This window comes from Coregonus clupeaformis, chromosome 15, assembly GCF_020615455.1.
Source record: "Coregonus clupeaformis isolate EN_2021a chromosome 15, ASM2061545v1, whole genome shotgun sequence".
In the NCBI taxonomy this organism is placed as follows: Eukaryota; Metazoa; Chordata; class Actinopteri; order Salmoniformes; family Salmonidae; genus Coregonus; species Coregonus clupeaformis.
In genome coordinates this window covers 48359069-48647426 of record NC_059206.1, presented here as the reverse complement: position 1 = coordinate 48647426, position 288358 = coordinate 48359069, and the positions used below count along the sequence as shown (strand labels likewise).

At 43.7% G+C, this 288358-nt stretch overlaps 9 protein-coding genes and 2 long non-coding RNA genes across 15 annotated transcripts in view; 4 read left to right on the top strand and 7 right to left on the bottom strand.

Moving 5' to 3' along the window:
* The window catches only part of LOC121582819 (procathepsin L-like), a 5239-nt gene extending 4166 nt beyond the window's left edge, over nt 1-1073 (top strand). The window contains exon 8 of the mRNA XM_041898936.1: nt 220-1073. Coding sequence (XP_041754870.1) covers nt 220-319 — 100 coding nt within the window. The 3' untranslated portion in view covers nt 320-1073. The remainder of the gene's footprint in view (nt 1-219) is intronic.
* Nucleotides 1074-22419: 21346 nt separating this feature from the next.
* On the bottom strand, nt 22420-27613 carry LOC121582818 (fructose-1,6-bisphosphatase 1). Its single transcript, XM_041898935.1, has 7 exons — nt 27337-27613; nt 26280-26442; nt 26078-26170; nt 25689-25829; nt 23863-24000; nt 23460-23579; nt 22420-23236 (listed from the first exon to the last, which is right to left on the bottom strand). The coding sequence occupies exons 1-7, from the start codon at nt 27504-27506 to the stop codon at nt 23048-23050; spliced, it is 1014 nt and encodes a 337-aa protein (XP_041754869.1). The 5' UTR covers nt 27507-27613; the 3' UTR covers nt 22420-23047.
* A 14116-nt stretch (nt 27614-41729) lies between these two features.
* LOC121582817 lies at nt 41730-44129 on the top strand. Its single transcript, XR_006003408.1, has 3 exons — nt 41730-42389; nt 43541-43686; nt 43834-44129. It is a non-coding gene; the product is annotated as an uncharacterized LOC121582817 (long non-coding RNA).
* Nucleotides 44130-46876: 2747 nt separating this feature from the next.
* On the bottom strand, nt 46877-68158 carry LOC121582816 (thrombospondin-4-B). Its single transcript, XM_041898934.2, has 22 exons — nt 67871-68158; nt 61068-61265; nt 60393-60640; nt 59382-59481; nt 55952-56034; nt 55805-55856; nt 55406-55557; nt 55166-55303; nt 54795-54872; nt 54360-54512; nt 54027-54131; nt 53110-53217; nt 52852-53011; nt 52013-52131; nt 51819-51871; nt 50388-50581; nt 49689-49867; nt 49543-49591; nt 49246-49442; nt 48917-49089; nt 47965-48104; nt 46877-47753 (listed from the first exon to the last, which is right to left on the bottom strand). Exons 1-22 carry the CDS (start codon nt 67947-67949, stop codon nt 47692-47694), a joined length of 2820 nt encoding a protein of 939 aa, XP_041754868.1. The 5' UTR covers nt 67950-68158; the 3' UTR covers nt 46877-47691.
* Nucleotides 68159-105934: 37776 nt separating this feature from the next.
* Nucleotides 105935-137437, bottom strand: LOC121582815 (BCL2/adenovirus E1B 19 kDa protein-interacting protein 3-like). Of its 2 annotated transcripts, XR_006661799.1 has the most exons (7): nt 137194-137437; nt 127556-127709; nt 127343-127430; nt 124964-125043; nt 124145-124294; nt 123390-123780; nt 105935-105986 (listed from the first exon to the last, which is right to left on the bottom strand). XR_006661799.1 is itself a non-coding variant. In XM_041898932.2 (6 exons), the coding sequence occupies exons 1-6, from the start codon at nt 137234-137236 to the stop codon at nt 123732-123734; spliced, it is 564 nt and encodes a 187-aa protein (XP_041754866.1). In that variant the 5' UTR covers nt 137237-137437; the 3' UTR covers nt 122849-123731. The 2 variants fall into 2 exon arrangements, 1 of the variants encoding a protein (XP_041754866.1); XM_041898932.2 differs by lacking the exon at nt 105935-105986 and having other exon boundaries at nt 122849-123780.
* A 3286-nt stretch (nt 137438-140723) lies between these two features.
* LOC121582814 (proline-rich protein 36) lies at nt 140724-201337 on the top strand. Its single transcript, XM_041898931.2, has 4 exons — nt 140724-141575; nt 150456-154332; nt 170688-170762; nt 200316-201337. The coding sequence occupies exons 2-4, from the start codon at nt 151517-151519 to the stop codon at nt 200515-200517; spliced, it is 3093 nt and encodes a 1030-aa protein (XP_041754865.2). The 5' UTR covers nt 140724-141575; nt 150456-151516; the 3' UTR covers nt 200518-201337.
* A 6316-nt stretch (nt 201338-207653) lies between these two features.
* pcsk5a (proprotein convertase subtilisin/kexin type 5a) lies at nt 207654-251621 on the top strand. The gene is made up of 39 exons (XM_045225452.1): nt 207654-207803; nt 208982-209086; nt 209385-209558; nt 209932-210075; nt 210403-210479; nt 210797-210885; nt 211214-211386; nt 212126-212344; nt 212701-212801; nt 213072-213175; nt 213519-213636; nt 213906-214094; nt 215551-215687; nt 215903-216028; nt 216342-216444; nt 216800-216990; nt 222308-222392; nt 222893-222996; nt 223276-223417; nt 223909-224024; nt 229151-229253; nt 230509-230645; nt 230884-231084; nt 231327-231395; nt 231658-231700; nt 231867-232009; nt 232127-232327; nt 234231-234314; nt 234528-234726; nt 236269-236483; nt 240411-240481; nt 240824-240986; nt 243144-243386; nt 243635-243871; nt 244564-244741; nt 247555-247772; nt 249348-249448; nt 250054-250243; nt 250525-251621. Exons 1-39 carry the CDS (start codon nt 207654-207656, stop codon nt 250980-250982), a joined length of 5901 nt encoding a protein of 1966 aa, XP_045081387.1. The 3' UTR covers nt 250983-251621.
* Nucleotides 251622-251961: 340 nt separating this feature from the next.
* On the bottom strand, nt 251962-264936 carry LOC121582813 (protein prune homolog 2-like). Of its 3 annotated transcripts, none has more exons than XM_041898927.1 (11): nt 264771-264936; nt 263607-263705; nt 263053-263262; nt 262259-262435; nt 261813-261915; nt 256164-256295; nt 255870-255956; nt 254309-254407; nt 254063-254101; nt 253515-253562; nt 251962-253275 (listed from the first exon to the last, which is right to left on the bottom strand). In XM_041898927.1, the coding sequence occupies exons 2-11, from the start codon at nt 263659-263661 to the stop codon at nt 253245-253247; spliced, it is 981 nt and encodes a 326-aa protein (XP_041754861.1). In that variant the 5' UTR covers nt 263662-263705; nt 264771-264936; the 3' UTR covers nt 251962-253244. The 3 variants fall into 3 exon arrangements, with proteins under 3 accessions (XP_041754861.1, XP_041754860.1, XP_041754863.1); XM_041898926.1 differs by having other exon boundaries at nt 263607-263682; XM_041898929.1 differs by having other exon boundaries at nt 262265-262435; nt 263607-263682.
* A 4535-nt stretch (nt 264937-269471) lies between these two features.
* On the bottom strand, nt 269472-272729 carry LOC121583406. The gene is made up of 3 exons (XR_006003517.2): nt 272655-272729; nt 270196-270302; nt 269472-269839 (listed from the first exon to the last, which is right to left on the bottom strand). It is a non-coding gene; the product is annotated as an uncharacterized LOC121583406 (long non-coding RNA).
* Nucleotides 272730-276074: 3345 nt separating this feature from the next.
* On the bottom strand, nt 276075-282718 carry LOC121582812 (guanine nucleotide-binding protein subunit alpha-14). The gene is made up of 7 exons (XM_041898925.2): nt 282350-282718; nt 280446-280630; nt 280155-280309; nt 279648-279776; nt 279182-279311; nt 278875-279028; nt 276075-276806 (listed from the first exon to the last, which is right to left on the bottom strand). Exons 1-7 carry the CDS (start codon nt 282468-282470, stop codon nt 276616-276618), a joined length of 1065 nt encoding a protein of 354 aa, XP_041754859.1. The 5' UTR covers nt 282471-282718; the 3' UTR covers nt 276075-276615.
* Nucleotides 282719-285348: 2630 nt separating this feature from the next.
* The window catches only part of LOC121582810 (guanine nucleotide-binding protein G(q) subunit alpha-like), an 11027-nt gene continuing 8017 nt past the window's right edge, over nt 285349-288358 (bottom strand). For both annotated transcript variants that reach the window (XM_041898922.2, XM_041898924.1), the window contains exons 7-8: nt 287197-287350; nt 285349-286718 (exon numbers count right to left, since the gene is read on the bottom strand). In XM_041898922.2, the coding sequence (XP_041754856.1) occupies nt 286528-286718; nt 287197-287350 (345 nt within the window). In that variant the 3' untranslated portion in view covers nt 285349-286527. The remainder of the gene's footprint in view (nt 286719-287196; nt 287351-288358) is intronic.

Genomic DNA, 288358 nt, shown 5'->3' with positions numbered 1-288358 from the left:
TTGTTTTTGTTTGTTACACGTCACCACCACGGGAATGGTTAATTTCCTCATCAGGGAATATGCCTCTCTACAATACCATTGCCTTTATTTGAATACAGTGTTGGTGTTGTCCTGATAATATGGTCTAAGTCATTAATTTCTCTAAAGCAGCTGTACATCTCATTGTATAATTTCCTAATAACTTGGACTGCGGGACTAACCTATTTGTTTTTTCCTCAGCTGGAGCGAGAAGTGGGGAGACAAAGGCTACATCTACATTGCCAAAGACAGGAAGAACCACTGTGGCATTGCCACGGCAGCCAGCTACCCACTGGTCTAGTGTTCTAGAACCTGGAGGTTCTAGAACACTAGACCCAGAGTTTTCGTTTTAGAAATGTTTGACAAAACGTTCTGAAAAAAGGGCCATGATGACTACAGTGCTGCCTTAACTAAGTCTGTGAAATGTGCAAGAGAAACCTGCTTCATGGGTTTTAAAGAAACACTGTTTTAGGGAAATTATGAAATTCTACCTACTATTTTGTTTTATACTTGATTTTATGTGTGTCGTTGCGATTGTATGTGTATATAGTTCTTTTTGAGTTGAGCGTTCAGTTTATTTGAAGCTTTACTTGATGAGACCAACTAGACTACATTCTCTAGCACATAACGAGTCAGTTTGTGCTTACTGTTTATGTGTTTACAACACTGTTATAGACACAGGATATATATATCCCTGAGGTACAGTTGATATATACAGTCTATTTTTAACTGGAGACTTCTGTGTGGAGCTGAGAGCAACAACCGCTGAGTGATAAGACATTGAAGAAGACTAGAGCTCTGAAATGACTGAGTTAGTTTCTGAAAGAGAGGGCCAACACGAGGAAGAGAGAAAGGTACAGCTGGGTTTGTTTCCTCTGTACTGCTTTTTATTTGCAGCTAGTGTTTGAGTGAAGGCATTGTATGGTAATGCCTGGACTAGAGCCTAGTGGTGTAGACTGATATGCCTCAGGGTGGTGAGGGGAGTTGTATAACATTCTAACACACATGTAGATGAGTGAAAATGGTGTTTAATAATAATAAACTACATTCATCAATCTGACTCCGTTATCATGTGAATAAAAGCTATAGGTCATAAATGTATACCGGTGAATCTAGCCAGCTTGCGAGTCTACGCATTAAGATGCTATAATTTCATTTGTTCTAAGATAACTGATTATTAAGAGGCTTATGAGGAACTTATGTGCTGTCTATAGCACCCATAGTCCAAGATCTTAGACCGAGATCTAAAGAACCTATGCATAATCTAATGCTATGTGTATAGTGTACATAACATTTACCATTAGACTTCTACATCAAATAATATTCTGAAATATGAGCACTACCGTAGTCTCCATTTAAAAGTAATCCAATGTATTGCAGTTAAGCAATAAGAATACTATAATCAAATGGTACATAACAGAAGACTTCACAGTAGTCTTAACAGCATAGAAAATACACCACTATGACATACAAACGTACATCAGAAGATTGGTTCACCAATGACTCCACTAATTTATGAACTTATTTTCAATCAAAGAATTACTCTATAAAACAAGGAATGCATTTACTCAATTTAACTAATAGGATTTATTACTCACTAAATAATTGACACTCAAACAATTACAGTGTAGGCTACATGAAATACATGAAACATTTACATAATAATACAGAGTAAATGACTACATCCAATAGGCAAAGACTTACAGTGCCTTCAGAATGTATTCACACTCCTTGATTTACCCCCAAATTGTGTTGTGTTACAGCCTGAATTTAAAATAGATTAAATTGAGATTTTGTGTCACTAACTTACACACAATACCCATTATGTCAATACCCCTTTATTATGGCAAGCTTAAATGAGTTTAGGTGTAAAGATTTGTTTAACAAGTCACATAAGTTGCATGGACTCACTATGTGTGCAATAATAGTGTTTACAATTTTTGAATGACTACCTCATCTCTGTACCCCACACATACAATTATCTATTAGGTCCCTCAGTCGAGCAGTGAATTTCAAACACAGATTCACTACATAGACCAGGGAGGTTTTCCGATGCCTCGCAAAGAAGGGCACCTATTTATTGGTAGATTGGTCAAAATAGAAAAAGCAGACATTGAATATCCCTTTGAGCGTGGTGAAGTTATTAATTACACTTTGGATGGTGTATCAATACACCCAGTCACTACAAAGACACAGGCGTCCTTCCTAAATCAGTTGCCGGAGAGGAAGGAAACCGCTCAGGGATTTCACCATGAGGCCAATGGTGACTTTAAAATAGTTACAGAGTTTAATGGCTATGATAGGAGAAAACTGAGGATGGATAAACAACATTGTATTTACTCCACAATACTAACCTAATTGACAGAGTGAAAAGAAGGAAGCCTGCACAGAATACAAATATTCAAAAACATGCATCCTGTTTACAATAAGGCACTAAAGTAAAACTGCAAAAAATGTGGAAAATAAATTAACTTTATGTCCTGAATGCAAAGCATTATGTTTTGGGTAAATCCAACACAACACATCACTGAGTACCACTCTTCATATTTTCAAACATGGTGGTGGCTGCATCATGCTATGGGTATGATTGTCATCGGCAAGGACTAGGGAGTTTTTATTTATTAACTAAAAGAAATGAAATAGAGCTAAGCACAGAAAAATCCTAGAGGAAAACCTGGTTCAGTCTGCTTTCCAACAGACACTGGGAGACAAATTCACCTTTCAGCAGGACAATAACCTAGAAGACAAGTGTCACGCCCTGGCTCTGGGGACACTTGTATGTTGAGCCAGGGTGTGCATTTCATTTGTTCATCGAGTATGTGTATTTCTATGTTGGCCTGAGTGGCTCCCAATCAGAGGCAACGAGTGTCAGCTGTCGTTGGTTGTCTCTGATTGGGAGCCATATTTAAACTGTCTGTTTCCCGTTTGTGGGATCTTGTTTCAAGTCTGTTTATGTTAGACCGTGAACTGTCACGTATCGTTTGTTGTTTTGATCGTGTCTCTAATTAAAGAGTATGTTTGCCTGCAACGCTGCGCCTTGGTCCTCCTCTGTTCTAGACGATCGTGACAGAAGATCCCACCTCGACTGGATCAAGCAGCGTGACGAGGAGAGAGGATGGACCTGGGAGGAGATGAGTGAGAGTCTGGCAAGAGGGATGGAGGCCATGAGCACGGGGGAGAGACAAGCCCATAAATTTTTTAGGGGGGGGCTAACGCCGTGGACGACGGGGCAGCAGGAGGCCGCCAGGTTACGGGAGTCACTGGTCACCAGGGGGAAGGAGGATGTAGAGGCACGGCGAGAGCTACTGGCGTGTGTTGCCAGTCCGGTCCGGCCTGTTCCTGATCCCCACGTAGGGCCAGTGGTGTGTGTTCCCAGTACGGTCCGGCCTGTTCCTGCCACTCGCACCAAGTCAGTGGTGCGCTTCGTCAGCCCGGTCCGGCCCGCTCCTGCTCCCCGCACCAAGTCAGTGGTGCGTTTCGTCAGCCCGGCGCGGCTCGCTCCTGCTCCCCACACCAAGCCAGTGGTGTGCGTCGTCAGTCCGGCACGGCCCGTGCCTGTTCCACCGGTGGCTGGTCCGGCACCGGTCAGATGCTTCACGCCGGAGCTAGAGCGGTCCGCTCCACCAGTGTGCAGTCCAGCTCCGGCCAGCGGGGCCAGACCGGACCAGGGGTACTTTGGGGGGTTGGAGAGGGAGCGGGGATCAGGCCCGGAGCCGGATCCACCGCCTAAGCGGAGTGCCCACCCGGTCCCTCCCCTGTGGTGTTTGGTGGGCGCGGTCGGAGTCCGCGCCTTTAGGGGGGGGTACTGTCACGCCCTGGCTCTGGGGACACTTGTATGTTGAGCCAGGGTGTGCATTTCATTTGTTTATCGAGTATGTGTATTTCTATGTTGGCCTGAGTGGCTCCCAATCAGAGGCAACGAGTGTCAGCTGTCGTTGGTTGTCTCTGATTGGGAGCCATATTTAAACTGTCTGTTTCCCGTTTGTGGGATCTTGTTTCAAGTCTGTTTATGTTAGACCGTGAACTGTCACGTATCGTTTGTTGTTTTGATCGTGTCTCTAATTAAAGAGTATGTTTGCCTGCAACGCTGCGCCTTGGTCCTCCTCTGTTCTAGACGATCGTGACAACAAGGCCAAATACAGTGGGGAGAACAAGTATTTGATACACTGCCGATTTTGCAGGTTTTCCTACTTACAAAGCATGTAGAGGTCTGTAATTTTTATCATAGGTACACTTCAACTGTGAGAGACGGAATCCAGAAAAAATCCAGAAAATCACATTGTATGATTTTTAAGTAATGAATTTGCATTTTATTGCATGACATAAGTATTTGATACATCAGAAAAGCAGAACTTAATATTTGGTACAGAAACCTTTGTTTGTAATTACAGAGATCATACGTTTCCTGTAGGTCTTGACCAAGTTTGCACACACTGCAGCAGGGATTTTGGGCCACTCCTCCATACATACCTCCAGATCCTTCAGGCTCCCTCCAAAGATTTTCTATTGGGTTCAGGTCTGGAGACTGGCTAGGCCACTCCAGGACCTTGAGATGCTTCTTACGGAGCCACTCCTTAGTTGCCCTGGCTGTGTGTTTCGGGTCGTTGTCATGCTGGAAGACCCAGCCATGACCCATCTTCAATGCTCTTACTGAGGGAAGGAGGTTGTTGGTCAAGATCTCGCGATACATGGCCCCATCCATCCTCCCCTCAATACGGTGCAGTCGTCCTGTCCCCTTTTCAGAAAAGCATACCCAAATAATTATGTTTCCACCTCAATGCTTCACGGTTGGGATGGTGTTCTTGGGGTTGTACTCATCCTTCTTCTTCCTCCAAACACGGCAAGTGGAGTTTAGACCGAAAAGCTCTATTTTTGTCTCATCAGACCACATGACCTTCTCCCATTCCTCCTCTGGATCATCCAGATGGTCATTGGCAAACTTCAGACGGGCCTGGACATGCGCTGGCTTGAGCAGGGGGACCTTGCATGCGCTGCAGGATTTTAATCCATGACGGCGTAGTGTGTTACTAATGGTTTTCTTTGAGACTGTGATCCCAGTTCTCTTCAGCTCATTGACCAGGTCCTGCCGTGTAGTTCTGGGCTGATCCCTCACCTTCCTCATGAACATTGATGACCCACGAGGTGAGATCTTGCATGGAGCCCCAGACAGAGGGTGATTGACCGTCATCTTGAACTTCTTCCATTTTCTAATAATTGCGCCAACAGTTGTTGCCTTTTCACCAAGCTGCTTGCCTATTGTCCTGTAGCCCATCCCAGCCTTGTGCAGGTCTACAATTGTATCCCTGATGTCCTTACACAGCTCTCTGGTCTTGGCCATTGTGGAGAGGTTGGAGTCTGTTTGATTGAGTGTGAGGACAGGTGTCTTTTATACAGGTAACAAATTCAAACAGGTGCAGTTAATACATGGAGAACAGGAGGGCTTCTTAAAGAAAAACTAACAGGTCTGTGAGAGCCAGAATTCTTACTGGTTGGTAGGTGATCAAATACTTATGTCATGCAATAAAATGTAAATTAATTACTTAAAAGTCATACAATGTGATTTTCTGGATTTTTGTTTTAGATTCCGTCGCTCACAGTTGAAGTGTACCTTTGATAAAAATTACAGACCTCTACATGCTTTGTAAGTAGGAAAACCTGAAAAATCGGCAGTGTATCAAATACTTGTTCTCCCCACTGTGTATACACTGGAGTTGCTTACCAACACGACATTGAATGTTCCTGACAGTGTTGGAAAAAGTACCCAATTGTCATACTTGAGTAATAGAAATGACTGAAGTAAAAGTGAAAGTCACCCAGTAAAATCCTACTTGAGTAAAAGTTTTAAAGTATCTGGTTTTAAATATACTTAAGTATCAAAAGTAAAGTATAAATAATTTCAAATGCCTTATATTAAGCAAACCAGATGGATAGCCAGGGGCACACTCCAACACTCAGACATAATAAAAACATTAAGCATGCATGTTTAGTGAGTCCGCCAGATCAGAGGCAGTAGGGATGACCAGGGATGTTCTCTTTATAAGTGCGTGAATTGGACCATTTTCCTGTCCTGCTAAGCATTCCAAATGTAATGAGTACTTATTGGGTGTCAGGGAAAATGTACATGATTTTCTTTAGGAATGTAGTGAAGTAATAGTAAAATTTGTCAAAAATATAAATAGTAAAGTAATGTACAGATACTCCCCAAAACACTACTTAAGTAGTACAGTGAGGGAAAAAAGTATTTGATCCCCTGCTGATTTTGCACATTTGCCCACTGACGAAGAAATGATCAGTCTATAATTTCAATGGTAGGTTTATTTGAACAGTGAGAGACAGAATAACAACAAAAAAATCCAGAAAAACGCATGTCAAAAATGTTATAAATTGATTTGCATTTTAATGAGGGAAGTAAGTATTTGACCCCCTCTCAATCAGAAAGATTTCTGGCTCCCAGGTGTCTTTTATACAGGTAATGAGCTGAGATTAGGAGCACACTCTTAAAGGGAGTGCTCCTAATCTCAGCTTGTTACCTGTATAAAAGACACCTGTCCACAGAGGCAATCAATCAATCACATTCCAAACTCTCCACCATGGCCAAGACCAAAGAGCTCTCCAAGGATGTCAGGGACAAGATTGTAGACCTACGCAAGGCTGGAATGGGCTACAAGACCATCGTAAAATAACTATCAATCTCCCTCGGCCTGGGGCTCCATGCAAGATCTCACCTCGTGGAGTTGCAATGATCATGAGAACGGTGAGGAATCAGCCCAGAACTACACGGGAGGATCTTGTCAATGATCTCAAGGCAGCTGGGACCATAGTCACCAAGAAAACAATTGATAACACACTACGCCATGAAGGACTGAAATCCTGCAGCGCCCGCAAGGTCCCCCTGCTCAAGAAAGCACATGTACAGGGCGGTCTGAAGTTTGCCAATGAACATCTTCAGAGGAGAACTGGGTGAAAGTGTTGTGGTCAGATGAGACCAGAATCGAGCTCTTTGGCATCAACTCAACTCGCCGTGTTTGGAGGAGGAGGAATGCTGCCTATGACCCCAAGAACACCATCCCCACCGTCAAACATGTAGGTGGAAACATTATGCTTTGGGGGTGTTTTTCTGCTAAGGGGACAGGACAACTTCACCGCATCAAAAGGACGATGGACGGGGCCATGTACCATCAAATCTGGGGTGAGAACCTCCTTCCCTCAGCCAGGTCATTGAAAATGGGTAGTGGATGGGTATTACAGCATGACAATGACCCAAAACACACAGTCAAGGCAACAAAGGAGTGGCTCAAGAAGAAGCACATTAAGGTCCTGGAGTGGTCTAGCCAGTCTCCAGACCTTAATCCCATAGAAAATCTGTGGAGGGAGCTGAAGGTTTGAGTTGCCAAACGTCAGCCTTGAAACCTTAATGACTTGGAGCAGATCTGCAAAGAGAAGTGGAACAAAATCCCTCCTGAGATGTGTGCAAACCTGGTGGCCAACTACAAGAAACGTCTGACCTCTGTGATTGCCAAAAAGGGTTTTGCCACCAAGTACTAAGTCATGTTTTGCAGAGGGGTCAAATACTTATTTCCCTCATTAAAATACAAATCAATTTATAACATTTTTGACATGCGTTTTTAGGATTTTTTTGTTGTTATTCTGTCTCTCACTGTTCAAATAAACCTACCATTAAAATTATAGACTGATCATGTCTTTGTCAGTGGGCAAACATACAAAATCAGCAGGGGATCAAATACTTTTCCCCCTCACTGTACTTTCAAGTAGTATTACTTAAATACTTTACACCACTGGTTCCCAAGTGGCCTATTTACAGTTTTGACTTAAATCGTCTTAAAAATCAATGGTAAGACTTGAAAATGGCTGTCTAGCAATGATCAACAACCAACTTGACAGAGCTTGAAGAATTTAAAATGAATAACGTGCAAATATTGTACAATCCAGGTCTGCAAAGCTCTTAGAGACGTACCCAGAAAGACTCACAGCTGTAATCGCTGCCAAAGGTGATTCTCAGGGGTGTGAATACTTATGTAGGCTAAATGAGATATTTCTGTATTTACGTTTTCAATAAACTTGCAAACATTTCTAAAAACATTTGTTTTCATTTTGTCATTATGGGGTATTGTGTGTAGATGGGTGAGAATTTTATTTATTTAATCAATTTTGAATTCAGGCCATAACACAACAAAATGTGGAATAAGTCAAGGGTTATGAATGCTTTCTGAAGGCACTGTGCATGGTTATACGTGTCTTCAGTTCAAAATAATCTCTAAGAGAAAAACTGTGTGTCTGATACACACAGGAGGCTTGTTACCAAGCAAATGAGCGAATTCACTGCCCTTTTTACCAAATTCAAACAGAAACTCACCCACAACCTGAATTAACATTTCCCTGCACTTTGCTAGTGAAAACAAAATGTAGGAACAACACACCCAGATTCTAATCTAATCAACTTGAATATTATGGAGAAGGGTGCAATTGAGGCCTGCAATTCGGGGCGTTCCTGCATGTGAGCCTTCCTGCATGTGCAGGAACCCGTCTTTATATTTCTATCGGTAAATTTTTAAGCTAGGACAGGTGGGAGGCGGGGGCGCACCATCCAGTACAGTAGGTTAATGCACAATAACGTTGGATGCCAGCCACTGATAAATCCCACAGGAGAAGGGGCGGGGGCGACAATGGTTAACGACGGTGAGGTCAGGTGTTCTGCAGGTGGGAGCGAAGGACACTGTGTGCTAGCTTAACCAGCTAGTCCCTTACAAACAAAGATTGCAGTTTTGAAACTGCAGTAAATGTCCAGTAACTGCAGTCAACTCTGGTATTTTGGGCGCAGTAATTGCAGAATAACTGCAGTGTACTGCAGTTTAACTGCAGTTATACTGCACTGTAACTGCAGTTACACTGCAAAATTACAGCAGTAAAAAAAACAGTGTTATTTTGGATGCAGTATGTGCAGCATACTGCAGGTATACTTCACTCTAACTGCAGTTATACTGCACTCTGACTGCAATGTTATTTCGTAAGGGTTCCGATACACAGTAGACGGGACAACACTGTGTGTTAGCTAGCTAACAAGCATGCTAGCTAGCTAGCACACGGTGCCCCTAACTAGCAAGCTAGCTAGTTAGCTAACACACAGTGTCCCCCCATCCTCCCACCTGCTGTGCTACCATTAGACAGTGTCCTTCGCCCCCGCCTCCCGCCTGCTGTGTGCCGGAGAAAACCGTGCCTGACAGGCGGTTACACCGTGTGCTAGTTCACTAGCAAGCTAGCACACAGTGCCTCTAACAAGCTAGCTAGTTAGCTAGCACATGGTGTCGCACCCGCCTCCATGCCTGCTACTCGTGAGTATCACCTTTTCTCATTTTTCCACTACACACACTAGTGTACTGGACACCCCCGCAGCCCACGCAAGGCAGTGGGGCCCATGAGCTCTGGGGACCATGTGCCCATCATCTATGTCAATTTCTTGGAGGGATACATCATTTTTACATTAACCCTCCAAAAAGTAATTCAGAAACCTTTTTAATTTCCACATGTAATTTCCAAACAGTTGGGCCTGCAACCTGGACCTACAAGCTGTGGTGAAAACATTTGCACACAAAACTGCAAGGCGATGCATTCTCATACTGCAGCTATAGGCCTCTACGTTGACAAAAATTGAGAGAAGCGCAGACCCAGAGAGATACTTTTTTCTATAAGAAAGAAATAGAGAAAGAGAAACAGACTTAAGACAGAGAATCAGCAAGGACTTCAGGAGACCAGGAGTCTTTCAAGTTGGATTTAATTATACTGAACAAAAATATAAATGCAACATGCAACAATTTGTTGAGTTACAGTTCATTTGAGGAAATCAATAAATAAATTAGGCCCTAATCTATGGATTTCACATGACTGGGAATACTGATATGCATCTGTTGGTCACAGATACCTTTAAAAGAATGGGCCTCACAATGGGCCTCAGGATCTTGTCACGGTTATGTTCGTTGTCTGTAGTTTATGCCTGCCCCATACCATGAGAGTAAATAGAGAGGAATATATTGATAAAAGTCACCTTGTCCAAGAGATATTTACACGGTTATCAAAACGTCACGCCTACACAAAACACATCCCTTATTTGAAGTGTTTCTGGTAAAACGATTGGAACCATTTCCCTGTTTGACCCCTAGGTTTTATAGGTATTATGACTCATACTGTGGTACTCTATTTGTGTAGGCTATTCGCCAGACAAAACCGTCAGAGTTCAACAATGAAGAGTGGCTAAATGTATCTTCAAGCTGGCTACTTTTTTGTTGTTGTTAGGCTATTTGATGTGTAATTTAAAAGTACTAAATTGCATAGGCCTATCGATAGTAACCCACTGAGCACAGACATCAAATCACTATTCCACGTTTGGTCAATGTAATTTCATTGAAATGACGTGGAAACAACGTTGATTCCACCAGTGTGTGCCCAGTGGGAGGCTACACTGCATAATGCAACAATCCCTAGTAAGCTAGTGTTTTGAGTGTGGACCGACTGTATCATTTGGCAATAATAGACAGGTTTTATGCACCACAACTTTCTATCCAAGCTGGTATAGAGCACGAGGACGGCTCATGTCATGCAAGCTCAGGTAGGCTATACAGGACAATTGTATATATACTGTATATACAAAAAAAATCTATTGGTTGCTGATTAGAATGCTGTTTATCAAACATTCATTTTATAATCAGCAATGTTTGAATTTCCAACTTTAATTAGGCTACTGATTATTATTATTGCCGCCAACCAGCACTCCAGAATTGCGACACTGTGTATATCTTCGTGAAATGTTAGTCGAGAAGAAATTAGAAAATGATTACCAAATAGGCTTACCAATAAACATTTATCCATTAGATAAAGCAAAGCTATAGGCTACATGCCAGTGGCACTACAGAAAGTATGGCCTATATCAATTCGATAGGCAGCCGTATAGACGTCGCAATTTCAGCACCATGGACAGCGATCGGTAGGTAGCAGTCGTAGTGGCTGGCTGTCTGGTACGACTTGTTTAGTTTAGTTTGATGTTCCACTTCCAGTCAAGTCATTACAGCTAATAGGGCAGGGTTCCACGACTGGTGGCCTGCGGGCCGAAGTTATTTGTTTACCTAAAACAGCTCCCCATTCAAGATTCACCCACAACGTTTCCCATTCAATGAATTATGGGGCTCCATGGGACACCAAGTCCTTTCAAATGAATCAGTGGTTTAGCACACAGTTGAAAGTTTCCAGTGGTGTCAGTAGACCAGCGCTTTCCGGATTTTTAAACATTTCAGTCTGATATGAGTTTCCATAACCACACATCATTTGCACTATGCAGTTTAAAAAATAAATAATTTACAGACACATTTTAATGAAAAAAATAAACAATACAATATATTGCGCTAAGCAGTACCAGGCATTGCAAGAAACCCCTGGAGTGACGCGGTGCCTGCTGTGATTGGTCGAGATTTCACAATGCAGTGGACCGCTCACGTCCCTTGACCCCACCCCTACAGCCCTCCACACCCCTGTCATCACTCAGCAAAACGCCTGTCACTCAGTCAGTCTGCAGTATAGCACAGAGCAAATATGGATATTTGTAACTTCTTCCAAAAGAGTGGCAAAAAAGGTGAGCAGGTTGAGGCAGCAGTCAATAAGGTGGAGAGGGCAGAACAGACAGGAAGTCAAAGTAGGCACAGGTTTGTGCAGGGTTGGTGGTAGCTAACTAGCTAGTCTCCCTCAGCATAAGGGTTGGCTAATGCTAATAAGCTAGCATTAGCGCTCAGCATCCCTAAGCTATTGGGTGTCAGTCAGAGTTATTTAACAGTATATTTAGTGAATGAGCAAGCTAAGGATGTTAATATAAGTCAGAATATTAGGAAAAGTGTTTATTTCATGCTAGTTTATTTGATGGGTTTCATTTTTTTGTAGCTAGCTTAAGCTGAACTTTAGTATAACATTATATTTACCCTTTTTAAAATGAGCAATGTTGAGGTGGTAGAACTGACAAAATTAAATTAATCATAGAGGTCGTATAACCTATTCCATTGTACAGGTTAACAAGCTTGGCTCATGTCAGTTATTTCCATAAAGGTTATGCAACTATTTGTAAAAAAAACGGTCCATTATTAAAGTGGTGAAATTATTGTCCCCCACGATGAAATCGGGGAGGGGACTGTGGATCGGTCTCTGTTTGCCTGGCAGTCCTTCTGTCTGTCTGTCTGACATGTTTACTTTGCCTTGTTTTATTGAGCTTTTATTTTTATTACTCTTTTTATTCACTTTGGACCCGATTCCGACCCGAGTTAAGCGTGCATAAATGGAACATAATTCACTTTTTATGCACTTTTCTCTCTATGCGTATTCTGACCTTGAACTTAAGCACGAGAATAGCATGTTATTCACCTGCTATTCATTTGGGTGGTCTACAGATACGCCATATTTTGACCTTGGCTTAATATTCTCATAATTCCACCACCTGTATGCGCGAGGAAACCATGAATAAGGTCAAACTAACATGCCAGTTCCAAGTGGAAAAAGCAATTACTTATTTTTTTCCGATAGAAATAACAGCATTCTTTCATGAGTTAAGGCTCTCCAAAACAGTTTTTTATGATTCAGAAACACTTTCCTAAACCGAAATAATCTACGCGATCAGAGTATTTTTAAATCTACCAATTGGTGCTGAAACAGAGGTGAATATGCATATATTTAGATGGATTTCTTTCATTTATCCCTAATATTCTGAACCCGTTCTCTCATGTCTGTCCACAAAATTCAAACCAAAAGGTACACCGTATTTAAAGGGATGGCTTAAGATCAATGTATTGAAAACCGTATTGAATGAAACTCCACGAGAAAATCTGTTGGCCAGCAAGTGGGAGGGTTTTCAGGGGTTGAATTACATTTATTCAGCGTGCGCAAAGGAACCATGCCTGCAAAACCCGTTACGCACCTTCATGAGGTAAGTCTGAATACCAACTACTGGGAAATGCGTAGTAAAGGCGTGCTACTTAATTTGTCTATTGTTGTTGCATTATCAAGACGTTATCTTGCAAGTAAGCATTTCATTGCACTGTATAGTCCATGTATATCATGTGTATATGACAAATAAACAAACTTGAACTCAGAAGGGAAGGGGGAGGGCAGCCAGAAAGCGAGGGGAAAAGATGTCCAGCTTTGCAGTTAGATTGTAGGTGAACAAAACATTGAAAATACATAGGCCCTAAAGTTATGTGTTCTCAAATGTTGTATTCTAAAAATCTCACATTAGCTGGTAGAACTGAATAAATTAAATTAATCATAGAGGTCTTATTCCATTCTACATGATGAGTGAACAAACTTATTCCATTCTCCATGATGAGTGAACATACTTTTATTTGATTCACCACACGAAACAAAACAACAAACCGATACGTGAAGTCCTAGGTAACAGACACAAACCATACACGGAACAAGATCCCACAAACACTGTGGCAAAACAGGCTGCCTAAGTATGGTTCCCAATCAGAGACAACAAGCAACAGCTGACACTCGTTGCCTCTGATTGAGAACCACCCCGGCCAACACAGAAACACATGAGCTAGATAAAGAACCTAGAACACAAACTCATAGAAACTACACACCCTGGCTCAACATAAAAGAGTCCCTAGAGCCAGGGTGTGTAGTGTCTATGTTTTGTTGCATTGTATTAAGTACTCCATTAAAGATGTACGCCTATCACGCTTTGGGGGAGGGGGTACTGTCACGCCCTGGCTCTGGGACTCTGTTATGTTGAGCCAGGGTGTGTAGTTTCTATGAGTTTGTGTTCTAGGTTCTTTATCTAGCTCATGTGTTTCTGTGTTGGCCGGGGTGGTTCTCAATCAGAGGCAACGAGTGTCAGCTGTTGCTTGTTGTCTCTGATTGGGAACCATACTTAGGCAGCCTGTTTTGCCACAGTGTTTGTGGGATCTTGTTCCGTGTATGGTTTGTGTCTGTTACCTAGGACTTCACGTATCGGTTTGTTTTGTTTCGTGTGGTGAATCAAATAAAAGTATGTTCACTCATCACGCTGCGCATTGGTCCACTTCCTCCAACGATCGTGACACTATGTGGCATTGAAATGAGTCAGAAACATGTATTGTACTGTCAAAATTGACTACAAAGTGTGAATAGGATTTTTTTTGTCAAAACTGAGTTTTGTGAGACTTATGGTCGTGACTGCATCACAATGTAAATGAAGGTTGGATTTATTTAAACCCTGCCCACATGCCACAGCTGGCAGCACACAAGTAATCATCAATTCAGAATAGGGCTGTGGCGGTGATTAAATTATTGTCATGCAAAAGACTGCCGGTCTCACGGTAATTGACCTTTAATTAAGATAAAAACGTGTGCTCTGTTCCTTGCCTCAGGCTGCACAGCTGTTCTCTCATCATTTTCACCCATCAGACTATTCTCAATTTAATCTTGTCTTTACTAATATGTAAAATTAGTTTTGATTTAGAACGACCCATTATCAAATGGGCAGGAACAGCGGTAGGGAAAAAAGCCATGTCATCTGTATGCACTCAAATAGGGAATGGAGGCTGCACGCTTTCCCGCAGGTCCGGTTTTCAATGATGCCTGGTAGGCTACTTCGGTTTTATAACGGAGCATGTGCTTAATATGAGCAGCTGAGAAAAAAATATAAGAACATTTATTTCACTCAAAGCATCAACCACTGTTTGAGGAGCATGCTCTCGCTGCGCGACAGGTGATATTCCGCCCAAACTCTGTATGCCATGGGCTCTCCAACCCTGTTCCTGCATCTACCCAGTGCTTAATTTGGGAAACCAATTGAAATCTGTTCAGGAACATCAATAGTAACATGTTTTCGCAGCTAAACATATTTCACTAAACTGTTGACAGCCCCTCTGCACGCTAGAGAAAGGAATAAAGGAGAGAGAGGAGGAGGTGGAAACGCATGGTGGTGTGATATTCTGTATAGCTAAAGGTATTGTGTCACCCAGTTAATTATGAAAATATAAAAACTTCTCTATTACTAGGCTATTAAAATCACCCTGCACAACCAATGAACCAACTGCATCGCCTATGGCTATATGTTCTCTCCCAGACTCATGTATAGACATTTTGGAGCATAGCATAAGGTAACCAGTCCATCCAGTATGCATAATAATACAGTCCACCCTCAAAGGCGATTACTCGAATTTGTTTAATTTTGAACAATAGGCTAGACCAATTATGAGCCAAAGACATCTTAAATCAGTTTTGTTTTATGTTTTTCTGCCATGTTTAATATGCGGTAGGCTATGTATTATATAATGGCACAATCATCATTTTAATTAAGTTTTTATTTTCAGGCTTGGGTTCATAAGCCTATGCATATGCGTAAGCTCTAATATGCATATGAGCGTTTTGAATTAATCATCACCTTAAAAAGCGCTGTCCATTTCGTTGAGTTAGGCTTTTAAACAACATCCACAATGTTTCACACTTCGTTTCAACCTGCTGTTGATCATCACAGTGAGGTGAGTTTTAAAAGCATGATACTGTTTTGATGATAAGTGTTTTATGTGAATTTTGATTTCATTTTTTTCGTTGTCAGAGTAGTTAGAGTGACAATAGAGCCCTGAGTACAAGGCCATTAGGACCAAAGCATGTCCAGAGTGCAACTGTCACGTGACATTTTACTGCAGTCTCATGACTGCCTCTGTGGTGGTAATATGGTCACCACCACAGCCCTAATTCAGAGTGCAGCTGCACTCGACCCAGATCATAATCATTTTTATTATTTATTATTATTATAATGCCTGTGGGAAATTTGGGTTGGCTTTGGATATCGCGATTGGGCTAGTTAGGGACCATCTGTAAATTACACAATGTGCATGGGACAATATGTTAAAATTCCAATTGCTCCTAATTTCAATGACTTAAAAACCTCAAACCAACTATAAACTGTAGAAATTCATAAACAAACATTGAAAGCATTTAATGAGAAAGCTAAAAGTTGTGCAACATGAAGATATTGTCTCATTTACATCATGTAATTTATTGATGTTCCGTAACCAGACTTACAGAAAACGTTTGACCTGTGTCATTGCCAACAAAGGGTATATAACAAAGTATTGAGAAACTTTTGTTATTGACCAAATACTTATTTTCCACCATAATTTGCAAATAAATGCATAAAAAATCCTACAATGTGATTTTCTGGATTTTTTTCCCTCATTTTGTCTGTCATAGTTGACGTGTACCTATGATGAAAATTACAGGCCTCTCTCATCTTTTTAAGTGGGAGAACTTGCACAATTGGTGGCTGACTAAATACTTTTTTTCCCCACTGTAGTAGTGATATATTGATTACAATGACATCACCTGATCAAACTGTTTTTATGGGTGTGTTTGTAATGGCGGAACTGGTCTGAACTGTTCTGAACTAGTTGTTCTTCATGATATCAATAGAATTGACAATGTCTTGTCTAAATGACTCACTGAGAAAAACAGGCTTTGCTATGCTATTTTGATTGTATTGTTCTTACCCAATACTCCTCCCCATCTACATCTATGACATTTTTAAGAAAGGTCTTGACACCTTTTTAGTCGTGCTTTTACTTAGGGTGCATTTAGTCATACTATCTATTTTATTAATGCATTAGTCTCTCACGTCCACTGTTATTTTATTATTGTTTTAATATTTTAATTTGTCTCATATATATTCATATTTTTATTTTTATCACCTTTTATTATTTTATTTGTTAAGCCCTTTGAAATGCATCCCCTGTAAGAAATGTGCTCTATAAATAAAGTTTGATATTGATTTGAAACAGACAGCAATGCTGTAAAATCCTTGAGATAAGATCAGATGACAGATCTTATCGCAAAGTAGGGTAAGTAAGTAACTCATAAATCTAATTTGTATGGCAAGATCAATAACAACACATTGATAACAGGGCCCCTATTTGAATACTTTGTCATCATCACACATTTGTGATACATGCTGATGACTACTAGAGGCATTGTCCAGACAGGCCTACTTTCTGCTGGGTCATTGCTATTCGGTATCCTTGGGACGTCCCTACCCTAACCCTTAACCCTTACCCTAACCTCAACCATAACCCTTACCTAACCCTGTCCTTAATCCTTAACTTAACCATTTTAAATTTCAACTATGGGATAGGGACGTCCCAAGATATCCAGGATAGAGCGGACCCTTTCTGCTGGTCTGGCTTTTCAAAAGCATTGTGACTCCTCTTTGCTTGTCACAGGATATTGTTTCTGCTATTTTAGCTTCAAACACATAGATATCCTATTAAATTACTATTCTAATTCCTAATTCTATGTTCAAACATGTCAATCAGATGACTAATAATCACACTAAAGAGAACACAAGAGAGCACACGCTGTCCTGAATGCTATCTTCCTGCTCTTCTACCGTGTCATGGTTCCACTTCCCTGATTATAAAGGTTTTCCTCTTTTACTTTCCCAGACTCAGAGCTGTATGACCACAGCCCCATCACCTAGGCCCCAGGATGACTCGGCTTGGCTTGGGTCAGATGGCGCTTGTAGCATATAGTGTGATGTGTGTGTATATTGTTTAATCTAGAATCATGTGCCAAGCCTTGTCATGGCAAGTGACTTTCACATTTAGTTTTTGTCAGTTTCACTTATTTTTCTATTTTTTGGCATTGGTCAGCATTTCCTGAACATATGGTTATAATGTGCAACATAAAGAAATGATGCACAATTATAAACAAATGAACATGATTGACAACAACATACATAGCTTTGGCATGTTGGTTACCAGAGTACTCTACAAAATCTGTTTTCTTTGGCACCCATGTCAAATGAGTATGTAACATGGTTGAGCTTACGAAAACAGATCTAATACGAGTGTCATCCCAGATGAGGAATAAGACACTCTTTTCAAAGCATAGTACATGTAATGTAAAGTACAATGTAATTTCTAGTTGTTATCCAGGTTTAGCTAGTTAAAATGAAGTGCAACACTTAGTAATTACATTGTACAAATATTATAATAATAATAATAATAATATGCCATTTAGCAGACGCTTTTATCCAAAGCAACTTACAGTCATGTGCGCATACATTTTTTTTTTTACGTATGGGTGGTCCCGGGGATCGAACCCACTACCCTGGCGTTACAAGCGCCATGCTCTACCAATTGAGCTACCAATTAAGGAAGCATGTACAGCATAAACTTTTTTCTAAAACATGCATCCTCTTTGCAATAAGGCACTAAAGTAAAACTGCAAAAAAATTGGCAACGAAATGAACTTAATGTCCTTATTACATGTACTCTGTAGTGTACTAGTGTGTTTATTCTCCCACTTGGATTTCCAGAAACTTTAATTTGAGGGCCAGGATGGGTACTATATAAGTAGTAAGTGCTCCTCAAGATACACTTAATGTTAACTAGCTAAATCCTGTGTAACACCTAGTAATTACATTGTACTTATGCAGATGGTACATTTACTCTGTGTTGTACTAGTGTGTTTATTTCTCAATTGGATGGCGCTTTCAGAAGCTGATGATTAGATTGTCAGGATGGGTAACGTACTTTGGTACGCCGATGACGTGGACGTCAATTAAGGCAGCTGATTCAGAGGGGTTGGATTAAATGCGGAAGACACATTTCGGTTCAATGCATTCAGTTGTGCAACTGACTAGGTATCCCCTTTCCATTTCCCCCTTTCCCCTTGTAGGTACACTATAATTACAAGTGCAGTGCCTTCATAAAGTATTCACACCCCTTGACTTTTTCCACATTTTGTTGTGTTACAGCCTGAATTGAAAATAGATTATATTGAGATTTTTTGTCACTGGCCTACACAATACCCAATAATGTCAGTGGAATTATGTATTTCTAAATTTATACTAATTCATTGCAAATGAAAAGCTGAAATGTCTTGAGTCAATAAGTATTGAACCCCTTTGTTATGGCAAGCCTAAATAAGTTCAGGAGTAAAAAAGTGCTTAACAAGTCACATAATAAGTTGCATGGACTCACTCTATGTGCAATAATAGTGTTTAACATGATTTTTTAATGACTACCTCATCTCTGTACCCCACACATACAATTATCTGTAAGGTCCCTCAGTCAAGAAGTGAATTTCAAACACTGATTCAACCACAAAGATCAGGGAGGTTTTCCAGTCCCTCACAAAGAAGGGCACCTATTGGTAGATGGGTCAAAAAACTAAAAAAAAGCAGACATTGAATATCCCTTTGAGCATGGTGAAGATATTAATTACACTTTGAATGGTGTATCAATACACCAAGTCACTACAAAGATACAGGTGTCCTTCCTAAATCAGTTGCCGGAGAGGAAGGAAACCACTCAGGGATTTCAACATGAGGCCAATGCTGACTTTAAAACAGCTACAGAGTTTAATGGCTGTGATAAGAGAAAGCTGAGGATGGATCAACAACATTGTAGTTACTCCACAATACTAACCTAACTGACAGAGTGAAAATAAGGAAGCATGTACAGAATAAAAATATTCTAAAACATGCATCCTCTTTGCAATAAGGCAATAAAGTAAAACTGCTAAAAAATTGGCAACGAAATGAACTTAATGTCCTTATTACAAAGCGTTATCTTTGGGGCAAATCCAACACAACACATTACTGAGCACCACTCTTTATATTTTCAAGTATGGTGGAGGCTGCATCATGTTGTGGGTATGCTTGTCATCGACAAGGACTAGGGAGTTTTTTTTAGGATAAAAAGAAACTCAATAGAGCTAAGCACAGGCAACATCCTAGAGGAAAAACCTTGTTCAGTCTGGGAGACAAATTCACCTTTCAGCAGGACAATAACCTAAAACACAAGGCCAAATATACACTGGAGTTGCTTACCAAGATGACACTGAATATTCCTGAGTGGCCTAGTTACAGTTTTGACTTAAATTTGCTTGAAAATCTATGGCAAGACTTTAAAATGTTTGTCTAGCAATGATCAACAACCAACTTGACAGAGCTTGAAGAATAAAAAAAAGAATAATGTGCAAATATTGTAAAATCCAGGTGTGCAAAGTTCTTAGAGACTTACCCAGAAAGACTCACAGCTGTAAGGTGATTCTAACATGTATTGACTCAGAGGGTTGAATACTTATCTAATCAATTTATATTAGTGTTTTGTTTTTCATATATATATATATATTTTTTAACACCTAGTAATTACTTATGCCGATATTACATGTACTCTGTGGTGTACTATTATGTTTATTTCCCACTTGGAAGGTGCTTTCAGAAGCTGACAACTAGATCGTCAGGATGTGTAACGTACTTTGTAAGTACACTATAATTACAAGTAAGTACCCTTCTAGATACACTTCATTTTACCTAGCTAAATCCTGTGTAACACATAGGCTGCGTTTACACAGGCATCCCAATTCTGATCTTTTTTTCACTAATTGGTATTTTGACAGATCAGCACTCAAAAAGATCTGATGTGATTGGTCAAGAGACCAATTAGTGGAAAAAATATCAGAATTGGGCTGCCTGTGTAAATGCAGCCTTAACAATTTTATTATACTTATGCAGATAATACATCATGTGGTGTACTAGTGTGTTTATTCTCCCAATTGCATCTCGCTTCCAGAAGCTTTAAATTGAGGGCCAGGTTGTCAGGATGCGTAATGTACTCTATAACACATTTATTACAAGTAAGTACTCATTAAGATACACTTCATTTTAACTAGCTAAATCCTGTGTAACAACTAGTAATTACATTGTACTAATGCAGATATTACATGTACTCTGACATACTAGTGTGTTTATTTATTTTTTAAAGTGTCTTATTCCTCATCTGAGATGACACATAGTAGATCTGTTGTCGTAGGCTCAACCAAGTTAACCCAGATGGTACGCTTTATTTTGGGGGCAAGTGCTAGCAAAAACATTGACTGGAGATATATTTTGAACAGTGCACATTCATGGGTAAGTAATTTGAGCCTATTGAGCATAGGCTATAATCTCTCAGACACCCAGCGCATCAACAAGGGATCCCAACCTTTGTCACAGTTGTTAATGAATCGGATGCAGCTGAGAAGAAGCCAAACACTAATTTGGTGAATTTAGTGAAACCCTGCCCATTTGTAACAAGCATGGTAACAAGCATTCATTGTTACACTTTTGTAATTACAGACTGCAATTACTACCAGTTAGATGTTGTTATTACACTGTAACTATGAGTTGTTCCAGTTAACTACAATACTTGTTATTACACTGTAATAAGGACCCCTTAAAAGGAAGTGTTACCAAGTATTGACTGATCTTAAAGGATTAAAGAGATTCTCCAGTACTTTTTTATACTGTTTAGCTAGTAGTTCTGAAAGTAGCACTCAAGAGCCAAAATTGGTCCCAGAAAATGGCGTACTACGTCACATATGTGCAGATATGTGCACCACGTCATTACTCTCTCGCTCTCGCTCTCCTGTGTGTGCATCTTGCTAGCTGTCACTCAAATGGCGAGGGGCTGAAGCTCATTGGCTAGAACTCTAATTGCTAGGCGGCTGGCCCACATGGGGGAAAATGTAGGGGATATGGTGCAGCACTGCTTCCAGAAAAACAGTCGCTTTCAAACTAGGGATTTCGTGGCTAATTGAGGTAAGACAGTAATTCTGATCATAGATTATGCATGTATGAACTGCACATTGACACATCAAGCCCAAAGCGGGAGGCTTAATGGCAGTGTAGAACCTATATTTCTTAATGCCAGAAACACATACAATATAATAGTAATTTAGAGCACCCTAAGAAAACATTCCCAAATTACAAACTCTTAAATCAATTGTTATAATATTATAATGCTGTTCTAAAAGTTGGGTTTGAGGTTTTCTCCAAATCAGCTCTAACTTCAGAAACAGTCCCAAAACGCCCCACAGTCAGTCACACGATGAATGAAAAACTTTGTAAAAAGTGGGATACATTTGTAAGAATGAGCGGGCAAATTGGGCGTCTACTTGTCAATCTGCGGGGCACATTTCGATCCCCGGGACCACCCATACACAAAAATGACTGTAAGTCGCTTTGGATAAAAGCGTCTGCTAAATGGCATATTATATTTATTATTATTATACATTTCAACCCTGAGAACTTCCACGGCTATCAACAATGTAAGGAGGGCTTCAGCAAGAAATTGATTCTCAAAGTGGATGCTGTCCCTACCATCAATGTGGCTTCTAAGCATCTCAAACAGCCAGCAGAGACCGTGAGAATGGAAGTGAACCCGGTAAGTGAAAGCTATATTGCATTTAGCTCACGTCTTCCATCTAAATAACACCAATAAAAGTTTATCATTGTTTGACACACTGTATTGAGCTAGGCCACTGAAGGAGTAATACCTCCCCCTGCTGGTGAGTCAGCAACACAATATGGACAACAAGTTGAGGGATTTGTACAAAAGGTTTTATTCAAAACATCCTTCAGATCAATCAGTGCAAATGACACAACAACCCTCCATTACGAGGGGGAGGCTGAGGTTATATTTGGTCCATGAGGGGGTTGGTCCCTAAGCTTAGTGATCCAAACTAATCTTGGTTCACAGTAAGACACTTGGGATGCATCGTAATAATTTATATAGGCTTCCTCCCCTCTCTCACCCATCTCTGATCTTGTCAGATAAGAGTATAAGGAGAAGAAAAGAGAAGCAAAAGCCACTTCAGACTACTGAGATGCACCCTAGGGTCTCTGACTGACTCCCCCTAAACTCTTTCCCCCTCCAGTGTCTTTGGACCCAGACCTGGTTGGTCAGATGGTCAGGTCTGTGGAAATAAAATACTACTCTGCTTGTTCACAAGGATCATCCAGAGGACAGCACTGCACTGATTATCTGATCAACAAATCACCTCAACTTCTAAACAACTGGGTATGATATATATATTCTATGATATATATATATATCCACAGCTCCATCCATATGATGCAAAGATTACTAGCTTAGGGTCAGGGTCAAAGGTCGACCCTCGTGGACAAGCAGGTCATGATGGATCCAGAGAAGGCTCCAGCGCTGTCTCACATGCGTGTCTTCTTGTAGATGGCGATGTACTCCTGGACGTCTTCAGGGGAGCCCAGGACTACAGGCACCCGCTGGTGGATGTTGTCTGGCTGGATGTCCAGCACGTTCATCTCCCCTGTGGTGGCCATGCCTCCAGCCTGCTCGATGATGAACGACATAGGGTTGCACTCGTACAGCAGCCTTAGCTACACAGGGTGGGGTGGAAGAGAGACGATGGTTAGTCACTTCAATATACTGAGAAAAGTTCTCGTTCATCCTACACTTGAATAAACTTGTCTTATTGATCATTATATTGACCATATCTTGGGCACAGCCAGCCCTCTTCTGGTCACTTGTATGTAACATTTGAGTTTTATTTTTATTACTAGATATTCATTTATATGAACTGAAGAGCTCTGCCTGACTCACCTTTCCCTTGGGGCTCTTGACATTGGCAGGGTATAAGAAGATGCCTCCATACACCAGAGTCCTGTGCACATCAGCCACCATTGAACCAACATAACGCCCACCATAGGGGGCACTGCCATCCTGGAAACACAAAGCAATATAAAGTTAGTAATAATTAAATAACTGAAGTCATCACTTCAGTTTTGGTCCCAGACATTCTGTTATTTAATATTTTCGTCATTTAGCCGATGCTCTTTTTTAGTGCAACTTACAATAGGTGCATTTAAAAGTAGGTAAGACAACCACATATCAGGCATATTTCAGTAGTTTTGGTCACTTAATAGTACCCAAAGAGTGAATGGTTCAGAATTACAGTGTAAAACGTATGCCCTCTGCCCTTTCAGGTTTATAGTTAGTGAATTACCTCTGGGTATTTCTTCTTCTTCAGGTACTCTGTGACGTCTGGGTAGAAGTGCTGAGCATAACCTTCGTTTAGACTGTAGATCTTTCCTCTCTTCTTGATCTTCACATCCTTGTCTGTCAGGATGAACTCCCCGATGGACTAAACAGACAGAACAAGGACATGACTGAGCAACTTCATGGACTTCATTGGATTTAGATATCATTTGTGTTTTCATGTACATTTATTCATCTTTTATTGCTGTTTTACTGTAGTGTGTTGCTATTTTAAATGCACTTTTTTAAGTTTACCCAAAATCCAGAAACTCCCAAGTGATTCCATACATTGAAACTCATTCAGTGGAGTTTGCCCTCTCCCCCTCTCTGGAGTGCAGAACTGAGACAGCTGCAATAACGGGTCACGTGACTCGTGACGTTGGTGGATGCAGGACTCACTCTGCTCCGTTGTCAGTGAATGCATGATTCACAAATCCGCGAACTATGGACAAATTCCTTATTTTATTGAAAGCATACGTCCAAATGAGCTAATTTTGTCAAAAGTATTATCAGTTGAGTCAGGAAATGTGTACTTTCCAACCTAAAATATTTGCGATTATTTTATATCATTATTTATGTAGCCGACTGCCACAGCAGCGGAAATGGGTAACACAGCACCCCCCCTCGCAGATTCAAGTTTTTGGTGGGGTAGCAGTATTGAGGATACAAAAAAAACAACCAAGAACATGTCTGACGACGAAAGAGTCACGAGTGAAGAGGAGGAGCAGCCTACAGGAGGGGCGTCGATGTTGTCAAACCTTATTTATTTGAGCCAGAGTAGCCTATTCTGACAAAGAACTTCGGATGGCAGCCACCGTTTTAGAAACTGAGGCCGCAGCGGCAGCTGGACCAGAGCCCCAACCCATCCCCAGGATCAACACAGATTGGTGGTGTAGTTGTGGCAATTGCGCTCCAATGCCGACAAATTAGGAATGTTCGTGCTGCAGAGAATTCAAACACGTGACTACAATTCTTACAGACATGGAGGAACTTATTGATTATGAGGAGCAGCTAATTTGCTTTTGGGACCACAGGGATTTTGCTGCCCACAAAAACTCTGGTGTCCTGGAAACATTTTCCGTATTCCAAAAAGGAATTGGAGATGCACCCCTGTTCAAGCTGGACCAAATGAACAGTTATCTAATGAGTAAGTAGCTAAACTTTACCTTATTGAATGATCACTTATCATAAACCTCTATGAACAGTATCCTTCGGTTTTCTGTCCTCATCATTTCAGATTTCATATCTTGTTCATATGCATCGTGACTGAAGTGCCAGCTCCTTCTCCCACCAAATAAAACTGATATCAAGCTCCATATAAGGGCATATCGTGAGCAGGGTTTCCCCCACGAGGGCGCACCTGTGCAGTTGTTACCCATCTCCGCTGCTCTGGCAGTCGGCTACATAAAGTAATGATATAAAATAATCGCAAATGTTTTAGGTGGATAAGTACACATTTCCTGACTCAACACGGATAGTACTTTCGACAAAAATAGCTAATTCGACAGTAGGCTTTCAATAAGACAATGAATTTGTCCACAGTTCGCGGATTTGTGAATCATGACTTCACTGACAATGGAGCAGAGTAAGGCCTGCAGAGTAAGGCCTGCATCCAGCAATGTCACATGACCCTTTTTTTTTTTTTTTTTTACAGCTGTCTCAGTTCTGCAATACAGGGAGAGTGAGGGGGAGAGGGCAAACTCCACTGAACTAGTTTCAATGTATGGAATAATTTGGGATTTTCTGGATTTTGGGTTAACTTCTCCTTTAAGTTTGATTTGATTTGGAACTTACAGGGTCCAGCATGAAGCAGTTGACCCCTTGCCCTGTGGAGAGCACCATCATGGTGGCACTGCCGTAGAGGGCGTAACCGGCGGCAACAATGTGACGTCCAGACTGCAGTGCGTCCTTCTCATTGGGCTCATCGTCTGTCGTCTGGGAGACAAACATGAGGATAGTTGTTACCAAAAATAACAGAAGAACAGTGAAACAGCCTAACTACAGTAGAAACTGGCACTATGGTGTGACTGAGACAAACAATGTGTCTGAGAATGAAACAGAATGTTACAGAATGTTACAGAATGTCTGAGGCTGAAACAGAATGTCTGAGACAGAATATCGAATGTATGTTTGGGGCATAGAGGAATCATAGAGAAAACACCAGAAACAAAACAAACACCAACCTTTCTGTAGATGGCAAAAATTGTTCCAATTGATACAAGACAGTCAATGTTTGACGAGCCATCAAGTGGGTCGAAGCACACAATATATTTTCCCTGTGAAATAAATAAAAAGGACATTGTCACATTGATGTCACAAGACATATCCCAACTTCAATCTGGGCCACACACACACACATGCACTACTCTGTCCTCCCACACGCACCTGTTTCTCTGGTTCCACGATGAGTGCCCTCTCGTCCTCCTCTGACACCAGGACACAGGAGGTGAAGGAGGACTTAATCATGTTGATGACCAGGTCGTTGGACAGAACATCTAGCTTCTTCACCTGGTCACCTGTCACGTTGGTGCTCCCAGCAATGCCATAGCTGGAGGGAGGAAGAGAGGCAGAGAAGGAGAGAGGGCAGGGAGAGAAGGACAGGTGAGGGAGAGAAGGAGAGAGGGGGAGGGAGGGAGAGAAGGACAGGTGAGGGAGAGAAGGAGAGAGGGGGAGGGCAGGGAGAGAGGGACAGACATGTGAGAGCAGTAATATCGCTAGGCCTATCTCTGTCATACAATTGGGGGGAAGTGGCCACTGCTTTGTGTCAGTGGGAATGCAGTCTCTGATAGAACACACAGGGCACAGAGAAATGCCTGATAAACAGGTAATAGGCCTACTTCCTCCTAATGTCTCACGAGGAAATACATGCATGATTTGTGAGTAGCCTACTGTATTCCAATAGCCTTGGCTTGCATGTGGTCCTCTGTTGCTCAATTGGTAGAGCATGGCGCTTGTAATGCCAGGGTAGTGATCCCCGGGACCACCCATACGTAAAAATGTATGCACACATGACTGTAAGTCGCTTTGGATAAAAGCGTCTGCTAAATGGCATTTATATTATTATTTCATATTAAAAGAACAACATCCAAAGATGCATAAACGTGTGGACATTGACCTGAGTCGAGGTTGACAACGGTATTATGGCCAACAGATTAGATGGACAGTCAGGCACAATGTAAATATTTGATTTGAGTCTCCCCGCCCCGGTGCATAGTTGGTTGGTAGTAACTCACAATTTCTGCAAAATCACTGTTGATCAGTTATGAAATACTTCAAATTCATTGTTATTCGTCACATGATTCGTAAACAACAGGTGTGGACTAACAGTGAAATTATTACTTACTTATCGTCCTCCTCCGCTCAGTTGATAAATATTACATATAGACTAATGCGACGAACACTATCACTGACAGTATCACTTGTTGCATGCAGCAACACTTACAGGTTGGCAATCCCAGCTTTCCTGACAGCGGTGGAGATGGCTTTTACGGCTGTGCAGATGGAGTTGAGGAGCGTTGTCAGTTCTCCCGTTCCCTTCGCCTTCCTTCCCTCCTCCAGCACGAATCTCGTGAGGGTAACGACATTAGTGTCGAATGCGCTCCGGTCGGACATGGTGACTTAGAAGGCTGTACAGGTTCTCGAGCAGGTGAGTTGCGCGACGTGGTCCTGCTGCTTGAGAGGAGACCAGGACAGGTGAGTTCCTCAATGTGTCACCCTAAAGTTAAAATATAACTAAAGAGCCGAGAGAGGGAGAGGCGGGGGAGTGCAGTTGTTTGAACCAATCACAGTTGGCCTTTCAAAGGGAGGGGCATGGTTGAGAACACATCTAGCTGAGCAGTTAAGTGAGGGCGAGGTTCACAGATAATAAACAGGTTCTCACAAATGTTCGAGTGATGTTGGCCAGGTTCCAACAAGTTACTTTACCCCCTTTCCCCTCACTCGCACCCGTTTAGGTGATTTCACATATCTGAAAGGACTGGTAAGTGGTGCTGGCTGAAATGGAACCCGACTGTAGGCCCTAAACTTGTTTTGAAGAGCACTGTCCCCAAAACGTCTGCTCTCAGCATGATATGTTGGCCATCTATTGGGTGCATTATCAATAAATATATTACATGGAGAATGCAGATAGTGTGCAGTTACATCACTATTCATTTTGAATGAGAGAACTACATTTAGTGTAAACCATGAATTATAATAGTGTGTGAATGTGTACTAGTCTGTAGGCCTGGCCTACAATGCAATGGAAGGCTACCAGTGGACTGTTGAAGTAACTAGAATACTTGTAGGGCATTTGGAGTGAAACCAGGATGACGAGTTATGAGAGAAACTATTCTACAGCTGGTTTTAGATATTCAGAGTTTGGTGGCTGGTGGTCTCTTATATGTCCTTTAGTGTTGGGAAATCAGTCTGACAAGGAATGAAAGATACCAGAGACTCCAGAGAGAAACCTGTTGCTAAATCATGTAGTCCAAGAATGAAAAGGTGATAGCATCTCCCATAAAAACCACTACAACACGTTTTTTCAATGCATGGTAGGCTACACTTATTTATTTAAAAAATAATTCAATTTGTAAAATCTGTCTTCAAATTACATAGCGGTCAGCACATTGGTTTAATAACCTAGATGATCATGAACACTGATAAATTCATTTCCTTTTAACTCTTTTTTTGAGCTTCTGGCTATCAGCCCTTTAATGTAAGCATGCTTTCTGTACATGCTCCTGAGAATAGCTGAGTCTAAAGTGCAGTTCATAGGTCAATCCATTGTGTTCTGTTTGTTGCTCTACTTTAAAGATGGCTTTTCTTGTGTGTCCGAAATGGCACCCTAATAACTACGTAATGCATTACTTTTGACCAAATCCCTATGGGCCTGGTCAAAGTAGTGCACAATATAGGGAATAGGATGCCATTTCATGCAAACCTTGTGTGCAAAAACAATGACGAAAGCTAATGATGAACAAAGTCAGATAAGATGAGTTCATTGCGCCAGGGTTACGTTATGTTATTACGCAAGTTTGGACAAAATGTCTGAGAGGGGGGTTTCACAACAAGATGCTGATTTAAACTTTGAACTTTGAAATGGAGCCACATGTGACCGCTGAGAGACAATTGTTTACAAGGATCAAAGACCAGATTCTAGGGGCATATCTGAACTGTTTTCAAACTTGCTTTGTGTTGCTAATTCAGTTTGTTGATAGAGCCTTCAAAAGGAAGAGTGGCAGGTAGCCTAGTGGTTAAGAGTGTTGGGCCAGTAACTGAAAGGTTGCTGGTTCAATTCCCCTAGGTGAAAAAGCTGTTAATGTGCCCTTGAGCAAGGCACTTAACCATAGTTGCTCTGGATAATATTTAAGAAATATGTTCTTATGTGGTTTTGAGTCTTATCTAAAAGGATTATAGACTACAGCAAGAGCAAGATTATAAGAGCAGGGAAATGATGGGATGATATATATTGTTTAATGATATAAAGTTCATCTATTATTTTCAACACTTTACTGAATAGTTCCTGAGTGGTTTTTCAAGGTCAGAATGTTGGGCACCTACTTGTTATGTTGGGCATGTACTGACCAAACAAAATGTTATGAAATGTTTTTTTCTTCTCAATGACATTTATTTCTAAATAAAAATGTTTAAGGCAGGGAGGTATTAGGCAGGGATTAGTGTGGTGTGTGAAGAATCCAGCACTTTAACTTGTATGCGTTATAAATCACATTATTGTGGGAGCACCTCCTCTAAGAGTATGAATTAGGCTGTTTGAGAAAGTTTGAATCCTGAGCAACCTGCACATTGTTTGAAGTACAATAAACAAACATAGCTACTGTAGTACGTCAAAGCTGTGTGCCGGAAAACTTTGGTAGAGCATGGGTGGAGTAGGCATTGTGTTGCTCTTGTGAATTTCCTTTCTTTTTCGGCTTCAGACCAATGCCTACTTCTCATGTAGTTTTTCGTTTTCAATATTCTAGTGAGTCTGTCGAGAAAATTCTAATTAAAGGTACACCAAATTTAAAGGGGTGGCTTTAGATAAATGTACTGAAAACCCTATTGAATGAAAACTTCACGAGAAAATCTGTTGGCCAGCAAGTGGGAGGGTTGTCAGCGGTTTAATTACATTTATTCAGTGCATGCAATGGAACCATGCCTGCAAAACGCGTTACGCACCTACATAAGGTAAGTCTGAATACGAACTACTGAGAAGTGTGTAGTAAAGATGTACATTTCCTAAGTCTGAATTGGGCCCAAAGAGTTTAACCTAATTACAGTGAGGAAGTATAGGCCTATACCACCATCTTTGGTTAAGGCAAGGGGGTTTTGCTGACCATATGACCTGACCAAGGAAAACTCTGGGCCCTATTATAAATGTGGTGAATTGAATTATTTAGGTAGTGATTATAATTTATTCTTTAGGTAATTTATAAAAAATTCAAAAGGCACTTGCACATCTGAGCTATATTTGTTGCCGGTGCATGGTAACAGTTGAATAAGACGAGAAAAAAGAAGAAACCTGCACACTGCTCTTGATAGTATCACTGCTCTTGATAGTATCACTGCTCTTGATAGTATCACTGCTCTTGATAGTATCACTGCTCTTGATAGAATCACTGCTCTTTATTAAGCTTTACGTATGGGCCTCAAGCCCTTCATCAGAGCTTTTGTGAGTGTTCACAATTTGCACCCCTATGTAGACATTGCTCCACCTACATCCGTTCAATGCATCGAATGGGGTTGGAGTCGTGGCATTAATTCATGTTCACATTTACAACATAACATGCATGGGCATTTCATCATTAAGACCTTTTGGGAATAATGTCTGGAGGGTGAAAATCCAAAAACATTCTCTTTTACTCAGAGTATTATTTACAGTTGAAGTCGGAAGTTTACATACACTTCGGTTGGAGTCATTAAAACTCGTTTTTCAACCACTCCACTGTCACGCCCTGACATAGAGTTGGCTAGTTGGTGAGTCAGAGTGTGAATATTCTATGTGTGGGAATTTCTATGTGGACATTCTATGTCATTGTATTTCTATGTTTGGCTGGGTGTGATTCCCAATCAGAGGCAGCTGTCACACGTTGTCTCTGATTGGGGAGCATACTTAGGTAGCCATGTTGTCTACCTTAGTTGTGGGATCTTGTTTGTGTTCTGGTTTGGCTTGTTGTGAGTATAGCCCATAGGACTGCATGTTACGTTGCTTTTGTTGTTTTGTCAAGTGTTTATCTTCATTAATAAATATGTACGCATACCACGCTGCACCTTGGTCTGACCTGTCTCTCAACGATCGTGACAGAAGATCCCACCAAACAAGGACCAAGCAGCGTGCCCAGGAGCAGCAGACACCCTGGACACAGGTGGGAAAGACATTTTGGACTTGGGAGGAGATATTGGCTGGTAGAGGACCCTGGGCGAAGGAGGAAGCCTGGGCAGGAGAGGAGAAACGGCGACTCAAAAGGACTCGGTCACGAAGAAAGCCCGAGAAGCAGCCCCAATAAAACATTTTGGGGGGGGGCACACGGGGTGGACAACGAGGCAGCAGGAGGCCGTGAAAGGGCTGACTATAGAGGAGGAGGCCGCTATTTTAGAGGTCCTCCAAGACCTGCGGATCGACAGTTTAAGAGAGGAGGCCACCACATTACGGGGGCTGATAGGGAGAATAGAGCAGGAGAGCTCCCTTAAAGAGGAGGCGCTGCAGGAGGCCCGTAGGGAGAAGGAAATAGTGGAGGCACGGAGAGAGGAGTTGGTCAGGCAACAAAAGGAGCATGTGTTCATTGAGGAACCTAGGTATGCGGAGATACGCACTGTGTCACCAGTGCGCATTCACAGCCCAGTGCGTCCTGTGCCAGCGCCCCGCACGTGCCGTATGAAAGTGGGCATCCAGCCAGGACGGGTTGTGCCAGCTCTAAGCTCCAGACCTCCAGTGCGCCTCCACAGCCCGGTACGCCCCGTACCTGCTCCCCGCACCAAACCAGTGGTGCGCGTATCCAGTCCAGTACGGCCCGTGCCAGCTCCTCGCACCAAACCAGTGGTGCCTGTCGCCAGCCCGGTACGCCCCGTACCTGCTCCCCGCACCAAACCAGTGGTGCGCGTATCCAGTCCAGTACGGCCCGTACCAGCTCCTCGCACCAAACCAGTGGTGCGTGTCGCCAGCCCGGTACGCCCCGTACCTGCTCCCCGCACCAAACCAGTGGTGCCTGTCGCCAGCCCGGTACGCCCTGTACCTGCTCCTCGCACCAGACCAGTGGAGCGTGTTCCCAGTCCAGCTCCGGTCAGCGGCTCCACTCCGGAGCCAGAGCAGTCCGCTCCACCCGGGTCCAGTTCAGCTCCGGTCAGCGGCTCCACTCCGGAGCCAGGGCAGTCCGCTCCACCGGGATCCAGTTCAGCTCCGGTCAGCGGCTCCACTCCGGAGCCAGAGCAGTCTGCTCCACCGGTGCCCAGTCCAGCTCCGGTCAGCGGCTCCACTCCGGAGCCAGAGCAGTCCGCTCCACCGGGGTCCAGTTCAGCTCCGGTCAGCAGCTCCACTCCAGGCCCAGATGTCAGCCCCTCTCCAGGGTCGGGGCCTCCCACACCAGGGTCCAGACAGGGCTTGGTGCATCACGGGAGGATTGCCGATCCAGGCCCAGACGTCAGTCCCTCTCCAGGTTCGGGGTCTCCCACACCAGGGTCCAGACAGGGCTTGGTGCATCGTGGGAGGAAGGAGAAGGGAAGCATCGCGCCGAGGTCCAGACCAGACCAGGGGTGCAACGGGGAGGCAGAGAGGGAGAGGTCGTCACGCCCGGAGCCGGAGCCGCCTCCGAGGCTGAATGCCCACCCGGACCCTCCCCCTAATGAGTCAGGTTGGTGCGGCCGGAGTACGCACCTTTGGGGGGGGGGTACTGTCACGCCTTGACATAGAGTTGGCTAGTTGGTAAGTCAGGGTGTGAATATTCTATGTGTGGGAATTTCTATGTGGACATTCTATGTCATTGCATTTCTATGTTTGGCCGGGTGTGATACCCAATCAGAGGCAGCTGTCGCTCGTTGTCTCTGATTGGGGATCATACTTAGGTAGCCATGTAGCCTACCTTAGTTGTGGGATCTTGTTTGTGTTCTGGTTTGGCTTGTTGTGAGTATAGCCCATAGGACTGCACGTTACGTTGCTTTTGTTGTTTTGTCAAGTGTTTATCTTCATTAATAAATATGTACGCATACCACGCTGCACCTTGGTCTGACCCGTCTCTCAACGATCGTGACATCCACAAATGTCTTGTTAACAAACTATAGTTTTGGCAAGTCGGTTAGGACATCTACTTTGTGCATGACACAAGTCATTTTTCCAGCAATTGTTTACAGACAGATTATTTCACTTATAATTCACTGTATCACAATTCCAGTGGGTCTGAAGTATACATCCACTAAGTTGACTGTGCCTTTAAACGGCTTGGAAAATTCCAGAAAACGATGTCATGGCTTTAGAAGGTTCTGATAGGCTAATTGACATCATTTGAGTCAATTGGAGGAGTACCTGTGGATGTATTTCAAGGCCTACCTTCAAACTCAGTGCCTCTTTGATTGACATCATGGGAAAATCAAAAGAAATCCGCCAAGACCTCAGAAAAAATGGTAGACCTCCACAAGTCTGGTTCATCCTTGGGAGCAATTTCCAAATGCCTGAAGGTACCACGTTCATCTGTACAAACAATAGTACGCACCACCAAGTATAAACACCATGGGACCACGCAGCCATCATACCGCTCAGGAAGGAGACTCGTTCTGTCTCCTAGAGATGAATGTACTTTGGTGTGAAAAGTGCAAATCAATCCCAGAACAACAGCAAAGGACCTTGTGAAGATGCTGGAGGAAACAGGTACAAAAGTATCTATATCCTAGTAAAACGAGTCCTATATCGACATACAGTGGGGAAAAAAAGTATTTAGTCAGCCACCAATTGTGCAAGTTCTCCCACTTAAAAAGGTGAGAGAGGCCTGTAATTTTCATCATAGGTACACGTCAACTATGACAGACAAATTGAGAAAAAAAATCGAGAAAATCACATTGTAGGATTTTTAATGAATTTATTTGCAAATTATGGTGGAAAATAAGTATTTGGTCACCTACAAACAAGCAAGATTTCTGGCTCTCACAGACCTGTAACTTCTTCTTTAAGAGGCTCCTCTGTCCTCCACTCGTTACCTGTATTAATGGCACCTGTTTGAACTTGTTATCAGTATAAAAGACACCTGTCCACAACCTCAAACAGTCACACTCCAAACTCCACTATGGCCAAGACCAAAGAGCTGTCAAAGGACACCAGAAACAAAATTGTAGACCTGCACCAGCCTGGGAAGACTGAATCTGCAATAGGTAAGCAGCTTGGTTTGAAGAAATCAACTGTGGGAGCAATTATTAGGAAATGGAAGACATACAAGACCACTGATAATCTCCCTCGATCTGGGGCTCCACGCAAGATCTCACCCCGTGGGGTCAAAATGATCACAAGAACGGTGAGCAAAAATCCCAGAACCACACGGGGGACCTAGTGAATGACCTGCAGAGAGCTGGGACCAAAGTAACAAAGCCTACCATCAGTAACACACTACGCCGCCAGGGACTCAAATCCTGCAGGGCGAGACGTGTCCCCCCTGCTTAAGCCAGTACATGTCCAGGCCCGTCTGAAGTTTGCTAGAGTGCATTTGGATGATCCAGAAGAGGATTGGGGAGAATGTCATATGTCATATGGTCAGATGAAACCAAAATAGAACTTGTCGTGTTTGGAGGACAAAGAATGCTGAGTTGCATCCAAAGAACACCATACCTACTGTGAAGCATGGGGTGGAAACATCATGCTTTGGGGCTGTTTTTTCTGCAAAGGGACCAGGACTGACTGATCCGTGTAAAGGAAAGAATGAATGGGAGCCATGTATCGTGTGATTTTGAGTGAAAACCTCCTTCCATCAGCAAGGGCATTGAAGATGAAACGTGGCTGGGTCTTTCAGCATGACAATGATCCCAAACACACCGCCCGGCAACGAAGGAGTGGCTTCGCAGAAGCATTTCAAGGTCCTGGAGTGGCCTAGCCAGTCTCCAGATCTCAACCCCATAGAAAATCTTTGGAGGGAGTTGAAAGTCCGTGTTGCCCAGCGACAGCCCCAAAACATCACTGCTCTAGAGGAGATCTGCATGGAGGAAAGGGCCAAAATACCAGCAACAGTGTGTGAAAACCTTGTGAAGACTTACAGAAAACGTTTGACCTGTGTCATTGCCAACAAAGGGTATATAACAAAGTATTGAGAAACTTTTGTTATTGACCAAATACTTATTTTCCACCATAATTTGCAAATAAATTCATAAAAAATCCTACAATGTGATTTTCTGGATTTTTTTTCCTCATTTTGTCTGTCATAGTTGACGTGTACCTATGATGAAAATTACAGGCCTCTCTCATCTTTTTAAGTGGGAGAACTTGCACAATTGGTGGCTGACTAAATACTTTTTTTCCCCACTGTAACTTGAAAGGCCGCTCAGCAAGGAAGAATCCACTGCTCCAAAACCGCCATAAAAAAGCCAGACTACGGTTTGCAACTGCACATGGGGACAAATATTGTACTTTTTGGAGAAATGTCCTCTGGTCTGATGAAACAAAAATAGAACTGTTTGGCCATAATGACCATCGTAATGTTTGGAGGAAAAAGGGGTAGCTTGCAAGCCGAAGATCACCATCCCAACCGTGAAACACGGGGGTAGCAGCATCATGCTGTGGGGGTGCTTTGCTGCAGGAGGGACTGGTGCACTTCATAAAATAGATAGCATCATGAGGAAGGAAAATGATGTGGATATATTGAAGCAACATCTCAAGACATCAGTCAGGAAGTTAAAGCTTGGTCGCAAATGGGTCTTCCAAATAGACAATGTCCCCAAGCATACTTCCAAAATTGTGGCAAAATGGCTTAAGGACAACAAAGTCAAGGTATTGGAGTGGCCATCACAAAGCCCTGACCTCAATCCTATAGAAAATGTGTGGGCAGAACTGAAAAAGTGTGTGCGAGCAAGGAGGCCTACAAACCTGACTCAGTTACACCAGCTCTGTCAGGAGGAATGGGCCAAAATTCACCCAAATTATTGTGGGATGCTTGTGGAAGGCTACCTGAAACGTTTGACCCAAGTTAAACAATTTAAAGGCAATGCTACCAAATACTAATTGAGTGTATGTAAACTTCTGACCCACTGGGAATGTGATGAAAGAAATAAAAGCTCAAATAAATCATTCTCTCTACTATTATTCTGATATTTCACATTCTTAAAATAAAGTGGTGATCCTAACTGACCTAAGACAGGGAATTTTTACTAGGATTAAATGTCAGGAATTATGAAAAACGTAGTTTAAATGTATTTGGCTAAGGTGTATGTAAACTTCCGACTTCAACTGTATATCACCTCCCCGGTCTGATATCTTGACTTTCTCTATGCCACAAAATCTAAAGGTAGAAATGTCATGTTTTGGTCATTAAAATGTACTGCGACTGGATATTCCCTGTCGTTTCTCCTGATTGAACTTTGATGTTCACTAATTCTCTGAGAGAACGAGAGGTTTTACTTACATAACACAGCCCACCTGGACATTTAATCATGTAGATAAATGGGTGGTGGAGCGCGTAATAATGTCATTTATTTGGAACCGTTTTCCTTTTCACCCTCCAGACATTATTCCCAAAAGGTCTTAATGATGAAATGTTATGTTGTAAATGTGAACATGAATTAATGCCACCAATTCAGATTACTCTGACGTTTTTTCTTGCACTGTACCCAATGATTGATGAAAACTTACTTGATAGGTCGATGTCCTCATTGTGGTTTTACAGACGTGATTAATACGTTTTATGTGCACACTTTATTAGAATCCTTTTGAAATGCACATTATTATATGTGGTAACACTTGCTTATTTTCCCTCGACTCCAACCCCATTAGATGCATTTGAACAGATGTGGGTGGAGCAATGTCTACATACAGTGAGGGAAAAAAGTATTTGATTTTGTACGTTTGCCCACTGACAAAGAAATGATCAGTCTATAATTTTAATGGTAGGTTTATTTGAACAGTGAGAGACAGAATAACAACAACAAAAATCCAGAAAAACGTATGTCAAAAATGTTATAAATTGATTTGCATTTTAATGAGGGAAATAATTATTTGACCCCTCTGCAAAACATGACTTAGTACTTGGTGGCAAAACCCTTGTTGGCAATCACAGAGGTCAGACGTTTCTTGTAGTTGGCCACCAGGTTTGCACACATCTCAGGAGGGATTTTGTCCCACTCGTCTTTGCAGATCTTCAAGTCATTAAGGTTTCGAGGGTGACGTTTGGCAACTCGAACCTTCAGCTCCCTCCACAGATTTTCTATGGGATTAAGGTCTGGAGTCTGGCTAGGCCACTCCAGGACCTTAATGTGCTTCTTCTTGAGCCACTCATTTGTTGCCTTGGCCGTGTGTTTTGGGTCATTGTCATGCTGGAATACCCATCCACGACCCATTTTCAATGCCCTGGCTGAGGGAAGGAGGTTCTCACCCCAGATTTGACGGTACAGTGGGGAAAAAAGTATTTAGTCAGCCACCAATTGTGCAAGTTCTCCCACTTAAAAAGATGAGAGAGGCCTGTAATTTTCATCATAGGTACACGTCAACTATGACAGACAAATTGAGAAAAAAAAATCCAGAAAATCACATTGTAGGATTTTTAATGAATTTATTTGCAAATTATGATGGAAAATAAGTATTTGGTCACTTACAAACAAGCAATATTTCTGGCTCTCACAGACCTGTAACTACTTCTTTAAGAGGCTCCTCTGTCCTCCACTCGTTACCTGTATTAATGGCACCTGTTTGAACTTGTTATCAGTATAAAAGACACCTGTCCACAACCTCAAACAGTCACACTCCAAACTCCACCATGGCCAAGACCAAAGAGCTGTCAAAGGACACCAGAAACAAAATTGTAGACCTGCACCAGGCTGGGAAGACTGAATCTGCAATAGGTAAGCAGCTTGGTTTGAAGAAATCAACTGTGGGAGCAATTATTAGGAAATGGAAGACATACAAGACCACTGATAATCTCCCTCGATCTGGGGCTCCACGCAAGATCTCACCCCGTGGGGTCAAGATGATCACAAGAACGGTGAGCAAAAATCCCAGAACCACACGGGGGGGACCTAGTGAATGACCTGCAGAGAGCTGGGACCAAAGTAACAAAGCCTACCATCAGTAACACACTACGCCGCCAGGGACTCAAATCCTGCAGTGCCAGACGTGTCCCCCTGCTTAAGCCAGTACATGTCCAGGCCCGTCTGAAGTTTGCTAGAGTGCATTTGGATGATCCAGAAGAGGATTGGGAGAATGTCATATGGTCAGATGAAACCAAAATAGAACTTTTTGGTAAAAACTCAACTAGTCATGTTTGGAGGACAAAGAATGCTGAGTTGCATCCAAAGAACACCATACCTACTGTGAAACATGGGGGTGGAAACATCATGCTTTGGGGCTGTTTTTCTGCAAAGGGACCAGGACGACTGATTCGTGTAAAGGAAAGAATGAATGGGGCCATGTATCGTGAGATTTTGAGTGAAAACCTCCTTCCATCAGCAAGGGCATTGAAGATGAAACGTGGCTGGGTCTTTCAGCATGACAATGGTCCCAAACACACCGCCCGGGCAACGAAGGAGTGGCTTCGTAAGAAGCATTTCAAGGTCCTGGAGTGGCCTAGCCAGTCTCCAGATCTCAACCCCATAGAAAATCTTTGGAGGGAGTTGAAAGTCCGTGTTGCCCAGCGACAGCCCCAAAACATCACTGCTCTAGAGGAGATCTGCATGGAGCAATGGGCCAAAATACCAGCAACAGTGTGTGAAAACCTTGTGAAGACTTACAGAAAACGTTTGATCTGTGTCATTGCCAACAAAGGGTATATAACAAAGTATTGAGAAACTTTTGTTATTGACCAAATACTTATTTTCCACCATAATTTGCAAATAAATTCATGAAAAAACCTACAATGTGATTTTCTGGATTTTTTTTTTCTCATTTTGTCTGTCATAGTTGACGTGTACCTATGATGAAAATTACAGGCCTTTCTCATCTTTTTAAGTGGGAGAACTTGCACAATTGGAGGCTGACTAAATACTTTTTTCCCTCACTGTACATGGCCCCATCCATCGTCCCTTTGATGCGGTGAAGTTGTCCTGTCCCCTTCCCCAAAGCATAATGTTTCCACCTCCATGTTTGACAGTGGGGATGGTGTTCTTGGGGTCATAGGCAGCATTCCTCCTCTTCCAAACACGGCGAGTTGAGTTGATGCCAAAGAGCTCGATTTTGATCTCATCTCACCACAACACTTTCACCCAGTTCTCCTCTAAATCATTCAGATGTTCATTGGCAAAATTCAAACGGGCCTGTATATGTGCTTTCTTGAGCAGGGGGACCTTGCGGGCGCTTCAGGATTTCAGTCATTCACGGCGTAGTGTGTTACCAATTGTTTTCTTGGTGACTATGGTCCCAGCTGCCTTGAGATCATTGACAAGATCCTCCCGTGTAGTTCTGGGCTGATTCCTCACCGTTCTCATGATCATTGCAACTCCACGAGGTGAGATCTTGCATGGAGCCCCAGGCCGAGGGAGATTGACAGTTCTTTTGTGTTTCTTCCATTTGCGAATCATCACACCAACTGTTGTAACCTTCTCACCAAGCTGCTTGGCGATGGTCTTGTAGCCCATTCCAGCCTTGCGTAGGTCTACAATCTTGTCCCTGACATCCTTGGAGAGCTCTTTGGTCTTGGCCATGGTGGAGAGTTTGGAATCTGATTGATTGATTGCTTCTGTGGACAGGTGTCTTTTATACAGGTAACAAGCTGAGATTAGGAGCACTCCCTTTAAGAGTGTGCTCCTAATCTCAGCTCGTTACCTGTATAAAAGACACCTGGGAGCCAGAAATCTTTCTGATTGAGAGGGGGTCAAATTCTTATTTCCCTCATTAAAATGCAAATCAATTTATAACATTTTTGACATGCGTTTTTCTGGATTTTATTTATTTATTTTGTCTCTCACTGTTCAAATAAACCTACCATTAAAATTATAGACTGATAATTTCTTTGTCAGTGGGCAAATGTACAAAATCAGCAGGGGATCAAATACTTTTTCCCTCACTGTAGGGGTGCAAATTGTGAACACTCACAAAAGCTCTGACGAAGGCCTTGAGGCCGATACGTAAAGCTTAATAAAGAGCATTGATACTAGAAAGAGCAGTGTGCGGGTTTCTTCTTTCTTCTCAGGTAATTTATTAAACAAAAAACCTTGACTGACTCATTGACATGACTTACTATGAAAATCCTAATACTTTTATGTTTTTACTGATTAACCCTCAAGCTACCAACATATGTTACATACATAAATTACCAGAAACGATTGGAAAAAACAATCTTAGCAAAATATCTACTTATTTCTTATCAGAACATCATTAGACATGTAATTACTGTTATCTGAAATAAAAAAATACCAAAACCAGTTATTTTAGCAAAATTACAGTTAATTTGCATATTCTGTAAAACAAAAATATATTTTTTTCCGTAATATAGTGCAGCTTTTTTCCAAAGTACGATCCATATTAGTACTAAAAAGCTAAATCACCATAATTTGATTAAAGTATCATTTCGTTTTCAGAATTCTGAAGTAAATACAGTGCATTCGGAAAGTATTCAGACCCCTTCACTTTATCCACATTTTGTTACGTTACATGTTCTCTGGTCTGATGAAACCAAGATTGAACTCTTTGGCCTAAATGCCAAGCGTCACGTCTGGAGGAAACCTGGCACCATCCCTACGGTGAAGCATGGTGGTGGCAGCATCATGCTGTGGGGATGTTTTTCAGCAGCAGGGACTGGGAGACTAGTCAGGATCGAGGCAAAGATGAACGGAGGAAAGTGAAGAGAGATCCTTGATGAAAACCTGCTCCAGAGCGCTCAGGACCTCAGACTGGAGCGAAGGTTCACCTTCCAACAGGACAACGACCCTAAGCACCCAGCCAAGACAACGCAGGAGTGGCTTCGGGACAAGTCTCTGAATGTTCTTGAGTGGCCCAGCCAGAGCCCGGACTTGAACCCGATCAAACATCTCTGGAGAGACCTGAACAGAGCTGTGCAGCGACGCTCCCCATCGAACCTGACAGAGCTTGAGAGGATCTGCAGTGAATAATGGGAGAAACTCCCCGAATACAGGTGTGCCAAGCTTGTAGCGTCATACCCAGTGGAGGCTCCTCAGAGGAGGAAGGGGAGGACCGTTGTCCTCAGTGAAATTTCATAAAAATAAAAATAGTGAAACATTAAAAAAGTTTTCCTTTTTAGATATAATAATAATAATAATTAAATAAAATACACTGTTTTGCAATGAAGGTCTACAGTAATTTCAACAGCACTGTACAGTAACTTCAACAGCACCATCTGGGGTAGTAGCACCATTGTGTACCATCATGTAGCCGGATGACAGCTAGCTTCTGTTCTCCTCTGGCTTCATTGACTTCAATACAAAACCAACGAGGCTTGTAGGCCTCACCCCCTTCCATAGACATACATGGTAATTATGATCACTTCCGGAGGACATCCTCCAACCAATCAAAGCTTTTGCAGTATGAACTGACATGTTGTCCATCCAATCATAGAATTAGGATCAGAGCACGAACCTAGTGTGTTGTATTGGAATTGTGCCACAGAGCATTATGGGGGTTCTATGTGTTGAGAATCTTGGTGACATTGTTGGATAGAGATTAAGAGTGAAGAGTGATAGTTCGTTTTTTTCAAATTACAGGAGACATATTATAAATTGTTTTCTTGGTTTTAGAAATTTATTTTTGTGTCCAGTTAGCAAGGCACATTTAAATAAATTGCACTAACTTCAGTAGCTAGCAAGCTACCAGCTCGAGTCTGCAGTTTTCTCCGCCAGAATGGCCAACGCTGCCGAAAATGATATGGACTTTTTGTTGAAGAACCCCTTTCATTCTCTGGGGTACACGGAAAACGTGCGAATTAAAAGCGAGGGTCGACCTCTGCCTGAGATCAGTTTCATGAAGAAGGATGAAAAGGTGAGGACGTTCAATACTAACTGGTATCAAAAGTATAGCTGGTTAACAGGGAGCCTTTCATCAAGCCGCCTGTATTGCTGGCCTTGCCTGCTTTTTGGAAAGTATGAGCCTTGGGCGAAAGAGGGGTACAGTGACCTGAAGAACATCGACCGTTCAGCTAAACGGCAAAACAAAAGCAGTGAGCATATAAATGCCCACATCAGAGTCAAGCTTCTGGGGAAAAGAACATCGATTATGACGAAGGTCTGCGTATTCAAACTGCGCAGCATAACGAGAAAGTAAGAAGAAACAGGGATGTTCTCAAGCGGCTTATCAACACCACTGCGTTTTTGAGCATGCAAGAATTTGCTTTTAGAGGACAAGATGAGAGGGAAAGTTCCGCCAACAAGGGCAGCTACAGGGAGCTTGCAGAGGTAATTGCACGTTACGATGCTTTACTTGCTGAACATATTGCATTTTCGACTGTCTTTTCTGGGATGTCGAAAACAATTCCGAATGATTTGATAGCTTCCATCGCATCATCCATTAAAAGTAGATTACCATTAAAAATTAGATTAATTAGTAGGCTCTCCACTTTCCTCCGGTATTTATTTAGTAAAGATGATAACACATAATCACTTCGGACAGACACAAGCAAAAACTCATGACATAAATGTTGCAGCATTAGAAATCAGACATGCTGTATAGGATGAAAACGAGTCAATTTTTCAGTCTGATCAACTGTAGGCTACTAATAAGAGCAGCTGCATACAGCCTATGCGCCCAGTCCATCTGGTCATGGTAAACTAATTGGTAACGTTATGTATTTGTAGTCCATTTGTGTGTCAGGAGAAAATGTGAATGTGATCAAATGTTGTTTATATTCAACATTGGGCTGGCTAGGCTGCCTATACGTTTTTAATCCAAAATTATTAACTGGAATTGTTCAATCAACAGTGATGAAAGATGTGGGTACATTTTTTATAAGGCCTACAGTTGCATAGGCCTGTGTGATGCAAACATGCATAAAGCAAGCTCAGCCCTGTGAGTTCTATTGTCTTATCAGTTGTTGTCTATGTGTCCGGGTAGAGGAAATCCCCCTCCTAATCTAGTTTAAATATAATTTATATGAACAAAAATAAAGTAGCTGCATTTTGACAGGGTTTTCATTCCCCCCAGGGCCAGGAGTTTTTTTTAAACCATGTGACCTGATTAGGAAAAACTGGGCCCATCAAAGCCCATATAAAACCTTTTTACAACTGATTAATCACTGTCATAACTTATAGGGTCCAGAGTTTTCCTAGTTAGGATAACATATAAGGAAAAACTCCAGGCCCCAGGAGGTATAAATTGCCCCACCGCTCTGCTTGCAGTTGTCAGTTATCGTCAGGTATGTGGATGATCAGGGCTTTATTCAGGAACGTTTCTTGGGCTACTTTGACGTGTCAAGTGGGCGAGAAATGCGCCGTCTGTGTTTGACTTCATGAATTTTGAGATGTCTGAGTTTAACTTCATAGAGAAACTCGTTGTCCAAACCTACGATGGCACAGCTGTAATAGAATGTATCTGCTATTTGTATTTACAGTTAAGTCCCCTCCTGTTCCCTGATTTTAAGAGGTGATGACTACTCCACTCCACTACCATTGTCAACTTTCTCCTGAATTGAACTGAAGCCACGTCTCATGTGTCCGCTCATCCACTGGCACGTTGAATGTTTCCCCTCCAAGCACTGTGAGTACCCCTATCAATTTTCTCTCATTACTGTATGTAGAGTCAATCACATACACAATCACATTATTACACATCAATGATTTTACTCCTTGCTTGGACTAACTCATTCTTAGTTCTTTTGTCTGTGTTGTGTTATTGTCTTCCTAGTCAAATCCTGTCCTGCACTGGTCAAGCCTCTGAACACCTCAACTCATGCCTCATACCCTCATTCAATCACTGCTGTGATCCCTTTCCATCACTGTGTAGGTAGCCCTCCCATTCCCCATAATATTGTACTATAAATGTCTTTATTAAATGCTTTAGGTTAAAATAATTAGTCTTTGAAGATTTTTGAAACACACTCGTCTCCGTGCGTTCCGCGCCTATACCGTGGGTCTCCCATCCTCCTCAATTTTTCAAGTCACCAGCCTCCACTGGTCATACCCAAGAAGACTCAAGGCTGTAATTGCTACCAAAGGTGCTTCAACAAAGTACTGAGTAAAGGGTCTGAATACTTATGTAAATTTGATATTTAAGTTTTTTATTTTTATAAATTTGCAAGATTTTATAAAAACCTATTTTTGCTTTGTCATTATGGGGTATTGTGTGTAGATTGATGAGATTTATTTTATTTTATTTTTAATCAATTTTAGAATAAGGCTGTAACATAACAAAGTGAAGGGGTCTGAATACTTTCTGAATGCATTGTATACATTTTGTAATATTTATGGAATAAAGATGACTGCCAAGTGATCCTGAGAGACACTGACCAAAAATATTGATTTGTTTTCTTTATTTACTTACCCCAGATACAGCATTAGCATCGCTGCTTGAGAAACAGTTGGAGTAGTATGGCCTATGGCAGGATGCTTAAAAAAACATGGCCAGATCCTCTTAATCACTTCAAACCAATTGGTATAGCACCCAAAATACAGTATCATAACATATTGCGTATATAAATTATTGGAGGATATTATAGGAATTCTGGTATTTATATACAATTTTCAGTATAATAACTTTGATTGGAGAATACACACCAATACAGCACTATGTGTACATTTAGAGGGTAGCTGTTTCTGTATTACAGTTCTCCCACTGACAGATTTTTATGAGCTGTTTATACAGAACCTAAGCATATATCTAGGGTAATTTAGATTGTGTACATGGTCATACCTAGTTTTAACCATAGGCAAGTACATAAGGTGCTCCATTTCTGCAGGTGTCTATCAAGATCTCGCCAATAAGTCCCCCTCCACCCTCTGATATGTATAATTTAATATTATTTCTACAGAGAAACCTGGATTCAAATAGATCATTCTTTAGATTTGCCCTACAAAAGCGTCTAAAAGGGTTCGGCAGCTGTCGCCATAGGAGAACCCTTTTCTGGTTCCTGGTAGAACTATTTTGGGTTCCATGTAGAACCCTCTGTGGAACAGGCTCTACATTTACATTTACGTCATTTAGCAGACGCTCTAATCCAGAGCGACTTACAGTTAGTGAGTGCATACATTATTTTTTGTTTGTTATTAATATTATTATTATTTTTATTTTTTCATACTCCCCAGGAAAATTGAACCCACAACCCTGGCGTTGCAAATGCCATGCTCTACCAACTGAGCTACATCCCCTGCCAGCCATTCCCTCCCCTACCCTAGACGACGCTGGGCCAATTGTGCGCTGCCCCATGGGTCTCCCGGTCGCGGCCGGCTACGACAGAGCCTGGATTCGAACCAGGATCTCTAGTGGCACAGCTAGCACTGCGATGCAGTGCCTTAGACCACTGCGCCACTCGGGAGGCCAAAAGGGTTCTACCTGGAACCAAAAGGGGTTATTCAAAGTGAAGACAGCCGAATAACCTTTTTTTTCTAAGTGTAGAATAACGACTTTTTTGTATTATTATTTTTTTAGTCATTTAGCAGACGCTCTTATCCAGAGCGACTTACATGAGCAATTAGGGTTAAGTGCCTTGCTCAAGGGCACATCGACAGATCTTTCACCTAGTCGGCTCGGGGATTAGAACCAGCGACCTTTCGGTTACTGGCACAACGCTCTTAACCACTAAGCTACCTGCCGCTTTTTGGAGAATACACTCCAATACAGCTCTGTGTGTAGATTTAGAGTGTATCTGAGTTCTGTATTGCAGTTCTATCAGGTATTTATACCATTGGCAAATTTTGCTATGCACAAAAATAAGGTAATTTGGCTTTGTACACAGTCATACCATACTTGGTACAATCTTAGGCGAGTACATCGGGAGCTATATCTCTGCAGATTATCTGTCTATCTGGTCAAAATCACTGATACAGGTCCCCCTCCACCCTCTGATGGTATGGATAACTTATTGTTATGTCTCCAGAGAAACCTAGATTCAAATAAAGGACCTGTTTATTATATTACTATGGGCAGAATTAGGTTTTTTGGTCTGGGGAGAAAAAATGACCTCAAAGGACTATATATATATTTTTTAAACAATTTAGATTTGTTAAGAACAAGTTGATTGACAGACATTTTTCTATTTTTTTTATTGAACAAATCTTCTTTGGGCTATGATTAAAAAAATATGCCGCTGGGGTCAAAATGACCCCAGTCGGTAGCTTGTCACACGCTGATCTGTTTCACCTGTCTTGTGCTTGTCTCCACCCCCACCAGGTGTCTCCTATTTTTCCCCATTATCCCCTGTGTATTTATACCTGCGTTTTCTGTTTGTCTGTTGCCAGTTCGTCTTGTTTTGTCAGGTCTTACCAGCGTGTTTCCCGTTTCTCCAGTTCTCAAGTTCTTGTTTTCTAGTCTTCCCGGTCCGACCTTTCTGACTGCCCTGAGCCTGCCTGCCGTTCTGTCCCTTTTTGACTCTGCCTTGGATTACGAACCTCTGCCTGCCCTCAACCTGCCCCTTTGTTATAATAAATATTCGGAGAACTGAACCATCCGCCTCCTGTGTCTGCATCTGGGTCATATCTTGAGTCGTGATATAGCTTGAGGGTTAAGCCTGCTAGTTTTAAAAATAATAAGCAGACTTCATGGATGCCCGTGCCACATGGTCACCCCCAATAATACTAGGTTAACAGGTCAATAGTCTCGTTTCCTCACTTCTATATAAATATACAACGTGGTAAAATTATTTCAACCACATGAACTGAGAGATTGGCTGATGAAATTCTTGAGAAACAAATGGACTCTGTTCTTACAATAAGGCAAGACAAAAAAAAAAAAATACAATATCTCAACATTTTTATGTGAAATTCTCTAGTCGATAACCTTACAATTATAAAATAATCAACATGAATTTCAAACATATAAACACCTATGTCTAAGACTGAAACAAGACAGAGGAGTATTGATTTGGGAATCATTTTAGAATGTAAAGCATTGCTTTCCATTGGCCTCAAGAGAGCTGCGTCAAGGAGCCGTGATAAGCACTGATAACCAAACTCTTGGTTAAGACTAGGCCTCGGGTGAGGATTGAGGTCAGAGTTACAAGACAGTTAGCCTGGTCCCAGATCTATTGGTGTTGTCTTTCCAAAATGGCAAGATGGCACAAACAGATCTGGGACCAGGGTACAAGAAAATGGAATATGCTCAGGCATGGCCAAGTCCCCATGGTCTGACTCCTCTCTTGTGTTCCCTCTCATGTCCATGTCGTGTGAAGACATTGTGCAGAGTGTGGGGCTGGTATATCACACTGGGAATAAATTCTCTGACAGGGAAGGAAGTTTATATCGATGGCTGATAATTCTGTATGTGGATGATAACGCAAAATGAGCTCAAAGAATAGAGGAAATCTAAAGTTTGAATTGTAATATGCATGAAATGTCAAATCTATAATTCTATTTGACACTAGTAGTCATTTAGAGCACAACACTGACTATAATACTCAGGAAGACAAGTTTTTTTTGGGGGGGGGGGGCATAGACATGGAAACAGACAACATACAGTACATACAGTATTGCCACTGTGTACACACACATACACCACATACATTCCAAACACGTGGCGAAACGGTCTTTCTTTCAGTCTCTCTCTGTAGGATTAGAGACTGTCGTTGACGCCGTGCTGCCTGCTGAACTCCTGGAAGTCCTCAGGGATGGTGTCTGTATAGGTTAGAGGTTAAGAGTCAGGGTCAATTTCAACTGAGGGTCAGTTAAATCAAGGATGCCAATGTGGTTGATGAAGGCTCACAAATGTGACACATTTTAGTTTAAAAAAAGTGTGTGAGTAAAGTCATAAATGTAGAAATAATCTCAGTAAAGACAAAAGAGCATCTCAAATTACCAGTTTCAACTCGCCTGTTATAGTACTTACCATTGCAACGGTACTTTAGGTTGGACCAGATTATGTTTTCCTGAGAGAAACAGAACACGCCCAGTCGCCCTCCTCTCATGGTGGTGTCAATGGTCACACCTGAGTCAGCCACCAGCTCTGTCCCCTCATAGAAACGGGCCCTGTCCAAAAACCCAACAGACATTAGCCATTGTTGTTAGAAAACTAGAGTATCATTGTGTATTACGCGGAGAGATAACATCACATCTCTCTCTCTCTCTCTCTCTCTCTCTCTCTCTCTCTCTCTCTCAATTTCAATTTAAGGGCTTTATTGGCATGGGAAACGTGTGTTAACATTGCCAAAGCAAGTGAAGTAGATAGTAAACAAAAGTGAAATAAACAATAAATATTAACAGTAAACATTACACTCAGAAGTTTCAAAAGAATAAAGACATTTCAAATGTCATATTATGTATATATACAGTGTTGTAACAATGTGCAAATAGTTAAAGTACAAATGGGAAAATAAATAAACATAAATATGGGTTGTATTTACAATGGTGTTTGTTCTTCACTGGTTGCCCTTTTCTTGTGGCAACAGGTCACAAATCTTGCAGCTGTGATGGCAAACTGTGGTTTTTCACCCAGTAGTTAAGGGAGTTTATCAAAATTGGGTTTGTTTTCGAATTCTTTGTGGATCGCTGTAATCTGAGGGAAATATGTGTCTCTAATATGGTCATACATTTGGCAGGAGGTTAGGAAGTGCAGCTCAGTTTCCACCTCATTTTGTGGGCAGTGTGCACATAGCCTGTCTTCTCTTGAGAGCCAGGTCTGCCTACGGCGGCCTTTCTCAATAGCAAGGCTATGCTCACTGAGTCTGTACATAGTCAAAGCTTTCCTTAAGTTTGTTCTCTCTCTCTCTCTCTCTCTATCTCTCTCTCTCTCTCTCTCTCTCTCAGCAGCCGTCCTGTGTGCATCATATCAGCTGTCTCACCTGATGTATCCGACCTGGGGCCGGTGCTGCAGGTACCAGCGGTAGGAAACCTTGTCCTTCCAGCCCACGTTCCTGGGGTCCTTCCACAACAGACGCACCTGGTCATTGGTGTCCCCCGTGTGCCAAAGGGAGTTCCTCAGGTGCTCACCTGGACCCGATTTAGACTTCACAGCCTGGGGATGGGGAGGGAGAGAGAGATGGAGAGAGGAAATTGCGAGGGAGAGAAGGTAAGAAGTAAATACAAAAAGACAAAGACTGATTTGATTGTACAATTCAACACACATGCACACACACACACATACACACACAGAACCCCCCCACACACACACCTTGAGCTGGATGCCAGGCTCGGCCACTGCTCTGAAGGGTGTGGCCTGCCAGTAGGTCTGCTCAGTCTGTTTCCACATGACCACGTAGAAGGAGGAGGAGTCCTGGTAGCCAAAGATGAAGCCTGCATAGTCATCGTCAGTCACTGTGTTTACATGGAACGTCCCCTCAAAGTCCACCCCACTGAACGCAGTGTAACCTAGGGAACAAAACAAAGAAGTTAAGATGAAATAGGAGACAACTTGATATAATACGATATGATATATGATACTTGATAATGATTTGGAAGTCTTTCTTACCCACAGCAAGTCCAGGGTCACTGTTCATGGTCTGCACAATCTCCATTCCCTGTTTGAGAGATAAAATGTCAGTCATGTTGTCAAATCAAAGTATTTTAACATATTGAGCGTATTATTTGCAGTAGTCCTGTAAATGGCCATCTGACCTGATTGAGGACCACCCAGTTGGGGTCAATCTGGGCATCACCCTCGGGGTCCAGCACCACCGTCTGATAGGCTCTGAAGTCTGTCAGAGTGATCTCAGCGTTCTCTGGACAGTTGTCTATTCTGTCAATCACCTTGTCCTGGTCAAAGTCTGACTCACACACATCCCCAACACCATCATCTGGGAGGAGAGAATACACAAAAGCTTAGAAATGATGGCCAATAAGGTTCTAAGCATAGGCAATACATTAGTAAAGCAGAGAGTTTAAGGTTGGTTTGTTGGTTGATTGGTTGGTTGAAGATCAATGGTCAATGGTGACTGAGTATACGTTGTTTGAAGTACAGTATTAGATCAATTCAGCTACAGTTCTTTTGCAGGTGTCAAAGCTGAATGTGATGGAAAACCTTGTCAGTCCATAGGTGCTTCACTTCCTCATGTTTTACTTTCAGTAAAAAATGTGTAGTCTCATACTGTATTTGTAGTCAACTCTTCTATTGTTGTCACGCCATTTACAGCATGTTTGGCAGGACACAAACTTACACAGAGAAGAGTTGGACAAAGCCCAAACAGACTGAAACACCATGCTATAGCTTTTAGGTGATAACTCAATAATTAATTCAGATTTAGAAAAGCATTATTTCCCGTTGCTGGGCAATTTGGTTGCAGCAGTAAAGCAAATTAAAAAGTGTGAAAGACTGACTGTTCTCATCCAGCTGGTCGGGGTTGGCCACCAGTCTGCAGTTGTCGGGTCCCGGTGGCAGGAAGTCAGGGATGCTGTCATTGTCATCGTCATCGTCACACTCATCCCCCAGGCCGTCTTTGTCTGTGTCCAGCTGGGAGCTGTTGATCACGTTGGGACAGTTGTCTTTGGTGTCCTGGTGACCGTCACCATCACTACAGACCAGGCAGTTGATGCACAAGGAGGAGGGACAGAAAAGATAGGGTAAGGTCTTTCTCTCAAATTTTGTAAACCTTTTTTTAATTTTTACATCCCTGTTAGTGAGAATGTATCCTTTGCCAAGATAATCCATCCACCTGACAGGTGTGGCATATCAAGAAGCTGATTAAACAGCATGATCATTACGCAGGTGCACCTTTGTTTTGGGGACAATAAAAGGCCACTCTAAAATGTGCGGTTTTGTCACACAACACAATGCCACAGATGTCTCAAGTTTTGATGGAGTGTGCAATTGGCATGCTGACTGCAGGAATGTCCATCAGAGATGTTGCCAGATAATTGAATGTTCATTTCTCTACCATAAGCTGCCTCCAACGTTGTTTTAGAGAATTTGGCGGTATGTCCAACCGGCCTCACAACCGCAGACCACGTGTATGGCGTTGTGTGGGCGAGCGGTTTGCTGATGTCAACGTTGTGAACAGAGTGCCCCATGGTGGCTGTGGAGTTATGGTATGGGCAGGCGTAAGCTACGGACAACGAATATCATTGTATTTTATCGATGGCAATTTGAATGCACAGAGGTACCGTGACGAGATCCTGAGGCCCATTGTCGTTCCATTCATCCGCCGCTATCACTTCATGTTTCAGCATGATAATGCACGGCCCTATGTCGCAAGGATCTGTACACAATTCCTGGAAACTGAAAATGCTCTGGATTGATGTGTACGACAGTGTGTTCCATTTCCCGCCAATATCCACTAACTTCACACAGCCATTGAAGAGGAGTGGGACAACATTCCACAGGCCACAATCAACAGCCTGATCAACTCTATGCGAAGGAGATGTGTCGCGCTGCATGAGGCAAATGGTGGTCACACCAGATACTGACTGGTTTTCTGATCCATGCCCCTACCTTCTTTTTTAAGGTGTCTGTGACCAACAGATGCTTATTTGTATTCCCAGTCATGTGAAATCCATAGATTAGGGCCTAATGAATTTATTTCCACTGACTGATTTCCTTATATGAACTGTAATATCTTTGAAATTGTTGCATGTTGCGTTTATATTTTTGTTCAGGGTGTATATATATACTGTAGTTGAATATTAATCAGAATAAAGGGATGAATTGACTACTGCAATCATGTATTGACTAAATCAATTAAATCATGAAGTGGATATTTTAAGATAATACTTTTTCTCACGTCAGATACTTTAAAATATGTTTTATTTTACCTGTCTTGGTTTGTGTCACAAGAATCCCCAACCAGGTCATCATCGATGTCGGACTGAAATCAGAGCACAGATTTGTTAAAACACTTTTTGACCACTCACAGGGGACGACAGCTCAGTTGCTCCATATTCCAGTATATATCTGTAAACTGAACAGGTCTCAGAGCCCCAATGGAGGCCTGTGGAGGCAGTCTGACCTGGTTAGGATTAGGAATATCGGGGCAGCTGTCACAGGCGTCTCCCACTCCGTCTCCATCCCGGTCCAACTGGTCCCGGTTCACCACCCGCTGGCAGTTATCCAGGAAGTTCTTCAAGCCTGGAGACCAATTAAATTACAAAGTTTGAGATTGTAAAGTTATCTGACCAATAGTATCCCACCAGTCTGCAGAAGTGTTAGAGAAATACATAACAGTGCTTAAGGAAAGTAGGCTCTTTCAGGATTACTGCTTTGTGATGTATGCACACCAGGGGTAGCTGTTCTAGATATTTCAAGAACATTTGTGAAATCTCCATGGGATAAAAGTGAGCTGTAATTATGGCCCATGAGAAAATCATAAAGCATGATTTATGTGATTTGAAGGCTTACTCACTGATGTTGAATCAATGCATTATTATTTAAAGCAAACCGCATGTGGTTGATGCTGTTTCCATTGATATGCTGTTTCTAATAGTTCACTAGTTGTGCCACAGGGAGGCGCTGTTGCATTTGTCATCTGAGTGAAGTGTTTGTACAGAAGGCCCTATGTGTGTCATTTCTCATTTCTCTCAGGGAAGCAACAGTACTGTGATCATTGCATGAAGGTCAAGCGGTCTGCAGACAGAGTCTGTAAAAAGAAACCCAGACAGTCATGTACAGTATCAAAGAGTTAGGAGGACAAAGGAATACTGTGTGTATTTTTACTGTGCGTTAGTTTGAGAGGTGATTTTAGTAATGGGGTCAGGGTAGGGTTGGTGTTTGGGGGTTTCTAGACAAACGGCTGTTGGAACAGTCTACTGTGACGGTAGCTAGGTGGTAGTGATGTGTCGCTGTACGTACCGTCTCCATCCATGTCATCATCGCAGGCGTCTCCTTTCCCGTCACTGTCTGTGTCCCTCTGATCGGGGTTCTCCACCATACGACAGTTGTCACAGGCATCACCATGGCTGTCCTTGTCACTGTTCCTCTGGTCCACGTTAGGCTTCAGCCAACAGTTGTCCTGCATGGGAGAGGGGCACAGGGGGATCAGAGAGTTTGAGGGAGAGAGCTGTACTATATGTGTGTATGTGTAAGGTCTACCTGCTCATTAAGTTCTACCTGTTCATTCAGAATACCGTCTCCATCAGCGTCATCGTCACAAGCGTCTCCTTGTCCGTCCTTGTCAGCATCTTCTTGGCCAGAGTTGGGAACGCGCATGCAGTTATCCTGACAACAGACAGATTTATTTCAACACACTGTTATCCCTTTAACAGACACAACATCAAAATAATATGGGGGGAGGGAAAAAGGGAGTGGGAAAGAGGGAGTGAGGAAGGAGGCAGGGGGAAAGAGGGAGTGAGGGAGGAGTCGGGGGGAAAGAGGGAGTGAGAGAGGAGGAGGGGGAAAGAGGGAGTGAGTGAGAGAGGGGGAAAAGGAAGTGAGAGAGGGGGTGAGGGAGTGAGAGGAGGAGGGGGGGAAAGAGGGAGTGAGAGGAGGAGGGGGGAAAGAGGGAGTGAGAGAGGAGGAGGGGGGAAAGAGGGAGTGAGAGGAGGAGGAGGGGGAAAGAGGAGTGAGAGAGGAGGAGGGGGAAAGAGGGAGTAGGAGGAGGGGAAAGAGGGAGTAGGAGGAGGAGGGGAAAAGAGGGAGTGAGAAAGGGGGAAATAGGGAGTGAGAGAGGGAGTAGGAGGGAGTGAGAGAGGAGGACGGGGGAAAGGGAGTGAGCGAGGAGGAGGGGGAAAGAGGGAGTGAGAGAGGAGGAGGGGAAAAGAGGGAGAGGGGGAAAGAGGGAGTGAGAGAGGAGGAAATAGGGAGTGAGAGAGGAGAAAATAGGGAGTGAGAGAGGAGGAAATAGGGAGTGAGAGAGAGGGGAAAGAGGGAGTGGGAGAGTAGGAAATAGGGAGTGAGAGGGGGGAAAGAGGGAGTGAGAGGGAGAGATGGTGATACAGTGAGAGAGAAAGCGAGAGAGACGGGAAGGCACGGAAAGAGAGATCACGTTTATTCCAGGATAGTTGTATTTGTTGTGTTGTCATGGTTACCTTTTTACAGACCATATCCTTGCACTTGAGTTTCTCATCAGGGTATCCATCAATGTCTGTGTCCTTCCCACATAGGTAGCCATTACCAGCCCAGCCAATTCCACACTGACAGGGAAAATAAGAGAAAACACTTGAGGCAGTGTGTGTTTGCGTTTGTGTGTGCATGTGTGTGTAAGGCAGTCAGTAAAAGTCTGGCCTAGTTTTATAGAGTGATGAGTGTGTAATGTGTGTGTGCATTGTTGTGTGTGTGTGTGTGTGTGTGTGTGTGTGCGTGTGTGTGTGAGTGAGAGAGTTCTGTCAATGGAGGCCAGTTTGTGATCCATAGGACCCCACCTGACAGTTGATGGAGCCGTCTCTTTCTTGGATACACTGGGCGTTGACATCACAGGGGTTGGTCAGACTGTTACCACAGCTCCTCTCTGGCTTACAGCCCTTCACCTGGTCCCCTATGTAGCCTGTTTTACAGCCCCCACAGACGTATGAACCCTATAGGGTTAATATAGGGTAACAGGCAATGAGCGACATATATTACATGTAGTACTTGTACTTGTGTCAGATATTTAGCTTGGAATCCTCTTAACATTGTTCCCTTGTCCTATTGTTTAAAATGGAGCGATATTCTATTTGGATTCCAGATACTAGCCTGGTCCCCAGATCTGTTTGTGTTTCAAGCAGTTTCTGTTGTATGATAATGAAGGTCAGGAGTTGGCTGAAGCAACAAACAGATGTGGCGACCACCAGGCTATCAGACAGACACTCAGTCCTTACCGCAGAGTTGTAACAGAGAGAGTCAGCAGTGCACCCTCCGTTGTTGGGTCCTTTGCACTCATCAATGTCATCACAGACCTAAGAGATATACAGTACAAAACCGGACATGAGCATAAAAATACAAATTATGATATATAGCTTGAAAAGGTGTTCCATGATGAGTTATCCTAATAACAATGTCACCGGGTGGGGGTCGATTTCATTTCAATTCATCTTCTTGAATTGACCGAGTTGAAATGGAGGAAGACCGCTTGCTGTCGAAACGTTGGTGAATAAATGATTGCATTAGAGCTACTAGAGCGTGTAGCTTTTCCTTTACTTTAAACAAATTGAAATGGAGACCTTGACTCCAGTTGGTGATGTTGACTGACCTGTTTGTTTGTCTGTGCGTAGACCACTCCCACCCCCTCCACAGCCAGACCAGTGAAGCCCAGAGGACATGCGTCACAGCGAAACCCTGGAGCTGTGTTCACACACTTTACCCCTGCGAAGCAAGGGTTAAACTGACACTAAAGAGAGAGACAGAAGATGCTTGGTTAGTATTTTAGAATGATTACAACCATACAAATACATACAGTAAACAGACACAGACACACACACACACACCCTACCTCATCCACATCATCACAGCTGAAGCCGTCCCCTGTGTATCCATCAGGACAGGGTCCACACTCAACACCCTCCTCCGTCTCAATACACATATCGTCACGGAAACAAACACCAGGGGCACACTTTGGCTTCATGACCTCGCTTCCACCCAGTCCTTCAAAGACACCCAGAGGAAATATATTTTTATGACACATTTTTTCACAATACCAGTGGCTTCTCATGTATTAGTTATGAATGTGTCATAAGCCAACATGCTTCAAATATAACTAGGGCCTAGGGATTTTCCTTGTCAGGTCTCATGGTCAGGAAAAACTCTTGACCCAATCTATAACAACATATGACATGTATACAGAACATTAATAAATCATTTGTAATATAATGGTGGTAGTGGATGTTCTCACCACAAGCCTGGCACTCAGAGATGGTGTTTCTAAGAAAAGATGTCTCTTTGACCTTTAGAAAGCAGCAGAAACATGTTTTTATATGGACTCAGTGGGTCAGGAAGTGCAGTTTAAGAGTTCCCAGAGGAGCTTGACCATTATAGTTACCTGCTGAATAAGGACATCTTTTAGCTCATTTATCACCTGGGTGAGCTCAAGCATTTGATTGGACAGCTGCTTTGTGTTGACCCCTGCATGGGGGAAGAACATGGGTCAAACCAAAAGACTTGAGTTGGGGTTCTTGTTTGAGCTACCCTCAATCTACAGTAACAGGGTTTTGTGTGTGAATTAGACAGTGTGTGTGTGTGTATATATATATATATATATATATATATATATATATATATATATATATATATATATATACAGTACCAGTCAAAAGGATCTTTCTTTATTTTTACTATTTTTTACATTGTAGAATAATAGTGAAGACATCAAAACTATGAAATAACACATGTGGAATCATGTAGTAACCAAAAAAGTTTTATATTTGAGATTCTTCAAATATCCACACTTTGCCTTGATGAGAGCTTTGCACCCTCTTGGCATTCTCTCAACCAGCTTCACCTGGAATGCTTTTCCAACAGTCTTGAAGGAGTTCCCACATATGCTGAGCACTACCATCTCAATTTGGTTGAGGTCGGGGGATTGTGGAGGCCAGGTCATCTGATGCAGCACTCCATCACTCTCCTTCTTGATAAAATAGCCCTTACACAGCCTGGAGGTGTGTTGGGTCATTGTCCTGTTGAAAAACAAATTATAGTCCCACTAAGCCCAAACCAGATGGGATGGCGTATCACTGCAGAATGCTGTGGTAGCCATGCTGGTTAAGTGTGCCTTGAATTCTAAAAAATTCACAGACAGTGTCACCAGCAAAGCACCCCCACACCATAACACCTCCTCCATGCTTTACGATGGGAGCTACTCATGCGGAGATTATCCGTTCACCCACACCGCATCTCACAAAGACACGGCGGTTTGAACCAAAAACCTCAAATTTGGACTCCAGACCAAAGGACAAATTTCCACTGGTCTAATGTCCATTGCTCGTGTTTCTTGGCCCAAGCAGATCTCTTGTTATTATTGGTGTCCTTTAGTAGTGGTTTCTTTGCAGCAATTCGACCATGAAGGCCTGATTCACACAGTCCCATCTGAACAGTTGATGCTGAAATGTGTCTGTTACTTGAACTCTGTGAAGCATTTATTTGGCCTGCAATTTCTGAGGCTTAGTGGGGCTATCATTTGTTTTTCAACAAGACAATGACCCAACACACCTCCAGGCTGTGTAAGTGCTATTTTTCCAAGAAGGAGAGTGATGGAGTACTGCATCAGATGACCTGGCCTCCACAATCCCCCAACCACAATCAAATTGAGATGGTTTGGGATGAGTCGGACCGCAGAGTGAAGGAAAAGCAGCCAACAAGTGCTCAGCATATGTGGGAACTCCTTCAAGACTGTTGGAAAAGCATTCCAGGTGAAGCTTGTTGAGAGAATGTTTAACACTTTTTTGGTTACTACATGATTCCATATGTGTTATTCCATAGTTTTGATGTCTCCACTATTATTCTACAATGTAGATAATAGTAAAAATAAAGAAACATCCTTGAATGAGTGGGTGTTCTAAAACCTTTGAACGGTAGTGTGTGTATGTATGTATATATATATATAGACTGTATATATAGACTGTATATATATATATACTGTATATATATATATACTGTGTATATATTTATACAGTGAGGGAAAAAAGTATTTGATCCCCTGCTGATTTTGTACGTTTGCCCACTGACAAAGAAATGATCAGTCTATAATTTTAATGGTAGGTTTATTTGAACAGTGAGAGACAGAATAACAACAACAAAATCCAGAAAAACGCATGTACAATTTTTTATAAATTGATTTGCATTTTAATGAGGGAAATAAGTATTTGACCCCTCTGCAAACATGACTTAGTACTTGGTGGCAAAACCCTTGTTGGCAATCACAGAGGTCAAATGTTTCTTGTAGTTGGCCACCAGGTTTGCACACATCTCAGGAGGGATTTTGTCCCACTCTTCTTTGCAGATCTTCTCCAAGTCATTAAGTCGAGGCTGACGTTTGGCAACTCGAACCTTCAGCTCCCTCCACAGATTTTCTATGGGATTAAGGTCTGGAGACTGGCTAGGCCACTCCAGGACCTTAATGTGCTTATTCTTGAGCCACTCCTTTGTTGCCTTGGCCGTGTGTTTTGGGTCATAGTCATGCTGGAATACCCATCCACGACCCATTTTCAATGCCCTGGCTGAGGGAAGGAGGTTTCACCCAAGATTTGACGGTACATGGCCCCGTCCATCATCCCTTTGATGTGGTGAAGTTGTCCTGTCCCCTTAGCAGTAAAACACCCCCAAAGCATAATGTTTCCACCTCCATGTTTGACGGTGGGGATGGTGTTCTTGGGGTCATAGGCAGCATTCCTCCTCCTCCAAACACGGCGAGTTGAGTTGATGCCAAAGAGCTCTATTTTGGTCTCATCTGACCACAACACTTTCACCCAGTTCTCCTCTGAATCATTCAGATGTTCATTGGCAAACTTTAGACGGGCATGTATATGTGCTTTCTTGAGCAGGGGGACCTTGCGGGCGCTGCAGGATTTCAGTCCTTCACGGCGTAGTGTGTTACCAATTGTTTTCTTGGTGACTATGGTCCCAGCTGCCTTGAGATCATTGACAAGATCCTCCCGTGTAGTTCTGAGCTGATTCCTCACTGTTCTCATGATCATTGAAACTCCACGAGGTGAGATCTTGCATGGAGCCCCAGGCCGAGGGAGATTGACAGTTATTTTGTGTTTCTTCCATTTGCGAATAATCGCACCAACTGTTGTCACCTTCTCACCAAGCTGCTTGGCGATGGTCTTGTAGCCCATTCCAGCCTTGTGTAGGTCTACAATCTTGTCCCTGACATCCTTGGAGAGCTCTTTGGTCTTGGCCATGGTGGAGAGTTTGGAATCTGATTGATTGATTGCTTCTGTGGACAGGTGTCTTTTATACAGGTAACAAGCTGAGATTAGGAGCACTCCCTTTAAGAGTGTGCTCCTAATCTCAGCTCGTTACCTGTATAAAAGACACCTGCGAGCCAGAAATCTTTCTGATTGAGAGGGGGTTAAATACTTATTTCTCTCATTAAAATGCAAATCAATTTATAACATTTTTGACATGCGTTTTTCTGGATTTTGTTGTTGTTATTCTGTCTCTCACTGTTCAAATAAACCTACCATTAAAATTATAGACTGATAATTTCTTTGTCAGTGGGCAAACGTACAAAATCAGCAGAGGATCAAATACTTTTTTCCCTCACTGTATATATATATATATACTGTGTATATATATGAGCATTCTATCACCATTTAGTTGCTTTCATGAAAAGTGGTTGGGTGACGTATAAGAAAAGGCCTTTCCTTAAAACAAATGTGTCTGTGTAAACTAGACAGTAGAGACTAAATTAACAGTTTAGGGAACACACAGGAATAAGAGCTGGTTTGTTTTTTCTCATAAACTCTTACCCAGAGTCTGCACTGAGTCTCCTTGTTGGTGGCAGTTTTGTAGAGCGGCTACGTTCTCGAACGTGTCACCCACCACCAGTTTCAGCTCTTCCAGCTCCTCCTGTTTGTGAAGAAGTCCAATGACAGGGATGCATTAGTTGGAATCAGTGCTGATGGATGGGCTTGATTAGGACAAGGTGGTTGCCAGATTTGTTTTCTGGTTGCCAGATTTGTTCCTGCTGTAGCCAAATCTAAATCGTTGACAAATGCAGAATTTTCGATAATAATATAATAATAATATGCCATTTAGCAGACGCTTTTATCCAAAGTGACTTACAGTCATGTGCGCATACATTTTTACGTATGGGTGGTCCCGGGGATTGAACCCACTACCCTGGCGTTACAAGCGCCATGCTCTACCAATTGAGCTACAGAGGACCACAGGATAGGCAAGGATTTGGCAAGATCTGGCACCAATGCTAGGGTTAGAGTCATTTGAATTGGGAAGGAGGATCTATGAGTAAATAAGTGACATCACATCCGGTGTCCCTGAGTACAAAGGCAACAAAGGTAATGGTTTGGGATGGGTAACGGAAACATCTATGTTTCTATGAGTAAACAAGGCAACAGTAAACATGTTGTTCCCCACGAATGATGAAGCGCCCCCCTTGGGCCTATCAGTGTAATTTTGTAAATTCCAGATCTCTATGGATTTCTATGGCAAGATGCATCATACACCCAAGTTTCCTCAAGATCGGGCCAATCAGTCTAATTTTGTAAATGCTGGATCTCTATGGCAAAATCCAGTAAAAATCGGGTCAGTGGTGTCTGAGATATTGCATGTGACGTTCTTACGTACGAACAGACGGAGACAGATCCATAGTCCCCTTCCCGATTTCATTGGTGAGGGACAATAATGATTGCGTCGCATATGATGTGCTTCATTTGAACAACATCCAATCTGACAATGGTCAAACGTAGTGCACTATATAAGTAATAGGTTGCCATTTGAGACGAATCCCATAACATCACCTCTGCTTTGCCCTGCATGCTCTTCAGCTCCACCACGCCGTAGCCTGCAGGCAGGCCCTGAAACACGGAGGGGAGGTCCCTGACTGTCTCCACCAGTCTGCAGTCCAGGTGTAGCTCCACCCCCCCTGGTCCCTGCTGAATCCCCTTCAGGTGGAAGAGGAGACGGTGGCGCTGACCGTCCGCCAGTGGGATGTTGTTGAAGGTCACAGAGCTCATCCTCCGATCACTCCTCAGGTAACGCAGCATGGCTGGGAGAGAGGGAGTGAGGGAGAGAGGGAGTGAGGGAGAGAGGGAGTGAGGGAGAGAGGGAGTGAGACAAAAATAAGAAGGCCATAGAGTGGAACATTACATGAGATGGAGAGTGAATCACAGCAAATGCGTCAATGAATTGAATACATTAATAATGTAGAAGGAGAAAGGCGAAAGTAATGAAATGGAAAGATAGAGAGAACCTTTTCAATATCACATTTTAAAGAAAAGTGCAATATATTATACATCCCTATCCTCCGAGCCATTGTGCACCTAATTTCTTTGTGGCTGCACTGATGGCCAAATTCGATGTCTTTGAATTAATAATGCGTAAAAGAAACAATATCTTCTATATCTTCAGTGTACAAGTGGATAAACCCCCTCAGTTGGGCATTACATCCCTAGCCTCTCCTTCCTAACAATTACCTCTGTTGAGTTTCCCCAGCACAGTGAACTCAAAGTACTTGCTGTTGTCCCGGGGGTTGTACAGACCGAACACGGTGGTGCCAGTCTTCGGCTGCAGTTTAAAGGTGGTGAGGATGAACGCCTCATTCACCCCCTGCTCCACTAGGCCGCCCTGCAGCAGGTCTGGCAGACAGTCCGGGGAGTTTATGAGATCATAGACTGCAGAGGGAAATAGTTAAGTAAAGTAACAAAGTAAAGTTCAAATTATTCAAACTGTCTGTGGCTCAGTAGAGCGAGAATAAACACACCTATATAGATGGATGGGATGGTTATTGAGCAAGGTGTTTTGGATGTACCGTGGGGAAAGTGCACTTCAATACTTTATAGACTAAACTGGGCTGAAACATCAGCTAGTTTGGCTAGCTGGTGGGAAATGTTAAATTGCCTGCTCTGCAGCAGTATTTCTTCACTTTTTCCTGAGCTAGAGGTTTTGATGTGCTGTGAAGACACTGGTGGTCAAGAGAGAGTACAGATGAAGGATGTTAATTTGATCATTCTTTTGTTGCTGAGAATTTTCCTGCAAATCAGGAAATGCAAACTTGTAGTTTAAAAAGGCTTCTAAAGTTTGTAATTTCCACTTAAAAACGTCAGACTTTATTTGCCCTAACGAATAATTTATCAACCCCTACAAAAAATATCCATTCATTATAATCCACATACAGGGCCGGATTAACAAATCATTACTGGAATTATTTTATTGGAACTCAGTAGGGGTCTCCACTTACTGTGGTTATGTCAGTCACTGACAGTCACTCAATTAGCCATGTCAGCTAACAATTTTTAGATTGGTAAATTAGTCTAGCCAGCTATCTAGACTTGTAAACATGGCCGAATACCGAACAGGCACGCAGGGCAAGTGCCCAGGGGCCCTGACCTCCAGGAGGCCTGACTCCCACTGAGATATCATTAACATAGCATAAGTCATGGCAAAATGTGTAGAATTGCAGGAAATGTACTTTCTGTCATCAAAGTGTTTTGCCCACGAGGTGGGGGGGCCCCCCAACCAAATCTCGCCCTGAATCAGTTACCCAACCAAGACAGGACCCACCAGTTAACCACATGGACCCCCTACCTCCTCTTCTCCACCCATCTGATGATTAGCAGAGCGGGCTCCTGAGTCCTTGGTTGCAGTAAAAAACTTAAATATATACACAGTTGAAGTCGGAAGTTTACATACACCTTAGCCAAATACATTTAAAGTCAGTTTTTCACAATTCCTGACATTTAATCCTAGTAAAAATTCCCTGTCTTAGGTCAGTTAGGATCACCACTTTATTTTAAGAATGTGAAATGTCAGAATAATAGTAGAGAGAATGATTTATTTGAGCTTTTATTTCTTTCATCACATTCCCAGTGGGTCAGAAGTTTACATACACTCAATTAGTATTTGGTAGCATTGCCTTTAAATTGTTTAACTTTGGTCAAACGTTTCGGGTAGCCTTCCACAAGCTTCCCACAATAAGTTGGGTGAATTTTGGCCCATTCCTCCTGACAGAGCTGGTGTAACTGAGTCAGGTTTGTAGGCCTCCTTGCTCGCACACGCTTTTTCAGTTCTGCCCACACATTTTCTATAGGATTGAGGTCAGGGCTTTGTAATGGCCACTCCAATACCTTGATTTTGTTGTCCTTAAGCCATTTTGCCACAACTTTGGAAGTATGCTTGGGGTCATTGTCCATTTGGAAGACCCATTTGCGACCAAGCTTTAACTTCCTGACTGATGTCTTGAGATATTGCTTCAATATATCCACATCATTTTCCTTCCTCATGATGCCATCTATTTTGTGAAGTGCACCAGTCCCTCCTGCAGCAAAGCACCCCTACAGCATGATGCTGCCACCCCCGTGCTTCACGGTTGGGATGGTGTTCTTCGGCTTGCAAGGGACCCCCTTTTTCCTCCAAACATAATGGTGTCATTATGGCCAAACAGTTCTATTTTTGTTTCATCAGACCAGAGGACATTTCTCCAAAAGGTACGATCTTTGTCCCCATGTGCAGTTGCAAACCATAGTCTGGCTTTTTTATGGCGGTTTTGGAGCAGTAGCTTCTTCCTTGCTGAGTGGCCTTTCAGGTTATGTCGATATAGGACTCGTTTTACTGTGGATATAGATACTTTTGTACCTGTTTCCTCCAGCATCTTCACAAGGTCCTTTGCTGTTGTTCTGGGATTGATTTGCACTTTTCGCACCAAAGTACATTCATCTCTAGGAGACAGAACGCGTCTCCTTCCTGAGCGGTATGATGGCTGTGTGGTCCCATGGTGTTTATACTTGCGTACTATTGTTTGTACAGATGAACGTGGTACCTTTAGGCATTTGGAAATTGCTCCCAAGGATGAACCAGACTTGTGGACATCTACAATTGTTTTTCTGAGGTCTTGGCTGATTTCTTTTGATTTTCCCATGATGTCAAACAAAGAGGCACTGAGTTTGAAGGTAGGCCTTGAAATACATCCACAGGTACACCTCCAATTGACTCAAATGATGTCAATTAGCCTATCAGAGGCTTCTAAAGCCATGACATAATTTTCTGGAATTTTCCAAGCTGTTTAAAGGCACAGTCAAGTTAGTGTATGTAAACTTCTGACCCACTGGAATTGTGATACAGTGAATTATAAGTGAAATAATCTATCTGTAAACAATTGTTGGAAAAATTACTTGTGTCATGCACAAAGTAGATATCCTAACCGACTTGCCAAAACTATAGTTTGTTAACAAGAAATTTGTGGAGTGGTTGAAAAACAAGTTTTAATGACTCCAACCTAAGTGTATGTAAACTTCTGACTTCAACTGTGTACTACATATACAATATATAATGTATATATAATATACTGTATACTGCATATATTTCCATTATTTATTTATTTATTTTGCCTCTTGGGCTCTTGGGCCCCCTACGGGCCTGGGCCCAGGGGCTTCAGCACCTGTAAACCCCTGCATTAATCCGGCCCTGTCCACATAATAATTGACATTTTCTGTTGCTGCAGGAGTATTTTCCTGCTGTAGAAAACTGGCTCAAATTAAGATCCTACATCTGTAGGCTAGTTGATGAGGCAGATGAGGCAGAATATGCTGATGATTGCTGAAGTTTTGATGTGCTGAGAACAAGGGCAGACTGGGACCAGAAATCGGCCCTGGCATTTCTAACACACCGGCCCAGTTTTTCCCTTGAGGCACCCACACCAGCCCATTTCTTTCCTCGAGGCCACCACACCGGCCAATTTATTTTTCTCCTTCTGAACCACATTTTTAGTCAGATGATGATCATCTTGCACAAAAACCCAAGTTAAAAATGGACCAGCCGATTTGGCATTTGCCGAATTGCCAAATGGCCAGTCCACCCCTGGCTGAGAAGATACTGGTGGTCAAGAGAGAGTAGGTTGGTTGATGAGGCAGATGAGGCAGAATATGAGGTTTGGGTAAAACATTTGTACTTTTATCAGAATGTATGGTATTTTGATAATTTTTGAGCTAGTAGTTTTGATGTACAGAAGGGATACTTTATGTCAATATACAGTAGACTAGAATTGTCTGGAAGATCAAGATCAGGCTAATTTTGTCTCGGTCCAAATAACCCAGTGGGTCTTTTGCTTGACCACTTTTATAACAAAAATGGCATTAGATAAATATGGATAAACTATAATGTACTCAGTGCTCAGGGAGTGGAATGTAGAAGCCATTGAAGAGTTAAGGCCAAGGTTCCAAGTCTAGTCCAATAAAGTCACTCCGTGACACAGCAAGCCTCAGGAGGATGTGCCTTGAATCCCTCCCCGCCAGTCTGAGACATGAATACACAAGTGCCCTAGCAGATGTCTATAAGGCACACTGTCGTGAGGGCAACAAATTGCTCCCAAATGCTTCCAGAAAATTGCCCTCATATCCCCTGCTCTTCTCACCCAAGATTGCAGAGTGTGATCCCCAGACAAGATCTCGTGTGTTCAGCTTCAGACATCTTTGTTCTTTTCTCTTGCACCCAGTCTTTACTCCGGTTCCCACTGCCTGGCCTCAGTCTGTTCTAGCTCATCGGGGAACAGCACGGGGGCTTTTAAAAGGCGTGTGGTTAAATGTGACTGGAGCCACAAAAACAGGCTGCCTTTTCATGCCGTTTCTTGCGCTCAATTTCACCTTTACAAACACAGACAGACCTGGTTTGTGAAAGGCTTCAGCATCACTATTGTCCCCCTCACCTGTGGAGGGAGGTTAGGCAAACATCGTGACTTGGCCTCAACGTGACTTGGCCTGCAAACTGGGACTGGGGGTGTACCAACAAAACAATCTAAACAAACCCACTCTATTCTCATCCATCTGTTTAGACACACTATACACACACACACACTCACTCCCATCTGTGTTTTAGACTCAGGGCCATGTGTGGGTCAGGATCTCCATGAGAAAGGATCAGATTTCATCCCCAGAGCCACCACTTGTCCTCTCAAGATCTATCAAGACACACAAAACCATGTCCTTCAAATCCACCTAAATCCACCGAAAACAATCTCTTAACCAAGTGAAATAAACTACTGCATAAAGTAAAAACAAGTCACATAAAGTCACGGTTGTTTGTTTAAAAACCTCTTAGATGTAACTAAATGTAATCGAAAAAGTAATCTGTTATAAATTGCTGAGGTGTAGTCACTTTTGACAGTACACAGTAAAAATATGATAAAAATGAAATATTTTATGATGTATTTCATATTCAACAAAACTGTGTGAATAAGGAATGAAAGGACTTATATTTTTTCTAAGTAAAATGACTAACTATACGATTTCACCTAACTTATAACTGTAAAATACACTATATATACAAAAGTATGTGGACACTCCTTCAAATTAGTGGATTTGGCTATTTCAGCCACACCCGTTGCTGACAGGTGTATAAAATTGAGCACACAGCCATGCAATCTCCATAGACATTGGCAGTAGAATGGCCTTACTGGAGAGCTCAGTGATTTTCAACGCGGCACCATCATAGGATGCCACCTTTGCAACAACGTCAAATTTCTGCCCTGCTAGAGCTGCCCAGGTCAACAGTAAGTACTGTTATTGTGAAGTGGAAATGTCTAGGAGCAACAACGGCTCAGCCGCGAAGTGGTAGGCCACACAAGCTCACAGAACAGGACCGCCGAGTGCTGAAGCGCGTAGCGTGTAAAAATCATCTGTCCTCGGTTGCAACACTCACTACCGAGTTTCAAACTGCCTCTGGAAGCAACAGGTGTCCACATACTTTTGGTCATGTAGTCTACATATTTGTATATTTAGTGTTAGAGAAAATGTGCATATTTTCTAAATGTCTCTCTTGATCAAAACATCGGCCCCCATAGCTTGGCTTCCTGAACTCGTTAGGAACTCACCTTTCATCTCATATTAATATTGTCCATCTATGACAAACAGAACGTTTTTGTTTTGTTTTTTTATCTATGAATTAGTTTCGATTACTGGCTATAAATCAATCTCTGAATGTGCTACAGCGAACAACCCACTCTCCTGTTGCATTACGATGTAAGGATTCCAGACATATGTTAGTGGCTGTGACGTAGGGTCCAGCCAGGAGTTGATGGACAGTCGGAAGAGCGAATAAAATGGTAGGAGGGACATCCCAACTTCAATTGGTGTCAGATTTTACATCCTGCTTCACACCGGCAGAAGAGAATCAGGGCTACCACTCAATGCAAGCCATTTCGATCTACACTACCGGTCAAAAGTTTTAGAACATCTACTCATTCAAGGGGTTTTGTTTATTTTTGCTATTTTCTACATTGTAGAATAATAGTGAAGACATCAAAACTATGAAATAACACATATGGAATCATGTAGTAACCAAAAAAGTGTTAAACAAATCTAAATATATGTTATATTTGAGATTCTGTGTGCATGCGTGTCTGGGTGTATATTTGCTCAGACTCCAGTATTGCATACAGACCATTAGTGATTACTCCCATGTGTGTGATTAAGTTGGGACTTTGTTTAAATCAGAGCCAGACTGCAGAGCCCCCCCACACACATACACACACACAGACATACACACGCACAGAGTCACACCTCAGTCATCAGTACACAACATTCTTCTGAAGGATGTCTTTTCAATCTTCTCACCACAAATGCTATAGAGGAATATTTATCATAACAGAGTATCCAATGCCATGTGTAGCCCTTTGTGTATATTGGATTGAGTACGAATGAATATTATATTCTCAATCACAGTGTCTGTTAGATCAATCATTACCTTGGAGCTTCATGGTCCTCTATTGGAATCCTCTGAGGTAGAGGGCTGAGCGATTTATTAGACTGATAGAGGCATTTGAAGATGACATCAGTCTCTCTGTATATCTAATTAAACTGTCTGTCTCTGACTACCGTCAAATTGTAACTTTTAGCTGTAGTATCCTGTAATTACCTCTTCATTTACCTTTTTAATCCCACAGCACCCCCCAAAGGAAAAATAAATATCACCCTTGCCTTTCTTTGCACTAACACTTGGACTTCTCTTGTCTTACTTTGCTGATAGCTACTTTATTGAGGAAAAATGTACTTACTATGACTGTGATATGCGGTTGTCTCACCTAGCTATCTTAAGATGGATGCACTAACTGTAAGTCGCTCTGGATAAGAGTGTCTGCTAAATGACTAAAATGTCAATAAAAAAGCAATAACTTCAAAATACTTTGTTGTGCCATTGCATTGTTTCAATAGACTTTACCGACCACATCAAGATCACATTGGCATCACATTCAGTAATAATAATAAAAATAAATCTCAGCTACACTCACCTGAGCCCTGGGCTCCCACGTCCGAGCACAGGTTTAATATCAGCTGCAAAGCCACGATCAGCGTTGTCCACAGCCCCATTCTTTCCTCTCACTGTCCTCCGACCTGTTTCTCTGGAGTGACTGATCCCTATCGGACAGAGTGGTGCTCGTCCTGTACTGTTGCCTGGTATGTGTGTTTGTAGAGACAGAGGTGAGTCTAAGCTGTCATAGTGAGGCAGGGAACAGCTGCTGTGTGTTGCTGACTGGGGAGGACGGGAGGCTGACTAAGGGGGCGAACAGGGCCAGAGATGGTTTAAGCTTTCCTTAGACGGCCACATGCAGAGAAGGAGTGACCAAGACATCCTCCACCGTATTGGCTGCCATGGATGGATGTTGTGTGTGGGTGGGTGTGTGTGTGAGTTGGGATAGGGTGTGTGTGGGATGTGGTGGTGGTGGTGTGTGTGTGCACATGTATGCATGCAGGGCTTCCTCCATGGTTCAGGAACTCCAGCAAGCCAGGTTAAAAAATGCTTGACTTTTTGATCTGTGCCACCTTTCAGATCAGCAGTCTGACTCCTGGCAGTCAGGAGGCATTTTATTGCCACACACCTCCTCCTCCCAAACACTGTTAGGGATTCCTTCAGGTTTTCAGTGGTTCAGATGCAACACATTTCCCCTGCGTCCTGACTTCCCCTTCATCCCCAAGCTTTGGACAGGAAATGAGCGGTCTGGAAAACCAAATTAAAGCCACAATCCGTCATTCGTTTTTCAGGACAACGGAAGCCCCACCACTTGGTTGTGCTATAAAGCTGTGGGATGGGGCTGGAGAAATGTAATGAGCTATATTGATGCAAGGACTAACAATCCATGAGATAAATATGGTATTTTTAGAAGCATATTTGGAAGCTATACGTTGTTCTTTTACAAAGACATTGTTATAAACAATGGAGTAAAACAACCATATATTTTGGGATGTGATAGGAAAAGGTTTAAAAAAAAAAAAAGAATTAATGTATACATTCATTTAAATGACCATTGAATAGATTCCCAGATCCCAGACTGTAGCTTTAATAAGCCCAGCACAGTCACCGAGGTCAACACAGCGTTAGACAAGCCAGAACACACAGTCAACATGTCTGGCACCAAACTACTCGTCACATTTGGCATAGATGATCAAACAGGAGGCTTAATAATGTTTGTTTTTCGTTCTTTTATCGCTTTTTTTTGTGCCCTTTAAGAGCATGGAGGCTTGTTCCATTTGGAGATTTCAAGGCATTTGTGGTTCCAAAGTACTTAGCTAATCGAGACTACCGCAGTGAGCAGCTAGCTACTGGCAGAGGAAGCTAGCAACTGAAGAAACTTCTGATTAAGAAAACTTGGAAATGTATCTATAAGAGGTTTTTGGTTGTACTGCTGCTGTGTTGTACAAGGCAGCTAGAAGTGTGGTTAGTAGTGCATTCTTCATTGATTCAGTCTAACTGAAGTCTACACAAGATGGCTGCAGTGCAAAGCTGCTCCTTAAATGGACAAACAGTGGAGAGAAGGGAACTCCAAACCCCAAATTACAACCTCCACATTGGGCTTCTCTTTGTCATTAGACTCAGCTGTAAAGCCAAAGGCTTAATAATCACCCCCACAGCCTGTGGGATTGTATTTGTCTGCAAACATATGAGCCAGTATGGTAAGATGCAGTGAGACTTCAAGAGATTTCTAGGGCAGTGCTGGTGAGAATACAAATGAAGTTGCTTGAGTTATGCCCCAAGGTGCTGTACAGGGCAGAGAATGTCATCCATCTTACTCTGTCTGTTTAGGTTCCACGTTTTTCCAGGTCGCGCCAATCGAGAGTATGAATTATACATTGCTTAATTTTCTAGGGTCAAAAGAGGGCCAGAAAATATATTCTGAATCAATGCGTGTAAATGAGGATTTTAAAATGTAATGCATTCGGTATAACTAATGCAGATTTATTCCTTCTTTAGCTGTTATTTTAGGAGGCTTTCTGAAAAAATGGTTAGTGTAACCTGACAATAAACCTAGCCTTAGGCAGGATTGTTCTTAGCCCAGGATAGGACACAGTCGAAACAGATAATTGTTCCTTTATATGTAGCCCAGGGAGTTTTTCCTGTCCAAGTGAACTTGAAAATCTCTGGTAAAACTCCTTAGTTATAAACTATTTAATTTTTTATTTTTCATTTAACCTTTATTTAACTAGGCAAGTCAGTTAAAAACAAATTCTTATTTACAATGACGGCCTATCAAAAGGCAAAAGGCCTCCTGCCGGGACGGGGGCTGGGATTTAAATAAATAAATAATAATAATAATATATAGGACCAAACACACATCACAACAAGAGAGACAACACAACACTACATAAAGAGAGACCTAAGACAACAACATAGCATGGCAGCAACACACGACAACACAGCAAGGTAGCAACCCAACATGAAAACAACATGGTAGCAACACAACATGGCAGCAGCACAACATGGTAGCAGCACAAGACATGGTACAAACATTATTGGGCACAGACAACAGCACAAATGGCAAGAAGGTAGAGACAACAATACATCACGTGAAGCAGCCACAACTGTCAGTAAGAGTGTCCATGATTGAGTCTTTGAATGAAGAGATGGAGATAAAACTGTCCAGTTTGAGTGTTTTTTGCAGCTCGTTCCAGTCGCTAGCTGCAATAAACTGGAAAGAGGAGCGACCCAGGGATGTGTGCTTTGGGGACCTTTAACAGAATGTGATTGCGGAACGGGTGTTGTATGTGGAGGATGAGGGCTGCAGTAGGTATCTCAGATAGTGGGGAGTGAGGCCTAAGAGGGTTTTGTAAATAAGCATCAACCAGTGGGTCTTGCGACGGGTATATAGAGATGACCAGTTTACAGAGGAGCATAGAGTGCAGTGTCCTATAAGGAGCATTGGTGGCAAATCTGATGGCCGATTGGTAAAGAACATCTAGCCGCTCGAGAGCTCCCTTACCTGCCAATCTATAAATTACGTCTCCGTAATCTAGCATGGGTAGAATGGTCATCTGAATCAGGGTTAGTTTGGCAGCTGGGGTGAAAGAGGAGCGATAACGATAGAGGAAACCAAGTCTAGATTTAACCTTAGCCTGCAGCTTTGATATGTGCTGAGAGAAGGACAGTGTACTGTCTAGCCATATTCCCAAGTACTTGTATGAGGTGACTACCTCAAGCTCTAAACCTTCAGAGGTAGTAATCACACCGGTGGGGAGGGGGGCATTCTTCTTACCAAACCACATGACCTTTGTTTTGGAGGTGTTCAGAACAAGGTTAAGGGCAGAGAAAGCTTGTTGGACACTAAGAAAGCTTTGTTGTAGAGCGTTTAACACAAAATCCGGGGAGGGGCCAGCTGAGTATAAGACTGTATCATCTGCATATAAATGGATGAGAGAGCTTCCTACTGCCTGAGCTATATTGTTGATATAAATTGAGAAGAGTGTGGGGCCTAGGATCGAGCCTTGGGGTACTCCCTTGGTGACAGGCAGTGGCTGAGATAGCAGATGTTCTGACTTTATACACTGTACTCTTTGAGAGAGGTAGTTAGCAAACCAGGCCAAAGACCCCTCGGAGACACCAATACTCCTTAGCCGGCCGACAAGGATGGAATGGTCGACCGTATCAAAAGCTTTGGCCAAGTCAATAAAAATAGCAGCACAACATTGCTTAGAATCAAGGGCAATGGTGACATCATTTAGGACCTTTAAGGTTGCAGTGACACATCCATAACCTGAGCGGAAACCAGATTGCATACCAAAGAGAATACTATAGACATCAAGAAAGCCAGTCAGCTGAATATTGACAAGTTTTTCCAACACTTTTGATAAACAGGGCAAAATAGAAATTGGCCTGTAACAGTTAGGATCAGCTTGATCTCCCCCTTTAAATAAAGGATGCACCGTGGCTGCCTTCCAAGCAATGGGAACCTCCCCAGAGAGGAGAGACAGGTTGCAAAGGTCAGAGACAGGCTTGGCGATGATAGAGGCTGCAACCTTAAAGAAGAAAGGATCTAAACCATCTGACCCAGATGTTTTTTTGGTGTCAAGTTTAAGGAGCTCCTTTAGCACCTCGGACTCCGTGACCGCCTGCAGGGAAAACTTTGTAGAGGGGCAGGGGGAAAAGAGGGAGGTGCATCAGGGCTAGTCTCATTAGAAGGACTGGGAGATGAGGAAATGTTGGACGGGCAAGGAGGCATGGCTGAGTCAAATAGGAATCCTGACTTAATGAAGTGGTGATTAAAGAGCTCAGCCATGTGCTCTTTGTCAGTAACAACCACATCATCAACATTAAGGGACATGGGCAGCTGTGAGGAGGAGGGTTTATTCTCCAGGTCTTTAACCATTTCCCAGAACTTCTTGGGGTTAGACCCACAGAGAGGGAACTGCTCCTTAAAGTAACTAGCTTTAGCCTTCCGGATAGCCTGAGTGCACTTATTTCTCATTTGCCGGAACGAGACCCAGTCAGCCTGAGTAAGCGTGTGCCGAGCCTTTCGCCAAATATAATTCTTGAGGTGGAGTAACTCTGCCAGATCACGGTCGAACCAGGGGCTGAACCTGTTTTTATTTCTAATTTTCTTTATTGGGGCATGTTTGTTAACAATACCACTGAAAATATCAAAAAAGAAGGTCCAAGCATCTTCGACAGAGGGGATCAAGCTGATTCTATACCAATTTACAGAGGCCAGGTCATGAAGGAAGGCTTGCTCATGAAGTAATTTTTTTCAGGACAGGTTGTTTCACTGAGTAGCCATTACAAACACAGGCTGTAAAACAGTGATCATTAAGGTCATTACAGAAAACACCAGGCTGATACCTATCAGGATTATTTGTGAGGATAACATCAAGGAGAGTAGCCTTTTCTGGGTGTTTGGAGTCATACTTTGTGGGATTGGTAATAATCTGAGAAAGATTTAGGGAGTCCCATTGCTTTAGGACTTGGTCAGGTGGTTTAAGCATGTCCCAGTTTAGGTCACCTAGCAGGACAAATTCAGACTTAGTGTAAGGGGCCAGGAGAGAGCTTAGGGCAGGTAGGGTACAGGCCGGTGCTGATGGTGGATGATAACACCCTGAAACAGTCAACAAAGAGCTATTTGAAAGTTTAATGCTTAAAACTAGCAAATCAAATTGCTTGGGTACAGACTTGGTGGACTATAGTTTTTCCTGGGCAGATTAAATGGTCAGGAAAAACTCCTGGTCCTACATGGTAATTGAAGATGACACTGCCGTCTAATGGGCTCCTGACCAATTCTGCTATTTTGTTTTTTTTACACTGATCGTAACTTTTTTTTGTACATAATATTTCCGCCATCATTTTCTATGACCAAAAACAGCTTCTGGACATCAGAACAGCTATCACTAACCTTGATATGGAAGAAGATTTCTACTTCAACAAGTCGGCAGCTGTGGACGTACTGCCCATTCCGGACCATTCCGGACCAGTCCCTAATCCCCGGGACTCGGAAGAGGAAGAGACGGTGCAAGAGAGGCAAACGAGGGGCTCCCTGACAAGACTACGTCAGCGAGTAAATAAACCGCCTCTACCCTCCGTTCAATTGGTAAACGTACAATCACTAGAGAATAAACTGGACGAGCTCCGTCGGAGACTATCCTATCAACGGGATCTGAAGAACTGTAATATCCTATGTTTCTCGGAGTCGTGGCTGAACAAGGACATGGATAATATACATCTAGCTCGTTTTTCTATGCATCGTCAATACCGAACAGTAACTTTGTGTAAGGTTAAGGGGGGAGGTGTGTGTATTTTTGTTAACAACAACTGGTGCGTGATCTCTAATGTTAAGGAAGCCTCTAGGTTTTGCTTGCCTGAGTTAGAATACCTCTTGATAAGCTGCATACCATACTATTTACCAAGATAGTTTTTATCTATATTTTTCATAGCTGTCTATTTACCACCACAAACCGATGCTGTCACTAAGAACACACTCAACTAGCTGTATAGGGCCATAAGCATACAGAAAATGCACATCCAGAGGTGGCGCTCATAGTGGCCGTGATTTTAATGCAGGGAAACTGAAATCCGTTTTACCTCATTTTTACCTGCATGTCACCTGTGCAACTAGAGGCGACAACACTCTAGATCACCTTCAGTCCTTAGTCCACACACATAAACACATACAAAGCTCTCCCTGGCCCTCCATTTGGCAAATCTGACCAAAAATCTATCCTCCTGTTTACAATCAAAAACTCATACAGGAAGTATCAGTGGCGCGCTCAATACGGAAGTGGTCCAATGAAGCAGATGCTAAGCTACAGGACTGTTTCACTAGCACAGCCTGTAATATGTTCCGGGATTAATCCGATAACATTGAGGAGTTTACCACATCAGTCACCAGCCTCATTAATAAGTGCATCGACGACGTCGTCCCCATGGTGACCGTACATACAGTACATACCCCAACCAGAAGCCATGGATTACAGGCAATATCCGCACTGATCTTAAGGCTAGAGCTGCCGCTTTCAAGGAGCAGGACACTAATCCGGATGCTTATAAGAAATCCTGCTATGACCTCCGACGAGCCATCAAACAGTCAAAATGTCAATACAGGACTAAGATCAAATCTTACTACGCCAGCTCTAACGCTTGTCGGATGTGGTAGGGCTTGCAAACTATCACGGATTACAAAGGGAAAACCAGCTGCGAGCTGCCCAGTGACGCGAGCCTACCAGACGAGCTACATTTGTTCTATGCTCGCATCGAGGCAAGCAACACTGAATCTTGCATGAGAGCACAGCTGTTCCGCTCTCCGTAGCCGATGTGCGTAAGACTTGTAAACAGGTTAACATTCACAAGGCCTCAGGGCGAGACAGATTACCAGGACGCATACTCAGAGGATGCACTGACCAGCTGGCAAGTGTCTTCACTGACATTTTCAACCTCTCTCTGACCCAGTCTGTAATACCTACATGTGTGTTTTAGTTTTTTTTGACAGTTAGTTTTTATTGTTTTATCAAAGAACCCCACCAAAAACACAAAAACAAAACACCCACTATACAACACATTCCCCAAGGTGATCAAAATATGGTTTCCAAATTCTGTCAAAGACTTCCGGGCCGCCCCCAGGTGGTGAGGGTAGGCAACAACACATCCGCCATGCTACCCCTCACCATGGGGGCCCCTCAGGGGTGCGTGCTTAGCCACCTCCTGTACTCCCTGTTCACCCACGACTGCGTGTCCGTACACGACTCCAACACCATCATTAAGTTTGCTGACGACACGACGGTGGTAGGCCTGATCACTGACGATGATGAGACAGCATACAGGGAAGAGGTCAGAGATCTGGCACGGTGGTGCCAGGACAACAACCTCTCCCTCAATGTCAGCAAGACAAAGGAGCTGATCATGGACTACATAAAATGGGGGGGCTGAGCACACTCCCATTCACATCAACGGGGCTGTAGTGGAGACGGACGAGAGCTTTAATTTAATCGGTGTCCACATCACTAAGGACCTATCATGGTCCAAACACACCAACACAGTCGTGAAAAGGGCACAACAACTCCTCTTCCCCCTGAGGAGGCTGAAAATATTTGGCATGGGTCCTCAGATCCTCAAAAAGGTCTACAGCTGCACCATTAAGAGCATCTTGACTGGCTGCATCACAGCTTGGTATGGCAACTGCAAAGTACCCGACCGCAAGGCACTACAGAGGGTGGTGAGTACGGCCCAGTATATCACTGGGGCCGAGCTCCCTGCCATACAGAACCTCTATACCAGGCGGTGTCAGAGGATAGCTCAAAACATTGTACCAGTGCATCAAGTCTGGAACCAACAGGACCCTGAACAGCTTCTACCCCCAAGCCATAAGGCTGCTAAACATGGCTGCTAAATAGCTAATATAATGTTGTAGTAAAGTTCATCTTCAGTCCACAGGAGGGCACTGTGTCACTTTCAGAAGATATGCGCTTCAGTTAGAAAAACGTTCTCTCATCTCTTCGGTGTCAGCTAGCTAGCCAGCCAGTAGCTACCGAAGTGTCTAGCCAAAAATATGACTCGTGTAGGCTACACTGTCCTGTGAATGTCCTGCAAAATCATCCCTTTGTTCCGCATTTGGGTATTTTAAATGTGGTCACCCTAGCTGCTGCTGGACTTTGACTTTCTGGCTGTTCTGCTCTCCTCGCCAACTCATTCACTGCTGCCTCAACCTGCTTAACCTGCACGCTTCATATTTGCTCAGTGCTATGCTACAGACTCTGACCAATCACAGCAGGCACCGCATCACTCCAGGGGCTTCTTGCAATGCCTGCTACTGCATAGCGCATAATATTATATTGTTTATTTTTGTCATTAAAATTTCTCATTATTTTTATTTTATTTTTAAATACTGCATATTCATGTGTGGAAACTCATATCAGACTGAAATGTTTTTTGTTTTTTGTTGTTTACATCAAAGGGTTCGGGTTGGACCAAAATATCCAGGGCTGTAGCCCCGGAAGCCCAGGCCTAATGACGCCACTGGGTAACGCCAGGGGTGGAATTGGGGGAAAAGTACTTCTGGGAACTCCTAGATTCTAGTGAAATCCTAGAATTCAGCTAGGATTTCTCTTTGGGAACAACATCATGTGTCCCACACTTCCACCCTAATTCCACCCCAACACACAATGAAAGCACTACTACAATCACTATAAAACACTGTCCTGAATCCTGAATCATATATCAAACAGAATATGGTCTACTCAGGCAGACAACCAACATCTCACTGATATCAGCATTCAGCACACTGGTGGATGCCCTGACAACACAACACACCATTGTGACTCTGACTCACATCAATAACAGCCTTTCCCCACACCTTTGGGAGCTTTCTTTTGATCACAGCAGCGATTGTGCCCAGTCAGGTGAACATAAGGATGAAAGAGATTCCTTTGTGTTGCTACTGGTTTGTTTTGGTGTGTTTTCCCCCCGACATGCACCCAAACACATGCAGGCAGCAGGCATTGCCAGATTGTAGACTGACTAACCAGCATCATAATGGTGTGTGTGTGTGTCTGTGCGTGTTTCAGGGCCAGATTGTGGAACCGACTAACCAACGTCATAATAGTTTCCATGTGCTGTCTCATTTCTCATCCTAATTCCACTCTCTTTCCAGAAGTAGGCAGTCATATGTCCTGTGGAATAAGTCCCCCAGTGTACTACTCACTGTTAGTGATGCGCGGATTGACTCATAACCCGCAGTCCCTGTGGTTATATCCGCGGGGCAGACGTGTTTAGGGTCATGAAATATTGTGTGGATTAAGGGCGGGTGTGTGGCGGGCAGGTTGAAGAGAAACAGTACCTTAAAAAATCCATAAATGTATAATTCTTGTGCGATTTATATCTATAGGCCACATTGAGCTTTTTCTTTCATTATTTAAGGCTATCTGTCATTAGTGAGTAAGCCTAAGCTTTAGGGCCTATCTGTTCGGACACCAAATAGCCTACACATCAATTGCTTTTGGGAATGGGTATAAAAAGTTAACATCCATCCACGGAGGCAAAAATAACAATGTCTGAGTTTAATTCAATAAGAGAAAAGCTGCGAAATGGAGAGTTGAAAATAAAGAGAAGGGAGGGCCAGAAAAGTAATGTTTGGGAAAGATTTGGTGAAGTGGTAAAAGAGGATGATAGCAGTGCTAGCTGTGTTATGCTGCTACCAGCTCTCACAGTATCACGTCAGAATCAGACGTTCATCCATGTTTAACAAACATCAAATTTCAAAATTGTTCAAAGGATTAGTCGTTCATCCATGTTTCTTAAACGTCAAACGTCAACGTGTTTAAGGTTTAGTTTAGGCATTAACTCCGAATTTTTAAGGTTAGGAATTAACTCTGAATGGTTAAGGTAAGGGTTAAGGTTTGGGATAGGCTTAAAACTAAAATATGAAAGCCAACTATCTATTGCTGGATTTGAACTTGCAACCAGAGGCAGATGCTTACGCCCATTCGCCATTCCCATCCACAACACACTTGCAAAACCAAAACCTACTTGAAGGTAACAGAGCTCACTGTTGCCCCTAGTGGCCTGTTTCCACGTCATCTCCCAACGTCCTCAGACATGGATGGATGTCAAATACTGACTTGTATCATGGGTGACCTGGCTGGTGTTATGTTTGATGATTGTGAAGCACTATACTAATTTGATAGTCACAAGACGGGAGTTCAAATAGGCCTATGGCACGTCAAGGGAACTTAGCCTACCGTTCAGATGGGTTAAATAGAAACTGAAATCTGGACACTGACTGTAGGACTATAACCTCTCACATAGCCTTAATATTAACTCCTGCAGAATTAAGCATTTCTTGCAGTAAAATGATACACCAAATGTAGGCTACATTTTGACTCGGGAAGAGGAGTGGAGATATCTTGAGAGAATGCGAATGCGCAGTTAGATACTATCTGTAGAGGAGCTATCTTTATCAGCATAATAAAAGCTGATAGTATTTCAACCACATAAAATATGCATCCAAGCCGAACTGAAATCTTATCAGAAACATTTTGGGTCGTTTTCACAGGTTTCTATTTCCTTGTCAAACTGATGTAATTTCCTTGTCAAACTGATGTCATTTCGACATTTTGCAGAGACAATCATTGAATTTTGTAATTATTTTTATTTTTTAGCATTTTCTCCCCGATCCGTAAACGTCTTTGCTCCGCAAAAGAAGCAGAGATGACAGAGAGAACTTTACCGCTGTCAACTAGATTCTGGTGAGCAAGGATTTATCTAGTCTTCTAGGGCAACATATAGGCTAATGACAGAAGAGAAGCTGCATGTATCTAATTATAGACAAGTTGACAAACAAATAGCCTACGGAAATGTCAGAAATTATAAGCAGAAATATATCTAAATAAGCCAAAAAGAATCCTACACCCCCTGTCAAAAAAATTGCGGATGGGTTATTAGCAATTGCGGGTGGGTGCGGGTGAACAAACAGCTGACCCGCGCACCAATACTCACTGTGCCATTTTAATTCATTGGTGTATCGAACCCTTCCAGCCCAGACATGCTTGGCTCATTGAGGCATACTTCATCATAGGGTTAGAATGAAAGACACACACACATCATACTGTAAGACTATGTACAGTACTGTATAGGGTAAGCAAATAATGGCAGGAAAGCATATGCCTTAATCTATGCAAAGAACAAAATGAGAGAGAGTGTGCGAGAAATAGAAAAGTAGATAGAGAGAGATGGCCAAGAAAGAGAGAAAGATGGCCAAGAGAGAGAGAAAGATGGACAAGAGAGGGAGAGACACAGAAAGACCGAGAAATGTGTACGGTAGGAAGACACAGAAAGAGAGAGAGTAGGGTAGAGGTGAAAGGTGTACAGTATGTTGAGGAATGTGAGTCACTTAGATGATGTACGTACGTCCTGAATGTAGCCAGTGTGAAGTTAGCAGGGGTGGAAAGAGTACTGAAATATCCTACTCAAGTACTGTTACTTTAATGACATTTTACTCAAGTAGAAGTAAAATACTGTAAAAGTAAAAAAATAGCTAATTAATTAAAGTACTCAAGAGTAAAAGTAATTGAGTTACTTAAAAAATATATACATTGACCTTGACAATTAGCTAATTCCGCTAAGGTTACTTGAATAATCCTTTCCGTGCATTCAATTGAAAAAGGAAGAGAGGAATGTACAGTAGGAACTAAGTTAATTTATTTTATGAGTTGCAACAAGGCACATCTTTATGTAAAAAAAAGTAGCTAAGGGTTTGCCAAAAATATACTATTAGCATTTGAAAATAAATTAAACATTCAAAGCAATTAAAATGCATTGATACATTTGTATTTGTATTTATTATGGATCCCCATTAGCTGCTGCCAAGGCAGCAGCTACTCTTCCGGGGGTCCAGAAAAATTAAGGCAGTTATACATTGTTTTAAACATCACAATACATTCACAACATATTTTACAACATATTAAGTGTGTGCCCTGAGGCCCCTACTCTACTACCACATATCTACAACACAAAATCCATGTGTACGTGTGTGTATAGTGCGTATGTTATCGTGTGTTTGTATGCATGTGTCTGTGCCTATGTTTGTGTTGCTTCACAGTCCCCACTGTTCCATAAGGTGTATTTGAATCTGTAGGGGACTTGGGGACTGTGAAGAGACACCTGGTGGCATGTCTTGTGGGGTATGCATGGGTGTCCGAGCTGTGTGCCAGTAGTTCAAACAGAAAGCTCGGTGCAATCAACATGTCAATACCTCTCACAAACACAAGTAGTGATGAAGTCAATCTCTTCCACTTTGAGCCAGGAGAGATTGACATGCATATTATTAATATAAGCTCTCTGTGTACAGCCAAGGGCCAGCCGTGCTGCCCTGTTCGGAGCCAATTGCAATTTTCCTAAGTCCCTCTTTGTGGCACCTGACCACACGACTGACCAGTAGTCCAGGTGCGACAAAACTAGGGCCTGTAGGACCAGCCTTGTTGATAGTGCTGTTAATAAGGCAGAGTAGAGCTTTATTATGGACAGACATCTCCCCATCCTAGCTACTGTTGTATCAATATGTTTTGACCATGACAGTTTGCAATCCAGGGTTACTCCAAGCAGTTTGGTCTCCTCAATTTGCTCAATTACTGTCACGCCCTGGCTCTGGGGACTCTTTAATGTTGAGCCAGGGTGTTAGTTCCTATGTTTAGTTGTTCTATGTGTTTATTCTAGATCGTTTAGATCTATGTTGTTAGGGTGGTTCCCAATCAGAGGCAGCTGTAGCTCGTTGTCTCTGATTGGGAACCATACTTAGGCAGCCTGTTTTGCACAGTTGATTGTGGGATCTTGTTCTGTATAGGTTTGTGTTGGTGAACCTTTAGACTTCACGTATCGTTTGGTTGTTGGTGTAAAGTACTCATTAAAAGATGTACGCCTATCACGCTGCGCCTTGGTCTGCCTCTTACAACGATCGTGACAATTACCTCATTATTCATTACAAGATTTAGTTGAGGTTTAGCGTTTAGTGAATGATTTGTCCCAAATACAATGCTTTTAGTTTTTTAAATATTTATTCCTTGCCACCTATTCTGAAACCATCTGCAGCTCTTTGTTAAGTGTTGCAGTCATTTCAGTCGCTGTGGTAGCTGAAGTGTATAGTGTTGCAGTTATTTCAGTCGCTGTGGTAGCTGACGTGTATAGTGTTGCAGTCAATTCAGTCGCTGTGGTAGCTGACGTGTATAGTGTTGCAGTCATTTCAGTCGCTGTGGTAGCTGACGTGTATAGTGTTGAGTCATCCGCATACATAGACACACTGGCTTTACTCATAGCAGGGGGTGTAAAGCCATAACACATACGTTTTTCCAGCAACAGACTATGATCGATAATGTCAAAAGCCGCACTGACGTCTAACAAAACAGCCCCCACAATATTTGTATCATCTATTTCTCTCAGCCCAATCATTAGTCATTTGTATAAGTGTTGTGCTTGTTAAATGTCCTTCCCTATAAGCATGCTGAAAGTCTGCTGTCAATTTGTTTACTGTAAAATAGCATTGTATCTGGTCAAACACCATTTTCCCAAAAAGTTTACAAAGGGTTGGTAACAGGCTGATTGGTTGGCTATTTGAGCCAGTAAAGGGGGCTTTACTATTCTTAGGTAGGGGAATCACTTTTGCTTCCCTCCAGTCCTGAGGGCACACACTTTCTTGTAGGCTTAAATTGAAGCTATGGCAAATAGGAGTGGCAATATCGTCCACTATTATCCTCAGTCATTTTCCATCCAAGTTGTCAGACCCAAGTGGCATGTCATTGTTGATAGACAACAATAATTTATTCACCTCTTCCACACTTGCTTTACGGAATTCAAAATTACAATGCTTGTCTTTCATAATTTGGTCAGATATACTTGGATGTGTAGTGTCAGCATTTGTTCCTGGCATGTCATGCCTAAGTTTGCTAATCTTGCCCTTTTGCCCAGAATTTTGTTTAAGGTGCTCCAAAGCTTTTTACTATCATTCTTTATGTCATTTATCTTTGTTTTATAGTGTCCTTTCTTCTTGTTTTTATTCAGTTTAGTCACATGATTTGTCGATTTTCAGTACGTTTGCCCATCGGCTGTACAGCCAAACCTATTTGCCATTTATTTTGCCTCATCCCTCTCAACCATACCATTTTTCAATTCCTCATCAATCCACGGGGATCTAACAGTCTTTACAGTCATTTTCTTAATGGGTGCATGCTTATTAGTGACTTGGATAAGCAATTTCAAAAATGTGTCAAGTGCAGGTTCTGGTTGCTCCTCATTACACACCACGGACCAACAAATATTCTTTACATCAACAACATAGGAATCACTACAAAACGTATTGTATGATCTCTTATACAATCTATACAAAATAAAGTTCATTAACAATAAAGTTGCCAGAGTACTTCAGACTCCAGAAATAAACATGTCTAATTATTTCACCCACTCAATCCCTCATTCACCCCTCTGTTACTTGTTACTAGTCCATGAGACCAGCTGATATTCATTCACTAACTCACCCATTCACACTCCTTCCCTCACTCACTCACTCCCTCCCTCTTTCGGTCACTCACCAGTGGTGGAAAGAGTACTGAAGTAAAAGTACTCTTACTTTAATGACATTTTAGAAGTAAAATTACTGACTTGTGCGTAGGGTCGTTGTCCTGCTGGAAGGTGAACCTTTGCCCCAGTCTGAGGTCATGAGTGCTCTGGAGCAGGTTTTCATCAAGGATCTCTCTGTACTTTGCTCCGTTCATTTTCCCTCAATCCTGACTAGTCTCCCAGTCCCTGCCGCTGAAAAACATCCCCACAGCATGATGCTGCCACCACCGTGATTCACCGTAGGGATGGTGCCAGGTTTCCTCCAGACGTGACGCTTGGCATTCAGGTCAAATAGTTCAATCTTGGTTTCATCAGACCAGAGAATCTTGTTTCTCATGGTCTGAGAGTCTTAAGGTGCCTTTTGGCAAACTCCAAGCGGGCTGTCATGTGTCTTTTACTGAGGAGTGGCTTCTGTCTGGCCACTCTACCATAAAGGCCTGATTGGTGGAGTGCTGCAAAGATGGTTGTCCTTCTAGAAGGTTCTCCCATCTCCACAGAGGAACGAACTCTGGAGCTCTGTCAGAGTGACCATCGGGTTCTTGGTCACCTCCCTGACCAAGGCCCTTCTCCCCTGATTGCTCAGTTTGGGCGGGCGGCCAGCTCTAGGAAGAGTCTTGGTGGTTCCAAACTTCTTCCATTTAAGAATGATGGAGGCCACTGTGTTCTTGGGGCCTTCAATGCTGCAGAAATGTTTTGGTCCCCAGATCTGTGGCTCGACACAATCCTGTCTCGGAGTTCTACGGACAATTCCTTCGACATCATGGCTTGGTTTTTGCTCTGACATGCACTGTCAACTGTGGGACCTTATATAGACAGGTGTGTGACTTTCCAAATCATGTCCAATCAATTGAATTTACCACAGGTGGACTCCAATAAAGTTGAAGAAACATCTCAAGGATGATCAATGGAAACAGGATGCACCTGAGCTCAATTTCGAGTCTCATAGCAAAGGGTCTGAATACTTATTTAAATAAGGTATTTCTGTTTTATATTTTTTATAAATTTGCAAAAATGTACAAAAACCTGTTTTTGCTTCGTCATTATGGGGTATTGTGTGTAGGTTGATGAGGGAAAAAACAATTTAATCCATTTTAGAATAAGGCTGTAATGTAACAAAATGTGGAAAAAGTCAAGGGGTCTGAATACTTTCCGAATGCACCGTATACATAAAGGAAGAGAAGTTTAGGCCTAACCCCAGAGAGATAGATATGCCGGTGGCATGCTACGACACGGACATACATTTATTTATGTCAGATGGCTACTACATCTGCTATACAGATAGACGTACAGAAGGAGGGTAATACGTACATTTTCTATCAGAATATTTTGTATAAAGATAAGCATTATATTGTTAGATTATAGGAGTAACTCTTGTATGCCTGAAACTGTCTTCCTCACCTCAAGTTCAACTGTTGGAGTCAGTTGGAGCGCCGGGGCCCACTGCCTTCATATCATAGGCCTGCAGTAGCTAAAGCTTAATAATAGCCACACCATACCAAACCTTCACAAATGTTTCTGAACTTTATTAGGGTAATATCAAAAGTAAGTCAAGCCATTGTTTATAGGGAAGATATGAGCAGAAGAGCAAATGTAAACCAGGGGAAAAAACGCACTACCCTCCCATGTGCCCAATAAAAAGAACACACAACCCTCCCCAAAGCGAAAATAAAAAAGTTTGACAACCCTCCCCTATTTTGAAATAATAACATGAGGAATAAATACACAATGAGTAGCGATAGACGGGGTACCGGTACCGAGTCGACATGCAGGGGTACGAGGTAATTGAGGTAGATACTGTCTGTACATATACAGTGGGGAAAAAAAGTATTTAGTCAGCCACCAATTGTGCAAGTTCTCCCACTTAAAAAGATGAGAGAGGCCTGTAATTTTCAGCATAGGTACATGTCAACTATGACAGACAAAATAAGAAAAAAAAATCCAGAAAATCACATTGTAGGATTTTTTATGAATTTATTTGCAAATTATGGTGGAAAATAAGTATTTGGTCAATAACAAAAGTTTCTCAATACTTTGTTATATACCCCTTGTTGGCAATGACACAGGTCAAACGTTTTCTGTAAGTCTTCACAAGGTTTTCACACACTGTTTCTGGTATTTTGGCCCATTCCTCCATGCAGATCTCCTCTAGAGCAGTGATGTTTTGGGGCTGTCGCTGGGCAACACGGACTTTCAACTCCCTCCAAAGATTTTCTATGGGGTTGAGATCTGGAGACTGGCTAGGCCACTCCAGGACCTTGAAATGCTTCTTATGAAGCCACTCCTTCGTTGCCCGGGGAGGTGTGTTTGGGATCATTGTCATGCTAAAAGACCCAGCCACGTTTCATCTTCAATGCCCTTGCTGATGGAAGGAGGTTTTCACTCAAAATCTCACGATACATGGCCCCATTCATTCTTTCCTTTACACGGATCAGTCGTCCTGGTCCCTTTGCAGAAAAACAGCCCCAAAGCATGAAGTTTCCACCCCCATGCTTCACAGTAGGTATGGTGTTCTTTGGATGCAACTCAGCATTCTTTGTCCTCCAAACACGATGAGTTGAGTTTTTACCAAAAAGTTATATTTTGGTTTCATCTGACCATATGACATTCTCCCAATCCTCTTCTGGATCATCCAAATGCACTCTAGCAAACTTCAGACGGGCCTGGACATGTACTGGCTTAAGCAGGGGGACACGTCTGGCAATGCAGGATTTGAGTCCCTGGCGGAGTAGTGTGTTACTGATGGTAGGCTTTGTTACTTTGGTCCCAGCTCTCTGCAGGTCATTCACTAGGTCCCCCCGTGTGGTTCTGGGATTTTTGCTCACCGTTCTTGTGATAATTTTGACCCCACGGGGTGAGATCTTGCGTGGAGCCCCAGATCGAGGGAGATTATCAGTGGTCTTGTATGTAACGATCCCGGCTGTCTGAGTCGGGTCCTGGTCGTAATCTCCAGTTTCCCGAGGGTTCGGGAACGCTCCGGGGAGCGCTCTGGTTTCCGCACCTGCTTCCCATTAGCAATCTGCACACCTGGGCCTAATCAGCACCTTTCTTAGGCTCTGGCCCAACATCCAGTTCCTGCCGGATCGTTAGCCATGAACAGTAGGTGTTCTGTGTATCAGTTTAGAGTGTTCTAGCGTGAGTTTTGTTATTTTGTACTTTGTTGAGTTTTTGTGTTCTTACCTCCGTTTTTGTTCCACCTGCAGTCACACGTCCGGAACCTTCACCCCACCTCTGCCTGATGGTCGGCGGCTGCCGAGCCATCACTGGACCCAGTACTGCACCCCCAACTACTCAACCACGCCGCCCGCTCTGTCCCTGGATTATACTGCACCTTTTGTCGTATCTAATAAACCCTCACCTTCGTTCAACTCTCCTTGTCCTGGTCTGCTTTTGGGTTCTGGCTGAGGGAACTGTGACAGAACGATCCGGCCAAGTATGAACCCAGCGGACCTGGACTCTGTTCGCCATGCCATTACCCAGCAGGAGAAGATGTTGGGCCATCATAGCACGGTACTACAGGAGATCGCGTTGTCAGTTCGGAACCTTTCTACCGGTCTGACGGAGGTCCAGAACCAACGCAAGTGTCCGGTGGAGGATCCACTACCGGTTTCACCCATCTCGCCTGCCGCTTCTGAAGCTGTGTCCATCCGTGAGCCCAAGGTTCCGACGCCGGATAAGTATGAGGGGGAGCTGGGAAGATGCCGTTCCTTCCTTATGCAGTGTGGATTAGTGTTCGATCTACAGCCCTACTCTTATGCCACTGACAAGGCTAGGATAGCCTTTTTGATTGAGTTGCTGCGTGGTCGAGCGCTGGAGTGGGCTTCAGCCGTTTGGGAACGACAGGATCCCTGCATGGCTTCATACCAGGGGTTCACGGCCGAGATGAGGAAGCTCTTCGACCATTCCGTCCGAGGGAGGGACGCAGCTAGGCGTCTGTTTTCTCTTCACCAAGGAACTCGCAGCGTGGCCGACTTCGTGATCGAGTTCAAGACGTTGGCTGTGGAGAGTGGGTGGAACGAGGAGTCTTTGCAAGCGGCCTTTTACCAGGGCCTGTCGGAGCAGCTCAAGGATGAGTTGATCTCCTATCCGGAGCCTAGTGACCTGGACAGCTTGGTAGCCTTGTCTATTCGGGTGGATAATCGAGTCCGAGAGCGAAGGAGGGAGAAGCAATGGGGTCCGTCCAATCGATCAGCTTCTCAGTTCCCAGTCGGGTCGGGTGGTGGACCAGAACACGTCGATCATTCTCCACCACTAAGGATTAGTGGAGAGGACCTCTCTCCCGATTCTGAACCCATGCAAGTGGGGCGGCACGGGGTAACCAAGGAGGAGCGTCAACATAGACGTAAGACCAACTGCTGCCTCTACTGTGGTCGCTCGGGACATTACATCTCCACTTGTTCCCGGCGGTCGTCAAACTGCCCGGCTCGCTAAAGTTGGGAGGACTTTTAGCGAGCCAGTTTCAACCTCTCAGTACCTCTGTCAGACCCCGCTTCCCGGCTACCCTTGTGAACAGGAATCAGAGCTTAGCGCTTAACGCGCTTTTATCGATTCAGGTGCCGATGGAAGCTTTCTTGATGCCGAGTTGGTGGAACAGCTGGGGCTTTCCAAGGAGCAATTGCCGGAAGCCATTGAAGCGACCACTCTGAACGGCAGTAGTCTGGCACGTATCACGATGAGGACTGAACCGGTTAAGATGCGGTTGTCGGGGAATCATTCGGAGATGATTTCATTTTTCATTCTGCCGTCTTCCCATGTTCCTCTGGTCCTTGGATACCCCTGGCTGAAGGAACACAATCCCACGTTCGATTGGGTGACGGGCAAGGTAACGAGTTGGAGCCTTGATTGTCATGCTAACTGTCTCAAGACTGCCTGCCCCATTCGGTTCCCAGTCAGGTGATTGAGGCTAAACCCCCAGATTTGTCCCTGGTTCCCGAGACATATCACGATTTGGGGGAAGTTTTCAGTAAGCAGAAGGCTCTGTCACTTCCTCCCCACCGACCATATGATTGTGCCATCAACCTGGTTCCTGGAGCTGTCTACCCCAAGGGAAGGTTATACAGTATCTCCCGACCTGAACGTGAGGCGTTGGAGACCTACATCAAGGAGTCCCTAGCTGCTGGTCTCGTTCGTCCCTCGTCATCACCCCCTGGGGGGCAGGATTCTTCTTTGTGGGAAAGAAGGATGGCTCTCTTCGACCGTGTATTGATTATCGGGGGTTGAATGACATCACGGTCAAGAACAAGTATCCCCTGCCCTTGATGAGTTCTGCCTTCGACTCCTTACAGGGTGCTACGGTGTTCACCAAGCTAGACCTACGCAATGCGTATCACCTGGTCCGGATCAGAGAGGGGGACGAGTGGTTGACGGGGTTTCAATACACCGATGGGTCACTTCGAGTATCAGGTGATGCCGTTTGGACTGACCAATGCTCCAGCGGTATTCCAGAGTATGGTGAACGACGTCCTGAGAGATATGATCGGTCTCTTCGTGTTTGTTTACCTGGATGACATTCTGATCTTCTCGAAGGAACCTTCCGACCACGTCCAGCATGTCCGGCAGGTTCTGCAGCGATTGTTGGAGAATCGTCTGTTCGTGAAGGCCGAGAAGTGCGAGTTTCACGCCCACACTACATCCTTTCTCGGGTACATCATCTCCAGGGGTGAGATTAGGATGGATCAGGAGAAGGTTAGAGCGGTTCTGGAATGGGTCCAGCCCGGTACGAGATTGCAACTCCAGAGATTTTTGGGGTTTGCGAATTTCTACCGCAGATTCATCCGGGATTACAGCCGTGTGGCCGCTCCATTAACTGCCTTGACTTCCAGTATCAGGACCTTCAAGTGGAATCCGGAGGCGGATCGAGCGTTTCTGGATTTGAAGAGGCGATTCACCAACGCACCGATTCTCTCTCAACCGGACACGGCCCGTCAGTTCGTCGTTGAAGTGGACGCGTCTGATGTGGGAGTTGGCGCCATCCTGTCGCAGCGATGCTCCACGGACAGTAAACTCCATCCCTGCGCCTACTACTCTCGTCGCCTTTCGCCTGCAGAGAGGAATTACGATGTGGGTAACCGGGAGCTTCTCGCGGTGAAACTTGCCTTGGAGGAGTGGCGCCACTGGTTGGAGGGGGCGGAGCAACCGTTTATTGTCTGGACTGACCACAAGAATCTTGCTTACGTGCAATCGGCTAAACGTCTCAACTCCCGTCAGGCCAGGTGGGCGTTGTTTTTCGGACGATTCAAGTTTGCCCTGACGTTCCGACCTGGATCTAAGAACGGCAAGGCGGACGCCTTGTCCCGGATGTTCTCCAAGACGGAGGAGAGTGGGTCCAAGACCGAGACTATTCTCCCCCGGAACTGCGTCGTGGGAGCAGTGATGTGGAGGATTGAGGAGGAGGTGCTGGCGGCCCTTCGGACTCAGCCCGGTCCCGGTAACGGTCCACCCGGTCGGTTGTTTGTGCCTGAGTCGGTTCGTCCTGCTGTCCTCAAATGGTCCCACGCCAGCAAGATGGCTTGTCACCCCGGCGTGGCTCGGACTATGGCGTTTCTTCGCAGACGCTTTTTGGTGGCCTGCCATGGCCGAGGATACTCGGGGTTTTGTTGCTGCCTGTCCAGTGTGTGCGCAGAATAAGAGTACCAATCGGCCCAGCTCTGGACTACTTCACCCCCCTTCCTATTCCCCGGCGTCCATGGTCGCATCTGGCCCTGGACTTCGTCACGGGGTTGCCCGCTTCTGAGGGGAACACGGTCGTTCTGACTATCGTGGACAGATTCAGCAAGTTCGCCCACTTTGTGCCTATTGCCAAGCTTCCCTCTGCCTCGGAGACGTCCGAGATCCTGGTTAGGGAGGTTTTCAGGGTCCACGGTTTGCCCAGTGATATCGTTTCCGACCGTGGCCCTCAGTTTACCTCTGCTGTCTGGAAGTCCTTCTGTTTGGCCATTGGAGCTACAGTCAGTCTCACATCTGGTTTTCACCCCCAATCCAATGGTCAGGCGGAGAGAGCCAACCAGAAGATGGAATCCACGCTACGCTGTCTGGTCTCTTCCAACCCCACCTCCTGGGCCTCTCAGTTGCCTTGGGTTGAGTATGCCCACAATACTCTCCCTACATCTGCCACTGGGATGTCTCCCTTCCAGTGCCTGTATGGCTACCAACCTCCCCTGTTCCCTTCTCAGGAGAAGGAGCTCTCAGTGCCTTCTGTTCAGGCCCATATTCGGCGTTGCCACCGGACCTGGCATCGGGCCAGAAAGGCACTCCTTAGAGGTTCGGACCGGTATCAGCTCCAGGCGAATCGTCGCCGGATCCCCGCTCCCACCTATACCATCGGAGATAGGGTTTGGTTGGCCACACGGGATCTTCCGTTACGGACTGAGTCTAGGAAGTTGTTACCGAAGTTTATTGGTCCGTTTGTGGTGGAGAAGGTGATCAATCCAGTGGCAGTGCGACTCAAACTACCGAGGACGCTCAGAGTCCATCCCACCTTTCATGTCTCCTGCCTCAAGCCTGTCTTCCTCAGTCCTCTGTTGCCTCCTCCGCCTCCTCCTCCTCCTCCTCGGATGATCGGAGGTGGTCCTGCCTACACGGTGCGTCGCATTATGGATGCCAGACGGCGGGGCCGGGGTTTCCAGTATCTCGTGGACTGGGAGGGGTATGGTCCTGAAGAGAGGAGTTGGATTCCGCGGCGACAGGTCCTAGATGCGGATCTCATCAGGGACTTTTACCGCCTCCATCCTGGCGCTCCGGGGAGTCCGCCCGGTGGCGTTCGTCGGAGGGGGGGTACTGTAACGATCCCGGCTGTCTGAGTCGGGTCCTGGTCGTAATCTCCAGTTTCCCGAGGGTTCGGGAACGCTCCGGGGAGCGCTCTGGTTTCCGCACCTGCTTCCCATTAGCAATCTGCACACCTGGGCCTAATCAGCACCTTTCTTAGGCTCTGGCCCAACATCCAGTTCCTGCCGGATCGTTAGCCATGAACAGTAGGTGTTCTGTGTATCAGTTTAGAGTGTTCTAGCGTGAGTTTTGTTATTTTGTACTTTGTTGAGTTTTTGTGTTCTTACCTCCGTTTTTGTTCCACCTGCAGTCACACGTCCGGAACCTTCACCCCACCTCTGCCTGATGGTCGGCGGCTGCCGAGCCATCACTGGACCCAGTACTGCACCCCCAACTACTCAACCACGCCGCCCGCTCTGTCCCTGGATTATACTGCACCTTTTGTCGTATCTAATAAACCCTCACCTTCGTTCAACTCTCCTTGTCCTGGTCTGCTTTTGGGTTCTGGCTGAGGGAACTGTGACATTGTATGTCTTCCATTTCCTAATAATTGCTCCCACAGTTGATTTCTTCAAACCAAGCTGCTTACCTATTGCAGATTCAGTCTTCCCAGCCTGGTGCAGGTCTACAATTTTGTTTCTGGTGTCCTTTGACAGCTCTTTGGTCTTGACCATAGTGGAGTTTGGAGTGTGACTGTTTGAGGTTGTGGACAGGTGTCTTTTATACTGATAACAAGTTCAAACAGGTGCCATTAATACAGGTAACGAGTGGAGGACAGAGGAGCCTCTTAAAGAAGAAGTTACAGGTCTGTGAGATCCAGAAATCTTGCTTGTTTGTAGGTGACCAAATACTTATTTTCCACCATAATTTGCAAATAAATTCATTAAAAATCCTACAATGTGATTTTCTGGATTTTTTCTCCTCAATTTCTCTGTCATAGTTGACGTGTACCTATGATGAAAATGACAGGCCTCTCTCATCTTTTTAAGTGGGAGAACTTGCACAATTGGTGGCTGACTAAATACTTTTTTTCCCCACTGTAGGTAGGGATAAAGTGACTAGGCAACAGGATAGATAATAAACAGTAGCAGCAGCGTATGTGATGAGTCAAAAGAGTTAGTGCAAAAACGGTCAATGCAGTCCGGGTAGGTATTTGGTTAACTATTTAACTAACTATTTAGTAGTCTTATGGCTTGGGGATAGAAGATGTTCAGGGTCCTGTTGGTTCCAGACTTGGTGCATTGGTACCGCTTGCCGTGCGGTAGCAGAGAGAACAGTCTATGACTTGGATGGCTGGAGTCTTGGACAATTTTTAAGGCCTTCCTCTGACACCGCCTGGTATAGAGGTCCTGGATGGCAGGGAAATCGGCCCCAGTGATGTACTGGGCCGTACGCACTGCCCTCTGTAGCGCCTTGCGGTCGGTTGCCAAGCAATTGCCATACCAAGCGGTGATGCAGCCATTTAAGATGCTCTTAATGGTGCAGCTGTATAACATTTTGAGGATCTGAGGGCCTAAGCCAAATCTTTTCAGCCTCCTGAGGGGGAAGAGGAATTGTCATGCCTTCTTCACGACTGTGTTGGTGTGTGTGGACCATGATAATTCCTTAGTGATGTGGACACTGAGGAACTTGAAGCTCTCGACACGCTCCACTACAGCCCCGTCAATGTGGAGGAGGTTGCGCTTGGCCCTCCGTTTCCTGTAGTCCACAATCAGCTCTTTTGTCTTGCTGACGTTGATGGAGAGGTTGTTGTCCTGGCACCACACTGCCAGGTCTCTGACCTCCTCACTATAGGCTGTCTCATAATCGTTGGTGATCAGGCCAACCACCATCGTGTCGTCAGCAAAATTAATGATGGTGTTGTAGTCGTGAACGGCCATGCAGTCATGGGTGAACAGGGAGTACAGGACGGGACAAAGCACGCACCCCTGAAGGGCCCCCGTGTTGAGGGTCAGCGTGACAGATGTGTTGTTGCCTACCCTCACCACCTGTGGGCGGCCCGTCAGGAAGTCCAGGATCCAGTTGCAGAGGGAGGTGTTCAGTCCCAGGGTCCTGAGCTTAGTGATGAGCTTGGAGGGCACTATGGTGTTGAACGCTGAGCTATAGTCAATGAACAGCATTCTCACATAGGTGTTCCTCTTGTCCAGGTGGAAGAGGGCAGTGTGGAGTGCAATGGAGATTGCGTCATCTATGGATCTGTTGGGGCAGTATGCGAATTGGAGTGGGTCCAGGGTGTCTGGGATGATGGTGTTGATGTGAGCCATGACCAGCCATTCAAAGCATTTAATGGCTACAGATGTGAGAGCTATGGGGTGATACTCATTTGGACTGGTTACCTTGGCATTATTGTGCACAGGAACCATGTTGGTCTGCTTTAAACATGTAGATAAGAAAGAGGAATAGGAATGTACCATCCATAGCACTCAAACCCCCAATGGTAGCATAACAATGGATCCTTCTGAAATCAACTCAGTCTTACATTTTTCTATAACAAACTGTATCAATCCGAAAACAAAAGTTCACAGGAGGATATAGAACATTTCCTTAAAGCTGCAATATGTAACTTTAAGGGCGACCTGACCAAATTCACATTGAAATTTGGTTGAGGTCGGGGGATTGTGGAGGCCAGGTCATCTGATGCAGCACTCCATCACTCTCCTTCCTGGTAAAATAGCCCTTACACAGCCTGGAGGTGTGTTAGGTCATTGTCCTGTTGAAAAACAAATTATACTCCCACTAAGCCCAAACCAGATGGGATGGCGTATCGCTGCAGAATGCTGTGGTAGCCATGCTGGTTAAGTGTGCCTTGAATTCTAAATAAATCACATACAGTGTCACCAGCAAAGCACCCCCACACCATAACACCTCCTCCTCCATGCTTTACGGTGGGAACTACACATGCAGAGTTCATCCGTTCACCCACACCATGTCTCACAAAGACACAGCGGTCGGAACAAAAATCTCCAATTTGGACTCCAGACCAAAGGACACATTTCCACCAGTCTAATGTCCATTGCTCGTGTTTCTTGGCCCAAGCAAGTCTCTTCTTATTATTGGTGTCCTTTAGTAGTGGTTTCTTTGCAGCAATTCGATAATGAAGGCCTAATTCACACAGTCTCCTCTAAACAGTTGATGTTGAGATGTGTCTGTTACTCTGTGAAGCATTTATTTGGGCTGCAATTTCTAAGACTGGTAACTCTAATGAACTTATCCTCTGCAGCAGAGGTAACTCTGGGTCTTCCATTCCTGTGGCGGTCCTCATGAGAGCCAGTTCCATCATAGAGCATGATGGTGTTTGCGACTGCAATTGAAGAAACTTCCAAAGTTCTTGGCATTTTCCGTATTGACTGACCTTCATGGCTTAAAGTAATGATGTAATGTCGTTTCTCTTTGCTTATTTGAGCTGTTCTTGCCATAATATGGACTTGGTATTTTACCAAATAGGGGTATCTTCTGTATACCCCCCCTACCTTGTCACAACACAACTGATTGGCCTTGAATGAGTAGGTGTTCTAAAACTTTTGACCGGTAGTGTATGTGAAAATGGTCATACCTGCTCCTACAACCTAAGACATAAACTACTGCAATTTAAGATAATTCATAGGACTTACTACACTCCTGCCAAAATGCATGTAATGCACCCAGAAATGTCACATCTCTGTTGGAGATGCAAAAAGCACAAAGGAACCCTATTACATATGCTGTGGTCTTGTGATAAACTGACACAATTTTAAGATAATGTATGTGTTATCATTTCATTGTGTCTAGGAATTTATATCCATCCATCTCCATGATTATGTCTGATGGGAAATGTAAATATTGGTGATCAATTTCAGAGAAGGTTGTGTGTGTCTAGGTCTAATTGCTGCAAAAAATGGGAAACACTTTACAATAAAGTTCCATTTGTAAAGTGTTTATAACGGAGTTGTAATTATGTTATTAACGGTTATTTAATCATTTGTAAATGCATTATACACCATTAATAAACTGTTATATCGCATTGGTCAAAATAGTGCAATAACTGGTCAGTGCTTGCCAAATAGGGAGCCAATTTTTACCTCTAGTTCTTAACCATTTGCAAATGCACTTACAAATGTGTATAAGATTAACCTTGATGTGTCATCATTCAACCTTATTTTCAATGGTTGCACAGTTCAACAATAGTGCCAGTCGGTATTAGAATGTCGCGGCCCTGCCCGCCTGTGGGGAAAACAACCTGAGGTTACCTAGGTTACCCCATTGGCTTCCCTCATGCCTCTTTTGATGACAGTGCTAGCAGCTAGTTAGCTAGCTAGCCAAGACCAACAACTCAAACAAACGGACTACATTTTTACATTTACATTTTAGTCATTTAGCAGACGCTCTTATCCAGAGCGACTTACAGGAGCAATTAGGGTTAAGTGCCTTGCTCAAGGGCACATTAACGTCATTTAGCAGACGCTCTTAGCCAGAGCGACTCACAAATTGGTGCGTTCACCCTATAGCCAGTGGGATAACCACTTTACAATTGGGGGGGTAGAAGGATTCCTTTATCCTATCCCAGGTATTCCTTAAAGAGGTGGGGTTTCAAATGTCTCCGGAAGGTGGTGAGTGACTCCGCTGTCCTGGCGTCGTGAGGGAGCTTGTTCCACCATTGGGGTGCCAGAGCAGCGAACAGTTTTGACTGGGCTGAGCGGGAACTATGCTTCCGCAGAGGAAGGGAGCCAGCAGGCCAGAGGTGGATGAGCGCAATGCCCTCGTTTGGGTGTAGGGACTGATCAGAGCCTGAAGGTACAGAGGTGCCGTTCCCCTCACTGCTCCATAGGCAAGCACCATGGTCTTGTAGCGGATGCGAGCTTCAACTGGAAGCCAGTGGAGTGTGCGGAGGAGGGGGGTGACGTGAGAGAACTTGGGAAGGTTGAACACCAGACGGGCTGCGGCATTCTGGATGAGTTGTAGGGGTTTAATGGCACAGGCAGGGAGGCCAGCCAACAGCGAGTTGCAGTAGTCCAGACGGGAGATGACAAGTGCCTGGATTAGGACCTGTGCCGCTTCCTGTGTAAGGCAGGGTCGTACTCTCCGAATGTTGTAGAGCATGAACCTGCAGGAGCGGGTCACCGCCTTGATGTTGGCGGAGAACGACAGGGTGTTGTCCAGGGTCACGCCTAGGCTCTTCGCACTCTGGGAGGAGGACACAGCGGAGTTGTCAACCGTGATGGCGAGATCATGGAACGGGCAGTCCTTCCCCGGGAGGAAGAGCAGCTCCGTCTTGCCAGGGTTCAGCTTGAGGTGGTGATCCGTCATCCATACTGATATGTCTGCCAGACATGCAGAGATGCGATTCGCCACCTGGTTATCAGAAGGGGGAAAGGAGAAGATTAGTTGTGTATCGTCAGCGTAGCAATGATAGGAGAGACCATGTGAGGATATGACAGAGCCAAGTGACTTGGTGTATAGGGAGAAAAGGAGAGGGCCTAGAACTGAGCCTTGGGGGACACCAGTGGTGAGAGCACGTGGTGCGGAGACAGCTTCTCGCCACGCCACTTGGTAGGAGCGACCGGTCAGGTAGGACGCAATCCAGGAGTGAGCCGCGCCGGAGATGCCCAGCTCGGAGAGGGTGGAGAGGAGGATCTGATGGTTCACAGTATCAAAGGCAGCAGACAGGTCTAGAAGGACAAGAGCAGAGGAGAGAGAGTTAGCTTTAGCAGTGCGGAGAGTCTCCGTGACACAGAGAAGAGCAGTCTCAGTTGAATGACCAGTCCTGAAACCTGATTGGTTTGGATCAAGAAGGTCATTCTGAGAGAGATAGCAAGAGAGTTGGCTAAAGACGGCACGCTCAATAGTTTTGGAAAGAAAAGAAAGAAGGGATACTGGTCTGTAGTTGTTGACATCAGTGGGGTCGAGTGTTGGTTTTTTGAGAAGGGGAGCAACTCTCGCTCTCTTGAAGACGGAAGGGACATGGCCAGCGGTCAAGGATGAGTTGATCAGCGAGGTGAGGTAGGGGAGAAGGTCACCGGAGATGGTCTGGAGAAGGGAGGAGGGGATGGGGTCAAGCGGGCAGGTTGTTGGGCGGCCTGCAGTCACAAGTCGCAGGATTTTATCTGGAGAGAGAGGGGAGAAAGAAGTCAAAGCATAGGGTAGGGCAGTGTGAGCAGGACCAGCAGTGTCATTAGACTTAACAAACGAGGATCGGATGTCGTCAACCTTCTTTTCAAAGTGGTTGACGAAGTCATCCACAGAGAGAGAGGGGGGGGGGGGAGGATTCAGGAGGGAGGAAAATGTGGCAAAGAGCTTCCTAGGGTTAGAGGCAGATGCTTGGAATTTAGAGTGGACTATACAGCTACAAGTAATGAGTGGAGTTACAAACAGACTATACTAAACAAGTTCAATGTCTTACATGTGATTAAATGTTTTACACACACATAACTACAGTGGGGGAAAAAAGTATTTAGTCAGCCACCAATTGTGCAAGTTCTCCCACTTAAAAAGATGAGAGAGGCCTGTAATTTTCATCATAGGTACACGTCAACTATGACAGACAAATTGAGATTTTTTTTCTCCAGAAAATCACATTGTAGGATTTTTTATGAATTTATTTGCAGATAATGGTGGAAAATAAGTATTTGGTCACCTACAAACAAGCAAGATTTCTGGCTCTCACAGACCTGTAACTTCTTCTTTAAGAGGCTCCTCTGTCCTCCACTCGTTACCTGTATTAATGGCACCTGTTTGAACTTGTTATCAGTATAAAAGACACCTGTCCACAACCTCAAACAGTCACACTCCAAACTCCACTATGGCCAAGACCAAAGAGCTGTCAAAGGACACCAGAAACAAAATTGTAGACCTGCACCAGGCTGGGAAGACTGAATCTGCAATAGGTAAGCAGCTTGGTTTGAAGAAATCAACTGTGGGAGCAATTATTAGGAAATGGAAGACATACAAGACCACTGATAATCTCCCTCGATCTGGGGCTCCACGCAAGATCTCACCCCGTGGGGTCAAAATGATCACAAGAATGGTGAGCAAAAATCCCAGAACCACACGGGGGGACCTAGTGAATGACCTGCAGAGAGCTGGGACCAAAGTAACAAAGCCTACCATCAGTAACACACTACGCCGCCAGGGACTCAAATCCTGCAGTGCCAGACGTGTCCCCCCTGCTTAAGCCAGTACATGTCCAGGCCCGTCTGAAGTTTGCTAGAGTGCATTTGGATGATCCAGAAGAGGATTGGGAGAATGTCATATGGTCAGATGAAACCAAAATATAACTTTTTTGGTAAAAACTCAACTCGTCGTGTTTGGAGGACAAAGAATGCTGAGTTGCATCCAAAGAACACCATACCTACTGTGAAGCATGGGGGTGTAAACATCATGCTTTGGGGCTGTTTTTCTGCAAAGGGACCAGGGACGACTGATCCGTGTAAAGGAATGAATGAATGGGGCCATGTATCGTGAGATTTTGAGTGAAAACCTCCTTCCATCAGCAAGGGCATTGAAGATGAAACGTGGCTGGGTCTTTCAGCATGACAATGATCCCAAACACACCGCCCGGGCAACGAAGGAGTGGCTTCGTAAGAAGCATTTCAAGGTCCTGGAGTGGCCTAGCCAGTCTCCAGATCTCAACCCCATAGAAAATCTTTGGAGGGAGTTGAAAGTCCGTGTTGCCCAGCGACAGCCCCAAAACATCACTGCTCTAGAGGAGATCTGCATGGAGGAATGGGCCAAAATACCAGCAACAGTGTGTGAAAACCTTGTGAAGACTTACAGAAAATGTTTGACCTGTGTCATTGCCAACAAAGGGTATATAACAAAGTATTGAGAAACTTTTGTTATTGACCAAATACTTATTTTGCACCATAATTTGCAAATAAATTCATAAAAAATCCTACAATGTGATCTTCTGGAGAAAAAAAATCTCATTTTGTCTGTCATAGTTGACGTGTACCTATGATGAAAATTACAGGCCTCTCTCATCTTTTTAAGTGGGAGAACTTGCACAATTGGTGGCTGACTAAATACTTTTTTTCCCCACTCTATGTGTACGTAGTTGGACACCGGGTCCCCGAATTTCCCACTCTCCCACGCTGAATAGCCTGAAGCCACAGGGCTCTTCTCTCAGGCCCTATTTCCCTTTGTGGGAACATTGCGAACCATAGGTCGAGATTTTTGACCTGGTAACATATTAATTGAACAACACAGCAGCTTTTCGGCATGTTTTGTTATTTCTGCATAACAAAACATCTACGACGAAGTTGCCTCTTTTACAATGGGGGTCAATAGGAAAAAATGTTGCATGGTTTTCCCCAATTTGTGGGCGTGGTCGAGGGTAATTCCTTATTATTACATGAATACCGACTGAGAGTATAGATATTTTCTCGCTTTTGGGTGTGATGCATTGGTGCTGTCCCACGAAAAGAAAAGGTCGGTTTTCATGATGTCTTGACCCGCCTTTGAAACCCTAATGCCCTGGCCAAATTTACATCTCCGACATCATTCAATCATATTACCCCTTACTTAAAAAAGTGGAAACCTACTGCACATTTATTAATGAGTTACAAACATTTAGAACAGCATATAATCTCCTCATACACATGCAACACATAATAAGACTAAAATGTAATTTAATAGAAGGAAGGATACATTGGGAAAACAATTTGATTTGCAGTGATTCAAATCTGTAGCCAATCGTTGGTATGGTGATAAACAGGGGTTGTCTTTTTCTCCCCTTTTTAACATTACCAGTCAGAATTAAAATTGACAACAGATTAACTATTTAGAATACAACATGGTCCGCTTCTGTGTCTTCATCTGTTTCTTTCTTGTTAGCATTTCTCATGATCCTGGAGTCTGAGACCTTATGGGAATCTATGGGAGCGAAGAAGCATTTATGACAATTTAGCATAGACTGTACTATCATCATTTTCATTACTTCTCTAATTTAGGTTTATGCCTGGATAGCTAGTTATGTTATCCACTGCTAGCTAATAATAATAATAATAATAATAATAATAATAATAATAATAGCTATTGCTTACTTGCTAACACTAACAGCTACCACAGATGAAAGGGGTTAGCTAGTTATCATTATCTTTGCTAGCTAGCTAGCCAGTAGTTTTAAAATTGAAAAGGAACCACTCATGTTAGTGTGCTGACAAAGGACACTATCTTGCCAGCTAACCAGCTAGCTACAAAGCTAGAGACTAAGTTGACAAAGGTTAGCTAGATAACTAGCTAGCTAGCGTGCTAATCCAAAAAAGCTAAACAAATTGCATGGAAACTCTAGCTGTGTTCGAATACCCATACTAACCGCACTAACCATACTATTTGTGACGTAAATTGAGTATTGAGTATTGGTCATAGTATGGATATAGTTAGTATGCCAAAAGTTCCCAGATGTCGTACTAAATTCGGCAAAATACGAAGTATACAAGTAGTGGATACTATTTCAGTACTTTTATGGCCCATAATGCAATTCTTCAGAAAATGGGCGTGGCTTCACAACGTTTTCAGATTAGTTAATGGCGGGAAATATGCAGCCGAAGTCCGAAGAGAATAGATACAAATTCATTGCTTTAACTAATTATGACAAATGTTAAGAAAATGTAGAGCAATGTAATAAAATTCTTTTCAAAAAAGTTACGTTACGTTGGCTGACAATTTGTTAGCTATGCTATCCTTATGAACCGCATAGCATATGATTACAGCAGTATGTACCGGTATGTTAGCTAGCTACCTAACGTAACGTTATTTGGCTACTAATACATCGGACTTGCCAGTATATTAATTGTATACTTATCTAACTAACTACCCAACGTTTATTGACTTGATTATTCACTTCATTCTTAGCTTAGCTAAGTGGTATAGTCGTTGTGCGTTCTCAATGGACATTGTTCATTCGCTCTGGTTATCTACTCCGATTTCAGAGCACTCTCGTCTGAGTGTGCCAGAGTGCAAAATAACTGATTAATTTACAAATGCTCAACAACCGTTTAAAATAACCGGTGTCAGTAAACATTGACAACAAAAAGCGCTCTGGATAACATGAAAACAGCCTAACCAGCTCTGCTAGGGCGAGTAAAATGGTCGGAGTGAGGTGTTTTCTCATTTACGTCTGGAAGTAACTAGCAAGCTAGCCAACATTAGCCAGTTAGCTTGGGTGCTTTACTGCCGGCGTTGTGAGGGCAGAATGCTCGGATCAACCCTACTCCTCGGTCAATGTGCGCTCTGAACGCTCCGAGAGCGAAACGCTCTGAATTTACGAACGGACAATCTGACAACGCTCTGAATTTACGAACGCCCAGAGCGCACTCTGGCACTCCAGATTGAATTTACGAACACACCTGAAGTCGTATGATGTCTAGCTAGTAATTTTTTATGCTAACAAGCTAGCAAGAGGTTGCATAGCAACAGCATCAACTTCCGGTAGACAGGTGAAGCACTAGTACGCTCAACTGAAAGGATACCGTTCGTTTACAGTATACTAAAATGAACTAATAGTATGTAGTATATACTCATGAAGTATGTAGTATACAGTATGTTTGTATGGGTATTCGAACACAGCTTCTGTCATGTCGATGTTAGCTAGCTCGCTAACTTGCTGCTAGGTACCTAACTTAACGTACCAGGCATAAAATAAACGCCTGAAACTAGATCCCCTACATACTGGTCTTGACGAGAAGGAAAAAAACGGTTGGGGGAAGTTCTTTTCTGCACTGTTCAACCAATCCAGTAAATGTAGAGGAGTTAAGATGGAGTGTCGCCCACCTCAGTGTTGTCACCTTGTTAATATTCAAAAGCGGAAGTCGCATCACAGGCTCTCTATCCATTTACCCAGAATATCCGGTTGTTGGGGACTCGGCAGAGGCTACTAGGTACCTAAAACGGCACCTAACGTTTGCTTGCTAGCAATGCTAACTAGCTAGCAAATGTTAACTATTTAGTTAGCTAGCTATATTGTGCTAAATCACAGATGGATAGTTAGTTACTACCAATATCTTTGTCTAAATCATCTTGCAGAATTTCTGTATTCAAAAATACGTTTTAGGTTTTATAATATGCTAGCTAGCTAACGTTTCCTAGCTAGGTAACGTTAGGACAGAGGTGCTAGCAAACGTTAGCTAGCTACTTAACTAGCTGAGCAGCATGCTAAATAATCCAGCAGGATTGCTGTATCCAAAAGTGAAACAAATTGCATAGAGCACTTACCCTCTCTCCTCTGTCAACGTTTTATCTTGTGAACGTTTCTTTCACACATTCTCTTCTGTCTGGCCTTTGCACACTTCTCCCAAAGACAGTTTAAAAACTGTTCTTCTTCTAGCCAGCCACCTCCATCCTTTCTTCACCACGTCACATCACTTAATTGTTCAGGTCGTCTTTATTTCAAGATCGTTTCACGGATGGGCAGTTCTCACAAAGTCTGGGAAACTTCTCAGAAACCAGCGAACGACAGCAATAATATGGCTTCCTGGAATAAATAAGTGTACCAGTGCATCATCAGGGTTTCAAACGTTGGGCAAGACACATCATGGTATCTTACCATTTATGGGATTATAAGGACGACAGAACTATGTGAGTTTATTTTTTGAATTTCGTGGTCACAAGTACGATTCTCAAATGTGTAATTTAATTTCGCACACTTGTATCATGATGTGTGAAAGATTTAACAATGGTCACGAACTTGTAACTTGACATTTGAATACATTCAATAACATGACAGTAGTTTGCTTATAGTAGTTTGCTTATTATGTGAATTATAACGGTACATTTCAGATGAACTCCAGATCAGCCATTGCATTGACTGCCGCTATTGCGTTAGCTAACTGGCCTCTGACATTCATCCTAGCTTTACTATCAACTGGCTAGCTTTAACAGGCAGATTTAGATGCAAATATATTTGCTAGTTAACCATCTGATTGATAAAGTTGATATAAATGCCATTACTTAGCTAGCAATCTAGCGAGCTAGCTAACTCCCACCATCATCACTGCAGTGTAGCTAATGTTAGCTAGGTTTCTAGAAAATAAAAAGTATATATTCGCTAACTATATTTTAAAGACTTGACACTGACAATTGAACATTTTTTGTCAAACTACTTCATTCCACTGCCTGTATATTGATTAATTGGAGACTGAAAAATTTGGCAAGAAAAATGCCCTTCTCAAATTCATTGGAAATAGACTAGCTAGCTAAAAGTAACATGTGACCGATCGCCTCGATTCGGTTTATGTAGCAAAATTTGAAATTATGCTTTTTACATTGGATAAAAGTAGAGACTCAGGGCAACAAAATGGTAAATCATACACTGCAGTTGAGGAACAATGGGAAAGTAATTCTGCTTTGAAAGTTGATAAACTTGTAACCCCACTTTTGAGAAAATGGTCCTTGAATGTTTTGGTACACCTACTGGAGAGCTCTTCTTTGTCTACACCCATTCAGCATCGTTCACACCCTCTTAAGGCTTAGTCCCACCCATCTCTTTAAGGATTCACATGTGAAGCCATGTGGTAAATACACGCTATATCAAATAAAATCTAAGTTTATTCGTCACATGCACAGGATACAGAAGGTGTAAATGGTACAGTGATAGTACTTGCATAGTAGAAATATGAAAAACAGAACGTTTTAATACATTTTATAAATATTTTATCATTGTTAGATGACGCTTACCCGACACACTTGTCTAAATTAATGGGTCATGTGAAGTAAATGCTATAACCACCCCTCACCCACATCTAGCTAAGTGGATGGGTCACTATTGTCTAGACATATATACAGTGGGGAGAACAAGTATTTGATACACTGCCGATTTTGCAGGTTTTCCTACTTACAAAGCATGTAGAGGTCTGTAATTTTTATCATATGTACACTTCAACTGTGAGAGACGGAATCTAAAACAAAAATCCAGAAAATCACATTGTATGATTTTTAAGTAATTAATTTGCATTTTATTGCATGACATAAGTATTTGATACATCAGAAAAGCAGAACTTAATATTTGGTACAGAAACCTTTGTTTGCAATTACAGAGATCATACGTTTCCTGTAGGTCTTGACCAGGTTTGCACACACTGCAGCAGGGATTTTGGCCCACTCCTCCATACAGACCTTCTCCAGATCCTTCAGGTTTCGGGGCTGTCTCTGGGCAATACGGACTTTCAGCTCCCTCCAAAGATTTTCTATTGGGTTCAGGTCTGGAGACTGGCTAGGCCACTCCAGGACCTTGAGATGCTTCTTACGGAGCCACTCCTTAGTTGCCCTGGCTGTGTGTTTCGTGTCGTTGTCATGCTGGAAGACCCAGCCACGACCCATCTTCAATGCCCTTACTGAGGGAAGGAGGTTGTTGGCCAAGATCTCGCGATACATGGCCCCATCCATTCTCCCCTCAATACGGTGCAGTCGTCCTGTCCCCTTTGCAGAAAAGCATCCCCAAAGAATTATGTTTCCACCTCCATGCTTCACGTTGGGATGGTGTTCTTGGGGTTGTACTCATCCTTCTTCTTCCTCCAAACACGGCGAGTAGAGTTTAGACCAAAAAGCTCTATTTTTGTCTCATCAGACCACATGACCTTCTCCCATTCCTCCTCTGGATCATCCAAATGGTCATTGGCAAACTTCAGACGGGCCAGGACATGCGCTGGCTTGAGCAGGGGGACCTTACGTGCGCTGCAGGATTTTAATCCATGACGGCGTAGTGTGTTACTAATGGTTTTCTTTGAGACTGTGGTCCCAGCTCTCTTCAGGTCATTAACCAGGTCCTGCCGTGTAGTTCTGGGCTGATCCCTCACCTTCCTCATGATCATTGATGCCTCACGAGGTGAGATCTTGCATGGAGCCCCAGACCGAGGGTGATTGACCGTCATCTTGAACTTCTTCCATTTTCTAATAATTGCGCAAACAGTTGTTGCCTTCTCACCAAGCTGCTTGCCTATTGTCCTGTAGCCCATCCCAGCCTTGTGCAGGTCTACAATTTTATCCCTGATGTCCTTACACAGCTCTCTGGTCTTGGCCATTGTGGAGAGGTTGGAGTCTGTTTGATTGAGTGTGTGGACAGGTGTCTTTTATACAGGTAACGAGTTCAAACAGGTGCAGTTAATACAGGTAATGAGTGGAGAACAGGAGGGCTTCTTAAAGAAAAACTAACAGGTCTGTGAGAGCCGGAATTCTTACTGGTTGGTAGGTGATCAAATACTTATGTCATGCAATAAAATGAAAATTAATTACTTAAAAATCATACAATGTGATTTTCTGGATTTTTGTTTTAGATTCCGTCTCTCACAGTTGAAGTGTACCTATGATAAAAATTACAGACCTCTACATGCTTTGTAAGTAGGAAAACCTGCAAAATCGGTTGTGTATCAAATACTTGTTCTCCCCACTGTACATGTTCATGAAATACAATCAATGGCCGTAATCACCTCCAGACACACCTGCTCATTTGATGGGTCATGTAATAATCTGGCCCGAAGTGGAGTCTTTTGTTTAGACATGTAGCTAGCTAGGTAGCTAGCTAACTAAACAATGAACCGGCATAACCCCAACTCATACTACTACCAATACAAACATTGTCATAGCTGTAGTATTAATCTGCAGGTAGCTAAAGCTAACAAACTAGGTTCAATATTAACTAGCTAACATTAGGCTATAACTAGCAATGCAAATGGATTTCTGATTCAAATAATATTACTACACAGATCATACACATAACGTTAGCTAGCGAGCCAGCAAGCTAACGTTTGCTAGCTAACTAACAGTATGCTTTAACTTGCAATAAAAATGACTTTCTGACAAAATTAGAAACTTATATCTGGAAAATTTAGCTAGACTCTTACCCCTGTACATGGATGAATACTTCACGGCATTTAACTTGTTTGTAGCTACTTGTTTGGCCAGCTTTGTGTCAAGTCACTCCAGTTCACACTGACCGTGGCGTGTGCAGAAAGTAGTCCATACATTTTTCCTACTGATCTGATGATAGCGCCTGCTAAATTCAGGGCATCAATGTTGTTGAGAAAAGTAGCACAACTTTTGTTGTTCTCGATGGCTAATGTTATATCTTTCAAAAACGGTGCGGTAGAAAGGACTGTCAACACATACTGAACAGCTCAAATTATAGACAGAAGCGTGCTACATGGCTGACCAATCCAAACTCATCTCCCGGCATGTCCAGCCCATACATTATCTCAGCCAATCATGGCTAGTGGGAAGGTTCCTGTCTTTTTCCATGGCTAAACCAACTAGGCTCGTAATTTAACAATTGTATTCATATTTATGGATGGAAGTTTGTTATTAAGGCACATAAAATGTTCCAGAAGACATTTCTGCCAAAAATTGCATTTTGATAAAAAAATAAATGTTTACGTTCAAATGCTGCTCCTGTGAAGTAGTGACGTGCGACATACGCCTAGTTTTCTGAAACGAGTCACAAATGGTGACAACTTGATCAACCTTATTGATATGTAAATCTGTTTACAAAATGATGGCACATTGTCACGAGAATTTCTATCCCAATGTTTCAAAAATGAACTTATTACTCAGTCTGTATCCCAGAGGTTGTAAATCTCTAATAATCAGACCAAGCAGCCCAGCATACAATCATCAGGGTTTATTCATGAGAACGTTCTCAAACAAAATGGTCATACAACATTTTTATATGCACACTTCAGAGAAAAAATCCCTCCCCTCTGTAGGCAGGCTGTAGTTTTCCACTTTATAATTGCTCTCCTGACCATCAGTTCACACACACACACACACACACACACACACACACACACACACACACACACACACACACACACACACACACACACACACTCTTCCAAGCCTAACTGTTTCTCTCCTCCCTAAATTCCTCAGTTATCTTGGTTTCTCAGCTGCCTGTAGACAGTTATCCTTGTCCTTTGTTGTCTGGCCTTACTCTTACTCACATTGCTAAATGGTAACACAATGTCATACTCAACTTGCCCTACGCTCACACACTCTAACACATTTCACACAGTTTCAGGGTGTAATAATTAGTCATTAATAATTAGTTTAACTGAGGGTGTGACATTTTAGTCGTATCTCACTCACACATTTATCACACATTAAAGGTACTTGTGGTTCTCAGCAACTTGAACCAGCACTGAAATTCGAGCAGTGAGGTTAATATCTTCCCCCTCTGCCCTTTTCTTCAACATCCCTAACACCCAGACAGATGGAAAGAACTTGGGAACCTCCCAGCCACCACGAAAATCATCTTGCTCTTGGAGTTTATTCACAACGTTAGATAGAAATCAATCCACACGATATTCTCTATCATGCAGAATTATAGCTAAGCTTGTAACTTGGGAAGCTCATTCAATAATACAGATGTGGGTAACTGTGTTTGCTCAGTTTAGAACACAATTAGTTGAATGAGGTGTTAGTGAAGTGCTGGAACAAAAATGTCCCTGCATCCATGTTGAGGCCTGCTACAAGCAGGAACATGGAGCACTCCATGTCAGTAAGTAATTCATATTTTTAAATATATATAGCTAATACTCCACTCATATGAGGAGTGGAGAAGCCCTATGCACCATAAACCTGTCTAACCCTGGAGTAACTCCCTGTCAGAGAGACAGATTAGAGGAAGTGAAAGAGAAGTTACAGACATGAAGATACAACTTTTACGACAGAGTAAGGCTACTTTCAAACTGAAATGCAGGAAACGCATGTCCAATGCAGCTGTTTGGTGGGGGAAAATGCTGTATTACGTTTTAATTGGTTGATGGATAGTCTTTGTAACTTTTCTGACAGATAGCACAACACAAGCCTAGCCCCCCCAACACACTCCTCCCATTGAAAACCATTGAGTTGCTGCAACTTTAACGCATCCATTTGTCTGATTGGAAGGCACCCGTAGTCCTCAATAATCAATCATGTTAACTCTCTCTCTCTTTAAAGAGCATTCAGTACCTCTACCTATCTCTCTACAGGTGCTAAAGAGACAGAATATTCCAAGGACCTCCAGAGCCTTCAGACCAACTACCTGCACAGAGAAGTGGTGGTAATATACTTTATGCACTATGTAAACCTCCTTCACTATGGCTGTCTGTCTGTCTGTGACATATAGCATATTATCTAGGGCTGCTGGTTGGATTGGATTTACTGTACTCACTCCAAAACTCATGCGCTCTCCTCCATCTAAAACGTGGTATCAAACTCACTCTAACTCAAACAAGCTACTGCCACGTTGTGGTCTGGAGTATTTCATCTGAGGTTAATCTGGGCTGTGTGAACAACAAAAAAATAACTGCCAACACTGGGCAGAAGTGATAGAGGTGCTAAGTACCTATCGATATTAAGATTTTTCGGTGTGTCTCTCACCTTTTAAAGAGGCAGCGTCCTATTTTGATTAATATAATGCAATTTTGAAGAATAGAGTAATGACTTGCATTGATAAATTATATTACACCGTTTTTTAATACATATCATCATAACCAAATGTAGCCTATTAATTAATAGCTGAATATAGAGATAATCATGCCAACTTATAGGCCAGGGGTGTCACCTCTGACACATTTTTTCAAGTCAACTAATCCGTCAGTGCTGCTGTGAATCGTATCACAAGAGACATGCCAAACGGAAGATGTATAAAAACAATTACATCACTGATCCAATTTCAATGTTGTTTGAGTTGCTTTGTGTATCACCTAATTTGCTTGAGATTTTTTTCCTGTAACACTGCTCACTGTGTCCAAGTGGCTTGACATAGGCGTTTCAAAGAGCTGTCAATCAAGGCGAGTTCATTAATATAAGCTCACCGCCCACTCACCCTGTCATTTCAAACTTCCTGGTACTTTTTCTTAAATGTTGAGCATTTCTTTCCAAAACAAATACTATGGGTGATATTTTAGTCACTCAAAAGGCTATTTTACATGGGCACCATTACATTTGCATTTTAGTCATTTAGCAGACGCTCTTATCCAGAGCGACTTACAGTTAGTGAATACATTTTTTTTTTTATACTGGCCCCCCGTGGGAATCGAACCCACAACCCTGGCGTTGCAAACGCCATGCTCTATCAACTGAGCTACATCCCTGCCGGCCATTCCCTCCCCTACCCTGGACGACGCTGGGCCAATTGTGCGCCGCCCATGAGTCTCCCGGTCGCGGCCGGCGGCGACAGAGCCTGGATTCGAACCAGGATCTCTAGTGGCACAGTTAGCACTGCGATGCAGTGCCTTAGACCACTGCGCCACTCAGAATGGCTGTTCAGGACCTTTCAGTTATGTATCCAATGTAGTCTAAAAATCTCACATTAGCTGGTAGAACTGACAAAATTAAATGAATCATAAAGGTCTTATAACGTATTCCATTCTACAGGTCCCTTTTTTCTAATTTCTCTTTATATTCATATAGCCTAGGGGCTATGTAGCTTCTTATCTGTCATGTTTGGAGTTGTGTTGCTCTTTTATGTGGACACTGGAATTTTTCTTTACAGTTAAGTAGCTCTGGTCGTGTCACTATACAGTAACTTTTTAAACAGCAACTGCCCCTAAAAACCAACTTCTTATTTAGAAAACAGACTATGTGGCATCAATATGAGTCAGAAACATTTATTCTACTGTCAAAATTGACTACAAAGTGTAAATAGGATCATTTTTGTCATAAAGTCAGTCTCATCCAAAACTGAGTTTTGTGAGACTTGTGGTCGTGACTGCATCACAACTTAAATGAACATTGGGTTTGTTTCAATCCTGCCCACAGCTGGCAGCACACAAGTAATCATCAATTCGGAGTACAGCGGCACGCAATCAGATCTTACTGCCTGTGGTAAATTTGGGTTGACTTTGGATATTCCTATGGTGCTAGTTAGGGACAATCGATAAATTACATAATGTACAGTGGGGGAAAAAAGTATTTAGTCAGCCACCAATTGTGCAAGTTCTCCCACTTAAAAAGATGAGAGAGGCCTGTAATTTTCATCATAGGTACACGTCAACTATGACAGACAAATTGAGAAAAAATATCCAGAAAATCACATTGTAGGATTTTTTATGAATTTATTTGCAGATTATGGTGGAAAATAAGTATTTGGTCACCTACAAACAAGCAAGATTTCTGGCTCTCACAGACCTGTAACTTCTTCTTTAAGAGGCTCCTCTGTCCTCCACTCGTTACCTGTATTAATGGCACCTGTTTGAACTTGTTATCAGTATAAAATACATCTGTCCACAACCTCAAACAGTCACACTCCAAACTCCACTATGGCCAAGACCAAAGAGCTTTCAAAGGACACCAGAAACAAAATTGTAGACCTGCACCAGGCTGGGAAGACTGAATCTGCAATAGGTAAGCAGCTTGGTTTGAAGAAATCAACTGTGGGAGCAATTATTAGGAAATGGAAGACATACAAGACCACTGATAATCTCCCTCGATCTGGGGCTCCACGCAAGATCTCACCCTGTGGGGTCAAAATGATCACAAGAACGGTGAGCAAAAATCCCAGAACCACACGGGGGGACCTAGTGAATGACCTGCAGAGAGCTGGGACCAAAGTAACAAAGCCTACCATCAGTAACACACTACGCCGCCAGGGACTCAAATCCTGCAGTGCCAGACGTGTCCACCTGCTTAAGCCAGTACATGTCCAGGCCCGTCTGAAGATTGCTAGAGTGCATTTGGATGATCCAGAAGAGGATTGGGAGAATGTCATATGGTCAGATGAAACCAAAATAGAACTTTTTGGTAAAAACTCAACTCGTCGTGTTTGGAGGACAAAGAATGCTGAGTTGCATCCAAAGAACACCATACCTACTGTGAAGCATGGGGGTGGAAACATCATGCTTTGGGGCTGTTTTTCTGCAAAGGGACCAGGACGACTGATCTGTGTAAAGGAAAGAATGAATGGGGCCATGTATCGTGAGATTTTGAGTGAAAACCTCCTTCCATCAGCAAGGGCATTGAAGATGAAACGTGGCTGGGTCTTTCAGCATGACAATGATCCCAAACACACTGCCCGGGCAACGAAGGAGTGGCTTCGTAAGAAGCATTTCAAGGTCCTGGAGTGGCCTAGCCAGTCTCCAGATCTCAACCCCATAGAAAATCTTTGGAGGGAGTTGAAAGTCCGTGTTGCCCAGCGACAGCCCCAAAACATCACGGCTCTAGAGGAAATCTGCATGGAGGAATGGGCCAAAATACCAGCAACAGTGTGTGAAAACCTTGTGAAGACTTACAGAAAACGTTTGACCTGTGTCATTGCCAACAAAGGGTATATAACAAAGTATTGAGTAACTTTTGTTATTGACCAAATACTTGTTTTCCACCATAATTTGCAAATAAATTCATTAAAAATCCTACAATGTGATTTTCTGGATTTTTTTTCTCATTTTGTCTGTCATAGTTGACGTGTACCTATGATGAAAATTACAGGCCTCTCTCATCTTTTTAAGTGGGAGAACTTGCACAATTGGTGGCGGACTAAATACTTTTTTCCCCCACTGTATATTGTTCCTTAAGATAAATAAATCAGGGAGAGGAAGACTTAAGGAACACATGTGGGGAAGAGCACTTCCTTGAGAGGGGGTTGGTGTAATCTGGTGACCTTGTTTGAATGTTAAGTCATGGACGACATGCCTATTGAAATGCATTCCTTCGTTCGGACCAGGCCTTTATAAACTGGAACCTATATTTCCTGCTTGGCGGTATTAGAGCAGAAAGATAATGCCTTTTACAGAGAGACAGACGTCCCCCCTCTCTGAAGTGTAGTTTCAGGAAATGAACGGATTTCTTCCAGCCAACTGTAGCTGCCTTCCTCTCGGTTCAGGCCTCAGCATTCTGGGTCCATATTCACTAAATCTTTGAGTAGGAGTGCTGATTTAGGATCAATTTGGCCTTTTAGATCATAATGAATATTATTAAATTGACAGTGGGGGACTTGTTCCTAGATCAGCACTCCTACTCTGAGAGGCTTTGTGAATACAGGCCCTGATCCTAGATCAGCACTCCTAATCTCTGATGCTTTTTTAATATTGGCGCTGGTCTCTGTGAAGCTTCTCCTCTCCTCACAGTTGGTGAAAGCTCATCCAGAGACTGAAATATGATAGATTCCTTCACACTCACCACACACCAATGTTTGTTATTAGGCTCCGATTATGTCTAGAGCCATTAGGTGTAGAGGTTTTATACTTTATTTTGAAGACTAGATTGTTTGATTTGAAATGTATGCAAACTAGGAACAAACTCTCTTAGAAGGGCCACATACTGCCCCCTGCTAAGGAGAAGGCTACAGTCTTTACTGAAATGGGCTGTGTATTTGTAGTAGGACGGGGGTGGGTGGGGGTTAGGGAAGGGGGTGGTGTGGGTAAGGGGTTATGGTAGATTGGGTCTCTCTGCACAACCTGTGAGAGCTGTGTGAACTGGTTTAGAGTGAGAGGGGGACAGGGTGGATCACTGTAGAAGAATCTGCTTAGATCTCCCCTTCGAAACCACCAGTCCTCTAAAACCATATTTATAACATTACCTAACCCAGATTGACCAATTACAATTAACCTAGTGGGATTGTAAACAATATACAGCATTCCTGAGAAAGGTTTATTTTCTCCATACAGCGCTTGTTCTTTAATGCAGGTTGTGTAAAACGGTGCAGTACAGAACATAAGGCATGCTGTGTGTGTGTGTGTAAACATATGTGTATAAACATGCATGCATTGTGTGTGTGTGTGTGCGTTTGTGTGTGCTTGAGAATGGAAACAAGGTGTTTTTGTGCTCTTCCAACAACATTGTGTGTACAGTATGTGGGTCATTCCACAAAAAGAGTGCCTTTTTGTCACGCCCTGGCTCTGGGGACTCTGAAATGTTGAGCCAGGGTGTGGATTTTCTATGTTTAGTTTCACAGGGTAGCTTCTATGTTGTGTTTTCTATGTTTTGGGTTTTGTTCTAGATCATATAGATCTATGTTGGTCAGGGTGGTTCCCAATCAGAGGCAGCTGTTGCTCGTTGTCTCTGATTGGGAGCCATACTTAGGTAGGCTGTTTTCAGCTATTCTTTGTGGGATCTTGTTCTGATTTGGTTTGTGTTATACCGTAGACGTCACGTTATCGTTGTTGTGTTGATCGTGTGATCATTCTAAATAAATAATATGTTCACCTTCAACGCTGCGCCTTGGTCCGCTTCATCATGTGTCAACGATCGTGACAGAAGATCCCACCTTGACTGGATCAAGCAGCGTGACGAGGAGAGAGGATGGACGTGGGAGGAGATGAGTGTGAGTCTGGCAAGAGGGATGGAGGCCTTGGCCACGGGTAGGAGTGAAGCCCATAAATTTTTTTAGGGGGGCTAACGCCGTGGACGACGGGGCAGCAGGAGGACGCCAGGTTACGGGAGTCACTGGTCACCAGGGGGAAGGAGGTTGTAGAGGCACGGCGAGAGGTACTGGCGTGTGTTGCCAGTCCGGTCCGGCCTGTTCCTGATCCCCACGTAGGGCCAGTGGTGTGTGTTCCCAGTACGGTCCGGCCTGTTCCTGCCACTCGCACCAAGTCAGTGGTGCGCTTCGTCAGCCCGGCTCGGCCCGTTCCTGCTCCCCGCACCAAGTCAGGGGTGCGCTTCGACAGCCCGGCTCGGCCCGCTCCTGCTCCCCACACCAAGCCAGTGGTGTGCGTCGTCAGTCCGGCACGGCCCGTGCCTGTTCCACCGGTGGCTGGTCCGGCACCGGTCAGATGCTTCACGTCGGAGCTAGAGCAATCCGCTCCACCAGTGTTCAGTCCAGCTCCGGCCAGCAGGGCCAGACCGGACCAGGGGTACTGTGGGGGGTTAGAGAGGGAGTGGGGATCATGCCCAGAGCCGGATCCGCCGCCAAGGCGGAGTGCCCACCCGGTCCCTCCCCTGTGGTGTTCTGTTGGCGCGGTCAGAGTCCGCGCCTTTGGGGGGGTACTGTCACGCCCTGGCTCTGGGGACTCTGAAATGTTGAGCCAGGGTGTGGATTTTCTATGTTTAGTTTCACGGGGTAGCTTCTATGTTGTGTTTTCTATGTTTTGGGTTTTGTTCTAGATCATATAGATCTATGTTGGTCAGGGTGGTTCCCAATCAGAGGCAGCTGTTGCTCGTTGTCTCTGATTGGGAGCCATACTTAGGTAGGCTGTTTTCAGCTATTCTTTGTGGGATCTTGTTCTGATTTGGTTTGTGTTATACCGTAGACGTCACGTTATCGTTGTTGTTTTGATCGTGTGATCATTCTAAATAAATAATATGTTCACCTTCAACGCTGCGCCTTGGTCCGCTTCATCATGTGTCAACGATCGTGACACTTTTGCATCCCTTTGATATTGTAAGTAGATTATGTGCACCATTATTGCATTTTAAAAGCCTGTTTTATTAACTTAAGTGCCCTTTAATATAGACCACATGGAGAATTCAATAAATCTGATTTTGTATATGAATAAAGGGGCTTGATCAGCTTGAATATTGCAGATAGATTGTAACTTCCATCAATGTAATTGTCTGCATCACTTCCACTTCCAGCTAGAGCGGTGTTTGTCAGACCATGAGACATCCTGAAAATCAGTCTTCTCAAGAAAACGTCTGTAGCTTCACGAACACGATGGTGTTCTCCGTTTTGCTCTACGACCCCCACAAGTGTCCTGGGATTTCTCTGAAGGAAACCGGTACCAGTTTTGAAAAATTAATGGAAGTATGAAGGTAGTTTTGTGCCTACCCAAGAAAATATGTGTAAAAAAAATAACAACAAATCTTATATCTCCTAGATATATAGGACAGACACTTTAAAACCTTGTGTCTTAAATTCGAAATCAAATAGCTAAATGATCCATAGTATGACCATCTTAAAACAATTCCATATGTCAGCTCAACCTAACGGCTTAGACTTACAGGGGTTAACTACTTGAGATGGGAAAACATCGTTTTTTGTTAAGTTGAACATGTGCTCTTTATGACAATGTAAAAAGTAGCTGCAATCAACTTAGTTTTTTTTAACCAAGTTACACTTCTCAAAAGGCACCAATTTGGTGGAGCGACCCTTGAACTATAGGGTTGCGCAGTCAGCTCGGTGTGTTTGGGCTAGCAGTGTGAGCCCAGCAGGAGCTTTCACATCAAACATCCTGGTAATGGATGAAAAACCCATTTACTTGGGCCAGGGCTCCTAACAAATGGGGGCAATTTACCCAATGCAGTAAAATAGCACGCCGCTCCCCCGGCCGAACCCAGCCCCGTTATTTTATATGAGATGTTAAATGGGGCAAGGGGACATGCGTTGCACATGGTTGGTGTTTGTTTCATGGGAAAGCTGACGAAGGCCTTGAGGCCGATACGTAATGCTTAATAAAGAGCAGTGATACTAGTAAGAGCAGTGTGCGGGTTTCTTATTTTTTCTCAAAGCTGCGAGTGTAAAAGCACTGATTACATGTCAGCGCACGCTTGTAAAAAATAAAAGGGTTAAGGTCTGAAGTGATGTCAGGGGGGCTGGGAAAGACAGACCGATGAGATAGACTGATGTTGATGGATGATGTCACTACATTCATGTAAAACCTTCAGCCCGATTTGTGTGTGTGTGTGTGCACCATGAGATAGTAGCTAATTGTGGCTGGATCTATCTCAACACACACAAGTAATACTGAAGTAGCAAGGTGAACTTATTAGGTAAACACTTTTATACGCAATGATTCATCTCACATGTAAAAGCTCTTATATGGCCAGTGTGACAGGTTAAAGGACATATTCATAGCCTGTTATACACTAAAAAGTATTAGTAAGTTCATGGTATGTAAGGATCTTTAAAATATCTAAGGTTAAAAAGATTATGCATCCAGTACTAGTTCATAGAGATTGATAAAATGCATAAATGTGTTTAAAATCCGTCAAGAGTCAAAGGGTTAATATTGTAAGAGGAATGTGTAAATGTTATATTGACTACTTTATTTTGTGGTGCCTAATTTAAGGGTAAAAGTGTTCATCTGTGATCTACTAAATGCTCTTAATCTATGAGCCTGAGATCGATTGCTCTGGTCTCCACCCAACTTCCTGGGGAAATCGCGGTCTTTTTCTCATTACACTAAATTTGTCAGTGAGGAAACATAACTGCGTCACGTTCGTGATTATTTCTTCCCTTTTTTCAGGGGTGTAACATTTTGGAGGCTCCGCTGAGATTGCTGCTCAGATGTCCGGCTTCCACATCCTGGTCGCTGAATTCCGAGCCAGCTAAATCCCTACATAACAACCCAGGCAGGCTGCAGTGAGGAAAGTGTTGCTGTTCGAGGGGAGCTGGAAGTTGGGGGTTAAGTACGTGTCGACTGAGGCCGTTGAGAGACCATCAGAGACAGTAAGGACCACCTAATTCAGAGTCAACTCCTGCACAGTAAAGGTTCCTCCTGTCCTGTCAACATGACAACCGCCTTGGAAGAACTACAGGAAGAGGTAGTAGGAGAATTGCACACCCTGACTAAAGACAAGTTACTAGACGTATGTGATTTCCTTGACATATCAGGCGAACAGAGAAGAGATGTTCAAGACAAATCCCGCATATCACTGATGACTCACATTATGATGTTCCTTGAAAGAGAGGAAGTTGCAGAGTTAGAAGATGGCGGCATGTCGGAATTATTGCTACTTAAAGACAAAATGACAGAGATGATCAGTGGCATAGATAGCAAGACAGGGCAAACTGACCATGATATTGAAACAGCCAGAACACATCACAGAATAGAGGGACTGAGAACTGTAACCCCACAACAAGGGGTGGGAACTGAGCAGAGTACTGCAGACCAAGCCAGTGATTCTCTGCGCCAGCCCCAACCCCCCTGCCCATCTTCAGAGGAGCATGCAGCTCTCACCCAGTGCACAGCCCGGCTCATACTGGCGCAAAGAGTTAAAAATTTCTGGTCAGATAGGTGAACCGGGCCAGAAAGATAAACTGACTTTTTCCAGCCTTGCCCATCAGATTGAGAATGGACTTAACAGAGGCTATCCTGAGGTAGAAATAGTAGACGCAGTAATCAGGGCTATTTCTCCAGGCTCACAGCTACGCAGCTACTTGGAAGGTAAACCCCAGCTAACTCTTCCCACACTTAGATGCATCCTGCGTTCCCACTTCCAAGAGAAGAGTGCAACAGAGCTTTACAAACAGCTAGCTTCAGAAGCACAGCATAGCAAGGAGACCCCTCAAAGCTTCCTGATGCGCGTCTTAGATTTGAGGCAGAAAGTACTATTTGCGTCCCAGGAGTCAGAATCAGGGCTTAAGTATGACCCTGCCCTAGTCCAGCGCATGTGTTTACACACAGTCCTTACAGGTCTCCAGAGTGACAGTATCAGGATAGACATGCAGCCTCTCCTGCTTGATAGCGAAACATCAGATGAGGTTTTGCTAGAGAAGCTTAACATTGCTTGTGCTAATGAGTTAGAAAGACGAAACAAAAAGCGTTTTAATGCCCCACAGCCTGCTACAACTGTAAGTGTAGTCCAGTTAGAAGATACGCCATCTGCAAAGTGTCCTGTGAAGGAAGCCAAAGCTAAGATACCCGCAGAACTGTTAACAGAGTTAGCTGAACTTAAGACAGGTGTAGCTTCCCTAAAAGGTCTCAGTGCAGAGATTGCTCAGATTAAGGAGACATTACAGCAGCCTATGTTTCAGTCATCGCCTTATGCCCATGCCCCACTTCCAGTTAGGAGGCCAGATAGGGACCCCCAGCCACCTGTTTCCCAGCAGCAGTATTACAGCAACTACAGTCAGCCCCAAGCACCTGACCCTGCGCAGTATCAATATGCACCTAACCTGTATACCAACCGCTCTGCTCAAGCTCCAAGGAGGTGTTTTGTCTGCCAGCAGGCCAGAACAGATGCACGCTGCACACACTGCTTCCGATGTGGGAGTGGGGAACATTTTCAAGCTGGATGTAAAATCCGGGGAGTCAGACCATCCAAAGAGGCCCCTTTAAACGGGGAAGGGTTACCGCTGAGGGACAAGTGTTAACCGTAGCTACCAAAAAGTCCCAGAAATGTGCAAATTGTGCCAGAGAAGATTCATTTGAGAACCTGAAACAATGTTCATCATGTAAAGAGACACTGTACTGTTCCAAAGGATGTCAAAACCAACATTGGACTAAACATAAGGAAAAAATGCACTCACCTGAAAATGGACTCTACCTGTGAAAAAGCTTTCCTGTACAGAAGAAAATGCCCACTCTTTACCATCCCTAGCTCAAGGTTGCCACCCCCCATAAGGTCACCTCGCTAGTCGGTAGACAGTGCCTTGTTGAGTGTCACCTGAATCGCCACCACCTCCAAGCTCTATGGGACACAGGCTCTCAGGTATCGGTCATTGATGAACGATGGAAAGCGGAATCTCTCCCAAACGCAAGGCTGAGGGATGTTTCAGAAATTCTGGACTCACCTGATGATCTAAGATTGACGGCAGCAAATGGGACTGAAATGCCGTACCTGGGATGGATTGAAACAACTTTTCGGCTAGCCTCTGAAACTGACCAAACGAAGGAACTGATCATCCCAGTGCTGGTAATGAAAGGCTGTCACCTATCTCATCCCATCATAGGTTTCAATGTTATTGAGCACATCCTGACAATGACCGAAAAGACTAAACGGTACAGTACAGTGAAAAAAGCTTTCCCAAGCCTCAAAAGAAATAAGGTGAGGGCTTTTATACAGGCTGTTAGCGCAGAACAGACAGATGAATACGCAGTGAAGACCAAGAAAGAGAAGGTTGCTGTACCAAAACACAGTAGCATTCAGATTGAGTGCCGGGTAGCTTCCCAGCCTTTCAAAGATGACATGACAATGCTTTTCCAGCCAGACCTGAACCCGCAGTGGCCAGATGAACTTGAGTTCTTTGACACACTAGTCAGAGTTAAGAAAGGTGTTTTTCCAGTTGTCATGCTTGATGTCTCTAACCCCACTGACCACGACATTGCCCTGCTAGGACGCACCATAATCGGTACAGTACAAACCATTATGACTGTGTTACCTGCCCAAGTCTTTGAAAAAGCTGTCACCCCAGCCACAGTGAATCACACTAGTGTTCAAACTCCATGTACTGCTACTGAACAGTGGGATCCACCAGTAGGTTTAAGTCACCTAACCGAAGAACAGAGAGAGGTTGTTAGGAAAATGCTTAGAGAAGAGTGTCACTCCTTCTCCAGATCGAGACAATGACATTGGCTGCATTGAACGATTGAAAATGACTATTTCTCTAAAGGACTCTGAACCAGTCAAGCGCACATACATGTCAGTGCCCAGGCCACTGTATCAGGAGATGAAGGGTTACCTTCATGACCTCATAGCCCAGGGTTGGGTTAGGAAGTCAAACTCTTCATATTCTTCACCTGTCGTGTGTGTTAGGAAGAAGGACGGGACCCTCCGGTTGTGTATAGATTACAGAGACCTGAACAGAAAGACACATCCCGACCGCCAGCCCATCCCTCGGGTCCAGGACATCATGGACAGTTTAGGTGGTAATTCCTGGTTCTCCCTTTTAGATCAGGGAAAAGCATATCACCAAGGGTTCATCTCGGAAGAAAGCAGATCACTGACAGCATTTGTGACCCCATGGGGACTCTATGAGTGGATACGTATGCCATTCGGCCTCATGAACGCTCCTGCAGCTTTTCAGCGTTGTATGGAGGAATGTTTGGAAGGGCTCCGGGACAACATCTGCATTCCTTATCTGGACGACACGCTAGTTTTCAGTAAAACTTTCGACAGCCATGTGAATGATGTGCAAAAGGTTTTGCAGCGTCTCAGAGAGTATGGCATCAAACTCAAGCCAAGTAAGTGTGATCTCTTTAAACCCCAGGTCCGTTATTTGGGCAGAATAGTGTCTGCAGACGGCAGCAAAGTTGACCCAGCCGATTTTGAAGCAGTAAGAGCATTGAAAGAGATCAGACCACAGACTGTGGGCCAGCTCAGAAAAATGCTTGGTTTACTCACTTACTACAGACAGTACATCAAAGACTTTTCTAGGAGGGCCAGCTGTCTGTATGACCTCCTGAAAGCAGATTCAGAGAAAATACCTGACCACCCACGGAAAGCAAAAACAAAGAAAGTAAGTCATGTGGTGCCCTCAAACAAGCCAATCCTGTGGACTGACCAGCATCAACAGGCACTTGAACAGCTGATTGAGTGTCTGCTTCACCCACCAGTCTTAGGTTTCCCTGACTTCACTCAGCCATTTGTTGTACACACTGATGCGTCACATCAAGGCTTGGGAGCAGTTCTTTATCAAGAGCAAGATGGGAAGCTTAGGGTCATTGCTTATGGCTCTCGAACCTTAACAGCAGCTGAGAAGAACTATCACTACCACTCTGGCAAGCTAGAATTTCTAGCTCTGAAATGGGCAATCACTGATAAGTTCCATGATTATTTGTACTATGCTCCGACCTTCACTGTATACAGTGATAACAACCCGCTCAGCTACATTCTGTCTACTGCAAAACTGAACGCAACCACTTCCAGGTGGGTTGCAGAATTGGCTGATTTCCACTTTACAATAAAGTACAGGCCAGGCAGAGAGAACGGTGATGCAGATGCTTTGTCAAGGATGCCACTGGATGTAGAGTCACTGATGAGAGAATGTTCTGAGGAGCTTCCACCAGACACCATTGCCGCCACTATACAAGCAGTAGAGGTACAGAAAGAGCCTTTTGTGCCTTGGTCAATTTCAGCTGCATCTATGTCAGTATCAGCTGAAGGTGAGACAACTACAGCAACAATCAGCTCGATCCCAAAAGAGGGGATAAGAGAGGCACAAGAGTCTGATCCGGTCATCCGTCCTGTGCTCGATTTCAAGCTGTCTGGTTCCAAACCGCCAGTTAAAGAGCAAAAGGAATTCAGTCCAAAGACAAAATGCCTATTCAGAGAATGGGACAAATTGACAATCGACAGTGATGGTATTCTTTACAGAATCACTACAGCCCGCAAGCAGTTAGTTCTACCAGAGCAGTACAAAGGTAAAGTGATGGAAGAGTTGCACAATAACATGGGACACCAAGGTACTGACCGCACTGTATCACTAGTACGTGACCGCTTCTTCTGGCCTTATATGCAATCTGACATTGAGCACTATGTGACTAAAACTTGTAGCTGTGTCAAGCAGAAAAAGCCAGGCCATGAAACAAGAGCTCCTCTGACAAACATTGTGACAACACAGCCATTTGAACTGGTATGTATAGATTTCCTCCATCTCGACAGATGCAAAGGGGGATATGAGTACATCCTCGTGATTGTTGATCATTTTACACGTTACACTCAAGCCTACGCCACCACATCAAAGTCAGGAAAAACTGCTGCAAATCTCATCTTCAATGACTTTGCCCTGAAGTTTGGGTTCCCCTCCCGCATCCACCATGACCAAGGGGGAGAATTCGAAAATCAGTTGTTCCATCAGTTAAAGAAACTCCGTGGCATGGCGGGGTCCAGAACAACACCCTACCACCCGATGGGGAACGGTCAAGTGGAACGAATGAACAGAACATTGTTGCAAATGCTAAAGACACTAACTGAGACACAAAAGTCAAACTGGAAGGAGTCTCTAAACAAACTGGTTTATGCCTATAACTGCACCCGTTGCGAAGTGACTGGCTATTCACCATTTTATCTTCTGTTTGGGAGATCACCCAGGCTTCCAGTTGATATGTTCTTTGGATTGTGCACAGAGGCAGGTTCCAGTAACCAGCGAGACTACGTGGAGAACTGGAAACGAGGAATGGAAGAAGCATACGCCATTGCAAATGAAAATGCTCAGAAAGCTGCTGAAAGAAGTAAAAAGTACTATGACACTAAAGTTAGGAGTTCAGTGCTACAGCCTGGCGAGCGAGTTCTGATTAAAAACCTGACACCAAGAGGAGGACCAGGCAAACTCCGTAACTATTGGGAAGATCAAATTCACACAGTAGTGAGACAAATGGGTTCAGACCTGCCGATTTATGAGTTGAGACCAGAAAAGGGTAGGGGACGCTCCCGGGTCCTGCACAGAAACCTGCTCATGTCCTGTGACCACTTACCTTTTGAGAGACAACCAGAAATGACTAAAGATGACAAAAGTAAGAAAAAGAGACATCAGCCTGGATCACAGCCTCTAGATTCTGATGAAGACAGCGGGGATGAATATGACCTTCATCATGAGCCGCTACAGGTCCCCACATCTCCTACAGTACCTGAGAGGTATGCTGAACCAGCGAGAGAGTCGGAAAACAGGCCCCCACCAGTGAAACAAACAGTTGCGGTGCCAGTTCCTGATACGCTACCAGCACAGCCTCTTGTTGAAAATCAGCTGGAGGAGAAAACAACAGTTAAAGAACTGCCTGCTGAGGAGATGAACTTGCCTGCTGAAAATGTGCTGGATGATCGTCCACTAAGTGCCTTTCCTTCATTAACTGCTGCTGCTGAACCTGAGGAACCAGCTTACCAGCTGCCACAAAGAGAGAGACACCCTCCAAGACGTATCACCTATGATCAGCTTGGTATCCCTTCCTGCTACAGTATCCAGCCACAGCCACAGTTGTTCCCTGTCTACCCTGCACCAGGACTGGTTCCATGGCTGCCATCACTACAGGGATATTACCTTCAGCCACCCTACATGTATGGACTTCAGCAAACTTGAGGCCACAGACAGAGTTGACATGTTTGACCATGGACTACTGACTGATTTCACAGACTTTCACAAGACAATTAGCAGACTATGCATATAGATCATTAAAACTGATGGACTGTTGACAATAGTATGAGAAAAGACTGCTTATGGACTGTTTATACAGCTGGTCAACAGATATGGACTGTGAATATAACTTCTTGGTTCTATTTGAACTGTGAACTTTGACCTCTGCTCAAGGACTATCTTACAGAAGAGGATTTTCTACGTCCAGTGCTTATAGACTGTTTAAGAAGACAATGTTGGTAATGTTGGGACAACATTTATTTTGTCGGGAGAGTGTGACAGGTTAAAGGACATATTCATAGCCTGTTATACACTAAAAAGTATTAGTAAGTTCATGGTATGTAAGGATCTTAAAATATCTAAGGTTAAAAAGATTATGCATCCAGTACTAGTTCATAGAGATTGATAAAATGCATAAATGTGTTTAAAATCCGTCAAGAGTCAAAGGGTTAATATTGTAAGAGGAATGTGTAAATGTTATATTGACTACTTTATTTTGTGGTGCCTAATTTAAGGGTAAAAGTGTTCATCTGTGATCTACTAAATGCTCTTAATCTATGAGCCTGAGATCGATTGCTCTGGTCTCCACCCAACTTCCTGGGGAAATCGCGGTCTTTTTCTCATTACACTAAATTTGTCAGTGAGGAAACATAACTGCGTCACGTTCGTGATTATTTCTTCCCTTTTTCAGGGGTGTAACACCAACAGATGTTGAAGTTTACAGTACAGATAAATGACTCACATTACTGAAACAGCCTGTTACTCCTTCTTTCCACTCTTGTATGGCTAAATGAGAATATATTGCAGTTAAACAATGGCATCACACAAACAACTCAGACAAATAGTTGAATGAGGGTCGGGGCTAACTTATACATGTCGTAGTTTTGATATATCTCTTATTATGTCATAGCGCTCTAGCACTTATACCATTTCTAAAATAAATTATAAGATATAAAATAAAATGAATGTCTAAACACAAAAGTAAATAGAAAAGGAAAGATGGAGTAAGATAGACAAATGGATCACGGACACGTGGAGCTGTGTGACAAATGAAGTTTAATAGGGTTATGGTCATTCAAATAGTTCAGAGTTCAAACAGTCAGATGGTTATATAGGACAAAGTGCAAAACCAGAGCCACTTTTGTGGTCATAAACCACTAAGAACATTAAACAAACCATTCCTCAACGTATACAAATCACCTGGGTTCATCACAGTTCTGGCACGTCTGACACATAATATTGGTGACCAGAGTCATATAGGGATATACCGTCTGTATATGGCTCTGTTGGTGACCTCTTTCTTTCACCAGGATTAGATTTTGGGTTTTAGTTGGACAAGCATTGGGCTATATACCCCATTTCTTCAACACCCTGCTAACACCTTCAATGGGGATTTATCTAGCTGTTATTCTCTTTCTTTCTCTCTCCATCTCATCACTCGTTTCTCTCTGTTAGTTAATTGAGATCAGTGTTACTCAGCTGGGAGAGTAAAAGTGACCTCAGTCTGAGTCATTGACACAATGTCCGAACAGTATCAACTGTCCTGCCCTGACACACACACACACACACACACACACACAGAGAGAGACAAACACACAAACAGACAGGCTCTGGCCCTGGGACAATCACAGATTCAGAGATGCTGGGTGACTGACGGACATACACACAAAGTTCTGGTGGATGGTAGACATACAGACAGACAGACAGACAGACAGACAGACAGACAGACAGACAGACAGACAGACAGACAGACAGACAGACAGACAGACAGACAGACAGACAGACAGACAGACATACAGAGAGACAGTGGTAAAGAAAGTTGCCCCATGACAGGGAGAGAGGGCAACAAGTGTACTGTGGCAAGGGCTGTGATCCTATTGGCCTGCCGTCAGCGAATGGGAGCGCTGCCCTGAAGCACATGTCACAGAGTGCTAGTTGTGGAGGCAGCCAATCGCTTCCCTATGTAGATCCTGCGAAGGGAGAGAGAAATATACTGTTAATAATGAAGGATAGTAATAACACATAACTATTAACTTTAATCTGCATTTTCAATATGCACATTTACCTCCTTGTTGTATAAAAACAGATTGCTTCCATTAGGAAAGAGATCCATAGTAAAAAGCATCAGGTGCTGGTGGTCATATAATCTTACTACATTACCATTACTAAGACAACCTGCATCTCATTATCTCTTAGTGTCGGTAGCTAAAATGTCCTGTATTTATCTATAATAGTGTGTGTATATGCATTCAACAGTGTGTGTGTGTGTGTGTGTGTGTGTGTGTGTGTGTGTGTGTGTGTGTGTGTGTGTGTGTGTGTGTGTGTGTGTCTTACCCCACTCCCAGTGTGAGCAGGTGCGAGGCCAGCAATGAGGGGATGAGGATCATGAGGACGTCAGAGGAGAACAGGCCTCTCTTCATCACCTCACTCTTCCTTACGCTCAGGGAGCCCGACTGCTGCTTCGGGTGCTGGAACACAAACTCCCTGAGTGCAAGAGAGACATAAAGCAGAATCGAGAGAGAGGGAGGAAAAAAGAGAGGGAGATGGAGGGAGGGAGATGGAGAGAGGGGGAGGGAGAAAGGGAGACAAAGAAGATAAAGACAGAAAGAGAACAAGATAAAAACAGGAGAAAGGGGAACATAGAGAGAAAGAAAGGAAGAGAAGGAGAGAAGAAAACACATTTTGTTCCTCAAGATAAAAGGAGATTTCTCAGGAGAAATTCTAGTTGTCATATTTTCTCATTTACAATATTTCAAGAAAAGCCCCTGAGATGTTCAGTAGCTCCATAACACAAGAAGAAACATACATGAATGTACATTAGTGTAAAGGGGAAATGAAACTCTGTGGAAGACTATCATCTGTCATGTTTAGGTGTAATATAGAGATATTTGTCATGTTTCAATGTTACTGTACACAGTTTCATTAATTATGTACAAGAAATAATGACTACATTCCCTATAGCACATCCACAGGCCCCTTACGAGTCAGCGCTTGTTCTAGGCAGCCAAGTACATGTGTAAGTTAATGTGTTTACAGTGAAACTAGGGGTGAAACGATTCACTGAGACATGGTCAATGTAAGGTCAATGGAATTAGAATGAATTAGAATGAGAATCAATTCGGAGTCGTTCCAATTCTATACGTAGGTTCTTACTTTAGTGGAAGGTTCTCTGGCCGACTGGACCAGTCCCATACCCACTCGGAAATGAGCCTCCTCTCCCCTTCTTCTTCAGACTGAGACGGAGAGGGGGAGGAAGAGAGAGGGAAAGAGACGAGAGGGAAAGTGAAATGTCAATTAACAATTACATTTGCCATCATGTTTTGATTAAGAATGCCTCTGCTATGTACAGTGAGGGAAAAAAGTATTTGATCCCCTGCTGATTTTGTACGTTTGCCCACTGACAAAGACATGATCAGTCTATAATTTTAATGGTAGGTTTATTTGAACAGTGAGAGACAGAATAACAACAAAAAAATCCAGAAAAACGCATGTCAAAAATGTTATAAATTGATTTGCATTTTAATGAGAGAAATAAGTATTTGACCCCTCTGCAAAACATGACTTAGTGGCAATCAAAGAGGTCAGACGTTTCTTGTAGTTACATAATATGCCATTTAGCAGACGCTTTTATCCAAAGCGACTTACAGTCATGCGTGCATCCATTATTATTTTTTTGTGTATGGGTGGTCCCGGGGATCGAACCCACTACCTTGGCGTTACAAGCGCCGTGCTCTACCAGCTGAGCTACAGAGGACCACAGGTTTGCACACATCTCAGGAGGGATTTTGTTCCACTCCTCTTTGCAGATCTTCTCCAAGTCATTAAGGTTTCGAGGCTGATGTTTGGCAACTCGAACCTTCAGCTCCCTCCACAGATTTTCTATGGGATTAAGGTCTGGAGACTGGCTAGGCCACTCCAGGACCTTAATGTGCTTCTTCTTGAGCCACTCCTTTGTTACCTTGGCCGTGTGTTTTGGGCCATTGTCATGCTGGAATACCCATCCCACGACCCATTTTCAATGCCCTGGCTGAGGGAAGGAGGTTCTCACCCAAGATTTGACGGTACATGGCCCCATCCATCGTCCCTTTGATGCAGTGAAGTTGTCCTGTCCCCATAGCAGAAAAACACCCCCAAAGCATAATGTTTCCACCTCCATGTTTGACGGTGGGGATGGTGTTCTTGGGGTCATAGGCAGCATTCCTCCTCCTCCAAACACGGCGAGTTGAGTTGATGCCAATGAGCTCGATTTTGGTCTCATCTGACCACAACACTTTCACCCAGTTCTCCTCTGAATCATTCAGTTGTTCATTGGCAAACTTCAGACGGCCCTGTATATGTGCTTTCTTGAGCAGGGGGACCTTGCGGGCGCTGCAGGATTTCAGTCCTTCACGGCGTAGTGTGTTACCAATTGTTTTCTTGGTGACTATGGTCCCAGCTGCCTTGAGATCATTGACAAGATCCTCCCGTGTAGTTCTGGGCTGATTCCTCACCGTTCTCATGATCATTGCAACTCCACGAGGTGAGATCTTGCATGGAGCCCCAGGCCGAGGGAGATTGACAGTCTTTTGTGTTTCTTCCATTTGCGAATAATCGCACCAACTGTTGTCACCTTCTCACCAAGCTGCTTGGCGATGGTCTTGTAGCCCATTCCAGCCTTGTGTAGGTCTACAATCTTGTCCCTGACACCCTTGGAGAGCTCTTTGGTCTTGGCCATGGTGGAGAGTTTGGAATCTGATTGATTGATTGCTTCTGTGGACAGGTGTCAAGTGTGACGATCTCGGTTCGACAGACGCTGGGAGATGGGAAGCAAGTACAGGGTGATGATTTAATAAATAAAAGACATGGAACAAAACACAGACAGCATCTGGACAGGGGAAATGAAACAACATCAATGCAGACACAGGGATCAAACTGGGGAACAGACAGATATACTGTAGAAGGGGCAATCAACAAAGTGAAGGAGTCCAGGTGAGTCCAATCAGCGCTGATGCGCGTAATGATGGTAACAGGTGTGCGTAATGATGGGCAGCCTGGCGCCATCGAGCGCCAGGGAGGGGAAGCGGGAGCAGGCGTGACAATAAGACTGCTAAACCCTTTTTGCACTAACTTTTTTGAGTCATCATATACGCTGCTGGTACTGTTTATTATCTGTCACTTTATTCCTAGTTATATGTACAAATCTACCTCAACTACCTCGTACCCCTGCACATCGACTCTGTACTGGTACCCCGTGTATAAAGCCAAGTGACTGTTACGCATTGTGTATTTATTATTACTTTTATTATTATGTGTTTTACTTTTATATTATTTCTCTATTTTCTTTCTCTGTTGGGAAGGGGCCGTAAGTAATAATTTCACTGTTAGTCTACACCTATTGTTTACAAAGCATGTGACGAATAATTGGTGTATTTATTTAATTTGATAACACTGACTTGTGTGGTGTTAGAGCTATCTAATAGCAAAGGATTGCTACTGCTACAGTAAAATATGTTATTTGAGTGTTATGTGAGTGCATGTGTGTGTGTTTCGTACCTGTATGGTAACACAGTCTGTACTGCTGCTGCCTTCACTGTGGGGAGGGGAAGTAGTGGTCTGTGGAGGAGTCACCACCAGGGGAGGACTGAACAAAGAGAGCAGGTCAACAGGACTTCTCAGTAACAACACGCACGCATGCACGCACACACACACACACACACAAACAGAGGGGGAGACAGAGTGTTATTTTTGTTGGTGTAGGCTACTGACCTGTCTTTACTCCTCTCACACTCAAGCTGTGCCTCCAGCAGGATTCTCTCTAGCTCCCCCTGCAGGGCCAAGGAGGCTGTGTCCTGTTGTTGTCCTGTCAGACTCTCCCTGCTGCTCACTGCTGATATCAGCTCCTCCAGCTCCACCCACGAGCCTGTGCGGGGGGTGCGTGTGTTTTTGTGAGAGAGAGAGAGAGAAGAAGGAACAGCACGTCAGAAATCAGCTAAATGTAATTGAAGAATCCATAGAATCTAAACCATTTCTGGGAAAATTGGAACACACTAAACAAACAACAACACAAAGAGTTATCCATCCAAAACGGAGATGTATGGATAAACCACTTCTCCAATCTTTTTGGCTCTATAACAGAGAACATACAGCAAAAACATATACATGATCAATTACAAATCTTCGAATCAGCTATTAAAGACTACCAGAACCCACTGGATTCTCCAATTACATTGAATGAACTACAGAACAAAATACTAACTCTCCAACCCAAAAAGGCCTGTGGTGTTGATGGTATCCTAAATTAAATGATAAAATATTTAGACCACAATTGGGCTATACTTAAACTATTTAACATCATCCTCAGCTCTGGCATCTTCCCCAATATTTGGAACCAAGAACTGATCACCCTAATCCACAAAAGTGGAGACAAATTTGACGCCAATAACTACCGTGGGATATGCGTCAACAGCAACCTTGGGAAAATCCTCCGCATTATCATTAACAGCAGACTTGTACATTTCCTCAGTGAAAACAATGTACTGAGAAAATGTCAAATTGGCTTTTTACCAAATTACCGTACGACAGACCACGTATTCACCCTGCACACTCTAATTGACAAACAAAACAAAAAGTTAAGGCAAAGTCTTGTCTTGCTTTGTTGATTTCAAAAAAGCTTTTGACTCAATTTGGCATTAGGGTCTGCTATACAAATTGATGGAAAGCGGTGTTGGGGGAAAAACATACATTGTAAAATCCATGTACACAAACAACAAGTGTGCGGTTAAAATTGGCAAAAAACACACACATTTCTTTCCACAGGGCCATGGGGTGGGACAGGGATGCAGCTTGAGCCCCACCCTCTTCAACATATATACAGTGGGGGAAAAAAGTATTTAGTCAGCCACCAATTGTGCAAGTTCTCCCACTTAAAAAGATGAGCGAGGCCTGTAATTTTCATCATAGGTACACGTCAACTATGACAGACAAAATGAGGAAAATAAATCCAGAAAATCACATTGTAGGATTTTTTATGAATTTATTTGTAAATTATGGTGGAAAATAAGTATTTGGTCAATAACAAAAGTTTCTCAATACTTTGTTATATACCCTTTGTTGGCAATGACACAGGTCAAACGTTTTCTGTAAGTCTTCACAAGGTTTTCACACACTGTTGTTGGTATTTTGGCCCATTCCTCCATGCAGATCTCCTCTAGAGCAGTGATGTTTTGGGGCTGTCGCTGGGAAACACGGACTTTCAACTCCCTCCAAAGATTTTCTATGGGGTTGAGATCTGGAGACTGGCTAGGCCACTCCAGGACCTTGAAATGCTTCTTACGAAGCCACTCCTTCGTTGCCCGGGCGGTGTGTTTGGGATCATTGTCATGCTGAAAGACCCAGCCATGTTTCATCTTCAATGCCCTTGCTGATGGAAGGAGGTTTTCACTCAAAATCTCACGATACATGGCCCCATTCATTCTTTCCTTTACACGGATCAGTCGTCCTGGTCCCTTTGCAGAAAAACAGCCCCAAAGCATGATGTTTCCACCCCCATGCTTCTGGACATGTACTGGCTTAAGCAGGGGGACACGTCTAGCACTGCAGGATTTGAGTCCCTGGCGGCGTAGTGTGTTACTGATGGTAGGCTTTGTTACTTTGGTCCCAGCTCTCTGCAGGTCATTCACTAGGTCCCCCCGTGTGGTTCTGGGATTTTTGCTCACCGTTCTTGTGATCATTTTGACCCCACGGGGTGAGATCTTGCGTGGAGCCCCAGATCGAGGGAGATTATCAGTGGTCTTGTATGTCTTCCATTTCCTAATAATTGCTCCCACAGTTGATTTCTTCAAACCAAGCTGCTTACCTATTGCAGATTCAGTCTTCCCAGCCTGGTGCAGGTCTACAATTTTGTTTCTGGTGTCCTTTGACAGCTCTTTGGTCTTGGCCATAGTGGAGTTTGGAGTGTGACTGTTTGAGGTTGTGGACAGGTGTCTTTTATACTGATAACAAGTTCAAACAGGTGCCATTAATACAGGTAACGAGTGGAGGACAGAGGAGCCTCTTAAAAAAGAAGTTACAGGTCTGTGAGAGCCAGAAATCTTGCTTGTTTGTAGGTGACCGAATACTTATTTTCCACCATAATTTGCAAATAAATTCATAAAAAATCCTACAATGTGATTTTCTGGAGAAAAAAAATCTCAATTTGTCTGTCATAGTTGACGTGTACCTATGATGAAAATTACAGGCCTCTCTCATCTTTTTAACTGGGAGAACTTGCACAATTGGTGGCTGACTAAATACTTTTTTCCCCCACTGTACAGTCCCGGTCAAATGTTTGGACACACCTACTCATTCAAGGGTTTTTCTTAATTTTTTAAAAACTATTTTCTACATTGTAGAATAATAGTGAAGACATCAAAACTATGAAATAACACATATGGCATCATGTAGTAACCAAAAAAGTGTTAAACAAATCAAAATATATTTTATATTTGAGATTCTTCAAATAGCCACCCTTTGCCTTGATGACAGCTTTGCACACTCTTGGCATTCTCTCAAACAGCTTCACCAGGAATGCTTTTCCAACAGTCTTGAAGGAGTTCCCACATATGCTGAGCACTTGTTGGCTGCTTTTCCTTCACTCTGCCGTCCGAATCATCCCAAACTATCTCAATTGGGTTGAGGTCGGGTGATTGTGGAGGCCAGGTCATCTGATGCAGCACTCCATCACTCTCCTTCTTGGTAAAATAGCCCTTACACAGCCTGGAGGTGTGTTGGGTCATTGTCCTATTGAAAAACAAATGATAGTCCCACTAAGCCCGATCCAGATGGGATAGTGTATCACTGCAGAATGCTGTGGTAGCCATGCTGGTTAAGTGTGCCTTGAATTCTAATTAAATCACAGACAGTGTCACCAGCAAAGAACCCACGCACCATAACACCTCCTCCTCCATGCTTTACGGTGGGAACTACACATGCGGAGATCATCTGTTCACCCACACCACGTCTCACAAAGACACGGCGGTTGGAATCAAAAATCTCAAATTTGGACTTCAGACCAAAGGACAAATTTCCACCGGTCCAATGTCCATTGCTCGTGTTTCTTTGCCCAAGCAGGTCTCTTCTTCTTATTGGTGTCCTTTAGTAGTGGTTTCTTTGCAGCAATTCAACCATGAAGGCCTGATTCACACAGTCCCCTCTGAACAGTTGATGTTGAGATGTGTCTGTGACTTGAACTCTGTGAAGCATTTATTTGGGCTGCAATTTCTGAGGCTGGTAACTCTAATTAACTTGTCCTCTGCAGCAGAGGTAAATCTGTGTCTTCCATTCCTGTGGCGGTCCTCATGAGAGCCCGTTTCATCATAGCGCTTGATGGTTTTTGCGACTGCACTTGAAGAAACTTTCAAAGTTCTTGAAATTTTCCGGATTGACTGTCCTTCATATCATAAAGTAATGATTGAGCTGTTCTTGCCATAATATGGACTTGGTATTTTACCAAATAGGGCTATGTTCTGTATACCACCCCTACCTTGTCACAACACAACTGATTGCTCAAACGCATTAAGATGGAAGGAAATTCCACAAATTAACTTTTAAGAAGGCACACCTGTTAATTGAAATGTGTTCCACGTGACTACCTCATGAAGCTGGTTGAGAGAATGCCAAGTGTGCAAAGCTGTCATCAAGGAAAAGGGTGGCTATTTGAAGAATCTCAAAAATAAAATATATTTTGATTTGTTTAACACTTTTTTGGTTACTACATGATGCCATATGTGTTATTTCATAGTTTTGATGTCTTCACTATTATTCTATAATGTAGAAAATAGTTTTAAAAAATTAAGTAAAACCCTTGAATGAGTAGGTGTGTCCAAACTTTTGACTGGTAGTGTATCAACGAATTGGCGAGGGCACTAGAACAGTCTGCAGCACCCGGCCTCACCCTACTAGAATCTGAAGTCAAAAGTCTACTGTTTGCTGATGATCTGGTGCTTCTGTCCCCAATCAAGGAGGGCCTACAGCAGCATCTAGATCTTCTGCACAGATTCTATCAGACCTGGGCCCTGACAGTAAATCTCAGTAAGACAAAAATAATGGTATTCCAAAAAAGGTCCAGTTGCCAAGACCACATTCCATCTAGACACCGTTGTCCTAGAGCACACAAAAAACTATACCTACCTCAGCCTAAACATCAGCACCACAGGTAACTTCCACAAAGCTGTGAATGATCTTAGAGACAAGGTAAGAAGGGCCTTCTACGCCATCAAAAGGAACATACAATTCGATATCCCAATTAGGATCTGGCTAAAAATACTTGAATCAGTTATAGAACCCGTTGCCCTTTATGGTTGTGAGGTCTGGGGTCCACTCACCAACCAACAATTCACAAAATGGGACAAACACCAAATTGAGACTCTGCATGCAGAATTCTGCAAAAACATCCTCCGTGTACAACGTAAAACACCAAATAATGCATGCAGAGCAGAATTAGGCCGATACCCGCTGATGATCAAAATCCAGAAAAGAGCTGTTAAATTCTACAACCACCTAAAAGGAAGTGATTCCCAAACCTTCCATAACAAAGCCATCACCTACAGAGAGATTAACCTAGAGAAGAGTCCCCTAAGCAAGCTGGTCCTGGGGCTCTGTTCACAAACACAAACAGACCCCACAGAGCCCCAGGACAGCCCCACAATTACATGTAACCAAATCATGAGAAAACACATTGGAAAGAATTAACCAAAAAACAGAACAAACTGGAATGCTATTTGGCCCTAAACAGAGAGTGCACAGTGACAGAATACCTGACCACTGTGACTGACCCAAAATTAAGGAAAGCTTTGACTATGTACACTATGTACAGACTCAGTGAACATAGCCTTGCTATTGAGAGAGGCCGCCGTAGGCAGACCTGTCTCTCAAGAGAAGACAGGCTATGTGCACACTGCCCACAAAATGAGGTAGAAACTGAGCTGCACTTCCTAACATCCTGCCAAATGTATGACCATATTAGAGACACATATTTCCCTCAGATTACACAGACCCACAAAGAATTTGAAAACAAATCCAATTTTGATAACTCCCACAGTGTGCCATCACAGCAGCAAGATTTGTGACCTGTTGCCACAAGAAAAGGGCAACCAGTGAAGAACAAACACCATTGTAAATACAACCCATATTTATGTTTATTTATTTTCCCTTTTGTACTTTAACTATTTGCACATCGTTATAACACTGTACATAGCCATAATATTACATTTGAAATGTCTCTGTTCCTCTGAAACTTTTGTGAGTGTAATGTTTACTGTTAATTTTGATTGTTTATTTAACTTTTGTTTATTATCTATTTCACTTGCTTTGGCAATGTAAACATATGTTTCCCATGCAAATACAGCCCTTTGAATTGAATTTAATTGAGACATGCAACCTCTCAGTAATGTTGCAACTGAGAGCTGAGCTAATTCTGGAACATTCCATAGTTTACATTTCAGTTAATCTTATTAAATCATATTCAATCTCCCGGAATAACTTTACTAAAGCCTGATTCTGGAAGGCTAAACCAGGAGGAAGGCTAAACCAACACTGCCTATCAGCCAGAAGCCATGCAGGTGAAATGATACAGCATGAACAGACAAAATATAGATTACAATTGTCTGTTGTTGCTCAATCACTACAGTAGATAACCTAATGTTAGGACACGTAATGCAGAGGGACTACTACAAAGCAGGATCAATGAGTTAGCCAGCTAACTTGCCTAAATATATATATTTTTTTTGTTGAAAGATAAGCTTGAAATGGGCGTGGTCTAATTGACAACAACACATATCTAAGTTTAGCTTTGGTAAGGAACCAGAAAATCAATAGTTATTTCTGATGTTTTATCAAATTTAGCTGGCTAACTCATTGATCCTGCTTTTTAGTATATCCCTCAGGTCTGTGTTGTTGTTGTTGTTGTTGTTGTTGGACGTGGCATACAGTGGGGAAAAAAAGTATTTAGTCAGCCACCAATTGTGCAAGTTCTCCCACTTAAAAAGATGAGAGAGGCCTGTAATTTTCATCATAGGTACACGTCAACTACGACAGACAAAATGAGGAAAAAAAATCCAGAAAATCACATTGTAGGATTTTTTATGAATTTATTTGCAAATTATGGTGGAAAATAAGTATTTGATCACCTACAAACAAGCAAGATTTCTGGCTCTCACAGACCTGTAACTTCTTCTTTAAGAGGCTCCTCTGTCCTCCACTCGTTACCTGTATTAATGGCACCTGTTTGAACTTATTATCAGTATAAAAGACACCTGTCCACAACCTCAAACAGTCACACTCCAAACTCCACTATGGCCAAGACCAAAGAGCTGTCAAAGGACACCAGAAACAAATTTGTAGACCTGCACCAGGCTGGGAAGACTGAATCTGCAATAGGTAAGCAGCTTGGTTTGAAGAAATCAACTGTGGGAGCAATTATTAGGAAATGGAAGACATACAACAAGACCACTGATAATCTCCCTCGATCTGGGGCTCCACGCAAGATCTTACCCCGTGGGGTCAAAATGATCACAAGAACGGTGAGCAAAAATCCCAGAACCACACGGGGGGACCTAGCGAATGACCTGCAGAGAGCTGGGACCAAAGTAACAAAGCCTACCATCAGTAACACACTACGCCGCCAGGGACTCAAATCCTGCAGTGCCAGACGTGTCCCCCTGCTTAAGCCAGTACATGTCCAGGCCCGTCTGAAGTTTCCTAGAGTGCATTTGGATGATCCAGAAGAGGATTGGGAGAATGTCATATGGTCAGATGAAACCAAAATAGAACTTTTTGGTAAAAACTCAACTCGTCGTGTTTGGAGGACAAAGAATGCTGAGTTGCATCCAAAGAACACCATACCTACTGTGAAGCATGGGGGTGGAAACATCATGCTTTGGGGCTGTTTTTCTGCAAAGGGACCAGGACAACTGATCCGTGTAAAGGAAAGAATGAATGGGGCCATGTATCGTGAGATTTTGAGTGAAAACCTCCTTCCATCAGCAAGGGCATTGAAGATGAAACGTGGCTGGGTCTTTCAGCATGACAATGATCCCAAACACACCGCCCGGGCAACGAAGGAGTGGCTTCGTAAGAAGCATTTCAAGGTCCTGGAGTGGCCTAGCCAGTCTCCAGATCTCAACCCCATAGAAAATCTTTGGAGGGAGTTGAAAGTCTGTGTTGCCCACTGACAGCCCCAAAACATCACTGCTCTAGAGGAGATCTGCATGGAGGAATGGGCCAAAATACCAGCAACAGTGTGTGAAAACCTTGTGAAGACTTACAGAAAACGTTTGACCTGTGTCATTGCCAACAAAGGGTATATAACAAAGTATTGAGAAACTTTTGTTATTGACCAAATACTTATTTTCCACCATAATTTGCAAATAAATTCATAAAAAATCCTACAATGTGATTTTCTGGATTTTTTTTTCTAATTTTGTCTGTCATAGTTGACGTGTACCGATGATGAAAATTACAGGCCTCTCTCATCTTTTTAAGTGGGAGAACTTGCACAATTGGTGGCTGACTAAATACTTTTTTTCCCCACTGTAGGTATGCTGTCTCATTTAAAGTTGCAATCCAGGATCTTAAGCACAACAAATTCGTAACTTTTTTTTTGTAGGATGTAACATATCATACGAAAGGGATGACGAAGCATTCAATTTTATGACGTAGTACACAAAAAACGGAGACCACTTTTGGCTTGTGAGCAACACTTTCAAAACTACTGGCTGAAATTATACAGAAGTTCAAGAGTGCATCTATAAGCAGACAGGACATCTCATTCCTGACATAGTATTAGACAACACCCAATGACTTGCTGACATAAGGACATTTGTAACAGTGAATGTTGTGTTTCCCCTGGTCCCTAGTTTAGCTAGAGTGTAACACACACAAACAAACAGTACCAACCACTGACAGAGTGCTTATGTAAGATCTTATTTATGTATGAGATTAGCCACCCTTTACTTTCATTTTAGTCATTTAGCAGACGCTCTTATCCAGAGCGACTTACAGTTAGTGAGCGCATACATTTTTCATACTGGCCCCCCGTGGGAATTGAACCCACAACCTCGGCGTTGCAAACGCCATGCTCTACCAACTGAGCTACACGGGACCTCCTCTCTCATTCTATCTCTTTCCTCTCCTCTCTCATTCTATCTCTTTACTCTCCTCTCTCATTCTATCTCTTTACTCTCCTCTCTCATTCTATCTCTTTCTCTCTCTCTCTGGAATGCAATGCATGCAAACATCATCACCTGCTCTCCTCATCAAAACATCCTCTCATCCCCTCTTTTTGTCTCTTCCCCTTTATTATTTGCTTTAGGGAAGTGAGAGATCATGTAAACAGCAACAGTGGAGAGGGCATTGGAGTAGAGGAGAGAGGAGAGGGGGGTGGGGATGGGGAAGGGAGGGCAGAGGGCAAACTGTGCCATTGCCCTAGTTTGCCAGCCTTCTCTCTCTCTCTCTCTCTCTCTCTCTCTCTCTCTCTCTCTCTCTCTCTCTCTCTCTCTCTCTCTCTCTCTCTCTCTCTCTCTCTCTCTCTCTCTCTCTCTCTCTCTCTCTCTCTCTCTCTGTGGCCTTGACCAGGCTGCACTGCAGCAGCACCCAATGTCTGTCAATAGTCCAGTATCCTTCTATAGAAGTAGTGCCAATCAGGTGTATGTAAATGTGTGTTAATATAGGCCTAGTTCTTGAAAAACAAAGCACAGATGTGTTGCTGTGCCAAAGCTTTGTGTATATGTCCTAGTTGTGATACTATGAAAGCTATACAACAGCCCCATGCACTGTAGAGGCTATAAGCAAACTGTACAGTGAGCTATAAGCTTCAGGTAAATCTCCTGGGCTTAATTGGCTTAGTGAGATACAAACAGGTGAGTCATGAAATCCGTTTACACAATGACCATGTCAGTGGCAACAACAATGATAACTTCAAACTGGATGCTTACATTTCTCTCCCTAACATGTCCATTTTCTCAAATCTTAAGTCCACCTTATCCATGCATTATGTCATGGATAATGGTTATATAAATAAATGTTGTCCATTAATTAATTAAAATGTGATAAACAAACTTATTCTGATGAAAGAGGACACTGTTCATGCATCATTAATTGATTGTCACAAAAAATAAGCATTATAGGCCTAATGAGGATGAACATAATAATTTATACATCAATAATGTTATTTTCCTGATGGACCCCTCTTGGAATTATTTATTTAAATGTTAACCTAGAAAAACTGTTGAACATAGTTTATCCCTATCATAGGGCAGTTACAAGGATTTTATAAACATTTCATAGCAGCTATTACCGCACAAATAAATCATACTTGACCCGACTTTGCATTGACCCAATAACAACAGATCCATCCCCCAAACCCTTACCGTACAAGCCGTCCTCTGGAGTCTGCGAGCCTGACAGAGACATGGTTAGTGGCCGAAGGATGATTTCAGTTCGGAGAGAGATTCTGGCACTGACAAACACGAACAATGAGGAGAAAACTGTGTATTATAAACTGCCTATGTGGCTTTCTCATTAACTGTTGTTGCCTTAGCCCTAGACTGTGATGTTCAGCGCGCGGTAATCCGCGAGCACTCCCTCCCTCCCCACGTGCAGGGCAGGTCGAGGTAAACAAAACAGACTGAAGCTCAACAGTATTTTAAGATCCATACAGCAGTTTAAACTAGCTGACAACACTTGTATAGTAGATTAGATTACAATAGATAATGTAACCCCCCCCTTCAACTCCATGAACATTTGAAATGAATTTAAATAGCCTACATATTGGAAAATGATCGTTCTTTGCAAATCCAGGCAATGTTTTTAAATGTTTATTTCACACAATAATATGTGTACCCCACTTAAACTATTTTTCGTCTTTAATTCGTTGCATCAAATGAAGGGCTTGTGAGTTGTTGTGACAGCTTGTGGTGGATGGACAGTGACTCATCTATTCCATTCCATTGAGAAGAACCCCGGCAACTAGTGACATCAGCACTCCGCAGGCTCAGGCTCATTCTGCCTATGAAGTAAGTGCATGTTGTTGTGTACATAGAGATACCACGGCACAAGGGCATGGGTGCCATGACGCACAGTCGCTCCTCTGATTCCATGTTTTTGCACTTTCCTTCTCATCATTGTCCTCTTCAAAGACACACACACACACAGAGTGGGGGATGGAGGGATGAATATCAATAGATGAAAGACATCTCTAGTGTGGAGAGTAGAAATATTGATTATATAGGCTATTATGCACCTCTTCAGTTGATGTTGTTGATGTTGCTTTGTGTCGGTTATACAACTGGTTGTCCTGCTCTTTATAGGCAACACTGCCACCTGGCGGTCACAGCTATTAAAGATAACTACAGTATGTACCTATTACTGCAGGCCTACATTAGGCTACGGCTTTCACACCTAGCCAGGCCTATAGAATACTGTACTAATATTTAACATTTCTGTGCAATCAGACACTTTTACTACTGCATTAGTATTACATTTTTATGAACAATGCAATTTGTATTGATTCAAATACAGCAGTCATAAGTGATAAAGCTGTCATAGTCACACAAGGCCTCATAGCTAAATGCTGAAGAATCAGTCCTTCTCCCATTATGGTGCTTTGCTTTCTGTCTCTGGCCAACCCTTCAGGCCCTTAAAACCCTGGCGCCCACGATCCACAAGTTACCCCGTGCCAAGACTAGGCCTATGATATTGGCTTTCACAAACTATTCCTTTGCCCATTTTCTCCCCCCCTTCTATTGGTTTAGCTTTGTTTCTCATCTCATTTGACCTCCCGTTCTGTCCCGTTCTGCCCTGAGAAAGTAATTATGAGATACAATCGTACAGAAACCCAGAAGTTACCGATTTATCAAAGCAGCTTAAGATATCTGTGACAATGATCCTTCTTAGACCACGTCTCTGTGACATAGAAGATGAGGTGCGTTCTGGGAAGCCACGCTCTTAAGAGTCCAGCAAATGACCGTCTGTGGTGCTAGTCCATCATGCTTTACGTTCGCAAATAGCGAAATAATACAACCTCTTCAGGTAATGGCTACGGTTAGATCCTCCCATTAGACAATGTCCCCGATTCTACAAGACTGCATTAGGAGATGATTGATGACTTGATCTGAGTCGGCACTAAAGGCTTCTGCTTAAAATTCGCTTTTGTAGCCGGCCAGACGTGACTTGCTTGATTAATGAACGCCAGAACTAGTTGTGTTCCTCCGTTGGCTCCCGTGGACCCTGTGAAAACAGGATCTGATTGGCTGCCCCGCCCAGCCCGTTTGGATTAGCGTGATAAATAATAATTACAGTTCCTGGTCTCGCCCCTAGAGGACGGATGGCTATTGATTTATAGAGGGATCACGGCTCAACACTTCACAATGGTTCTGTATAAGTAAACAACTGTTCACACTTCTAGATGTGTTTAATGAATTGAGGGACATGACTACTGTCAGGGCCTGTTTTTACTTAATAACTGTCTCATATCCACCGAGGATGAGTTCCAGGAGTTTCATGTTAATTAAGTATTAGTGGCTGTCATCTTCTCCCCACCTCCACCGTTGACACTTATACACGTATTTACCATAGCCCATAATGTTATTCATAGTCTTTGGTGGATCTTTAATCAATGAGCCTGTTTTTCCTCTGCCGTTTCAATTGTACTTTTGAGGCTGAAAGTAGAGCAACTGAGCAATAATAGGAGGTACAGAGAGAGAGAGCGATGAGATAAGACAAGATAAGTAATCAGGGTTGATAAAATGGGATGAGATCTGTCAACCCTCCTTCACTCCCCTCTGCCCCCCCCCCAGGCATTTACCTTATCTCTCCATCCCCCCAGCCAGCCCCACTATACTAGGTGGTTGACACTAGCCTGAGGTGATAAGTACTGCAGGAATGATGATACAGTCGCAACAATACAAGAAGAAAATTGCCTGAATCAATTGGTTCTAGTCAATGGACTACATCATATACTCTCTTTCATGTAAAACAGAGAGAGAGAGAGAGCAACAACCTGAGCGTGACAGAATTAAACAACATATTAGATGTATTCACAGTGCACTTCTTAATTTGCACACAAACACACACATACAGGGAATGTGAAAATGTGTGTGGCAGTGCAGTCACACACGTACACATAGAGTACACACACACACACAAAGAAATACACACATGCGCACACACACGTGCACACAAGAACGCACACACACACACACACAAAGACCTCGGCATAAATTGCCCAAAAAAAAGGCCAAATTAATCTATGAATCATCACTGGGATAAAACTGCTTATACAGTAGTTTTTTCTGATTAACATCAAGGTGATTTGGAACATATTTCTACTGTAGATACTGTATCCATACAGAACAGCTGTTTAACCTTCTATTTTAACCATGTGTATGGCTATGAATAGAATTCTAGGGAATCTATTTCTAGGGGAATATTTCTATGGTGCTTTACCCATATGCACTCTCTCCATTGTTCCCCTCATCATGATTCTCTGGTTGTGCTTCTTCTGTTCATATTATGAGCAACATAAATCTGTCTGTTCTCATCCCTCTTCTCTGCTCCCCCTCTCTGCCCTTCTTCCAGCCCTCCACAGCTGACACTGGTGTCCGGTTATACCTCCTTCCTTTTTCCCACCTCACACACCAGGGTTCCCCCACCCCCACCTCCCTCTCTCCCTCTCTCTCTATCCCCATCCCCTAGTGACTCCCCGTTCCCTCTCTGTCCATTGGTTCCGCCCCCTAGATCACTTCACTCCTTCACTCGGCTCTCTCCCTCGCTCCCTCTCTCAGCAGCTGTACATACTCTGCTTTTTAATTAGACAGAGAGACACACACAAGCTCCACCTTCTCCTGCCTCCTACTCTCTCTCCCCATCCCTCACTCCACCCTCTCTCCCTCCCTCCCTCTCTCTTCCTTTCTCCCTCCCTCCACTGACAAGGATACAAGACGTGTGCGGCGTCACTGAGAGGGAAAGAGAGGTCAGAGAGGGAGAGAGAAAGAGAGCGATCGAGAGAAAGAGAGAGGGAGTCAGAAAGAGAGGGAGCGAACTGAACGGAGCATCTAAGAGGATAATTGCCTGTTTGTTCACTGTGTCTCTAGTCCTGCTCTCCCTCCCATTCTGTCTCACACACATGCCTGCACACACACTCTCAGACACACACACACACACACACACACACGCTGACAGTCACCTGCAAAGCCACAGTGCTCAGGCTGGGAGATGAAGAGGCTCACAGTTGAGGAGATGAATTTGGGGAAAAGAGAGTGAAACAGAGGGCACAGCAGAGGAAGAGAGAGAGATAGAGAGAGAGAGAGAGAGAGAGAGAGAGAGAGGGACAGATGGAGTACTCACTGATTATACTAGGGAACGGAGGAACAGAGCACACCAAGCAGCAGTGAAAGAGAGGAGTGAAAGAAAGAAAGGAAGAAAAAACTGGAGCGATGTGAAAATGAAAGAATACCAAGGAACAACAAACAGCGAGGAGGAAAGAAGAGAAGAAGAAGAAGCATATGAGTGAAACAGAAAAGTGAAGAGAAGAAGAGGTGGTGTGTATGACTCCTCTGTTCAGTGTCCTGAAGGATATACCGAGCATCACTTTACTTCTACCCAAACAGCCCACAACAGAGGGAGAGGAAGACTAGTCCCAAGAGAGGAGGACTAGTCCCATGAGAGGAGAAAAAAAAAAGATAATCGGAGGGCAGGTGTAAAAGAGTGAGATAAGGGATACATGCTCTTGGTTGGTGCAGTGGATTAACTGGTGAGTAATTGGTTTCTACTTGTTTTGACATGTTTATCCTTCTCTTCCTTTCTACTCAGGTGTGTAACCTTATCACAACCATGGTTAGAATTGACTGGGAGAAAAAGCTGTGGTGTGTGTGTTCTGTGTGTGTGTGTATGTGTGAGCGTGTGCTTGCTTGTGTGTGTGTGGTTGAGTGCATATGCTTCTGTGTGCGTGTATTTGTGTGTGTATGTTTGAGCGTGCGCTTGCATGTGTGTGTAGGTGCTCATGCTTGTGTGTGTGTGTTTGAGTGCATATGCATGTGCGTGTGTGCGTGTTGGGATGTGCTTTACAGCAGGTGTGGGAGTTGTGTGTGAGAATGCGCATCTTTATGAGCAGCTTTAAAGACCAAGGGGCTTAAATTGGGTCGTCAGAGATGCAGGTTTGCAGATTGAAGCAGAATGCTATCAGTGCATATTTCCAATGAGTAAGAATGTGTGGGATTGTACGTCACAGGAGGCTGGTGGCACCTTAATAGGGGAGAACGGGCTCGTGGTAATAGCTGGAGTGTATGGATGAGATGAGAGCACGAGTGTACACTGTGTGCCTCATGCGATACATGCCTTTGTGTGTGTACTGTATGTTACCTTTTTTTTTACAGTGTGTGTTGTCATTGCACTCATATGGTAAATAGAGTACATAGGTTACACAGGTTTTTTTTTTTCATGTTAACAATATCATGCTCACACTCACTCAAACATGAACATGCTCGTTCGCACACACCAACATACACCACACCACACCACACCACACCACACCACACCACACCACACCACACCACACCACACCACACCACACCACACCACACCACACCACACCACACCACACCACACCACACCACACCACACCACACCACACCACACCACACCTGGGGCAGCAGGTAGCTTAGTGGTTAAGAGCATTGTGCCAGTAATCAAAAGGTCGCTTGTTCTAATCCCCAAGCTGACTAGGTGAAAAAACTGTTGATGTGCCCTTGAGCAAGGCACTTAACCCTAATTGCTCTGGATAAGAGCGTTTGCTAAATGACTAAAATGTACACTACTCTACACTCTTACCCCCTTGCTTCGTCTTTGTAGAAACACTGTGCTGTTAGCGCTGTCTGTCAACCTGCTCCTTGTCTTTTTCCTCTCACGTTTATCTCATCACTGTGCATTTCTAGGGGCCAGTTTAGGCTCCGTGCCAGAAATGTAACCTTGCTGTTTCCGCCATCTCACCATCTCTCTCTGTCTCTACCTCCCTGTCTCTTCCTTTAGATATCTCGCTTCATCCACTTCACCCATCCCTTACGCTCCCTTCATTTCTCCATCTCTTTCATACTCAACCTTTCTTTCTCCCCGGTTATACATCTCTACCTTCTTGCCCTTTGTGCTGTTGTCTATGCCCAATCATGTTTGTACCATGTTTTGTGCTGCTACCATGTTGTGCTGCTGCCATGTTGTGTTGCTACCATGTTGTTGTCATGTTGTGTTGCTACCATGCTGTGTTGTCATGTGTTGCTGCCATGCTATGTTGTTGTCTTAGGTCTCTCTTTAGTGTTGTGGTGTCTCTCTTGTCGTGTGTTTTGTCCTAAATATATATATTTGTTATTCCAGCCCCGTCCCCGCAGGAGGCTTTTTGCCTTTTGGTAGGCCGTCATTGTAAATAAGAATTTGTTCTTAACTGACTTGCCTAGTTAATTAAAGGTTAAATAAAAATAAAATAAAATACATCCCCTTCATTTTGAGGATGTGGTGTCAACTTACTCTGTAAAATAAGGGTTAGATTAAAGTGATGGTCTGATAGCCCAACCATCCAACTTTATTGTCCAGGTGTCTTAGATGTGATCAGGATGAGCTTTCCTATTACTGGAATACAGTGATGTGCTCTTGGGACATTGGGCCAGACAGGGACATTGCAGCACAACAGCTTGCCAGCCCTCAGAAGGACTCCCTAGGGAGTGTATGTACATAGTGTGCCATGGCCTGGACAGTGTAGCCCTATCACCTGTTCCCATGCTATTCAGCCCTTTGAAACTACGCCACCGCAACCACCTGGCATGGGTCACAAAATGTGACTTTACTTCCTTAATTTTCCCACTTGGGAGACATATCAGTGGAAAACAGGACTGATCCAGTGGGTGAAATTTGGCACGAGGCCATGACGACGTAATATTCTGGTTGTACGTTTTTTAGTTGAGAAGACATTAAATAACCAGATTACAACTAAACAGTCTCTGTTGCTGCCAGATAAAAACATATTTTTTCATGATGCCATCAAGGTACCCAGATTACAACCAGATAAAGACATATTTTTCAGGTTGCTAAAAAGAATTTCACAAAATAAAATTTTCCAACTAGTGTACAACTTGACCACAACGTAAAAATTATAATAATTGCAACGAGTTTGCCAGCTGTTGAACGTCTCATATTGTTGATCCCCTTGAATTAGCTTCCTGAAGATGGTAATGTGGTATCACTGGCACTTCTCACTGACCTAAGAGAGCAAGCTGCTGTCCTACATCCTTCTCTGGTGGTGGATTTGGGTCAAGATAGCACAGACGGAACAAATCATTTATGACACTCATTGGAAAAGTTGTGAGTAATCCGGCTAGCGGCTAACTTCAAACTGGGAGGTAGTTTGTTGAAAATTGAGATAGCCTGGAGTCATGAATAACCTTGCCTTAAACCCAAAGACTCACTCAGCCTCAAGGAGGTAATACCCAGGCTTTTTCTTCGGAATCCAACACAGATTTGTGGTGCACTGAAGACTTTGGTTTAATATGCTAGCGGTAACATTAGCTAGCTAGCAGCAGGATTAGCTGTAACCTAGCTAGCCACGAAGTAATAAGCTAATAAGCGCAAATGCACTAACGAGCAAACCTGCTGATTCAATTTGCTGGTCATTAATGTACAGTGATTGTCTTATCTTTTTGTCTAATAATGATAAAATACATATTTTATTAATAGCCTATAGATCCTCAAAGCTCTTTCCAGGCAGTCAAAAAAAACAGAAAAACAACAACATTATGATCTCAGCAAGCTTTCACAACATCTAACAGACCATGCAGTAGGCTCAAAGTATACATCCTTAACTGTTACGTTGCTATAGCCGATGGCTATCCAGCTTTAGATTTGTATTGTAATGTGATCTGGCACCTGTGAAAACATATTGTTCTGTGAATGGCTATCTGAACTACAGTCGTGGTCAAAAGTTTTGAGAATGACACAAATATTGGTCTTCACAAAGTTCGCTGCTTCAGTGTTATGAGATATTTTTGTCAGATGTTACTATGGTATACTGAAGTATAATTACAAGCATTCCATAAGTGTCAAAGGCTTTTATTGACAATTACATTAAGTTTATGCAAAGAGTCAATATTTGCAGTGTTGACCCTTCTTTTTCAAGACCTCTGCAATCCGCCCTGGCATGCTGTCAATTAACTTCTGGGCCACATCCTGACTGATGGCAGCCCATTCTTGCATAATCAATGCTTGGAGTATGTCAGAATTTGTGGGGTTTTGTTTGTCCACCCGCCTCTTGAGGATCGACCACAAGTTCTCAATGGGATTAAGGTCTGGGGAGTTTCCTGGCCATGGACCCAAAATGTCGATGTTTTGTTCCCCGAGCCACTTAGTTATCACTTTTGCCTTATGGCAAGGTGCTCCATCATACTGGAAAAGGCATTGGTTGTCACCAAACTGTTCTTGGATGGTTGGGAGAAGTTGCTCTCGGAGGATGTGTTGGTACCATTCGTTATTCATGGCTGTGTTCTTAGGCAAAATTGTGAGTGAGTCCACTCACTTGGCTGAGAAGCAACCCCACACATGAATGGTCTCAGGATGCTTTACTGTTGGCATGACACAGGACTGATGGTAGCGCTGTCTTCTCCAGACAAGGTGTTTTCCGGATGCCCCAAACAATCGGAAAGGGGATTCATCAGAGAAAATGACTTTACCCCAGTCCTCAGCAGTCCAATCCCTGTACCTTTTGCAGAATATCTGTCTGCCCCTGATGTTTTTCCTGGAGAGAAGTGGCTTCTTTGCTGCCCTTCTTGACACCAGGTCATCCTCCAAAAGTCTTCACCTCACTGTGCGTGCAGATGCACTCACACCTGCCTGCTGCTATTCCTGAGCAAGCTCTGCACTGGTGGTGCCCCGATCCCGCAGCTGAATCAACTTTAGGAGACGGTCCTGGCGCTTGCTGGACTTTCTTGGGTGCCCTGACGCCTTCTTCACAACAATTGAACCTCTCTCCTTGAAGTTCTTGATGATCCGATAAATGGTTGATTTAGGTGCAATCTTACTAGCAGCAATATCCTTGCCTGTGAAGCCCTTTTTGTGCAAAGCAATGATGACGGCACGCATTTCCTTGCAGGTAACCATGGTTAACAGAGGAAGAACAATGATTTCAAGCACCACCCTCCTTTTAAAGCTTCCAGTCTGTTATTCTAACTCAATCAGCATGACAGAGTGATCTCCAGTCTCGTCAACACTCTCACCTGTGTTAATGAGAGAATCATTGACATGATGGCAGCTGGTACTTTTGTGGCAGGTCTGAAATGCAGTGGAAATGTTTTTTTGGGATTAAGTTCATTTTCATGGCAAAGAGGGACTTTGCAATTAATTGCAATTCATCTGATCACTCTTCATGACATTCTGGAGTATATGCAAATTGCCATCATCAAAATTGAGGCAGCAGACTTTGTGAAAATTAGTATTTGTGTCATTCTCAAAACTTTTGACCACGACTGTATGTGCGTATGGGGTCATGTCCTGTCAGCCTACTTATTAGAGGGTTGGGCTCAGCTCTAGCCTGGAGTCTTATTTAGTCTTGTTCACTGTACCACAGCTAATATGTTACACACAGTCCCAACTACATCTACTGAAGGATTTATGGAATATATTTGATCTATTCTCGATGGGCTGATATGTGTGTGTTTGTACATGTGTGTTTCCTGGGTCATTATAAAACGTAATGAAATATTTTCCCACGAGAAACTTCTGTAGCGAGAACCTTAATCTACTTCATAAATTACAGCTATGAACACACGTAATGCAATATGCACCTACCTAGAGGCTGCTCCTAGGAGGTGTGTACCGAATTGGACTCTCTCCCTTTCTCCTCTCACACAACATTAAACACACCACTATTACCTCTGTTCTGCCTGCCCACAGAAATATAACCACAGGATAAAGCATCACTATTGCTTTGTGCCTTGCTGTATATATTGTTCAGTCAGCTCACCGCTCTAAAATCCAATCCCCTTGGCTGTGCAGGTATCTCTTCACTCTCTCCCCTGGCTCCGAGGACCAATAACTGATCAAATACCTTTTCTTAGTTCCTCTCCAGTTCCTCCTTTAACACCCTGATACGCTGATGTTCCTGATCTACCACTTCACTGAACCCTAACCATGACATTTCCCCTCCTCCCCTGAGAGGGGGTCCCTCCCTCCCTCCCTCCCTCTACCACAGCTATGTGTCTCATGATCTTTCTCTCCTTCTCTTCTCTCTCTAAATATATCCATCCATGTGTACCTACCTCCCCCACCCCCCACCCTCTACCCCTTCCCCTGTTGGTGCCTGTGCGTGTACACAGTCATGTCGGATAAAGTTAGCCATGCCCAGACAATCCAATCTGACATGCCTTTACATAACAATTCAATCTGCAGCACTCTGCCTGCCTCCCCCTCAACAAACACACACACAAACACACACAGAGCGCAAAACTCCAAGGTGCTTTATTGGCATAATGTGTAACATCACGAGAAATCAAATATGTGATATATAATACAAGACTTAGCCTCCATCTCCTATTTATCACTGTTATATCCTGTATATATGTATCATTGGTCTCTCAATGTCAACATGGCTAAGTAAGCACAGAGATCAAACATGACGTTATTCCGTTGCACACCTTCACTTCTCATGCCTGCTGATTTATCTGTTGTCTGTCAATAAAGCTTAACATGGAAATGTCACATGAGGAAAGGCTGGGCCTCAGCCCCAAGAGTGTGCCGAGCATTAAGAAGCACTGGATTCATTAAACCGTCTGCGTAAATCTTGATCTCAGGGCAGTTTGCAGACTGAGTGGGAGGAGAGAAAGGGAGAGATGGAGAAAGAGAGAGGGGGTGGGAAGACAGAGGGTGCAGAGGAGGGAGAGAGATAGGAAGGGAGATGGAGAGGGGGAGAGGAGAGAGAGAGAAAGAAAGGGAGAGGGTGGATGGGAGTTTAAAAAAGGAAAAAAGGGGTGGTAGATGAAAGAAAGATAAGGAGCGGGTGGAATTGGGTTGACATGGAGGAGAATGAGAGGAGGGTAATGGTCCTGCAACGAGTGGAACTTGGGAAATCTGTCAGGGTGAAGGGTGAAAGGAAAACACTCTTCATTTTACATTTTAGTCATTTAGCAGACGCTCTTATCCAGAGCGCTTTCTTGGAGAAAGGGAAGATTGAGGAGAGAGAGAGAAAAATTGAGTTTGGAAGAGGAGAAGGAGAAATGGGGAGGATGACTATCAAGGTTAAGAAATAGTGTTGATAAGATTTTGACCATAAAGAGGAAGAAAATACAGCTGTATTATAGACACCACTGAGTTACAGTATTTCAAGGTTGCAATGATCGTGTTTCATTCATAAAGGCGCGTCCACATTTAGCACGATAATATATAATAATTATAATAACAATAAGTGTCATTTAGCAGACACTTCTATCCAAATTGACTTATGCATTATTTACATATGAGTGGTCCCGGGAATCGAACCCACTATCCTGGAGTTGCAAGTGCCATGCTTGACTATCTGATCTATAGCACAATAACTAATACAACAAACATCATTATAATTCAAGCGAATGACTGTCTGTCCTCCCACTACATTGTTTCAATGTTGCGATGATCATTAATCATTTACACTGAACAAAAAATATAAATAACATGCAATTTCAAATATTTTACTGCGTTACAGTTCATATAAGGAAATCAGTCAATTGAAATAAATAAATTAGGCCCTAATATATAGATTTCACATGGCTGGGAATACAGATATGCATCTGTTGGTCACAGATACCTTAACAATAAGGTAGGGGCGTGGATCAGAAAACCAGTCAATATCTGGTGTGACAACCATTTGCCTCATGCAGCGCGACACATCTCCTTAACATAGAGTTGGTCAGGCTGTTGATTGCAATTGGCATGCTGACTGCAGGAGTGTCCACCAGAGCTGTTGCCAGAGAATTTTATTGAACAACGTTGACATCAGCAAACCGCTCGCCCACACGACGCCATGCACGCTGTCTGCCATCTGCCCGGTACAGTTGAAACCGGGATTCATCCATGAAGAGCACACTTCTCCAGCGTGCCAGTGGCCATCGAAGGTGAACATTTGCCCACTGAAGTCGGTTATGACACCGAACTGCAGTTAGGTCAAGTCCCTGGTGAGGACAACGAGCACGCAGATGAGCTTCCCTGAGGCGGTTTCTGACAGTTTGTGCAGAAATCCTTCGGTTGTGCAAACCCACAGTTTCATCAGCTGTCTGGGTGGCTGGTCTCTGACGATCCCGCAGGTGAAGAAGCCGGATGTGGAAGTCCTGGTCTGCGGTTGTGAGGCCAGTTGGACGTACTGCCAAATTCTCTAAAACTACGTTGGAGGCGGCTTATGGTAGAGGATTGAACATTCAATTCTCTGGCAACAGCTCTGGTGGACATTCCTGCAGTCAGCATGCTAATTAACGCTCCCTCAAAACTGCACATTGTAGAGTGGCCTTTTATTGTCAGCCAGCATTAGATGCACCTGTGTAATGATCATGCTGTTTAATCAGCTTCTTGATATGCCACACCTGTCAGGTGAATGGATTATCTTGGCAAAGGAGAAATGCTCACTAACAGGGATGTAAACAAATTTGTGTACAACATTTGAGAGAATGAAACTTTTGGTGCGTTTGGAAAATTTCCTGGATCTTTCATTTCAGCTCATGAAACATGGGACCAACACTTTTCATGTTGCATTTATATTTTTGTTACATCTAGCACGATAACTATAATAACAAAATAATTCTAATTCAAGTGAATGACTGTGTCCCCACTACAGTGTGTTTCAAAGCAGCAACGAGGATGTATCATCATTAGCAAGTCTGATACACGCTCCTCAGTGAGTCACATTTAAGCAGATCATCGGTACACAGATCCACACTGCAGCGATAACATGGAAGTAAAAAATGATGAAATCCTGTGGTTTCCACATCCACTAACTAATACACATCTGTGCAGGAGCCCACGGTTCCTTCCCCATCCCCTCCCTGGGCCCGTCGAGCGTGACTGTAATTATAATTAATCCTAATAATCATGTTTTTAAAAGGTTGACGGCTGTGACAAAGATGTTCCTCCTTTAAAAAAGAAACAAGATACAAACAAAGTGAACGTAAATAACAGTGATGGCCCCTGGGGTCCCTATTCCCTAAATAACCTCTGAGCTGTGAGGCAACACTAATTGTCTCTGGCTCCACAGAGAGACTGTCAGACCACAGGCCTGCATCTTGTCACAAAGCATCTTGTTACGGCAGGACACTTGTCGATCACTGAAAGTATATGTCTGTATATCTATTATTTTTGCTCTTCTCTCTATCTGTCTTGTTCTGTTTCTCTCTCTCACACACTCTCTCTGTCGATGCTCCCTCATTCTGTCTTGCTCTCCTTTCCATTACTTATCTTAAACACATGTCATTTCCCCGTCTCTCTGTTGACCCTGCTCTTATGAATTTTTAACAACTGGCTACCTTATTATAAACTTCATTCTTATGAGGTGCATCTCATTATCTTCCACAGGAAATGTGATGACAACAATATGAAGACTAATTCTCTCTATCTCTCTCTCTCTCTCTGGTCACCTCAGGAACCTGGGCTATTCTGTTATCCTGCACAATGAGTGGAAGATGAGTCACTGAGAAGAGGTACTGGAAGAGAGAGAGAGAGAGAGAAAAGGAGAGAACGTGAGCGACGAAGATAGACCATTATGGGGAGTCACACAGTGCTGTTCCACATCTTACCAATCCATTCTTCTTCCAGCCCCGTGGGACAATGCTAAGCGGGCTGGAAGGGCCAGCCTGTAGATTAGGTGATGGGAAGGATGGACAATGTGTATTCAGAGGAGCTGTGCCTATTCTCCGGTAGATACCATGCCCCCGTCACAATTCCATCTCCTGGGATATTATTAGAGGTACGTTGGAGCTGAGTGCATCCAGGAGTCATGCAACATAATGCCCTGTTCTCACGCTCACCTCTCTCTTCTGGGTCTTCTGACTTATTTAATGTGAAATACATGTCCTCTTTTAGATGTAGATTTTGTATGAGGGAGATCTGAGCCACACTTTAAGTTGGCACTTGCTCCCATGTTTAATGTGCTGACATTATTATACTTTAACTCCTCATTATAAGGAAATCAGGAAGCTGAGTGGACTATATTCTAAATAAATTAAGTTCTGTGGACTATGAGAATCTGGGTCACCCTGAAGACTTACTTTTTGACGTTAAAGCTCAGGTTACTGTTCTCTCTATCCGTAGTCTGAGCAAAGTACAGACCTTTTGGCTTTGGTGACATTTCTCAGGAAGTCAGATAGCCAGAGAAACATACACACACACTTGAGAAAGGACCAGTCCCTTGGAGTGCTGCAGAAGGGGGATGGCAGGACGGACGGCACTGCAGTGTGACATTTATCTCGAATCATCTCCATGATCACTCAAACCAACAAGCTACAGCTGTCTCCCCTGATCTGCTTGGTGATGGAATACAATACATGTATCCCATTGTCATAGAGAATAAACTAATAGTCAACAGACAAATTGCATTGAGATAGAATAGACTTACTCCCTACTCTCTGACAGAAGATTTTATCACATCAAACGGCCTGCAGGGACTGTGGATGTCGGGGGGAAGAACAAGACGCCACAGGAGACATGGTGAGCATAGAGCCGAATCACTTGCTCACTGGCCAACACACCAACAGCAAGACCGCCGACAAGCTGCCTGGCGCCATGACCGTGCGCTCCGTGCTGCTCAACCGCGACTCACCAGACATCGAGAGCCGCCTCAAGCGCCGCCGCAACCGCACCCACCAGGTCCGCTTCAAAGACCTGGAGGATGGTGTAGGCGACGGGACCACTGGCGCTGGAGCTGGAACGAAGGGCCACCAGAGGATTGCTGCTGAGTGTAACAGCCCCCACCCCCTCCGGAAGAACACACCCACGAGCCCCATGGCCCCCCAGGGATGGCTAACAGAGAGGTCAGTGGGGGGCAAGGTGTCCTCCAACCAGGCCTCGGTAGTGGGGGCTGTCAGAGGGGACATGGCAGACACTATTGAGGTAGTGGCAGCGTTTTTGGCTCGGGCGCCCCCTCACCCGCTCACCCCGGGGCCCACGCGCCGCTGCTGGGCACCACCACCATCACCCCCACGGCCTTGCTCCCTCACACTACCCCTCTCCCGGAGGCAGTGCGCTAGCATGGCCATCCAGACCTCCTCCTGCCTCCAGAAGCCCAAGCTTCCGGCGCACTCGGCCATCAGCACGCGCAGCCGAAATGTGGGGGACTCGGTGTGGGTGAATGGGGATGACGAACAGGACAATAAACAGGATGAGTACTACACTACCCACAACCATGTTTCAGAACCTGCATCTATAGATGGAAACGGCCCTGGGTCTAAGGCTAAACAGGGATTGGTGGACCAACCCCGGTGCCTCAGGACTAGCGAGGCTAACGATGAGGCTAACGCTAGCTCCACTGCTGTTGGAAATCACATGGACTCTTCCAGGCATGACTCTTCTTCTTCCCCTCCCCCAGTTCGGCTTCGGCACACTGCAGAGCCTTGCTACTGCGATTCTGTGACCTGTGGGAGGGAGGGATCTAAACGCCAGGGGAGTGCAACTCCGTCCCAAGTGAGGAGGAGAAGGCGCATGAACCGTGGTATCAGTGACCCAGGGAGGGAGGTGTCCTACTGTACCACTCCCACACAGACAGACAGTCCCTGTGTCTCCCCTCCTAACACCCCACCTCCCTCAACTGTGCAGCCCTGCACCTCCCCACCTCCCTCGACTGTGGAACCCTCCTCCCTCCAAACTCAGACTGTGCCTCTATATGCTTCCTTACCTAAAACTGTGCCAACCTCCACCCATCCACATTGTGAAACACCACCACTGGTGGTTCTGCCTTGCGCCCCCCCACCCCTGTCCATCTGTACATATCCCCCGAAAAAATCTGTGCTTCCTCCAACTGTGCTTCCATCTAAAGCTCAAACCACTCCACCGCTCACTACACAAACTGAAACTGTCCCACCCTGTACCTCCCTGATTCAAATCAAACTAACATGCACCACCACAACTACAACCACAGCCTCAATTCCAAATTGTCCCACCCCACCACCAACTCCAACGATAGCCCCCTATACAGCCCCTAATTGCCATGACCCAAAACCAACTCCTGTTCTAGCCCCCTACACTGCCCCAACTTGCCCCAATCCAACACCAACTACAACTCTAGCCCCCTCCACTGCCCCAACTTTCCCCACCCCAAATCCAACTCTAGCCCCCTACACAGCCCCAACTTGCCCCACCCCAACACCAACTCCAAATATAGCCCCCTGCACCATCCTAACACAAACTCCCCCACCCTGCTCTTCCTTAAATCAACCCATATCTCCACCTCCAAATGTGACATCATGCCACCCCCCAGCCCAAACTGCCCCTCCCTACATCTCCTTAATTCAGACCATACCACCTGGGAACCCCCCATGTCAGACCGTACCACCCTGCTCCTCCCAACCTCCAGTAGTACCTTCCTACTCCGCCCACATTCAACTAAAATACTGCTCCTCTCCCTCTCCCATTGTAAAAAGCTGCAACTCCCCGCCTCCAATGGTAAAATCCTACCATACACTTCCAACGGGCCCATCTTGTGCAACTCCAACGAAAACTGTGCCCCTCTACGCTTCCACGTTTCGGCCTGCGCCCCCCTACACCCCCCCACCTCAGGCCCAACACTGCAGCACTCAGGACAGCAGGGTGATAGAGTGGGAGTGTAGGGGGGAGAGGAGGATACTTCCACCACCACCCCCGCCCCCTCCCCCATACACCCCACGCAAAGAGGGGGTGAGTTGCACCCCAGGCTTGGCCCGCCAGTCGTCCCTGCTCAGGCGGGCGGGTGAGAAGGAGAGGTCAGGAAGATCAGGGTCACCCCTGCCCTGTCCTCAAGCCAGCTGTCTGAAACACAGAGCTCAAACACCCTTGGCGGTCCCTCTGAAAGGGAACCAGGGGGACCAGGGCTCCTCGCCCACCAAGGCCATCTCCAGACCCACCTGCCTGGGCCAGGCTCAGGCTCAGCTAGGGGCTCAGCTTGGGGCCCTCCATAAAATGCTCTGCTCTGGGACCAACACCCCCAACAGCCAGCAAGCTCTCCCCCCCGGCCAGTGCCTGTCCGGGGACCGTGGCTGCTCTGGCTCTGGAGGGGGCCCCATGGCCGGGCCCCTGACCTCCACCCAGGCCGACACCCTGAAGCAGGTGCAGGAGATCCTGGGGGGGCTGGTGTCGGGGGCCAGGAGTAAACTGGATCCGACCTGGGTGGCAGAGAAACTGATGGGCCCCAATGGTCCCCTGCACGACATCCGGAGCCTGCAGACCCAGCTGCACAGCATGGAGGGGGTCCTGGAGACCAGCCAGAACACTATCAAGGTCCTGCTGGACGTCATACAGGACCTGGAGAAGAAGGAGGCAGAGAGAGACGGGTGAGTGAGTCCCACTGAGCCATACAATTACAGTCAGCTACAATAATACATTGTTGTGCCAACACAGATTCGGCATTCATGAAAAACTCAGGACCATATTCATAATGCCTGCTTGGCATTGTTGTACAAAAATATATACAGTACCAGTCAAACACCTACTCATTCATGTGTTATTTCATATCTTTGATGTCTTCACTATTATTCTGCAACGTAGAAAATAGTAAAAATAAAGAAAACCCTTGAATGAGTAGGTGTGTCCAAACTTTTGACTGGTACTGTATAAATTAAAAAGAAGACAATGTAATAATTATATAAGCCTACTTGAATTCTGAAAATAACATTTGTATTCAAATCAAATCAAATTTTGTCACATACACGTGTTTAGCAGATGTTATAGCGGGTGTAGCGAAATGCTTGTGCTTCTAGCTCCGACAGTGCAGTAATATCTAACAAGTAATATCTAACAATTTCACAACATATACCCAATACACACAAAACTAGTAAGGAATGGGATTTAAGAATATATACATATATGGACAAGCAATGACAGAGCGGCATGGACTAATATACAGTAGAATATTATAGAATAGAATGCAGTATACAGTGGGGAAAAAAAGTATTTAGTCAGCCACCAATTGTGCAAGTTCTCCCACTTAAAAAGATGAGAGAGGCCTGTAATTTTCATCATAGGTACACGTCAACTATGACAGACAAAATGAGAAAAAGAAATCCAGAAAATCACATTGTAGGATTTTTAATGAATTTATTTGCAACTTATGGTGGAAAATAAGTATTTGGTCAATAACAAAAGTTTTGTCAATACTTTGTTATATACCCTTTGTTGGCAATGACACAGGTCAAACGTTTTCTGTAAGTCTTCACAAGGTTTTCACACACTGTTGCTGGTATTTTGGCCCATTCCTCCATGCAGATCTCCTCTAGAGCAGTGATGTTTTGGGGCTGTCGCTGGGCAACATGGACTTTCAACTCCCTCCAAAGATTTTCTATGGGGTTGAGATCTGGAGACTGGCTAGGCCACTCCAGGACCTTGAAATGCTTCTTACGAAGCCACTCCTTCGTTGCCCGGGCGGTGTGTTTGGGATCATTGTCATGCTGAAAGACCCAGGCACGTTTCATCTTCAATGCCCTTGCTGATGGAAGGAGGTTTTCACTCAAAATCTCACGATACATGGCCCCATTCATTCTTTCCTTTACACGGATCAGTCGTCCTGGTCCCTTTGCAGAAAAACAGCCCCAAAGCATGATGTTTCCACCCCCATGCTTCACAGTAGGTATGGTGTTCTTTGGATGCAACTCAGCATTCTTTGTCCTCCAAACACGACGAGTTGAGTTTTTACCAAAACGTTATATTTTGGTTTCATCTGACCATATGACATTCTCCCAATCCTCTTCTGGATCATCCAAATGCACTCTAGCAAACTTCAGACGGGCCTGGACATGTACTGGCTTAAGCAGGGGGACACGTCTTGCACTGCAGGATTTGAGTCCCTGGCGGCGTAGTGTGTTACTGATGGTAGGCTTTGTTACTTTGGTCCCAGCTCTCTGCAGGTCATTCACTAGGTCCCCCGTGTGGTTCTGGGATTTTTGCTCACCGTTCTTGTGATCATTTTGACCCCACGGGGTGAGATCTTGCGTGGAGCCCCAGATCGAGGGAGATTATCAGTGGTCTTGTATGTCTTCCATTTCCTAATAATTGCTCCCACAGTTGATTTCTTCAAACCAAGCTGCTTACCTATTGCAGATTCAGTCTTCCCAGCCTGGTGCAGGTCTACAATTTTGTTTCTGGTGTCCTTTGACAGCTCTTTGGTCTTGGCCATAGTGGAGTTTGGAGTGTGACTGTTTGAGGTTGTGGACAGGTGTCTTTTATACTGATAACAAGTTCAAACAGGTGCCATTAATACAGGTAACGGGTGGAGGACAGAGGAGCCTCTTAAAGAAGAAGTTACAGGTCTGTGAGAGCCAGAAATCTTGCTTGTTTGTAGGTGACCAAATACTTATTTTCCACCATAATTTGCAAATAAATTCATAAAAAATCCTACAATGTGATTTTCTGGAATTTTTTTTCTCAATTTGTCTGTCATAGTTGACGTGTACCTATGATGAAAATTACAGGCCTCTCTCATCTTTTTAAGTGGGAGAACTTGCTCAATTGGTGGCTGACTAAATACTTTTTTTCCCCACTGTATACATATGAGATGAGTAGTGCAAGATATGTAAACATTATTATGTGACTAGTGTTCCATTTCTTAAAGTGGCCAGTGATTTCAATAGGCAGCAGCAGCCTCTAATGTGCTAGTGATGGCTATTTAACAGTCTGATGGCCTTGAGATATAAGCTGTTTTTCATTCTCTCGGTCCCAGCTTTGATGCACCTGTACTGACCTCGCCTTCTGGATGAGAGCGGGGTGAACAGGCAGTGGCTCGGGTGGTTGATGTCCTTGATGATCTTTTTGGCCTTCCTGTGACATCGGGTGCTGTATGTGTCTTGGAGGGCGGGTAGTTTGCCCCCGGTAATGCGTTCGGCAGACCGCACCACCCTCTGGAGAGCCCTTTGGTTGTGGGCGGTGCAGTTGCCGTACCAGGCAGTGATACAGCCCGACAGGATGCTCTCAATTGTGCATCTGTAAAAGTTTGTGAGGGTTTTAGGTGCTAGGCCGAATTTCTTCAGCCTCCTGAGGTTGAAGAGGCTCTGTTGCGCCTTCTTCACCACACTGTCTGCGTGGGTGGACCATTTCAGTTTGTCGGTGATGTGTACGACAAGGTACTTGAAGCTTTCCACCTTCTCCACTGCGGTCCCGTCGATGTGGATAGGGGGGTGCACCCTCTGCTGTTTCCTGAAGTCCACAATCATCTCCTTTGTTTTGTTTTGTTGATGTTGAGTGAGAGGTTATTTTCCTGGCACCACACTCCCAGAGCCCTCACCTCCTCCCTGTAGGCGATCTCGTCATTGTTGGTAATCAAGCCTACTACTGTTGTGTCGTCTGCAAACTTGATGATTGAGTTGGAGGCGTGCTTGGCCACGCAGTCATGGGTGAACAGGGAGTACAGGAGGGGGCTGAGCACGCACCCTTGTGGGGCCCCAGTGTTGAGGATCAGCAGAGATGTTGTTTCCTACCTTCACCACCTGGGGGCGGCCCGTCAGGAAGTCCAGGACCCAGTTGCACAGGGCGGGGTTCAGACCCAGGGCCTCGAGCTTAATGATGAGCTTGGAGGGTACTATGGTGTTGAATGCTGAGCTATAGTCAATGAACAGCATTCTTACATAGGTATTCCTCTTGTCCAGATGGGATAGGGCATTGTGCAGTGTGATGGCGATTGCATCGTCTGTGGATCTATTGGGGCGGTAAGCAAATTGAAGTGGGTCTAGGGTGAGAGGTAAGGTAGAGGTGATATGATCCTTGACTAGTCTCTCAAAGCACTTCATGATGACAGAGGTGAGTGCTACAGGGCGATAGTCATTTATTTCAGTTACCTTTGCTTTCTTGGGTACAGGAACAATGGTGGCCATCTTGAAGCATGTGGGAACAGCAGACTGTGAAAGGGAGAGATTGAATATGTCCATAAACACACCAGCCAGCTGGTCTGCGTATGCTCTGAGGACGCGGCTAGGGATGCCGTCTGGGCCGGTAGCCTTGCGGGGGTTAACATGCTTAAATGTCTTAATCACGTCGGCCATGGAGAAGGAGAGGCCACAGTCCTTGGTGGTGGGCCTCGTCAGTGGCACTGGGTTATCCTCAAAGCGGGCGGAGAAGGTGTTTAGCTTGTCTGGAAGCGAGACGTCGGTGTCGGCGACGTGGCTGGTTTTCTTTTTGTAGTCCGTGATTGTCTGTAGACTGCCACATACGTCTCGTGTCTGAGCCGTTGAATTGCAACTCCACTTTGTCTCTATACTGATGTTTTGCCAGTTTAATTGACTTGCGGAGTGAGTAGCTACACTGTTTGTATTCTGCCATATTCCCAGTCATCTTGCCATGGTTGAATGCGGTGGTTCGCGCTTTCAGATTTGCGCGAATGCTGCCATCTATCCACGGTTTCTGGTTAGGGCAGGTTTTAATAGTCACAGTGGGCACAACATCACCTATACACTTCCTGATAAACTCAGTCACCGTTTCAGTGTATACGTCTAAATTATATTCGGAAGCTACCCGGAACATATCCCAGTCCGCGTGATCAAAACAATCTTGAAGCGTGGATTCCGATTGGTCAGACCAGCGTTGAATAGTCCTTAGCACGGGTACTTCCTGTTTGAGTTTCTGCCTATAGGAAGGGAGAAGCAAAATGGAGTTGTGGTCAGAATAGCCGAAAGGAGGGCGGGGGAGGGCCTTATAACCATCCCGGAAGTTTGAATAGCAATGGTCGAGGATTTTAGCAGCGCGAGTACAACAGTCAATATGTTGATAGAACTTCGGCAGCCTGGTCCTCAAATTTGCTTTGTTAAAATCCCTGGCTACAATAAATGCAGCCTCAGGATATGTGGTTTCCAGTTTGCATAAGGTCCTGTGATGTTCTTTGAGGGCCGTCGTGGTATCGGCTTGAGGGGGAATATACACAGCCGTGACTATAACCGAAGAAAATTCTCTTGGGAGATAATACGGTCGGCATTTGATTGTGAGATAATCTAGGTCGGGTGAACAGAAGGACTCAAGTTCCTGTATGTTACTACAATTACACCATAAGTCGTTAATCATGAAACACACACCTCCGCCCTTCTGCTTCTCAGAGATATATTTATTTCTGTCTGCGCGATGAACTGAGAACCCATCTGGCTGGACCGATTCCGACAGAATATCCCAAGAGAGCCATGTTTCGGTGAAACAGAGTATGTTACAGGCCTTCATGTCTCTCTGGAAAGAAATCCTTGCCCGTAGTTCGTCGACCTTGTTAACCAAAGACTGAACATTAGTGAGTAGAATACTTGGAAGCGGTGGGTGGTGTGCGCGCCTCCTAAGTCGAACCAGCAGGCCGCTCCGAGTGCCTCTCCTCCGCCGGCCGCCCAGGGCAAACAAAGGATCTGCTTCGGGAAAGTCGTATTCCTGGTCGTAATGCTGGTGAGTTACCGCCGCTCTGATATCTAATAGTTTTTCCCAGCTGTATCTAATGATGCAAAACACTTTCTGAGCTAATAATGTAAAAAATAATACATAAAAATACAAAATACTGCAAAGTTTCCTAAGAGCCAGTCGCGAGGCCGCCATCTTCGTTGGCGCCAGGATCATATTAAATTGGTTACTTTGAAAAAAGAGAAGAGAAAAAAGGAGAAAGCTAAGATTAATGGAATTATTTTAATTTTATTTATACTGAACAAAAATGTAAATGTAACATGCAACAATTTCAAAGATTTGACTGAGTTACAGTCATATGAGGAAATCAATCATTCAAAATAAATTAATTAGGCCCTAATCTATGGATTTCACATGACTGGGAATACAGATATGGGTCAGTTGGTCACAGACACCTTTAAAAAAATGGCCTCACAATGGGCCTCAGGATCTCGTCACGGTATTTCTGTGCATTCAAATTGCCATTGATAAAATGAAATTGTGTTCGTTGTCCATAGTTTATGCCTGCCCATGACATAATCCCACTGCCACCATGGGGCACTCTGTTTATAATGCTGACATCAGCAACCGCTCGGACACACGACACCATACACGTGGTCTGCGGTTCTGAGGCCAGTTGGACGCTCTGCCAAATTCTCTAAAACGATGTTGGAGGCAGCTTATGGTAGAGAAATTAACATTCAATTGTCTGGCAACAGCTCTGGTGGACATTCCTGCAGTCAGCATGCCAACTGCATGCTCCCGCAAAACTTTAGACATCTGTGGCATTGTGTTGTGTGACAAAACTGCACATTTTAGAGTGGCCTTTTATTGTCCCCAGCACAAGGTGCACCGGTGTAATGATCATGCTGTTTAATCAGCTTCTTGATATGCCACACCTGTCAGGTGGATGGATTATCTCAGTAACAGGAATGTAAACAAATTTGCGAAAATTAAGCTTTTTGTGCATTTGGACAATTTCGGGGATCTTTTATTTCAGCTCATGAAACATGGGACCAACACTTTCCATGTTGCGTTTATATTTTTGTTCAGTGTATTTAACCCTTATTTTACCAGGTAAATTGACTGAGAACATTCTCATTTACAGCAACGACCTGGGGAATAGTTACAGCGGAGAGGAGGGGGGATGAATGAGCCTATTGGAAGCTGGGGATGATTAGGTGGCCATGATTGTATGCGGGCCAAATTGGGAATTTAGCCAGGACACCGGGGTTAACACCCCTACTCTTGCGATAAGTGCCATGGGATCTTTAGTGACCACAGAGAGTCAGGACACCCATTTAACGTCCCATCCAAAAGACAGCACCCTACGCAGGGCAATGTCCCCAATCACTACACCCTGGGATATTTTTTTAGACCAGAGGAAAGAGTGCCTCCTACTGGCCCTTCAACACCACTTGCAGCAACATCTGGTCTCCCATCCAGGACCAGGCTTGCTTAGCTTCAGAGGCAAGCCAGCAGTGGGACACAGGCTGGTATGCTGCTGGCATTAGGAAACAGTCAGAAAACAGAAGGTTCGAATAAGAAAAAGGAATGCCTTGGAGCACAGAAACACAAAGGCCTGGAAAGTAAATGTCACACATAAGTTTTCTTAGCTCTGCTTCGAGGTAATTGTTTGTGCAAAGAAGTTGTCCAATGCGAAAATGAATCAGACCCAGACAATACAATGTGATCATATCTTGGCACAATAACATTTTCTTTCTCATTCTGGAATCGTATTGAGGGTTATTGTTGGTAGATATTACTCCTCGCAGATATCACTCATGTTGTGTTCTTCATATTACAGATGGACGTTTGTTTTGTTTGATCATTCCTGTTCTACCACCCATCTATTTATAGGCCAGTCCAGCCTTGTGATGCTGTAAATATTTTGGCAACCCGGGTGTGCAGTGCGGACATAATGAAATGTACATTTGGTGAAAATGAGGAGGAGAGGAGAAAGGGAGAGGGTATGAGGAGGATATGTCAGATGAAAGAAAGATCGGGAGGGAGAGAGAAATAGAGATGAAATCTGTGATTAAATCCACCACGTCATCAACAACTCAAAACTCTTTCCATATTCCGACCCAAATTTCCGAAACGTCAAATGGTAAATAAATACATTGCATATTTTTTGGGGGGGATGAGTTACACCTAATTTCTCCATAATTTTCTAATTTCGGCGAGCAGCGATAGCGATCAGTGCTGATGATGAGGTCATGCGAGTGCAGGCGTTGGTTTTAGTTGCGGCGCAGGCTCTTAGTGTAAACCCTTTACGATTCCCATCAGCACTTTAATTAATCTATTTCCCACATTTCTAAGCTGCTTACGGATTTCTCCACCATCGTTATCATACCAACATGTTAGATCAGAGGAGGTTAGGAAAACTCCAGGAGAGGAGAAGACATGCATGTGGTCTATGGCGAGAAAGTCTGTAATCATGAACTGTGTAATCACCAATGTAATGTGGTTGCTAATATGAACGCTTGGGTGGGATGACATATGTATGACTGTACTCAGAGCCATTTTTATATACTGAGAAACATTGCATTATATGACGTGCAAGACTGATTACGTGACTTCCGTCTCGCTTCCGCATTGTCTCCGTGCTGCTGTGCTGTTTGTTGCTACTTGGCTACCTGCCAAACTATTCACGTTTTACTTTTAATAAACGTTTAATCAATCTCTGTGTTCAACAAATTTACCAACTTTTTAGTTTTGTCCTCACTCATCTTTTTCCGTTAAACTTTTTCACCCCGGACGTTTTATCCCGAGACAGAAGAGTCATTTTCCTGTGCGTTTTAGCTGCCAATTTTACTTTATTTTCCTTTTTTCCATCGCAACTTTTTTCCCTTATTCAACTTTTTCACTCGGACGCTTTATCTGGACATGGTTCGTCAACATCTTCAACAGCCCGAAGCTAAGTAGTAACATTAACATGATGTCTTCTAATTGCAGTCGCGGTACTCATAATATACAGGAGAACGATCGCCTTACGGCGAGAATAAGCTGTGCTACAAGCCCAGCTTCAGAGCGCAATCGTTAGGCAAGGGTAATTTCAGTGTAGGAAAGGAAGAAACAGCGTCTGTGCCACCAGTAAGTACAGACAGTAACGTTAGTATAAATCCCCCCGCACAGTCCCCGCGGCCGGACAACTTTCTCATGGCTTCTGGAGGGAAATACTGTTGGAATGCTCAACCGGTGTCGCTCATTCAGCCGACAGAAACCTTCAACCGGTTTTCCCCATTATGTAGCGAGTCGGAGTCTGAGTCTGAGTCTTCTCTTGTCTCTACTCCTCCCGTTACGGGGTCTGAGACGCCGAAGGCTCCCACCATTAGCTCTGACAAATTGAAAACCCTAGTCATTGGCGACTCCATTACCCGCAGTATTAGACTTAAAACGAATCACCCAGCGATCATACACTGTTTACCAGGGGGCAGGGCTACCGACGTTAAGGCTAATCTAAAGATGGTGCTGGCTAAAGCTAAAACTGGCGAGTGTAGAGGTATAGAGATATTGTTATCCACGTCGGCACCAACGATGTTAGGATGAAACAGTCAGAGGTCACCAAGTGCAACATAGCTTCAGCTTGTAAATCAGCTAGAAAGATGTGTCGGCATCGAGGTAATTGTCTCTGGCCCCCTCCCAGTTAGGGGAAGTGGCCGAGCTCTACAGCAGAGTCTCAGCACTCAATCGCTGGTTGAAAACTGTTTTCTGCCCCTCCCAAAAGATAACATTTGTGGATAATTGGCCCTCTTTCTGGGACTCACCCACAAACAGGACCAAGCCTGACCTGCTGAGGAGTGACGGACTCCATCCTAGCTGGAGGGGTGCTCTCCTCTTATCTACCAACATAGATAGGGCTCTAACTCCTCTAGCCCCACAGTGAAATAGGGTGCAGGCCAGGCAGCAGGCTGTTAGCCAACCTGCCAGCTTAGTGGAGTCTGCCAATAGCATAGTCAGTGTAGTCAGCTCAGCCATACCCATTGAGACTGTGTCTGTGCCTCGACCTAGGTTGGGCAAAACTAAACATGGCGGTGTTCACCCTAGCAATCTTATTAGGATAAAGACCTCCTCCATTCCTGCCATTATTGAAAGAGATCGTGATACCTCACATCTCAAAATAGGGTTACTTAATGTTAGATCCCTCACTTCAAAGGCAGTCATAGTCAATGAACTAATCACTGATCATAATCTTGATGTGATTGGCCTGACTGAAACATGGCTTAAGCCTGATGAATTTGCTGTGTTAAATGAGGCCTCACCTCCTGGTTACACTAGTGACCATATTCCCCGTGCATCCCATAAAGGCGGAGGTGTTGCTAACATTTACGATAGCAAATTTCAATTTACAAAAAAAAAATGGCGTTTTCATCTTTTGAGCTTCTAGTCATGAAATCTATGCAGCCTACTCAATCACTTTTTATAGCTACTGTTTACAGGCCTCCTGGGCCATATACAGCGTTCCTCTCTGAGTTTCCTGAATTCCTATCAGACCTTGTAGTCATAGCAGATCATATTCTAATTTTTGGTGATTTTAATATTCACATGGAGAAGTCCACAGACCCACTCCAAAAGTCTTTCGGAGCCATCATCGACTCAGTGGGTTTTGTCCAACATGTCTCTGGACCTACTCACTGCCACAGTCATACTCTGGACCTAGTTTTGTCCCATGGAATAAATGTTGTAGATCTTAATGTTTTTCCACAAAATCCTGGACTATCGGACCACCATTTTATTACGTTTGCAATCGCAACAAATAATCTGCTCAGACCCCAACCAAGGAGCATCAAAAGTCGTGCTATAAATTCTCAGACAACACAAAAATTCCTTGATGCCCTTCCAGACTCCTTCTGCCTACCCAAGGACGTCAGAGGACAAAAATCTGTTAACCACTTAACTGAGGAACTCAATTTAACCTTGCGCAATACCCTAGATGCAGTTGCACCCCTAAAAACGAAAAACATTTGTCATAAGAAACTAGCTCCCTGGTATACAGAAAATACCCGAGCTTTGAAGCAAGCTTCCAGGAAATTGGAACGAAATGGCGCCACACCAAACTGGAAGTCTTCCGACTAGCTTGGAAAGACAGTACCGTGCAGTACCGAAGAGCCCTCACTGCTGCTCGATCATCCTACTTTTCCAACTTAATCGAGGAAAATAAGAATAATCCAAAATTTCTTTTTGATACTGTTGCAAAGCTAACTAAAAAGCAGCACTCCCCAAGAGAGGATGGCTTTCACTTCAGCAGTAATAAATTCATGAACTTCTTTGAGGAAAAGATCATGACCATTAGAAAGCAAATTACGGACTCCTCTTTGAATCTGCGTATTCCTCCAGGGCTTAGCTGTCCTGGATCTGCACAGCTCTGCGAGGGCCTGGGATCGGGAGAGACACTTAAGTGTTTTAGTACTATATCTCTTGACACAATGATGAAAATAATCATGGCCTCTAAACCTTCAAGCTGCATACTGGATCCTATTCCTACTAAACTGCTGAAGGAGCTGCTTCCTGTGCTTGGCCCTCCTATGTTGAACATAATAAACAGCTCTCTATCCACCGGATGTGTACCAAACTCACTAAAAGTGGCAGTGATAAAGCCTCTCTTGAAAAAGCCAAACCTTGACCCGGAAAATATAAAAAACTATCGGCCTATATCGAATCTTCCATTCCTCTCAAAAAAATTTGAAAAAGCTGTTGCGCAGCAACTCACTGCCTTTCTGAAGACAAACAATGTGTACGAAATGCTTCAGTCTGGTTTTAGACCCCATCATAGCACTGAGACTGCACTTGTGAAGGTGGTAAATGACCTTTTAATGGCGTCAGACCGAGGCTCTGCATCTGTCCTCGTGCTACTAGACCTTAGTGCTGCCTTTGACACCATCGATCACCACATTCTTTTGGAGAGACTGGAAACCCAAATTGGTCTACACGGACAAGTTCTGGCCTGGTTTAGATCTTACCTGTCGGAAAGATATCAGTTTGTCTCTGTGAATGGTCTGTCCTCCGACAAATCAACTGTACATTTCGGTGTTCCTCAAGGTTCCGTTTTAGGACCACTATTGTTTTCACTATATATTTTACCTCTTGGGGATGTTATTCGAAAACATAATGTTAACTTTCACTGCTATGCGGATGACACACAGCTGTACATTTCAATGAAACATGGTGAAGCCCCAAAATTGCCCTCGCTAGAAGCCTGTGTTTCAGACATAAGGAAGTGGATGGCTGAAAACTTTTACTTTTAAACTCGGACAAAACAGAGATGCTTGTTCTAGGTCCCAAGAAACAAAGAGATCTTCTGTTAAATCTGACAATTCATCTTGATGGTTGTAAAGTCGTCTCAAATAAAACTGTGAAGGACCTCGGCGTTACTCTTGACCCTGATCTCTCTTTTGTGAACATATCAAGACTGTTTCAAGGACAGCTTTTTTCCATCTACGTAACATTGCAAAAATCTGAAATTTTCTGTCCAAAAATGATGCAGAAAAATTAATCCATGCATTTGTTACTTCTAGGTTAGACTACTGCAATGCTCTATTTTCCGGCTACCCGGATAAAGCACTAAATAAACTTCAGTTAGTGCTAAATACGGCTGCTAGAATCCTGACTAGAACCAAGAAATTTGATCATATTACTCCAGTGCTAGCTTCCCTACACTGGCTTCCTGTTAAGGCAAGGGGCTGATTTCAAGGTTTTACTGTTAACCTATAAAGCGTTACATGGGCTTGCTCCTACCTATCTTTCCGAGTTGGTCCTGCCGTACATACCAATACGTACGCTACGGTCACAAGACGCAGGCCTCCTAATTGTCCCTAGAATTTCTAAGCAAACAGCGGGAGGCAGGGCTTTCTCCTATAGATCTCCATTTTTATGGAACAGTCTGCCTACCCATGTGAGAGACGCAGACTCGGTCTCAACCTTTAAGTCTTTACTGAAGACTTATCTCTTCAGTAGGTCATATGATTGAGTGTAGTCTGGCCCAGGAGTGTGAAGGTGAACGGAAAGGCTCTGGAGCAACGAACAGCCCTTGCTGTCTCTGCCGGGCCGGTTCCCCTCTCCACTGGGGTTCTCTGCCTCTAACCCTGTTGCAGGGGCTGAGTCACTGGCTTGCTGGTGCTCTTTCATGCCGTCCCTGGGAGGGGTGCGTCACTTGAGTGGGTTGAGTTACTGACGTGATCTTCCTGTCTGGGTTGGCGCCCCCCTTGGTTTGTGCTGTGGTGGAGACCTCTGTGGGCTATACTCGGCCTTGTCTCAGGATTGTAAGTTGGTGGTTGAGGATATCCCTCTAGTGGTGCGGGGGCTGTGCTTTGGCAGAGTGGGTGGGGTTATATCCTTCCTGTTTGGCCCTGTCCGGGGTTTCTTCGGATGGGGCCACAGTGTCTCCGGACCGCTCCTGTCTCAGCCTCCAGTATTTATGCTGCAGTAGTTTATGTGTCGGGGGCTGGGGTTAGTTGGTTATACCTGGAGTACTTCTCCTGTCTTATCCAGTGTCCTGTGTGAATTTAAGTATGCTCTCTCTAATTCTCTCGTTCTCTCTTTCTCTCTGAGAACCTGAGCCCTAGGACCATACGTCAGGACTACCGGGCATGATGACACCTTGCTGTCCCCAGTCCGCCTGGCCTTGCTGCTATTCCAGTTTCAACTGTTCTGCCTGCGGTTACGAAACCCCCTACCTGTCCCAGACCTGCTGTTTTCAACTCTTAATGATCGGCTATGAAAAGCCAACTGAGAGACCTGAGCACCTAGGACCATACGTCGGGACTACCGGCCGTGGTGACTCCTTGCTGTCCCCAGTCCGCCTGGCCTTGCTGCTATTCCAGTTTCAACTGTTCTGCCTGCGGTTATGGAACCCCTACCTGTCCCAGACCTGCTGTTTTCAACTCTTAATGATCGGCTATGAAAAGCCAACTGAGATTTATTCCTGATTATTATTTGACCATGCTTGTCACTTATGAACATTTTTGAACATCTTGGCATGGTTCTGTTATAATCTTCACCCGGCACAGCCAGAAGAGGACTGGCCACCCCTCATAGCCTGGTTCCTCTCTAGGTTTCTTCCTAGGTTTTCGCCTTTCTAGGGAGTTTTTCCTAGCCACCGTGCTTCTACACCTGCATTACTAGCTGTTTGGGGTTTTAGGCTGGGTTTCTGTACAGCACTTCGAGATATTAGCTGATGTAAGAAGGGCTATATAAAATAAAATTGATTGATTGATTGATTGATTGATGACAAGTGGTTGAAAATACACTACTAGTCAAAAGTTTGGACACACCTACTCATTCAAGAGTTTTCTTTATATGTACTATTTTTTACATTGTAGAATAATAGTGAAGACATCAAAACTATGAAATAACACATATGGAATCATGTAGTAACCAAAAAAGTGTTAAACAAATCAAAATATATTTTATATTTGAGATTCTTCAAATAGTCACCCTTTGCCTTGATGACAGCTTTGCACACTCTTGATATTCTCTAAACCAGCTTCATGAGGTAGATTTGTGGTTCAAACCGCTGTGTCTTTGTGAGACGCGGTGTGGGTGAACGGATGATCTCCACATGTGTAGTTCCCACTGTAAAGCATGGAGGAGGAGGTGTGATGGTGTGGGGGTGCTTTGCTGGTGACACTGTCTGTGATTTAATTAGAATTCAAGGCACACTTAACCAGCATGGCTACCACAGCATTCTACAGCGATACGCCATCCCATCTGGTTTGGGCTTTGTGGGACTATTATTTGTTTTTCAACAAGACAATGACCCAACACACCTCCAGGCTGGGTAAGGGCTATTTTACCAGGAAGGAGAGTGATGGAGTGCTGCATCAGATGACCTGGCCTCCACATTCCCCCAACCTCAACCCAATTGAGATGGTTTGGGATGAGTTGGACAGCAGAGAGCAGGAAAAGCAGCCAACAAGTGCTCAGCATATGTGGGAACTCCTTCAAGACTGTTGGAAAAGCATTCCAGGTGAAGCTGGTTGAGAGAATGCCAAGAGTGTGTAAAGCTGTCATCAAGGAAAAGGGTGGCTATTTGCAGAATCTCAAATATAAAATATATTTTGATTTGTTTAATACTTTTTTGGATACTACATGATTCCATATGTGTTATTTCATAGTTTTGATGTCTTCATTATTATTCTACAATGTATAAAATAGTTTAAAAAAGAAAAACCCTTGAATGAGTAGGTGTGTCCAAACTTTTGACTGGTACTGTACGTCATATAACCAGATGGTCTCTGTTACAACCAGGTAAAGACATATTTTTCTTGACAAGCTCAAACGTTGGGGGAAGGAAGTCATATATTGGATTACGACCAGGTAAAGACCGGGTAAAGACGTATTTTTCTGGTTGCTAAAAAGACGTTAACAAATCTTCCTATACAACCAGTATACAACCTGACCATGACGTCAAAAGGATGTAGTAAAAGACAGTGTTGCAGTACTTGAGTCCAGGACCAAGTTCATGACTTTTGACTCGACCATTGGTGACTTGGACTTGGACTCGGACTCGCTTTCTCGACAATTGGTGACTCAGTCTTTCCTCAGTCTTTCCTTCTCGTGATGTGTATTTGCACTTGGACTGGATAGGCTCCTATGATGAGCAGAGTATTAGCAGCACTGGGTGCGTAGTTCTCTAGCAGTGGGAAGGATGCGCCACACCCGACACAAGCAGCCTACATCAGCTGGTAAGCTGCGGGGGAGCAAGCGATGATTGTCGGCAGACAGGCAGCCAAGCTCCTCTCCGGCTCCGCCTCCGATCGTAGCAGGCTACAAATCGTGCAAACTACTCTCTTGCTTCCCTGCAAACACCAGTCACCAGCCTACTATTTAGCTTTGACTGGTTAAGAAACACAAACTGCTTCACGAAATTGAAAACAATATTAGTATTGAGTTTAATAGTAAAACAATAGTCTAGCTATGTGTCTCTCTCTCCGCTTGAGTATAGAAAAGTAGGCTGTCTTTGAATATGTTGTCTCACTCTACCCTCCCACTTTCTCCCCTGCATCCCATAGCCAGTTTCTGACAAGTCTCCCTTTATTTTTAACTCTGCAATAAAACACCTACACAAATATCAGTGGGCAATTACAAAAATGTAGCTGAGAGCCTGACTTACCTGTGAAACACAGGTATTGACTAGAATTAGTAGTTTTTTTTCATGAGGGAGTGGTGATATACTGCCATCTGTTGGCGACTAGAAAACATTGCATAATAAGACCTATAATAAGACCTATTATAAATTGATGGACTCGGACTTCAGCCATGGGGACTCGTGACTCGAATCGAACACAGGAGACTTGGGACTCGACTGACTCTAGGTTTAGTGACTCGACTACAACACTGGTAAAAGATGCCATCCTGTCGTCACTGCAACCAGTTTTGCCCCTGGGTGTATATCACAGGGTTGACCTATCTTCAAATTCAGACATGACTTTTAACTCATAAACATTATTTTTTCCCTGAAGATAAAGTCATGCTTTACGTAGCCATCAGGGAGACGGTTGGGGTAAAACCATTCAAAAGATATAATCAGGAGTGGGTTTCTGGATGAGGAGTTAGCGGGAGGAGAATCATGGGACTGAGGCAACACTTCATCATGATAAAAATAGAGCTAGCTACTTCTCAGATGAAGTGATGAAACCTAGCCAGGGACGATAAGACTGAAGTCCGGCTTATTTCCAATCCCTTTCTCTCTCACACACACACCACGGATGCATACACACACACGCACACACACACACACGCACACACACACAGTATTGTAAAACTAACCTTGTGGGGACACACAATGCAGTCCCATTCAAAATCGTATTTTCCCAAACCCCTACCCTTACCGTAACCCTAACCTTAACCCGAAAACCTAACCTTAATCCTAACCCTAAACCTAACTCTAGCTCCTAACACTAAAACTAACCCTAGCGCCTAACCCTAAACCTATTTCTAACCCTAACACTAATTCTAACCCCCTAGAAATAGCATTTCACCTTATGGGGACCAACAAAATGTCCCCAGTTGGTAAAAAAAAAAAAGTTTACTATTTTTCTGGGGACTTCTGGTCCCCACAAGTGTAGTTAAACACGTCCACATACACACACACACACACACACACACACACACACACACACACACACACACACACACACACACACACACACACATACACACACACACACACACACACACACACACACACACACATATACACACATACACACCCTCTCCTGATGCTGTGATTCAAGCCAAGGTGGCAGCTGTAATAGTCCCCTGGTGATGATGTCATCTGTGTTTGCCCCTCCAGGAGACACTCCTACCGGACAGGCCAGGACATAGAGAACTGTGGCACGTGCAGAGACTGTGCCTGCATCATATACAGGTAAGACAGGGGTTGAAAGTGTGTGCACATGTGCTTTGAGTGTGTGTGCATGTGTGTGCATATGAGTGCCCATGTATTAACTAGGGAGTGTTCTGTAAGCAGGATGTGGGCGTCCTACATGACAGTAACATGCGGTTGGTTCACTGTCACTTCAAATCTCATTCATATTTGTGATTCAGTCAGTTTTATAGCTCGGCAGGATTACGACATCCATGAGGCAGTCTCTGTGCAAAGCAAGATTATCGAGCAACGGCACGCAACATTTAGGATATAGGCTATTCATCCGTCGCTTAGGTGTGAATAATGCTGCAGCAGGTTTGTTCATTGAGCCCAGTGAGGGGGATTTGTGAAGGCAGGCATTCCACACTCACACACATTCACACATTCACTGACACGTGAACAAAAATGCTGAAGACTCTTAAAGAGATAGAGGCACGCACACACACACGGCTACGTATACACACACGCACGAAAAGTCACAAATACTGCTTAATCACCCCGCTGCTGTTGGAAATTTGAATTGAAATCAGTCAATTAACAAACAGGATTTCACAGTTTACAGTAAGATGAATAAAAGCCAGGCAAGCACTGGAGGATTACTATAAAATGGAAATCCATGTCTCTTAGTTGTAAATGTCAAAATCATGAGAACAAGGGGGAGTACGAAAGACAGGAGAGCAGTGGAGGGAGAGAGGAGAGAAGGAGGAAGAGAAAGAGAGAGAGAGAAAGCGGTGGAAGTTGGCCTGTCACGTCCCTGCTGAAATCTAAGCGAAACACAGCAAGAGAGAAAAAGAGAGGAAGGGAGGGAGAGACAGAGTGAGAGAGAAAGAGAGAAGGCAAGAGACACACAAAAAAAGGAAACCGGTGAGGTGAGGTGAGGTGAGGTGAGGTGAGGTGAGGTGAGGTGAGGTGAGAGAGAGAGAGAGAGAGAGAGAGAGAGAGAGAGAGAGAGAGAGAGAGAGAGAGAGAGAGAGAGAGAGAGAGAGAGAGAGAGAGAGAGAGAGAGAGAGAGAGAGAGAGAGAGAGAGATCAGACAGGCATATTATCCTCACCATGTGATCTAGGTAACCCAGGCGGGTCTGGTGTCTCTCTATACTACTTAATGTTACCGTTACACACAGTAGTATTGTTTTCTGGTCAAAGGAACACTTGTCACCATAGTGTCCTGTCAAGGCCTCTGCTGAGCTTGACATGGATTTCACAGGCTTTAGTGAGCAGGCAATTCCTTTTCTTTGAAGCTTAGTTGAGCACGGTCTGGCAGTGGATGGAAAGAGGTGGCAAAACAGAGAGGTGAGAAAGGAGGAAGAGATAAAAGACATGAAAGACTCACAGGTTCTTGTTCTTGTTCTCCTTATTGTTGATTGATTGAATATCAATATCTTTACCTTTCATCTCAGTTCATGTGCCAAGTGTTTCAGTTAAGTTAGATCCGTGTAAATAGGTTGGTGTGTGTTTGATGTTTATTGATTTTGACCGTCAATATGTTTTTTATTCTCAGTTTTTATGACCGGCTGTGTTATTGTATTAACCCCCAGCACCACAGACTTCCCACAATCAAACCCTAGTCCTGGACGAAAAGCATGCGCAATAGAACCATTTTTTGATTTATTTTGTCAAGGACAAGGCTTAATCTATGTCCCGGAAACTGGCCCATAATGTTTTAACTTTTACAGTGACAGAACATAACATACTACTGTATCCTTATGAATAGTCGTGGATATGGTCATGGCTACCAACTTGTTCATCTCACGCTCTCATGTAGACCCTTTGAAGACCAGCTCCACCCTCTGTCCCACTCTTCTCAAAATGCTCCTTCGTGCCAATTCATCCCCTCATATTGTGCAATCTATCCCAGACTTTATTGCAGCTCTACGATGTACTGTATATCTAGGTTGTATTTCATAATCCTCAGTAATGTAGTGCCTAAGAGAGCTTTCTGCAATATTTCAGTGGTTGATGTTCTAACGTTACAGCTCCATCCGTCATAGTCAATGCCATACAATGCCTTCTGGGTCAATACTTCACTGCCTGGCTGGAATAGCTTTGAACAGCCAGATAGTTTCACTCCCTTATGTGACCGACCGGCTCGATTCGGTCTTATGTAGCAAAATTTGAAATTGTGTTTTTTACATTGGATAAAAGTAGAGACTCAGAGCTAGAATGGTATATCATACACTACAGTTGAGGAACAATAGGAAAGTAATTCTACTTTGAAAGTTGATAAACTTTTAACCTCACTTTTGAGAAAATGGCCCTTGAATGTTTTGGTAAACCTACTGGAGAGCTCTTCTTTGTCTACACCCATTCAGCATCGTTCACACCCTGTTAAGCCTTAGCCCCACCCATCTCTTTAAGAATTCACATGTGAGGCCATGTACTAAACAAACAAAGATTTCAAGACTATAGGCTGGTTTATACTACGCCTATCGACAGTTGTCGCAGTGACATCATGAACATTCTATTGTCGTCCGACATCAACTTGTCGTTGTCGTTATGAAAAAGTATAAACACAAAAACTACAGGCTGCATGACATCAGCAGCCTGGTGGTCCAAAATAGCATAACTAGTGTATTGTAACACCAATAAACCCACCCGTTTAAAAATGAATTTCGTATATGTCAATCTAGTAAATCAGGCAACTAAAAGCAACTTTCTAAACAATGTTTTGGTTCGTTTCTAGCTTGTTAGCTAGCTAGATAATGTTAAGTTAGCTGGCTAGCCAGTTCAAATAATCACCATATCATATAGCTGACAACGTCTTCACTTTTGATCATTTGTCTTCATTATTACAGAAAAATAAACTCACAACAAGATCATTATTTACAAGTTAATGGTGAGCCAATTACAGAAAATAGCTTATGGTTGTGAGTGTGACAATATAAAAGCAGGGCATTCTACTGGAGGATTTTAGAACTTGGACACTGTCTCATTGGCCTAACGTTATATCCTAATTTGACTTTGGTGCAGGTCATGTTCTTCACATTACCGTCTCTGTTAAACACATACTATATCAAATAAAATCAAAGTTTATTTGACCCATGCACAGGATACAGAAGGTGTAGTGAAATGGTTACTTGCATAGTGGAGCCTTTTGTTTAGACATGTAGCTAGCTAGCTAGCTAAACAATGAACCATAATCCCAACTCATAACGTTACTACACTGCATGAATCTGCATGTAGCTAACCAACCAGGTTCAATGTTACCTAGCTAGCTAACATTAGGCTATAACTAGCAATGCAAATGGCTTTGAGATACAAATAATATTACTACACAGATCATATGCGTAACATTAGCTAGTGAGCCAGCCAGCTAATGTTAGCTAGCTAGCGAACAGTACACTTTAACTTGAAATGAAAACAACTTTCTGACAAAATTAGAAACGTATAATATCTAAAAATGTAGCTAGCTAGACTATCTTACCCATATACATGGATGGACTCTTCTCCCTCTCTGTCACGTAATTCCATGGTTGCCCTTAGTTTGAAGATGTAATATGGAGACAGGTGTTTTATACAACAGCCTTCTGTGTGTTCTCTTTTCGACTCCCTCTGCATATTTGCAATCAAACGCCAGAATTATCTACATCTCCTTAGCTATCATACTCTAATTCCACCGGCATTCCACTGATTTCAAAACTCGGTCCTCCAGAAAGTGGAGAGCAACACTTTTGCAGCTCTACTACGTGATATCTTTTTTTTTTAAAAGCTGCTTTAGATAGGAATACCTACACATACTGACCAGCTCATGTTATAGACAGAAGCGTGCTACATGGCAGACCAATCCGAACTCATCTCTTGGCATGTCCAGCAGTGGGAAAGTTCCTGTCTTTTTCCGTGGCTAAACCAACTAGGCTCGTAATTTAACAATTGTATTCATATTTACAGATGGCATACAAGTTTGTTATTAAGGCACACGAAAGTTCACATGTTCCAGAAGGCATTTATGCAACAAATAAAAGTTTACGTTCAAATGCCTCTCCTGTGAAGTAGACATATGTCTAGTTTCCTGAAACGAGTCACCTATATGCAGGTCAATACTGCACTCTCCAACCTAGCAGGAAAAATTTTGTCATAAAAGACGCCAGACTGACGTCATTGCTACTCGTTTTGGCCACTGGGAATGACTCTAAGAAGTGGAGAAATGTTGGTCAATCAGACATAAACCTTTGTTCTATAGTTTCTTCAGAATATTTCCTTTTAAAAGAAGCCTTTACTTAAAAATGCTAATGAAAACTTTAAGCAATGCAAATGTAGACACAATTGCACAATTCTTTTCAACATAGTTACAAATTGCATTGCGGCTCGACTAATAAGTGCTCCATTTGTTTCCAGTGTATTTCCTCTAAACCTGGTATCTATAAAAGTACAGGAACGCTTGTATCTGATATTATTTATCCAGCACCCGTGGCGCATTAACTGCATATTAATATGTGAATATCATTGTGAGGCGTGCAGGAGGGTTAATTAGTGAGTAGAGTTTCGAATATAAAAGTCCTCCCTATTATGCATTATGCTAATGGAATATTTAGGGAACAAAGCTTGAGTTATAACAGCGAACTCTTGTGCTTCGATCCCTACAGGTTTTACAGGGACATCAGCCTAATCAGATCACTGACCAAATCTCTGTCTCCTCCTCACAATATATTGTTTAATGATGCACCTTTCTTGAGGAAGCCGATAGGGCCTTAAACTAGGATTAATTTGTTTAATGTGGAGAAAAAATGAAGCCACTCTTTGGAGTGAGTTTCGATTTCCTGTGAGTAGCTGCTAAGAGTCTTAGCTATGGTTTGCGAGGACAATCCTTCATATCGTACTCAGTGAACTGCAGATAAGCGCTATAGAATGGCTGCTGAGGGTGCTTTTTTCCTTTTGCTTTGCTGGCTGTTATCAGCTCATACACTGTGTGATAGCAATGGCTTTCATTCAGGTTCGTAGATCGTCCTCTGTCTGAGTCACTCCTTTACTCCCGTGTGAACCTTTGACCTCGAATACGTCTCAAAGTTTTGAAGCTCGTCGATGAACCCGTCGCACCCTTGAAGTGTAGAGTGTCTTGCGACTGCGGAAGAGAATACCAGTCTCGGCTGTGTCTGTGGGGCGACGGAGGGAGCGGAGGGTAGAGTCACTGGAGTGAGGGTGGACTCATAATGATCAATCTCATTGGTTTGAGATAAACATCCCCTGACAGCGCCTACCAACTCATCGCTCTCCTACACTTCACACACACATCATGACTCAGCGCTTTCCGCAGCAGAACTCCACTGATACAACACTGAGTGACATTACTGGACTCTCCGATACTGTACTGTCCTGTCCTCTGACTGATAATGCACCAAAGGAGTGGAGAGCTGGGTGGGGCAGAGAGGAATAGCGAGGCTGCATGTTGGTGGAAGAAGAGGTGACTCTCCTTGCATCTCAATGTCTCTTTCACTCTCTCTATCCTCTTTCTCCTTCTCTGCACCTTTTCTATCTATTTTCTCAACTCCTGACTGCCGTGTGCCGCAGTGAAATATTCATCTGCATTAAATATTCATCAACGCGTTAAAAGATTTAAAAAAGTAATAATAAAGGTAAAAGGACACACAAAAAACCTCTCTCCTCAAGACCCGTCTGGTCGGTGTGTGAAGGATCGGAGCCAGAGGGCTGGACTGAGCTGTCCTTGTGACTGAGCGCTCTACGCTCTCTGCATGTTTAAAAACCTTAGAGGAATGACAGGAATTGATAGACTTTTACTGAATTAAATGAATTTTTAAAAGGACACGACTCACTCAAAGCATCAAGGTCTCGGTTCCTTGCCAGTTCCTGTGCTGTAATTAAAATGCAGTGTGTGGGTGCGTGCGTGCATGTGAGAGCACTGCTAAGTGTAGAATCTAGTAGAAACAAATCACTGCATCTCCTTCTGTCACTCAAGAGTGCCTTTAGGGACATCAGCTGTGGTGCAAGGGGCCTCTTTCACTCCTCTTATGACCTCCATAATGTGCTTCTGGCTGCAGAGCACCAGAGACCCAGAGTGCTACTATGGTTCCCGTGTTTTGGGTTCACGTCTCTCGTTGGCATCTCCCTCACTTCCTCAATGCGGAGCCTGAGTCTGAGCAGGGCTTGGCAACCATATGAAAACGCATAGGATGTGACAGCTGGGTATTGTAGCGGATTGATCCCGAGAAATATGGTCTTTCACAGACATCAGGGATGGCCGCCTCCTTTATTAGGTTGGCTGTGTCACTTTCCCGTCCCGCTTCTCTACGTGGAATATAAATACATTTCACAACTAAAGAGGGATGAGGGATGAGGGACGAGGGATGATGGGGGAAAGCTCAGTGCGTACTCAGATGATGGGGAAGAGAGGGGAAAGGATGAGAGGAGAGAGGGAAGAAGAGGAGAGGAAGGGAGAGGAATGGAGAGGGGGGAAGGGAGGATAGCTGAAGGGAGGCTACAGGAGGTGAGAGGAATGGGTACTGTGTGGTTGGTTTACCTATTGTTTTCCACCTTGACATCGGAATGAATTAGAATCAAATATTTCCCTATGCCCTGACAATCAAAACCTGCTTTACAATACAACAGCCTAAAACACTATATCCTTCATCCTCTCGTCTCATCTATTATGCATTTAGCCAACCTCACAGACACTTACTGACCAAGATGAACTTTATGTGTGACTACATCTCTGGGAGGAAGTCTTCTCACCCGGTGCCAACTCTAAAGTCATTCATTAAACATTGACAACAATGACGGTGTCGTCTGAAATGATGGTGAACGGTAGTGAAAAGTCATGGCAGAATAGGAAATCACATTAGGCTCCTACAAATGAGAGAGAGAAAGAGAGAGAGAATGTGTGTGTGTGTGTGTGTGTGTGCACGTGCGAGAGAGATAGAGGAAGAAAGACAGGAACAGAAAGGCAGAGAGTAAAGCTCTAACCGATAGACTGGTGGTGTGCATTCTGCAGAACTAGATGTGTAGGCATCAGGTTTTTCTAAAAAGGGATTTGTCCGATTCTTCACACTGACCTTTCACTAACTACCCTGTCAGGGATTTCCGACCCAGTGTGTCTGAGTTAGCAGCCTGTGGATGAGGCTGATAATGGAGTAGATGGTGTGCGTATGTATGTGTGTGTGCGGGCGTGCACGCTTGTGTGTGTGTGTGTAAAGGGCAGAGTCGGCGGTGCGCTGTGCTCCTAATGTAATCCATCTTTCCTTCGGAGGCATCCAGGCCATGGAGCAACAGGCGGTTCATAGGGAAGAGGTGAGGAAACACTGTAGGTTCACTTCCCATTCAGATGAAATAACACAGGGATATAATGCTCAGCCAGCATGATCTGGCTCTTCACACACCGAGATACGCAACGCATTATAATAGAGTTACAGCATCTACAGACACCTTCAGTTGAACTTAATAGCATACAATAACGCACACTGTGACATAATATAATGGCACATGTTGTTATTGCATTAAACCAGGGATCCATAATCACATTAATATAATCGTATATATTTCATTGTAAAATGGCTTTGTTGTACAGTATGTGTATGTATGTGTGTGAGTGCATGTGTTTATTTCGGAAAGCATTTATGCTCCTGTGTGTGTGTGTGTGTGTTATTTGTGTGGGTGTGGGTGTGTGAGTGTGGGTGGTACATGTCTGTTCACTGAGAGGGAGAGAGAGTGGGAGAGAGAGAGTGAGTGAGATATAGAGCCCTTCCCAGCTAGCACATTTGGTTCCTTGGAAGTTGTGGGAACGTACGTTTTTGGTTTTCCCATTGGTTCTAGGAACAAAGCCATACGTTTCCTGACTGGTAAAACGGAACATTTTTAAACGTTCTGAGAACGGAAGTGAAAATGTATCTTGTTCTGGGAAACGGAAATTATAGGTTATTGAAGATAATGAAAAACAATCTGAGAACATGTTTCAATAAGACTTTTAATAACACTGCTAGCTTAGTTTGGGTTAACTGTTTTTGAACTCCAAGCACAGATAGGACACATGGAAATTCATTTGCTTAGGCATTAATTATGCATTAATTCTGGCATGGTGTCAGTGAAATTCAAACCTATGAACTTCTGTTCTCTATCCATGGAATTAGTCCACTGCGCCAACAGGTTGGTGTGTCTATGTATGTAAGTTGTTACAATATGTCTGATATTTGTTTCAAACATTGTTCCCCCTGTTGCTGTCTTGGTTGGACCAGGTTTCTCTTGAAAAATAGATTTTATTTCAGTGAGACTAACCTGGTTAAATAAAGGTTAAATACATTTTAAAAATCATGTTTTTTTTACTTATTCAAACAGACCCCATTTCAAAGGAAACAAGCTCTCATTAAGATCAGTTGTGGCCAATTAGTGGGCGCGGCCAACACACCTAAACACACTACAAGATAGAAGATAGAGAGAGTTTTGTTGACGCTGAGAACGGAATGTATCTGTTTTTAAATAACATTCTTAGAATGTTCTTTGAACGTTACTAATGTTTTCTTGTGGTTTTTATGGACAGTTTTCTTAATGTTCTGAGAACATGACTTTAAATAGAGCCATGAGGAAAACCTGGAGAAAACGTTATGCTGAAGTACTGAAATTCCCACCTAAGAAACATATGGTTCTGAGAGCGTTATGTGCTAGCTGGGTATCCTGCACCATTCCCAGAACATTGTGTGAAGGTTGTATGCAAAATAACCATAGGACAACCACACTCTCACCAAACTCTAAGAAACCTATGGTTCTCAGAACGTTATGTGTTAGCTGGGTTGTTTATGCTGTCTTTGGCAATAATCACAGATACTGCTCATGCCAATAGTGAGGTATGGTTCTCAGAACATTATGTGCTAGCTGGGTTGTTTATGCTGTCTTTGGCAATAATCACAGATGCTGCTCATGCCAATAGTGAGGCCAGATGGTATCCATCCTTGTCATGCATGCCATCATGTCTTTGAAACAGGGAAGAGAGGGGAACATCAAGAGTGGCGTTCAGAACAGGGATAAACTGCCTAATGTGGCTGTGTCATATAAATACTAAATCACACTCATATCACACCCACAGCTAATTTAGCCTAGCTAAACCGCTTACATTAGCACAATCCCCAATCTGCTGCCTCTATAGGAAATAGCTAATATCTTAATATAAGAGGATGAATAGGCTATTTGGATGCAATATGAGAAGCATGGGTCTACTAGTCAAGTAAAGTTAAATGAATCATATAGGCTCAATACAGATTTATTCCCTTCTAATTTACATAAATGTCTGGAAATGAATTTTGGTGAACAATTCAATAACTAAAAATACATTTTGTGTGCTTGCTTCAGCCTTCTAACAGTATTTTTATGGTGGTGAGAGTCTGGGAGAGGTATTAGATGCTGAAAAGAAGCTGAAGCCTAAATATAATAAGAATAGGTCTAATTGCTTTAGGTAAATTATTAAAGTGTGATTTCATTTCACTGCACTGTTCCTTTTACAAATCAATATTGCCCCTTTTTGACTGTAGCCTACCTAGTTCTCAGCATTCATTCCTCTCTTCCATCCCTTCTACAAAGCACCATTTAAAAAACACTGTGGTCACATTGATGTGCCCCTCAGCTGTCGGTGACCGCCGTCAGTCGCCCGAGGATGTCAAATGTTGTGGAGCATTAAGTGTGTTCCTGCCTATTCCTCTCAACCTGTTCCTTATTTTCCTCATCTCTGCACACCACTCACCTCACCTACCCCCTCACTCCTTTCCTCAACCCTATTTCTGCCTCTTCCCCTGGGATCATCTTAACCTTCACACTCCGAAAATGTAAAAAGGGTAAACAAATTATTTAAAAAAGAAGCTCAACATGGTAGCTATGAGTGAGTGAGTGTGTTCATGTGTGAGTGAATAGGAGAGACAGAAGGAGAGATCCTAAGTTATATTTACCTCTCTCTCTCTCTCTCTCTCTCTCTTCCCCATCCCTCCATTCCCCCAGTGAAGTGGCTGTCACACCTCTCCTCCTGAAATATCCTCTGTATCCATCCATCTACCCATCCCTCCTTTCTTCCATCCATTCATCCATCCATCCATCAGCCTCTTCCGCTCCAGCAGCTATCAGTCAATAGCTCAGCAGCGCAGCATTAGGGAAACAGAGAGACAGAGGGAGAGATGGAGTAAGGGAAAGAAAGAGGGAGAGAGCGAGGGAGAGAGAGAAAGAGAGAGAGAACGTGTTGAAGCCCCTGAGCCACTAGCACAATACTTTTCTGAATAGATTGACTGTTCAGTTTAGTTTCCCTCTAAAATAATATTACATTTTCTTTTAGCACATTAAGTCTGGGTTCCTTGGAGAGAACTACAAAGATACAGTATCTTGCTGTTGGCTGCTGGTAAATTTGTAAGAAATTCTCCACTCACTTGTTAGGCAAATGCTGTAATAAGACAATAAGAGATGGCCATCCCATGCTGTTCTGTAACTGCTAGCTACTCCTAAATACGAATATAGTATAAAATGTATGGGCTGTGACATAAGGAATCTCCCACCTGAGTCAAACAATTCCTACGTGATGCCCCCTATCACCAAGCACAGATGGTGAGTATAAAACTTTATGGCCTCTGTAATTTTACCATCTTTAATTTAATCTCTGATATATTTTCGGTGCCTTCAGAAAGTATTCATACCCCTTGACTTTTTCCACATTTTGTTGTGTTACAGCCGGAACTTACAATGGATTAAATTGAGATTTTTTTTACACTGGCCTACATGCAATACCCCATAATGTCAAAGTGGATTTATGTTTTTCGAAATGTTTACAAATTCATTAAAAAATAAAAGCTGAAATGTCTTGAGTCTATAGTATTCGACCCCTTTGTTATGGCCTAAATAAGTTCAGGAGTAAAAATGTGCTTAAAAAGTCAGATAATAAGTTGCATGGACTTACTCTGTGTGCAATAATAGTGCTTAACATAATTTTTTTAGGACTGCCTCATCTCTGTACCCCACACATACAATTATCTGTCAGCTCCCTGAGTCTAGCAGTGAATTGCAAAGATTTGGCATGGGTCCTCAGATCCTCAAAAAGTTCTACAGCTGCACCATCGAGAGCATCCTGACTGGTTGCATCACCGCCTGGTATGGCAACTGCTCAGCCTCCGACCGCAAGGCACTACAGAGAGTAGTGCGTACGGCCCAGTACATCACTGGGGCCAAACTTCCTGCCATCCAGGACCTCTATACCAGGCGGTGTCAGAGGAAGGCCCTCAAAATTGTCAAAGACTCCAGCCACCCTAGTCATAGACTGTTCTCTCTGCTACCGCACGGCAAGCGGTACCGGAGCGCCAAGTCTAGGTCCAAAAGGCTTCTCAACAGCTTCTACCCCCAAGCCATAAGACTCCTGAACAGCTAATCATGGCTACACTGACTATTTGCACCCCCACCCCATCTTTTTACGCTGCTGCTACTCTGTTAATTATTTATGCATAGTCACTTTAACTCTACCCACATGTACATATTACCTCAACTACCTCAACTATCCGGTGCCCCCGCACATTGACTCTGCACCGGTACCCCCCCTATATATAGCCTCCCTACTGTTGTTTTATTTTACTTTTTTTATTTAGAAATAAATGCATGTTGGTTAAGGGCTGTAAGTAAGCATTTCACTGTAATGTCTACACCTGTTGTATTCGGCGCATGTCGCAAAGAACTCAGTTGCCGGAGAGGAAGGAAACTGCTCCGGGATTTTTCACCATGAGGCCAATGGTGACTTTAAAACAGTTACAGAGTTTAATGGCTGTGATAGGAGAAAACTGAGGATGGATCAACAACATTGTAGTTACTCCACATAACTTACCTAATTGACAGAGTAAAAAGAAGGAAGCCTGTACAGTATAAAAAATATTCCAAAACATGCATCCTGTTTGCAACAAGGCACAAAAATAATGCTGCAAAAAATGTGGCAAAGCAATTAACTTTTTGTCCTGATTACGAAGGGTGATGTTTGGGGCAAATCCAATACAACACATTACTGAGAACCGCTATGTTATGGGTATGCTTGTAATCATTAAGGACTGCAGAGTTTTTCAGGATAAAAATAAACTGAATGGAGCTAAGCACAGGCAAAATCCTAGAGGAAAACCTGGTTGAGTCTGCTTTCCACCAGACACTTGGAGATGAATTCACCTAAAGCACAAGGCCAAATCTACACTGGAGTTGCTTGCCAAGAAAACAGTGAATGTTCCTGAGTGGCCGATTTACAGTTTTGACTTTGCTTGAAAATCTATGGCAAGACCTGAAAATGGTTGTCTAGTAATGATCAACAACCAATTTGACAAAGCTTGAAAAATTTTGAAAAGAATAATGGGCAAATGTTTCACAATCCGAGACGTACCCAGAAAGACTCAGAGCTGTAATCGCTGCCAAAGGTGCTTCTACAAAGTATTGACTCAGGGGTGTGAACACTTATGTAAATGAGATATTTCTGTATTTAATTTTCAATAAATGTGCAAACATTTCTAAAAACATGTTTTCACTTTGTAGTAATGGGGTATTGTGTTTTGAATTCAGGCTGTAACACAACAAAATGTGGAATAAGTCAAGGGATATTAATACTTTCTGAAGGCACTGTAAAATACAGGTAAACACTGAAGTAAATGTAGTGATCTGTGATTATACAAGGGGAAATGCTGATGCCATTTTGCTATCCAATCCACCAGAGCCCATTCTCTTAGGACAAAATGGTGTTTCATCCTAGATTATCTGACATTCACCTTGGTTGTCCGTTAATATTAATATGATTGTGTTCTTGTGTTTACAGTATACCATAAGACCTTGGGGTTAGGACAAATAGTGTGGTTGTGACCAGAAAGTTGCTGATTCAAGTCCCTGGTGGGATATGCTGTTGTGGTGCCCTTGAGCAAGGTCACTACTCGCCACCTCATCTGTATTGTTTCAACATACTACCCAGCTGTGGAAACAAAAAAAAACGTTTTAAAAAGTAAATATCTCTGAGGATAGAAACATTTGCAGAGCAAGGTCAGGCCACTCAGTATGAATGGAATGGTTTGCTGCTAAAACCTTTTCAGCATTGAGGAACATTTCCATGTATTTTTATTTGGGGGGAATCTATTTGATCCTATATCTGGTCCCTATAGGTCTCTCAGGCTTTGGCTGTGTTCACCTCAAATCCCCCTACAAGAGAATCAAGAAAATTTCAGAAAACCGTAAAATATTGCCTTACAGTATATGATAACATCTTATAGTGTATTCAAAAACTGACGTTTGGCAACTCGAACCTTCAGCTCCCTCCACAGATTTTCTATGGGATTAAGGTCTGGAGACTGGCTAGGCCACTCCAGGACCTCAAAGTGCTTCTTCTTGAGCCACTCCTTTGTTGCCTTGGCCATGTGTTTTGGGTCATTGTCATGCTGGAATACCCTTCCACGACCCATTTTCAATGCCCTGGCTGAGGGAAGGAGGTTCTCACCCAAGATTTGACGGTACATGGCCCCGTCCATCATCCCTTTGATGCTGTGAAGTTGTCCTGTCCCCTTAGCAGAAAAACACCCCCAAAGCATAATGTTTCCACCTCCATGTTTGACGGTGGGGATGGTGTTCTTGGGGTCATAGGCAGCATTCCTCCTCCTCCAAACACGGCGAGTTGAGTTGATGCCAAAGAGCTCCATTTTGGTCTCATCTGACCACAACACTTTCACCCAGTTCTCCTCTGAATCATTCAGATGTTCATTGGCAAACTTCAGACGGGCCTGTATACAGTATGTGCTTTCTTGAGCAGGGGGACCTTGCGGGCGTTGCAGGATTTCAGTGCTTCACGGCGTAGTGTGTTACCAATAGTTTTCTTGGTGACTATGGTCCCAGCTGCCTTGAGATCATTGACAAGATCCTCCCGTGTAGTTCTGGGCTGATTCCTCACCGTTCTCATGATCATTGCAACTCCACGAGGTGAGGTCTTGCATGGAGCCCCAGGACGAGGGAGATTGACAGTTCTTAACTGTTGTCACCTTCTCACCAAGCTGCTTGGCGATGGTCTTGTAGCCCATTCCAGCCCTGTGTAGGTCTACAATCTTGTCCCTGACATCCTTGGAGAGCTCTTTGGTCTTGGCCATGGTGGAGAGTTTGGAATCTGATTGATTGATTGCTTCTGTGGACAGGTGTCTTTTATACAGGTAACAAGCTGATATTAGGAGCACTCCCTTTAAGAGTGTGCTCCTAATCTCAGCTCGTTACCTGTATAAAAGACACCTGTGAGCCAGAAATCTTTCTGATTGAGAGGGGGTCAAATACTTATTTCCCTCATTAAAATGCAAAACAATTTATAACATTTTTGACATGCGTTTTTCTGGATTTTTTTGTTGTTATTCTGTCTCTCACTGTTCAAATAAACCTACCATTAAAATTATAGACTAATCATTTCTTTGTCAGTGGGCAAACGTACAAAATCAGCAGGGGATCAAATACTTTTTCCCCTTACTGTACATACAGCGATTACCAACTGGGGTCATTTTGATCCCAAGAAGAAACTGTTGGAAAAAGCAACAATCATAGCAAAATATCAACTTATATCTTATCAAAACATCATTATACATGTAATGAATGTTATCTGATAAAAAATGATCAAAATATACTATTATGTTTGCAAAATCACCATTAATTTACATATTCTGTCAAACAAGAATATGCACTTTTCCTTCATATAATGCACAATCCACATTAGTACTAAAACACTTATTTGCCATCATTTGATTATAGAATCATTTAGTTTTCAGAATTTTGAAGTAAATATGAATTGTGTCATTTTTATGTGGTAAAAACAACTGCCATTTAAAGGGGCAATACACAAACTTTTGAAATATACTAAATCGTATTTAAAAAAGTTATTCAATTCACTTCAAAAAGTGATCCTGGGAGACATTGACCAAAAAATAGTTTTATTTATTAACCCCACAGCCAGCATTAGTTAGTGAAACAATGGGACTGGTATAGGGGCTATAGGAGCATGCTTCAAAACGAAATGGTGTAGCACCCAAAATATCACAACAAGTTGCACATTTAGAATATTAGAGGATATTATAGGAATTCTGGTATTTGTATAACAACTATTTTTAGGACAATACACACCAGTATAGCAATATGTGTATCTTCATAGGGTAGCTGCTTTCTGTATTACAGTTCTACCAAGTATTCATACTACTGACATACTTTTATAAGCTGTTTTGACTGAAACTAAGCATGTACAGTGGGGAAAAAAAGTATTTAGTCAGCCACCAATTGTGCAAGTTCTCCCACTTAAAAAGATGAGAGAGGCCTGTAATTTTCATCATAGGTACACGTCAACTATGACAGACAAAATGAGGAAAAAAAATCCTGAAAATCACATTGTATGATTTTTAATGAATTTATTTGCAAATTATGGTGGAAAATAAGTATTTGGTCAATAACAAAAGTTTCTCAATACTTTGTTATATACCCTTTGTTGGCAATGACACAGGTCAAACGTTTTCTGTAAGTCTTCACAAGGTTTTCACACACTGTTGCTGGTATTTTGGCCCATTCGTCCATGCAGATCTCCTCTAGAGCAGTGATGTTTTGGGGCTGTCGCTGGGCAACACGGACTTTCAACTCCCTCCAAAGATTTTCTATGGGGGTTGAGATCTGGAGACTGGCTAGGCCATTCCAGGACCTTGAAATGCTTCTTACGAAGCCACTCCTTCGTTGCCCGGGCGGTGTGTTTGGGATCATTGTCATACTGAAAGACCCAGCCACGTTTCATCTTCAATGCCCTTGCTGATGGAAGGAGGTTTTCACTCAAAATCTCACCATACATGGCCCCATTCATTCTTTCCTTTACACGAATCAGTCGTCCTGGTCCCTTTGCAGAAAAACAGCCCCAAAGCATGATGTTTCCACCCCCATGCTTCACAGTAGGTATGGTGTTCTTTGGATGCAACTCAGCATTCTTTGTCCTCCAAACACGACGAGTTGAGTTTTTACCAAAAAGTTCTATTTTGGTTTCATCTGACCATATGACATTCTCCCAATCCTCTTCTGGATCATCCAAATGCACTCTAGCACGGGCCTGGACATGTACTGGCTTAAGCAGGGGGACACGTCTGGCACTGCAGGATTTAAGTCCCTGGCGGCGTAGTGTGTTACTGATGGTAGGCTTTGTTACTTTGGTCCCAGCTCTCTGCAGGTCATTCACTAGGTCCCCCCCGTGTGGTTCTGGGATTTTTGCTCACCGTTCTTGTGATCATTTTGACCCCACGGGGTGAGATCTTGCGTGGAGCCCCAGATCGAGGGAGATTATCAGTGGTCTTGTATGCCTTCCATTTCCTAATAATTGCTCCCACAGTTGATTTCTTCAAACCAAGCTGCTTACCTATTGCAGATTCAGTCTTCCCAGCCTGGTGCAGGTCTACAATTTTGTTTCTGGTGTCCTTTGACAGCTCTTTGGTCTTGGCCATAGTGGAGTTTGGAGTGTGACTGTTTGAGCTTGTGGGCAGGTGTCTTTTATACTGATAACAAGTTCAAACAGGTGCCATTAATACAGGTAACGAGTGGAGGACAGAGGAGCCTCTTAAAGAAGAAGTTACAGGTCTGTGAGAGCCAGAAATCTTGCTTGTTTGTAGGTGACCAAATACTTATTTTCCACCATAATTTGCAAATAAATTCATTAAAAATCCTACAATGTGATTTTCTGGAATTTTTTTCCTCAATTTGTCTGTCATAGTTGACGTGTACCTATGATGAAAATTACAGGCCTCTCTCATCTTTTTAAGTGGGAGAACTTGCACAATTGGTGGCTGACTAAATACTTTTTTTCCCCACTGTATCTTAGGTAATTCATACATATTTATGACCAGTTATAATGGCGCCGGAGGGAATGGCGGTTCCTGACCAATTGTGCAATTTTGTGTATTTTTTGGCGCTGATCGTAACATTTTTGTACATAATGTTTCCGCCATAATTTCCTATGACCGAAAATAGCTTCTGGACATCAGAACAGCTGTCACTAACCTCCATTTGGATGAGGACTTCTACTTCAATGAGTCGGAGGCAAAATACATACTGATTATCGCGGACCAGGCCCAAATCCCCAACACTCGAAGAAGGATGAGATGGTGCTATAGAGGCCGGCGTGCTGGATACCTGACGAGACTACGTCAGAGAGTGTATTAATTGCCTCTAACCTCCGTTCTATTGGCGAACGTGCAATCACTGGAGAATAAACTGGATGAGCTCCGTTTGAGACTATCCTATCAATGTGATCTGAAGAACTGTAATATCCTACATTTCTCTGTGTCGTGGCTGAATAAGGACATGGTAAATATAAATCAAGCTGTTTTTTCTATACATTGGCAGCACAGAACGGTTGCGTCGGGGAAGCTCAGAGGAGGAGGTGTGTGTCTCTTTGCTAACAACAACTGGTGCACGATCTCTAATATTATGGAAGTCTCGAGGTTCTGCTCCCCTGAGAATACCTCATGATAAGCTCTAGACCACACTATTTGCCAAGAGAGTTTTCATCGATATTTTTCGTAGCTGTCTATTTACCACCACAAACCAAGGCTGGCACTAAGACCGCACTCAACGAGCTGTATAGGGCCATAAGCAAACAAGAAAATGCTCACCCAGAGGCGGCGCGCCTAGTGGCCGGTGACTTTAATGCAGGAAAACTGAAATCCTTTTTTACTTAATTTCACCTGTGCAACTAGAGGCGAAACAACTCTAGATCACCTTTACTTCACACACAGAGACGCATACAAAGCTCTCCCCACACCCTCCATTTGGCAAATCTGACCATAACTCTATCCTCCTAATTCCTGCTTACAAGCAACAACTCAAACAGGAAGTACAATTGACGCGCTCAATACGGAAGTGGTCCGATGAAGCGGATGCTAAGCTACAGGACTGTTTCGCTAGCACAGACTGGAATATGTTCTGGGGTTTACCACATCAGTCACCGGCTTCATTAATAAGTGCAATGACGACGTTGTCCCCACGGTGACCGTACGTAAATATCCCAACTAGAAGCCATGGATTACGGGCAACATCCGCACTGAGCTAAAGGCTAGAGCTACCATTTTCAATGAGCGGGACACTAATCCGGACCCTTATACGAAATACCGCTACGCCCTCTTATGAACCATCAAACAAGTAAAGTGTCACTACAGGACCAAGGTCGAATCCTATTACACCGGCTCTGATACTCGTCGGATGTGGCAGGGCTTGCAAACTTGAAAAAGAAAAGGAGAGCCGCACACTCCAGGAGCTCAGATGCAATCATTTTATAACCAACGTTTCAACAGCCAAGCTTTCTTCATCAGGGTATTACGACAAACACTGCAGGTTACTAGTTTATATCGTTTGAAAGGACACACACAGGTGTCTGTAATCATGGCCGGCTGTGACTTGGTTGATTTACATATATAAATAGAACATATAAAAAAGCATGAATGGATAACATACAATCATAGATACAATTTGGCTACATAAGCCTAGAAATATTATTTACAATGGATAGCAAAAACACAATAGTCACAAGAATGGCCTCAGATCAAACTCTACGTTGAGACCGAAGGGAGAAAGGGTCTTTAAATTAAAGATCCAGGCGGTCTCTCGTTTTAACAATAAATTGTCACGGTCACCCTCTCTCCTAGGGAGATGTGTTTGATGCCGATATAGCGAAGGGACGAAATAAAGTGGTTCGCTTCCAAGAAGTGGGGCACAAACTGGGTACTACGATGCTCAGAGATTGTTACTTTTATTTCGCGCTTAGTTTTGCCCACATCATTTTTACCAAAGGACAACTTATATGATAAATAACTGCCTTAGTGGAGCACGTGATAACACCTTTGATTGGGATCTGTTTCCTTGTTTGGGGGTGTTGGAAGGATCTACATTTGTAAGTGCCAATGCATTTAGCACAGCCATTACACTTGTAGTTTCCATCTGGTAGAGAAGCAAGGAGACATTGTGCGGGGGTATTTTGGGGTGGTAAATCAGAGTTTACCAAGGCCTTGCAAACTATCACGGATTACAAAGGGAAACCCGGCCGCGAGCTGTCCAGTGACGCAAGCCTACCAGACGAGCTAAATACCTTCTATGCGCGCTTCGAGACTAGCAACACTGAACTATGCATGAGGGCACCAGCTGTTCCGGACGACTGTGTGATCACGCTCTCCGTAGCCAATAAAACCTTTAAACAGGTTAACATTCACAAGGCCGCAGACATATTACCAGGATGTGTACTCAGAGCATGCGCTGACTAGCTGGCAAGTGTCTTCACTGACATTTTCAACCTCACCCTGACCCAGTCTGTAATACCTACATGTTTCAAGCAGACCACCATAGTCTAACCTGCCTAAAAGGTAACCTGCCTACATGACTATTGCCCTGTAGCACTCACATCTGTCATTATGAAGTGCTTGGAAAGGCTGGTCATAACACTGGACCCACTACAATTCCCATACCACCCCAACAGATCCACAGATAACGCAATCTCAATTGCACTTCACACTGCCCTCTCCCACTTGGACAAGAGGGAAAATAACTATGTGAGAATGCTGTTCATAGACTTCAGCTCAGTGTTCAACACCAGAGTCCCCTCCAAGCTCATCACCAAGCTCGGGACCTCCCTTTGCAACTGGATCCTGGACTTCCTGACGGGCCGCCCCAGGTGGTGACGGTAGGCAAGAACATCTCCTCCACACTGACCCTCAACACGGGGGCCCCTAAAGGGTGCGTGCTTAGGCCCTTCCTGTACTCTCTGTTCACCACAAGTGCGTGGCCACGCACGACTCCAACAAGTACGTGGCCACGCACGCCTGATCACCGAAGGTGATGAGACAGCCTACAGGGAGGAGGTCAGAGTCTTGGCAGTGTGGTGCCTGGACAACAACCTCTCCCTCAACGTCAGTAAGTCCAAGGAGCTGATCGTGGACTACAGGAGAAAGAGGGAAGAGCACGCCCCCAACCACATCGACGGGGCTGTAGTGGCGCGGGGAGAACAGCAAATTCTTTGCACCTTGCCGGCTCGGGGATTCAAACAGGGGCGGTGTGTTCATTAGGGCGATATGGGCGACGCACTGCCAAACGGGAAAAGGAAGGGATTTTTTTTCTAATCAATTATATCACGGCAACAGTAGTTATCAGTGTTCTAATCTAGACGTCTGATCTGCCACTAAATGTCCAATCAGGCTAAAGTCGTGCTTCAAATGGCCCCGCCTTTTGGGGGCGATTTCAGTCAGGTTGAAAATCGCCCAGAAGTGTCTCATAGCCTCTCATGTAAAATCTTTTTTTTCAAATATCAGAGCTTTTAATACAATCTCTATGGGTTTCTGAGGGCTTGCACTTACGCGCTTTCGTCATACGTAACATAACCATGAACGTAACTAAGAAAAGAGCGGGTAGCAGCGTCAATCAATTCACGTACTACTATCAAGATGGCTAGCGTTCAGTGCAACTCGATTGTCTCTTTGAAAGAAGTTCACATCAAAGACCATTCAAAACGAGCTACTGGAGTGTATGCTAGCGGTCATGAGGGAACATATTGTGGAGGAGGTGAAGTCGGCGAACTTCGTAGCTATCCAAGCTGACGAGACCACGGACGTTTCTACACAGACACAGCTGGTGCTTGTGCTGAGGTACATAGATAGCAACCACAAAGTGCAGGAGCGCTTTTTTGAGTTCCTTCCCATCTCGGAATCAACCTCAGTCTCAATCGGCAGTGTGCTTTTGGAGAGACTGAACGGTCTTTTTGCCGACGACGAGAAAGTCAAACTGTGGTGCACTGGCACTGTACCAGGTTCTCATGAGCTACAACCTCCAGGAGACGTTCTCTGAGACTGTGACTCTGTTGAACATCCTCATAACTACTCCCATGACAACAGCTGAAGCTGAGAGATGTTTCTCAACTTTGACACGAGTTAAGACATTCCTGCGAAATTCAATGGGCCAGGAACGTCTGAATGCACTGGCCATGCTTTCCATGGAGAGGGAACTAGTCCTCAGCATGCCTGATTTCAATGAGAAAGTCATTGACCGCTTTGCTGCATTGAAAGAGAGAAGAGAACAGTTTCAGTACAAGTAATGTAGCCTCTCTCTCTCTTTGTCCCTCCCTGTCTGTCTCTTTAACACACACAAGCCCAAATCAGTTCACAGTTGATGTTGTTTAAAATAGTTATTTTTCATTTTAAAAAAAGTAAAAAAAATAAAATAATCTGTTCATGTTCATTTTTACAAATCTATACAATTGGCCAGAATATGGTTGTTCATATTTACAAATCTATACAATTGGCCAGAATATGGTTGTTAATTTTTACAAAGCCATACAGATAGCTGTGTTTACCTTTTCTAGAAATTATTTTCAAATTCTGTTTTCAGGCAAAATGTCTATCACTGTTCATTTTCACAAATCTATACAAGAGGGCAGAATATGGAAGTCTATAAAAATTTCTTATTACCAATAACTTGCATCAATGTTTTCAGTAGCCTCTATCAAAAGCTCCAGCTTGCTTGTTGTGAATTATGCTCAGGTGCACATATTTCCAATTCAACCATGAGGCAAAAAATGTGGTAAAAGCTCTTGTTGATCCTGCAATCTGAACAAATACCAAGATGCTGTATTTTCAGCTGATATTTCATTTGTTTATGGAAATGCATATTGTTTATGCAGTGTTGAGGAATGTGAAAGAACACCCTTGATTATTTTTACTGTGATAACTTATTTTGCTTTTGTAAGCCAACACTTTTGAGATCAGTCAATAAATGCTTCTGGCATTGACTTATATGCTGCCCCTGTCTTCATGTTGTTGCTGGACATATCTTTTTTAAAATGTGTGTAGGTCACCTAAATCATCAGAAAAATTGCCCCCCCTGAGAATTTTTTCAGGAGCCGCCACTGGATTCAAAGCAGCAACCTCTCGGTTACTGGCCCAAAGCTTTTAACCGCTAGGCTACCTGCCGCCCCTTATCACCAACAGCGACAACAACAGTGTCACAGGTGAATGGCTCGTGGTGCTGAAAGGACAGCTACCAGAATACCTGTGCACTCCATGGCGCTGAAGGAGAGCCAGTTTTGGTCGAACACATAGACACGGCTGATAGACAGGCGACAGCAGTCACACACAGCATTAAATTAATGTTAAAGAATAAGCAGCCCATTCACTCCAGTAGGCCCCATTAAATCATAACAATACAAAAGCACAACCATTTAATTTCCAAAATGAAGTGAACAAACCAGCTATTACTTCCGATTGCAAATATATTTTTAATCACGTTCATCACACTAACCAGTGATCTAAAGTTTAAATTCAACAACGTTTCAAGTCATTATTTTCAAAGAGATAGCTAACAACAAGCTGCAACAAAAAATAGCGCCACTCACCAGATGACGATCATTTGTTTGAAAGAAGTTTGAAAGTTAATCTTAAAAAGGGTGATATGAACAAATTATTAACAACATCCACCTTGAAGTTAATAACAGCTGCTGAAGCCACCATCACCATTGTCACACTACTACAACACAAGGTAGCTAACATTACAAGCGTTAGCGTTGGAAAACTACTGTTTGCACCACTGATTATTTGCTCTTGTGCTCTCACATGTGACTTATTTTAAATGGTCCCATCCATTGCAAGTCAAAATGTGATTGGTTCATTTCACTGTCACCCCACAATTCTGATTTAATACAGTTGAATGGTAGAGGCCTTCTGTCCAGCTTCTGGAGGCCTAGCCAATGACTGGCTGAGCTAGCTAGATTTTTCTATCCAGAGACCTCAAGAGAAAAAACCTGATTGGACATTAACCCTTCTCTTTCCAACACAAACTGAAGAGATTTATATTACAGCATATTGGATGACTGTTATTCATATTCCATTCACCCAGCTCAATGTAACATCGATAGGTTTAGGTTACTACATGATACTCAAATTTTCCCTGTACCCATCTTGAGGTTGCTACAGCCTAGTCTATAAATGAATGTTTACAACGTAGGTGCATAGGTCGAGAGAAACATTTACGCAATCAAGGTAACAGACAGTGACACATTCAATACCGCCTTGCACACTCTTGCCTGCATCTACCTGATCTAGGGTGTAATCATTAGTCCAAAAGTTGTAAACGAGAGTTTCTATTGGACAAATTCAGGTATGTTTATCCCTGTTCTGTTCCGTTTGCTTCCGTTTAAGAAACGTTTTTCAACAAAATCAGCAGAATGAATGACACCCCTGATCACACGCAAACACAGTTCACTTTCATAGCAGCCACATACAAACAGCATGATCACTAGTCAGCTAGCTAACATGGCATCGCTCTCTGTTTGAGCCGGGTGTTTGAGTAGGCTAAACTAGCTAGTTGCATTCGCTAGCTAGGTAAGTGAAAGTGAAACAAATATCGCTATCTCTCTCTCTCTCTTGCTTCTCCTTCATTTTTGAAGAAATGAATTTGTTCAAAACTGTTCAGCTATCAGCTTTCTTGTTCTTTGAGTCAACTACTCACCACATTTTATGCACTGCAGTGCTAGCTAGCTGTAGCTTAAGCTTTCAGTACTAGATTCATTATCTGATCCTTTGATTGAGTGGACAACATCTCAGTTCATGCTGCAAGAGCTCTGATATGTTGGAGGATGAGAACCATGAGCCTCCTAGGTTTTGTATTGAAGTCAATGTACCCAGAGGAGGACGGAAACTAGCTGTCCTCCGGCTACACCATGGTGCTACCCTACAGAGTGCTGTTGAGGCTACAGTGTGTTTTAATCAATTATTTGGTGACGTGAATATATTTAGTCTAGTTTAATCTAAAAAGAAAGAAAATCATGTTTTGCTATGTTTCTTTTTCAGAAATTCACTGAGGATGTTCCTCCCCTTCCTCCTCTGAGGAGCCTCCACTGATATAGCTTAATTATTGTGTATTTTATTCCTCTTGTGTTACTACATGTAACCGCGCCAGCCCAGGACCTCCACATCTGTCTTCTTCACCTGCAAGATCATCTGAGGAGGGGTGGGGGGTGCTGAGGAGTATTTCTGTCATTTTGTGGGGGAAAACTAATTCTGATTGGCTGGGCCTGGCTCCCCAATTGGTGGGCCTGGCTGCCAAGTGGGTGGGCCTATGCCCTCCCAGGCCCACCCATGGCTGCATCCCTGCCCAGTCATGTGAAATCCATAGATTAGGGCTTAATTAATTTATTTAAATTGACTGTTTTCCTTATATGAACTGTAACTCAGTCAAATCTTTGAAATTGTTGCATGTTGCGTTTATATTTTTGTTCAGTATATATGGGACACCATACAGGAAGGTATAATATTTACTGGCCAAAAGGTCGATTAGCATGGGCAGCGCCATTGAAGGCTTCCACCATTTTAATGTAGTCAACTAGGTGTGTGACACTCTGGCTCTATGGACTTTGATTTTTGAGCCAGGGTTGTTCATTTCACTTGGGTGTATTTCTATGTTGGTTAGTCTAGGTTGTTTTTTCTATGTTTGGTTGATGACTCCCAATCGGAGGTAACGAGTGTCAGCTGTCGGCTCGTTATCTCTGATTGGGAGCCATATTTATACTGTGTGTTTTCACCTTGGGGTTGTGGGTTTTTGTTCCATGTTTCTGTCAGTGTTACAGAGGACTTCACTATCGTCATTTGTTGTTTTTCGTGGTTGCTTTATAAAATAAAGTCATCATGTTCACTCCACGCGCTGCGTATTGGTCCGCTTCTTCAGACGATCGTGACAGAAAAACCCACCACAAGAGGACCAAGCAGCGTAACAAACGGCAACAGGACCTACCTACACAGGATTTATGGACGCCTCCAAAGGATTCGTGGACATGGGAGGAGATACGGGCTGGAAAGGGTCCGTGGGCACAACCGGAGGAATATCACCGCCCTCGTGAAGAGCTGGAGGCAGCTAAAGCAGAGAGGAGGTGGTATGAGGCGGAAGCACGGAGGCAAGGCTGGAAGCCCGGGGAGTACTACCCAAACATTTCTTGGGGAGGAAGCGCCGGGTAAGGAGAAAACGCTGGTGGATGTCCTCCTCGGTTGGGGACAGATAACGCAGGAGGAGGCCGTCCGGTACCGGAGGGCGATGAAGGGGGGAGAACCTGGCAGGAGAGGAGCAACGACAGCAGCAGGGCCATCGTCGGAAGGACGGGAGGCAACCCCAAAACATTTTTGGGGGGCACATGGCTTGGGCGCCTGAACTGCCCGTCTGCCAAGCGCTGCATAAGCCGCCCGTCTGTACTGAGCCTGCAAAGCCGCCCGTCGGCCATGAGCCTTCAGAGCCGTCCGCCAGACCGGAGCCGCTAGAGCCTTCCGCCAGACAGGAGCCGCTAGAGCCTTCCGCCAGACAGAATCATACACCAGCGATGGAATCAGCAGGAGCCGACGCAGCCCGTACAAGACTGGAAGCCCAGGTTCGGGTCCAGCAAGAGCAGCTCCTGCAGATGGGAACCGCCCTGCGGGAGGTGATGACCACTCTCCGAGGCTGGGGTCCGCCTCCACCGCCAGCCGCCCAGCCAGCACCGTCAGCCAGCCATGAGCAGCCAGATCCGTCAGCCAGCCATGAGCAGCCAGATCCGTCAGCCAGCCATGAGCAGCCAGATCCGTCAGCCAGCCATGAGCAGCCAGATCCGTCAGCCAGCCACGAGCAGCCAGATCCGTCAGCCAGCCACGAGCAGCCAGATCCGTCAGCCAGCCATGAGCAGCCAGATCCGTCAGCCAGCCATGAGCAGCCAGATCCGTCAGCCAGCCATGAGCAGCCAGATCCGTCAGCCAGCCATGAGCAGCCAGATCCGTCAGCCAGCCATGAGCAGCCAGACCCGTCAGCCAGCCAAGAGCCGTCCAGCCAGGATCCGCCAGAGCCGTTCAGCCAGGATCCGCCAGAGCCGTCCAGCCAGGATCCGCCAGAGCCGTCCAGCCAGGATCCGCCAGAGCCGTCCAGCCAGGATCCGCCAGAGCCGTCCAGCCCGGATCCGCCAGAGCCGTCCAGCCCGGATCCGCCAGAGCCGTCCAGCCCGGATCCGCCAGCCAGCCAGGATCCGCCAGAACCAGCCAGCCAGGATCCGCCATTCAGTCCGGAGCTGCCCCTTAGTCCGGTACTGCCCCTTAGCCCGGTGCTGCTCCTTAGCCCGGTGCTGCCCCTTAGCCCGGTGCTGCCCCTTAGTCCGGTGCTGCCCCTTAGGCCGGTGCTGCCCCTTAGCCCGGTGCTGCCCCTTAGCCCGGTGCTGCCCCTTGGCCCGGTGCTGCCCCTTGGCCCGGTGCTGCCCCTGAGTCCGGTGATGCCTCTTAGTCCAGTGCTGCCCCTTAATCCTGTGGGGTTTAGTTGGGGGGTGGTCATGTGGAGGAGGTTACACAAGCGGGTAGTGACTATGGTGGGGTGGGGACCACGACCAGTGCCTGAGCCGCCACCATAGACAGACGCCCACCCAGACCCTCCCCTAGACTGTATGCTGGTGCGCCCGGAGTTCGCACCTTTAGGGGGGGGTACTGTGACACTCTGGCTCTATGGACTTTGATTTTTGAGCCAGGGTTGTTCATTTCACTTGGGTGTATTTCTATGTTGGTTAGTCTAGGTTGTTTTTTCTATGTTTGGTTGATGACTCCCAATCGGAGGTAACGAGTGTCAGCTGTCGGCTCGTTATCTCTGATTGGGAGCCATATTTATACTGTGTGTTTTCACCTTGGGGTTGTGGGTTTTTGTTCCATGTTTCTGTCAGTGTTACAGAGGACTTCACTATCGTCATTTGTTGTTTTTCGTGGTTGCTTTATAAAATAAAGTCATCATGTTCACTCCACGCGCTGCGTATTGGTCCGCTTCTTCAGACGATCGTGACAAGGTGGGACTTTCAACTTCATTGGCTGATCCCTCCTGGTGACCTGGTTAGAGTCACGTCCAACTGGGTCATCAGGAGGAATCAGCCAATCGTGAAGAAGAAAATTGACTACTTCTTAATGGAGAAGGACTCCAATCAAGTTGTAGAATCATCTCAAGGATGATCAATAGAAACAGGATGCACCTCAGCTCAATTTTGAGTCTCATAGCAAAGGGTCTGAATACTTACGTAAATAAGGTATCTGTTTTTTATTTTTTATACATTTGCAAAAATGTCTAAAAAACAGTTTTTGCTTTGTCATTATGGGCTATTGTGTGTACATTGATGAGGAAATTGTTTTATTTAATCCATTTTAGAATAAGGCTGTAACGTAATAGACATTTGGAAAAAGTCAACGGCTCTGAATACCTACCGAATGCATTGTACGTGGTACAGAAAAGTACAATCTTAGGTGAGTACATGGGGAGCTATATCTCTGCAGATGATCTGTCTATCTGGTCAAAATCACTGATACAGGTCCCCCTCCACCCTCTGGTTGTATATGGATAACTTGTAATTATGTTTCCATAAAAAACCTAGATTCAAAAAAAGATAATAGTAATTTATCAAATTACTATAGGCGAAATTATGTGTTTTTGGCTGGGGTCAAAATCACCCCAAAGGAGTCCACTAAACTAAACTAAGTCCACACAATAATAATTTAGATTAGTTAAGAACAAGTTGATTAACAGTCATGAAAAATTGTAAGAATTGAATAAACCACATTTGGGCTAAGATCAAAAATATGCCTCTGGGGTCAAAATGACCCCAGTCTGTAGCTTGAGGGTTAAAGCACATTTTATTTTCACACAGGCCTGAGATCAGTAGCACAGCAGCACAGCAAAGGGGTAGGAGTGTGTGTGTGTGTGCACACGTGCGTGTGTGTTGTGTTTGTGCCACTGCACGGTAGTCACTAAGTAGGCTCCTCGATGCTTGATGCTAGCTGAGATAATTAAGGTTGAGGGCGGACAGCTCCCTCCAGTGCCTGTCGAGCCTTGATCATGCTGGGGCCACAGACTGGGGCTGTTCATTTACACAAAAAGGAACACAGTGGGAACATAGGACATCTCACTGGGGAAATCTGGAGGGTTACTGTCTTGGGATAGTGGTGGCTCGTACAGAGGGGGGACGTGTTTGTGTCTGTGTATGTGTGTGTTGGATGGGGTAGAGGGAGCAGGCTACTCAGCTAGTGCTTGAGGCTGCCTCACCACTATTTATAGGCTGCTGGAGTTGGTCTGTGTTTTTATCTGAAGCTTTAGCAGTCAGTCACATAGCAGTCCCCTATGTGCTCGTTTTTCCAAGCTGCTATGGATAGACTCTTTACATTCTAGAGCGAAAAAGAGGTTCAGTTTTGAAGTGACTTTTCCCCACCTTCTGTACTACGGTAGTATACAGTGGGGATGGATGAAATCCTCTTTGAGATACTCCGTCTGTACTGTTGCCTGCCTTTTGTCCATTACTCTACCTGCCTGTGTCTGTCTGAGTGCCTATTCCTGAGAGTTGTTTTATGCGTTTGAATAAAAAGTGCAAAAGGCAGACTGAAGTGGCTGGTGAGCGAGTGACAGTGTGTGTGTGTTTGTGTGTGTATATGTGTGTGTGGGAGACAAAGCCGGATGTCTAGTATAAATTGAGAAGAATGTGAAGCTCCTGATACATTTCATTGTTCTGCTGTTGAAGTTCAGGGTCCTGCTGTTGTGTCAAGTCTCGCCCTCTGCATCTCTCTATCCCACTCTTCATCTTAGCATCTGTGCTGTGATGAGAAACTCCACCTAACTAGGACATGCACTGCATAATCAGAAAGAATAGCAAGCAGCAAAGTAAAAAAAATTGAACAAAATATGTTTGCAGGGGGAAGCACAATTCAGTTTACTGAACGTGTAACTGCAGGTAAATAGTCCTTATAGGCTTTTCTTTATCTACGATGTGTTTATTTATTAATGCCTCACCTGAATAGCTTATAGACTGTGGAGGGGGTGCATCAGAGTTTAAACCTGACGCTACTCCTACATACTAGGCCCTAAAGCTATACTGTCACCACTGAAACAGTATCTTAGCTGCCTTTCTTTTTCTAGCTTTTTATACCCCTCTTTTGGTCTATTCACACTATGGAGCCAAGCTGAACCAAGCCGAGCCGGGCTGTACTGTGCTGACTTGCTTACTCATCCACCATAGTTGCTGGAACCAAGCAGGAATGGACAATGGGTGTGTTCGTAAAGAGTACACTCTGGACCGTTCGTAAACTCAGAGCGTTGTCAGATTGTCTGTTCATAAATTCAGAGCGTTTCACTCTCGGAGTGGTCAGAGCACACACTGGATGCTCTGGCTGAAGAGTAGGGTTGATCTGAGCGTTCTGATCTCACAACGGCAGTCAAGCACCGAAGCTAACTGGCTAAAGTTGGCTAGCTTGGTAGCTACATCCAGACATACAGTAAATGAGAGAACACTTCACTCTGAACATTTTACTTACCTTAGCAGAGCTGGTTAGACTGTTTTCATGTTATCTAGAGGGCCAGTGACTTTAACTGTGTTACTGGCAAGAATTGAATGTCGTTTCTTACAACAACCGGGTGTAGGTTGTTTGTAAATGCATCAGTTATTCTGAGCTGTGGGACTCTCAAACCAGAGTGCAGTAATATCGGAGTAGATTGCAAGAGTGAATTTATGAAAAGTACCGTACAGTTTAGGTTGACATGATAGTGAGAGACGGGTATTTGTGACTTAATCCTTCTCTCTCTTCTCTGCAGTGTGGAGCATGACTTCCGGCTGCAGGAGGGGGCAGTGATCCGCACGTGGAGGGTAGGGGACCCTCCAGAGGGCTCCCCCCTAGCCACTGTGACCCCCCAGCCCACCACGCCACACCGCCAGGACTCACCCCTGCCGGTGACACCGGCACGCCCCTCTCACAGCGGCAAGAAGAGTCGGAAGAAGTGCTTTTGGTTCTTGTGAATTTTAAAGGGGGAAAAGTAGGGAAGGACACAATGAATAAGGACACTCCTTCTAAAGACTGCGAGGGACTGAGTGGTGGTGTGTGGAGTGATATGGAAGGAGAGAGAAAAAGAAAATGGACGCTCAAAACAAGTGTGAGAAGAAGCAGTAAACAAGAGAGAAAATGAAGTGAGGTATAAAAGAGATATTAAAGAGGTATAAAAGTAGGTAAAGGACCTGGAAGACCCCTAGTGTGGAGATGAATGGAATCTGTTTTGATCCTGACGTGTTTGAACTGTATAGAGTGGAAAGTGGAACATGCATGTGTTGTAGTTGCACCGAAATGCCTCTTCAGCACCTGAGATCAGTTGTTTGTGCGGGGAGGGAGGTACTGTAAAATGTGCTGAAGTCTTCTGAAAACGTAACCAATTATAGAAGTGAAAGTGTAGTAGATGAAAAGAAAGGATAAGGCAGAGACTAAGTATAAAAGGCTAGGGGATGGAGGGAATAAAAAAACAAGAGGAAAATAATGAGTGTACAGAGAAGAGAGGAAGGATCCATCCTCATCACTAATGGACAAATGAGGGTCAGAACACCAGCTTTTATATCCAGAGATGTTTCAGCCAATCAATTATTACGATGACCCTTATTTAAAACTTTTAATAGAATTGATCATTCAAAAACGACAGACACACACACATGCTCAATCAGGCTGAGAAATGCACCACGAGAAAAAGTGAGGGGTTAAAATTATTAAAGTGTACATAAAACAGAGAGTTCTACTGCTTGAATTGCTATATTTCAGATACGGATTACTGCTCTATAAAGTATTTTACCACAATTTGTTTGAGTATAGTGTCATTTCTGCTCTCATAGATTTTTAACAGGATGAACACTTGTGATGAGAAACAAGTGTATAGCACGTATAGCACTAGTACTTACTTTACTGTAAGTCACTCTGGAAAAGCATGTGCTGGGTGGCATATATTATTACATATTATGAATGAATAATCACTCAAACGTTAGTACGACTGTGGTCGTGACACAATGGTGTTTCAACTAACAACTTTTCAGCATGAAAATACATCGATTGGGATGAAACGCCTGTTGACCTCAAGCGATGCAGGACCCGAAACATTACGCAACCCAACACAAGGAGAAGCAGTGCATCATGGTCCCCCAGATGGCTTTGCAGACCCAATTGTCCTGGACGCTCCGGGGCTCGTCTCACAAAATTAGGCCTCAGCTGCTTGACGACTGCAAACGACCAAAAACACGGCAGATTCCTCGTTAGTGATGGTCTTCACATCGTGACACATACTTGGGTCAACAGTCTACACAAACATTTGACAACAACAGTCACTTTGTTTTCTTCCAAATCCTATGCAATTGATTTAAATTATTGAATCTAACTAGCCTTATTTTTTCTTGCAGTTTCCCAATACAGACAAGACAGTATCGTCTGAAGGAAAGAGAATGGAGTGTTTAGTTTGGGAACAGATGTAGTGTGGCAGATGTTGCAGAGACAGAATTGATTTTTCAAAGCTTCACAGACACAACCCAACAGCCTAACGGTTTTTGGGTGCAACTCCGAACAGGTTTCCAGCAACATGCCCTCGTGTGTCGACACTTGGTTGAACATTTGGAGAGCAAGCAGTGTCAACTTTTCTCACTGCTGAGCACTCGGACATGGATCGTCACACACACAGTCACAAAGTCTCTCTCGCTCACATGCACGCACCCACACACACACACACACACACACACACACATTTCATCACACAGCCTAATTCAGTTCAATAGAGGCCCGAGGCTCACCAACTGAGCCCTGCATCCTGTTGTGCTCCAATGAGGTATATAAGTGGAACTGCTTTTGCTGTGCAAGTATCACAGTCCTAAAAATATAAACACACAAACACACACAAGCACAATCCCCCTCCCACACACACAACCACCCCAACATACACACCCCAAATGTATAGTGCTTCTCCCAGATAATATTACATTATCTCCCCCAGAGCTACACAGTTGTTTCTCACCCACACATCCAGAGGCCTATCCCCATCTCCCTTCCTTGGCTCTGTGAGGAGTGTAGAGTTGTCAGTCATTAATCCTGTACAGCAGTGAGCTGTAATCCCGATGACAGAGCAGGGATTACAGAACAGAAAAGAAGATCTGAGGTCTGCCTGGAGGAAGGAACAAAGGGGAAGCGAGGAAGACTGGCTCAGAATACATACAAATACACAGCCAGGTTGGGCTGGAAAACGGTAAAGGTAACACATTTTGTCAGTGCTGCAGAACAGATAAGGGTGATACACAAAAGCAACTCCCCTCTCACATCAATGCAGCTCTGCTCTGTCGGTGTGAGTCGAAAGACAGATGTCAGAGTATAGCATTACAGTGGCTGAGAAGCAGGAGTGATGGGTTCAAATGGATGAACACAATGTCTGTTTTCGAGACACTTCAAAGCGATGCCAGGGTCAAAGTTGGCCAACACAACATAACGCAATCCAATGCAATGTAGCTAATAGCCTTCACTGACAAATTCTGACCCGAGGCATCAACAAAAGTGCATGAAATCCATGTGACTGCCCTTGTACGTGCTGAAGAGTAATGCTATTATGAGTCATTAGCCTAAACTGTTAAATAATAGAGAAATTATGTCTCACTTTCTTATCAGATGACAACAAATTAGGTCCTTCTACTGTACATTCAATGTGATAAAAACAGTACCAACCCCTTAGACAGCTACACAAAGTATTGTTTGCCAAATGTCTACGAACTGATGCGGAGCAAGCTAGATATCTTTTATTATTTCCGCAATATTGATTTGATTAAATACATCGCTAACCTGTAATTCTGCACCAAGATTTTTCTCATTAAGCTGAAAGATGAGGACCCCTGTATTGCCTACAATGGAGATGGAAAACATAATATATTGAATAGTTTGCAGAAAGATATGGGATTTCATGCAAGATTTGAGCACACACAAACACAAAACACACACACAAACACAATGGAAATGGAAAATAAACTTTGCTTGACTGCAGGGAGTTAAACAATGCCTCTGCACATCTCGTAGCTCGGCTGGCACCAAGTCATACTGAGGGATTTCAAAGGCAGAACCGCCGCACTTATCGGAGTGCCATCTACATGTGTAGTGCCGCTGCAGTGGCTATGTCACAGGGGAACAGTGAATAATGAATTAAGGACCTGCCGAGTTTCTGAGTCAATTCAGGCGCAGATTGGTTTAATAAAATATGAGCTAAATTCTCCCCCGCCACCCCCGACATCACCACAGTGAAGAAAGACCAGGGCATTAATCAGTATATGTAAATAAAGCCCAGTTAAAGAGAGAGGGGGTGTACAGAGTGATTTCTCTGGCTTCCATTATCAGGAGGAAAATGGGGTTGAGATATTCATTGTGCTGTGAAGTGTAATGACTAACTGTCCTAATCATAGGCCTAGCCCTGCAGCCACTTGTCACAGTAGCTAGTTAGTTTAATTAGAGGTTTGTGTAGGTAAAGCAACGTGGCCTGTAGCCTGTTTATTAGACTGCATAAAGGGGAAGGGAAAGAGGATGTATTCAAAATGAGGGCTAACCCAATTTCTTTTAGTAAGAGCTGTTATTGCTGGTAAAAGAGCAGACCGAAAACGCAATCTCAGACAGAGCAAGTCCCTTGAAACGCGTTCAAACAATTGAATAATTCTAATGTTTGAATAATAAGCAACAAATGCTGAAGACAAAACTAAAGACTTTCAGAACTTGAAAATGTTTGTGTGCATTTGCATTCAACAACTACCCCCTTTGGACCTGTACTCTAGAGGTGCATTAAGAGTTAGTATTAAAGCAAAACATTTTAACACCAAATAAATAGGTAGGAGGGCTGATGCCTTAGCTACTCGCTGGGTAGTCAAGGTGCTCGAGAATCCAGTTTGACAATTATTTCCAGGGGAATTTGCAGTTTGTTTGAGCTGAATTTTCTGGAACATCAAAGTCAGTCTCTCCAAGGACATGTTAGATAACTTCAAAGTCCTGTGACTGCTTGCCGAGAGGTGCTTTTTCTTTGTTTTCTTCAGCTTTCATCCAGTTTGTTTTCATTCCAAAGTGGAATACTAGATGATAAAGCCGATGTGCATATTGCATCACCAACCCTTTTATTAAAATGTGCAATTCAAAACACATTTAACTGAATAAAGGGAATTCATTCAAGCAGAACTATTGCAACACACAGCCTACATGATGTAGAAGTATAATTAATAATTCATATCAATAATAAATCATTCTAAAAACTTGCAATGGTTCAATGATGAAAGGATATACACTGAACAAAAATAAACACAACATGCAATAATTTCAAAGATTTTACTGAGTTACAGTTCATATAAGGAAAATCTGTCAATTTAAATAAATTCATTAGGCCCGAATCTATGTATTTCACATGACTGGGAAAATCGATATGCATTTGTTAGTCATAGATACCTTAAAAAAAAAGTATGGGCGTGGATCAGAAAAGCAGTCAGTATCTGGTGTGACCACTATTTGCCTCATGCAGCGCGAGTTGATAGAGTTGATCAGGCTGTTGATTGTGGCCTGTGGAATGTTGTCCCACTCCTCTTTAATGGCTGTGCCAAGTTGCTGGATATTGGCGGGAACTGGAACATGCTGTCATACACATCGATCCAGAGCATCCCAAACATGCTCAATGGGTGACATGTCTGGTGAGTATGCAGGCCATGGAAGAACTGGGACATTTTCAGCTTCCAGGAATTGTTTACAGATCCTTGAGACATGGGGCCGTGCATTATCATGCTGAAACATGAGGTGATGGCGGCGGATGAATGGCACGACAATGGGCCTCAGGATCTTTTCACGGTATCTCCGTGCATACAAACTGCCATCGATAAAATGCAATTGTGTTCATTGTCTGTAGCTTATGCCTGCCCATACCATAACCCCACCGCCACCATGGGGCACTCTGTTCACAACGTTGACAACAGCAAACCGCTCGCCAACACGACACCATACACGCTGTCTACCATCTGCCCAGTACAGTTGAAACCGGGATTCATCCGTGAAGAACACTCTTCTTCAGCGTGCCAGTGGCCATCGAAGGTGAGCATTTGCCCACTGAAGTCGGTTACGATGCCGAATTGCAGTCAGGTCAAGACCCTGATGAGGACAACGAGCACGCAGATGAGCTTCCCTGAGGCGGTTTCTGACAGTTTGTGCAGAAATTCTAGTTGTGCAAACCCACAGTTTCATCAGCTGTCCAGGTGGCTGGTCTCAGACGATTGCGCAGGTGAAGATGTGGAGGCCCGGCGCTGGCGTGGTTGCACGTGTTCTACGGTTATGAGGCTGGTTGGACGTACTGCCAAATTCTCTAAAACGAGGCGGCATATGGTAGAGAAATTAACATTAAATTATCTGGCAACAGCTCTGATGGACATTCCTGCAGTAAACAAAACTTGAAACATCTGTGGCATTGTGTTGTGTGACAAAACTTTTTTTTGAGGGTGGCCTTTTATTGTCCCCAGCATAAGGTGAACCTGTGTAATGATCAGGCTGTTTAACCAGCTTCTTGATTTGCCACACCTGTCAGGTGGATGGATTATCTTCGCAAAGGAGAAATGCTCACTAACAGGGATGTAAACAAATTTGTTCACAAAAATTGAGAGAAATAAGCTTTTTGTGTGTATGGAACATTTCTGGGATTGTCACGACTTCCTATGAAGCTGCCACCTCTCCTTGTTCGGGCAGGCTTCAGCGTTCGTCGTCACCGGCCTTCTAGCCATTGTCACTCCTCATCTCATCATTCCATTTGTTTTGTCTTGTTTATTCCACACACCTGGTTCATATCCCCTCATCAGTACCTGTATAAGTGTTCCCTCTGCCCCCTTGTCTTTGTGTGTGATTGTTTATTGTGGAGAGTAGAGAAGCTCGGTGGAGCGCCTTGTATTTTGTATCGCCGGGATATTTCTCTGTGTGCCTTGTATTTTCCAGTGCGCCTGTTTTGCGCACTGGAGTGTTTTGATGCGTTACTGCTTAACTCTGTGGTTGCAGAATAAAGCCTGTTATTATGTGATTTACCCTCCTGCGCCTTTCTCCTTCAACATCACCTCATCACACTGATCTTTTATTTCAGCTCATGAAACAAGGGACCAACAATTTACATGTTGCGTTTGTATTTTTGTTCAGTATATATTCTATCAGCAAAACATTTCTAACATGATCACATTTTAGGAATGGATTGAGACTTCATTGTACTACTGAATCTAATGTTCATTCAGAGGGTGTCAGCTCAAGGTATTGTAAACAAAATAAATTGTGTTTTCAATGGATAACAGATAGTTAAAGGGAATATTCATTGTATGTCAGATGATTACATACCTCAAAAGTGTACATCAAAAATCCATATTCCACTGATGTGTAGATCCCAGTATATTCTTTGCAATAAATCTGCAGGCCTCCATCTTGAAGTGATCCTCAGTGAATAGGAATGATTGACAATCTAATTAGGAACTCTGAGTCTGACATAATTACATTGTTAAAAACCTCCCAAGGACAGTGGTGTCAACTCCTCACTAAGAAAGCTACTCATCTGCCACACAGAGTAGTCTAGGCCTAATCATACAAGTTAACACTTCTAAGGGAGTAATTGAAATTAAAGTATACAGTCAACATGTCTCAGTCAGTAAAACCTATATAGACTAGGCCATTTACTAATGATTTATCAAGCATTTGTAAATGACATCATTTTTGTCAATCAAATCACTTTTTAAAACATTGTGAAATGTAGGCCTATAGTTTGACCAATAATAGGCCTATTTGATTTGTGTCACCAACGAGTGACTGAAAGGAGATCATACAGGGCCATTGAAGATGGCAATCTGATATCTAGGCTAGTCTGCATTCTAAATGAGGTTGGTCCTCACTGGTAGATTACAACAGGAAATTACATTTTCTGCAGGACACGTTTTGAACGCAGTCATTCACCGATAATATTCTTATTTTTTTTCGACCATAGGTCTATCTTAGTAACTGACAACTTCCTCGCTATGTGAAGGCGCTTCAGACGTTGAAAGGAGTCAGAGAGAAACTTTTGTAAAAACGTTTGAGCTAACTGACAAGGAGTTGACCTGTTTCAAACGGAATGATGGGTATTTTCGCGTTTCTTTGGATGGGGAGTCTCGTGCCACTCTGTCAACCGCTAATATACACAAATGACTGGGCGATCAGGATAAATGGGGCACCCGCCTCTGCAGACAGTATAGCGGAGAAATATGGATTTCTCAATTTGGGTCAGGTAAGTTCTCCTCAAAGTTGCATATGAGCATCATACTTTTCTACAGTAGCCTAATGTTTCTTTTGCAGAGACAAAGTTATCATTTGGTTCATGGTTCGACTGCAATGCAAATATGGGGGAAAACGTTCCACCGGTCTATAGCCTAGGCCTACTAAACTTCTCTTTGGCTAGCGGACTAAACTCCTGGTGACAGAATTAAGTTCACCATGGAGTGGAGTTTAGTCCGCTGTTCTTCGGCCTAAACATGAAATCTAACTTTACTCATTCATCATCATTAAGTTTGTCAAATCTGCCCATCAACCCAGCATTTTGATACATAGCCTAGGTCTATTTTATTAGCTGTTTCCTTTAAAGTACGTCTATTTTGGATGAAAGACGTTTTCTATCCCATGTGAATGACAAGCTTTTTGCATGAAATGCTAGATTTAATCTGAATCATTGGCTCTGAATCATTCACGGTTGTTTGGCTGCAGCACTCATCAGATTCGTTTCTGAGACCTCAAACAGTCATGTGGCCCCCATATCAAATTAGCCAAGTCATTGACCTTGTAGTGAGCACCCACATCAGACTATCTTCCTTATCAGAAGATTCAGGCCACAAGCCCTCTTTTCATATGCCTACATCTTTTCAGAGCTGAAACGAAGGCTCACGCTACTATTTGCCATCCTGGTTCAAGGAGAGATTGATTTCAGTCATCTCACAACTCAGTCGGTCGATGTATGATAGTTTGAATGGGATCAAGGAGTCATCATTTCCACTCATGGATTGCAACAGCAGTATGGTCCTAAGAATAGCCAAAGCACTACTCTTACTGTTTTGTCCTTCCCTCTATTAGAGCCCTCATGGAAACATGGTCTGTTTTGTGTGTACTAGCCTAAGTTCCTTTCTGTTCAGGTCAAGGCACACATACGTAATGGTGGTATTATGATAAACCTGGGTGTCAGAAAGGAGTGTATCCACAGGCTGTAGCCCAGCCCATGGTTCAGTACCTGGGGCTCAGGTTGCGCTGGCCTGAAAGTCTAGTAGGGGTGTAAAGTAACCTTCTCAATGACTGATGTCAATGACAGCTTCATTATTTATCAGCCATTTAGACATGGGGACACAGCTGAAAAAGCATCAGATCTCATTAGGATACATATACACGATTGTGTGTTTATGTGTTTCCTACTTTACTCAGATTGGAGACTTGAACAACTTTTATAGTTTCCGTCACAGTGGGACGGTGAAGCGGTCGACGGTGTCCAACAAAGACTTTACTGACCTCATCGCCAAGGAGACCAAGGTACAGTAACTAGATTCCATTGGAGGTGTTATTGATACCCTCCTATGTAATTTATCAGCTGCATGACATCCTGCACACACACACATGAACGAGCACACACACAAGCAAGCACGCACGCACACACATAAGACTCAATTGACATAAAAAAAATCTATGAATATAATTGGACGTTTTACCTGTAAGGGATTCAGCAGACTCAGCAAGCACGCAAAACTCCACTTGTACCCTCTAAAGTGTGCATTCCATACTACTGTAAGTAGCCTACAGTAGGATCCCTATAACCTCCATTCCTCTGCAGGTGGAGTGGGTGCAGCAGCAGGTGGTCCATTGGAGGACCAAGAGGAACTCCAGAGCCAGTCACATCTACTCCATTGACGTCCGGACTAAACACATTCCCCCAGGCCCCATCCAACCTAACCAGACCCAGACACTGGTTTTCAATGACCCCCAGTGGTGCAGCTTGTGGTACATTGTGAGTATCTCTCAGCTGAGAGGCAACAACACTGCAGACATACAGTAATGTAATAAATACATCCTTTCTCTTACCTTGAGGTAATCACTAATCTGACATGACATGATTGATGAGAGCAATGTAAGCGAAACAGATCAGTGATTACCTGAAGGAAGAAAGGAAGGAAGGATGCGTTTTTAAAAGGTATATTTAAACAGGGTCAAACATATATTTACAAACATGCTACAGGTGTGTGTGTGCATTACCCACATATGCCCCACTGTTTTGTATTGTGCTTTGCGAGGACGCCTTGTAGTTATAAATATTACTAAAGTAACAACTAATGATCCAAGTAAACATGACATTTACTGATCCCCCCCTCCCGCATCAACAGCACTGCAGTGAGGGCTCCCAGGGCTGTCCGTCCTACATGAACATCGAGGGGGCCTGGAGGAGAGGACACACAGGGAAGGGAGTGGTGGTGTCCATCTTGGATGACGGCATCGAGAGAGAGCATCCTGATCTCAGGCCAAATTATGTAAGTGCCTCGGAACCGTCTCTTCTGAAGACTTCACAAGGACATTTATTAAAAGCAATTTGGCAAATGTCCCGAATGTAAAAGTCCAGAGCTGATCCAATATGCTGTCAAAGCTCTTGGCCGGGAGCTTTTAAAGGTCAACGCAGAGTATTAAAATACAGGCTAAATGTCTTGTCCACTTTAGTGTTCAGACACCGCCTAGTTGATTTGTGAGTCAATAGGCTCTGACTGGTGGAGTATAGACCAGACTAGACCAGACCAGACTGGAAGACACTAAAGGCCGATTAGCCACTGACTTTTGTTTTTTTATGTGTCACTGTATCTTAGGACCCCTTTGCGAGCTATGATTTCAATGAGAATGATGATGACCCCACGCCCAGATACGACTCCAGCAATGACAACAGGTTATTCTTATTTTCAATATGCAGATTGGTCATAGCTGGGGATGTGAGTTTTTCGTGGTAAGTTCATGTGGTCAGGAAAAACTTAGGTCCCTACTTATTGTAGCTTTTTGCAGAATCTTAGCCCATTTTATAAAGCAACTTACATTTTTTCCCACAATTATGCTCATATATTATATTCATATGCATATATGAATATGCATATTCACTTCTTTGAATGTGTGTATTCTTTGCCAGTTTGATGTCGTACATATAGCCTGTCTCCTCATACATATGCAACTAAGCTAATGTGGTATACATTCCCTTTTATTTCTGGTAAGCCATGGGACAAAATGTGCTGGGATGGTTGCCGCGGCAGCAAATAACTCCCAGTGCACCGTTGGAATCTCCTTCAATGCTCAGATAGGTGGTGAGTCCATGTGACAGTTCATAAGTTCATACAAAGTTTAGAGTTCTTTATTAGTCACATTTATAAAAACATAAAATGTGTCTCCTTGGTGCAAACACATAAAAAATTGACAAATACTGTATATTCAGTTCAAGTTCAGTAAGTAGAAGGAAAGGTATATTGTATATTGAAGATGCATACATACTGTATGGTGCTGAAGGTCTCCTGTAAGTCAGGTGGTCCCATAAAAATATCTAATTCTAGTCGGTCTATTCCTATGGGTGATCCATCCTATGTAGTGAATGGAATGCTAAGGTTATGAAAGTCCATCCCACTCCCGTATCTGCAGGCATTCGTATGCTGGACGGAGATGTGACGGACATAGTAGAGGCCCAATCCCTGAGCTTCAGGCAGCAGCACATTGATATTTACTCTGCCAGCTGGGGGCCGGAGGATGACGGGAGGACTGTGGAAGGACCTGGCCCTCTGGCTCGCCTCGCTTTAGACAACGGCATACGCACTGTGAGTGTGTGTGTATGTTTGTGTGTCTGTGTGTCTGTCTAACTCGTCTGCATCAGTACAGTCAAAAAGTTTATTCTCCACTGTGTGTGTGTGCATGTGCGTCTGTGTGTGTACTTGTTTTCCTACCTTATCAGGGCCCCAATGTCCTAATAATTCAATCGAATGTCCCGACAAGGTAGGAAAACAATAACTTTTTTTCGTAAAGTTAGGACTCTTTTCATGACCTGAATTTGCTCAAGTGCTATTTTAAGTTTAAGGGTTAGGTTTATTTTTTTTGGGTTAGGGTTAAGGTTAGGGTTCTGGGGTTTAAGGTTAGGGTTAGGGGTTAGGGAAAATAGGATTTTCAATGGTCAAACAATTTTGCTCCACAAAATGTCCTGAAATGTCACGAAAATAAAGCTGTGTGTCAGTGTGGTGTGTGTGTGTGTTTGTCTGTGTGTCAGTCTTTGGCCTCAGGCTGTATGTTTACTTCTAGGGCTTATCTTTATCTTCTTATCAATATGTAAATAACATACAAATATGAATCATTAGTGGCTCTTCACGCTTGGCATTAATCACAGGGGAGAAGGGTGCCCTTAGGCACAGATCTAGGATAAGCTTACACTCCCCAAATCCTAGCCTAAACCAATTATGAGGGGAATACGCAAAACCAACCTTAGATCAGTGTCTAGAATCCAAATCCTATAAAGATAATTCAAAGGTAATATGACCAAAACTATTACTCCCATGAACCCCCCAGGGTAGGAAGGGACGTGGCTCCATCTTCGTGTGGGCGTCGGGTAATGGTGGGCGGAGCAGGGACCACTGCTCCTGTGACGGCTACACCAACAGCATCTACACCATCTCCATCAGCAGCACCACCCAGAGTGGGGCCAGGCCTGACTACCTGGAGCCATGCCCCTCGACACTGGCTTCCACCTACAGCTCCTTCTCCACCGACAGACAGGGAGCCAAGATGGTGAGTCAAGCTGTATATCGGCCCCAACTCGGCTATACGTGACGAGTCAATTTTGATTTTACTTAATTATTTGATTTGATACAATAGCTGTATATGACAGTGATTTAAAACATGTTAAAGGTGCAGCCACTTCAGCTATTTTCAGCTGCAGCGCTTGTTTGTGAAATGAAAGGATGGTGTGAATATATCCATTCGTTTTTTTATTTTGCTTCTTGACAGAATGTGTTTGTAGGAAATTAAATGAACTGAAAGTTACAAACTGTATCTTTAAAACCCCTGTATGATGTTATAAGGCATAATAGCACATCTAATGTAACATTTTATAGTCACACAACAGGACTATTTCTATCTGGCAGGTAACATTGGACCTGAAACAAGGCTGTAGCAAGGAGCATTCTGGGACCTCAGTCTCCGCTCCAATGGCAGCAGGGGTCATCGCACTCGCCCTGGAGGCCAAGTAACCTACTTTCCTAGAGATATCATCACTGATATCTAAATCTATTGATAATATTATAGGTAACAATGAGTTTTTCCTGACCACATGACCTGACCAGGAACAACTCTGGGCCCTAGTTACAGGCTAAAACTTGGACTGCAAATTCTTCCTTGACAGGTCACGTGGTCAAGAAAAACTCCTGGCCCTAGTTATAAGCTATTGAAAATATTATGCTATAAGATAATATGCTATACAGTGTTGTTAACTTGTGTCTGTGTGACCCTGATCCAGCCCAATGCTGACTTGGAGGGACGTACAGCACATTATTGTCAGAACGTCACAGGCCAGTCACCTGACCTCCCCTGACTGGCACACCAACGGAGCTGGATACCAGGGTATCTGATTTGATTGAATTTGCTCCCCATATCCTGTCCACAATTGAGTTTGTGTTCGTTCAACGCTTAGCTACAGAAAACTAAAAGGTCTTTCCTTCATTTATAATAATTTTCCATTGATATTCAAAAACACATACAAGGGAACAATTATTACTGTACCACTACACGACAAACAACCACATTTAAGACATTCCTATCTGGATTGACCGACTAATTGCTTCATTGATTGCTTACTAGAGTCATTGATCCATTCATTTATTTGTTTGTTTATGTATTTGTTCTTCCTTCTGTCCATTCATTCATTCAATTAATTCAATTAATTAATTCAATTATTAATTGGCAGTGAGTCACCTGTATGGCTTTGGGCTGCTGGATGCAGAGAGCATGGTGAAGGAGGCTGAGCGATGGAGACTGGTCCCCTCCCAGCATGTGTGTAAGGAAGCTCCCATCCAACAGAGCAGGTACTGGACTGACTGCTTCCCAACATGGACACAATCCTCTATTCTCTTTGAAGCATATCCATCTATCCATCTCCACAGAGAATTCATCGGCATGGGAATTCCCTCACAATTTCTCTGTGTTTCGCTCGTACTTTCTCTCTCTTTCTCTGTATCTCTGTCCTTCTCTCTCACTCTCTCTCCCACATTCTCTTTCACCCCTCTGCCTCTCTCTACTCCCTTCCGCTCCCCTGTCCCCTCTTCTCTCGCTCTCTACCTCACTCATATAACAGAACCATTCCTCCAGGCCTTGTGCTGAGGTCTGTGTATGAGTCCACTGGCTGCTCCCTTCATCCCCTGCAGCACATTGTCTATCTGGAACACGTAGTCATCCATGTCACCATCACCCACAGTCACAGAGGTGACCTCTCCATCACACTCACATCACCCGCGGGGACCAAGTCACAGCTACTGGCAAACAGGTAAGACTTGTCTTGGACCCTTTTCACACTTCTGGGCCAAGACAAGATTAACTGTATTGTGCTGGCCTAGTTACACATCCACCATAGGTCCTTGAGCTGTGAAAAGGGAATTTCTGAGCCAACAAAGTATGGTTCAGGTTGGCATAATAGTGTGAAAAGGGTGTTGGACTGTAGTACTGAATACAAGTGGGATTGGTCACTTCACCCACTCATTACAAATTCAAAATATTTGTTGATGATACATACTGGCTGATGTTGTGCTGAGTGATTGAAAGTGATAGTTCACCTCAAAAGTATTTTGTCTGAATTTTTTTCACCAAATAAGTGGTCTAATGTGGAGATAAGTCCATATCTCACCCCATCTGCTGTAGATCCCAGATACATCCCTCAATGCCAATTGAATAGGAAACTTAGGATCTATACAACAGATGGCATGGGACGTGGACTATTGTGGACATTGGATTACATTTTGTATGAAAATGTATGCACTCACTAACTGTAAGTCGCTCTGGATAAGAGCGTCTGCTAAATGATTAAAATGTAAATGTAAAATGTTGGGTCTGAAAACGTAATGACAAACTTTGGGTTTAGAGAGAATCCAGAAATGACAGTGTAACATGGTTAGATCATAATGTATTTTGGTCCGAGTCACAGTTGCATTATATTACACCATGGTTGTGTTTTGGTGCTGGTCATAGTGGTCAATATATTACACCGTGGTTGTGTTTTGGTCCTGGTCATAGTGGTCAATATATTACACCGTGGTTGTGTTTTGGTCCTGGTCATAGTGATCAATATATTACACCATGGTTCTGTTTTGGTCCTGGTCATAGTGGTCAATATATTACACCATGGTTGTGTTTTGGTCCTGGTCATAGTGGTCAATATATTACACCGTGGTTGTGTTTTGGTCCTGGTCATAGTGGTCAATATATTACACCGTGGTTGTGTTTTGGTCCTGGTCATAGTGGTCAATATATTACACCATGGTTCTGTTTTGGTCCTGGTCATAGTGGTCAATATATTACACCATGGTTGTGTTTTGGTCCTGGTCATAGTGGTCAATATATTACACCGTGGTTGTGTTTTGGTCCTGGTCATAGTGGTCAATATATTACACCATGGTTGTGTTTTGGTCCTGGTCATAGTGGTCAATATATTACACCGTGGTTGTGTTTTGGTCCTGGTCATAGTGGTCAATATATTACACCGTGGTTGTGTTTTGGTCCTGGTCATAGTGGTAAATATATTATACAGTGGTTGTGTTTTGGTCCTGGTCATAGTGGTCAATATATTATACTGTGGTTGTGTTTTGGTCCTGGTCATAGTGGTCAATATATTACACCGTGGTTGTGTTTTGGTCCTGGTCATAGTGGTCAATATATTACACCATGGTTGTGTTTTGGTCCTGGTCATAGTGGTCAATATATTATACTGTGGTTGTGTTTTGGTCCAGGCCTCTTGACCACTCCACTGAGGGCTTCCAGAGCTGGGAGTTCATGACCACTCACTGCTGGGGGGAGAAGGCAGCAGGAGAGTGGAGTCTAGAGGTCCTGGACACTCCCTCTCAACAGAGGGACAACAGTGAAACAGGTCTGCCATGCTATACTTCTACCACTATTCAATACCACAAGAAATACACCAGATATCAAATACTGTAACGCATGAGTAGAGTCCTGAGGTTTTTCCTGATCACAAGACCTGACTAGGACAAACTTGGGGCCATAGTTGATTCTGGTCAAGTCATTCAGTTAGGAAAAACCTGATAACCTGTAGTTTTTTCTTCCTCTCTCTCCATTGATTTACAGGGGAATTGAGAGAGTGGTCATTAGTGCTTTATGGCACCTCAGAGCAACCATACTCCATGCGCCGTGAGCAAGCCCGCTCGGCAGAGCTGCCAACTGACGGTGGTGACCTCACTGAGGAATATAGCGGTGAGTCACTTTACCCGCTGTCACAGAACAGCTTTGGAATAAGACAACACACAATTATCACACCCTTTTATAGCTTAGACACCGGAATCAAACGACTAATTGTAGCCTGTATCAGAGCTCCATTTGTTTAACCAGTAGCCTACGTCAAGGCTAAGTCCTAAGGCTTCACCAAGTCTTAAGGGTTCCACCACTTTTTATAAGTGTTTGTTAGAGACATGTTTTCCCTATTCTGACTATCTTCCTTTGTCAAATTAATTATTCCAGGCTATGAAAATGCATTATGAGAAATTAAGTTTTGTTGTGTTCCTTCCAGGCCTATGTGACCCAGAGTGTAGTGAGGATGGCTGTGAGGGACCAGGCCCCCTGCAGTGTGTCACATGTCTACACCTCTTCCTCAAGTTCAAGAACAACACCAGGTTAGACTATTCACTCTAAATGTATAGGTTGGATTCAGTGATGTTGCAGTAGGTCTCCCACTCATGCTTTAAATTGATGATATAAATCTTTATAATAAGAAAAAATAATTAAAATATATAATAGTTCGCAATAGTCCAGCGGCCCATTATTACATATTTACGAACCTCATTTAATTGGCTGTTATCGAGTCATGGATGTTTCTCACAGTAGCCCTCCGGCTTTCCAGCTTTGAACTCTGTAGGACACACAGTTAACACATACATTTAGTATGTGTCCCATGTGGAGACAATACTAGTGTTGCACTAAACAACATCCTCCAACCAACCAACAAGGCATGTGCTTTCTATCTTACAGGACGTGTGTGTCTGTGTGCCCAGTGGGATTCTGGGGCGACCGGCGTCGCTGTAAGAAGTGTTTCTCTTCCTGTGAAAGCTGCACGGGCAGCCGCAGTGACCAGTGTACTACATGTCGCCCTGGACACCACCTGACCGAGGGAACCAATAGCTGCATGGCCAGCTGTGGTGACAACTATTACTTGGACCATGGTATGTCCCGGGATGCGTTCCAAATTACACCCTAATGCCTAAGTAGTGCACTAGAGTCTCACAGAATTTTGGTCCGAAGTAGCGGATAGAGAATAGGATGCAATTCTGGATTTTCCCCCTACGTTGTGAGGCAGTCATCATCATTCTACGACAAACACACATCGATTTTTATCGAATTTAAGTTTAAAAACTTGAAAACAATATGAAGATGTGAAACAAAACCACTTTGTGTTCATCACAGAGGGACAAAGTGTATATTAGATGTGAGTTGATATCGTGACGAATCATTAGACTTGCTAGCCAACTCTGTGGTACGTTCACAGAGGGAAGGAGAAAACAATGAATTTGAGCAGTGCACAGGGAAATTAGTCGGATTTTCCCTGACCACCAGTTATAAAAAATAATTACAGTAATAAGGCAGCTTAAATCTTACACCATGTCAATTGTAAAGTTGATTGTGAGGATATGTGACAGACCGGCTCGATTCGGTCTTATGTAGACAACATTTGAAATTGTGTTTTTTATATTGGATAAAAGTAGAGACTCAGAGCTAGAAAATGGTATATCATACACTACAGTTGTGGAACAATGGGAAAGTAATTCTGCTTTGAAAGTTGATAAACTTTTGAGAAAATGGCCCTTGAATGTTTTGGTACACCTACTGGAGAGCTCTTCTTTGATTACACCCATTCAGCATCGTTCACACCCTCTTAAGCCTTAGCCCCACCCATCTCTTTAAGGATTCACATGTGAGGCCATGTGCTAAACAGAGTGAGTATGGTAGTGTACTAAACGACCAAAGATTTCAAAACTAACGGCTGGTTTATATTAAGTCTATCGACATGTCTGTAGACAGTTGTCGCAGTGACATCCTGAACATTCTATTGTCGTCCGACATCAAACTTGTCGTTATGAAAAAGTAATAACACAAAAACTACAGGCTGCATGACATCAGCAGCCTGGTGGTCCAAAATAGAATAGCTAGTGTATTTTAACACCAATAAACCCATCCGTTTAAAAATTAATTTATTATATGTCAATCTAGCAAACCAGGCAACTGAAAGCAACTTTCTAAACAATGTTTTGATTTGTTTCTAGCTTGTTAGATAATGACCATATTATATAGCTGACAACGTCTTAACTTTAGTTCATTTGTATTTATTATTACAGGAAAAATAAACTCACAACAATATCATTATTTACAAGTTAATGATGAGCTAATTACAGAAAATGGCTTACGGTTGTGAGTGTGACGAAATAAAAGCAGGGCATTCTACCAGATAATTTTTTTACTTGGACACTGTCTCGTTGGCCTAACGTTATATCCTAATTTGACTTTAGTGCAGGTCATGTTGTTCTTCACATTACCGTCTCTGGCAATTACACACTATATCAAATAAAATAAAAGTTCATTTGTCACATGCATAGGATACAAAAAAAAAAAGCTAACATTAGGCTATAACTAGCAATGAAAATGGCTCTGAGATACGAATAATGTTACTACACAGATCATACACGTAACGTTAGCTAGTGAGCCAGTCAGCTAACGTTCACTAGCTAGCTAACAGTATGCTTTAACTTGCAATGAAAATGACTTTCTGACAAAATTTGAAAGCTAGCTAGACTCTCTTACCTATATACATGGATGAACGCTTCTCCCTCTCTGTCACGGATGCCATGGTTGCCCTTAGTTTGAAGATGTAATCCGGAGACAGGTGTTTTATACAACAGCCTTCTGTGTGTTCTCTTTTCGACTCCCTCTACATATTTGCAATCAAACGCTAGAATTATATCCATCTCCTTAGCTATCATACTCTGCTTCCACCGGGCATTCCACTGATTTCAAAACTCGGTCCTCCAGAAAGTGGAGAGCAACACTTTCGCAGCTCTACTACGTGATATCTTTTAAAAAAGCCGCTTTAGAAAGGAATACCTACACATACTGAGCAGCTCATGTTATAGACAGAAGCGCGCTACATGGCAGACCAATCCGAACTTATCTCTCGGCATGTCCAGCCCATCCATTGTCTCAGCCAATCATGGCTAGTGGGAAGGTTCCTGTCTTTTTCCGTGGCTTAACCAACTAGGCTCATAATTTAACATTTGTATTCGTATTTACAGATGGCATAAAAGTTTGTTATTAAGGCACATGAAAGTTCACATGTTCCAGAAGGCATTTCTGCTAAAAAACGCATTTTGATAAAAAATATGTATGGTTACATATGTTCAAATGCCTCTCCTGTGAAGTAGTGACGCGCGACATACGCCTAGTTTGTAGATTATCTAAAAAAAAATTCAAGCCCTATTCCCCCATTTTTTATGAATAGGTTGTTCATAGCATATGACATTTTAAAAATGAAATCTACAATGTACTATTTTTCATACTATTTACTATAGCATTGCATACTGGTGCAAAAAGTGCATGCAAAACATAGATATATAATAAATAACAACAAATATATACAGGTTCAGTCAAAAGTTAGGACACACCTACTCATTCAAGGGTTTTGCTTTATAAAAAAAAAGAATTACAAAGTAGAATAATAGTGAAGACATCAAAACTATGAAATAACACATATGGAATCATGTAGTAACCAAACAAGTGTTAAACAAATCAAAATATATTTTATATTTGAGATTCTTCAAATAGCCACCCTTTGCCTTGATGACAGCTTTGCACACTTGGCATTCTCTCAACCAGCTTCATGAGGTACTCACCTGGAATGCATTTCAGTAAACAGGTGTGCCTTCTTAAAAGTTAATTTGTGGAGTTTCTTTCCATCTTAATGCGTTTGAGCCAATCAGTTGTGTTGTGACAAGGTAGAGGGGGTATACAGAAGATAGCCCTATTTGGTAAAAGAGTCCATATTATGGCAAGAACAGCTCAAATAAGCAAAGAGAAACGACAGCCCATCATTACTTCAAGACATGAATGTCATCAATCTCTATGATGAAACTGGCTCTCATGAGGACCGCCACAGGAATGGAAGACCCAGAGTTACCTGCTGCAGAGGATTTCATTAGAGTTACACAGCCCAAATAAATGCTTCACAGAGTTCAAGTAACAGACACATCTCAACATCAACTGTTCAGAGGGGACTGTGTGAATCAGGCCTTCATGGTTGAATTTCTGCAAAGAAACCACTACTAAAGGACACTAATAAGAAGAGACCTGCTTGGGCCAAGAAACACGACATTGGACATTAGACCAGTGGAAATGTGTGCTTTGGTCTGGAGTCCAAATTTGACATTTTTGGTTACAACCGCAGTGTCTTTGTGAGATGCGGTGTGGGTGAACGGACGATCTCCGCATGTGTAGTTCCCACCGTAAAGCATGGAGGAGGTGTTATGGTGTGGGTGTGCTTTGCTGGTGACACTGTCTGTGAAAAACACTTAACCAGCATGGCTACCACAGCATCATTCTGCAGAGATATGCCATCCCATCTGGTTTGGGCTTAGTGGGACTATCATTTGTTTTTCAACAGGACAATGACCCAACACACATCCAGGCTGTGTAAGGGCTATTTTACCAAGAAGGAGAGTGATGGAGTGCTGCATCAGATGACCTTGCCTCCACAATCACCCGACCTCAACCCAATTGAGATGGTTTGGGATGAGTCGGACGGCAGAGGGAAGGAAAAGCAGCCAACAAGTGCTCAGCATATGTGGGAACTCCTTCAAGACTGTTGGAAAAGCATTCCAGGTGAAGCTGGTGGAGAGAATGCCAAGAGTGTGCAATGCTGTCATCAAGGCAAAGGGTTAAATCACTTTTAACACTTTTTTGGTTACTACATGATTCCATATGTGTTATTTCATAGTTTTGATGTCTTCACTATTATTCTACAATGTAAGAAATAGTACAAATAAAGAAAAACCCTTGAATGAGTAGGTTTTGTCCAAACTTTTGACTGGTACTGTATATATCTGAGCTTTCTAACTCATGAAGAAATGTGTTATACGGCCATCCACTTAACATTTAACAGGCTAGTCCTCGTACCGCATATGCATAGCCACAGGAAGTAGGGGTGCTGAGGGTGCTGCAGAACCCTCTGATAAATCAAAATCAAATATAAAATAAGAAATGAATAAACATTTCTACAAAATGTGTGAACTAGGCCTTTATTACTCCTGTATGTGCAGAAAAAAATACTCCTCAGCACCCATCCACCTCGCAGGACAATAAGTTGCCCCCATCCCTCCTGCTAATTGGGCGACGTTTGCAAATGTTTTGTTGTTTGAGTGAGGGAGACGTTGAGGATTATAATAAATACTGCTTTGATGTCATACAAGCAAGCTAAACACTTGTGAATCAAAATGTGCACTTCACATTTCCATATCATATCGTTGTTATACCCTGGGTTGTTCTGAACCGAATGAGCCAATGTTTCTCTATTGTTAAGAAAATGTGCTGCATCACGCAACTGAATGCTCTCGTGACTCCTTTCTATGCGCACCAAAATTATTATCTGTTTCCCTGAAATGCATTGTGAAAGCCTAACATTGTAATATCATATTTTATAACTAGTCATGTTGGCAATAGAACAAGCCTTCAAATGATGCCTACCTGACCCAGATTGGGATTTATAATGGACCGTTTTTGGATTGCGTTAACAACAACAGTAATTGTGTGATGACTGGGATGGAGGGTTGTGTTCCAACCAAAACAACTACAAGTGTGCTTGCTCTAGTTCGTCAACGGCACAGCTAGATGAGCTCATAGTTGGAGACTCTTCTTTGAGTCATAAAATTGCATAGAAATTGCTTAGGAACTGTGCACACTTTGGAGAGGTGTGTGGCCACTTGGAGACACCAGTTAGACCTCTCACTCAAATACTTGTAATTTCTTTGTTTTATGTTGCAACTACCCCACATTTTCCAGGAATATTCTTATCATGTTACTGAATGTATGCAGAGTATTTTCAGATTTCGTTATCAAGAAATGCGGTGAAAAGTACAGTAAATGTAAAATATAAATAAAATCAACAGTGTCATTTTAGGATTCAGTCTTGTGTCAGGTGAACTGTTGTGTCCTCACCTTTTGGTCTAATAATTTTTCCATAATCTCCAAACTGTTCCATTTCAATTGCTAAGATTGTTATGCATTTCATATTTCTTATGTAAGAAACATTTAATTTTAGCCCTATCCATATAGGCCAATTCCCACGAGTGTAAAGGATTAAGGATATTATGCTTTATTGTTGTAAAAACCAAGCCAATGTCTCTACTGAATATGTGCTTAATGAACAATGCTTTTACTTCAACTGGAGTGGAATTATATTTAGCAGGTATGAATGCTTGTATTGTTGTTTTCCCACAGATGCAAATATGTGCAGGAAGTGCAGTGAAAACTGCTTGAGATGCACCTCGGCAAACATCTGCACAGAATGCAAATCCGGCACAAGGTAACCAATCCCTCTGATGATGCCCGAATTACCAACTCATGCATTTCTTCTCTGTATACAGTGATTCTCCATCTCAGCCACAGAGAATACTAATTCACACACATACACACACATATTCTAAACCTATTGCAACAAAGCAAACTCCTATTATAATATTTGTTGTATTTTGGAGAGTTATCAGATGAAACTTCTTAATGAGTGTGTGCTCAGGGTCGGAACACAGAGCCCAGATAATGATGAGTCTCGCTCTCTCTCTCTCTCTCTCTCTCTCTCTCTCTCTCTCTCTCTCTCTCTCTCTCTCTCTCTCTCTCTCTCTCTCTCTCTCTCTCTCTCTCTCTCTCTCTCTCTCTCTCTCTCTCTCTCTCTCTCTCTCTCTCTCTCTCTCTCTCTCTCTCTGTCTGTCTGTCTGTCTGTCTGTCTGTCTGTCTCTGTCTGTATGTCTCTCATTCACTCACTTACTCACACTCCCTCCCCCCACCCCTCTATCACTCTCTCTCCAGTCTGTTGGGGAACCGCTGCCAGAGGAGCTGTGGACCAGGAAGTTACCACAATGTGCAGGAGAGCACCTGCGAGCCCTGCCACAAGGCCTGTGCCACCTGTGCAGGTAAAGGGAGGGATGACTTGGATCATACCAAATCAAACAGGACCCTAAGCCATATTTGAAAAAATACAGTACTAATCATGGAGCTAGTCATCAGCATCACCATCTACCTGAAGTGATAATGTGTCATGAGAGGGACAATTTATGTGTTTACAGTATACATGTTGTCTCCAGGTGCAGGTGTTTAGATGGGTTACAGTGTGTGTGTGTGTGTGCGTGTGTGTGTATGTGTGCCTGCATGTGTGTGTGTTTGCCTGCGTGCACGTGTGTGTGTTATCCCAGGTGCGGGCATTGAGGCGTGTAACCAGTGTGCTGATGGTTATCTGATGGAGGAGTGGAAGTGTGTATCCTCCTGCAGTGCTGGCTTCTATGCCATGGAGAGCAGCCCACAGACAACTAGTGATGGACCCAGGATATGCAGGAGGTGAGTGAGTGAGCTCTGAGTCTTGGTGTAGGTGGATTGTTCATTATTATGATGGTTGGCCCCATTCCAAAATGTGTATAATGATAATTTGGTGGGTGCTTATATTTGTCCTATTTCACACATGCGTGTTAATACACGTGTGAATTGTACATGTGCTTTTTGCATAGTCCAACTCCCCAACAGCCAGGGTCTGCCATTATCAATGGTGACCCTATAAGCACCCACCAAATTAAGATCAAGTCCCTTCCTCAAGTGCACATTGACAGATTTTTCACCTTGTCTGCTCGAACTAGTGACCTTTCGGTTAATAGCCCAACACTAACTGCTAGGCTACCTGCCGCCCTGTGTGTGCGTGTGTGTGTTATTGTGCGTGTGTGTCTGTCTATTTGTGTGTGAGTTTGTGCGTGCGTGCTTGTGTTCATGTCTCTGTCTATTTCTGTGCACATGTGTGTGTTTATGTAATCTCAGCCAGTCTGCTGGTACCACCTCAGGTGTGATGCCAGCTGTCTCACCTGTGTGGGAGCGGGGAAGGGGAACTGCAGCAGCTGTGCCAGTGGACACAGTCTTCTGGACAAAGTGTGTATGGTCAGCACCGTCTGTGGTGATGGTCAGTCAATCAATCAATCATTCTCCTTAAACTCACTCGTACAACCTAGTGTCTATTCCAGGGGTGAAGGTAAGGCGGTACGGTCCGGTACGGCATCCCAGCTAAATATATTGTGACGTCACGAGAGGCTACACAGCTTTCAGCGGGATGGCTCAAGTAGTGCAAGGAGACCAGGTTCAACCAAAACAAGGATTTTATTAAAGGTCTTGGGAAACTAACGAAAGTATAACACAATTCTGTTCTCTGGTGGCTCTTTAAGGGTTAACAGTTCAGGGATGTCTCTTCCACATCCAAAATCATAACTCTCCCTCGCTCAAATAACTTTTCCCCAGTCTTACTGTATTCCACGTTGCAGCTAGTGGCCAACCCAGCAAAACGTCCTTCCAAATGTCCCACACGTATTTCCACAGGTGCATATATCCAAAGGTGAGTATTTCCCAAAGGTAAGTATCTCCAAATCCTTATATTCCTCATGGAAGTGGACGTGCAGCACTCTTGTCCTCCAGAGAGCCCAGCTTGGAGACCGTGTCTCTTCCCTTCAACAAACCTTCAGCTCATCAGCTCCTGATTGGTTTCACCTGCGTGGGAAGATTGGCCATAGAGGGTTGGAGTTCCCGACCATACCAGCAGATGGAGCCATAGCTGTCTGGGTTTGCAGCCATCTCAGGGGGATGTAACGTCCCTCCAGGACACAGCCTCTCGTGACATCACACATCCCCCCTCCTCGGGACCGACGTCCTCGTCGGGGTAAAGGCAGCGAAGAAGGCATCACGCCGGGAGAGGGCGTCCGCATTGCCGTGGTGCTTGCCAGACTGCTCTCTCTTCAACTCCTCCAACTCTAGGACCAGGGACTCAGCCTCCTGTTGTCTCTCCTTGAGTTTCTTACTGAACGCATCAGCCTTGGTTTTAGCAGAGTTTAGCTTCTGTTGAGCAGCTTTCAGTTCCTTCTCTCTCTCTGCCTCCGCATTCTTCATCTTGTTCTCCAACACCTTGTACTTCTCCTCTGCCTTCTTCTGGACCTCCTTACTACTGCGCAGGGTCTCCTCACACTCCTCGATGGTCCTGCGCAGCCTCTCCAGCTCCTCCTGTTGCTTAGGAAGGAGCTCTGTTGGAGTTTAGCCTGGAGGATATCTAACTCTTCTGTCTTCATGTCTAACTGTTGCTTTAACAAACGATACCTCTCAGCGGTCCCCTTCAGACCAGACAGTTCTTTGTCCAGATTCTGTAGCTCCGTCTCTGTGTCGGTCTGGGCACCTGCCATCCCTATCAGAGCCCGGGCGGGAGTGAGTAACTCGGAGGATTGCACCGGAGCCTTCCCAGGATGAGTCTTGCCTCTCCGTTTCCGAGGTACTCGGGTTATCCTCTCCTGAGACTCTCTCCAGAGGGGGTAAAAGGCTGGGCAGTCTCGTCCAATTAGGACAGGGACGGGGAGGGAATCAACCACCCCCGCCGTCGTGTGTATGGTTCCCCGTGTGCTGGTCATTGTAAGTTCAGTAATGGGGTATTCTCTGGTGTCCCCATGGACACAGGAAACTGGGAGGACTTTCCCCGGGGGTCAGACACGTTGGGCCCACCAAATCCTTACGCACCAGGGTGGCCCGGCTACCAGAATCCAGTAAGGCCTCCACATCATGGTGATTCACAGTTACCGGGCAGGTGGGGGGTCGATCTGGGCCGCCATCTACGACTCCCAAGAGCGAGGCAAACGGTGTGTGGGTGCTGAGCTGGAGGACTCCGCAGTGGGCATAGGTTCATCGGCTGGTTTCCCACACTGCCAGGAGATATGTCCCATCTCCCCACACCGGTAACACTGTCGAGTTTCCCCCTCCTGGTGTACTCTTCTTGGACCCGCCTGGTTTCTGGCTCCCCCTGGAGCCGGGATAAGTCCTGACGTGGCTGGGTTCGAGACCTTGGGGTCCTTTGGACGGGTTCTTCCCATTTGTGGTGGGGCCGCCCTCCTGGGGTCTTTTCGGGAAGCATTCAGCATCTCCGCTGTGGCCTGGTACTTTTCCACAGCTTCCACGGTCAGATCAGCCGTGGTCAAGGCCTGTTGACTGATGAACCGCTTTTGCCTCATAAGGCAGGGCGCGTAGGTAACGATCCACCACAACGGCCTCCACCACCGCCGCTGCTGTATTCCTCTGCGGATCCAGCCATTTCCTTGCGATTCGGACAAGTTCATGCATCTGCGCCCGAGGAGGTTGGTCTGGTTGGAAGGTCCAGCTGTGAAAGCGCTGGGCCATACCAAACTTTGTGAGTCCATATCTGCTGAGGATCTCAGACTTCAGGGCATCATAGTCAGTAACCTGGTCAGGGCCCAGGTCCCGGACAGCATTCAGCGATTCCCCGGTTAGAAAGGGGGCTAACAGACCAACCCACTGTTGCTTGGGCCAGGCTTCCCTAGTGGCCGTGGCCTCAAATGCATGCAGGTATGCCTCAATGTCATCGGTAGCTCCCATCTTAGATATAAAGTCACTTGCCTTTATTGGGCGGGTATTTTGGACCACCCTCTGTCTCTGCAGCTGCAATTCCTCTGCCTTCAGAAGGTTGGCTTTCTTTTGCTCCTCCAAGAGAGCCACGTTTACTTGCATCTGGGCTTGCTGGCCAGCAACAAGGGCTTTCAATATGTCCTCCATTTCAGTCGGGCGGGGAGCCTACGGCCAACTTGGAAAACTGGGTGATCAAACCTTCGGTATCCTCCTCTGACATGCACTATTAACGCTTGAGCGTGCCTGTATTCTCCACCATCTGTGACGTCACGAGAGGCTACACAGCTTTCAGCGGGATGGCTCAAGTAGTGCAAGGAGACCAGGTTCAACCAAAACAAGGATTTTATTAAAGGTCTTGGGAAACTAACGAAAGTATAACACAATTCTGTTCTCTGGTGGCTCTTTAAGGGTTAACAGTTCAGGGATGTCTCTTCCACATCCAAAATCATAACTCTCCCTCGCTCAAATAACTTTTCCCCAGTCTTACTGTATTCCACGTTGCAGCTAGTGGCCAACCCAGCAAAACGTCCTTCCAAATGTCCCACACGTATTTCCACAGGTGCATATATCCAAAGGTGAGTATTTCCCAAAGGTAAGTATCTCCAAATCCTTATATTCCTCATGGAAGTGGACGTGCAGCACTCTTGTCCTCCAGAGAGCCCAGCTTGGAGACCGTGTCTCTTCCCTTCAACAAACCTTCAGCTCATCAGCTCCTGATTGGTTTCACCTGCGTGGGAAGATTGGCCATAGAGGGTTGGAGTTCCCGACCATACCAGCAGATGGAGCCATAGCTGTCTGGGTTTGCAGCCATCTCAGGGGGATGTAACGTCCCTCCAGGACACAGCCTCTCGTGACATCACAATATACTGGGGGTATGCCGTACCGGTAAAACATGAGCCTATCACAATAATTAAAACAACATTTCAAGAAAACTGTAGGCTATTACACCACTTCTTATCATTAGCGCATGTCAGAGGCATTAAAAATGAGCGAATGGACATGAAAACGGGTTGTATAGCCTATGCTCCAAAATGCGATGTGGCTCCACAAGAACACAGACATTTTGCCAAGGCAGAGATGAGTGGCCAACTCTGAGACGCTCACGGACAGCAGTGGAAGCATATATTCTGTCCTAATGACAATCGCCAAATGTAATTACACTTTTTGGTGTTTAGTGTAACAGATGTCTCTTTCCATTCATTCACCACTGTTTGGAGGCTGGAAATACACTACATTACCAAAAGTATGTGGACACCTGCTCGTCGAACATCTCATTCCAAAATCATGGGCATTAATATGGAGTTGGTCCCCCTTTTGCTGCTATACAGTAACAGCCTCCCCTCTTCTGGGAAGGCTTTCCACTAGATGTTGGAACATTGCTGCGGGGACTTGCTTCCATTCAGCCACAAGAGCATTAGTGAGGTCGGGCGCTGATGTTGGGCGATTAGGCCTGGCTCGCAGTCGGCATTCCAATTCATCCCAAAGGTGTTCAATGGGGTTGAGGTCAGGGCTCTGTGTATGCCAGTCAAGTTCCTCCACACCGATCTCGACAAGCCATTTCTGTATGGACCTTGCTTTGTGCACAGGAGCATTGCCATGCTGAAACAGGAAAGTGCCTTCCCCAAACTGTTGCCACAAAGTTTTAAGCACAGAATCATCTAGAATGTCATTGTATGCTATAGCGTTAAGATTTCCCTTTACTAGAACTAAGGGCCCTAGATCGAACCATGAAAATCAGCCCCAGAAATGTTTTCCTCCTACTCGATAGTGAGTGTTGCAACCGAGGACAGACGATTTTTACGTGCCACGTGCTTCAGCACACAGCAGTCTCGTTCTGTGAGCTTGTGTGGCCTACCACTTCGCGGCTGAACCCTTTTTGCTCCTAGACGGTTCCACTTCACAATAACCGGGGCAGCTCTAGCAGGGCAGAAATTTGACGAACTGACTTGTTGGAAAGGTGGCATCCTGTGATGATGCCACGTTGAAAGTCACTGATCTCTTCAGTACGGGCCATTCTACTGCCAATGTTTGTCTATGGAGATTGGATGGCTGTGTGCTCGATTTTATACACCTGTCAGCAACAGGAGTGGCTGAAATAGCCAAATCCACTAATTTGAAGGGGTGTCCACATACTTTTCGTGATGTAGTGTGTGTTGTGTGTGGATGAACGTGCGCGGGTAACCTAGTAAAGGAGCCCTTTTGAAGTGATTGTCAGATGAAAACATCATGACTGGTTGTTTTTATGCCACAATAAAAGGTAATACATTTTTAAAGTAAATGACAAATCTTTACAGGGATTCTATATGTAATTCTATGATTAGGCCCATAACATTTTTGGGTACACGCGCTTGATAGGAGGTCCCGTACCGCGAATAAATGAATTCTACTTTCACCCCTGGTCTATTCAGATAGTGAATCGTATAGCTACTGTGTTAGTGTTGGTCACACTTTATATTATTACTACAAAGTAACTATACATATAACTAATGAAACGTAATCTGATCAGTTTCCTTTCATTTACAAATCAAATATAGTTGTAAATGCCTCATCTGCAGTTGCCTGTATTAAAGTATTACATGGTAATTACATGAAATAACAACATAAATGTAAAATGTTGCCTTTGTGTTTTGCTTGCAGGAGAGTACCAGGATAGCCATGGGAAGTGCCATGCATGTGATGCCACGTGTCTGAAGTGTACAGGCCCAAAGTCAGAGGACTGTATCAGCTGTGACCCCTCTAGGTAAGTCTATGGTGAGGACTGTATCAACTGTTGCCCCTCTAGGTAAGTCTATGGTGAGGACTGCATCAACTATGGCCCCTCTAGGTGAGTCTATGGTGAGGACTATCAGCTGTGAGCCTTCTAGGAAAGTCAATGGTGAGGACTGTATCAGCTGTGAGCCTTCTAGGTAAGTCAATGGTGAGGACTGGATCAACTATGGCCCCTCTAGGTAAAGGGATTTCCATACAGGAAGAGGTGGGGCGGAGCGGAGTTCCCTATAATGGAGATTCTTATTTTCTCCGCCTCGGCTGAGTGGCTTTCACGTACATGAGCACCGCTGATCGCTCTGCCTGGATAGAATTCCACCCCCGTCTAGCTCCATTGAAAATGAATGGGCATCTCCGCCGGCGCTTCATGTTTTTAGAGGGATACTTCGGGATTTTGGCAATGAGGCCCTTTATCTACATCCCCAGAGTTAGATGAACTCGTCGATAAAATTTTTATGTCTCTGTGTCCAGTATGAAGGAAGTTAGAGGTAGCATGCTAGAAGATACCCAGAGGCTTCCAGTCATTGCGCTAACGCTAGTTAGCATTGGCTCACAAACTACCACTGACTTCCTTCATACTGAATACAGAGACATAGAAATGGTATCCACTCACCTAGAGGGGCAATAGTTGATACAGTCCTCACCATAGACTTACCTAGAGGGGTAATAGTTGATACAGTCGTGACCATAGACTTACCTAGAGGGGCCATAGTTGATACAGTCCTAACCATCGACTCACCTAGAAGGCTCACAGCTGATAGTCTTTACCATAGACTCACCTAGAGGGGCCATGTTCCTCTCTGACCTCTGTTGCTCTCTTCCTGTGTCATCCTTTCTGAGACACTTATTTTTACATATAAAAGGTGCATTCTGGTAAATGTACATCCCTTTTGGTAACACAAGGCAATACAAAAACAAAATTAGCCTAGAGGCTAAACAAAAAGTGCCAGCACTTTTTACAGGCAATGAAAGTTCCAGATTGCACCTTTAAATGGATAGTGCGAGATTCTGGCCATTAAGCAGTTTTTCTACTTATTCAGAGTCAGATGAACTCGTGGTGGATGCCATTTTTATGTTTCTGCATGCAGTTTGAAGCAAGTTGGAGGTAGTTTCGCGAGCCAATGCTTACTAGCGTTAGCACAATGACTGGAAGTCTACAGGTACCGCTAGCATGCTCCATCGGAGGCAAATGTAGTTTATAGTTAGGTGCTGTTGTCTCATTGTCTCAGGTCCCTGGACGAGGGTCGCTGTGTGGCTCAGTGTGCCCAGGGGAAGTACCAGTCAGGTGGGCAGTGCCACCTGTGTGACCACACCTGTGCCATGTGCATGGATGGAGGGCCTGCCAACTGCACCAGCTGTGACACCGGTGAGCGGAAGGGACACCTGTCATTCTAACTGACACAGTCCGGTGGACATGTGCTCTGGCTCTGGGACAACAAACACATTGCACTTATACCACTAACAAATCTATCTTTTACTGTAATAGACTAACTGTGTGTGTGTGTGTGTGTGTGTGTGTGTGTGTGTGTGTGTGTGTGTGTGTGTGTGTAACGATTGTGCATCTGTCTGCCTGCCTGCTTGTCCTCCATCTGTGTTTCCCTCAGATAAATTCAACATGGACCGCTACCTGTACAAGGGGGGTTGTGTCGACGCTTGTCCGGAAGGCCATTACCATACCCAGGAGAAGAGCTGCGAGGCCTGCCCCGACAACTGCAAACTCTGCACCTCCGCCACACACTGCCTGCGCTGTAACTCCTCCTACTACATCACTGATGGAGTCTGCACCCAACTAGAGTGTGGAGAAGGTGACAGACATAGCCAAAATGTTGTTTGATTTTGTGTTCTTATATAATACCTGTCTACATCAAGTATAAACATGAAAAATAAAAGTATTTTGAAGTATTTCTGTCTCCATAGAGAATCGTAATTCCCCTTTTTCCCATCTCTCTCTCTCTCTCTCTCTCTTTGTCTGGCTCCCCTCTCTGTCTGTCTGTCTTTCTGTCTGTCTCTGCACCACACTCTCTCCTTTTCTCTCTCTTTCATACAGGTGAGGTGGAGGATCCAGAGTATGATGACTGTATGGCCTGTGAGGAAGGCTGTAAGAAGTGTGTACTGTGTAAGTTAGTCTACCCATGTACCATGTGGACCCTATCTGAACTCCTGTCTGTCTGTCTCTGTCTCTGTCTCTGTCTCTGTCTGTCTGTCTGTCTGTCTGTCTGTCTGTCTGTCTGTCTGTCTGTCTGTCTGTCTGTCTGTCTCTCTCTCTCTGTCTGTCTGTCTGTCTGTCTGTCTGTCTGTCTGTCTGTCTGTCTGTCTGTCTGTCTGTCTGTCTGTCTAGGATGAAAGGATGTCTAAGTGTGTTTTTCTGTATTCCTCAGATAACCCCAGGCATTGCCTATCCTGCACTGACGGCTTTTACAAGTAAGTAGTACAAGGAATAAAAATCTTGCAGAAAGTATTATTTTAATCTTAATGAAACCCCCCTTAGATTATGGAATATGACCTCAATATTCAATATCTCCGTGTGTAAATGAATGGGTGACAGTGGAGGAAGATGACACAAACCAACTTCTTGCATTGAGTGTAGATTCCAAGATGGCTGCTACAAGAACTGCCCAGCGAAGACGTTCAGCGTAGAGGAGGAGATGGCCTGTGTGCCGTGTGATGAGAAGTGCGTCAGCTGTGACGAACACGAGTGCTACTGGTGTGAAACCGACCTCTTCTTATCAGGTAAGGGTTTGGTCAGTGCAACTGTTTGTGTTGTGTGTGGGTTTGTGTGTGTGCTTGCATGTGTGTGCTTGCGTGTGTGTTCTTGACATGTTTTAAAGTATGCTCTGTTCCACCTAGAGGGGAAGTGTGTGCCGGAGTGTCCGGACGGTTTCTACGGAGACGAAGACACCCAGGAGTGTGAAGAGTGTCACTCTGACTGTGTGACATGCAGCGGTCCCGACAGTGATGACTGTGTGTCGTGTGAGGAGGGGAAAAGCCGGGAGGAGGGGGAGTGCGTCTCTAAACAGGATTTCTGCCCTGTTAAGACCTTCCTCACTGGTGAGATTTAAAGGATGAATTTACCGGAAAATAACCAGATAATTGTCACGATCGCCAATGAAGTATGACCAAAGCGCAGCGTTGGGAGTGAACATCTTGACTTTAATAATCACACGAGAATACAGAACAAACCACGATCGTGAAGTCCTCAGTGAATACTACTGAACAATGAACAAAAACCCACAACCACAAGGTGAACACAGACATTTAAATATGGCTCCCAATCAGAGATAACGAGCCGACAGCTGACACTCGTTACCTCCGATTGGGAGTCACTGACCAAACATAGAACGCGAACACCTAGACACTACCCACAGTACACAACACACGGAAATCTACACACCCTGACTAAACACAAAAAGTCCTAGAACCAGAGTGTGACAGTACCCCCCCCTAAAGGCGCGGACTGCGACCGCGCCTAAATACAAGCAAACAGGGAGGGGTGGGTGGGCATTCCTCCTCGGCGGCGGCTCCGGCTCCGGGCTTGCTCCCCCACTTCCTCTCCAACCCCCAAAGTACCCCTGGTCCTGTCTAGCCCCGCTGGCCGGAACCGGACTGACGACACGCGCCCCCTGGCTTGGTGCGTGGATCCTGGCTGGACGGCTCTGGCGGATCCCCGGCTGGACGGCTCTGGCGGATCCCGGCTGGACGGCTCTGGCGGATCCCGGCTGGACGGCTCTGGCGGATCCCGGCTGGGACGGCTCTGGCGGATCCTGGCTGGACGGCTCTGGCGGATCCCCGGCTGGACGGCTCTGGCGGATCCTGGCTGGAAGGCTCTGGCGGATCCCGGCTGGAAGGCTCTGGCGGATCCCGGCTGGACGGCTCTGGCGGATCCCGGCTGGACGGCTCTGGCGGATCCTGGCTGGACGGCTCTGGCGGATCCTGGCTGGCGGGACGGCTCTGGCTGGACAGGGCTGACGACGCACCCCGTAGGCTCGGTGCGTTGAGCAGAGACAGGCCGGGCTGGGCTGGCGAAACGCACCACAGACTTGGTGCGGGGCGCAGGAACAGGCCGAGCTGGGCTGGCGACGCACCCCGTAGGCTTGGTGCGTTGAGCAGGAACAGACAGAACCGCACTGGGGACACACACCCCTGGCCCTACACGGGGATCAGGAACGGGCCGGACCGGACTGGAAACACCCCCAGTACCTCTCGCCGTGCCTCCACACTTTCCATCCCCTTCGTAACCAGTGGCCCCCTTAAACTGGCGGCCATATCTGCCAACCTCTTGCACTCCTCCGGGCCGTACACCTTCTGCCCCGACGTCGTGAGCCCCCCCCTAAAAATTTTCTGGGGGTCTCTCCTCTCGTATTCCAACTGCTGCTTGGTCTCGTTGTGGTGGGTTTTTCTGTCACGATCGCCAATGAAGTATGACCAAAGCGCAGCGTTGGGAGTGAACATCTTGAATTTAATAATCACACGAGAATACAGAACAAACCACGATCGTGAAGTCCTCAGTGAATACTACTGAACAATGAACAAAAACCCACAACCACAAGGTGAACACAGACATTTAAATATGGCTCCCAATCAGAGATAACGAGCCGACAGCTGACACTCGTTACCTCCGATTGGGAGTCACTGACCAAACATAGAACGCGAACACCTAGACACTACCCACAGTACACAACACACGGAAATCTACACACCCTGACTAAACACAAAAAGTCCTAGAACCAGAGTGTGACAATAATGGAACATTCAAAAGTTCACCTATACTGCAGTAAATGTGCTTCAAAGTGGATGTTACCACACTGTCAGGGCGTATTTCAGAAATGTATTACATTACACAAGTTATTGTTAAATGATTGCCAATGACCTTGGCACTTCACTTTACCCTGTGAGGGAGTTTGTTACATTAACAATTGACTTGTTTGGTGTTTTCTCGTGTTCTTCCCTGCAGGTGAAGGAGAGTGTGAGGCCTGCCATGCCTCCTGTGACTCATGTTCAGGAGAGGAGAAGAGCCAGTGTAAAACCTGTGTGAAAGGTCTGACCATATTTCTGCCTGTCAATTTGTCAGAATGTGTATAGTGTGCACTCGTCTGTTTCCAGTGAGGTCAGCTTAAACTCTGTGAAAAGAGAAAGATAAGCACATCCCACTGGTTCAGTTCTCGTCCTGATTGCAGACCGTGGCAGTGTGTGTGCGTGCTTGCGTGTGTGTCTGTCTATTCTGACCGTATCCTTCCTGTGCTCCTCCCAGGGCGGTTCCTGTCGGCAGAGCATGTGTGTGTGTTGAAGTGTCCAGCGGGCTCATTCGCCAGCCGGCTGAGTGGTGTGTGTGAGGCGTGTCCTCGGGGGTGTGTGCAGTGTGTGGACGAGCATCACTGCACCCGCTGTCAGGTGGTACGCAAGGCCCCACTCTACCTGCAGGACGGACAGTGTGTTCATCAATGCCAGAGGTCAGAGTTCATATGAATATGTTAAAGGTAATAGTTCGGGATTTTGGCAAAGAGGCCCTTTATCTACTTAGTCAGATGAACTTGTGGATACCATTTTTATGTAGTCTGTGGCTGTGAATAGGATGCACCTGAGCTCAATTTCGAGTCTCATAGCAAAGGGTCTGAATACTTATGTAAATTAGGTATTTCCGCTTTTTTTTTAAATAACTTTTACAAAAAATTCTAAAAACATGTTTTGACTTTGTCATTGTAAGGTATTGCGTGTAGATTGATGAGGGAAAAAAATAATTTCATCAATTTTAGAATAAGGCTGTAACGTAACAAAATGTGGGGAAAAAAAGAAGGGGTCTGAATACTTTCCGAATGCACTGAATAACATCCATTTCCCGTACGACTAATAAAAGTTGAAACTGATGTAGGGACTCCCTAAAAACACGCCACTTCGATACAAGTTACTTTTCGTAGCAGTTTAGGAGAGCATTTTCGATAACCCTAACCATTTTCCTAACCATAACCTAATTCTCATAACCTGCAATGTTAATTATCCTAACCTACTTCGTAAGTTCTTTTAACCTGCTACAAAACATTCGTAGCTGTATCAAATTGCTGTGTTTTTTAGGGAATCTCTAATTTGAGTCTGCGTCCAGAATGAACGAAGTTAGAGGTAGTTTCGTGAGCCAATGCTAACTAGTGTTAGCACAATGACTGGAAGTCTACAGGAATGGGTAGCATGCTAGTCATTGCGCTAATGATAGTTAGCAATTACGCAAACGCTAGATAGCAACTTGCTTCAAACTGTATGCAGAGACATAGAAATGGTATCCACGAGTTCATCTGACTCTGAGGAAGTAGAAAAAGGGCCTTATTGCAAAAATCCCAAACTGTCCCTTTAAAGGTGCAGTTGATAACACATTTTTGGCTGCTCCTACACTTCTTGTCAAATGTGTTTGTAGCTAGTACCTTAATTCTAGACTGCAACTTGAATGCTTTATTTTACATTCATAATCACGGTTTAACATTTTTTCTTCTTGAAAGTCTTTGAATCTTTAATCCTGATCCTAGAGACCCCAGGATGTGCAGGTTTCTGTTCCAACGCAGGACTAATAAACCATTTTGATCATGATTTATTGCTCCTCTTCCCACACATCATTGCTGTGGAAAATGATGATGTATTATATGACATGGTGATGTATTCTAAGTATTGTCCTCTTTATCTAAAGGGCATATATACCTTTCATTTTACAGAACTGGAGTGCCTGCTGAACTGTACTGTACCTACTCAAACCCTCTCAGTTGTAATGACAGCTTTCCAGAAGATGCTCTTCTCCACCACAATGTCATGGATTGACTCCAATTGCTCACTCCCCCTTGTGGATTTAGAAGCATTGGATTGGTCTAGGCAATTTACACCATACTTCTAACACCAGTCCATGAGAGGGAGTAAACGAGTGCACACTTTGGGGAGAAGGGTAGAGAATGAGGCCATAGCCTCAGTGTGCAACTAACGTCCTATTTGCTGTGCTCTCCCACTGTGTACTGTAGTGGGTATCCAGCGGGCCAGGTGTGTCGTGGCTGTGCGACAGGCTGTGCCTCCTGTGAGAGGAATGCCACTCATTGTCTGAGCTGTGTGGAGCCCCTCCTTCTGTACAAACACCAGTGTGTGGAGGCCTGCCCCCCTGCACACACACTCAGGGACGGGGAGTGTCAGCACTGTCCCACAGCCTGCCAGGAGTGTAGCCCCCACAGCGAGTGCACAGGTGAGGCACACACAGACGAGAGTAGTGATGGCATATTTGTATTTTTATTTTTTAAGGATCCCCATTAGCTGCTGCCTTTTCCTGGGGTCCAGAAAAATTAAGGCAGTTATATACAATTTCAAATATTACATTACATTACATTTCATAACACTTTTCACAACGCATTAAGTGTGTTCCCTCAGGCCTCTACTCTACTATCACATACAGTGGGGAGAACAAGTATTTGATACACTGCCGATTTTGCAGGTTTTCCTACTTACAAAGCATGTAGAGGTCTGTCATTTTTATCATAGGTACACTTCAACTGTGAGAGACGGAATCACATAAAATCACATTGTATGATTTTTAAGTAATTAATTTGCATTTTATTGCATGACATAAGTATTTGATCACCTACCAACCAGTAAGAAGTCCGGCTCTCACAGACCAGTTAGTTTTTCTTTAAGAATCCCTCCACTCATTACCTGTATTAACTGCACCTGTTTGAACTCGTTACCTGTATAAAAGACACCTGTCCACACACTCAATCAAACAGACTCCAACCTCTCCACAATGGCCAAGACCAGAGAGCTGTGTAAGGACATCAGGGATAAAATTGTAGACCTGCACAAGGCTGGGATGGGCTACAGGACAATAGGCAAGCAGCTTGGTGAGAAGGCAACAACTGTTGGCGCAATTATTAGAAAATGGAAGAAGTTCAAGATGACAGTCAATCACCCTCGGTCTGGGGCTCCATGCAAGATCTCACCTTGTGGGGCATCAATGATCATGAGGAAGGTGAGGGATCAGCCCATAACTACACGGCAGGACCTGGTCAATGACCTGAAGAGAGCTGGGACCACAGTCTCAAAGAAAACCATTAGTAACACACTACGCCGTCATGGATTAAAATCCTGCAGCGCACGCAAGGTCCCCCTGCTCAAGCCAGCGCATGTCCAGGCCAATGCCAATGACCATCTGGATGATCCAGAGGAGGAATGGGAGAAGGTCATGTGGTCTGATGAGACAAAAATAAAGCTTTTTGGTCTAAACTCCACTCGCCGTGTTTGGAGGAAGAAGAAGGATGAGTACAACCCCAAGAACACCATCCCAACCGTGAAGCATGGAGGTGGAAACATCATTCTTTGGGGATGCTTTTCTGCAAAGGGGATAGGACGACTGCACCGTATTGAGGGGAGGATGGATGGGGCCATGTATCGCGAGATCTTGGCCAACAACCTCCTTCCCTCAGTAAGAGCATTGAAGATGGGTCGTGGCTGGGTCTTCCAGCATGACAACGACCCAAAACACACAGCCAGGGCAACTAAGGAGTGGCTCCGTAAGAAGCATCTCAAGGTCCTGGAGTGGCCTAGCCAGTCTCCAGACCTGAACACAATATAAAATCTTTGGAGGGAGCTGAAAGTCCGTATTGCCCAACGACAGCCCCGAAACCTGAAGGATCTGGAGAAGGTCTGTATGGAGGAGTGGGCCAAAATCCCTGCTGCAGTGTGTGCAAACCTGGTCAAGACCTACAGGAAACTTATGATCTCTGTAATTGCAAACAAAGGTTTCTGTACCAAATATTAAGTTCTGCTTTTCTGATGTATCAAATACTTATGTCATGCAATAAAATGCAAATTAATTACTTCAAAATCATACAATGTGATTTTCTGGATTTTTGTTTTAGATTCTGTCTCTCACAGTTGAAGTGTACCTATGATAAAAATGACAGACCTCTACATGCATTGTAAGTAGGAAAACCTGCAAAATCGGCAGTGTATCAAATACTTGTTCTCCCCACTGTATCTACAATTCAAAATCCGTGTGTGTGTGTAGAGCGAGTGTCTTATCATGTGTATGTGTGCCTGTGTGTGTGTCTCTTCACAGTCCCCGCTGTTCCATAAGGTGTATTTTTATCTGTTTTTTAATCTGATTCTACTGCTTACCTGAAGTGGAATAGAGTTCCATGTAGCCATGGCTCTATGTAGTACTGTGCGCCTCCCATAGTCTGTTCTTGACTTGGGGATTGTGAAGAGACCTCTGGTGGCATGTCTTGTGGGGTACACATGGGTGTCCAAGCTGTGTGCTAGTAGATTAAACAGACACCTCGGTGCATTCAGCATGTCAACACTTCTTACAAAAACAAGTAGTGATGAAGTCAATCTCTCCTCCACTTTGAGCCATGAGAGATTTACAGTGGCTTGTGAAAGTATTCACCCCCCTTGGCATTTTTCCTATTTTGTTGCCTTACAACCTGGAATTGAAATTGATTTTTGGGGGGTTTGTATCATTTGATTTACACAACATGCCTACCACTTTGAAGATGCAAAATATTTTTTGGGGTGAAACAAAAAAGAAATAAGTCAATAAAACTGAAAACTTGAGCGTGCATAACTATTCACCCCCCAAAGTCAATACTTTGTAGAGCCACCTTTTGCAGCAATTACAGCTGCAAGTCTCTTGGGGTATGTCTCTATTAGCTTGGCACATCTAGCCACTGGGATTTTTGCCCATTCTTCAAGGCAAAACTGCTCCAGCTCCTTCAAGTTGGATGGGTTCTGCTGGTGTACAGCAATCTTTAAGTCATACCACAGATTCTCAATTGGATTGAGGTCTGGGCCATTCCAAGACATTTAAATGTTTCCCCTTAAACCACTCGAGTGTTGCTTTAGCAGTATGCTTAGGGTCATTGTCCAGTTGGAAGGTGAACCTCCGTCCCAGTCTCAAATCTCTGGAAGACTGAAACAGGTTTCCCTCAACAATTTCCCTGTATTTAGCGCCATCCATCATTCCTTCAATTCTGATGAGTTTCCCAGTCCCTGCCGATGGAAAAACATCCCCACAGCATGATGCTGCCACCACCATGCTTCACTGTGAGGATGGTGTTCTCGGGGTGATGAGAGGTGTTGGGTTTGCGCCAGACATAGCGTTTTCCTTGATGGCCAAAAAGCTCAATTTTAGTCTCATCTGACCAGAGTACCTTCTTCCATATGTTTGGGGAGTCTCCCACATGCCTTTTGGCGAACACCAAACGTGTTTGCTTATTTTTTTCTTTAAGCAATGGCTTTTTTCTGGCCTCACTTCCGTAAAGCCCAGCTCTGTGGAGTGTACGGCTTAAAGTGGTCCTATGGACAGATACTCCAATCTCCGCTGTGGAGCTTTGCAGCTCCTTCAGGGTTATCGTTTGTCTCTTTGTTGCCACTCTGATTAATGCCCTCCTTGCCTGGTCCGTGAGTTTTGGTGGGCGGCCCTCTCTTGGCAGGTTTGTTGTGGTGCCATATTCTTTCAATTTTTTAAAAATGGATTTAATGGTGCTACGTGGGATGTTCAAAGTTTCTGATCTTTTTTTATAACCCAACCCTGATCTGTACTTCTCCACAACTTTGTCCCTGACCTGTTTGGAGAGCTCCTTGGTCTTCATGGTGCCGCTTGCTTGGTGGTGCCCCTTGCTTAGTGGTGTTGCAGACTCTGGGGCCTTTCAGAACAGGTGTATATACAGTGGGGAGAACAAGTATTTGATACACTGCCGATTTTGCAGGTTTTCCTACTTACAAAGCACCTCTTCCACACTCACTTTACGGAATTCAAAATTACAACGCTTGTCTTTCATAATTTCATCAGTTATACCGTATTTTCCGCACTATAAGGTGCACTTAAAAGCCTTTAATTTTCTCAAAAAACGACAGTGCACCTTATAATCCGGAGCGCCTTATATATGGATCAATTGGTTAATTTGTTGATCCATACTGGTTGTACACGGCGCTCAAGGCGCTCTGTCAAAATGTTTCAGTATGAAAAACCAATAAAAACAATTTAATAATAATGAAATGTTTCAGTACGACTGGTAAACTACAAAGCCGCACCGCTTGCAGCATTACGGCTACCGTAGTCAGTAAACACCGGTACTGTGCTTACTCACAGTCTCACACCACTTGTGTGTGTATAAAGACCCCAAAATGGCACCTTTCAAGAGACACGCTTATGACGCAGAGTTCAAACTCAAGGCTGTCGGTCACGCAGTAGAATATAGGAATAGAGCAGCAGCGAGAGAATTCAACATGAATGAATCAATGGTACGGAAGTGGAGGAAGCAAGAAGATGACCTGTGCCAAGTAAAGAAGACTAAACAGAGTTTCCGAGGGAACAAAGAGAGATGGTCACAGTTAGAGGACAAACTCGAACAGTGGGTTGTTGAACAGAGAGCAGCAAGTAGAAGCGTCTCTACAGTCACTATTCGAATGAAGGCAACAGTGCTAGCACGGGACATGATCATCGATGAATTTCGAGGCGGTCCTTCTTGGTGCTTTCGTTTTATGAAAAGACGTAATCTCTCCATCCGCACACGAACTACCGTCTCGCAGCAACTGCCAAAAGATTACCAAGAAAAGCTGGTCACTTTCCGCGCATACTGCAAAAAGAAGATCACTGAAAAGAAGATCCGGCCAGAGCACATCACCAACATGGACGAGGTTCCACTCACCTTTGATATTCCCGTGAACCGCACTGTGGAGAAAACGGGGACCAGTACGGTGTCTGTACGCACCACAGGGAATGAGAAGTCATCCTTCACTGTAGTTCTCACCTGCCAGGCTAATGGCCAGAAACTTCCACCCATGTTTATTTTCAAGAGGAAGACCTTGCCAAAAGAAAACTTTCAAGCGGGCGTCGTCATCAAAGCTAGCCCGAAGGGATGGATGGATGAGGAAAAGATGAGTGAGTGGCTGAGAGAAATTTACGTCAAGAGACTGGGTGGCTTTTTCCACACAGCTCCGTCCCTATTGATCTACGACTCAATGCGCGCCCATATCACCGATGCTGTCAAAAAACAAGTGAAGCAAACTAATTCCGGAGCTTGCCGTCATTCCGGGTGGATTAACTAAAGAACTCCAGCCGCTAGATATTGGTGTCAACAGGGCGTTCAAAGCTAGACTGCGAGCTGCGTGGGAGCAGTGGATAACAGAAGGCGAACACACGTTCACCAAGACGGGGAGACAGCGCCGGGCGACTTACGCCACTATCTGCCAATGGATCGTGGATGCCTAGGCTGATATATCAGTCTCAACTGTGGTCAAAGCTTTCACGAAGGCAGGAATAATCTCTGAACTGCCAGGCAACAGCAGCGACACTGACTCTGATAATGACGAGAGGGAGCCGGGCAGGTTGGATGCCGTAGTCGCCCAACTGTTCAATTCGGACACTGAAGAAGAAGAATTCGAGGGATTCGTGGACGGGGAATGAACTGAAAAAGTGAGCTTTACGTGTTATACGTAACTGAACAGTGTTGAGTTATGCACTAACGTTTGATTTAGTGGTATCAGACTGTTTCTTTTACTACGTGTTTACTGAATCAGGGAAAAGTTCCCCTCCACGTTTGGGAGAAGAGTGAGCAAGGCTGGGAGATATTGTTAATATGCACATTAACTTTGAACAACGTTACCATGGGAGTGAACAGAGTTGTCAGAATGCTTAATAAAGTTTGACTTTATCTGACAGTTTTGTTGACATTCCCTTTAGCACAGCTCCATCTAGTGGATGCATAACGCAACCCCAGTCAAACGTTTGACTGCAGTATCTTCTATTCTATGCGCCTTATAATCCGGTGCGCCCTATATATGAAAACAGTTCTAAAATAGGCCATTCATTGAAGGTGCGCTTTATAATCCGGTGCGCCTTATAGTGCGGAAAATACGGTACTTGGATGTGTAGTGTCAGCGTTTGTTGCTGGCATGTCATGCCAAAGTATGCCAAACATGCCAATGAAAAAAATCATTAAATGAATTGCCAATTTCAGTGGGTTTTGTGATGAGTGAGCCATCTGATTCAATGAATGATGAAATGGTGTTGAGTTTGCCTTTTTGCCCAAAATTGTATTTAAGGTGCTCCAAAGCTTTTTATTATCATTCTTTATATCATTTGTCTTTGTTTCATAGTATAGTTTATTCTTCCTTTTATTCAGTTTAGTCACATGATTTCTCAATTTGCAGTACGTTTGCCAATCGGTTTTGCAGCCAGACTTATTTGCCATTCCTTTTGCCTCATCTCTCTTAACCATACCATTTTTCAATTCCTCATCAATCCAAGGCGATTTTAAGGTTTTTAGTCATTTTCTTAATGGGTGCATGCTTATTAGTAACTGGAATAAGCAATTTCATAAATGTGTCAAGTGCAGCGGCTGGTTGCTCCTCATTACACACCACAGACCAACAAACATTCTTTATACACTATATTAGGCCCAGCCTTTGGAACTTTGGTTTTCCTAGATATGGCTACTATATTGTGATCACTACATCCGATGGATTTGGATACTGCTTTAAAGGACATTTCTGCAGCATTAGTAAAAATGTGATCAATACATGTTGATGATTTAATTCCTGTGCTGTTTGTAACTACCCTGGTAGGTTGACTGATAACCTGGACCAGGTTGCAGGCACTAGTTACAGTTTGAAGCTTTTTCTTGAGTGGGCAGCTTGATGAAAGCCAGTCAATATTTAAATCACCCAGAAAATATACCTCTCTGTTGAGATCACATACACTATCAAGCATTTCACATGTTATCCAGATAAAGGGCAAAGAGAGAAGAAGAGATATTAAAATCAATAGGTAGCCAGACAGGGAACAAGAAATTCCCTCTCTTAATCCATCAGTCTCCTTTCTCTCTCTCTCTCTCTCTCCCCCCCCCAGGCTGTGAGGAGTACCACTTCCTCTACGAGGGCCGCTGTGTGGTGGACTGTCCCGAGAGGTTCTTCCAGGACTCTGAGCAGGATGTGTGTGTCCGCTGTCACCCTGACTGTGCCCAGTGTGATGGTCCGGACGGGGACGACTGTGACTCCTGTGCAGACCCAGAGGCTACCCTGCACAACGGAGCCTGTCTGCCGAACTGCCCCTCCCACACCTATAGGGACAGCAGGACTGGGCAGTGCAAAGGTGAGGAGGCTTAGATCTTGACACAGTGGTTCCTAAGTATTTTAGGACTGAGATCCCTTTAAACCCTTTACAAGTTTGTGCCCTACCAAATAAAGAAAACCAACCACAAGGGGAAAAGTATGCACTTCTCCAGTGTACTATAGGTAATTTAGACTCTTGACTAGGTAATGTAGATTCCATGCAACCCAGTGCTGTGACATATCTGGTTTCTGTGTGATATCTAGTTTCTCTGTGCTAACTTTTTCCAGACTGCGATGGCTCCTGTCTCACGTGCTCGGGGCCCCACGCTGGCTCCTGCTCCAGCTGCAGAGAGGGTCAGAGAGTGGACGCCCATGGACACTGTGACCCCCTGGTCAACAGGTGCACCCCCCGCCACTACACTGACCAGGATGGAGAATGCCACCCATGCCACAAGTACTGCCAGCAGTGCAACGGGCCAGGCAAGAGCCACTGTCTGAGCTGCAACCAGAACCATTTTATACTGAGTGAGTGGAGTCATTCTCATTTCTCAATCCCTGATCAGACACCAGTGTTATGCTAGCTGTAGATAAGACACAGTGCAATGCTAAGAATAGAAGAGAAGAGAAAAAACAGTCACTGAAAGTTTATTTTGTTTAGAACAGGGGTGACGAACTCATTTTGCCATTCGGTTTTCATTGAGGCCCGGAAGGGCCACACTGATAATGTGTTATATTTCCTTGCCGACAAAATTAGCTAAAAATAGTCCTCTAACCATCATTTTTGGAATTGTTGATGCTCCCTGACTGTCTAGTGATTATTAGCGAGCTGGACAGTCAAGAAACTGTATGAATATAGGTCCATTATCATTTCTACACAGTTCTGATTTGGTTTGAGTCTTTTTGAAGTATATTGAGTTAGTTTCCCCCTTAAAAAAATATATATATATTTATATATTTTTTTTTTACTCAAACCACCCGCCGGCCGGATTAGACCCTATGTTTGACACCCCTGGTTTAGATGTTTAATTCATGAGTAGCAGTAGCAGATGTAACAAACAAGACACTTTTCCACGCCAGCCGTCGTGAACAGAAATTGTTAATTTGGCCTGAGACACCATTTCATGTTGAATGATTAGTGTGTGTGTTTGTGCATGTGCACGTGCGTGTGCTTGTGTGTGTGTGTGTGTACGCTCATCCGTGTGGGTGTGTGTGTGCAGATGGTACCTGCATGGACATCTGTCCTACTGGGTTCTACCAAGAGGAGTCAGGCCAGAGATGTGAAGCATGTCACCCAGCCTGTCTCACCTGCATGGGCAGACAAAGCCACGAGTGTCTCAGCTGCAAGGACCACCTATTCAGAGAGGGCAAGGAGTGTGTGGACACCTGCCAGATAAGGTATAATTATAGTATTGTTATTTATCTGTCACTTTGACTTTGGAAGATAATGTTAGGATATGGTCGCATAGTTATTTTATCCATTTTATTTTATCCAAAACAACTTATATTATTTATGACAATGCTATAATTTTTTAACAGTTAACATTAACTCCAGTATATGTGGCCCATGTATAGCAACTCACAAACTCAAAATGTTAGTGTTGCGTCACCATGCTCCATCGGACCTGGACCAATGGAGTCTGGGCAGACCATTCATCATATTGTGTTGTTTCACGCACACTGTGTCTTCTGTGCTGTATAATATATTGAGACCTCAGACAACAGGTACATTCCATTGAATAACAATGGAGCTCACAACTGAGCCCATTACTTGTCTTGAGATTTAAATGGCCCTTCATATGCCCTGATAAATGCTAATTAGACCCGGTTGTATTTGAGCAGGCATGATTGAGAGGGTTAAATTAATGTGCCGTTAAATTGATGCCCCGTTTAATATCTCAAAGAGGTTACAAAATGCACACAAATGGTCACAACGGATATTTATTGCCGTGACATGTTTCCCAAACACACACCTACAAGCATTGGGACACACCAATGACTTTATACAGTGCATTCGGAAAGTATTCAGACCCCTTAATTTTTACCACATTTTGTTACGTTACAGCCTTATTCTAAAATGGATTAAATTAGTTTTTTTCCCTCATAAATGTACACACAATACCCCATAATGACAAAGCAAAAACATGTTTTTAGAAATTGAAATATCACATTTACAGAAGTATTCAGACCGTTTACTCAGTACTTTGTTGAAGCACCTTTGGCAGCTATTACAGCCTCGAGTCTTCTTGGGTATGACGCTACAAGCTTGGCACACCTGTATTTGGGGAGTTTCTCCCATTCTTCTCTGCAGATCCTCTCAAGCTCTGTCAGGTTGGATGGGGAGCGTCGCGGCACAGCTATTTTCAGGTCTATCCAGAGATGTTTGATTGGGTTCAAGTCCGGGCTCTGGCTGGGCCACTCAAGGACATTCAGAGACTTGTCCCGAAGCCACTCTAGTGTTGTCTTGGCTGTGTGCTTAGGGTCGTTGTCCTGTTGGAAGGTGAACTTTCGCCCCAGTCTGAGGTCCTGAGCACTCTGGAGCAGGTTTTCATTACATTTACGTCATTTAGCAGACGCTCTTATTCAGAGCGACTTACATGAGCAATTAGGGTTAAGTGCCTTGCTCAAGGGCACATCGACAGATTTTTCACCTAGTCGGCTCGGGGATTAGAACCAGCGACCTTTCGGTTACTGGCACAACGCTCTTACCCACTAAGCTACCTGCCGCCCATCAATGATCTCTCTGTACTTTGTTCCGTTCATCTTTCCCTCGATCCTGACAAGTCTCCCAGTCCCTGCTGCTGAAAAACATCCCCACTGAATGATGCTGCCACCACCATCCTTCACCGCAGGGATGGTGCCAGGTTTCCTCCAGACGTAACGCTTGGCATTCAGGCCAAAGAGTTCAATCTTGGTTTCATCAGACCAGATAATCTTGTTTCTCATGGTCTGAGAGTCCTTTAGGGGCCTTTTGGCAATCTCCAAGTGGGCTGTCATGTGCCTTTTACTGAGGAGTGGCTTCTGTCTGGCCACTCTACCATAAAGGCCTGATTGGTGGAGTGCTGCAGAGATGGTTGTCCTTCTGGAAGGTTCTCTCATCTCCACAGAGGAACTTTGGAGCTCTGTCAGAGTGACCATTGGGTTCTTGGTCACTTCCCTGACCAAGGCCCTTCTCCCTCGATTGCTCAGTTTGGCCGGGCGGCCAGCTCTAGGAAGAGTCTTGGTGGGTCCAAACTTCTTCCATTTATGAATGATGGAGGCCACTGTGTTCAAGGGGACCTTTAATGCTGCAGAAATGTTTTGGTACCTTTCACCAGATCTATGCCTCGACACAATCCTGTCTCAGAGCTCTACGGACAATTCCTTCGACCTCATGGCTTGGTTTTTGCTATGACATGCACTGTCAACTGTGGGGCCTTATATAGACAGATGTGTGCCTTTCCAAATCATGTCCAATCAATTGAATTTACTACAGGTAGACTCCAATCGAGTTGTAGAAAGTATGAAGAAAAAAAAATATGTATGCACTCACTAACTGTAAGTCGCTCTGGATAAGAGCGTCTGCTAAATGACTAAAATGTAAAATGTAGAAACATCTCAAGGATGATCAATGGAAAAAGGATGCACCTGAGCTCAATTTTGAGTCTCATAGCAAAGGATCTGAATACTTATGTAAATAAAGTATTTCTGTTTTTATTTTTAATACATTTGGAAAAAATTCTAAGAACTTGTTTTCACTTTGTCATTATGGTATATTGTGTGTAGATTGAGGGAAAACATTTATTTCATCAATTTTAGAATAAGGCTGTAACAAAATGTGGAAAAAGGGGTCTGAATACTTTCCTATGTGAAGACTCAGTAGTGCATTGAAGCCAAGTGAAGGTAGTTAAGATGGCTTCCCATGGAGACACAGTTTGAAATGTCCCTGTCCTTATAATTTCTACTGTGTGGGATTTATAAATAATCGGTTCAAGGACATACATCTGGTGTATTAGAAGCAAATATTGGTACACATCTCCTACACAGACGCCTATAAACAGTGACACGCATCCACACACACAGACACACACATATAAATAGTCACAGTCTCACACAGACACACACACACAAACACACACATACACAAACACCTATAAACAGCCACACATCCCAACACACCTACTCACACTGTCCCTGATCGGTGTCCCTGTCTGACTTGCACTGTCTCGCAGTTACTATGGAAACATGACCTCGAGGACGTGTGAGAGGTGTGACCCGAGCTGTGGTGAGTGTTCCGGGAGCAGGGCGGATGACTGTCTGAACTGTGCAGATGGACTGCTCTACCTGAGGAAACAGGGACACTGTCACTCCAGCTGTCCCCAGGGCCACTACCAGGACAGCCAGCACCACACCTGTGAGCCCTGTCACTCCAGCTGCAGAACCTGCTCAGGTAGGGAGGACGAGAGACCTGTGTGTGTGTCTCTGTCTTAGTCTCTGTTTTTCACAGTTGGATCACATAAGATACTTTGGAACCCAGTAAATACTTGTTACCATAATCATTAAGGGGCTGTTTCCCGGACCTGGATGCAGATTAAGCCTATTCCAGGACTGAAAGGCACTTTCTATGGAGATTTTTAATTGAGCATATGTTTTAGTCCAGAATTAGACTTAATCTGGTTTGGGAAAAGTAAATCGATCTGTTTTTGGCATTAACAAGTGATTGAATATCGACCTATTCCTAAAACACAGAACAACAAGACAGATTTCCCAGCTAGCACATTTGGTTCCTTGGAAGTTGTGGGAACGTATGTTTTTGGTTTCCCATTGGTTCTGCGAACGAAGCCATACATTTTGAATGTTTTCTTGTGTTTTTTATGGAAAGTTTTCTTAATGTTCTGGGAACATCACTTTAAATAGAACCATGAGGAAACCTGCAGAAAACGTTATGCTGAAGTACTGAAATTCCCAACAAGCTCTCACAGTCTAACGTCGGAGTAAGACGTTCATCCATGTTTCTCAAATGTCACATTTTGAAGTTGTTCCATTGTTGAAGTGTTTTAAGGTTAAGTTTAGGTATTAACTCTGAATGGTTAAGATAAGGGTTAAGGTTTGGGATAGGCTTAAAACAAAAATCTCAAAAACAACTTAGTATAGCTGGATTCGAACATTCAATCTTTGGAACCAAAGGCAGATGCTTATGTCCATCTGCCATCCCTGTCCACAATGCCCTAGCAAAACCGAAATCTACTTGAAGGTAACAGAGCTCACTAATGCCTCTAGTGGCTGGTTTCCACGTAATCTCCCAACATCTTCAGATATTGATGGACGTTGAATATTGATTTGTACCACGGGTGACCTGGCTGGAAATTCCCACAGAAGAAAGTTGTTGCTTAATAATCTCTGAACGTTCTGAGAACATGATTTTAAATAGAACCACGAGGAAACCGGTAGAAAACGTTATGCTAACGTACTGAAATTCCCACAGAGGAACGTTGTCTCTTAACGTTCTTGGAACAATTTGAGAACATTACTTTAAATAGAACCATGAGGAAACCTGTAGGAAACGTTATCCTGAAAGATTGAAATTCCCTCAGAAGAACGTTGATTCTTAACATTCTCTGAACTATTTGAGAACATTCCCAGTGTCAAACCAGTTGGAGAATGTTCTTAGATCATGACCAAAATTGAAATTAAATGCAACAATGTTTAAACTTTTAGGAAAAATTATGTTAAAGTAATGAAATACCAATAACATTTTTGTATTTGTCACGTTCCAAAGCCAATCAACTGTCCTGCACCATTCCCAGAAAGTTGTGGGAAGGTTGTATGCAAAATAACCATAGGACAATCACACTCTCACCAAGCTCTAAGAAACATACAGTTCTCAGAACGTTATCTGTTCGCTGGGTTGTGTCTTTAAATTGGCAAACTAAATCCAGCAGGAAAGAAAAACTATGCACTGTAATGTCATGCCATCTATGGTACAGTACAAGTGCCCAACAATGTAATTGTCCTATATTTCCAGGAAAAGGATCTCAGGCGTGTGACTCGTGTCACATGGGCTACACGCTGTCAGACGGAATGTGTGAGTCCCACTGCAACATGGGTCAATACCCCATGCTACAGGTAACCACTAATACCCATTACTCACCACTACTCTATCTCTGTACTGTATAATGTACTTCATGTTAGTCACACATGTCAGGCATGACACACTCCCTGATGTCACAAATACAGTTATATACGTCCTGATGCCAATACAGAAATGAGTGCAGTGTTAAATGATTGATTACAATAAACTTGTTTGATCGATGGTTGTTAGTGTTGTTTGTCTGGAGAGCGGTACCTGGTTACCGGGTAGAAATGTGTCCCTAGTTAAAAGGCAGGTTTGTGGCTCTCAAGGACCTGTGCTCTGCACCCTTGACTTAAACTTACCTTGTCCTTTCACATCTGCACAAGTGCATTATAGAAAGTAGCGGGGTTAGGAGTTAATTGAGGTGGGGCCTGTGTGCTGATTCCTCATGTCTTCTCTCCTTGACTCCTTCTCAAAATGCATTGGAGAAGGTCCAAGGGTAGAACCATTCTGAGAAGGCGGCAAGGAGAGAGGACACAAGGAATCAAGGATATAGAATTGAGACTCACCCCGTTTCTTTGTCAAGGAATCAAGGAAAATACTTTTGAGATTCACCCTGTTTGTGTGACAGCCTATCCCCTTGTGGTCTTCTGGCCAGGATTGTGAGGACTGTGACAGTTCCTGTCTGGACTGTATGGGACCTGGTCCATACAACTGCACCATTTGTCCTGCCCATGCCATCCTCACAGCCGGGGGGCGCTGTCTGCTCTGCTGTCAGAACGACCTGCCAGTAGAGGGAGATTCCACAGCGCAGCAGCAGGAGTGCTGCAACTGCACCGAGACAAGAGGTGGGCTCAGGGCAGACCAGAGTTCAAATACTATATGAAATCATTCAAAATACTTTAGCTGTGCTTGATTGAGCTTACCTGGTGCAAAGGAACCAATAGAATAGATGCAAAAAGTGCAAACCTCACCAATCTGGCAATCCAGCCAGGTTAAAGCAAACGCTAAAAGTATTTGACAGACTTTATTTAAACGCAGGTCTGGAATGAGTTTATAGCAACAAGCATCATGTTCATGTGTTCACCCACCCTATCACATGTTCGTTGTCTTTTTCTCCGGTCTACAGGGGAGTGCGTCCTCAGCACTAACCTGGCCTTCCGCAATGACGAAGTGGTGTCATCCGGGAACATGGCACTCTTCATCACCACCTCCATCCTACTCCTGCTGGGCCTGGGTACCGTAGTCTTCCTCATCCGACGCTCCCGCTCCAAGATCCCCTCCCTCCCCGACCCCATCACAGCCCCCCGTGGCTACGAGAAGCTGGGTGGCGGGTGGCACGGAGGCGGGCGTCATAATACCACATCCGGCGGGCACGCCAGTTCCAGCGGGCATTTCCGCGAGGCCCAGTTGGTGGATCTCACCGAGCGCCGCGGGGATAAGGATGAGGAAGATGAGGATGATGATGAGGATATTGTGTACATGGGTCAGGATGGAACGGTCTACAGGAAGTTCAGGTACGGACAGCCAGGGAATGATAATGACGATGAGCTGGAGTACGATGATGAGAGCTATACATTTCGCTGAAGAGTGATTTTTCTTTCTACAGTTCCTTTCTTTCTACCTGTCTTTCTTCCTTTTTCTCTCTGACTCTATCTTTCCCTCAGGGCTTGCGTCCCATCTTATTTGTCCTCCTTTGATATTCAGTTATAACAAGAATGAATAGCTATTTCATGCTGAGCGGTGTTTAAAACAAATGCTGTTCATTCACAAAACTGTGTATGTTATTTTTAACATTTATGGGAAATGTATATTTTATTTTGTTGTGTCTTTGGTTTATTTTGCGTGTGGCTTCAACCATGACCCCTGTAAAACAAGATCCTATTTGTCGTAAAATCAGTTTCAAAATGGTGTTACTCCTCTTTGTAATTGTGGTGGTTTTGAAGTTTAATACGGCTCTATTCAATCTGGAACCGATGAAGCGTTACAAATTGCACTATAGAAATGTAAAGGTAATTTCCGATTGAGCCGACATATGCAGCGTTTACCGTGAATGCAGTCTCTGCTAACTCGGGAACATTGCCTTTACATTTAAATCAAGCTGTAACGCTGATAGAGTAGAGTCCTAACACTTTAAATCAGAGTTATGGTTTTGCCACTTGTCTTTGTATAATTAGTTTGCAGTCATTGACTTTTGATTAGAAAATATTTAGTGTTGTTATTCAAATAAAGTTTAATTGAATTTGAAGAAATGATTTGTGATAACACTAATAGAGACACACAAATGGGCTGAACCAAAGGGAAGAAAACAGGGAGGGACAACCTGTACTTATCTAATAAGAAATGTGTTTTATTATTTATTGCAAACCATTTTAAAACGTTTTCAATTGCATGCCCTAATGAATATGACCCTGGTGTTGTGATAGAAAGGTCAATGACCTTCAAGTATGACTAACAAGCTAATAATTTTGGAAATCCAACACTGGCTATTTAATTAAAAAATGAATGCAACTGAATTTGGCAGAGATGGATAGATGTCACATGAGGAAAAGCACAGGAGCAATGCTCGGAGTAAAACTGTATTTATTGATATAGTGTTCCATCATATAACACATCTTACACACAATGTAGAAGACCCCTGGGTCAAAGAGCCATCAATAATCTATGAGGAAGCATGCATTGATACACGCACACACACACAGACACACACAGGATGCGATATTGTGCTTTACAGAGACCCTCACTTCTCTCTCTGGCCTCCTCTGAGGTCATATCCTGTTTGGTGCAGGATAAGCTGAAGAGACAAGAGCCCTAGATGGTGAATATGTAGGATGTCTGACGGAAACACATTGAGGGCACACACACAACACACACAGCACGCTCAACTCTCACAGGACAGGCATCTGAAAGGACATGCTCTCACAATGTACTGATAGGTTTTTTTCACACATTTTCACTTAGTTACACACATATAAATATAATTCATTATATTTCTGTGGTTACTCATGGCATCCACTGTACTTCAGATTGATTCAAAGTGAAAACATCTAGGGATTTATCTGTCAAACACTTTCATCAAAATCCAAATGATTTTAAGATCTAAAAAAAGATTGAGACGCGTTACTTGGTCGTTTCCTAAGGGGACTGGATTTTAGCATGCCATAGATATGTCAGATTGATTTTGACGTAGCATCATTGATGTGATATTGTCTCAAGGACATAATGACTTGTCTAAATCCCAGATGGACAATATTAGTGCTTCACTGCTTCTCATGCATTATTACCAAAGTACAACATTAAAACTTTGATGCTAAGAATGGACGTGTGTACTGCACTGTGAGTGACCACATTATAATTATGTTCTTAACAAACTATCATGGTATGTGGATTAACTGTGTCAAGTATCCTAGTAGTCTCATCCAGGGGATTATTAATACTGGTCCTGGGCAACCCACGAGTGCACATTTTTGTTCCAACCCAGCACTAACACACCTGATTAACTAATCAAGACCTTGGTGTGCTACCAGGTATGTTAGTGCTGGGAAGAAACAAAACGGTGCACCCAGTGGGTCCCAAAGACCAAGATTAAGAAACCCCACATGCTAATCTATGGTCTGTCAGAGGTGTTGTAGATGGATTTTACAGTGGTCTTATAGGATTTACGTCTGAGTGCTAACAGGGATTATGGAGTGTCTTCATAGTCGACTCCACGTCTGACAAACACACAGGAAAATACCTTACATCTGTCTTACTGCATCCAGCGTACAAAACAATCATGAGTTTTAAAACAATGTGACATTCCATTTCGAGGCAAGCATTAATTTCCACTGTTGTTGAATGCCACTTTGTCTAGGAGCTGCTCGCGTTGGTTTTATCGGCTCTGCAGAGGAAGAGAAGCCAAGGAAACAGGCATTCATGTTAGAGCATGCGTCCCACATGGCACCCTATTCCCCTTTAAAGTGCCCTACTTTTGACCAGGGCCCAGTAGTGTACTATATAGGGAATAGGGTGCCATGTGGGATGCACTGTTAGAGTGTTTATATGAAGGACAGACAAGCCAGACAAGGCCATCTCTCTTCAGACTGCACTTAAACAAGTAGCTTTAGTGGTCTTACTTACTCTGGTCTCCCTGACGTCGGCTCGGGTCCCTGGAGGAAACTGCTCACTCTGTAGAAGAAAGAAAGGAAGAGAAAGAGTAAATGTCAGACGGGAATCTGGGGTGCAGTGTTAAATATGTCATTGGCTACATTTTGTGGGGCATATTGAATCCATGGTATGTATGTGTCTTTTGTCAGGAAGGCAGAGCCAAATATGATCAAATGAATATGTTTCTCATTGGAATTCTACATCATGTTCTCAGAATTCTCTCATAATTTACCATCTGTGATATATCACCATTATTAATCATATCGTAATCTATGGTTTGTTGATGTGGCTGACAAATGCGTTTCGAGAAACATTTATCACATTTTCATATAATTACAGTATGAAAGTGGTCGGAGCAAACCCACTGTAGTGGAGTAGGCTCTCATCCAACATAAAAGCCTTTCTGATCTTAAACAGGATCATTTGATAAATGGGAGTCTGGCTAAGAGAAAACAGAAGTGGGGATACATAGTTTCTGTTTCTGCAGCCATATAGTAATGAGGGACAAAGTCTATGCTTACGTTGAGCTCACCGCCGCTTCCTTCAGCTCCTCGTCAAGACTAGGGATGAGAGTTGACAACAGAAGATAAATAGAGAGTCAGTTACAGGTCAGAGGAGAGGAGGGGAAATGGAATGAGGAGAGGAGAGGAAAGGAAAGGAAAGGAAAGGAAAGGAGAGGAGAGGAGAGGAGAGGAGAGGAGAGGAGAGGAGAGGAGGATGAAAGGAAAATAAAAGGAAGGAGTGGGGGATGTGTGGACTGGGCTCACCTAATGATGCACTCTGGGATGTGGACGTGTTCCATGGGGATGAGTTCCTGCAGCTCAGCCAGGCTGTTCACATACTTTATCTTATTGCTGAACTTGGTGCTGTGACAAAACACACATACAGTGCTGTGAAAAAGTATTTTCCCCCTTTCTAATTTTCTCTACTTTTGCATGTTTTTGATACTGGATGATATCAGATCTTCAACCAAAACCTAATATTCGATAAAGGGAACCTGAGTGAACAAATAACACAACAATTACATACTTATTTCATTTATTTCATTATCAAAGTTATGCAATGTCCCTGTGTGAAAAAGTAATTGTCCCCTTACACTCTGACTGGTTGTGCCACTTTAAGCTGCAATGACTCCAACCAAACGCTTCCTGTAGTTGTTGATCAGTCTCTCACGTCGCTGTGGAGGACGTTTGGCCCACTCTTCCATGCAGAACTGCTTTAACTCAGCAACATTTGTGGGTTTTCAAGCACGAACTGCTCGTTTCAAGTCCTAACACAACATCTCAATTGGGATTAGGTCTGGACTTTGACTAGGCCGTTCCAGAACTTCAAATGTGTTGCTTTCTAGACATTTTCATGTAGACTTGATTGTGTGTTTTGGATCATTGTCTTGCTGCATGACCCAGCTACGCTTCAGCTTCAGCTCACAGACGGATGGCCTGACATTCTCCTGTAGAATTATCTGATCTATTAAGGCAAGTCGTCCAGGTCCTGAGGCAGCAAAGCATCCCCAAACCATCACCCTACCACCACCATGCTTGACCGTTGGTATAAGGTTCTTACTGTGGAATGCAGTGTTTGGTTTCCACCAGGCATAATGGGACCTATGTCATAATGGGACCCAGGCCATCCGTCTGTGATCTGAAGCTGAACCACAGCTGGGTCATGCAGCAAGACAATGATCCAAAACACACAATCAAGTCTACATGAAAATGGCTAGAAAGCAACAAATTAGAAGTTTTGGAATGGCCTCGTCAAAGTCCAGACCTAATCCCAATTGAGATGTTGAGGCAGGACTTGAAATGAGCAGTTCGTGCTTGAAAACCCACAAATGTTGCTGTTAAAGCAGTTCTGCATGCAAGAGTGGGACAAAATTCCTCCACAGCGATGTGAGAGACTGATCAACAACTACAGGAAGCATTTGGTTGCAGTCATTGCAGCTAAAGGTGGCACAACCAGTTATTGAGTGTAAGGGGGCTATTACTTTTTCACACAGGGGAATTGGGTGTTGCATAACTTTGTTAATGAAATACATTTTTTAAAGTATCTTTATTTTATTTTATTTGTATACTCAGGTTCCATTTATCTAATATTAGGTTTTGGTTGAAGATCTGATAACATTGAGTATCAAAAATAGAGAAAATCTGAAAGGGGGCAAATACTTTTTCACAGCACTGTACACACATATCTAAGTGGACATGCACACACATACTAACTTTATCTTGCAGCTTAAATTACGGCCATGCATGCTACATTTCAATCCCTGTGTAATGAAATACACTCCAAGATTTCTTTACTTAGAACAGAGTAATTAATGTGTGTGTTTACCTGATGAAGGGCCTAGTGATGGCTAGGATGGTCCGTATAAACCAGGACGGGTGGACGATGATGAAGGATTTTAAATTCTTCCTGAGCCTGAAACCAAACATTCATCAACATTTTCATAATGAGTATGTTTGTGTGATGTGGCATGATACAATGTTATTACAGTTGACCACATGGGAAATAAGTATACGTAAATCCTTTTACATTTTATCCTGTGGGCCTTACACTTTTTCATACTAAAAAATATAATGAATACATCCATCCACTCATCCATAAATCAACCATATGTCAAATGACCTCCTGTCAATCATCTGGTAGCACTTCTTGAGCCAGCCTAGTCCAGGCATCCTCCTGTGGGGTGTGGCTCCGTTCAGGTAGATGATCATATAGTCCTCCGCCACCATCAGCTCCAACGTGCTGATCACATACCTGAATGCAGGACATACAGTAGGGGAGGTACACATCAATCATTAACCTAGAGTACGATTTAAAACATGTTCAGGTAAAGGTAAAGAGCAGAGCATACTGGTGAATGATTGCGCTACATGGGTTAGATTAGAACATTATTGCCATTTAACCCTGTGAGACCCAGGCATAGATCCAAATGAGGAAAAACATATTACCCTTCAGAAATATTTGTAATAGGCCTCTGATTATTAAAATAATCTGTTTTGTATTTATTTAAAATTTTCTGGAACGTTGCAAAAATGCAACATTGGGCTTCAATGGTAGGATAAATGTGTGGTAAGAAAACTGTGAAATTCCATTAAAATCACATCAAAATTGATCAAAAGCATTTATATTGTCTAATGGTATAAAAATCTGAGATCCTATTTTGTCTGAAATAGCCAAATTGATCATCTCGACCGATCCAAATGTTTCTATTTTGTTATCAAGAACATATTTTTGAAAGGATCAACTATGTTAATAATAATAATTAATAATTAAAATGTTGTGGGTTTTCTATGTATGGAGAACATCTCATTTACTTTTAGTAATATTTGGTTGTCCTTTCTGGCTTAATTACGAGAGCTATCTTACTTCTTTACCATAAAATAAATGGTCATCAATGGCAGTATTCTCATAAACTACACATACATTTAAAAATATATATATTTCTGTTCTTGTGTAGAGGGGATATCAAAGTTAGTATTGAAGTATTTGGTTGTCCATATTTGCAGAATTTGGAAGGAAAACAATCTCTCTAACTTGTCTATCAATACAGTGCATTCGGAAAGTATTCAGACCCCTTTACTTTTTCCACATTTTGTTACGTTACAGCCTTATTCCAAAATGGATTAAAATACAATTATTTCCTCATCAATCTACACACAATACCCCGTAATGACAAAGTGAAAACAGGTTTTAGATGTTGAAATACCTTATTTACATAAGTATTCAGACCATTTTCTATGAGACTCGACATTTAGTTCAGCTGCATCCTGTTTCTATTGATCATCCTTGAGATGTTTCTACAACTTGATTGGAGTCCACCTGTGGTAAATTCAATTGATTGGACATGATTTGGAAAAGCACACACGTTAAGGTCCCACAGTTGACAGTGAATGTCAGAGCAAAAACCAAGCCATGAGGTCGACGGAATTGTCCTAGAGCTCCGAGACAGGATTGTGTCGAGGCACAGATCTGGGGAAGGGTACCAAAACATTTCTGCAGCATTGAAGGTCCCCAAGAACACAGTGGCCTCCATCATTCTTAAATGGAAGAAGTTTGGAACCACAAAGACTCTTCCTAGAGCTGGCCGCCCGGCCAAACTGAGCAATCGGGGGAGAAGGGCCTTGGTCAGGGTGGTGACCAAGAACCTGATGGTCACTCTGACAGAGCTCCAGAGTTCCTCTGTGGAGATGGGAGAACCTTCCAGAAGGACAACCATCTCTGCAGCACTCCACCAATCAGGCCTTTATGGTAGAGTGGCCAGACGGAAGCCACTCCTCAGTAAAAGGCACGACAGCCCGCTTGGAGATTGCCAAAAGGCCCCTAAAGAACTCTCAGACCATGAGAAATAAGATTCTCTGGTCTGATGAAACCAAGATTGAACTCTTTGGCCTGAATGCCAAGCATCACATCTGGAGGACACCTGGCACCATCCCTACGGTGAAGCATGGTGGTGGCAGCATCATGCAGTGGGGATGTTTTTCAGCGGCAGGGACTGGGAGACTAGTCAGGATCGAGGGAAAGATGAATGGAGAAAAGAACAGAGAGATCCTTGATGAAAACCTGCTCCAGAGCATTCAGGACCTCAGACTGGGGCGAAGGTTCACCTTCTAACAGGACAACGACCCTAAGCACACAGCCAAGACAATGCAGGAGTGGCTTCGGGACAAGTCTCTGAATGTCCTTGAGTGGCCCAGCCAAAGCCCAGACTTGAACCCGATCTAACATCTCTGAAGAGACCTGAAAATAGCTGTGCAGCTACGCTCCCAATCCAACCTGACAGAGCTTGAGAGGATCTGCAGAGAAGAATGGGAGAAACTCCCCAAATACAGGTGTGCCAAGCTTGTAGTGTCATACCCAAGAAGACTGTAGACTGTAATCACTGCCAAAGGTGCTTCAACAAAGTACTGAGTAAAGGGTCTAAATACATATGTGACTCGTTTCAGGAAACTAGGGGTATGTCACACGTCACTACTTCACAGGAGAGCCATTTGAACGTAAACTTTTATTTCTTATCAAAATGCGTTTTTTGACAGAAATGCCTTCTGGAACATGTGTACTTTCATGTGCCTTAATAACAAACTTGTATGCCATCTGTAAATACGAATACAATTGTTAAATTACGAGCCTAGTTGGTTTAGCCACAGAAAAAGACAGCAACCTTCCCGCTAGCCATAATTGGTTGAGATAATGAATGGGCTGGAAATGCTGAGAGATGAGTTCGGATTGGTCTGCCATGTAGCACGCTTCTGTCTATTTGAGCTGGTCAGTATGTGTAGGTAATCCTTTCTAACGCGGCTTTAAAAATATATATATCACGTAGTAGAACTGCATAAGTGTTGCTCTCCACTTTCTGGAGGACCGAGTTTTGAAATCAGTGGAATTAGAGTATGATAGCTAAGGGGATGGAGAAAAAACCTGTCTCCGGGTTACATCTACAAACTAAGGCCAACCATGGTATCCGTGACAGAGAGGGAGAAGCGTCCATCCATGTATACAGGTAAGATAGTCTAGCTAGCTTACCTTTTGTCAAAGTCGTTTTCATTTCAAGCTAAAGTGTACTGTTAGCTAGCTAGCTAACGTTAGCTAGCTGGCTCGCTAGCTAATGTTATGTGTATGATCTGTTTAGTAATATTATTTGTATCTCAGAGCCATTTGCTTTGCTAGTTATAGCCTAATGTTAGCTAGCTAACATTGAACCTGGTTGGTTAGCTACCTGAAGATTCATGCAGGGTAGTAACGTCATGAGTTGGGATAATGGTTCATTGTTTAGCTAGCTAGCTACGTCTCAACAAAAGACTCCACTAAGTAACCATTTCAATAGAATGTTCATGATGTCACTGCGACAACTTTTGATAGACGTAGCTGGTAAATTCGTTCTGGCTATCTACTCCGATTTCAGAGCACTCTCGTCTGAGTGTGCCAGAGCGCAGAATAACTGACGAATTTACGAACGCTCAACACCTGTTGAATATGGCCGGTGTCAGTAAACGTTGCCAAAAAAGCGTAATTAAATTGTTGCCAGCGGCACAGTTGCAGTCACCAACGCTCTGGATAACATAAAAACAGCCTAACCAGCTCTGCTAGGGCAAGTGGAGCAGCAGGTAGCTTAGTGGTTAAGAGCGTTGTGCCAGTAACCGAAAGGTCGCTGGTTCTAATCCCCGAGCCAACTAGGTGAAAAATCTGTCGATGTGCCCATGAGCAAGGCACTTAACCCTAATTGCTCATGTAAGTCGCTCTGGATAAGAGCGTCTGCTAAATGACTTTAAAAAAATATGTAAAATGTTAAATGGTCAGAGTGAGCTGTTCTCTCATTTGCGTCTGGAAGTAGCTAGCAAATTAGCCAGTTAGCTTGACTGCTGCTGTTAGGACAGAATGCTCTGATCAACCCTACTCCTCGGCCAGAGCGTTCAGTGTGCGCTCTGACCGCTCCAAGAGTGAAACGCTCTGAATTGACAAACAGACAATCTGACAACTCTGAGTTTATGAATGCCCATAGCACACTCTGGCACTCCAGATAACATTTACGAACACACACGTAGAATAAACCAGCCTTTAGTCTTGAAATCTTTGGTTGTTTAGTACATGGCCTCACATGCGTATCCTTAAAGAGATGGGTGGGGCTAAAGCTTAAGAGGGTGTGAACCATGCTGAAAGGGTGTAGACAAAGAAGAGCTCTCCAGTATGTGTACCAAAACATTCAAAGGCCATTTTCTCAAAAGTTTATCAACTTTCAAAGCAGAATTACTTCCCCATTGTTCCTCAACTGTAGTGTATGATGTACAATTTTCTAGCTCTGTCTCTACTTTTATCCCAATGTAAAAAAAAAACATTTCAAATGTTGCTACATAACACCAAATCGAACCGGTCAGTCACATATGTAAATGTATTATTTCCGGTTTTTATTTGTAATACATTTGCAAAAAATTATAAAAACCTGTTTTTGCTTTGTCATTATGGGGTATTGTGTGTAGATTGGGGAAAATAACTATTTAATCAATTTTAGAATAAGGCTGTAACGTAACAAAATGTGGAAAAAGTCTGAATACTTTCCAAATGCATTGTATATGAATGTGGGCCAATGTCTCAATTTGGCAACCCTTTAAGCCCAATGTTGTGCTTCTGCAACACTTACAAAACTACCTCTAGCTCTGGGTTAGAATGTTTGTTTCTCAATTCCTTTTTTCTACATAATCACTACATTTTAGAGAAGACAGGGAAAAAAAGTCATGTACTTGCATGGATGGCTTACACCATATGCTTGTGTAGGGTACCAGTGTGGTCTCAGACAAGTGGACAACTTTCTAATGTTTCAGAAGCTACTGATCAAATCAAATCAAATGTTATTTGTCACATGCAACGGCTGTAGACTTAACCGTGAAATGCTTGCTTATGAGCCCTTCCCAACGATGCAGAGTTATAAAGTTATAATAAAAATAGAAATAGTAACACAAGAGGAATAAAATACACAAGAATGGAGCTATATACAGGGAGTACCAGTACCAGATCAAGTATGAGGTATTTGAGGTAGATATGTAAATGAAGGCAGGATAGATAATAATAAGAGTAAAATAAAGAACAGAGTAGCAGCAGCATATGATGAGTGTAAAAGTGTGTTTGTGTGTGTGTTGTCTGTATGCGTGTGTGTGTGTGTTATGCGTGTGTGTGTGTTATGTGTGTGTGTGTATATAGAGTATGTGAATGTGTGTGGGCTTTGTGTGAGAGTGTCAGTGTAGTGTGAGTGTGTATATAGTGTTTATACAGTCTTTGTGAGTGTGCATAGAGTCAGTGCAGATAGTCCGGGTTACCATTAATTAACTAATTAGCCTGTTGGTCCGAGAGCCGATGCTCTGGTACCGTTTGTCGGGCGTTAGCAGAGTGAACAGTCTATGGCTTGGGTGGCTGGAGTCTTTGGCAATTTTTCGGGCCTTCCTCTGATGCCACAATAATCATACCAACACATAACAAATACTACTAAGAGATACATCTGGGTCTAAGAAGATGCACTATGTAGTGATTGACATTATGTTTTAGTTTAGGACCTGTACAGGTAGCAGTTTAGGAAACGTTGCATTTATACAACGATGGATCTCACTGGGTTAAGGGATTTTTTTATTGGAAATACAGACTAAAACTATAAAATGCAATCAGTATATCTTCTAAGATATTTTCAACATAAGGTGTATTTGTCAGGTGTAAGGTGTAGGGTTCAGACCAGGAAATAGATTCAAGTCAGTAGCTCTGAGGACGAGGAGGATTCTAGGTGTAACTCACAGGAAGAGATGCTCCATGACTTCATGGTAGTCCTCACTGTCGCTGTCAGGGAGGAAACACGCCGCAAACACTATGATGGCGTTCACTCCATTTCCATAGTACCCTGATGAAGGAAAAACAACACTTGTAAAGAAATATTCAGATATGATCCACACCACAACAGTTTATAAGAGTGCCCTGTCGAGAGGCTTGGTGGTGGGGTACGGTGTTTTGCTCTTTCCTTTCTCTTTTTTTTTGGTTTTTCTCTCTGTCATCTGCCATCAGTATGTCACTATGTCTGATTAGCCCTTTAAATCTTTCTTTTTCATCCTGTAATTAAACCCCATTACGTTCTATGGGATGAAAATCTATTTTGTATGGGAGACCCCATCAAGTGAAAGGAGGCAAAAGAGAGGTATATAAAATAAAACGAGGTATAAAAACACAGAACAACGACCAGAACTTTCCTGTACCTCCATGGGAGATAACTCTCTGGTAGGGCTCAATGATCTTCATGTTAATGCGGTGTTCCTGCTCTCCGATGACCACGGCCCTCCACAGCTTCCCATCCTGACGCTCCTCCTCCGCGCTGCATGTGGGCTCGCATGGCTCCTTCTCCGTGGTACGATTGACTGTTGGGGGTTCTGGTTTGGGCAAAAGGCAGAAACAAAGCTATTAGAAAAAACAGACGCACTATAAATCGATTTATAATCTACACAACAAAAATGTGATTACAGAGAAATTTAGGTAATATTTTCATTGAACTTCCAGCTTCCAAGTGGCGTAATATCTAATTGAGTGTATTAGTCTGTGTTTGAAATGGCCCTACTGTATAGTGCACTAAAGGGTTCCATTTGGGACGTACTCCTAGACCAGGGGTACTCAAGTACTATTGGGAACGTCCGGTAACACAAATGTCCTATGTGGCAAAGGTCTAGATGGATTTGGTCATTTATCGGCGTAGTAACAAACCTCCACCAACCAATGCGACCCCAAACTGTTCACACCCCTCTTGTTGGCGGAGAGAAAATGTTACAATTTTAAAGATAATTTCCCAGTATTCTACACATTTTGCATGGAACAGATACATTTTTTTCTGTTTAAAGCTAATTTCCTGCAATTCTACACGTTTCTATGTCATATGTGTGTTAATATGATACTAGGGGTCGAAGCCCAACCGAGTAAAAAATCAAATAAAAAAATGTGGGTAGTCGGGACCCGCGGTCCGCCAGTTGAGTATGGAGGTCCTAGACTGACTAACCCTCCCAGTCCAGCTCATTGTCGGTGTAATCCAGATAGTCTGCATCGTCGGGCGTGTCCAGGTCGTCCACGTTAATGTCCAGGTCGTCGGGCGTCTCTAGGGCGTCATCCTCGCTCTGGTCCAATGAGAGGCTGATACACGGGGCGGAGAGCTTCTTCCTTTGGGACGGGCCACCTGGCGCGCCCTGCAGGGGCAGTGAATTGGGAGGGGCTACAGGGAGGGAAGTGGAGGAGTCAGTGGAAATGTTAGAAGGCTCCATATATCTCTCTTTTTCTCTCTTTTTCTCTTGTGTGTAGGGTTATTGCATTTTGTCTAGTTGTCCTCTTAAATGCTACCAACCTGTGCTAAAGATTAAAAACATTTGGACCTTAACATGATATAGCTGTAAGTAGCTTATAAATGTGTACGAATTATGAATGAGTTAACGCCTGTATGAGTAACTAACCTCAGTGTGTCTAATTAACTGACAGCTTAGTTCTGCAGGCAGCCACAGAGTAATGATGGCATAACAACCTTTCATCCCATATAGAGCTGCCGGTGTTACTGAGGCTCACCTGGTCTGCCCTCGGCCCCCTCAGAGCTCATCTTACTGTGAGACTCCAGGTCCATCCCTTCATCACCCAGGGGGACCTTAAGACAATACACAGGAGACACTGAATACAGACCAATTAACAGAGGAGAGGCAAGTGTGTGTGTGTGTGCGCGTGCGTGCGCGTACGTGTGCTTGCATGTGCATGCGGTTCGCACCACAAGGAGTGAATAGAAATGTAACTTTGACAGGTTACATAGACACAATCCCCCTACTGTGGTCCTTCAACCTCTACATTGCTGTGGAGAATCATCATCCATCATCCACAATAGTCCCTATACTAGGACTTGATACGGCGTACCAGTGAGAGCCTGACTGTGTTTTGTGTTGGTCTGTTTATACACACATACAATGAGTGAACTCAGTTGGCAGTACTGTACACACAGTCACACACAAGCCATTTCCTACAGGCACACTGTCTTAAAAGACTGTGTCTCTATCATTGCTGCCGGGAGGATTTCAATGACCACAGCAGAGGGGGAGAGAGGGAGGGCAGTGGGAAGAGTGTTGAGGGTAAAGGTCATCACATCTCTCCTCCTCCGCTGTGAATAATCCATCTATTCTAGCAGGAGGCGGAGAGATGGATGGGGAGGGAGGAGGGTAAGGCTGTTACATCATCAGCAGCCAATTCTTCTCCCTCTCTCCTCTCCTCCGTCTCTTCTCTGCTGATTCAAATGTCCACACGGCAAATGAGCACAGATTGGGCACAGATGTAAATAAACCAACCGTCAAGTGCACTCACGCACATTAAAATTATCCTGGTTTCTTTTTCAGATGGGAGAAGACAAATCTGATTGCATTAGCAAATGCGACAAAAAGAAAAACGCTGATTAGAATAGCTGATTTCTGAACAGCAATGATGAATTACATAAGCTACTGCTGATGCTGAACCACACACACAGACACAAACACACACGCGTGTGCATGCATACGATAGGTATAACAAAATCAGCATCAGCTGCTTTGCTCCATGGAGGATGCTGAGCCACCTAATACAGTGCAACACAGGACCACAGTGCTGATGACAGCAGCCCCTCCCTCTCTTCTCTCTTCCTGTCTCTAGAAAATAAATACGTCTCTCTCTTCTCCTTTTTCTTTATTTTGCATCACATTAAATCCATCTACTCACCACTACTGGGGCACAGGAATCTCTGTCCTTCTCTGTCTCAGAGCATGGATGTATTTCAGCTGTATCTCACTCTTTTTCCCTCTCTTCCTCCCAGGCTCTTGGTAGAGATGCTCAGCTTACAAAAAGCTCACAGCTTCCACCATTTTGTCGTCACATGACCCAGGCTAGCACCAAATAAGGCCAATCACCTGCTTCTACAGCTCTGCGCAGCAGCTGGCTCTGCTAGTTCAGCTGTGTGTGTGTGTTATTATTAGAGGCCAGCTGAGAGATGTGTAAGATTTGGATTGCTGAAAGAGGTTTTATTATCCCTCAGGGCTAAAAGAAAAACAATGAGTTGAAAGGAAGCTGACGAATACAGTAGAATTACAATGAATTCTTACCAGCACTATTTATAAGACATTCAATATACAGTGCATTCCGAAAGTATTCAGACCCCTTAACTTTTTCAACATTTTGTTATGTTACAGCCTTATTCTAAAATGGATTACATTGGTTTTTTTCCCTCATCAATCTACACACAATGCCCCATAATGACAAAGCAAAAACAGGTTTTAAAAAATGTTTGCAAAACCCTTTACTCAGTACATTAATGAAGCACGTTTGGCAGCGATTACAGCCTCAAGTCTTCTTGGGTATGACGCTACAAGCTTGGCACACCTGTATTTGGGGAGTTTCTCCCATTCTTCTCTGCAGATCCTCTCAAGCTCTGTCTGGTTGGATGGGGAGTGTCGCTGCACAGCTATTTTCAGGTCTCTCCAGAGATGTTAGATCGGGTTCAAGTCTGGGATCTGGCTGGGCCACTCAAGGACATTCAGAGACCTGTCCTGAAGCCACTCCTGCGTTGTCTTGGCTGTGTGCTTAGGGTCGTTGTCCTGTAGGAAGGTGAACCTTCGTCCCCAGTCTGAGGTCCTGAGCACTCTGGAGCAGGTTTTCATCAAGGATCTCTCTGTACTTTGCTCTGTTCATCTTTCCCCCGATCCTGACTAGTCTCCCAGTCCCTACCGCTGAAAAACATCCCCACTGCATGACGCTGCCACTACCGTGCTTCACCTTAGGGATGGTGGCAGGTTTCCTCCAGACGTGACCAAAGAGTTCAATCTTGGTTTCATCAGACCAGAGAATCTTGTTTCTCATGGTCTGAGAGTCCTTTAGGTGCCTTTTGGCAAACTCCAAGCGGGCTGTCATGTCCCTTTTACTGAGGAGTAACTTCCGTCTGGCCACTCTACCGTAAAGGACTCTACCGTAAAGGCTTGATTGCTGAGTGGTGGAGCGCTGCAGAGATGGTTGTCCTTCTGGAAGGTTCTCTCATCTCCACAGAGGAACTCTGGAGCTCTGTCAGAGTGACCATTGGGTTCTTGGTCACCTCAATGACCAAGGCCCTTCTCCCCCAATTGTTCAGTTTGGCCGGGCGGCCAGCTCTAGGAAGAGTCTTGGTGGATCCAAACTTCTTCCATTTAAGAATGATGGAGGCCACTGTGTTCTTGGGGACCTTCAATGCTGCAGAAATGTTTTGGTACCTTTCCCCAGATCTGTGCCTCGACACAATCCTGTCTCGGAGCTCTAGAACAATTCCTTCGACCTCATGGCTTGGTTTTTGCTCTGACATGCAATGTCAACTGTAAACAGGTGTGTGCCTTTCCAAATCATGTCCAATCAATTGAATTTAACAAAGGTGGACTCCAATCAAGTTGTAGAAACATCTCAAGGATGATCAATGGAAACAGGATTTCGAGTCTCATAGCAAAGGGTCTGAATACTTATGTAAATAAGGTATTTCTGTTTTTAATTTTCTATGCATTTGCAAACATTTTTAAAAACCTGTTTCCGCGTATTTTGTATAGATTGATGAGGGGGAAAAAGTAATTTTATCCATTTAAGGCTGTAACGTAACAAAATGTGGAAAAAGTCAAGCGGTCTGAATACTTTCCGAATGCACTGTATTTTAGAAGACATTCAATGTCTTCGATTAATATTAATTAATCCTAAATATAATATTCTAAATTCGTAGCAGTGCTTTATGATCAACATTAAACTTTATGACTACCATCTTTACTAACTTATGACCATTTTCAAGTTCCACCTACTTTAAATGTTCAATTAACACTACATCACGCCTGGTCAAATACGGAAGTGGTCAGATGACACGAATGCTACGCTACTGGACTGTTTTCCTAGCACAGACTGGAATATGTTCCAGGATTCATCCAATGGCGTTGAGGAGTATACCACCTCAGTCATCGGCTTCATCAATAAGTGCATCGACGATGTCATCCCAACCAGAAGCCATGGATTACAGACAACATCCGCATCAAGCTAAAGGCTAGAGCTAACGCTTTCAAGGAGCGGGAGACTAATCTGGACGCTTATAAGCAATCCCACTACGCCCTCAGACGAACCATCAAACAGGCAAAGCGTCAATACAGGATTAAGATTGAATCGGCTCAGATGCTCGTCGGATGTGGCAGGGCTTGAAAACTATTACGGACTACAAAGGGAAACCCAGCCGCGATCTGCCCAGTGACGCGAGCCTATCAGACGAGCTAAATGCCTTTTATGCTCGCTTCGAGGCAAGCAACACTGAAGCATGCATGAGAGCACCAGCTGTTCCAGACGACTGTGTGATAACGCTCTCGGTAGCCGATGTGAGCAAGACCTTTAACAGGTCAACATTCACAAAGCCGAGGGGCCAGACGGATTACCAGGACGTGTACTCAAAGCATGTGCGGACCAACTGGCAAGTATCTTCACTGACATTTTCAACCTCTCCCTAGCCGAGTCTGTAATACCTACATGTTTCAAGCAGACCACCATAGTCCCTGTGCCCAAGGAAGCGAAGATAACCTGCCTAAATGATTACCGCCCCGTAGCACTCACGTCAGTAGCCATGAAGTGCATTGAAGGGCTGGTCATGGCTCACATCAACAACATCATCCTGGATATCCTAGACGCACTCCAATTCAGATATCGCCCAACAGATCCACAGATGACGCCATCTTAATCGCACTCCACACTGCCCTTTCCCACTTGGACAAAAGGAACACCTATGTGAGAATGCTGTTCATTGACTACAGCTCAGCATTCAACACCATAGTGCCCACAAAGCTCATCACTAAGCTAAGGACCCTGGGACTAAACAGGTGGTAAGGGTAGGCAACAACATGTCTGCCACTGGGGCCCCTCAGGGGTGCGTGCTTAGTCCCCTCCTGTACTCCCTGTTCACCCACGACTGCGTTGCCAAACACGACACCAACACCATCATTAAGGCCTGATCACCGACAACGATGAGACAGCCTATAGGGAGGAGGTCAGAGACCTGGCAGGGTGGTGCCAGGACAACAACCTCTCCCTCAATGTGAGCAAGACAGGAGCTGATCGTGGACTACAAGGAAAAGGCGGGCCAAACAGGCCCCCATTAACATCGACAGGGCTGTAGTGGAGCGGGTTGAGAGTTTCAAGTTCCTTGGTGTCCACATCACCAACAAACTATCATGGTCCAAACACACCAAGACAGTCATAAAGAGGGCATGACAACACCTTTCCCCCTCAAGAGAGGTTTGGTATGGGTCCCCAGATCCTCAAAAAGTTATACAGCAGCACCATCGAGAGCATCCTGACCGGTTGCATCAACGCCTGGTATGGCAACTGCTCGGCATCTGACCGTAAGGCGCTACAGAGGTTAGGGCGTACAGCCCAGTACATCACTGGGGCCAAGCTTCCTGCCATCAAGGACCTATATACTAGGCGGTGTCAGAGGAAAGCCCAAAAATTGTCAAAGACTCCAGTCACCCAAGTCATAGACTGTTCTCTCTGCTACCGCACGGCAAGCGGTACCGGAGCGCAAGTCTAGGTCGAAAAGGCTCCTTAACAGCTTCTACCCCCAAGCCATAAGGCTGCTGAACAATTAATGAAATGGCCACCCAGACTATTTACATTGACAACCCCCCCTCCGTTTTTACACTGTTGCTACCCACTGTCTATTATCTATGCATAGTCACACTTTACCCCTACCTACATGTACAAATTACCTTGACTAACCTGTACCCCTGCGCATTGACTCGGTACCGGTACCCCCTGTATATGGCCTCGTTATTGTTATTTTATTGTGTTACTTTTTATTATTTTTTACTTTAGATTATTTGGTAAATATTTTCTTAACTCTTTCTTAAACTGCATTGTTGGTTAAGGGCTTGTAAGTAAGCATACACCTGTTGTATTCAGTGCATGTGACAAATAAAGTTTGATTTGATTATATCCTAAATAAAATCTCCTACTGTCTCATTAATCTCCAATATTTCTCCATGTACAGTAAGTAAATGATTCCCCTAACATTCCCCCATCATGTCTACATTATAATTCACTACATAAGCATAACAAGCAGTTGCTATTTCAATCAAACAATAGAATAAGAATAGAGCACCTTTCACCCAACTGTAGTCAATTTAATAATGATGAAAACAGGAAGATCAAAACATGTGGTGGATATTATAAAATAAGGATTTGCTGGAGTCCAAGTCAAACCAAGATTCTTTATTTCTGAGTCAGAGAGAATAAGAGTTACATAGCGCAGTGTACATGTCATGAATTCCGCCGAGGCTGCTCCTCCTCCTTGTTCGGGCAGGCTTCGGCGTTCGTCGTCCCCGGAGTACTAGCTGCCACCGTTTGATGTTATCTATGTTTGTTTGGTTTTGTCTGTTTAGTGCACCTGTTCCTTATCACGTCTTGATTATGTCACCTATAAGTGTCCTTTGGTTTTGTTTGTAGTTGTGTGTCGTTGTACGCCTGTCGTTTGGTGTAGGTTGTTTGTTTGCTTATTGTTAGTGCTGTTCGCACTTTACGCACTGTTTTGCGTATTCGCTCGCCTCCTGTTTTTGAGGCCTGTTTGGATTGTTCTTTGCTCCTGTGACTATTAAAAGTCGGATCGACTAAGCTTCTGTGTCCTGCGCCTGACTCCAACACCACATCCACATCAGCCCTTGACTGTTCACAGTCTGAATTCCGAAGCATTGGGTGATAAGCATATATCTTTATAGTTTCCTGTTCTTGGGCGGGACTCTCAGTTCTCCTTTTATCTATACAAGGATACAGGGGCAAACTGGTTTGCAACACAGGTTGATACTCCCAAGAACAGGAGATTATAATAGGACAGTTTCACACAGTTTTACAAGGTTAGTCACATACTCAGTCATGTGGACACATACAATTAACATTTCCCATTACAGTAGCTATAGCACAATAGAGACGTGGAACCTTAAAATCATGAGCAGGGATTTCCAGTATACACACAGCAAATTCTTCAGTGTTAAATCAACACAGAGTGTTACAATTAACACTGATCCAGTGTGTATATGGGTCCACACTATTCAGTGTTAAATTAACACACTGATTAGTGTAAAGCCTTATTTGCATATTTTCCAGAGTGCCTTACCTTTCGAGTGAATTGTAGTTACCACCCATGACTGTATTTGTTAGGGACAGAGACATGGTTGTTGCATTCATCCATTTTCAGTCCTGTGGTCTTCAACAAGTGAGATCCTAAGCAAACATGTTATCATTAAAATGTAATTATCTAACGCAATACAACACATTTCATAAGGCCTTATTTTAAGGAACTAGCTTTTTAAGGAACTAGCTTTACTCTAATACAGTGGCCTGAAACTCATGGTTTACAGGCCACATCAGGCCTGCAATTCACTTTATGCTGGCTTGCAAAGTGATGTGTAATTCCTATTGGAATCCAGCCAGAATCCAACATTTGAATTTTTATTCACCCGCAATCTGATTTCAGATTGACTGCCGGGTTGGGAAGTCTGATATATGAGACTACCTAAACTGGAATAACCATTTCAGTAATGGGTGCAATAAATCCAAGTAACAGATTGGATTAGTGTAGAAAAATTTGAGTAGCATAAGATGAATTACTCAATCAATGTACATGCAAAAACATACAGTGCATTGCAAAAGTATTCATCCCCCTCGGCGTTTTTCCCATTTTTTTGCATTACAACCTGTAATTTAAATGGATTTTTATTTGGATTTCATGTAATGGACATACACAAAATAGTCAAAATTGGTCAAGTGAAATTAAAAAAAAATCTTGTTTCAAAAAAGTATAAATAATTAATAACGGAAAAGTGGTGCGTGCATATGTATTCACCCCCTTTGCTATGAAGCTCCTAAATAAGATCTGGTGCAACCAATTACCTTCAGAAGTCACATAATTAGTTAAATAAAGTCTTCCTGTGTGCAATCTAAGTGTCACATGATCTGTCACATGATCTCAGTATATATACACCTGTTCTGAAAGGCCCCAGAGTCTGCAACACCACTAAGCAAGGGGTACAACAAAGCAAGCGGCACCATGAAGACCAAGGAGCTCTCCAAACAGGTCAGGGACAAAGTTGTGGAGAAGTACAGATCAGGGTTGGGTTAAAAAAATATATCTGAAACTTTGAACATCCCACGGAACACCATTAAATCCATTATTAAAAAATGGAAAGAATATGGCACCACAACAAACCTGCCAAGAGAGGGTCGCCCACCAAAACTCACAGACCAGGCAAGGAGGGCATTAATCAGAGAGGCAACAAAGAGACCAAAGATAACCCTGAAGGAGCTGCAAAGCTCCACAGGGGAGATTGGAGTATTTGTCCATAGGACCACTTTAAGCCGTACACTCCACAGAGCTGGGCTTTACGGAAGTGAGGCCAGAAAAAAGCCATTGCTTAAAGAAAAAAATAAGCAAACACGTTTGGTGTTTGCCAAAAGGCATGTGGGAGACCCCAAACATATGGAAGAAGGTACTCTGGTCAGATGAGACTAAAATTGAGCTTTTTGGCCATCAAGGAAAACGCTATGTCTGGCGCAAACCCAACACCTCTCATCCCCCTGAGAACACAATCTACTGTGGGAATGTTTTTCATCGGCAGGGACTGGGAAACTGGTCAGAATTGAAGGAATGATGGATGGCACTAAATACAGGGAAATTCTTGAGGGAAATCTGTTTCAGTCTTCCAGAGATCTGAGACTGGGACGGAGGTTCACCTTCCAGCAGGACAAAATGACCCTAAGCATACTGCTAAAGCAACACTTGAGTGGTTTAAGAAACATTTAAATGTCTTGGAATGGCCTAGTCAAAGCCCAGACCTCAATCTAATTGAGAATCTGTGGTAGGACTTAAAGATTGCTGTACACCAACTTGAAGGAGCTGGAGAATGGGCAATAATCCCAGTGGCTAGATGTGCCAAGCTTATAGGGACATACCACAATAGACTTGCAGCTGTAATTGCAAAAGGTGGCTCTACAAAGTATTGACTTTGGGGGGGGTGAATAGTTATGCACGCTCAAGTCTTCTGTTTTTTTTTTGTCTTATTTCTTGTTTGTTTCACAATAAAAAATATTTTGCATCTTCAAAGTGGTAGGCATGTTGTGTAAATGAAATGATACAAACCCCCCAAAAATCCATTTTAATTCCAGGTTGTAAGGCAACAAAATAGGAAAAATGCCATGGGGGGTGAATACTTTCGCAAGCAACTGTAGTTATTGAAATAAACCATTTAAAAAAATCTCCCTGCAATATAGCATGCTGGGAAATATGATAATGATGGGCATGGTTTTGGTTTAACACTGGTTATTACAACCAACACTGGGGTTCTTTTACGCCAATGAGTGTTAATTTAACACTTACAAAGTTAATTTAAGACCTGAATCAACACTAGAAATGTAACTGAAAAATCAACACTAGGTAACACTGGCCAATTTTCTGTGCAGTAAATAGTTGCACACACTGGTTAGTAAACCACAAACCTTCCTTCTACATAGTTGGAACACCTTTCCCTGAGGAGATCCTCTTTGGACGGGTGCATGTTTGTTTGCTTTGTCACTCACCTCTGTTGTTGGTCTCAGTCTCACCAGTTAAACAGGAAGAGGGAGAGAAAGGAGCTTGACCTGTTTGGTACAAATGTCAATGCCACGACGTCCTGCCACCGCCACACCTGTGTGTGTGTGTGTGTGTGTGTACGCAAGAGGGTGTGTGCATGTGTGTGTAAAAGAGGGAGTGTCAGTCAAAGAACTGGGAGTACTGTATACAGTAATTAATTAACACACAATCTGGGTTATTCACAAAGCAAATAATGAGGTGACTCTGTCAATATTCAATATTATAACCCTTCCATTATATATTATTGTCACGGATTCTGCCGAGACTGCCCTTCCTTCTGGCTCGGGCAGGCTTCGGCGTTCGTCGTCACCGGAGTACTAGCTGCTGCCGCTCTATGTTATATGTTTCTATGTTCATTTGATTGTTGTCTGTTGTTGCACACCTGTTCCCTATTATGTTAGTTTGTCTTCCCTATTTAACCTGTTCCCGTCCACTGTGTGGTGTGTGTGTTTATTTTCTTGTACGAGTGTCATTTTGTGAGCGGGTTTTGCTCCTCCCTTGTTGTTGGAGGTTTTGCTTGTATTTCTTTACTACTCAGTAAAGTGGTTCTTCATCTCATTCTGTGTCCTGCGCTTGACTCTGGCCTACCGCATTCCACCGACATTCGTGACAGAAACACGCACCACTATGGAGTCAGCAGGAGCAGCCTGAGTAACCGAGACGATGGAGGAACGAGTCCAACGTCAGGAATTAATGATTCAGACTCTCGGGGTCACCATGGAATGACTGTTCCAGACAATGGAACGACGGGAGAGAGGTGGTATCCCATCACCATCTCCAACCACTCAACCACCTACAACACTGGTCACCGCTTCGCCATCTGGGTCCAGTGGGATTCGGCTCTCGCTCCCGAGGGCATATGACGGAACACCTGCCGGGTGCCAGGGATTTCTCCTCCAGGTCGAGCTTTACCTGGCCACCATTCACCCGGCGCCCTCGGGATACGAGAGCGTGTCCGCCCTCATCTCCTGTCTATCGGGGAAGGCGCTGGAATGGGCCAACGCCGAGTGGGGAGGAATAGACGCAAGTTCTGTCCGCTACGAGGATTTCACCCGCCGCTTCCGGGCGGTATTCGATCATCCACCAGAGGGGAGAGCGGCGGGTGAACGTCTGTTCCACCTACGACAGGAGATGAGGAGCGCGCAGGAGTTTGCGCTGGAATTCAGAACTTTAGCAGCCAGCGTGGGATGGAATGAGAGGGCCCTGATCGACCATTATCGCTGCAGCTTAAGGGAGGACGTCCGTCAGGAGCTGGCCTGCAGGGACACCGATCTCACCCTGAACCAACTGGTGGACATGTCCATCAGGTTGGATAACCTGTTGGCAGCCCGCAGACGTTCTGATCGGGGGCCGTCCATTCCATCCCCCAGCACCTCCGAGCCTACCCCCATGGAGCTCGGAGGTGCTGCGGTTAGGGAGACAGGGAGAGGGACCGTCCCCTGCACCAACTGTGGCCGCAGAGGACACACTGCTGGTCGGTGCTGGGGAGGGTCCTCAGGAGGTCGAGGCAGCAGGTAGGGCACTGGTCGACCATCTCAGGTGAGTAGGCACCCGACTCACCCAGAGCCTCCTGTTGCTAACTTGTGTATTGATATTGTTTTTCCAGAATTTTCCCCCCATTCCCAGCATAAGGCGCTAGTAGATTCAGGCGCGGCTGGGAATTTTTTTGATCGCCAGTATGCTCGTAGTTTAGTGATTCCTACTGTGTCTGTTGATAAACCTTTCCCTGTGCACGCATTAGATAGTCGCCCGTTAGGGTCAGGTATAATCAGGGAGGTCACCACCCCACTCCTGATGAGGACGCAGGGGGGTCATGAGGAGAGGATTAGCCTCTATCTGATTGATTCTCCTGCGTATCCTGTGGTGTTGGGACTTCCCTGGTTAACCATTCATGACCCCACAATTTCATGGCAACAGAGGGCTCTTAAGGGATGGTCCGGTCAGTGTTCAGGGAGGTGTGTAGGAGTTTCCTTGGGGGCAACTACGGTGGAAAGTCCAAACCAGGTTTCCACTATGCACATTCCTACCGAGTATGCCGATTTGGCTATCACCTTCAGTAAAAAGAGGGCGACTAAATTACCACCCCATCGTCCAGGGGATTGCGCGATAAATCTCCAGGTAGGAGCTGCACTTCCCCGGAGTCACGTGTATCCTTTGTCTCAGGAGGAGAGGGCGGCTATGGAGACATATGTCGCCGAGTCTTCGGCCATCCAATTCACCTGTCTCCTCGAGTTTCTTTTTTATGAAGAAGAAGGATGGTGGTTTACGCCCGTGCATTGATTACCGTGGCTTAAATCAGATTACCATCAAGTACAGCTATCCATTACCCCTGATAGCTAGTATGACGGAATCATTGCACGGGGCACGCTTCTTCACAAATTTGGATCTCAGGAACGCGTACAACCTAGTGCGTATCCGGGAGGGAGATGAGTGGAAGACGGCATTTAGTACCACCTCTATGAGTATCTTGTCATGACATACGGGTTAATGAATGCTCCATCAGTCTTCCAATCATTTGTGGATGAGATTTTCAGGGACCTGCACGGACAAGGGGTAGTGGTGTATATTGATGACATACTTATATACTCCGCTACAAGAGCCGAGCATGTGTCCCTGGTGCGTAAAGTGCTTGGAAGACTGTTGGAGCATGACCTGTATGCTAAGGCAGAGAAATGCCTGTTCTTTCAGGAGTCCATCTCCTTCCTAGGGTACCACCTGTCCGCGTCTGGGGTGAGGATGGAGAGTGACCGCATTTCGGCTGTGCGTAATTGGGCAACTCCAACCACGGTAAAGGAGGTGCAGCGATTCTTGGGGTTTGCCAACTACTACCTGAGGTTTATCCGGGGCTTTGGTCAGGTAGCAGCTCCCATTACCTCGTTGCTGAAGGGGGGACCGGCGCATCTGCGGTGGTCAGCTGAGGCGGACAGGGCTTTTAGTCGCCTGAAGGACCTGTTTACCTCGGCTCCAGTGCTGGCTCATCCGGATCCCTCCTTGGCCTTCACGGTTGAGGTGGACGCATCCGAGGCTGGGATAGGCGCTGTACTTTCTCAGCGCTTGGGCACGCCACCCTTGTTGAGGGAATTCCATCAGAATCATCCCACTCGCCCCGCGCCGCGTCCTCCTGGCCGTCCCCGAGGCCGGTGTCGACTTTACTCAGTAAAGTGGTTCTTCATCTCATTCTGTGTCCTGCGCTTGACTCTGGCCTACCGCAGTCCACCAACATTCGTGACAATTATATTACATAGGCTATCATAAACTATTACTGTATTAAACCATACGTTATTTCTCTATATCTATCTCTATGTCCTTTGTGAAATGAGTATGACAGAACTCTCCAAAAGGTAGATTTGAATGATTTATTGCTAACACACATTAACAAACTACAACAAACTAGTGACCGTTCCAGAATCCTTTGAATGACTAGAGTTAATAATTTATTTAAAGTTTTAAAAAGACCTAAAAATAAGGAAAGTGTAAATCATGAAACATATATGTGAAAACCACACATGACATTACAACACAAATGTAAACTAAGGAACTTGTACTCCCCTGTAGGCATATTTTCCCTTTAGTTCCTCTTAATGGCAGGAACTCCAGGCAGAGATTCAGGGTCCACAACATTCCTCAGGGTATTTGTCTTATCAGTAGTTATGTCATATGGATATGATAGTCTACTGATACCCCTATCTTGTAACATGGAAGATTTCAGAAGTTGTTATAATTCTTACTTTTTTAAATTATTATATTATGTCGTTCTGTTTGTGCTATGACTGTGATCCCTGGCTCTGCTATAGTAAGAAAGCTTATAATTCAAGACCAGTTACTTAAATGTCTGTACCAAAACTGTAACCCGGAACTGAAATAACACTATTGCACCATATACAGAGATACCACGCTAGTCCTAAACCCCTAACCCAGGTTAAATTTATCCAGGTTTTCTTGGAAGACGGTGTCTTTTACAGCTTTGAAGACAACTCTGATGTTCTCGGTGTCCGTTGCACAGGTGAAGTGGTTGTACATGGCTTTGTGACGCCCTATGTGCTGCTCTTTGTACATATTCAGGATGAACTTCTTAGCAGACTCTGCATCTTTCCGGGGACCTTTAAAGAAGACATTTATGAAAAATAATGTAAGTAAAATACACTAGGGGCTCTATCTTCCGCTGGCGTTACGACGGCGCTAGTGTCAAACGCACTTTGTTGGCAATTTTGACCTTTTGCTGGCTGGGCTGGTTAAAGCCAGTGCTCTGCTATTTCCAAACTGTTGCGCAATGATTGATAATTGACCTGTCTTATATCAGCTCGCTTGTGCTCCGATGGGAGTGGTGGAAATATTTCAGATGTGTCCTTAAAAACGTCATCGAAAATGCTAATTTCAGGCAGCGCTGATAGGGATATTTCAGACCAACCAAAACCTAGTTTTAGATGTAACGCGGATGGTTATGGCATTCATTTTGAAAGTGGAAACGCAGCCTACCCAGCCGTGATGCACACTGCCCATATGCGCATGGAACATCCAGTAATGTGCTTTTGGTGCCTGTATAAATCGTATTTAGAAACAAAAAAAACATGTGTTTTTTCCCGGTTTGTTTGAATAAAAACCAAGCATAGTCTCCCCAGTGCGCTGACATTCCGTTTTTATCTATGTATTGTAGGCAGGCCTACATTATTTTAGCCATGCAGCTCAGCTCCCGTTTTGAACGTGCATAAAAACCCCTCCATGATGTAGGCTACATGTGTCCATGCCCATCATGAAATGAGAGATGAGAACCTCGGTGAATACCAGTGAACCTTGTATTTAGAAGTACTTTCCCGGTAACAATTGCTTATTTTCCAATTCGTATGTTCAAAGCTACCCTTACCTTTGGCCAACTATAACGAAGGCTGGTTCAACAGCAATGCGTTGTCTTTTTTATCCTGGCGATTTATTTTTGTTGTTGTTTAAAAAAACAAACACACATTGCTTGTTTTTTGTTTAATTGTATTAAAACCAAACTTATTATAATTATTAACCGTCCTGGTTTTATGGTGAGAACGTCTGTGGCGTGTATAAAATGCAACTTCTAGTGTAAATTAGATCTGTAAGATGGTTTCAATATGGTTATAAAGCATTTTATTTTTGGAGCAGTATAACGGCGAGTGGACATTCAACCTTTCTCTTTATATTGGATCTTTGCCCAGCTACTGTGAGAAGTTTGGATGTTTATAAAACCCTCCATAGTAAGTCTGCATTGTTTTAATATTATATGTCCACAGGGAGCAATTATGGTGCCTGTAAGTGTATTTGACAACTTTGCTCTGTTATTTAAAAGAAGTTGTTTCGTTTTGTTTAGAATTTGATTAGAATTAGCTCTCTTTTTAGGCCTTATTAATAATTAAATTAATCTTGCTTATTGACAACGTCAGGCATGTCCATGCTCAGCCATAATACAATTTACAGTAGGCTAGGCCTAGCCCCTATATCAGTGCGAATGCTATGTATACATTTCCCAATTGAAGCCATGCACTTAGAACAATTGTGGACTGCAAACAGGTTCAAGTTAACGTAAGATGGAATAGGTCTACATTTTGATATTTCGTTTCTGTAAACTATTTAAGAAACTATAACGGACTAACATTGGAACTGGAGTTGATTCCAAGGCATAAATACACAACTTGAAACAACCACATATTTAGCCATGGAGCATGTTTTGATTGGCCAATGAGGGGCCAAGCCTCGACAAACCTACAACTTATTTATTCATCAAAATCCCAGCCCTTTCGCTCCACCGCCAGCACTGCTGCACTATTCATTCTTGGTTGTGAAAATAGCAAAAATATTTATGACACCCCCCCGAACCTATAGCTCTACCGCCAGCGCTTATATCTACCAATGCGTTAGGTTTGTTAAAATAGAGCCCTAGGAATCGTTTCCTGTAGCCTATATATCCAGTTCCTGTTGCTTGAATTGAATATAGATTGTTTTATAGGAATTAACTCCAATTCACTGGAATTTAGATGGAATTGACCGCAACCCTGAATGCGACAGATAGCAGATATTTACACACATATCAAGGCATGACTAACAATAGTACTTAGGGAAGTCGTCTGTAAGGTTGGAGTAGCCTATAGCTTATAAAACACATTAATATATGACTAACCAGTGTACTAACTAGTCTAGCGTACTAACCTGTGAACGCTGGGAAGTAGTCTACCAGGTTGGAGTGTAAGATCTTTTCCTCTAGAAGATCAGTTTTGTTTAGGAAGAGGATGATGGAGGACTCCTGGAACCAGGGGTAGGTGATGATGGTTGTAAACAGGGCTTTGCTCTCCTCTAGTCGATTCTGGAAGGAAAAAAAATCCAGACTCCATCACATATAAACAGCTAAACATTGACACTGTCCTACTGTTGTATGAAGATACAAATAATTTTCTGTTTGTTAGTTGTAGAATAATAAGACTTAAGAGGCCCTTAGAGTCAAAGTGTTTATCCTCACCACGTTGGCACTCTCATAGAGGACCTGGTCGTATTCACTGAGAGCCACCAGGAAGATGATGGAGGTGACCCTCTCAAAACAGTGGATCCACTTCCTCCTCTCTGACCTTTGACCTCCCACATCCACCAGCCTGATCAAGACAACATGGGGAAAATCTCAAATCACACTCTATTCCTCCTATAGGGCACTACCTTTAGGGTGTCATTTGAAATGCTGACATGGGAATACTTGCATCCATCATTTCATCCACCCTTTCTTGAAGTAATCACTGATCTAACATTACTAAATAAGTAGAAGCTAGGGTTCAACTACAGTACATAGCTTTCACAGATCCAAATTAGATCAGTGATTACTCCAACAAAAGAAGTAAGGAAGGGTGGAAGGATACATTGTAGAAGTATACAGACAGAGCCATAGCCTTAGTGGACAACAAGGCTCTGACACCATTACTCCAATGGATATTTACCTGAAGATGACAGTCTTGAGGTCAAAGGGGTACTCTATGATGCCTGTGGTGGGGACCCTGACCCTCAGGATGTCCTGCAGTGTGGGGAGGTATGAGGGGGCAGCGATTCTGTCCAGATCACTCAGGTAACTGACATGAAAATAACAATAAAATGCATTGGCAGTGGCACGTACTTTGCTAAACACCCTAGCTAGATACCTGACTTATTGTGGAGTGCATATTCATATCTATCTATCTATCTATCTATCTATCTATCTATCTATCTATCTATCTATCTATCTATCTATCTATCTATCTATCTATCTATCTATCTATCTATCTATCTATCTATCTATCTATCTATCTATCTATCTATCTATCTATGCTTGGTCTAAGAATATGTGAATGGATAAACCTGACAAATCTCACTATTTGGCAAAATCAGGACGCTGGAACTTGTTAGGTGTACATTTATGTCTACCTTAGCTTGGTCTGAATAAGTCGGTAAAGACTATAGACAAATCTCACTATTTGGTAGAGTCAGAGAGCTGGTACTCTCGCCTGCGCTCGTAACACTTCTGTATTCCCTGGTCGCTCCACAGTCTCCTGATGGCATCCACCTGCCATGGCTCCAGTATGGTCACTAGATCTGCCTTCACCCTGCTCAGTCTGTCTGCATGGCTCTTGAACACACACACAGACAGTTTTAGACATGGCAATAAAAACCCATTCACAGAGTAGATGTTCCAGGAAATTGATATTGTGAACCAGCTAGCCCGTAACACAAGCTGCCATTGAATCTGTTGACAAGCTGCTTACAATGTTCTGGTGATCTTTAAAATCAATCCGTAGGGTCTTCATGGCTTGGATCATGTTCTGAACAGCATTGACGATGTTCTGGTACACCAGCCTGGTGAAGAGTTGTTTGTCTGCATCCGAGTAGCCTGTCCCATGGATGATCCTCATCTGTTTGATGAAGGTGCTCTTTCCACTCTCACCAGTCCCTGGAAAAGGAGAGACATTAGTCTGTGAATGTGTGTGTGTATCTATGTGTGCATGCGTGTGTGTTTGTGTACGTACAGTACGTACAGTATGTGTGTGTGCGAGAGTGTGTTCGACATGTGGGTGTATGTTACATAAAAACACCACTTCATCCACATGTATTGCATGCTTTGCCTTGTTGGACATTAACATGACCTTTTGAACAGGAAATCATAGAGAAGTTTGTTAACTAAAGCAGAAGGTTAAGGTTTGACCTTTCTTCAACGTCCTGTAATGCTTAACGCGTTCCTAAAAGAGCCTAAGAACAATGCATGTTTTGATATTAAGTAGTAAAATGCACCGTGTGAAAATGGACTTTTGCAGTAGGCCTTCATATAGCTATTACAATCATAGGGTGTGGTTAGCAATCATTTAACTGTGAGAAATTCTGACAGTAAAATGCATTGTCTACTAGCCTCATGACTGTTGCATTTAACTGCAAACCAAGACTGACTACTGCCACTCGTCCACATACCACACATAGCCATATCTGCTGATCAGAGAGTCAAAATGTGCTAGATGACAATTTGGATAGAAGAGAGATGCAGGTGACTCAGTTAATGCAGATATGTGTAATGATAGGATAGAGACTTTTAATAGCTGCTTCTTGGTCATAGGTACTCTCCAAGTAGCTTGTTCTATGAATGATAATGCACACTCACCATCAGTAGACTACACATTCCCACACACTTTGCACAGTACATTGAAACTACATCATGCTGAGGTACACGGTAATATAACAATTTAGCCTACTGTTATTCTGCCTGACTAATTACTCTGCCAATAATACGCTATTCCTGACCTTTTTCCAGGCTGAAAATCACCAAGGCAAACAGTGTGGCCTTGTTCTGAGTGTCAGCTCAATTACTTACTGGTTCAACAGGTTTCTATCAAATATGTGGAGAATGGGGTTTAGAGTGACTCATACCTATTCAGCTGTCTAGGGCTTCTACAGAGAACAACTATGATGGAAACAGAGAGACATAAAACGTGTCCTGTCAAGGTAGTGGTATCTGTAACATAGAGGTGATACATTTACTAGATATTGAACTCATTTCTAAAGAATTAAATGTATAATTTCTAAAGAAGGCAATTTAGAGGCTACATTGTTTCTTTCAAATATAGAGCAGGCTACCTTACAGTAGGCCTATATTTAAGCAATAAGGTGGCCAATAAACCACTGCCTAATGGCTGTTCTTCTGCACGACGCAACGCGGAGTGCCTGGATACAGCCCTTAGCCGTGGTATATTGGCCATATACCACAAACCCCAGAGGTGCCTTATTGCTATTATAAACTGGTTACCAGTCAAAATAAATGTTTTGTCTTCAAGTTAGCTATTATTGACTGATTAAATGGTATGTAGGACCCAGAATCAAATCTCGCTCAGGGCCCCAAAATATCTTGAGCCGTCCCGAGTTGGCTTGAACGGTATGATCTATAGCATGGTTTACACTAAAGCGCATCGCACAGAGGAGGATGGTAGGCTATACCACTTCAGGAACGACACATTTTCATTAGCAAGATCCAAATAATTGTTGGAAACGCTATGCTATTCCTATAACAATTATTTATATCATAAACTCGGTCAACTTGAAGTAGCCTAGTTGAATAGGCATACCTCACGCATAAAGTTGTAGGCTGAATGACCAATTATCCATGATAGCATATGCCATGACTCACCTAAAAGCAACAACTTTAACTCTCGGTAAGATTCCTTCTTGTCCCGGCGAAGCTGTCTCTCAATCTCCTGGTGTATCTTATGTCTCTCCGAGTCTTCAGCCGACATACAGCATTCACCCATCTTGGTGCTGTTATAGCTGTCCGTATTTCAGGTGAGGTAGATTGATAAATGATTTCTGTTCCAACCGACCTCCCTGAGAGAGAACGTCCTCTCTCCCGTAACAGGTGGCCTGTCAAAATTCAGAAGTCATTCTACCTGTATGAAGAGGTGAGCGGTCTGACGGGGTCGCATTCCTACCGTGCAGGTAAAGGCGGTGAGGTAAGTTGCCGCAGGTAAGTTCTCTATTAGGCCTATACTATCTGGATTAGTAAACAAATGAAACCTGGAGGAGTGTGTAAACTAAACCCACCCACAAAAGTTCTGTTGTATTTAAAAAAAAAAAAATTGACCAAGTAGGGAAGGCTTCTCACCAGTGCCACACAGGCTGGGTTGATCTGTTGGTATTGTGAACACACTGGGTTTATAGGCGTGTGTGTGCCTGCCAGTTGAACAATGAAACAAGGACATCATAAAAGGAGTAGCCTAGCCCTATGGAGTATTAAGTCTACAGGAAAGTGTTACTATGATAGCAGCCACCCTGGTCTGCTTGGTGCAAATAATATGAAGCTGACACTCTCACACATCCTATAGGCCTGGCTACACTCATGTCAATGTGCACCACATTGTATCCACGACAGAAAATATGCTCTCTAAATCAGTAGCAGTACATTCCTCCCTGCAGCAATGCTGTCTTTGACCAGATGGATATCACTGAAAGGATTTGAGAGCATTAACTCTCACAGATGAGCTGGGAGAGAAGGCAGACAGACATTAAAACCCATGACAAACAATGAGTGGCAGCATAATCCTCCAACACCATCTATGGCGTTCCCTCTATTCCATAGATTCTACGGTAATCTTCACACAAATATACACCGTAGTGGAAAAAAGTGCAGAGAAAGATGTTGCCTAAATTGGAATGATTTATTATACAATTTCAAAACATGGACATTGCTCCAAAAATAATTTGGCAAACAAGTGAAATATAATGCTTTATTTTCAACAGACTTTAAAAATGGCAAGTAACGACAGGCTAGGTAAAGATTGACACAAATTAAATAGTGCAGAGAACCTTCTGACTAGTGTTTATTTGTACTCTCATATTACATATGTACATATGATTCAAGAAATGAGTGCAAGAAATGAATGCCTGTGTTCAAAGCAGGTCATTGGACCCAATGTTCTCATTCTGCAGGTAACAATTACAACACTTTTCACTTTACAGGACCTTGAAACTAAAGAACACACAGGAAATCACTGTACCAGTTTGTATTTACAAAGTGCAAGGTATGTAGACAGTACCAGTCAAAAGTTTAGACACACCTACTCATTCCAGGGTTTTTCTTTATTTTTACTATTTTCTACATTGTAGAATAATAGTGAAGACATCAAAACTATGAAATAACACATATGGAATCATGTAGTAACCAAAAAAGTGTTAAACAAATGAAAATATATGTTATATTTGAGATTCTTCAAAGTAGCCACCCTTTGCCTTGATGACATCTTTGCACATTCTTGGCATCGCAACCAGCTTCATGAGGTAGTCACCTGGAATGCATTTCAGTTAACAGGTGTGCCTTGTTAAAAGTTAATGTGGAATTTCTTTCCTTAATGCGTTTGAGCCAATCAGTTTTGTTGTGACAAGGTAGGGGTGGTATACAGAAGATAGCCCTATTTGGTAAAAGACCAAGTCAATATTATGGCAAGAACAGCTCAAATAAGCAAAGAGAAACAACAGTCCATCATTACTTTAAGACATGAAGGTCAGTCAATCCGGAAAATGTCAAGAACTTTGAAAGGTTCTTCAAGTGCAGTCGCAAAAACCATCAAGCGCTATGATGAAACTGGCTCTCATGAGGACCGCCACAGGAAAGGAAGACCCAGAGTTACCTCTACTACAGAGGATAAGTTCAGTAGAGTTAACTGCACCTCAGATTGCAGCCCAAATAAATGCTTCACAGAGTTCAAGTAACAGACACATCTCAACATCAACTGTTCAGAGGAGACTGCATGAATCAGGCCTTCGTGGTCGAATTGCTGCAAAGAAACCACTAATAAAGGACACCAATAAGAAGGAGACTTGTTTGGTCCAAGAAACACGAGCAATGGACATTAGACCGGTGGAAATCTGTCCTTTGGTCTGATGAGTCCAAATTTGAGATTTTTGGTTCGTACGCCGTGTCTTTTTGAGACGCAGAGTAGGTGAACGGATGATCTCTGCATGTGTGGTTCCCACCGTGACGCATGGAAGAGGAGGTGTGATGGTGCTTTGCTGGTGACAATGTCAGTGATTTATTTAGAATTCAAGGCACACTTAACCAGCATGGCAACCACAGCATTCTGCAGCGATACGCCATCCCATCTGGTTTGCGCTTAGTGGGACTATCATTTGTTTTTCAACAGGACAATGACCCAAAACACACCTCCAGGCTGTGTACGGGCTATTTGACCAAGGAGAGTGATGGAGTGCTGCATCAGATGACCTGGCCTCCACAATCCCCCAACTTCAACCCAATTGAGATGGTTTGGGATGAGTTGGACCGCAGAGTGAAGGAAAAGCAGCCAACAAGTGCTCAGCATATGTGGGAAATCCTTCAAGACTGTTGGAAAAGCATTCCTCATGAAGCTGGTTGAGAGAATGCCAAGAGTGTGCAAAGCTGTCATCAAGGCAAAGAAGAATCTCAAATATAAAATATATTTTGATTTATTTAACACTTTTTTGGTTACTACATTATTCCATATGTGTTATTTCATAGTTTTATAATAATAATAATATGCCATTTAGCAGACGCTTTTATCCAAAGCGACTTACAGTCATGCGTGCATACATTTTTTTTTTTTTTGTGTATTGTTTTGATGTCTTCACTATTATTCTACAATGTAGAAAATAGTAAAAATAAAGAAAAACCCTTGAATGAGTAGGTGTGTCCAAACCTTTGACTGGTACTGTATATATATACTATATTGGGAATCATTTTCAGCCCTTTTCACAAATGATCTTGAAACCAGAGAGTGACTCAATAATGCTAATCAAAGTTGTCCCTGAACTGAAACTGTGCCAAAGCAATACAGTACATCTCCACTGAGAATACAAAGGACCGACAAAAAGCAATGTTACGGATCAACGATAGACCTTGTCTAAGTTGGCAACATTCCCTTATTGGATGAGGAACAGTATCATGATGCTCTGTTTAGTTGGGGCAAATATAGTTATGTTATAACACTGGTAGTTGACATGTACAGTATTACAACTGCAAAGTGTTGTTAATCAAACGCATTTTAGCTCAAATATGGTGGTACAGCTTCAGATTTCACCCTTCAGTAGAGGGTATTCAGTCAATAGAGGTAATACTAATTTGGTAATACTAATTTGGCAACACATACCCACACTTACACTGTATACACCAATAGAAAAACAACAAAATATGTCAATTGTGCAAATAATAGTTTACGTGTTCTATGTGATGATTATGACTGTTTCTTCTATCCTCTGACCCAGAGAATGACTACTCATTTAAATACGTAAACAATGTATAGACTGTGACTGTGACCCACTGAAGGATATAAGGTGCCGTGCTGCTTAGCAGTTATCTAAATGTCAACCAGACATTCTCTGACAAGAGAGTTGTGGGTCACCAGTCCTCAGAGAGACACCTGGCACATCAAAGCACTTTTTAAACTCTCATCTGAGGTGTGTTTACACTGTTATAATGTGTTTTGAATGGTTTACAAAGAGTTCCTAATAACTCTCAATGTACACAATAATCATCTCTCCTCAAAAAGGCACAGTATTATTCATCATCATGATGCACCTCGTGAACAAAATCAAAGATGCCTATTTAAAACAAAAATGCAGTGGTGAGCAGTTGAAATCCATTGGAAATAATCCAGCCATTTATGGAAATGCTTTGTAGCTGCAGTCTTCAACTCCCATTGTGGGCAGTAGGGTTTCACCATAGTGGAAGACAACCAGACAAAGTGAAGAAGTTTGTACTATGGCTCCAGGCCTTGGTCTCTGGCTGCAGCTGTTGGAGCAGATTGCATTAAAGAGTCTGTAACTATAGTCGGCTGGAGTCTAAACCAGGTTGTACTCCTTCAGATTCAGCTGCAGGATGAAGTCTTTCACAGCGGCGAAGACAAAGCGAATGTTCTCCGTGTCGGTGGCGCAGGTGAAGTGGGAATAGATGACTTTATCGCTATCTGGATTCAGGTCCACAAACATCTTCAAGATGAATTCTCTTCCTGCCTGTGGGTCCCGCTGGGGTCCTGAGAGGAGGAGATACGATTAGTTATGATTCATGAAATCATGGCAGATACTTTTTTATTGTTATATCAGTCTAAAGCAATACATATTAAATATTGTTTCATTTCCGGTTAATGGAACAAGGTATTGGCCCAACAGGACTGAAGGGGACGGTCTTTGAAAGTGTTTGTGATGTCCTTCTGTGGCCACAGGGGACAAAGACATTACAAATGGCACCTTCAAGGATCGATTATAGGCGATAAGGGGCAAGGTCTTGTAAATGGTGTTAGATGGCTACATTGTATATACAATACTTTATTTATGAGTATGCTATTAATATGGTTTATATAGGGTATTTTTTATCTATACACTATATCAGTAATACGATAACTGAATGCTAATCCATTTTGAATCGGTAGCTTATGATCACATTTAGCTGGTCCATGCAAATAGGGCTCTATTCATTTTGTCAATAGGTCCATAAAAAGAAGGAGTTCTTACCATCATATTCAGGGAAGTAATCCACCAGATGTGAGAACAAGATTTTCTCCTGCAATAAGTCAATCTTATTCAAGAATAGTATGATTGAGGAATCTTTAAACCACGGGTAGGTTATTATTGTCCTGAACAATGCTTTGCTTTCCTCCATTCGATTCTGTGTAAAGATCATAAACACACACAATGTTAAAGAGACTACTGGTATTTGAACTAATTTTTTTCTTATTCCATCAAGGTGTTGTTGGACCCACTGTTCTACACAGTCAGTGTGGACAATTACTTTGCAGTGATTGTGCATGATGCAAATACTGTGCAACAACCAGGCTTTGAGTGTGTTCCAATAATTATTAGTGACTGAAGGGCTCCCCCTGCAGGTGAACACTGAGCACAAACCCTGAGTTGGTCAAAGCCCAGTTCAAGTAGCAGGTGTTACAAAACAAACTTGGAAGCCTTCAAACAGTGTGAAGGGTATTCTCCATTTTTTTTTATCAGAGAACATCTAGCCTGGTCCCAGATCTGTATGTGCATTTAGCCAACTATAGGAGTTGTCAGAGGGGGGGGAAATCTGGGTCATCTTCACATAACAGGTTTGGGCTTATTCACATTAGCGCTGGAACAATGTGCCTCTGTGTTCGGACTGACTGGTTGATTATCTTTCTCGGTGGATCCTTTCCTCCACTATAACAGATCAAATAAAATAAAATGTTATTTGCCACATGCGCCGAATACAACAGGTGTAGACATTACCGTGAAATGCTTACTTACAAGCCCTTAACCAACAATGCAGTTTTTTAAATAAATAAATGAATAAAAAAATGCAATGCAAATAGTCCGGGTTGCCATGATTAGTTGTTCAGGAGTCATATGGCTTGGGGGTAGAAGCTGTTAAGAAGCCTTTGGGACCAAGACATGGCGCTCCGATACCGCTTGCCGTGCGGTAGCAGAGAGAACAGTCTATGACTCAGGTGGCTGGAGTCTTTGACAATTTTTAGGTCCTTCCTCTGACACCGCCTGGTATAGAGGTCCTGGATAGCAGGAAGATTGGCCCCAGTGATGTACTGGGCCGTACGCACTACCCTCTGTAGTGCCTTGCGGTCGGAGGCAGAGCAGTTGCCATACAAGACGGTGATGCAACCAGTCAGGATGCTCTCGATGGTGCAGCTGT

Bases quoted from the DNA above. Each gene is read 5' to 3' on its own strand.
- LOC121582818 (XM_041898935.1), bottom strand. From the start codon at position 27,506: ATGTCCGACCGGAGCGCATTCGACACTAATGTCGTTACCCTCACGAGA. The intron at 26,443-27,336 runs GTAAGTGTTGCT...TCCTCCCTCCAG, and splicing joins AAAGCTGGGATTGCCAACCT to CTATGGCATTGCTGGGAGCA. The intron at 25,830-26,077 runs GTTGGTGTTTGT...TTTGTCTCCCAG, and splicing joins TTTTTGCCATCTACAGAAAG to ACGACAGACGATGAGCCCAA.
- LOC121582816 (XM_041898934.2), bottom strand. From the start codon at position 67,949: ATGGGGCTGTGGACAACGCTGATCGTGGCTTTGCAGCTGATATTAAAC. The intron at 49,090-49,245 runs GTGTGTGTGTGG...CCCCATCCCCAG, and splicing joins AGCCTGGCATCCAGCTCAAG to GCTGTGAAGTCTAAATCGGG. The intron at 48,105-48,916 runs GTGAGACAGCTG...GTTTTTGGACAG, and splicing joins CCCCAGGTCGGATACATCAG to GGCCCGTTTCTATGAGGGGA.
- LOC121582815 (XM_041898932.2), bottom strand. From the start codon at position 137,236: ATGTCTCTGTCAGGCTCGCAGACTCCAGAGGACGGCTTGTACG. The intron at 127,431-127,555 runs GTCAGTAGCCTA...CTCTTTGTTCAG, and splicing joins TGTGAGAGGAGTAAAGACAG to TCCTCCCCTGGTGGTGACTC. The intron at 124,295-124,963 runs GTAAGAACCTAC...TCTTGCACTCAG, and splicing joins CCAGAGAACCTTCCACTAAA to GGAGTTTGTGTTCCAGCACC.
- LOC121582814 (XM_041898931.2), top strand. From the start codon at position 151,517: ATGGTGAGCATAGAGCCGAATCACTTGCTCACTGGCCAACACACCAAC. The intron at 154,333-170,687 runs GTGAGTGAGTCC...TTGCCCCTCCAG, and splicing joins AAGGAGGCAGAGAGAGACGG to GAGACACTCCTACCGGACAG. The intron at 170,763-200,315 runs GTAAGACAGGGG...TCTTCTCTGCAG, and splicing joins TGTGCCTGCATCATATACAG to TGTGGAGCATGACTTCCGGC.
- pcsk5a (XM_045225452.1), top strand. From the start codon at position 207,654: ATGGGTATTTTCGCGTTTCTTTGGATGGGGAGTCTCGTGCCACTCTGT. The intron at 210,076-210,402 runs GTAAGTGCCTCG...ACTGTATCTTAG, and splicing joins CTGATCTCAGGCCAAATTAT to GACCCCTTTGCGAGCTATGA. The intron at 244,742-247,554 runs GTATAATTATAG...ACTGTCTCGCAG, and splicing joins GTGGACACCTGCCAGATAAG to TTACTATGGAAACATGACCT.
- LOC121582813 (XM_041898927.1), bottom strand. From the start codon at position 263,661: ATGGACCTGGAGTCTCACAGTAAGATGAGCTCTGAGGGGGCCGAGGGC. The intron at 256,296-261,812 runs GTGAGTTACACC...TCCTGCATTCAG, and splicing joins GTCATGGAGCATCTCTTCCT to GTATGTGATCAGCACGTTGG. The intron at 254,408-255,869 runs GTAAACACACAC...GTTTTGTCACAG, and splicing joins ATCACTAGGCCCTTCATCAG to CACCAAGTTCAGCAATAAGA.
- LOC121582812 (XM_041898925.2), bottom strand. From the start codon at position 282,470: ATGGGTGAATGCTGTATGTCGGCTGAAGACTCGGAGAGACATAAGATA. The intron at 280,631-282,349 runs GTGAGTCATGGC...CTCCTTTTCCAG, and splicing joins GTTAAAGTTGTTGCTTTTAG to GGACTGGTGAGAGTGGAAAG. The intron at 280,310-280,445 runs GTAAGCAGCTTG...TGTGTGTTCAAG, and splicing joins TTAAAGATCACCAGAACATT to AGCCATGCAGACAGACTGAG.